The sequence below is a fragment of the Trichosurus vulpecula genome, chromosome 3, assembly GCF_011100635.1.
Source record: "Trichosurus vulpecula isolate mTriVul1 chromosome 3, mTriVul1.pri, whole genome shotgun sequence".
Lineage (NCBI taxonomy): Eukaryota > Metazoa > Chordata > Mammalia > Diprotodontia > Phalangeridae > Trichosurus > Trichosurus vulpecula.
In genome coordinates, this window is record NC_050575.1 from 116,292,995 (window position 1) to 116,581,352 (window position 288,358).

The 288,358-nt window shown below is 39.5% G+C and overlaps 1 protein-coding gene and 1 pseudogene across 1 annotated transcript; one reads left to right on the forward strand and one right to left on the reverse strand.

The window, feature by feature from the left end:
- Positions 1 to 31,646: 31,646 nt before the first annotated feature.
- TNC (tenascin C) lies at positions 31,647 to 141,232 on the reverse strand. Its single transcript, XM_036750602.1, is given in 32 exon segments — positions 31,647 to 32,399; positions 34,440 to 34,603; positions 37,318 to 37,479; positions 37,919 to 38,015; positions 39,842 to 39,993; positions 40,618 to 40,750; positions 46,089 to 46,219; positions 47,958 to 48,101; positions 49,445 to 49,564; positions 50,721 to 50,864; positions 52,681 to 52,803; positions 58,729 to 59,001; positions 60,232 to 60,504; positions 64,838 to 65,113; positions 67,942 to 68,216; positions 69,302 to 69,498; positions 69,500 to 69,573; positions 71,942 to 72,214; positions 73,539 to 73,811; positions 74,592 to 74,864; positions 75,534 to 75,791; positions 76,282 to 76,554; positions 86,789 to 87,052; positions 88,363 to 88,452; positions 89,692 to 89,877; positions 90,140 to 90,409; positions 97,098 to 97,254; positions 98,179 to 98,294; positions 100,399 to 100,662; positions 102,335 to 103,741; positions 105,637 to 106,159; positions 141,065 to 141,232. Coding segments are annotated over 31 exon segments (7,410 nt in total). The 5' UTR covers positions 106,094 to 106,159; positions 141,065 to 141,232; the 3' UTR covers positions 31,647 to 32,288.
- Positions 141,233 to 185,275: 44,043 nt separating this feature from the next.
- On the forward strand, positions 185,276 to 185,733 carry LOC118844710 (annotated as a pseudogene).
- The last annotated feature ends 102,625 nt before the right edge of the window (positions 185,734 to 288,358 follow it).

Sequence of the window (288,358 nt, forward strand, 5' to 3'; positions counted from 1 at the left end):
AAGTTTCAGTAAGAACCCTGGCACCACAGCCAGACTCCTTTGATGTGGTGAAAAAGGCATAAGGTACATAGGCAGCCTTGGATATTTCACCTTTTCCCTTGCTTATCACTGATTCCCCCAAAGGGGACAATGGTGATTTGTGTTGAGAGGGGTTGGATATGTGTGTGTGAAGGTGGGGGCGGGGGAAGGACAATTGAAATCTATAAATAATCCAGAAACAATGTTTTAGCCTTTCTTCCCAAAAACTCCAAGCAGAGCTCTTTAAAGAGAGTATATTCCTTTTCATTCTATCCCTCTCTCCTGCCCAGAGGTTCAGGACACTGCACTGCCCAGTTCCCATGATCACAGTCTTTTGGTCAAAGTAAGAAGGCTAATGGGGAACATCAGATTTAGAGCTGGAGGGGCTGGAAGAATTTTCTAGCTCAGTCCCACTCTCCACTGAATAGATCAAGAAACTGAAGCACAGTGCCAAAGTCATAGAGGTAGTTTGTCACAAAGTTATTTTGCCTCAGAAGGTAGAAGTTGAAAACAGGCAAATTTAACCTTAAGGTAAGGAAATACTTCCTAATTATGGGAACTATCCAGAATTGGAATGGGCTGCCTTGGTGTTTGGTGGATTCTCTCTCTCTCTCGCCCTCTCTCGCTCTCTCTCTCTCTCTCTCTCTCTCTCTCTCTCTCTCCCTCTCTCTCTCACCAACTCTTTGTGACCTCATTTGAGGTTTTCTTGGCAAAGATACTACCGTGTTTGCCATTTCCTTCTCTGGCTCATTTGACAGGTAAGGAAACTGAGGCAAGCAGGGTTAAGTGTCTTGCCCAGGGTCACACAATGTCTGAGGCCAAATTTGAGCTCAGAAAGAAGAGCCTTCCTGACTCCAGGCCTAGCTCTCTATCCACTGCACCACCTAGCTGCTTAGATGCTATTACTATCCTCATTTTACAGTTGAGGAAGTTAAGAGGTTAAGTGACTTGTCCAGGGTCACATTACTAAGAAGTTTCTGAAGCTGGTTTGGAACTCAGGTCTTCCTAATTCTGAGCCTAAAACTCTATCTACTATGCCATCTCACTTCCTCTAGTTAGCTTAGAATTGTAGCTTGTTCATCCTCCCCATTTTACAGATAAGGACTTAAGACCCACAAAGGTAAGTGACTTGTCCAAAGTCACAGAGCTAGTAAATAGAAGGGCTAAGGTTAAGACTCAAGTCTTCTGACAACAAACCCAACACTCTGTCCCCTGTAATATGCTGCCTCTTTTATGTCATCTATCCCTCATATATACCCTCATTTTACAAATGAGGTAACTGAGGCCCAGAAAGGGGAAGTGACTCACCTAAGATCACTCATCTAATTAGTGGCAGAACCAGACTGCTGAAGTATTGACATCCATTAGGTCCCTCCAGCCAATAACAATAACTTCCATTTCTATAGTATTCGAACAATAATCCCGTGAGAGAAGTAAAGGGAGTATTAGCAGCCCCATTTTCCCCATGAAAGAATCGATACTCACAAAAAAGGTTGCTTTATCCATGGCCCCACAGCAAGTAAATGGTGATTCCAGCTTTAGAATCCAGGTCCCGACTCGGGGTCATGGGATTGAGAGACAGAAGGGACCTAAGAGATCATCCAGTCCAACGCCTCCATTTGACAGATAAAGAAACTACAACCCAAGCTTCACCCAAGGTCAGACCTGAGACTTATGCAAGGCAAGAAGGTAAGTCACTTAACCATCCTAGATAAGCACATTTTTCAACATACCAAGTTATCTTCAATAAAGTGCTGGCTGATTATTGGGCAAGAGGGTGGGTCAGGCAATACCTCAAGGGCAAGGACTCCATTTTGTCGTTATTCGCTATCCTCCACAGCACTGATCTCAAGGAATGACACACAGTGAGTCTTTTTGGTTAAGTAATCAGGGCAGATTCTGACTCTTGGTGTAGTGGTGGTGGCGGTGGGGTATAGTAGACAGGATTTATCAGAGTGTGGTGGTTCACGTGGTTATGAAATCCTGCTAAAATATCTTCATGATTGGACTTCCCATCTCCTTCCACTGCAAAAGAAACATCTATCCTGAGTGAATCAGTCAAGCAATAATAGATTGTACAGTGGATAGAGCACTGGGCCTGGAGTCAGGAAGACTTGAGTTCAAATCTAGTCTCATACACTTAAATGGTATGACTCCATATGACTCCGTATAACCCCCATCTGCTTCAGTTTTCTTATCTGTAAAATATGGATCATAATGGAATTCACAGAGTTGTCATGAGATCACACATAGTAGGTATTTAACAAATGTTCATTCCCTCCCCCTTTAATAAGTATATTTTAAGGGTCTTTTATTAATTTATTAAGCAATTATTATGAGCCAGGTGCTGTGCTAAGCACCAGGCATACAAAGAAAAGCAAAAGATAATCCTTATTCTCAAAGAGCTCCGAGTCTGATGGGGGAGATAACTTGCAAGCACCTATGTATAAACAAGATATGTACAGGATAAATTAGAAGGAATCAACAGAGGGAAGGTAAGACCATCCTATTTTTCTATATTTTCTCTCGTCCTTTACCCCCGCATCAGTAACACCAGGTTCTGGGCTTTTGTTTTATTTTGTTTTGTTTTGTTGTAAGGATCACAGAAACATAGAATTTCATATCTAGAAGGGACTTAGTCCAAGTCTCCTACTTTACAGATGAGTTAACTGAGACCCAGAGAAGGGAAGTGATTTGCCCCAAATCATATAAGTAACAAGTAGCCACAACTGGGATTCAGCACTTCCCAGCTGGATTCTTTTTCCTTTCCAATCCATCCCTCACACAACTGCCAGACTTCTGTTAAGAGAGGGTTTAGTGAGCAGTGAGGCTCTGGAGACCAAGCATAATTCCTGATGCCTCCTGGTTTGGCATCATTGCATGATCCATTCTCAATTTTATTTGTCCTTCACACACATACATGTGTACACACACACACACATACACACACACATGTGTATTAGATAGGCTGTCTCAAAGGTTTTAATTCAGTTTTAAACTTTAATAGCTTGAATAGTATATGTGGGTGTGTATGGGTAAACTGGCTTTCTCAGGGTTTCCCTAACAGACTGGCTTGTTGTACCACTCTGTCTGCAGTCCTGGCTCTTGGGTCACCATAGCTTGAACTCCCAATCTGTGGGATTGTCTCTGGCAACTGAAACTGAGGAGGACAAACAACACAGAACAAAAGCAAATGTCCAGGTCTATTTCTCTGAGTCACTGAGGTAAAGAGAAGGAGCAGGGGAAGGACAGTCCACCTCTCTCTGGTTCAGTTCGTGGCATCCTCACTGGGCACAGCATCCATAATGGGTGAAGCAGATAGGGACCACCAAAAGGTAAGACAAAAAGATGGCAGGAAAGAAAAACAACGGTTCATTCTCATCAATTTTAGAGATACAGGCAGCCAATTGAAGGAAACTACATCCACCCACAAAGTAGGGGATGCAAAGTTAGGCAAAACTAGGCATTCCTAGAGAAGCCAGGGTAATGTGATCTTATGTATGTATGTGTGTGTGTGTGTGTATACATACATATGTGTGTATGGATGTGTGTGTGTGTGAATATGTATATGTGTATATGTACATCTATGTATGTGTATGTATATGTATGTGTGTGTATTATAAAAATTCCCAAAGCAACTCAGTCAGGAACACCAGGGTCCAAAATATCATATGGGTCTGAAAATTCTCAAAGAAAATAAATGAAGAAATACAGTAGGATCTTCCCCTACAGTTGTGCTTTGTTCCATAAAGACAAGTGGTATAGACATGCACAGATAAATCCTGGCTTGGCTATTAGACAGTAACAGAAAGGACCTTGGTGGCTGCCTACTCAATAATATCTGAATGAATACCTGAAAAAGGACCATCACCTCAACATACCTGACAAGAGCTCATCTAACCTTTGCCTGGAGACATGGGGTGGGGTGTGTCTGGGGAGAGAGAGAGAGAGAGAGAGAGAGAGAGAGAGAGAGAGAGAGAGAGAGAGGATCGAATGAAATAATATTAAAATACTTAGCACAGTGCCTGACACATAGCAGGTGCTTAATATGTCCTTCCCTCTTTCCCTCTCTCCCTCCTTCCTTCCTTCCTTCCTTCCTTCCTTCCTTCCTTCCTTCCTTCCTTCCTTCCTTCCTTCCTTCTTTCCCTTCCTTTCTTCCCTTCTTTCCTTCCTTCCTTCCATTTTTTCCTTCCTTCCAAATCCATGATTCCATGATACTGTGACAACTTCTCACTCTAATGACCTTGTGATTTTTAGAATGAATGAGTTGTACTAAACACCATTTAGTCCTTCTGTGTATTACCCTTCCATTCCTATCTTATGGAACTCTACCCAGTTCTCATACCATCATAACTCTTACTATCAGAAAGAGAATATTACTAAAGACATGGAAGCTGAGAAATGATGATGATTAGAGGGGCTGTCACAGAGTGAGAAAGGAGGTCTTCCATTGGGGGCTCCAAAGAATATAAGACCCCCTCAAAAAGTTTTCTCATTCCCAAAGATCTCAAGTGTTCCTGAAGATGTTTCTCCCCACCTCCATCCAATGTTCTCTTTCCCGCACAGGTGAAGCCAAAAGGATTATGGGCCAATAATTTAACTTCCATAGAAAAAATACATAAATCTGCCTCCTAAAGATAATGGCATTCTGTCATTTAATCTCATGGCTATTATCTTTTAACTCTTCTTCCATTTTGTGTGTCTCCCATTTAGCTGATCACATACAACACCCAACCTAAAGCACTCTTTATTGAATCCATAGTCAATGTTGCTCTAGAGACCTTGAACAACTTCCCCAGACATTGCTAATATTAGCTCCATGGAAGGTGGAATGTCTGGCTTCCCTACGATGCCAGTGACTTCATCTTGCTGCACTAAGGGCGATATTATGCAAAAGAAGGGCACTATATTGTGTCACCAGTATGTAGGAGGGGAAAGAAGATGTGTCTCAGGGTGAAGTGTATATGTTTATGAAAGATCACAAGATTACACATTTAGAACCGGAAGGGAATTAGGGGTCATCTAGTCCAACTTCTGTATTTTACAGATGAGAAACTGAGACTGAGAGGTGAAGTCACTTCTCCAAGCCATTAATGACAGAGCTGGGTCTAAAACCCTAGCTAAAGGATCATAAGATTAAAATCATAAGATTTAAAGCTAGGAGAGACTTTTGAGATCATCTCATCTAAACCCCTCGGAGTCAAACCCCTCAGATCTAAACCCTTGAGATCCAGAAAGTTCACACAGTAGCAGAATTGGTTTTCAAAACCAGTCTGTCTTATGAGAAATTCAGTACTGTTCCCAATGTACCATGCTCCCTCTTAATTTCCATTCCAGGGCTTTTCCCACTGCACTTGTTGTTTTAGGAGTCTTGCGTAAGAACTCAGAGGAATGATGGAAATGCCAGATCCTTGGGCAGCTGAATGGGGAAGGTATTTTGCTGTGCATGGTATATGCATACTCCTTGCTTCCCACATTAGTCCCCCCCCCCCACTCAAGACTCCCTCCCATATGTTCTTCCATAAGTTTATGTTCCCTACTTTCCCCACCCAGTAATGCCTCCTCTTCATTAGTAGTTCTAAAAGGAGAATAATCACAGTGAAACAAAGACTTCAACCTACATGTTTGATAAGTGAGAGATTAGAACGAAGGGCACCATTTATCCAGCACCTCTTATGGGCACCCCAGTCAAAGTGCAATTGATCTTATAAAGTGGAGCCACATGAATGCTGGATGGGGAGGTACACCTCCACATCTCCACTATCTTTTCTCCCACATCCACCCTCACCCCATTATCAGACACAGATGCTTTATCAGTCATCCTCGCTCCTCTCCTTAACAGAAGGACTTGTCAGCTTTTTCTCTTACCTTTAACATTTTTGTGGACAGTCACTGTTAGCAAAATATCCCAGGGAGAGACTTTAACATGATTCATTTGTACTAATCCCTGTGTTTCATCCTCTTTGTGCTCATGAAAAGGGACAGTCCCTGCTTGCTATTCTACATCATCATCACTTTGGTTTCCCTCAAAATATTTGTTCAGAAAAAAGCCCATGATTCTGTCTTTGTTCATTCTGGTCTTCCAAGGGAATTCCCCATCCCCCTGTTGTCTCCAAGAGGTGAAAACATTCTAGCGCCCAATTCTTGTCTGACTCTGCTTATAGGGAAGATGACATCACTCAGCAAACATTTATTCAGAACTTAGTGTGTGCAACATATTGGGTTAGGCGTTGGGGGAAGGGAACACAAAGGTGAAGAAGTCATATTCCCTGTCCTCCTGAAGCTTAAAGTCAAATTGGAGTAAATGGGACATAAAGGTCTTCTTCTTGGATTCAATATGATTATCAAATTGGGTCACTAAGGCTACAAAGAGCCAGCTTTAAAGTGGTCTAGAAAAAGTAAGTCTAAATTTCTTTGGCTTCTAACCTCCACATGATCAAACCTGACCACAAGCCCCAAGATAGGACCAAATTCAGTTCAATGTAGTTCAATTCATTATAATTCAATTTAGCAAATATTTATTAAATGACAACTTTGTAAAAGGCTCCATGCTAGGTGTTATGAAGAATAAAAAAAGATGACTAAGACGTCACCCCAACCTCAAGGAGTTTGCAGTATAGGAATGAGGAGATGGTATAGAGTAAAATTTAATACATGTTATAAAGGAAGGTTCCAAAAAAGTGCTATGGGGCACAGCGGGGGGGGGGGGGTGGCGGGGAGAGACAATCTGCCTCCTCTCTAACCACATTTCCCTAGCCCACCATTTTGGATTGAGGAGTAGTAATGAACAGAAGGAATAGTGTAGAAAAATATGAAAGTGACACCTCAAAGTGGTTTATTTCCACTACCACTACCACCACGACCACCACCACCACCACCACCCACCCACCCAGGTCAGGGTACAGAAATAAAACTGATTAAAGAAAAGCAGCGTTTCCCCCTTCATCCTCTCTCACCTTTCTATTCAAAGCTTTCTAGGACTCTGAACTGGTTTTGAATGGATAAAAACAAGCAGGAAAATCTCTAATCCTATCTAATTCTTTAGGGGTAGCAGGCTAATGAGAACTATCACTAGGCAGACTTTGGCTTTGATTCCACCCCCTCCCCATACCTTAACAAAGGTGTAACCTTGCATTCAAAGTCCTCAGTTCTCTGGACATTACCTGTCTTGCCCATGTTCTCTTTCATTCCCTCTGCAATCCTTTGTAGTAGACTAATTATTGTTCCATTCCACTCGTTATTCTCTCCAAAAGCTGTGTCCATTCCCTAGGTGCCTTTATTTTCTCAGCCTGGAATGTTCGCTCTACCTGTCTAAGGACTACTCCTCAAAGCCCAGATCAAATGCCACCTTTTCCACTAAGCCCCTCTCTGATTTCTCAGTCCCACAGTGACCATTTTCTACTCTGAGCTCTAATAGCACTCAAGTATTGCTTTTTAGACATAGGATGTTTGATGTTGTTAGTTACCTTTTAATACATATTAAATGAAATTTAATCCATATTTCATTCATATTCTTTCTTCTCAAGTGGACTATAAGTTTCTTGAGGGCAGGTATGGAGTCTTGTGAATCCTTACACAAAGGAAGCACCAAGAAGATTCCTGTAGGGAATCGTTGATGACAGTCCCTAAAGGGAATTCTGCTCTGCTTGGGCTGGCAAGAGTGGAGGGGTGATTCTTATAGTTATCGAAATTGTGACCCTCACAATCTTCCCCTTCTTTCCTCAATTGGAGAATTCCTCAAAGTGGGCACAACTCTAATTTTTCTCTCCTTATGTCTAATCAGAAAGCTACCTGCCTTCCTATCTATTTTCCTATTACAGATGGTTAGAATTTCGAAGGGATCTTATACAATTCATACAGACCAACTGCTTTCCGAAGCAGCAATTTCCCCTACAAGGGTGGTGGAGAGGAGAGATATATGGTGCCTACTCTGTGCAAGGCAATGTGTTAAGTGTTTTACAAATGTTATTTCATTTGATCTTTACAACAATCCTATGAAGTAATGTTATTACTGTTTTTAATCCACATTTTACAGATGAGAAACTGAGGTAGAAGAAACTTAAGTGATTTGCCCAGGATCACAGAGCTAGTAAGTATCTGAGGCCAGATCTGAACCCAGGTCTTCCTGAGTCCAGGCCCAGGATTCTAACCACTGCACCACTAAGCTGCGTATTCCTGAAGTATAGCCATGCAGGCCCTTCTTGTCCTATCTGCACTTCCAGTGATGGAAAAAACCATCACTTCATTCAGTGATCCTTGTCACTGGCCACATTTAGTTATTAATATTCCAATCCAGGGTGTCCCAAAAGTCTTAGTTCAGTTTAAAGCTTTAATAGTGTATTCAGCTGTATTAAGCTGAACTCTATCTCACTACAACTTCCATTTTGTTGTTCCTAGTACTATCTTTTGGGACTGAGTAAAATAAATATGATCCCTTTCCTGCATGGCAGTCCTTCAAATATTTGGAGACAAAGGCTAAGCATTCCGACTTCCCTTCCCATTCTCTCTTTCCAAGGGCAAAATACTCCCACTTCCTTCAAGTGAGAATATAGCATGAACTTCGTTGCAGGCAGTCTAGATAGAGGGCAAATGCTGGGTATATAGGGAAAAGACCAAGAAGGCTTGACTGTTTTCTTCATCCAAAGGGCCCTGGACAAGTGCCCACCAGAATCTAGAAAAACATTTCACATTTCCTCAATGCAGTCAGACTCTCTCCTGCTGACTACCTGATAAGTCTATGGGAAAAAAACTTACTGATGTGTATATCCAAGAGGCATTCTTTTTTTTTTTTGAGCATCATCAATTGAGATCTGCCTCCATCTTCCTGCCTTCAGTCTTATGAATGAACACACTGACCCAGTTGGCTGGAAAGAGTGAGCTTTGCTTGTAGGGACAGTTTCTATCTTGCTAATTGCTTTCAAGTTTTCCTGTAGCATCTTAGCTTCAGCAACCCCCACCCCTTCAAGGAAACTTCACTCTATGTTTGGAGAGTCAGCTTTGATTAGTTACCCCTACGCCTTCCTCTAGCCTACCCAAGCCCAAATCCTGGAAGAGAGCAACAGAAATAAAGCTGGCCCTCACCTCAAAGCAAGGTATAAGAGTGATGTATGTATATGTAGTCTCTCCTTCAAGTGCACCAAGGATTTTGATATGCCAAGTTTGGAAGCTCTGCTTCTTTAGGTCCTGAAGGAGAAATGCTAAATGGGAAACACTCATTGGACCAGTGGAAAGAATTTTGGCGATAGAGTCCAGAAGTCCTGGGTTTGAGCCTTGCCTTGGCTACTTGCTACCTATGTGAACTTGGGCAAACTATTTCCCTTCCCTGGGCCTCAGTTTTCTTATCTGTAAAGTGGATTGAGCTAGTTGATCCCTAAGGACCCTTCTAAGTCTAAATGTGTGATCCAATGAACCTATGAACAGCTGAAATCAGGAGCCAGGAAGAGCGATTATGCTGGGCATGTATAATTGCTAGTGCTGCCAATCCTAGGATGACAGGCCATAAACAAATCAGAGATTAGGATAACTTCCTCATAGCAAATTGACTTATGCTGAATGCATGTTGAGTTCAATTTGTTTGGAGTAAGGAAGATTCCTTTATGTATGGAGGAGAAAGTGGCACCTGTTGTGCCCTAAAGGAGGAGGAAAGGACACCCTAATATTGTTCAGTTTGATTCAGCACTTATGAAAATCTACTGTGTGCCAGATGAAGGGCAGCATGGCAGAGTACTTAGTCACCCTAGGAGTCAAGAATACTTCTGGACTCAAGTCCCGAGTCTGATACCTAAGGACTATGACCTTGAGCAAATATCACTTAACCTCATGCCCCAAGCAATTCTCTAAGACTACATTTATTATTTGTGTAGTTTTTCTTTTCAGTTTATCTATTTCTCCTCTAATTTTAAACATTTACTCTCTTGTTCTTATTTTGGGTTTGTGTCTTTGTTGGTTTTTAAATTTTTTAAAATGCATGTTCAGTTCACTAATCCTTTCTTTTACTATTTTGTTAATGTATGTTTTTTGTGGGGATAAGTTTCTTCCCCTGAGAATTGCTTTAGCTGTGTCCCAGACATTTTGGTTCATCACTATTATTTTCTTTCACATAATTATTATTTGCTTCTATAACTTGTTCTTTGACCCACTTATTATTTAGGATTTCATCGTTATGTCTCCATTTGGATCTGTGTCTTTTGTTTGTGCTTCCTGAACTGATTATTACTTTTGCTGTGTAATGGTCTGTAAAGGATGTCTTCACTGATCTGCATTTTTACATTTGTTTGCAATATCTCTGTGCCCAAATACATGGTCAATTTTTGCTGAAGTTCTATGTGGTTTTCAAGACTATCAATTACAGAAAAGGTACCAATATGCATTGTGTCAAGGTAGTTCCCCATATAGATACTCTTAAACTGATGAAATTGAAGGTCTGGTACAATAAATGAGCAAAACAGCATTATTCTAGGTGCTGTGTTAGGTGCTGAGAATACAAAAACCATCAACCAAAAAAAATTCAGCAGTCCCTGCCCTCATGGCAAATTCCTTTTTTCTACCACTCCTATCCCCAGAATATCCTCTACTCTTTCTTTGGGAAACCAGGGCAAGATGGAAAGGAAATTCAAATTGAGAACTAGAGAAGATTACTGGTTATAGCACCCAATTTACAGTCAACTGGATCTATATAATATTTAGGAAGATTTAAATATTAATCCTATCCCAGGTGTTTATTCCCTGTATGACCCTGGGCGTGTCACTTAGTTTCTTTAAGTCTTAATTTTATCATCTGTAAAATGGAATGATAATAACACCTACCTCTCAGAGTTGTTAGGATAAAATGAGTTTGTAAAGCACTTTGTAAACTTTGAGGGGATATATAAATGTGTTGTTAATAATGGACCTTCACTACTCATCTGATCCTAGAGGGGAGATTCTGGCTCAATTTTTTCTATGGCATTGTTATCTGAATACCATTTGTTATCATTCAATCAATCATTCGATAAACATTTATTAAGCCCTACTATGTGCTAAACCCTGTGCTAATAAGCACTAGGGGTAAAAAAGAGGCACACTGTCACCATCCTCAAATAGCTTACAATCTGGGTTGGGGGTAGGGGCACAACATGCAAGCAAGTATATACAGAGCAAGGTATATACAGGAAAAATAGGAAGTTATTGACAGAGGGAAGTCACTGGAGTTAAGAGAGGGTGGGGGATGGCTTCTAGTAAAAAGATCTAATTTTAGTTGGGACGTAAAGGAAGCTAGGGAAGTCAGTAGTGTGGAAGAGGGAGAGCATTCCAGGCCAGGCCAGGGGCATAGCCAGAGAAAATGCCCATAGCTGAGAGATGCAGTGTCTTTTTCATGGAACAGCCAGGAGACCAGTGTCACTGGGTCAAAGAGTACATGGTGATGAGCAAGATGTAAGAAGACTGGAAAGGTAGGAGGGGACTAGGTTATGTAGGACTTGGAATGCCAAATAGAACATCTTGTATCTGATCCTGGAGGTGATATTGAGTGGGGGATGGGGAGGTTTGACATGATCAGACCTGCAGTTTAGGAAAATCAGTTGGTGACTGAATGGAGGATGGACTGGAATGGGGAGAGACTTGAGGCAGGCAGACCCACCAGCAGATTGTGGCAATGATTCAGGGGTGAGGTGATGAGGGCCTGCACTAGAGTGGTGGCAGTATCAGAGGAGAGAAGGGGGCTTATTTAGGAGATGTTCCAAAGATGAAATTGACAAACCTTGGCAACAGATTGGACATGGGGGATGAGAGATAGTGAGGAGTCCAAGATTTCTCCTAGGATGAAGGTAGCATAGCTGCAAATAGTAGCTTTACTTCCTCTTGGCTAACATAGTAGGTATAGCCATTTTTATAGATCCCTCCCCAAGAAGAAAATAATTAAGCAAAAAAAAAAAAAGGCAGGGGGAATGCAGTGTTTGCAGCTGACAATGTGAAAATGTACGGGGCATTCTGCCCTCTAAGTTCTGACCTCTTTGCTAAAAGAGGGAGGTTTGTTTTGTGGTTTCTTCTCTGGGACTGTCAACGTAGGCCTCTCTTACTGTCATGTGAGGTGTTCAATTTCACTGAAGTGAAACAAGTCTTATCTGGCTTCTAGAAGGGAAGCCCATGACCATGAAAATCGTGACTTTTTTTTCTTTGTATTTGGCACATGGCAGGAGCTCAATCAAAATTATTCAATTGAATTTGGAATTTGGAACTATCATAGGGTAAGAGGCTTATGATCTCTAGAGTCTAGGATTTGATTTCAGGGTGGGAAAGCAAGGAAGAATCTAGAAATGTGATAGTGGAAGGTCATAAATGACCTTTATCCTTTGGAATAAGAGAATAATATATATACCTTATAGATAGTTAATAAGAATGTCCTCTAATAACCTGTCTGTACTTTTCTGTCATAATGGTGATGCAATTAATGTCCCTGAGTGTTGAGGCCTTGCTTGTATGGTGCTATTGTTCAGTGCATGAGCAAGATGTAAATTGAAAACTTAGAAAGAGATAGAATAACTACAAAGGACCTATGAAGGAAGATGCTACCTGCATCCAGAGAAAGAACTGATAAATAGAGGTATGTATAGAATGATTTTACATACACATACATATATAATATATACGTATATACATATACATACACACACACATATATTTGTGTCTAATGGTAGCCAACTCTAGGATGGAAGGGAGGGAAGAAAAAAAGAGAAAAAAGGAAAATTGCATGATAACTTTATTATATATTTAAAAGGGATAATAATAGATTTGCAGTTTCATGTGCAATCATCTTTTTTTAAAATTCTATGTTATGGAAATGCTTGTGTTATTTCATAAATTAAAAATAAAATAAATTTTAAAAAGAAATGGAATAATTGGGCATGTGTTCACTCTCTTCTTTCTATTTGTCTCCACTGTTTTGAGGGAACTTTTAATGGAGAGCAGATACTTCCAGAGTGTTCAGATCCAGCCACCCAAGATAAAGCCAATTGAGATATGGATACTCTTCTATCTTGTTGGGGCCAGACTCTGTTAAATTCCAGAACATAGGGAACAAACAATAACAAATCTTTATCATATGACCTTGAGTAGCATTCTACTTGAGAAATTCATATAACTGTGCTGATTGGATCCAATACAAAGTTATGTTCACTAGCTTTAACAAGATTATTATTGCTCTGTGTCAATGATTTCATTCTCCCCCATTGATGCCATAATGCTCCCTCCTGTCCCCACCCAGAAAATGTTCCAAACTTTCTCAAGCCACCATCGACACTTCTGGATCCCTGCCTCCCAGTACATGAGTTCATCTCCTATTTTACTGAAAAAGAGACCTTGTATCATGAACCCTCTCATATCCCTTACTCCCCACTCAGAACCTTCTGAATCTTCACCTACCCTTTTCCTTTTTATCTCACTCTCTGAGGACTAGGTGGCCCTTCTCCCTGGCAAGATTAACCCCTCGATATTATCCCCTCTTTTCTTCTTTGGGAGCTTGTGAAATTAGTCATTCCCAAGTTCTTTCGTTTTACGTCTTTATTTACTGGCTCTTTCCCTGCTAACTGCTAATATACTCATGTATCCCCTTTCCTTAACAGATCTTTCCTTGTCCCAGCCATCCACTCAAGCTTCATTCTTTTTCCTTCCTTTCTTTCATGCCAAAGTCCCAGAAAGAGTCATCTACACTGTTTGTCTCTATTTCTTCATCATATTCTTGAACTCTGATTTCTCAATCCACTACTCTACTAAACTTCTCTCTCAAGAGCTGCCAGTGATATCTTGGCTATTAATTCCAACAAGTTTTTCTCAATCTTCAACCTATTGGACTTACCTGAAGCTTTTAACAGTGTTGACCCCCTTTTCCTTCTGGATATTCTTTCCTCCTGTGGCTCCCATAACACTGTTTTTCCGCAGTTCTCAGTTTATTTATTTGATTGTTCTTTATATGTTTCTTTTTCTTGATTGCTATCCATCTTCTACCCCCTAAGTCCTGGGTGTTGTCCCTCAAGGCTTTATCCTGGGCTTTTTCCTTTCTATAGATTTTCTCCTTTGATGGCTTCATCTGCTCCCATGGATTTAATTATCTCTATACAGATGACTCCTATATCTCTCCTGAACTTGAGTCCTACATCACTACTTTAAGTTGGACATCTTGCTTGTTAAACAGAAGACTTAGGAAGGACTTGAATGACATCATCAAGTCTTTGGAGGGCTATCATGTAAAAGAGCAGTTAGGTTTGTATTGCTTGGCCCCAGAGGGCAGGACTAAGGGCAAGTTAGTGGTTTGATTTAGGTTGGACATAAAGAAGAGTATGTTTATATGAAAGGTATCCATAAGTGGAATGGGGTGCTTCAGGAGATCATGATTTCCCTATTTTTAGAACTCTCCAAGCAGAGGATGACACCTTGTTGGGTATTATGTTGAGGGGTTCTTATCCAGGTCTAGGTTGGGCTAGCTGGCCTGAGGTTCCACCCAATCCTGTGATTCTGTGCTATTTCCTTGGCTGTCCTGTTGGTTTCTCAAGCTTTACATGTCCAAAATAGGACTCATTTATCTCCCCATTCCCACATTTCTCTACCTCTCACATTTCCCATTTCTACTGAAGATAACACCATGCTTCTAGTCACTCGGATTCATAACTTTGGAGTCGTCCTTTACTCTCATGATTATGCCTCTATAATTTTTCTAACATCTGTTCCCTTCTATACACTCTCATGGCCATAATCATTGTTCAAATCTTCATTACCTTTCTCCAAATTTGCCCCGAAATTGATTTCCCTGTTTTCATTCTGATTCTTTGTCCAATCCATGCTCTGCCTTTGCTACTTGTGTGACCTTGAGTGAGTCACTAGAGTTCTCATTTGGAAAATGAGAGGGTTCTGAAGTACCTTCAAATGATACTGCTAATCTGGGGTACGTGCTCTCCTTATCTCTCCATTGAAAATCCTTATCTCCCCCGCTCCGCTCAGTTCTACTGCCTCTTCCTGTGTGAAACATCAGTGATATCTCTAGTTATTAATACCATTTCCTTCTTCAATTTGCCTGTATACATATAAGTAACTAAGATCCTTAAGAAATTTTGTTTGTCTATACCTAGCAATCTGGCCTAGTGGAGAGGATGCTGGGCTTAGGGTCAGGAAGATCTCAGTTAAAATTTCACCTCTGACATGAGCCATCTGACCCTGGGGAAGTCATTGAACCTCTATGCACCTCAGGCAACTTCCTAGACCCTGTTACATCATAGACAGGTTGTTGATCTTTGACCTCTTTTCCTGCATCCCTAGTACAATGCTTTAAAATATTGTAGGAGTTTAATTAATTTTGGTTTCATTGAATTGAAATTACCTCATTGTACTGCTAATTGGAGAAAGAATATTTTCTTAAGGTGTCTTCACCCAGTAGGAATGTGATAAAGACCCATCTAAGTGAGATACTTGGCACCTGTGTAGAGAAATCGTAGCAGAGAACCCTTGTGCGCTAGCTATTTGTTCTTGTTGTTCAGAAGCAAAATCTCATTCTTATCAGCTTTGATTGTTCTTGTAATCAGATGGACTGCAGGTGTTGAAGATGGAAGGAAAAATTACTTCACCACTTGTCATTATCCCCATCACAATGATAAACATTTAGGGCTGTGCAATTTCCCAACAAAAACAGCTCATTAACAACCTTTACATCTATTTCATGACTTTATGCTACTTGGGTCCCCAGTGGGTCATCTTATTTGGGGCCACGTTACCCCGAATGAATGAAAAAGCATTTGTTAAGGGCTTACTAGTACCAAGCATTGTGCTTACATATCAAGGGAATATGGCATAAAGGATGAAGGGCTGGACTTGGAGACAGGGAGACCCAGGTTCAAATTTGGCCACAGGCTCTTACCAGCTATGTGACTCTGGGCAAGTCTCTTATTCTGAGTTGCAGTTTCCTCATGTATAAAATAAGGAGATTGGATTCATGGATCTCTCTCTAAGGTTCCTTTCAGATCTAAATCTATTGTTTTTATAGTCCTAGTAACAAGGGAAGTTAACATATGTAAGAGAGTGGTGGCTAGGGAGATGTATTTGGTTTGGAAAGTTACTGGGATATTGAGGGAAGCCATGGGAGAGTGAAATGATATGCCCTTTGCACTAGAGATGTCGTATTGATTGGATTGTGGTTTTCATACTGGAAAGGGGTATGGGTGTGTGTGTGTGTGTGTGTGTGTGTGTGTGTGTGTGAGAGAGAGAGAGAGAGAGAGACAGAGACAGAGACAGAGACAGAGAGACAGAGACAGAGAGAGACAGACAGAGAGAGAGAGAGAGCAGAAGATAGGTAGGGGCAGAGTGTTTGGTGAGAAGATGGTCATTTCATAAGTATAGTTGGGACATTTAGAATGGGCTATCTGAGATACTTAATAATTAGTACAATGGGGCCACAGGGTTCGAGTTCCAGATTTAAATGGGTTAAATTCTCCAGGGCATGGTCTCTGATCTAATAGTATAAGGACAAGGGGGCCTTAAAGTGAGCTCTTCATTTTTTGTTCGAAGGGAAAACTAAGCTAGAGAAGTAATGCGATTTCCTCAGGGAAGTTAATCCCTGTCTATTCGGGTACTAGAATGTCATATTTTATCAATATATACTTTACCTTCTTCCAAAGGGATTCGAAAGAGCTTGAAAATCAAACATAACAAAATAAGATGATTAGAAATGAGACTAAAGAAAGAAGAGATGATAGACACTACCAATTAATCAGATGATAATTAAGAATCTGTTAGATGCCTACTATGTGCCAGGCACTGTGCTAAGTCTAGAGCTATCAATACAAAGAAGGAAATAGTAATAACTGCTGACAAGGAGCTTACATTCTAATAGGGGAGGGGGAAGCAACAAGTACATCTATGAGCTTATTAAGCAAATACTTTTTGTCATTGTTAAGTTGTTTTTCAGTCCTGTCTAATATTCTGTGACCCCGTTTGAGCTTATCTTGGCACAGACAGTGGAGTTGTTTGCCATTTCCTTCTCTGGTTCATTTTACAGATGAGGAAACTGAGGCAAACAGGGTTAAGTGATTTGCCCAGGGTCATATAGCTAGTGTCTGCTGCTATTTTTGAACTTGAGTCTTTCTGACTCCAGGCCCAGTGTTCTATCCACTGAGCAATCTAAATGCAAAGTAGTTAAATGCATTATAACTTAGGAGAAAGGATGCTAGCAATAGTGGTAATGGTAGTGGTGGGTGAGAGAGAACAAGGAATGCTTTCAAGGTACCTAAGATGATAGTGTCATGGGATATAGAACTGGCTGGAACACCTAGGATCATTTAGTACAACTCCCTTACTTTCCAAATGACGAAATCAAGGACCAAATTTTAATCATAGATAATCAATGAATTTTGCTTTCTACTTCTGGGAACCAAGACAGAAAGACTATGTAATTTTCATGCCAATTCATTTGTAGAGACAAATATTTCTGGAACTGAGCCCGAGTAGAAAAGAGCTTTGTCAATTCTTGTACTGGGGACATGGTCAAGGGTTCTTTTTAATTTTTATTATGAACTTAATCATCAACAAACACAAACTTTTGAATACATAAAGAACAAAAGTCGTATATAAAACTATGAATTTATAAATTTCATAAAAATTACGACAACAACAACAATAATAGCTTACATTTATTAAGTTCCTACTATGTGGCAGGTGCTGTGTAGATCCTCACAACAACCCTGGGAGGTAGATGCTATATTATCTGCATTTTATACCTGAGGAAATGGAGGAAAACAGGAGTTAAGTGACTTGCCCAGGGTCATATAGCTAAATGTCCATGGTTGGATTTGAACCCAGGTGTTCTCTACTCTATGACCAGACCTCTAACCACATTACCTAGCTATTGCTATTTTTTAAGAATATCTTAACAAAACAGTAACAAAATTACTGTATTTGCTTCTCTTGAATTTCATTTCATTTCTCTCTCTCTCTCTCTCTCTCTCTCTCTCTCTCTCTCTCTATATATATATATATATATGTATATATATATACATATATTTAATGTTTTGTTGATGCTCTTTTCTTTTTCTTTTCTTACATTTTTCTTACCTCCCACTAAGTCATACTGCCTCCCCTCACCTCCCCATGAGTAAGTATAATCACATAAAATGAATCTAATTGGCCACATTTGATGTATGCCTTATATATTATCTCTAGTACATTTTTTTCTTTGCCAAAGGGGGTGGGGTGGGATAGGGTGGGGATGAAGAATAGAAAGGAGAGGAGAAACATATTTCGTCATCAGTCTTCTGAACTCATGATTGGTTGATACGTTGATAAGAGTTCTGAAGTTTTTCAAAGTTGTTTTCTTTTACAGTATTGTGCTAAGTGCTTTATTTTTATAGTTTCTGCTCATTTTACCATTTATCAGCTCATATAAGTCTTCCTAAGTGTCTCTGAATTTTTTTTTCATAATTTCTCATAGAGTAATAACATTTCATTAATTTTAACCATAATTTGTTCAATAATTCACCAGTTGATGGACAAGCACTTAGTTTCCAGTTCTTTATTGCCACAATAATTGTTATTCTAAGTATTTTTGTATGTATGAGTCCTTTCCCTCTCTGTTTGACATCTTTGAGGGTATTCACTTGGCAATGGTACTGTCAAGGGGCACAGAAACACTGGAAAAGAATGATCAGCCTTCTATAGATGCAAAGGGTATAATATGAATGTAGAATATAAGCTCCTTGAGGGAAAGAATTATTTTATTTGCCTTTGTATTCCCATCACCTAGCACAGTGGTCTCCCTCCCTCCCTGCCTCCTTCCTTCCTTCCTTCCTTCTTTCTTTCCTGCCTCCCGTCGTCTTCCCTGCCTCTCTCCCTTCCTCCCTTCCTTCCTTCCTCCCTTTTTCCCTCCCTCCCTTCCTTCCTCCCACCCTCTTTCCCTCCTTCCTTCCTTCCTTCCTTCCTTCCTTCCTTCCTTCCTTCCTTCCTTCCTGCTTTCTTTTGCTTTGTTGAAACTTCTTTAAGGTTGAGCCTGCTGTCCTCCTGGAATGCGGGAGTATGGGGGAGATCATGACCCCAGTTCAGGAAATGAATTGTACTCCAATTCTTGCTATATTTTTTCAATAAATATCTCTTTGTAAAAGCTAATTTTTGTTAATTAGTTAAATGAAGCTATGTCACTGGTCACTGGCCTTTGGTATTGGGGGTTGTATGCCTTGGAATTGGGACTTGAGCCTATAGAATTAGAAAAATTACCCCACAGTCTTTCAAGGGTGTCCCACGGGGAGTCCTGAAGGGGAAGACGTAACCATCTTTACTCTATGGGATGCAAGTCAGTGAGAATAGAATAAAGACCCTATCTTGTCTATAGAACATAGTGGGATTCTATGAATTTCCTCTTGTTAATTCCATTAAGTACAAAGAAAGGGTTAAGTGCATTAGTGATGAGCGAAGATGTCTCTTAGTATGTACAGGAAAAGAAAAAAGCAGTATCTCATTTTCAATACAAAGGCCTCGGCAAGATAAAGAGATGGATCCTTTGAGCAAGCCTCTTGTGATTTCCCGGATGACATTCTCAAATTCTTATCTGAAAGCGAAATTTGGCCCTGTGTCAATTACCCAGATCCAGCCAAACCATTCTAATTTTCTGGCAGTATCTTCTCTGTTGTGACTGCAGATGTTTTGTAAGCAGGGGAGCAATTCAGATCCCAGGTTTCTAGAATTCTAGAAATTCACAACTTTGTCTTTCCACTTATGCCAAGCCTAGGACTCATCCAAGAGTTTCTATTGAAAAATGCTGGAAATGCATAAAGCAACTCGGATTTGTTTCCTTTGAGGACAACCCTATTTTCTCTTCCTCCTGAAGATAAAGCCTGCTTCTGCAGTCTATACCTCCTGGTGTGTTAGTTGTTTGTCCTATGAACCTTTCTTTCCTCTTTCTGCCTCAAGAAATACAGTCTGGTAGCTCAGGAGAAAATGTTTCATGATGATGAGCCTTGCTATTTGTAAGAACCCAAATACAGTATAGTGTACAATTGGAAAATGTTATTTTCCTTCTCTACTATTTGGATTGCATGATTTAGCCCTGAAATGGTCTCTGGGTTTTCCCTTCCCAGTGACAGGAAGTGGGGGTACTTGTCTCATTGCCCCCCACCAGAAAGATATATCTTTGGTTCTGTTCCTCCTTGGTGCATTTTATCGCCTGAGAAACGAAAACTGGTAGCTCAGATTAGAATGTTTTAGGAAGCTACAGTAGGGTTTTATTTTCCCAGAAATATGGAATCATAGAAATTCTACATTCCAAAGTGAATTGAAGGTACCTTAGAACAGAGGTATCAAACTTGGGTTACAAAACTCCAGAGTGCAGCCCAGATCAGATTAAAATACAATTGGGAAATGTTTAACAAAATAAGAATATAATAGAACATAGATAATAATATGTTAATATGTGGTTTTCTAAGTCAATATGCAGCCCATAGGGATCTATTTCTTTTCAAAATATATTTTTATTTATTTTGTTAAATATTTCCAAATTGCAATTTTAAAAATTTTCAACATTTGTTTTTTAAAATGTTGAATTCCAAATTTTCTCCCTCCTTCCCACCCCTCCCCTACCCCTTGAGAAGGCAAGTGATATATCAATTATATATGTGAAGTAATACAAAACATTTCCATATTAGCCATTTTGTAAAAGAAAACACACACACACACACACAGAAACAAGAGAAATAAAGTTAAGTAATACTAAGTAATAGCTAAATAAAAATAAAGTTTAAAAGTATGCTTCAATCTGCACTCAGAGATTATCATTTCTCTCTCCGGAAGTGGATAGCATTTTTCATTATGGGTCCTTTGGGATTGTCTTGTTTCATTGTCTCGATCAGATTATCTAAGATCTTTGTAGGTGATCATCCTTACAGTGTTGCTGTTAGTATGTGCAATGCTCTTCCTAGTTCTGCTCATTTCACTTTGTATCAGTTCGTATAAAACTCCCCACATTTTTCTGAAACGAAGGGATCTGTTTCTATTTGAGTTCAACACCACTGCCTTTGTGTATAGAATGTTAGAGCATGGAATGTCAGAGCTGGAAGGCATCGTAGAACACAGACTATTAGACATGAAAAAGAAAGGTCATCTAGTTGGATCTCCTAATTTTAAAGGTGAGGAAACTTGGGCAATTAATCTGTCCTTTCTATTTCCAAGAGTAGGAATGTTAATACAGAAAGTATGTGAAAGAACTGGCCAACGTCTACTAGCCTTCTACATTATCAGTTTTAGGTCTAACATTCTAAATTCTAGAAAGGAATGTAACGAGAACTTTCTGCCAGGTTTCAACACGTGGATATGCCTGGGTCCCTTCACTCTCTCATTTGCTATTCTTGCTATACAGGGTATCGAGTAACTGGAAAAAAAAAAAAAAAAGATAACGTAATGGGTACCAACCATTGGTGGGAGCAGTCTACCATCTGCTGGCCATACAACGTAGTGCGCCAAAAGGCAACAGACGGTTAACAGCTGAAAGGCATCCAGTCCTTTCTCTTTATTTTATAAATAGAGAAAATGAGTCACAGAGAAATGAAGGGAAATTAAGCTCATGCAACTAAGTAACCTAATATTGGTAATAAAATGAAATGATATAAAGTAAAAGGCAGAGGAGTGAGCCTCCTACCAGCCTCACTCAATGTGAATTAGGAAGGAAGTTGCCTATCTGGTTATAATTTGAAGTTGCTCACAGATAATCCCACACTGATACCTTAAACAAGAGATACTATGGGATGCCATTGGAGATACCTTTATTTAGTTTTTTATTTATTTAATTTTTAATTTATGGAATAAAATAAGCATTTCATAACATAATATAATAAAAAAGTGATTGATTCTATATGAAACTACAAATCTATTATGTATAACTTGCCATTCCTTTAAAATATATAATAATGTCATGTGAATTTCTTTTTCTTTCTTTTTTTTTCATTGAGGCAGTTGGATATAAAGGAAAGATGGGTGAGGAGTGCCCAGTTCTAGCTCTGGCTTCGTATTTCTTGGGATCATAGATTTAGATTTGGAAAGGGCCTCAAAGGTCCACATGTAGTCCAGTCCCTTCATTTTAGAAATGGGGAATGCTGGGGCCACAGTGAGGAAGTACATTTCCCAAGGATATACAAGTAAGATGGAACAGAGCTGAGTTTCAAACCCAAATTTTCTGATTCCATATAATCCTAGAGAATTCTGCAATCTCAAAACTGTTGGTCTTTTTGCTACACCTCACTGACTCTCCAATTATTATTAACTTATTAACAGTGTGAAAATGAGTGAGTCCCAGAACCTCAGTTTCCTCATATATAACAAAAAAGGTACAACGGTACTTGTACAACCTACTTCATAGACTTGTTGTAACTATGGAATCAGACCACTATGTGTAAAATGCTTTATGAGCTATGACATGAAGTTCAAATATGAGCTATTAGTATTAGTAGCAAATTACTATTAATTTGTAATTATTTTGTATGTAAATTTGTTTGTAATTTGTAATTGTTAATTAGCATTAATTTAACAATTAAAATCATGAAAGAAATGCCAATGTACCTCACCTGAGAATAGTGATATTCAATGACTTAAGCATTTACAAGGTAACTTATTAGGGACATTGAGTTTATTAGATGTTGAAAATAAGGCCTTGTTGTTATGATGGTTTTAGATTTGGAGTCCAGAAGCCCTGGGTTCGAGCCACAGAGCTGCTTCTAGCTATGTGGCCTTGGGAAAGTAGATTTCTCTCTCTGAGCTTCAATTTCCTCATTTATAAAATGAAAGCAATAGTTCTTGCATTACTCGTTTCACAGGCTATTGTGAGGAAAAATCTGTTTACAAGGGAGAAATTTTTCATTGTAACTTATCCTTGACTTCCTGTCCCTACTTGCTAGCTGGAAAGTGGTTCTGGAAAGAGCCATGCTGTTTTCAAAGTGAAGAGAAAAGATGTTTATTCATCTTTACTTGGAAAACCATTTTGAAGCCATCAGGAAACTAACTCCCTGTATCACCTTGGACAGCTCATTTAACCCCTTGGAGCCTCAATTACCATATGTAATGGGGCGGGTTGGAGCAAGATGATCTTAAAGGTCCCTAAAAACTTGCAGTCCTATGACTCTTATGATTCATTGATTTATATATTTTTAGCTAGAAGGTGCCTTGAATCCCCCTATTTTATGAGTGAGAAAAACAAGCCCAAAGGATGTTAAATGACTTGCCCAAGATGACACAGAGAGTGAGTACCAGAGGGAATATTTGAACTCAGGTCCTCAGACTTAAGGGCAACTATTCTTTTTATCATATCCCACTGCCAACTAATGTTTCTTTTTTCATAAATAATTCAGTAAGGAAATGGTGAAATTGACCTTTTTACATCTGAATAAGTTTTTATACAGTGAGATCTCACAGGGTTTCATTCCCTGGACCACTTTTCTAATATCATCAAGATTGTACAATAAACTTTCTCAAGAATAGGGAAGAAAATATGGATAATGAGCCCTCTGCTGGCTGCTCGTATTTTTTATACAAATTTTGGGAATATGTAAACTGACTGCAAATATTCCACTAATCCTAGGTTCTTAGAGCCTCTGAAATATCAAGGCCTAATGAGTCTCAGACTTTTTTTTTTTATTTTGAACTTAAATGAACACAAAAAAAGAGGATTTCTATATACATAGCGGAACACAAAAAGAAGATTCTCTTTGAAATTGTGCATTTTCATTTCATACAACTTGCTATTTTTAAAAAGCATTTAATAAATTCCACATGTTATTTTCTAAACTGTTTTGCTTGTCTGTGATTTCTCTTGAATTTTCTTCTGTGCATTTAAAAATGCTTTTCAATTGGCATCACTTTTGTTAACTCTACTCCTCCCCCTTCCCCCCTATTAAAAATCAAGATAAAGGAAGAAAAACAATAATAAATAACCACAGTCAAACAAAATGTATCTTCAAAGCGGCCATGTCCAAAAATGTGTATCTGCTTCTGCCAATCCTATTCATTGCTTCTATGTTTGGGGGTGACTAACATGTCTTCTCAAAGATCTTTTAGAAACATGGTTCTGCTCACTTCACTCTGTGTCAGTTCATACTAGTAAATATTTTCTGGAGTTGTTCCTTTTGTCATTTTCTTATGGCACAAGAACATTCCATTGTATTCTTATACCATTATTTTGGTCAGCCATTTCCTAATTATCTAAGAGGTAATTTAAGGCACCCTCTAAGATGCTAATTATTTTCTTCCTTCTTTCCCCTTCTCACTACTTCAAGGTCAGGAAGTTTGTTTTTCTTGAAACTATTCCCTCAGTGGCCTTATCAACCATCTTTACCACCTTCCTGCTTGTTACCCACATCTCCACTTGTTTCTCAGTTGAGTTCCATATATTTCTACCCCAAACTCTGTGTGTGTGTGTGTGTGTGTGTGTGTGTGTTTGTATGTATGTGTCCCACCCTCCTTTATCTAATTCATCTAAGAGTGAGATTCAGCTAATACCCATTCCTTCATGTTTGTAAACTCTTCTCATCATCATCCAAATTATAAGAAATAGAAAGTTCCAGTCCCTTCTTCCTTCTTTCTACTCTAGTTTAAACACCTTCTACTATCCCTTCTCTTTCCCTTTTTCAGACATTCAGAACAATAGAAATCTACCTCCAGGACCTCCGTTTTTTGTTTTTAAATTATACTTCCTCAATACTCTTGCAAGACATTAAGATTCTGAAGTTACAGATGCCTTTTCTCCCTCTACTAGAATGTTAGCGCTACATCGTCATAGAGCTCCTACCAACTGCTCAAATAATAACTTGTCCAGTCAATCGATAAATGAGCCATCAATGACTTGCTATGTGCCAAGAACAGTACTGGGTATTAGGGAGACAAATATAAACATAAGACAGCCTTCCTTGCTTTCAAGGAGCACACATACTTCCTAAGGGCATGTTGACAGCTCAGCAAATACAGAATACACACAAAATAAACATGCAGTGATTTGGAGTGTGTGTGTGTGTGTGTGTGTGTGTGTGTGTAAAGGTCTCTTGAAAGAGGTTAAAATCAAGTCAACAAACATTTATTAAGCATTTACTTTATTCCAGGCACTGGGCTAAGTACAAGGCTTAGAAAGAAACACAGTGACATGACCCCTGCCCCATTTTAATGGGGGAGACAGCATGCAAACATCTCTTTACGTATAAAACATAAACAGTGTAAATTGAAGGTAATCGCTGAGGGAAGCCAGTAGCATTGAGGAGGGTCCCAGAAAGGCTTCTTGAGGAATAGCAGATTTTAGACGAGACTTGAAGGAAACCAGGAGGTGGAGACAGATTGCAGAATATGTGTGTGTGTGTGTGGTGGGGAGGTATGAAGAGGCTGGAGAGGTGGTGTTGGGGAACAGATTATGAAAGACTTTAAATGCCAAACAGAAGATTTGCCGTTTGGTCTTGGAAGCAATTAGGAGTCTCTGGAGTTGATTGAGTATGTGTATGGGGGGGGGGGGGTCTATGTATGGCAGCTAAGTGGGGAGAGGTTTGTGGAAGGGAGACCAAACAGTAAGCTATTTGAATAGTGCAGCTGAGCAGTCGCAGTGTTGGAGGAGAGAAGGGAGTGTTTGTGAGAGGTATCACTAAGGTAAAATTGATAGGCCTTGGCAAAAGATTGGCTATGGTGGTTATAGGAGTGTGGAGGCAAAGATGACACCTAGTTGGTGAGCTTGAGTGACTGGGAGGTTGGTCTCTCTCTCTCTCTCTCTCCCCCTCCCTCCTCTCTCCCCCTTCTCTCTCTCTCTCTCTCTCTCTCTCTCTCTCTCTCTCTCTCTCTCTCTCTCTCTCTTTCTCTCTCAATAATCAGGGCTTAGTGACTTGCCCAGGGTCACACAGCTAGTAAGTGTCTGAGGCTACATTTGAGCTTGGGTCCTCCTGACTTGAAACGTAGATGCCTCCTTGCCACTGCCCCCTCCCCTGGTCCCCACCCCACTTTATTTTTGGAGGCAGTTAAGTGACTTGAGGTGGGTTTAATCAAAGAAACAAGCTCAAAGAGCTTTTTGCAGTTTTTACAAGACAGGGCATAGGTTATATGTCAAGGACCCTTGCATGTAAGATGTTAACAGTTGCAAATCTCTAAACAAATAATTTTAGCTTCTTGTTGATACATTTTCGGAGCAAAGTTTTGTTCCTGTTTACAGACTCCCTTATCTACTGTAGTTCCTTAGAACAAACAGTTTAAATCAGATATGGCAGTTTTTTTCCTCTCTAGCATGTACACACAGAGATTCACTATATTTTGACTAAGGTTGAAGACCTAAAGTTTCACTTTGAGATCAATTTCATTTTTGCTTTTTTAAAGTTTTGATCAAGCCAATTTCATCGATTTTATTTTCTTCTTCAAGGAGAGCTTGGGAATCATGCTTCTATTTTATCCCCACTTTCTTTTATGTCTAGTTTTATTTCTAGTCAGAATATGAATGAATGAAAAAAAAACATTTATTAAGCACTAACTATGTGCCAAACACCATGCTAAGTGTTGGGGATACTAATAGAAAATCCTGCTTTCAAAGGATTTCGCTTTCTATGGTGAAAACAACACACAAAGAAGAGTTCGGTTATAGGGGGAACGAGAGGGCCTAGTGGTTCTAAGGGTTCAGAGGGGAGGGTGACTTTCAAGGCTAAGGGTCTTTTAGGTGCATTGCCAAGTCCCCTGGCAATGTCTGGGGGTCTGGAAGCATAGTGGCCAGGCAAACTGCAAGGCCTGTTGATCCTTCATCTTAGTAGGAGAATTATAATTGATAACATCCCTGCTCAACCCACGTAGTGGGAGCAACCGTTTCCATCTGTTAAGAGGGCAGTGGGACTGGGAAGGCCTGACCCAGAATCACTTGGAAAGGTGGTACAGCCTGAGGATCTGAGTGCTGAAGCTTCCCTGCCACAGGGTTGGGGAGGTCTCAGTGTCAATCAAGGAGCAGGAAAGGAGAAAGTAGCCTTATCAAGAAAGGCTTCTCACAGTCTGCTCATGGTGGGTCCTCAGAAAGACTGGGTATTTAGGGAAGGAATATTTTGGAGGGAAAACCGTATCAAATAGCACTTCTTGTAAAGGGACATTAGGTAAAAAAAATTGTTTTTCACTGACAACTTTTAAATTAAATTTTAAATCAGCTAAAGAAAACAGGTTGTAACAGCTATCAAAGTTACTTAAATGTTTCTCTGTAGTCAGTTTTACCAACTTCAAAAGACTCATGATGGAAAATGGTATCCACATTCAGAAAAAGAACTATGGAGTCTGAATTATTTGTGCGCTCTCTCTCTCTCTCTCTCTCTCTCTCTCTCTCTCTCTCTCTCTCTCTCTCTCTCTCCCTCCCCCTCCCTCTCCCTCTCCCTCTCCCTCTCCCTCTCCCTCTCCCTCTCCCTCTCCCTCTCCCTCTCCCTCTCCCTCTCCCTCTCCCTCCTTCCCTCCCTCCCTCCGTCTCTCTCCTCTCTCTCCTCTCCCTTTCCTTTCTCTCCCCCCTTCCCCCTCTCCCGTTGTCTCTCCCCTCTCTCTCCTTTCCCTTTCCTTTCTCTCTCTCTCTCTCTCTCTCTCTCTCCCTACCTCCCTCCCTCTCTCCCTCCTTTCTCTTTCTCTTTTTGTTTCTTTGCTGTTTCCAGGACAGATAAAATGCTGGAAGTTTTGAATTACCTGCTAAAAAAAATAACATGTAGAAGTAGAAAAGACACTAGGACAGGGTAGGATTTTGAGAGTTACAAAGGATATTGGAGATCATCTAGATACAAGATCACAGAATTAGAACTAGGAAGGACTTTAAAGATCCAGGGGGGTCATATTAGACTTAGGTCTCTTCCACCTCTGTTATCTATGGTTGTCTATACTATGATCTCATCTAAACCTTTTGTTTTACAGATTTGAAAACTGAGGCCCTGGGAGAGAAAGTGAATTGTCTAAGATCATATAAGAAGCAAGTAGCAGATGCCAGATTGAAAACCAAGTGTTTAGCTTATAAAGCCAATGTTCTTTCCACTATCTCCTGTGGCCTCCTCCTCACTAACCTCCTTGAAAAGAAAGGAAATGATCAAAACCAGCATTTGTTTCTATAAAATGAATTCCATGTCCTCCTCTGTAAACTGATGGGAGTGGACCTTTAAGGGCTCCATTCAGTCACAAAATTCTCTTAATTTAAGCTATCTGATTTCTGTGTTTTTGCCCTTGGTGATTCTTTGGTCTTTCCCCTAACATTTGGGGGTTTATTCTCCCTTCTGCAGCAGAAGCGTGGGTGTGAATTCCTGTGTGGGCTCCAGAGAACCTCAGTAGCCTAGGGTCATGCTAAAGTTCATAGTGGTGGAAAACCCAGCCAGGAGATTCCTAACTCACTGTCTATGGTGGGGTTAGAAGTCACTCGGCATCCTGCCAAAGCCTTGATTTATTTTGGTTTACGCAGCAAGGAGATTGTTGCTATGACTGAAATGCAAGCAATTTATCCTACAGTCTGGAACAGCAAACTGTGTCCCTACAATGACAGAAATTATTATAGCCAGATAAACGAGGCAGTATCTAACTAAGCCAAAGCAATGAATTCTTCTGATCTGGGCTTCTGCTCCATCACATTCCATTTGGATGAAACTCAGGGCACGTTTTGGGGGCCAATCAACTAAAGGTATTTCATTTAAAAATGCAATTTACTGGTGATTCCCAAGAGAATTCACTTGGGGATTGCCTTTTTTTTCCTTTTTAAAGTGAGATACAATTCAGTGATTGTCCCTGTTGTTGTGTGTTTATGAGAGTGATGAGGTACTAGTACTTGACTGGTGACCTTTCCTAAAACTCAGAAGAGTCTGCCTCCAATCACTCATGCAAGATACATGGCTCTTTGACCTTGTTGTAGCCCCAGTAAAACCAGGAGAGGGGATGAGGATCTTTAAACAAGAGCATAAGATTTTGCTGTTAGAAGAGATCTTCTGTTAAACCTCTTCATTTGATAGAATAGGAAACTAAGGGTAAGAGACAGGAAATGATTTGTTCAGAGTCACCCAAAGAGTAGCTAGAAGAGCCAGAATTTGCCGTCAGGACACAGACTCAAACAGCCTCGTAAAAGACTTCACTGATCATCTACTCTACTTTCTCCTTACAATTTTACAGAGAGGGAAACTGAGACTCAGAGAAGTTAAGTGATGCTTTATGCATATTAAAGTGTTGTAATTTATAAATGTGTCATTGTTTTTATTTCTGGAGACTATGCAACTAGCAAGCAGTAGAGTTGGTATTAGAACCCAGGTCCCTAAAGCCCAGATCTAGTGATCTTGCCACTATATTGATCTTAACTCTAATTTCCTAAAATTTATGTCTTGAAATTTGGTGAAAAAATCCATCTTGAGTTGTAAGACCTAAGCCAATCTTTGGCCTGGGGTTGGAGCATTTTGATTGCAGTAATCTATAGTGAGAAAATGACCTTGACTGAAGTGGAGAGACCTGGGTTCTAAGGAATTCCCTTCTATGACCTTGAACATGACACTTGATCTCTCTGAAACTTTGTTTCTCTCTAAAATTGGGTGGGGGAGAGAGAGAGAGACAGAGTGAGAGACACAGAGAGACAGACACAGAGATACAGAGACAGAGATAGAAAGACAGAGAGACAGAGACACAGAGATGGAGACAGAGACACACAGAGACAGAGACACACACAGAGAGACACAGAGACAGAGAGACACAGACAGAAACAGGCAGAAAGAGACAGAGATAGAAATAGAGACAGAGAGAAACAGAGAGACAGGCAGAGAAAGAGACACAGATAGAGGCAGAGAGAGAGAGAGAGAGAGAGAGAGAGAGAGAGAGAGAGAGAGAGAGTGAGTATCTGTGTTGGTATTGTTATTCCTAGATTATAAGCCCTTAGAGGGCAAGCACCACAGCGATGTAATTATTTTGGTAGCTGCTACATGAGAAAAAATATCTAGTAATGTCTGGCATTGTAAACGGCTATACCACATTTTTAGATAAGTGAAGTTTAAGGGCCAAAACTTGGTTTATTTTAGTCATTTTGGAAAAAAATCCTTCCAAAATGTGTTGTATTCTTTCTTCTCTGCCTTCTTGACCAGAATGATCACAAACGAACTTTTTCTTAATGACTCAGGTGTAATATACATTTGAATTTGTGTTCTAAATTTTCTGTCTCTTCCTAAGTCAATTTTCACTTGATATAATTATTTTGCTCATAGTTTGCCTACTTTCTGAATCCCCCTCCTCTCCCTTACTCTTTTATGATTTATGATAAAGTCCTGGACAGAAAGACCTGAGTTTAAATCAAGTCTTATACACTTATTAGCTGTGTGACCTTGGGCAAGTCATTTAACTTTTGTTTGCCTCAGTTTCCTTACTTTAACATGGAGATAATAGCACCTACCTATAGGGGTTGCTGTGAGTATCAAATGAGATAACATTTGTAGAATGCTTAACATAGTGCCTGGTAGTAGTAGTATAGTAGATAGATAGATAGATAGATAGATAGAGATACATACATGTTTACACATATATACATACACATATGTATACACACATATATTTAATCATTATTATATTTAAGTAGATGGTTTGTTAGACTCATTATTCTAGGTGTTTAGAACTCCATGTTTACATATCTCTTAAGATCCTGCCTTATATTATAGTAAATTTCTCACATGCCTCATTCCTCACACTACACTGCAGACCCCTAGAAGGCAGAGGTCATGCCTTTATTCGTCCTCACATTTCTCCTGCCCCATGACACCAAGCATGATAAGTTTTCGATGAATGTCTGTGGAGTGAATGAATTAGTTGTTAAGTCCCTTCTTCATAGATACCTAATTTTACTCTCACAACAATCCTGGCAGGTTTAGAAGGGCAGAGATCATTTTACCCATTTTTCAGGTCAGGAAAATGAAATTGCGGATCAAGGACCAAAATCTTTGTCTTTTGACTCCTCTGTCCAGACTTTCTTCCATCCACATGGTGTTTCACGATGATGTTAATGTTTAATGACCTCATCATAGCTATTAATCGTCATTCATGTTCTTTTCCCCTCATCATTTATCAGGAAGCAGAGGCAAAAAGTTCAGTTTTGAGAAAGAGAAACATAGAAGGAGAGAGAGATCCTCCTTTAAGAAAAACTATCTTTTTGTTTTCTTTGATTCAAGAACAAGGTTCACAGGAATTGGGTAGAGGCTCTTTGTTCTCAGATGGAAAAAAAATGAACCCTAAGATGAACCTTCCCTGTTTTGTATTCCTTGCTTTTGTTAGTGATTTTTCACTTTTTGACAGGGAAGACAGCCAATTACACTGAAAAAGTGACCCATTAAATGTACATTTCAGCTACTTCAGACCAGGAGCTAGCAGCACACTTTCTTCAAAGTTCCTGTCAACCTTGGCTATTAATAACTCACCAAGTGGATGACTCACATTACAAATGAGACTCCAGTGACTTAGGAACTCATAGGATATCAGAAGTAGACAGAACCTTAGAGGTCATTGAGTCCAACCTCCTCATTTTACAGACCATGAAACTTGATTGTTCTTTCTGAGTCCAGGCCCTGTTACAATTAGGTCTTCAAAGTGAGACCCATTCTTCCTTTTCTTCAAGGAAGCTGGATCTGGTAGAATACAGATTTAAAGTAGGAAGAAAGCCCAACAAGTATATTTAAAAGTAATTGTGCTTTTATTAAAAAAAAATACAATCAGACACTGTCCTGCTGTGTTTTGGAAAGCATGGATCTCTTTAAAACGCTTAGTTTATTATTATCATCATTATCATTATTATTATTATATTAATCATATTAATTGCATCCTTACAGTTGAAATGGTACTGCTTTTCTGGTCTCTGTTGTCTGAAATGTAAAAAAAGCCTTTCAATGACACGTATTTAATTATAGCTAATAATAATAATGATAATTAATTGTACAATTTTGTGTAAAATATGGCTGGTTCTAAAACAAACTACCAATGTACAACCTGCTCCCTGTGCTTCCCCAGAGCCACCGAAGAGAAAGATCCCATGAAACTGTCACTGGAAGAGTTTTGCAGAAACAAATAAACAAACAAACAAAAAACCCCAAAGAAAACTGAAAAGAAAACCCCTTTGAGATCATTGTCTTTGGTGTGAAGGACTTTACCGAAGAGTGTGTGAGATCGGCACTTTTGCTCATGCTGTCATCAACACTGTGGCCCCAGCAGAGTGTTTGGGGCCAATGGTTTTGATGCTTTGGTAAGATCCTCTGTTTCTCTGGGCTTCCCTCCCCTCCCCTGTAATGCTCTTCCCTCTGTTGTCCATGAAGTGTTTATGCCCTTTTCCTTCTGCCTTCCAGGTTCCGGAAGTTGCTGGGTCTTAGCTTCATTTCAGCAAACTGGATTGAGTGCTCATGGCCCTTCCAGTGAAACCAGTTAACGCCCTGGGGAAAAGAAAATGGTCTGAGTTGGTTTCCAGTGGGCAGACAAACACTCCATTACCATAGGATCCATTATTTCATTTAGAGGTGGAAGAGATTTCTGAGAACATCAAATTCAACCCCTCACTTTATAATGTGGAAATTGTTGCCCAGAGAGGGGATGTACCTGCTCCAAGGTAATATAGGTAGTAAATCACAGAGTTGGGATCTGAGCCATGGTCTTCTAAGGAATCTGGAACCTAAGCTCACTGCTCTTCTAACACTGGGTGTTTATGGATTGAATAGAGTAAAGTAGATCATACCAAGCCTTTACTTGTATAAAATAGGTATGTGAGGGATAAGCAGAGCTAAAAAATAGTAATGTTCACTTTGTACACAGCCCAGGAAACTCATCTGCTGCCAGAACAACTTGGTGTGGGCCACTCAGGACAATCATTCCATACAACAAATCTCACCTCGAGCTGTATAAATTCAAAAGTTCTGCTCCATCCACTGCCTTAGAGCATTGCCTACTTGGTGAGCAATAACAAGATGTTATTGAGAGAACCCTGGGCCTCCAGGCCTTCAAAAATATATATATATATTCCTATCACCTAGTCCTTGTATTATTCCTGCTGGGTTCTCTTGGGAACTGAGGCCCAGAGAAGGGAAATAAATTACCAAAGGTTATGTAGCTAATTAGTGACCAAGCAGGGTAGCAACCAGGAGAGAGCATCCAGCAATCCTACCTCTAGAGGTTTTTTCAGTACATTATTTTGCTGAGACCTGGATTCAAAGTCATGGCTTTGCCAATAACTAGCTGTGTTATAATAGGCAAACAGTTGATTTCCCCAAGCTTTAGTTTTCTCATCTTGAAAATGGATAAGATGGTTGACAAGATTATTTTCAATGTCCCTTTTATCTCTCACATTCTATGCTCTAAGGTTTCTTCCAACTATTCTAAAGTCCGTTATAGCTCTAAGATACCCCTCAACTCTTTTATTGTCAAGCTTAGACCCTCCAAGCTCTGATATTCCCAGTTATGAGATTCTCTCAATGTTAGTTTTATGTTCCAAGGTCACTTTGGACATAATATCATGGAGCATTTTAAAAATATTGAGCTATTCTGTTACTGCACTGATGTTAAAAGACAAGATAGGGCTATGACATTCTCTTGGATGTGGTATAATAATGCCTAATCTCAGTGAGCTGAAGCAGAATGGGCACTAGCCAGGTACCTGGAAAACCTAGATTCTAGAATCCTGGCCATACCAACACTGAAGTGTGTGTCTGTGGACAAGTCACTTTCCTTTTCTGGGCCTCAGTTTTACTATCCATAAAATGAAGGGATTTGGCTAGCTGTTTTTGTAAGTTCTCTTATGGCTTTTTAACCTCACTAAAGGGTTATGATCGGGCAAGCAATACCACTGAAGCCCTGATATCCTGAAGCTCCCTTTTTCATAAGTTTCCTCAAACAAGACACTCTGAATTTTTTCACTGACTGGCCCCCATGCCTAGTATGTTCTCCCTCCTCATCTCTGTCTTCTGACTGCCCCAGCTAAAATCTTTTAAGTCCCAGCTAAAATCTTACCTTCTACATGAAGCCTCTTCCAATTTCTTTTGATCATCATGCCTTCCCCCCTGTGGATTATCTCCAATTTATCCTCTATCTATCTTGTTTGTACATAGCTGTTTTTATGTTGTCGCCCATATTAGGCTGTGAGCTCTTTAAGAGAAGAAGATGATTTTTGCCTTTCTTTGTATGCCCAGCACTTGGTTCAATGCCTGGTACCTAGTAGGTACTTAGTAAATGCTTATTATTTCTAAATATTTTTATCTCCATATTTACATTTGAGAAAACTAAATCCAAGAAAAGTGAAGGGACTCCCAGAGCCATAAAGCTAGCAAGTGGTAAAGCCTGAAGTCAAACCTTGGTCTTGTGATTTCGAGTTGAATGTTCTTTCTCCTCCAATTCAGCACTTATTTTGTCACCATCTCCTAATATGGAGCACTGTGTCAGGCACATTTATCTCCCTAAGTTTCATGGCCTCCCCAGAAATTTACCTGACTGTGATTGTTGTCACCATACCGGCCCATAAGGTTGACTCGGTGACAATTCTTGTACCAGAAAGCTCCCTTGTAGGACAGAGCACAATTTGTGATGGCTGAATCTGTGTCCTTGTCATATGTAGAGAAGGACCTACCATTGTGGTAGGCCATGGAATCACCTGTTCGGGCAAAAAAAAATGAGGAAGTGAAAAAAAATGAGGAAGTATGCATTTCTAATTTTGATGGTCAATGACAAACCTAGGAATGACTAGTTAGAGAAGCAGGCAGCTATTTCACATTTAAGGTTGACATCATGGAAGGTAACTTTGAACTTGGAGACTGTATTATTGTAGTTATTTCAGAGAGTATTTAATTGGGAGTATACCAAGCAGTGAAATAGAAGATTATACTTTGAAGATTATGCTTTTTTGAAGATTTATTTTTGAATATTTTTCTGAAGATTATATTTTTTCTTAGGTAATCAGCTTCTTTATTCTCAGTATTTAAACTATTCAGATATTGATCAAGCCACTCTATGGAGAATATTCCAGGTTCCAAGAATTTAGTGGATCTGTGACTTCACTGACGTGGATATTCTGTCCTTGTCTCTTCATCCGGTGTGACTCTTGTCTATATCTTAACATGAAATCATTATGAATGTTGATAATGTATGCATATATTGACATTCCTAATATTTAGGTAAATCCTTCTAGATTTTAAGACATTGGTCAAACTGTCAGATAGAATTCACAGATATGTTTCAAATATACATATATACTCTCTCCACCTATTATCCATGCAATAAATCAAATGTATTAATGCATATTAAATACTTGGTAAGCCTTAAAGTACTATCTAAGCATCAGCTATTATTTGATAATAATGATAACATTTTTATTACTATCATTCTTGCATTGTTGTTGTTATTGTTGTGGTTTAGTGGCTAATATCTTGGCTTGGAGTCAAGCAAGACCTAGAGTTAAAAGGCCACCTTTACGACTTACTGTCTTTGTGATCTTGGATAAGTAACTCTTTGTGCCATCAAATCTACGGACTAAGTCATAGACTGTTTGCCAGTTGGCTTTGGTGTAGGGAGCTCCTCATGACCCTGAAATCACAGCTCCTCTACATATATGCCTGCATATAAAGCACATTTATTCATCTTACCACTGTATGCTTATTGACAATGCATCACATGTAGTAAATGTTAATAAATGTTTGTTGAACTGAATTAACTTAATACTTCAGTTTGTGGTTTTGTCATGGGCCCTCTCTCCACCAGTGTAGATGACGGCTGATTTCAAGTGAGCAAACATTTGTTTTGAGCTGCTGTTGTTGCTGTAACCACCTTCTGTGGTTAATCTGATGATGAGCCTCTCCTAAATGCCCTACGTTCATCCTCTGGCAACAGACAGTTTGTAACTGGCTCCTTCTCAGCTGTACCTGGCAGAACATGCAATCTCTTGTGTTATGTAGTCTTGGGGAACTCAGGGTTCTCATCACAGTCTGATAAAGCAACAGGGGAGGATGGCGGTGGAGAGGAGAGATGTGTAGCGAGCAGTCTATCTGCACTCCTCTCGGACACATTTAATGACTATTATTTTTAAGCATCATATTCTCCAGTGGTTCTTTGTTGAAAGTTCATTTCTGTGGCATCAACCTCATCTACACATGTGTTCAATTAGCTACTTGGGGGTCTCTTTGGTTTAATTTATTATTTTCCAGTTAAATTTATTGATTTCTACAGACACTTAAGCTTTTCTTCTTGGTTCCATATAAAATGCTTGCTTACTCAATGATTTCAAGATGTGAGACACTCTCCACCGAAATGATTAGGCAAGTTGTAACAGAGATTCATAGACATTCTTAATAGCTGATGCCATGGAAAGCACGTGAATGACAGGCAGATATTGATGGAATAAGGGTCTGCTTGTGTCTGGTGTGTGCTTTAAAAAAAAGTGTATAATAGTTGTTCTGGAAAAAGCAGCCTTATGAGGCTTAGCTTTATGAATGGAAACAATGCCGTGCATTTTCTCATAACTTCAGAATTGAACAGACAAAGCCAAAGCACTGCTAGGTGGAGACAATGTTTCTGTCTGCTCTGAACATTACACCTCCTGGGTATTTCAGAGGGCTGCTTTAGCATACCTTAAGCCTGAACATTTTTCCATTTACAAAAAGATTGTCAGGTAGCAAAACTAAGGGTACTTGATGTGATGTTAGAACCAAAAGGGCTCCTAATTTGGTCTTTAGTTTTCTTTATGACCGTGCTTGCTGTGTGACCTTGCTGTGAATTGCAGTCCTTATCATTTCTTTCTGCCCAACTAGACTCATCTTTGCATTTGTTTCCCCTGATATTTTGGATAGGTATCCCCTGAATAAAAATATGGCTTTCCTTTTGGGGGTTTCGACGTTCCAGCAGTACAAAATTAGGGCATTTCATCAGCCCCTCAGACTCTTTCCAAGATGCAAAGATGATTTAATTGGATCAGCTTCAGTGGGAGCATGCATTTCCTTTGATTTGTTTTTTTCTAATGGAGGATGGCTTGCATGGTACCATCTACCAGCTTTCCTTGTAATGCTCATTGTGATCAGTGGCACACATTCTCCATTGTGCTTTGATTCAGAGTTGGATCATGAAACAGAGTGAAGGCTACTTCAAACCTCAGAAAACTTCCCCTGGAATTAAGTAGTATAAGATGGGTTGCAAAGTACATCCTCCCTTATAATTAATTCTGAGTCTTCAAGACTTGTACCAGACTATGCTATTATAGTACATTGTATGTTCTTAAATACAAACCTTACCCTTTCTGGCTTGAAAGGATGAGATCTGCCCTAGAAGCCACCCTATAAGCTTCCCTTGTTTACATACTAAAACCCACTTGGGCCCTACCTGCTGTTCCACTGTAACCGTCCACCTTCAGCTTATAGCGGGACTTGGCATCTCCAACGCTGAACTTATCATAGATGGCATAAGCTGTCTCACCATGATCCTTGAGGTCCACCCTTAATTCATACTGCCCCTGGTCAGTGATTTTGTGAATGTTATCCAGCCCTGTTGGATAAGAAAGTTTAAATGAATGGATAGGAAGCCAGGGGATCATCCTCATTCCTGTAACTTCCTTTACCTTGCAAAGGGACAAGAATGTGTCTAGTACTCTCAGAAGCTTCAAGCACTGGTCTCTGAACATAGTAGGCATTTAATACATGCATAAATGAATGAATTTAAGGATGAATTCACTTTTAAGACAGAAGAACAAAAGCCTCTTCTTTAAATGGCACCTTTAATACTCAGCGGCTTTTAAATGAATTTGTTTTTAAAATTTGGACTTTACGTATTCGCTAGTGGTGGTATTCCTCCTTTTTTAGTAAACTGTCTCCACATTCCAAATTTTCAAAAAAAAAAAAGGAGGTAGAAGGGAGATAGGAGGTGGTTTCTTGATGATAGCTGCCTTTCTCAGACATTAATCATGCAATGTTCAGGGAAGGTTTACCAAGCCAAAATTCATCTTTGAGTTTCCCGAAACCAGTAGCATAGGTCCTCCAATTCTGGTAGAAATCTTGACGTCCATTACTACGTCTCAAAAATACCTATAACAGCAATAAAAGTATCTTTGAATGTTAATACAATTGAAGGAAATAGGTCACAATGAAATTATAGTGTCTTAATATTTATAAAGTTCTTTCTTTAACAACCCCATGAGATGTATTGCATAAATATTATCACTCCTGTTTTACGGGAAAAAAAGAAATGAAGGCTCCAAAGTATTGTGATTTGCCCTTGGTCACAGTGATTAAGGGGAAGAATTGAGACTTAAACTCATGTTTTTCTGTTTCCAAATCCTATCTTTTTTTCTTTGCCCCATGCTGTTCTCCAAAGAGACTAGTTTTCTTGTCTGTAGATTGGGAATGATAATACCAGGTCTACCTCATGCACAAGGATGTTGTGAGACTCAAATGAGATAGAATATGTGAAAGCCCTTTAGAAAATATAAACCCCAATACAAAAGTCAGTCAGTCAACAGTCAGTCAGGCATTTATTCACACCTATTATGTGCCAGGCACTGTGCTACATTATCATCATTTTTGGTGATGCTGAAGTTGCAATAAAGGATATGATTGAAGCCATAGCAAAAAGAAAGTCAATTCCTCTCCCCCTGATGATGATGATGAGCCATCACTTACATCAGCCCCTGTTTCAGGTGTGGGCTGCAAGGTACCTCCCTTAGTGCTCTATACTCTCTCTGGGCCTCCTCTTCTCATATGATTGTAATGCTCTACATTGGCTCTGACTGACAGAGGTCCTGTTTGTTTGTTCTGACTCACCATCATTGAGCTAAAGGCATGAAGCAATTCCTCCCCTCTTTCTTGTTGCAGACTCCCCCCACCTACCCCACCATGGGGCCACTGAGAAATAATTTCTATAAGAATTCAGTAGTTGTTCTCCTTAATAGTCTAATTATTATTTGGGGATGTGACTTTATTGGAGCTATTTGTAAATTTGTTGCTATTTTTTTCTTGTGTAATTCTCAGGGAAATAGTTCTCTCTCTCTCTCTCTCTCTCTCTCTCTCTCTCTCTCTCTCTCTCTCTCTCTCTCTCTCTCTTTCTCTCTCTCTCTTATACCTACTGAGAAGGATAAGCAGGTTTATTAATCTTTCCACTGCCTCCTTCTAGCTAAGATGAAATTTCTTTCTGTGAATAATCGCTTCAGCTTCCCCAGGGTCTAAGCTATTCCAGCATCATGAGAGGACCTTGGAGAGCCTGTATGGAAATGTGGAGACCACCAGCCACTTGATATGAGAATAAGAAAGACCTCAAGAAGTTTCAAAATGAATTGTGCTTATATCCAGGGACAAATAAACACAGGAAAGTGGAGTTCAGGGTTTCCTTCCTGCCATCTTACTGGGTCACTGATGACTTTTCCTTGAATTTCAACTCTTGTGAAAACTGTAGCTGTTAGCTGGAGCTTCACTATCCCTCTTGGCTTCTATTACTGGTGTCCCTTTCTCAACTTCCTCTCCTCAACCCCTATTCTACCTCAGATGCTACAGTCTGTCCCTCCAAAATTACCTTGTATTTATTTGTTATATAGTTATAGGTATACATCCTGTCTCTCTCAATTGAATGAATGTAAGTTCCTTGAGGGCAGGAACTATTTCATTTGTGTCTTTGAACAGCACTTGACATCTAATAGATGCTTAATAAGTACTTTCTGGTTGATTGGCTGGTTTCTTTTCCCAGGATATTATTTAGGAATAAAATTCCTTTGGCAGCTGGATAGTGGTTTTGAGATTATGCAGGTAAGAGAGGAAGCTGACTCCTGGACACATTTGCACTGATAGCTTAGTATTGCCATGATGAGACTACTTGTAGAAAAATGGAGGTAAGACATATGATCTGCTTCATTTATACTCACAATCCATCCACCTCCATCAGAGGTCATGTCGCAGAAGACATTTAGTGCCTGGGCCTTATCTCCATTCAGATAGATAGTGTAGAGGCCAGAGGCTGTTTCACCATTCAGCATTGTTTGTGAACAGTCCTTGGGATATGGGTAGAGGAGTCCAACTGTGAATCAAGAACACAGAAAAAAAATCTTATAAAGTGGACTGATTTAGGTGAAGTGAGAAGATGGAGGAACAGGGAAAAGTTTAAACTTAAATCTTGCTTATCAAAGAATTACAGAATCTTGTTGGAAGATACTTTAGATGTCATTGAATTCAACTTCCTGCCCCGTGATGAAATCCCTTCTAAAACATCATTAATTCACTGAATCTCAGAGCTGGAAAGGACACCAGAGATCATCCAGTATGACACATTCCTATCTAATTACAATTTACAATATTTACAATATCCCCAATAAGTGGACACACAATTCTGTTTAAAGACCCCAAGGGTGGGGAAAGCTATTGCTTCTAAGGATAGCACACACATTTTACTTTTGGAGAGCTCTGATTATTAGGAGGTTTTTCCTTACATTGAGCCAACTTCTGCCTCCTTGCAGCTCATTGCTCATAGTTATGCCCCCTGGGCTTAGGCAGAACAGGTCTAATCCCTCTACTTTATGAGGCAGCCTATTCTATTTCTGAATAACTAATGGATAGAAAGCTATTTATGCTTGAGCAGGGGAACACCAACAGAATTAACCCCATCATGTACACTCTTCTTTTCATTTGCATTTACACTTCTTACTTGTTGTGAAAATGGTCTGAATGAGTTTACTCCTCAGGGGTCCCTTCAAGGCCTGGATCTTGGCTGTATAGTGTGTGGATGGGCTCAGCTCTGTGAGGCTGTAGGTATCTGTGTCAGGTCCCAAGATGACTTCCTAGGAAGACAGTAAACAACATTAGGCTTTTTCCTTCTTTCTTTTTTGTTTTGCAAAGCAGAGATCCCTAATGAATAGAACTAATCATTAACTTGTGTTCTTAGAAAATTTTTTATTTTATTATTGATAGTATTTTTCATCTCTTTGTTTTCAGTTTTCAGTGCTTGAATATATAATTTTGTCGTTTTCCCTTGAAAGCATGTGTGGTCATATAAACGAATATGTAGGGATATGTATACCTAAGTGTGTGTGTTTGGCTGAATCTGTTGTTTACATTTGTCATTCTCAAAAAGAACCAATGACATCACAAGGGTAAGTCTTGACTTGCGTGTGAATTGGATCTAAGTAAGGCAGAGCTGAGCAAAGTCATCAGCCTAAAATTTCATCTGTGTAAGGAATCTCTGGTGAGGAAACTCCATCCACCATTGCAGATCAGCAACCCATGTATTTAGTCAGTTACCACAACAACTTCTTGCCTTGGTCCTTTTTCCCCATTCACACAGTCAATACCATCCTTTAGGCCCTCATCACCTCTTGCTTGCACTATTGCAATAGCGTCTTCATTGCTTGTGTCATTGCTAGTATCTCCCTTCTCTGTTACATCTTCCACACAGTCTCCCAATGCTGCCCTTTACTGAAATATTTCTAGTGACTCCTTTCTGTTTCTGAGATGAAAGACCAACTTCGCAGTCCTCTACAACCTAGCCCTAACCTGTAATTCTAGATTCATGCCCCTTTCTTGTTCCCCTTCATAATACACTCTTCAATGTAGCCCTACCAGGATGCTAATTTCTCCTTGATGTTGACATTCTATGTCCCATTTGTGTGCCTTTGTTCTGCCTCCCTGCCCCCCCCCATGCCTAAAGTCTACTCTCTCCTCCCTCTAGCATCAGGTGATGTACAACTGCCAGTGATCTTGTATTTGTCTGTTTCCATGTTGTACCACCAGTAGACTTTAAGCCCCTTGAGGGCAGGCACTATTTTCATTTTTATCTTGTTTATTTTCTTTTCATATCTCCAAGCCTAGGCAGTATGTAATAAATATACACTTTATTGAGTTGAAGGATGGGTAAGGTTTTGAAAAGCAAAGATAGAAGTCTTATCAAGAAATGTAATTGAGTAAATTACATCATTTGGCAGGTTGATTGAAACATAGGTTGCATTTAGGACAATAATAGGAGATAAGACTGGAAGGGTGGAATGGGGGAGTTTGAATGGATCCTACAGTTTAGTGGAAGATACAGGATTAAGTGAATGATTAAAATACCATTTAGTAGCCCTTCAGGGAGATTCCTCTGGAAGTGTGTGTAGACTGGATTGGAAAGAGCAGGGGATGGGGGTAATGGGAGCTGTTAGGAAGCTGTGGTAATAGTCTAGATAAGGGCTAATGAGGAAGTGATGACGTGGGCTTGACTTGGAGGTGGCCACAGATTCAGTGTTACAGGATATCTTCTTTCTAAACATGGAGGCACAACCAGGAGTGGTAACTCTTTGGCACAGATATCTGCTCTTTCTCGCAACATATTAGCTGCCATTCTAATTCGAATATGGCATTGTGGACTATCTTCCTGAGTTCTGCTGAGTTCATCAGTTTCAATTTTGAAGATATCCTTCTTTTTCCCCTCTCCCAACCCTGATACGTACAGAACTGAATGTGGAAAGAGAATTGGCTCTAGAGTCAGAGAACCTGGTTCAAATTCCACCTCTGATACTACCTGCTTTGATGACCTAGGAAAAGTCACTTACCCTGGATGTCACTCTCCTAATCTGTAAAATAAAGCTATTGGGCAATATGGCATCTGAGGTACCTTCCATTTCTAGATGTATGATCCAGTGTACTAGAATTTAAATTTGGCATCCAGGGTTTAAATTAAGTGTAAATTATCCCATTGTTCCTTTCAAAAACAAAAGAAATATATTGTACAGAATTCCAAACAATCACTAGTTCAACCATCAAAAGCTTTGTATGGTTTTTGCAGAGAGCAATGAGTAAACTACTGTCCAATCAGCCCCTGTAGGGAGAATGTCTTTGGAAGGGGCAGCACCTTCAAAATACACGGGGAGATCATATTCAGGGAAAGGGAAGACTTCACAAAAATTTGGTTGGGGTCCCAAGCTGTGGGATGCAGTGGAAAGAGCATTAGATTTAGAGTCAAAAGATTTGGCAACCAGCTGTGTATCATTACATTTCTACCACAGAAGGGGGTTTTAAAAGATGAAATGAGTTAATATGTGTGAGGTGGTTTGAAAAATGGAAAGAGCTATGCAAATATAAGGTGGTGTTTTTTGTATTAATAAATCAGCTTTTGTATTAAATCAACCCAATCATTCAACAGATATTTATTAAGCACCAGCTGTGTGCAATCTACTATTTAAGTCTCTATTTCTGTCTGTCTACCTATCTATGTATCTATCTATCTATCTACTTACCTATCTGTCTGTCTGTCTATTTGGCAAACATTTCAGAGATGAAATCCCAAATAAAATATAGCTTACTTTTCACTAATGCTACGACCATTCCCTCAAGAGATTGTTTTAGAACAGATGGCTATCTAGATAAACGCTTGTAGCTAGTGAATAGATTTCCAAAGCTGGCTAAATACTTCAGGAATGATACTGGTAATAATATACCAGAAGGAGAATGAGCCCTTGGCCCACCTCATTTGGATTATTTTAATGTTCTTTGCTGTGATAATTGGCCATGTCTAACGAATTCCAGTGAATGAATGACTATTGCTTAAGTGCTAATGAATAACTTAATATAGCTCTAGAGACACCTCCAAGAAGTAAATTATCAACTTGATGAAGTTTTATCTCCTCCTTCTCCTCCACTCCCCTCAAAAAAAAGAAAAACCAAAGTCTCAAAGGATATTCTTATAAATAATGTGAAGCTCTTCTGAGAAATCACCCTATACTATTCATTCATTCATTTACTCATCTACCATTCATTTAGCACTGAGTCTGTGCCAGGTGTTAGGAAGATTAAAAAAAAATAGAGAAGACACTATCATGTATCTTAGTTTAGTAGAGTGATCAGAAAAACACAGATAGATAACTATAATATAAAATATTATGTGAAATATGTACTGTAGTTGTCATGCACCATGGAATCCCCTTTTTAAGTCATTTTTTATTATATTCATTGTCTTTTTCAATCAAAATAGAAATGATACCAACACCATAGTTCTCCTTTATGTATTATTTTTTGAACAGGATTTGCAACATTGGGTCCTCTATGTATCTGGGACAAGTCAGGTATGAACAGGAAATGTCCCTGGCTATTCATTTAATATCTGTGAACTTCCTGAGTCCTTCATGAATGTTACCTTGAATGTATATGAGCAAGCTGCTGTCATGTCTTTCTGTATTCATTACATTGTAACCAGATAGTTACTTATCAGTTGCCCATAGATGTTTTAGGAAAAGCTTTTCTAAGCAATTTAGAGGCAGGTTGGTATTAGGATAATGACAAAATGAAGACTGAATGTATATCATTATCCTTTTCACATGACTTTATTTTATAAAGAAAGTCATCTCTACGTATATGATCTTGTATAGCTTACGATACTGATTTTCTTAGACTTTAGCTGCATCTATCTGAGGAAGAAAGTTAGATAGGGAAAACAAATGGCAATGGAAGGATGCTTAGTGGGTATAAATAAGCTGCAGCATATAACCAATGATGACCTTTCTGGAAGAAAAGACATCATCAAAGACAGGCTTGATTAGAAAAGGAGGTGTCTTGTTTGTATAGCATGAGGGATAACAGATGGACAGCTTGAACCAGAGGAAGGCTACCAGAACATTGGGTAAATTCTCCAGGGAGGTCATGAAAAGACATGGACAAGAATTACACAGGATACAAAGGTGTAGATGGATAGGTTGTGCACTGATGGGAAAATATACACATATGCAACCACAGATCCACTGACTGATCACTGTAAGAAAAGGACGAGGGTATTGCTACTTCCCTAGATTATCTTGAGACTTACCTAATTATATCATACCTTCCCTAGTTATGAAATTTCAAGTAAAATTATGATTTTTTTTACCTTAAAGATAAGTAGCTACTTTTTTCCTATACTTAAAACATATATTTTAATGTCAGTGAAACTTTTTTTAACATCTTAAAAATGTAAGTATGTGTTTCTGTGAAGAGGCAGAAGAGGAACTATTTCTCTCCTGAACAAAACATAAAGTACCCAAGGACCACCAGATTCAGGGAGGGCCTATAGGATCTGGAGTTGAGTAGAATAGCGAGAGCACTAGACTTTGAGTCAAGAGACTTGAGTTTGAGACCTAGTTCCAACACTTATTGGCTGCGTGGCCCTTAAACCAGTCATTTCTCCATTGTGTCTGACTCTCCAATGACCCCATTTGGGGTTTTCTTGGCAAAGATACTGGGATGGTTTGTCATTTCCTTCTCCAGCTTATTTTACAGGTGAAGGACTGAGGCAAATAGGTTTAAGTGACTTGCCCAGGGTCACACAGCTAGTGAGTGTCCAAGGCCAGATTTGAACTCACAAAAATGAGTTTTCCTGACTGTAGGTCTAGCACTCGATGTGGTCCTTAGTGAGTCATTTAATTTTCTGAGCCCTGGTTTAGGAGGAACAGTTCTCACTATGGGGATAGTGCTACTTGTATCACCTACTTCAAAGAGTTGTAGTAGTGATAATAATAGTGATGGTAGCTAGCATTTATATAGCTCTACAATGTGCCAAACATTGTGCTAAGTGCTTTATAAATATTAACTAATTTCATCCTCACAACAACCTTGGGAGGTAGATGATATTATCTCCATTTTATAGTTGAGGAAACTGAGTCAGACAGAGGTTAAGTGACTTGACCAAACTAGTAAATGTTTTGAGTCAAATTCAAACTCAGGTCTTCCTGACCTAGCACTGACCTAGCACTGTTCACTGTACCACCCAGCTGCCTCGAGACAAGGAAAGTACTTTTTATTTACTTCTCTGTAGAAGGATGAGTTGTTATATAATAATAATAACTAACATTTTATAGAGTTTTAAAGCTTGCAAAATGCTTTACATATAATACGTCATTTGATCCTTACAACAACTCTATGAAATAGGTATTCTTATTATTATCATGACCATTTTATAGATGAAGATACTGAGGGTAAGAGAGTTTAAATAATTTGCCCAGGGCTACACACCTAGGAAGTATCTGAGACAGAATTTAAACTCATCCTCCTGACTCCAAGTACAATGTTCTATCTACTATATCAGCTATCCGCTTATTTCTCTTTTACATAAGAAACAATCCGAATGATAAATAATGTCGGCGACAAGTTGTTCAGAAAATCCAAACACAATTGTACCTTTATGGTTCCATCCACAGATTCATAGATGAGGAGATACCCAGTAACAGGTGCACGAGGAGGCCTCCATTTTAATAGTGCAGTTTCTGATTGAACCTCAGTTGCCACCAAATCTCTTGGAGAATCTAGGTCTAGAAAAGACAAGGTTTTTAATAAGAAAGGAGGCAGAATGATGCATTAGAATATCCTTGGGCTGGGAACCTGGAGACCTCCATTGTCAATCTTACTCATTTACTAACTCAGTGTAGGACTTTGCTCAAGCTCTTTCTCTCTCTGTGGGCTTCAGTTTGCCTCCTTGCAAGATGATAGAATTGAACAAATGATCTTGAATGTCCCTCGCTATACTCATACAGCCTAAGACAAATAATAATTGCCTGTGATGGTTCCTGAAGGGGGCCAATGGCAGAGAAGATGGCAAGATACCAGTGCCAGGTAGAATAAGAAGACCCAGAACATCTGGATCTCACCAATCATCCATGATAAGACTTGCTCAGATGGTACAAGTCTAAGGTGAATAGGGAATATTTGCTTGGGGGGGGGGTTTCAAAAATGTCTTCATGGGCAAATTGAATGGGCTATCTGAGTAGTTTATGTTTCTGTACTTGTTTGTGGACTCTTGAATTCTTCATGAATTATACAACTTCTATAGTGGCCAAAGTAAAGGTTGTCCAAAGTCCAGAAAAAATAAATTGATTGTGACTAGAAGTAGTTCTGTAGAATAAACTTTCTATTGGTGGTTGTAGTAAACTTGATCATAGATTCAGGCTTTGTCCATATGCTGTAAAACATTAGGATGCTAGAGCTAGAAGTGACCTTGGAAATCATCTGATCTAGCTCCCTTTCCCTACCCTTAATTTTACAAAGGTAAACTTAATATGGAGAAATAAATGATGTGAAATCATTCAATCAGATGGACCAGTGGCACAGGTCTCATCTTTGTGGCTTTGATTGATATTCAATACTGAAAAGAAGAATTTACAGGGCACTCACATGATTTCCAAATTTAAACCCCTCTTCCAGAAATGTATAGAATAAAAGAATCTTGGATTGTGAGAACTGGAATGGATCTTAGAGTATATCTTATGTAAATCCCTTGATTTTGCAGATGTAAAACCTGAAGCCCAGAGAAGGTATGGTAGAGCCAGGACTAAAATTATCTGAGTTCCATAAATTCACATAACGACCAGAGGATCTATTCTTTTCAGAAAGCCCTTGAAACTTGGGAATAATTGGACTTGGAAGGGGGAGGTTTTAGTAGAAGTATGCTGATGGAGGCATAAATTAAAATCTCCTTGAGTTTCTTCAGGAGCTTCCCTACTTGCTACCTGTGTGACCATAGACAGCTAACAGCATATGGACCTTAGTTTTCCTCATCTGTAAAATGGAGTTTTGATCCATAAGGTCCTTTTCCTTAAGCCCTAAAATACTGTGAGTCTTTGGTGAAAAGGGCAGGTGGAAATTGGTGTTGGCACTTACCACTGAGGAATGAGATCTGGGAGAACACAGTCACCATTTTCATTAAAGTTCACAAAAAGATTGTAATGTATAAAAGTATAATGGGCACCTGGGAAATCTTGCTTGCAAAGATCTCTTCAAAAGTTTCCCTGCATATAATGTAAGTCTTTAAAATGCCGCTTTTAGGGTCAAAGTGGTCTGATCTCTACTTAAAGGGCTTTCCAGTTATAGTTTCCCTAGTCTGTTGAGAGAACAAGTTTATTTCAGTTAAATGTGGAATAGGCTTGTAGTGTATTTTTTGATGTCTTTAAAGAACAGGCATTAATGGTTTCTGTTGCTGCTGGTATGTGCAGTTTAACATTGGACACAAGGAAGGATTAATCTCTAGGCAAAGCTGTCAACATTAATTAGTACCTGTTGTGAAATGAGTGGTGATCACAGAACTTTTCTGGGGCCCCTTCTCTGCAAAGATCCTTAGCGTATACTCTGTTGCAGGCTCAAGGTCATTCAAAGCATATTCCACTGTGTTCCCAGATACTGTTTGAGTCACTTCTGGCACTAAACATCAAAGACATGAATACGGACAGTTAAAGTGCAGTTTGAGACATTAACCGTATTGGAAAGCAGAAAACTCAGCTCCTTCGAAGATGAAAACCTTTAGTGACCCTCTGGGGAAATCCAATTTGATTTCTGAAGGGACTCATATGCCTACATTTCTCTCAAGTCTGATACAAAGGATTTATCATAATGAAATTGGATTTTTCTGGGCATGAAATCAGAAGGTGAATTTGGGGACAGAAGATGCGTTCCACATGTTACAGACCTGAGTAGTTCTTTAACCAGACTAACTTAAAAAAATGGAAGGCAGTATAATAACTTTGCAAGTAGATTTCCTCCTCCTTAGGTATACTACATCTGCACTATTTCCTGCCTTCTTCCATGGGCCAGTTCCCTTGCCCTCCTTAATTGCTAACCCTTTCCAATAGTTTGCCACTCTTAAATCAACACAGTAAGTGGAAGGATCAAAAATATCTACTGGAGAAGATGTGATTAGTTATTTCCCTTCGTCTTCCCTGCTCAAGACACAGTCCCACAAAAACCAAACCACAACGATATAGATGTTAGAGATATATCTTCATTCCTGCCCTCCTGATTTTCATTAGGTTCATCATGATTTCTTTTGGGTCTTGGTTCTATGAATCAACATTTATTCTCTTGGTTTGGATTTCTGGGATTATAAGAAAACATCCTAGGGATTCAGAAAAAAAATCTCCCTTTCTCTGCCTGCACTTATCATTCTTTTTAGCAGTTGCAAAGAGGAAGAGGAATAAAAAAAATCAAATCTTGCTGCTGCTGACTTCTTCTGGAGACTCTATGTGGAGTGGTGGTGTATTTTGGCCTTCCCAGATCAGCTGGGGTCTGTGGGCCAAGCTTCTGTGTCTCCCACTTCCTCTGCTGGAGGTGAGTGATGTCCAGAAAGCTGTCCTCTTCCAAAGAGCCCCTTCACTTTGATGAAGTGATGTGGGCTCCATGTAGGCCAGAAACTTGGAAACTTGGACAATCAGAGAGATGCTAGAGATTTTCTTTTCATTTTTTCACCTGGATGGAATATTCCTACTGAATTCATTTGATGAAACCACAATATTCTCGTACTTTGCTTAACATCAAGCAGAGGAGTATGGGTAAAATACTCTAATCTTCTGATAACCTCAGCCAGGATTGCTAAAGAAAAAAATGGAGACTTTGGAGCAATGTCCTGTAATCCAAAATTACTGACCTGTTGAGCTATTGCTTTTTCCTAAATATGACAGTGAAAAGATGGAATGTCTGGTGGGATGAGAGAACTAAGTTTTTTAAGTGCCGTGGAAAGAAGGGAGAGAAACTTTGCCATGTGACATTACCTTTGTCCCCAGCGTAGGAGATGACGTAGTTGTCCACTGTAGCAATGGCTGGCTGCCACATGGCCAGGGCTTCAGAGTCGGTGATATTAGCTGCTACCAAGCCTGATGGGCCATCCAGAGCTGAAGAGAAAGAGGGAGCTGTGTCAGAGAGATCTGGATAGGTATGAGCCTTTATTTCCTTGTTTTCCAAAGAAAAGGTTGGACTTAATGTGACATCTATTGCCCTTTCTGGCTCTAGTATTCTCTGTCCTAAGGTTCCTTCCAGCTCTGATCTTCCGAGTGCTTTCATTTCAATACCAATATTTATATTGTGCTTTAAGGTTTATAAAGCATTGATCCACATCATCATCCTGGAGGCGGCTGCTATTGTTATCCCTATTTCAAACACGAGGAAACTGTCAATAGTCAGTAATAGTCAATAACCATGAGGTAAGTACCTACTATGTGCCATGTGCTGTGCTAAGTGCTAGGGTTACAAATACAAATAAAAAGGATAGTTCCCTGCCCTCAAAGAGCTTATAATTGAATGGGTTGGGGGAGATAACAGAGGAAAAGAAGCTGAAAAGATCAGGGAGAGGGGGGCATGAGAGGTCATTAGAGGTTAAGTGACTTGCCCAGGGTGATATAGCCACTCAGTGTCTGAGGCAGAATTTGAGTTCATTCTCCCTGACTCCAAATACAGCACCCTATCCACTATTCCTGATGGCACCGGGGTGGGCCTGGAGTTAGGAAGACCAGAGTTCAAATCTGCCCTCAAATAATTAATGACTATATGACCCTGGGCAAATCACTCAGCTCTCTGTCTGCCTCAGTTTACTCAAATGCAAAATGGGAGTAGTAATAGCACCTACCTACCAGGATCATTTTGAGGGCCAAATGAAACGTAATTTATAGAGTGCTTAGCACAGTGCCTGGTACACAGTAGGCACTTGGTAAAGGCACATTTCCTTCCCTATCCCTTGTAGCTGCCTTCTAGATTCTCCTGTGTCAGTGATGGTACTAAAACCACCTTACATTTTTGTTCCCTGTACGAAGCTTATCCATTCATGGAATATTAATGTTGCAGTGGAATCTTGAGCGCCTGGCACAGTATGTTGCATATAGTAGGTGCTTAATAAATGTCACTTTTTAAAATTTAAGGGGGCAGTCAAGAGTCAGGGAATAAAAGATGTACTGGGTCGCAAATATTCTCTGTTGCTATGATATGAGAGAGGATGCTGTCAGAAAAATTAAGATAAAGCCATGGGAAAGGACACACTGCTTGATGAAATGGTACCTGTTGTGAGAGTTCCTGTCACAGGCTCACTTTCCTCAAAGCCCTTGATTGAGATGATACTGACAAGGTATTCCACTCCAGGCATCAGTCTCACCAGCCCAGTTTGAGTCTTGCTTCCATCCACTGTCACCACTGAAGGTGTTCCTGGAACATAGCAAAAGAAACAGGTATCAGATGAGCCCTGGACGAGGCTGGAATCTCTGCCCCCCTTTTAGGTAGCTGTCCACACACACATACATGCATACACACACATGCACATGCATACATACATACACACAGCAGCCTGTCTTTGAAATGCAACTATACATTTTTTTAAAAAGAAATTATTTCCTTAAGCTATCATTTGCTTCCAGCTTTCCAGTGAAAAAGCTTTATTTTCCTAAAATGTTTTTTCCACTGGTACAAATGCCAAAAAATCTTAGGTTGGAGAGAAAAAAATCTATAAAGTTACAACAAACTTAAAATGGCAGGTCTTCTTTCAGGAGTAGCTTGGCATGTGGTACAGTTTATTTTTTCTTCTCAGAATATCTTCCACTGTCTCTGTGTTAGATGTTCTATCCACCAGACATGTTGGCCTGGGTGTTATAAACATACCAGTTTCTGCCTGAGAAGGTCCCATCACCGACTTAAATCAGATGAGATAACATATGCAAAGCCCTTTGTAGACCTTAAAGTGTTCTATAAAGATGAACTATTATTAGCTATTATTAACTCAAGAATTGGGACTCTGCGGATACCATTAGACACTGTATAGGGGAAGAGAGTCATTATATTTGGCATCTGCTTTCTTCCAGTCAACAATACTGAGAATTTTGTGACATCTTATTTCTATGTGCCTTTTTTGTAAAAATGAATAGAATATTTAATTGTAATGGTGAGTGGAGGAGGGGTCCATAATAAAGTCTTCAGCTGCTTTTGCCTGGAACAAAGGCATTTTGGGGCATAGAGCCCTACAGGGTTACTTTGTAAGAAAAGTAAAATGACTTTTCTACATGTGGTTCTGCCAGTTGATAGGTACCTGGCTCTTAAAGACTGATGAACAAAGAGTATATCTAGGGAGTTAGTACTTGTCTACATTTAGGTGTGACCTGGAGGAATCTACCCACTGATAGACACACAGTTTCCTCAGATCAGGAGCTTTTAGGGAGGTGGGCCCTATAATTAATACCAAAGCCTTTGTCTTACTAGTTTTAAACCACTGAGATTTGGGTGTCATGAATGGAAGCCTACAATATCTTCAACATGTGAGAAGAAGGTTGTTGAATGAGTTCATACACTGGGGAGAAGGTTGGATTAAATGACTTTTAAAGTATTCATCCTGCCTTGCCTTTCCTTAGTCTTTCCCCTAACCCAGGGCTGCCCAGACTCCATACCAGGAGGTCCGATGGGAAGTGTGGCATGCCTGCTCACACCACTTGTATGAGCTAGGAGTCACCAATTGTGGTGAAGTGGAGGACCTCTAAATCCTGGCATTCACCTAAGGTCTTCTGGGCCTTACCAGCTGTCATGCTTTTCCTTTTTCTAGACCCACAAACACTGAACATTGCCATCTGATCTGCTGATGTACCCTAAGGACTCCCAGAATTTGCTATTTGCTGGACTTAGATTTTTTGTGTCCCCCAATTAGAATAAAACTCCTTGAAAATGGGGATTGTCTTTTTTTTTTGCTATTTGTATACCTAGCGCTTAGCATAGTGCTTGGCACATAGTAATCTTCAGTAAGGGCTTTTCATTCATTGATTCATTGATTCATTCTTCCATGCTGTTATTCTAAGATCCTAGAGTTTACCAAGGCCATTTTATATAGTAGCTCTCTCAGAGTTAGTCTCAAAAAGGAGGGAAACAGGAGGAACTTTCTTCCCTTTGGTAAAGATCTAAAAGGTATCAGATTCCTTTAACCGATTTACCCCAAATTTCCAGGGTCCCTCAGTTCTATCCTCTCAGCCCCAGACTCTCTCACCTCCTGCAATGGGAACATATGTGATCCGGAAGCTCTCCACCTGTGATGTGGGCGCCGACCAGCTAACAGTGGCAGAGTTTTCAGTGACGTCGGAGAAGGAGATTTCTTTTGGTGATCCCATGGCTGAAAAAGAAAGAGCACAACAGCAAATGAAAAAACAGTCTGAAATGCTGCCCAGCAGTCATTCTTCCTATGACAGCAATCATTCTTAGCCTTTTATCCTGAGAAAGTGAACCATAGAGATTTCTGTCCATGCTGAGTCCTGCAGAGGCAAAATTCCTTCATCTGAAAACAGAATTAGGATTTTATTAAAAATATGATTCCTTAGTTACAATTTGATGTCTGCTTTTTATTTAGGAAGAATGAATTCTATTGTTATGCTATACAGCTAAGGAAAGGAGGAAGTCTCATAATTCATGGGAACATCAGCAATAGCTGGTGATGTGTGTGTGTGTGTGTGTGTGTGTGTGTGTGTGTGTGTGTGTGTTTACAATGAGAAAGATCTGGGCATCCAGGAGGTAATAGGAACACACTTAGAACTTAATCTAGGGGAGAGAAGGGAGGGATCTTAGAGAGAGGAGTGTGTGATGAATTGGGGACAAACACAAGTTTTCCTAACTTTGTAATTCTACTTCTGTGCCTGTTCTGTACTGATAGTTCATAATATCATAGGACTTTTAAGCCTAAAGGAAGCTTAAACAAAATACAATCCAACCTCCCATTTTATATATGTCAACCGAGCCTGGAGCTAGGAAGAGACTTGCCCAAGGATATGTTTCACAACATTTGCTCCCTAAAAGTCAGCAGAACTTAACAGGATTAATTTAGTAGATGCTGTTGGAGGTGGTGGAGTAGGTGATGCCCTTTTATTATATTTGTAGTTCTTCTGGCAAGGCTAATTTTATCAGGATCAATACTAAAGTGCTTAGATCTTCTCAGGGAAGAGAACCAGAGTGTCAGGATCTATCACTGACTAGCCATGTGTCCTTGGGCAAGTCATTTCCATATCTGGGCCTTCTTTTCCTTCTCTGTAAAATGAGAAGGCTAGACTATATAATTAATAAGGTCCTTTCTAGCTCTAATGACTATGAACCCACAGGGGGAGGGGGGAGACTTCCTAGCACCCCTCCAATAAAATCACATTAGTGATTCTCTAGAATCAGGGGTTCGGAGCCTGAAGGAATCTTAGAGATCATTTTCCAGGAGTGGGGAACCTGTGTCCTTGAGGTCACATGTGGCCCTCTAGGTCCTCAAGGGCAGCCCTTTGACCAAATCCAAACTTCACAGAACAAATCCCCTTAATAAAAGGATTCGTTCTATAAAACTTGGACTCAGTCAAAAGGTTGCACCCAAAGACCTGTCATATGGCCTCGAGGCTGCAGGTTCCCCACCCCTGGTTAGTTTAACGAGAGCTAAATCTAGTCTAACTGGATGAATCTGGAATGCATTTGTCATGTAATATTATGAACTATTGTTGTTGTTCATTTGGGTCGGACTCTTTGTGACCCTGAAGAGCATAGCATGCGGCTGCTTTCCATGAGGTTTTCTTGACAAAGATATTGGAGTGGTTGATCATTTCCTTCCCTGGCGCATTACGGCAAACAAGCTTAAGTGACTTGCCCAGGGTCGCACAGCTAGTAGGTGTCCAAGGCTGTATTTGAACTCAGATCTTTCAGACTCCAAGCCTAGGCACCCATCCACTGAGCCACTTCGCTGCCTATAAGGAACTATACTCATCTGTATTTTTAAATCGGATCTTCCTACCAGATTGCAAATTCCAGCTGAGTAGAGTCTGTATCTTATTTAAACCTGATATGTCTACCTCCCCTACACTTTAAGTGTGGTTCTTTGTACATAGTAGTCACTTAAGAAATGTTGGTTGAATGAATGGGTGGATGAATCTAACCCAGCCCCTTTATTGAACAAGTGACAAAACGCAGGCCCAGAGAAGGAAAGCTACTGCCTGTCCCAAGGTCACATACCAGTTGGGGCTAGAACCCAGGTTTTCTTGACTCCTTGCACTTTTTAAAACACTACGTTATCTGTCTATGTGTAAGCACTGCCTTCTCTGTGAGTTACTGGAAGACGACTACAACATCTCTTAAGAGGCAACTTGGCATTTGTAGAGAATTTGTTTTATAAAGTTGGTGGAAAATATCAGGGAGTTGGGGAGGCAGAGCTTTTAGAATGAGAAAAAATGGCTTCTCCTGATACCTGCTACCCATGTTTTGCCAAATAGAGAAAAGCACCAGGTCTTAGGAAAATATGTTTTGACAACTGCTCCATTTGGAGCCTTTGAGTGACCCTTGGGGGCTACCAGAAAAGAGCTGGGAGCTCACCTCCCAAAAGTGGGAGCTCAACTAAGGTTCTGTTTTGGCCTCCCCAATAACATGTGTACTAGATCTCCCTCCAGGGCCCTGAAAAAATACAGGCAAACATCCCAAGACCTCATGTTCCAAGGAAAGAAAATTCTGTTATGGGCAAATAGAGTGGACTAAAGGATGATGAGAAGGGACGTTATCCCTCAGAGGTACAAAGAGAGGATGAGCTTCAAGGACAGAAAGAGCTTAGTTAAGATGTCTTGTGAAAATCTACGCTTTAAAATGGCCTATGGAAAAAGAGAAACAGAGAGACACAGACAGATGAGGTGGAACAAAGCAAGAAAGAATAGGAATATAGATGAGGAAGAGGGAAAGGGGGAATTATCCCTTGGACTATTTCTGACATTACCTCACTCCCTCTTCTTGCCAATACACGCACACACACATAATCTGGCTGTGAAACCTATGCACATTTGTGGTCCCGGAGAGACAAATCAAATCAATTCTGCCTTCCTTTTTTTTTTTTTAAATCTCATTCTTATTCTTTCTTTAGAAGCATGAGCCTCTCTCTTGAAAACAAACAATTGAGACAAAAATAGCAATCAAAAATAAACTTGAACATGTCCTGTTTATAAACAGGGGTCAAAATCATGGTTTTCCCTTTTATCTGGAACCTTTTTTATGAAGGGTGGGGATGGGGATGAGGAGCAAGAGCTGGACATGAGACTTCTCCGAAAGGCTCTGGAGGGCCCGGTCTTGGAGATGGGGGAGGTATTGTCTTTCATGATTCTTTAAACATCGTCAGAATAACCTTAGAGCACTATTCGAGCACTCATTTTCCTTTGTGAAGCTCATTCCATACTTAATCACATCATGTAAGTATTAGTAATATAACCATTTTACAGATGAGGGAAATGAAACTCACATGAGATTGAAAGATGTGCCTACAATGGCCCATCCATTGTAAGAGCCGGGGTCTGAATTCATGTTTTCTTTCCCCTCTCCCACATGGCCTTTTTTTTGGAGTCTTCACCAGAGGCTCTGCATTTCATCCCTTCTTACAAGCATGTAGTCACCATTCATGGCATAACTTTTCTGTAGTGAACTCTTGGGAAATTTCTGGAAATTCCCAGCAGAATATAAGATCCGAGGGGCAGGTGCTGTTCAAATTGTTTTCTTTCTATCCCTAGTACAGTGCCTTGCACATAGTAGGCCCTTAGTATATGTTTATTGAATTAAATTCAGCAGAAGAGATCACAGATTCAGAAAGAGAATGGATTATTGTCTAGTCCAACTTGCTCATTTTACAGGTGAGGAAACTGAGGCCCAAAAGGTTAAAAACACTTGCCCATCATCACAAAAGTGGGGAGCAGCAGCTTGTTAATTTCATAGTCCACAAAGACTCTAATCTTTTCAGGTAAAGTTCTAATCTGCCGACAAAGGAGGACCCTCTGAAAAATTTCCCTTTGGGTTTGTTCTATGATTCATAGATTAGAACTCCCTTTGGGCGATATCTCTTATGAGTTGTTTTTTTTGAGTTGGGACTCTTAAAAGCAACCAATTTTAGCATTAGCTGAGAAAGAATCAGCTGCAATAAATGTCATTCCTCTAAATCTCTCTGAGGTCAGTAGAGGAAAAAAAGCCACAACCCCCAGCTATTTACCATAAATACCTTGTGAGTCAGTTAAGGTTCTTCAGTGAATCACGCTATAGTTTTGTTATGTAGCTTTTTCCTTTCAAAAGAATTGGTGGGATGAGGTTGAAAAATGGAGGCACTCAGAGGCAAAGGGCTAGGTTTGAATCCTGACTGGTGAATCATTTCATTTCCCTAAGCTTCTGTTTCTTCTTCTATAAAATGGGAGGATTAGACTTAGTTGAATTTTAAGGTTACTTTTATTTGCAAATCTTATGATCCTTGTTTACTTATAGGCATAGATTAGGGAAAAAATTGTGAAGATGAGTTCAATTAAGAAAAGATGCATGCCCTGAGAACCTCTACTTCATTATCTGAGTATTAGACTAAACATATCAATATCAACAAGAATGATGACTCATTTACATACTATTTCACTCACTTAGAAACAAAACAAAGCAAAACAAAATGACTGCTATTACAGAATTAAGCAGCACTCATAATTTGAAACCATCTACCTCTCCTCCCTATTAAAACTTTAAAATATAATGCACACAGATAGCACGCTATCATCCGTTCAGGCATTTAAGACTTGTAACCCTCTGTGAGAGGATGTTTGTATATTATCTGTCTTTTAAAAAATATAATATTTTTCCCATTTTACAGATGAGAAAACTGAGGCCTAGAGCATGAGTGACTTTCTCAGCATCAGAGAGGTAATATGTATAAGAGCCATTTGAACCCAAGCCTTCTGATTCTCAGTATAGTATTTTTTTTTCCTTGTGTCATACCATCTTCCTAGCTGCTACAATGGGGAAATATTTAGTGTTGTGCCATGGGCTGCTTAAATTAGTATTAATTTTAAATATTGCATATGGAAAATAGTGATAGAATAAGGTGGTTTGGTAATAAGGGCAGATGTATTATCTTGCTTTTCTTACATCTACTATAGATATGACCTAAGAGGGTATAGATGTTAAGCAGCAACATTGCTGAAAGGTTGTTTTTAGAGATTTGTTCAATCATTTTTCAGATGTGTCTGACTTAGTGACCCCATTTGTTACTTTTTTTGACAAATATAATGGTTTTTAATTTTCTTCTCTAGCTCATTTTATAAATGAGGAAACTGAGGCAAACAAGGTTAGGCTACTTGCCTAGGGTCACATAGCTAGTAATCTTGTAAGAGCTAGATCTGAACTCATGAAGATGAGTTTTCTCGATTCCAAGGCCAGAGCTCTATTCACTATGTAGCTGCCCCGTTTTCAGAGATGCCTTCAATTTCTTATTATCTCCTCTAACTTCTCACATCTTTCCATGATGGCAATAACAATGCTGATATTAGTAGAGAGCTTTAACATTTACAAAGAACTTTGTAAACATTATCCCATTTGATCCTTACAACTACCCTCTGAAGAAATACTATCATTATCCCCATTTTGCAGAGGAAGAAACTGGCTTAGATAAATTAAGTGAGCTCAAATGTATAACCCTTAAGTACAGGCAGTAAGATTTGAACCCTAGTTTCTCCTGAGTTCTATACTCTTTTCACTCTAATATAGTAATTCTCTAATAATGCCTTTCTCCATAGAGGCAGTTGGGTGGTGCAGTGGAATAGAGCATTGGGCCTGGAGGTCAAATGTGGTCTTATATACTTAACTGTTTGACACTGAGCAAATCACTTAACCTCTAAAGGTTTACCTCAGTTTCTTCAACTGTTAAGTGATGATAATAATAGTACTTACCTTGTAGGATTGCTGTGAGGAGCAAATGAGATATTATTTGTAAAAAGCGCTTAGTGTGCCTGGCACATAGTAGATGCCATAAATACGCTTATTCCCTTCTCCTCAAACCTCCCCCCAATTCATTTATACCTATTCACAAATAATAATCTATGGAATACACATGGAATTTTTCTATTAACCCAGCATTGTGTGATTTAAATACATAGGAAAGGAAGTAGCCCCATCTCCATCCCTCTCCCACCACCTTGAAGTGAAAATCATTACTTAAAAATTAGAATGAGTGACACCCTTTGCAATAATGAAGCTCAAGATAAACACAGTTGGTCCTCTCTCTCCATGTTAGTCATAATACCTGTGGTTGCAATGGCATTGATTGGCTGGGATCGCCGTCCACTGATTAATCCATAGAGTTCAATATCATATACTGTTCCCTCTTTGAGACCTGTTACGTCCCTGGTACGCTCGTGGGCTGGTACGATTATTTCCAGTGGATCAGCCTGCTTTTTAGTATCCCTGATTTTAAGAACAAAACTGTCGAAGACCCCGTCATCTGCCGTCCAAGATAGACGGAAACCGTCTGGGGTGGCATCTGAAACCAGAAGGTTGTCGACTTCTGGTTCTGCTTCTAGAGGGGAAAAAGAGTGGAAGAGGAAGGACAGAGAAAGTTATTTTAACGACCAACTGTGCTCTTCTGTTCTGTGAGGATGGCAATATGCAGTGATGCCCCAGGTCAGAGAAGTGAAAGTCTCCTAGTTACCAAAAAATAAATGTGTTCAGACAGAAAAAAAAGTTCCAACCGAGCTAGAGTTAGTACAAGTGCCTGTATGCATGTGTGAATTTTTTCTAAAATTGATGACTCTAAGTCACATCTGGACACACACCATTTCTCTCTTCCATGCAATATTAAACAAGTTAAAAGCAAGTAATTTATTTGTTTGTTCTTTATCTTCCAGTGGCTCTATGTTCATCCTTTGCGAAACCTTTCGGGTAAAATACAAATAAACCCGTGCTAATGAGCTGCATGGTGTCGCTCGTGATCATTTTCCTTGTTTTTTTTCCTGCTAGAACAAAAGTTTTTAGAAGTCCTTTCTCTTTCGACTTTGTTCTAGAGACTGAATCAAGACTGAAAAATAAGACAGTCCTTTGAGAGGTAGTACTGAGGTTTTCCCTGGTACTAGTAAGGCACTGTATCTTTGAACCATAGGACCAAAGGGCCCACCTTGACTTTGCCTTAAAAGGGACAGATTTCCTCCCTGGAAAAGCAAATTTGTATTGTGATAATGATTAATGCTGCATTTCTCAGGCATGACCTCTAAATCATGACAAAATTATGGATTTAGTCTATGTTTAAGAATATCTCCAGTGTGTCAGCTTCTCCCAATGAAAGAATTTTGTGTTTCAGTGTCCAGTTACTATTACATTTGACAATGTTCTATCAATTAAGACTTTATAGATGGCAAATGTTATTGACAGGTTTTTAGAAATATACCAGTCAGGTATATTTCTTTTGAGAAGGCTGAAATGCATCTGGGGACCAGGAAAGATGATGATGGATGAGTAGGATGTGAAACAGACACTCAGCCGAGAAACCTCTAAGGCATTTTGGAGGCAATATGGTGACATTTCGACCTTCTCATGTCAGGAATATAAGATAGGACAGAAGATAAGGGAGAATGCAAAGGACGTATGAATGAACTGGTCCCATCGATGAAACGTACAGCTGTGATGAGGACAGAAATGCAGAAGCCATGGTGATTTGGCATATGGACTGCATGAAATGTCTCCCAAGTGAAAACATGGGGATGGAAGAGAAGACTGAACAGAAGAAGAGAATGGCTCACTTGAATGGAAATACCTGTGAAAACCACAGCACTCAAGGGCTTTGTTTGGTGCCCTTGGGCCAAGCCGAAAAGCATAACCTCATAGCCAATGCCAGTTATGAGGCCTTTAAGCTCCAGTTTCCTCTGGGCTCCTGAAAGTGTGAACTCCTGGGGGTCCAGCAGCTTGCCAGAATCCACCACCATTACTAGAAAGCTGTCAAAGGCATTCTCCAATGCCATCCAGGAAACTGTGAACCCATGGGGATTAATGTCGGAAATGGTTAAGTTTTCCAGTAGGGGCAGGGTCTCTGAAAGAAGGGAGGGTTGAAAACAGTACAGATTAGTGTCATAGACTCCACCAAAATAGTCTTAAATCTTCACAAAGGACAATACATGGCAAATCTTTAAATGTCACTAGATGTCAAGTATTGACAGAGTAGCTTAGGATAAATTTGAGAGATAGGGTCCATCTCCTCCCACCCACCAGAATTTTGGTTTTGAATCCAGTTGACCTGGTTGAATCCAGTTATCTGGTTTCTGTGGGCATTTTCTTTTCTCCTTCCTTATTTCAAGTTTGTATTTTCTTTCTTTCCCATTCTGAATAAAGTAGTATTGATACAATTATGGGTGGCATATCTCATAGACTAAAGTGTACCTTTTGAAGGAAAATCAGTTAATAATGGCGAGATTTGTATTTTGTACAGTTGCATGTAGTATATACTTAGTATTTAAGTATATAGTAGATAATGACATAATTTTAAGAGAAAGACTCCCTGTCACAAAAGTTAGGCTACTGTCCTTTTCTCTCCCATGTTGACAACTTAGAGATGACATTTCAGAAACTAGCTAAAGGGTCACTCGAAAAATGTCCAAGGTACTTGGGAATACTCTCACTTTGGGCAAACAAGAAAATGACATGGGGTAGAACCTCTGCAGTATATTCAAGAAGAGTTTCAAGAATGGGGTATCTTGAGTTTTGTATTTTCAGTTTAACCAAGACAACAACAACAACAAAACAACAACAAAACAACAACAAACCAAACCCCTTTTTTGGCTCTAAAACCTGATTATTGAAAGAGAATTTTCTAAAGTGTTTGAGTCTGCTTGGCTTCCTTGATAATGGTAGTCTAGGGGAACATGGCTGAATCTTTAGGCATAAAGTATGTCTCTGGACCTCGGTGTTATCCTGAACGTTAATTCTCCTTGTCCAAGATGGTAGAGTTGAAGGTATATGATCACAGAATTTAAAACAACAAAGGATCATCTTGTCCAATTGCCCTACTTTTGAAATGAGGAAACTGTGGTCCAGAAAGGAAAGTGCATGGCCCAACATCACAAAGGCAATAAGTGACAGAGTTTAGATATGAATCTAGGTATTCTGACTCTAAATTCAGCATGATTTTCCTACTGTACCATGTTGCCTTCCTGGGCTAAATCATTATCTGTATTGATGCTATGTTATCCCATGGAAGCATTGCTATTTTTTTCCCCAAAGAATTGGATTTTTGAAGGGGGGGTGGAGATTTTCTTATTCATTCTAAAAATAGAGTTCGGCAAAATCTCTTGGCTAATTGAAGTGGATTTTATTTTATTTTTTGTCAGGGGGAGGTTTAGGGGATATTGCGGGTGGTTCTAGACCTAAGATTCTATCAGTATAGGAAACTCCCAGTCAAGAAACTTCCTCTACCAATGTAGCTTTACTTCCAGTCTTGGAGCTAGGTGGGGGCAATATTGAAAAGTTAAATGACTTATTCGCTTATTTAGGGTCACAGGATTAGCATGTGTCAGAGGTAAGAACTGAACCTAGCTCCTCATGACCATGAAGCTTGCTTTCTATCCACATGACCTCTCCATTGGACACTATGCTCTGGATATTTGAGGTTTGGCTACAGATGGGACCTTAGGAAGAACTATTGGGCCTCTTGAAGTATCAGACTTAGATGCAGAGAAGAACTAAGCCTGTTATAGATAGAGCAGCTGGTAACAGTGCCTTATAATAACAGTCTTTTTAAAAGCATTGTCATTCCCTCAGACTGTGGTGGCATTTTGTTTTTGTCAGGGAGCCAAGAGTCTGCTAAAATATTGCTACTACTCTTCAGAAGGAACCCTACTCCAGCTGCTTTTTGAGGATATTGGACAGACAACAGTACTGATTGTTCTTGATCGCTCAGAAGACTGAATCTCCCTCCCCCCCATTCATATCTATTTCCTAGGAACTCTGTCATCTCCTTATCTACAATCAGAAATAGATTTCCCTACATCTACCAATGCGAAGGTGATGAGTGGTCAAGAGGTGGCCCTGGCTCTCAGGTACCCTCAGCTAAACTTCTGAGAGTAAAATGTTGGCTTTTATTATAAATAAGCACACTTTATGTCATTCATTAGTTTTGAGACTGTGGTCCCAAGAGGTGGGTACAAAAATAATTTTTAATATATTTAGTACTGAATACAATCTATTTACTACTGAATACAGTACAATCTTATTTACTACTGAAACCCACTGCCACCAAGCATTTAAAAGACCCTGAGACATAAGCTGAGTTACTCCACTGTGAACTCCATTCTTTTTGCCCTCACTCTTTCAGCCAGAAAAAGTGAAGACTGGTGGTTTTTAGTGATGGGGCTGGGTGTGGGGAAGGGCAGACCAAAGGGGAGGATTAGGCCAAAGTGATCACTAAGGCAGTGGTTCTCCAACTTGTGGGTCTCAGAGTCCCTTTATACTCTAAAAATTACTGAGCACCCCAAAGAGCTTTTGTTCATGTGGATTGTGTAAATATCATTTTGGCATTATTATTAAAATAGTTTTGACTTCATGAACACCCTAAAAGGGTCTTGGAATTGCTGCCCTAGAACATCCTTGGTCATGCTCAATTTGGAGCACTCTGCATGCACAGTTGAGTAGAAACACTCAAAGAAATAATTCTTAATGCTTAAGGCTCAGTCCTAAAGGCTTTGACTTAAAGAAAAAGAATTAAAATAAACATATGCTTTCACTTTGTGAAGAAGTGTATCCCCACTCCACCCCCTTTTTTTCTGGAATTGGATTTCCTCTGTTTATTTTGAAACACTGGTTGTTTATTTTGAGATATTTTGCATAAAGAGATTTTTTTTAAAAATGGTAATATTTCTGATAAAGGCTAAGATGAAACTCATACACTTTGTAAACAAAACTTTTCCTGGAAGACATAAGTCATCTTCTTCCCCTTCATGAATGGAATGTTGCCTCCTTTGGAGGTCAGCTTTGCCCCTATATTATCATTTAGTATTATTTTTCATTGTTGGCTTGATGGTGGTTTTTCTCTCTCCCTGTCCATTTTTGGGTATTTTTTTAAAGTCTTGAGTGCCTTTATATTTAACACTCAGAGTGGACAACCTGGTAATTTGGTCTTTGATGTACAAACTGAAGGCTTTCCCTATCTTATTTTTTTGTCCTTTATTCTACCTGGGAGGTTTGCATGAAGCAACATGTAAAGGGAAGGTCTCTTTGATAGGATTTTTATTCATTAATAATAACCCTCCACCCTACCCTCAACCCCAGGAGTTTTGTTCATTACTCATCTTATGCATATGTTTTTTTTTTTTCCTAAGGAATTACCATTTTCTGAGTTTAGAGGATTATCTGAGCAATGAATATACATATCAGATAAATAGCAAAAAAAAAAAAAGAAAGAAAAGGTTGTTTTTTGTTTTTTTTTTGTTTTTTTTTTAGATTATGCTTTTAGAAAAGTATTCTTTTCAATGGTGGGGAAAACATTACCGAAAAGTTCCATTGTGCAGAACTGTGCCTGGGAGGCCCTTTAAATTTAAATAATGAACCTAAATTTTCCTCAGACATTAAAAAACTTAATGGAGCTTCCACAGATGCATAATTTAAAACAGGCACTGGGAGGGAATTTAGTTAAGTATGTGTGAATTAGATGATGACTTTCTTCCCCCACTTCCCTGCCCCTCTACCCCATGTTAATATATGTGAAATTTCTCTTGCTCCCAAAGCATGTCTGCTCTAGAAGTTGGATGTCATTTCATCCCCAGAATGGTGAACTAGCCCATCTCCCCTTTGTTAAAAAAAAATTCAGAGCAGTAATTCCTAGGGAGTGAATAAGGACACTTTAATAAGGTCCAGGTTGACTCATCTATTTCCTAATTCTGATCCTAAATGATCTCTTCTAGGTGTTTATGTTAGAAAAAGATGGTTTTCCTGTTGTTAAAAAAAGGGGAAACTATTATCTTTCTGGAATAATTTAACTTGAACCCACCCTAGGCAGACTTATGAATTGAAGTCCTTTCCACTCTTAGGATTTACCATTACTTATTTTTCATAAATATTTAAATATATTTATATTGATTGTACCATCTTGTTGCCAGAATGATGTAAGCCACACACAAGTCAGACTGGGGAAATTTAGTATCCCGATGGAATGTCCCAAGAGGTATTCTCCCATAACTGACTTTGAAGAGAGAATCTTGTTCCTTAATCACCAAGAAGAGGAGAATCAGGCTAAACAAGCCTAAGTAGGTTCTAGATATTGAATGTATAGTGAATCATGTTTCTGCCTGGAATGAGCATAATGGCACTATATTTTCTACAAGCTAGAATTACAGATGGAAATTCTGTGATATTAAAGACTTTGAAACTAGTACCTGTCGTCACAAAGGCAGTGAGTGGCTTGGTCTGGTCACCAGCCCACGTCGTTCCCCTAATGCTAATGTCATAGCCAGTATTATCTACCAAGCCTGTGATGTGAGCGTGCTGCGTGTCTCCTGAGACTGTGTGCTGCTGGGGTTCATACAGAGACTGAGAATCGCTAACATTGATGACAAACTTTGCAAAGAGCCCAGCACTTGTGGTCCATGACATGTTGAAGCTGTCGGGGGTAACATTGGTAAGAATTAGCGGGCCCACCTGTAGCTCTGGTTCTGAAGGAAAAGGAACAAAGGCAGAAAAAGAATATTACTCTGGGAAGGGATAGAGGAGTGGTAAGCATTGTCACAACATTGAAAGACATAATTCCTTTCCCAGTCCGTGTCACTATAGAGGGCATCTCTAGGCTTTATCTATACCTACAAAGCAGAAGCACATTGGTTATGAAATGTTGAAGAGTACCATGATCTCCAACTGGTAATAGGTTTTTATATTGGTGCCTGTGATATAATTTGCCTGTCTGTGTAGGAAAAAAACATGTTCTAGTTCATCAAACGTGATGAAAATCGATTAGCTACATATGTATATGTATAAAAATACATATGTAACCATATAGAAATATTTTAATATCTGTACATATATTATCTACATAGTAACAAACATATACAGATATACTTAAATTTATATTTAGAGATCTTATATATTCCATAGTTGTTGTTTTTGTTGTTGTTCAGTTGTTTCAGTTGTATCCTACACTTCATGACCCCATTTGGAGTTTTCTTGGCAAAGATACTGGAGTGGTTTGCCATTTCCTTCTCCAGTTCATTTGACAGATGAGGAAACCGAGGCAAATAGGGTTAAGTGACTTGCCCAGGGTCACACCACTGGTAAAGGTCTGAGGCTAGATTTGAACTCAGAAAGGTGAGTCTTCCTGACTGCAGGCCCAGTGCTCTATGCACTATGGCACCACCTAGCTGCTTCTACTGCATAGTATTCCTTTATACCTTTATATTGCAAAATATTCCTCTATAAAAAGTGTTACTCTGATGCCTTATGGTAGCATGGATATGGTCAAGGTTAGGTCAGCAGACTGCAAGGTCTGGTAGCTCCTACTAAGCTTAAAAAACTTTACCTAGGGTCCAGCTACAGAATGTGTATCTTTCATGCAAGTACCAGCCTGCCTAAGTTGGGAGATGCTTATCACCAGCTTGGTAACAGGATAATGTAGTTTTTGGCCCCTACAGTCTTTAAAGTCCCTCCATTAAGATGATATGCATTGGTGGAGGCAATACCCTGGCTGATGAGGTCATAGACCTATGAAGTCATAAAATCAGGGCTCTGTTAGTTTGTGCCTTTCAGGTCTTTTGTTTTTGACAAGCTAAAGGCCATATCCACATGACATATTTTGTTTTATATTTGGCAATAAAGCAATTCAGAAATAAAGAAAATTCCATTTTCTTTTGGTGCCTTGTATATATACATATAGGTGTATGTGTGTACATATATACGTATACACACACACTTTTATAGAGTATTTCATCATTTGTTGAATCATTTGTTATAAGCAAAATAATATCTCATAAAGAAAAATTGCATAAACTAATATTAGGAGAACCTTGATTAAAAGGAAAAAAACCCAAAAAAAACTAACATCATAGTTTTAGACCTAGAAGGAACCTTAAAGGACACACAGTTCAACTCCCTCATTTTACAGATGAGGAAACCAAGATCCAAAAAAGGAAATGACTTGTCTAAGGTCACCCAGGTAGTTAGTATCAGAGCTGAGATTTCACCTCTGCTTCTCTGATTACAGATTCGGTGTTTTTTTTATTAAACCATACCTATCAAGGGTAGTAGTAGGAAAACAAGAAATTTAAGATAGTAATGTCATCTGTAATGCCTTTGTATAGCTATGGGCAAAAATGACATTTAAATTTAAGCCCCAAACTCACCAACTACATAGCTGTCTGATTCCTTGGAACAACTAGATCAAATAAGAATTCATGTTGCAACGCTCCTCCTATTGCCAAACAGAAGCTGACAATGCCAAAATTTTCAAAATGTAGGGTCAGTCTTGCATCTCTGCCCCCAAGACATCCTGTATGTGCTCATATTGGTAGAATGGAATTGGAAAGTGCTCAGAGGGGCAAAGACTCAGAGAAGGGGTTTCAGGGGGAAGGGAAGTCAGTATCCATGCAAGGGAGGAATCATCTTCCATCCACTGTACACTCCCACTCTCTCAACTCCCCCAAATACATTCCTTTGCATGCTGCTTACATCCAGGAAAGACGGACTTGATAGGATGGATTGGGTGTGGGAGGATGCTACATGCACCGCTACATTCTCGGAGATGAAGACTGGTATAAGAAAGGATCTGAGACCTTAAGAAAGTTACTGATGGAAACAAGGTCGTGCTTGCTAGAAAAGGAGCAGACTGTCTGGTCAAAACAGATACCATGTTGGATAGTTAAATATACAAATGCCAGGCAAAGAGGAGTCTTGGTCACAGCATTAGCCTAACTGGCTCAGTCCATGCAGTCGGTGGTTTTGCTGTGTATGTTTTCTTAGCATGCCACGTGAAATCCCAGTCCGTGGTCCAAAGGCCCAGTAGAGAAATGACATTATTCCAGCTGAGAAATCAGAACGCCATGCACACATCTTCTTTGTGTATGAGATTCACAACACATTGCCATGATTAGAAAGACCACAGGCAGATGAGGATGGATTGTATTGGAAGGATTATGAAGAATATTCAAAATCAGATGCAAGGATGTTTGAGAAATTCTACTGGGGCAAGTCAGGTTAATTGCTCCCAAATGCAAAGAGCCTCAGCAGATGTGTGTATGTAGCTAGGAAACAGAGGTTGCCAGTGGATTTCCTTAATTCCTGGGGCATTTAAAACCTTTTCTTGGGATTTTAGCTTATCTGCTTTCAAAGTACCCTTTGACTGACCAAGTCTGACAGACCTTCATATTCTTTTTTTCTCTTACTTTTCAGAAGCAGAATAGGGCAAGGGACTTATGGATATTTTTTGGAGCTGTATTCAAGAGAAGGTCAACAGACAGAGAAGAAAAACAAGAGAGAATCCAGTAAAGTGAAATACCTGTGGTTGCCTGGGCCATCAGGGTCTGACCATTCTGCCCGCCAATCAGCCCATGAAGTTGGACAGTGTAATTAGTGGAAGCTCTAAGGTCGGTGATTACAGAGCTTCTCAAGGCCCCAGGCACTGTGTAGACCACAGAGTCCAGAGGGAGGTCAGAATTCCTAACTTCTAAAACAAAGTTATCAAAGGCTGCCTCCTGAGCTTTCCACGAGAGGGATACACTGCCCGAGGTAATGTCTGAGACAGTGAGATGGCTAAGAAGAGGTTCGGCTACTATGGAGAGGGGAGAAAAAAATAGAAAAATATGTGAATTAAAGCACCACCATGAGATCCAAGTTCTAAACACAAAGGCTAAATCCATAAAACTTGAGGCATTATTCCCTCGGGAGAAAAATCAACCTTTGTTGAAAAATTTTGGGATATTGAACAACAAATATGCATAAGAGATAATTCCTGTGTTTTTATGAATTTTGGGGGAATATTTTCTTTCAGAATAAGATGCCATTAACCATTTATTGGGAATAGAGGAGCACTCACAGGACCCTCTTGCTTTCTATCCTTTCTCTCTGTGTTCAAGAATGCTGGCAGGAAGGGTGTTACCCCAAGAGTTCCTGGGCCAATCCATTTGATGACAAATGTCATATGCCTTTGAATTCCTGGTAGCAAAATGCCAGTGTACATAGACTTAAATCACATGAGTTGTTGTAAGGGCTTTGGAGTTAAAAGCACCGGGACATAAAGGCAATAGAAATGGCTTGAGTACAAGTGTTAACATCCATGTTTTATGATTAAGGAAAATGATTCTCAAGGAAGTTCAAAGGTCACTTTTGCCAAAGGTCACTTAGCTGTTCACTTGGTGTTAGAATCAAAATTTGAACCCAAGGCTTGTGACTCCAAGTCCAGCAATCTTTCCACTACACCATGTTTCTGTATGTGTAGATGAGAGCTTTAGTTTCATTCAAAGACTAAAACATTAGCTAATGCCCTTTCTATTCATTCGGAAAATTCTACTTTATGACCAACACACTGAAACATTAATACCCAGACCATGGTAACTTTGAGGCTGTATATTTTCCAGTGTGTCCCATCATGTGGTTTTGCCTGGAAGGGAGATTCTGCAGAACTTCACTTTACTACTGTTGGGAGAAGAAAAATGTAATAGTCTATGTGAAGTTGGCATCCCAGTCCTGATTCATCTGAACCTAATCAGGGATTAAAACTTAACCATTCACTCTCTGATGGGTAGAGGGCCATAATGAGGTAGATAGAGGGTGGCTGAACCCAGCCACATAAATATAAAATCCTGTAAATCAGAATGGGAAGAGAGAATTGTTAGAAGGAGGGGTAGGTGCATAGAGCTGTTGTAGATGCCATACTTATGACTTGAATATGGACACCAGGTGCTATCCCAGAGAGGTAGACAATAAAGTCAGCATTAGAGAAAATCCCTGAGAAATGAGCAATCCTTAAAGTGCCAGAGATATCATATTCCAAAGACTCCAACAACCTATTACAAGCAACAATTTCAATGGTAAATGTCTCAAAAGCTCCATCTGTTTGTTGTCCAGGAGTGGTCAAAACTATCAGGAGTAATGCTGGAAACCTTTAAGTCCCCAATTTCTTGTTTCTTTGCTAAAGAGGGAAGGAACAAAGGGGAAAAGATTTTCAATTAGAGCCATTTCATCTTAGAGCCATTTGGGTCCTGATAGCGAGCTTGCTAAAAATAGATGCAGGTGAAATTAAGGGTCTGAATAGTTTATAATCCAGGGGGGAAAAGTTATCTCTGAGAATAATGAGGAAGTTGAAAAAGGAAAACAGGAAAGTTGGTATAGCAGCATTCCATGCTCTATGCGATATTAGGTCTTGCCAAATGGACTTCTGGGAAGTGGAGAACGCACTGAGACTTCTGAATAAGAGAAGCAGATTCTCACACCCCACATTTTTTCAATTTCTCCATCATGAGATGGATTTCAGCTATCTTTCCAAAGATATAAGTTGAAACCAAACTAGTAAGCTTTAACCAAGACAGAGGTTATCTTGCCCCAGGCCTCATTCCAAGGCTTCCTTTGCTTTGGAAAAGATACTATCTTAGAGATTCTGACACCATTATCCTCCTAAAGATACTATCTTCAGATGGTTATGGCTCAAAGGGAATCTATAATCTTGTCAGTGTATGTTCTCCTCTTTCCATCAGTCATATAGAAAAAAGAGTTTGAACTTCTCTCAGCCAGTAGATAAAATTCGGCCCCTTTCTTCTTCCCATGTGGCTTTAAAATATCTTTTCTTCTTATCTTTCCTAAGTGTGACTAAAAAAGTATCCAGTTGCAAGCCAAGTTAGTTTAAGCCCAATCTAGACCATTCCTTTCAGCCAATGGGGTAAACCTGTCTCTTAATGTTTCCACCAAGTTTCTTCTGTACAGAAAAAGAAGAATCTTATCACAGGGGAATGTCTCCTAATTAATAAAGCGGTGGGGTAAGGCTCATAAAGAAATTCCCAGTAGTTTTGGTGAGGCACGGATCAAGTCTGATATAATTTTTCCTCTGTCGCTACAGCTCATTAGGAATGGAAACACTGAAATTTATTGGAAACAAAAACAAAACTAAAGGGTCTCCAGAATGAACAGATCTGAAGTAGCCCTGTATTTCTCTGTTGTGACCTATGACTTCATGGACTTCAGGAAAGAAATGGATTGTAGGTAGGATTTAAAGCATACATCTACATCTTCGGCATACATAGAGTTTCCCTGACAACAGCCTTTTGAAATAGGTAGTGTATCTGGGAATGGCTTGGATATGAGACAGCACCCACCTAGCTGTAATAACCTGAGTAAATTAGAGCTGCTCCCCTTCCAGATGTTGTCGACATACCATGGTTTCCCAGGGTAGGTGGAAGCCAAATGGTACAGGCCAGAGAGCCTGACTAGGTTTTCATCTGAGTTAATCAGGCAATGGTGGGTATATAGGCTAGCTTTCAGACACTAGTTGCAGTAAACATGATGATGAGAGTAAATGGGAAGGAAAATCACACAAAAGCACACTAATGAGTTTCAAACCATTCCATTGGTATAAATGGGATGAGGAATAAGACTGAATAGAAATCACTGTTTCATTTGATCAGGCCACCCAGGGAGCCCTGAGTCCCCTGAAACGGGCCCAGAGTGAGATACTAAGTCTCCCCAGGGGCCAGGCACTGGTGACTAAAACCCCTAAGGCCTAGTACCCTTCCAGAGAGGGAGGCTAGCCAGCAGGTAGAACTATTGATTGTTTGATACTCATGAACTTGTGCAGGCTGCCTTGCTAATGCTGATAGAAGCGTTATGCTAATTAATGACATTTCCCTCTGGTACAGACTTGAGTCATAATTGTATTCCAACTATTTGCCAGTTTGATATTCCAGTAACTGTTAGTTGCTGTGGATAGCTCAGTATAGAAGATGTGCCCTTGGAGTTATTCCATTCTCTATTAAACTTGGTATATATTAAAGAAACATTTCTTAAATTTGAGAATCATGGCACCCGTATCCCTGAAGGCTGCTGAGATATTAAAATGGCATTTTTGCCAAAGGGTCTCTAAAGTTAAATGATCTGTGCCTCACCTAAACTTGCCAATGGTAGCATGGTAAAGATTCTTAATCTCTGGGTAGGGAATGCAGATTTGTTGGCTAGCCTATACTCCGAGATGCTTCCATGACAAGAGGCCATCTGTCTAAACTGGTCTTGGTTCAATCATGTTTACTCTTGATTTTCAGCTTAAATGCAGGTCAGAGGGGTCAGAAAGCATCATGCCTCCTTTCATTCAGCCTCCTTGCAATTACAACTGCCCCAGGACACATGCAATGCATCACACTCCTCAGATATTAGAGCTTGCCAGATCTTTAGCCAAAAGGCAGAATTGAGTTCATATATGCAGCTGGAAAAGGAGAGAGGTTTGCTTGACCATTCCTGCCTAAAAGGAAGTCAGATCTCTGGAGAGGTAGAATAGTTTATTGAGAAAAAGGTACCTGTGGAAGCTTCAGCAGAAAGGGATCTTGTTCTGTAGGTCTGAATCACCCCATAGATGGTGACTCTATAGGGGGTGGCAGCTTGGAGGCCTGTGATATTCACAGCTCTCAGGCTGCCAGACACTGTGAGATTCTGAACCTCTTCCAACTTGTTAGCCTCCTGCACCTGAATGACAAAGCTGTCATAGGCTTCCTCTGCTGTGGTCCAGTTGAGTCTGAGGGCATCCCAGCTAACATTTGTCACAGTTAACTCTCCCAGTTTAGGGAGCTCCTCTGAAGAAGGACAGAGAATCATTTAGTCAGTCACATACACGTTATAGAACCACAGAATCTCTGAACCTGAAGGGACTTCAGAGGTTGAGTCAGACCCATACCTAAAGAGCAATGCACTTTATGATACCAGATACCCTCAACGGTCATTGATCTGCTGCTTGAAGACTTCAAGCAATGGAGAACCTACTATTTCCTGAGGCAACTTCATTCCATTGTTAGGGAGCTCTGATGGTTAGGATGCTTTTTAAAAAAAAATGTATCAAGGCAGAAACTGTCTCCATGCTACTTTTAGTTCTTTTTAATTACTCATAAAGTCTTTAAATGTTTAGTTCTCCTCCAAGTCTTCTCTAGACTTAACACCCCTAATTCCTTCAACCTCAAATGATATGGTTTCCATGCTTCATGAAAAGTCCTACAGTCTGATAGATGGAGGTCCAGCTTTCAGTTAATTTATTTTGCCAATATAGGTAAATCTGGTACCTCACTAATTTATAGTACATATTCCTATAGGGATTTGAAATTAAATGGAGAGGAGTCCAGATTAGGAAAAGGCAGAACAGTGAGTCATTCTAATGTGTGTTCTTGTGTTGTGGGATGACATTATAAGGTCTAGTCCTTTACTTGAGAGAGCTCGTCTTGTTTCTGACATTGACATTCATTAATTTACCAAAATTGAGTTTGTAAAACCAATTTGTACAAAATTTGACAAAAGTTGGAAATCGTCTCATACGCCTTTTTTCCCCTTCAGCTTGAAGTGGAAGGGAGGTGCCTTGATCCAATGCTCATTGATTCCCTTAAGCCCTTCATTCACATGACTTCTGATAGAGTTTGGGATTTTGCTAAGGAATCCCATGTCAAGATATTCCTTAGCAACTTAAGGCAATTCAATCTGATTTCTACAGCTTATTTAGAAATAATAATAACTATGATAATAACAGCAATAGATTACATTTAGGTAGCACTTTACAATTATTATCTCATTTGAACCTTACCACCACCCTGGAGGCAGGTGCTCTTATTATCCCCATTTTACAGATGAGGAAGCTGAGGTAAGCTGAGGTTAAGTGACTTTCCTGGGGTCACAAAGCTAGTGAGTGACTGAGGCCGGATTTGAACTTGGTCTTCCTAACTCCAGACCTGCCACCTAGATTGCCCAGAAAGGTTTAGGAGAATGCTTTTAAACTTGCATGACCTAGAGAAGGCTTTGTTCCAAGGCCAAAGGAAACCTCTAAACCTTTTCAGGTTTATTCCTTTCTTGAAAGAGAAACAAATCTACCTCTTTAAGGAGGTATTACCCAAGTCTGATGAATTTAAAAGGAAGTACCTGTGGAGGCTTCAGTAGAAAGAGGCTCTGTGTGGTAGCCTCCCACCACACCAGTGACGGTGATTTTGTAAGGGGTGGCTGGCTTGAGCCCTGTCACTTCCAGAGAGTTCAGTGCACTAGCCACTGTGAGATTGTGCATTTCTTCAGGGTGATTAACTTCTTGCACCCAAATGACAAAGTTCTCGTAGGGCCCATTTGCTGCAGTCCAATTGAGTGTGAAGGCATTCCAGGTAATTTCTGAAACTGTTAAGCTTCTGAGCTTAGGTGCCTCCTCTAAATAAGGACAGAGAGCTAGTTAGTTATTCAAATTTGAAAAGTCATTGAAAGGGACTAGGGCATGGTCTACTAAGGGCCATTTTTTCCTGTATGAAGAATAGTCCATGTTTCTGTTTTTGAAGTACTCTTAAAGGGACGTGATATTATGAACATGAAAGCAAGAATGTCAGTATTTAAATGTTAAATTTTATCTGCTGTTATGAAATACTGGGGTGTAACTGCAACATGGAACTTAACCCAGGAAAAAAAACTAATAATTGGGTGCATTTTAAAAGATCACAGGATCTATTTGACCTCAATTTCTCTTTTAGAGCTGGTCCTGTGACCCCAAATAAGCAGTTGACATTAGGCAATAGATAAGACTTTAAATTTTCAGGGAAAAACTAAGATTTTTCTCTCAGAAAAATTAAAATAGTTATAGTGCAATAGAATATGACTCTTTAAGTTCACTGACTAATTAAAATTTTCTTTGGGAGAGAGCTTTGGATTCTCTTTGGGAAGATGAACACGTTTCCCAAAGGTGATGGTAGGAAACTCAAAACACCAATACAAGAAAAAGCCATGGGATAGAAAGAGAGCAGGTTGAGATCCTGATTACATGATGATTATGGAGAAAGGAAAGTTCCACCCCAAAGTTTGACTATGGTCTTCCTTAAAAGTGGAACCTGAGGAAGACCCTAAAACTTTGAATGTCTCCCCCATCTGTCCTAGTCATAGACTGATTTGTGACTATCTCATTGGAATGGGCAACTCTGAGAACAGGACACTCTTTGGTACCTGTGGTGACTTCAGCAGAAAGGGGTTCAGTGGTGTAGTTCCTGCTCACGCCATACAAGGTAATAGTGTAAGGGGTTTCAGCCTGGAGGCCATGAACATCAACAGACTGAAGTTTGCCAGATACTGTGAGATTCTGGGCTTCCTCCAAATTGTTAGCCTCCTGCACCTTAATGACAAAGATCTCATAGGCCCCATCAGCTGCAGTCCAGTTGAGTTTGAGGGAATCCCAGCTAACCTTGGCCACTGTGAGGTTCCCCAGCTCTGGAACCTCTTCTGAAGAAGAACAGAGAGAGTTATTGAGTTAATGAAATGGCAAATCCACACAAGCCCAAGGATTCAAGTGAGATGGGATGCTGCTTTTTTCATGCTGATCCTCAACATTCAATCGTCAGCAAGATTTAAGTACTGTGTAAATGCTTGGCATTAAAAGATCCTGCTTTCTTACCAATAATTGGAATTGAAAGACTTTTATGATTTGCTTGCAACTCCCATTTTGGGAAGATAAATAGTGCAGACTTTGGTGTTTTTGTTGCTTAGGTCTCGCCTCCTGGCTCTTAGAAACCCCTGAAGGCTTTTTCCTTAAATTAGAAATTGTCTTAAACTCTTTGTGTAGCCTGAGCCCCTCCCCTTTGAGACTGATCTTGAGTCATACCTTGGAGGAGAAAGCTGGCCCATTTTTGAAGAGGAGGAGGAACATAGGTAATTTTGTAATAAATTATGGGTAATTATGACTCTATCTTAAATTCTCCAAGTAAGGGAACATTAGAAAGGGGAGAGAAAGCAGAGATTATTCACTGAAGGTCACTCAATGTTGGGCATAACTCAAAGATGTGGATGCCAGTTCAGAGGATCTTTGAGGTCCACATAATCCCCAATCGGGGGCTGTCCTTTAAGAATAAAAGCAAAGAATGTTAAATGGATTAGTGAATGCGTCCTGGATACCTGTGGTGGCTTGAATAGAAAGAGGGTGTGTGCTAAAGCCCCGAATCACCCCATGGATGGTGATTCTATAAAGGGTGGCAGGTGTGAGCCCAGTCACATGCACAGATCTCAGTCCTCCTGGGATGGTAAGGTTCCGGTCAGCCTCTTGCACCTGAATGACAAAGTTCTCATAGTTCCCATCAGTGGTGGTCCAGTTGAGTCTGAGAGAATCCCAGCTAACCTCTGTCGTGGTTAGCTCTACCAACTTGGGAGTTCCTTCTGAAGAAAAACAGATAGTTAGCTTAGTACTGAAACTGCAAATCAAAAGTGAACATGATCTGATCCATTCAGGGAGATCTTTAACATTACATTCAGGGAAAGACAATTTATTCCAATTATTTTGTTTGCCTTTGGTGATAAACTTTCAGGTTATGGCTTCCTAAAAAGAGTTTAGCAGCTGAAGGTTGAAATGAGCAACTGGTTTCCTTGATAGAGAGAACTACTCCTTATTACAATCAAATGTATAAATTTAATACCATAACTCCTTCTACAAAAAAGACAGTAAATTATTGAGTGGTAAATGTTATCATATCTGTAAAGGCTGGGCGATTGGTGAAGAAACCATGTTTTCAATGTTGGTCCCACCCTATCAACCTATCTGAGTTCTTAGGTAGAACTTTAGATAGATCTTAGATGGAAGTTATTAGACTTTGCCACTTGTCCAAAAAGAGAAGGACTAGGTAGTTTGGGTTGATAAGTAATAAAGTACCTGTAGAGGTTTCAGCAGTAAGGGGACTTGTTCTGTAGGCCTGAATCACCCCGTAGATGGTGATCCTATAGGGGGTGGCAGCTTGGAGGCCTGTGATATTCACAGCTCTCAGGCTGCCCGACACAGTGAGATTCTGAACCTCCTCCAACTTGTTAGCCTCCTGCACCTGAATGACAAAGCTGTCATAAGCCCCATCTGCTGCCATCCAGTTGAGTTTGAGGGCATCCCAGCTAACATCTGTCACGGCAAGGTTTCCGAACTCTGGTGCTTCCTCTGAAGGACAGAAAGTCAGGCAGTTAAAGATTAACAAAGGCATCTTGAAGGAGAGAGATCAGAAAACAATACGCTGGGTACTTTTCCGTATGAAACCATTTCATCTGTATGAGTGGATTGATCAATCAAACCTAACTTTTCTGCCTATGTGTGCGATGTTTTTGTTTCTCTATGCCTTGCCCTGGTTAGAAGGTAGAAAAGGGAAAAAAAGTTAGGTGAAACTGCGGATTTCGGATTGGGAAAAAGAGGATTTGAATGCTTATTTTGTTAATGATCATCATATCCTTATATGAGGGTTGAAAATTTAGAACATTTTCTAGGCATAGCTCCCCTAGAGACACAGTGTCTCATTGGTATGCAAGTGACCTTAGGTTTTCAAAGCTAATGCCAAAGGAGCTCAAGTTTGGCCAAGTCCTCTCAAGCTAGAAGGTCTTAACTTCCTGGCTCACAGAGGCATATCTATCTCTTCAAGGATGAATCTTGAGAAAGGCTGATTCCTGGAAGCTTAGCCACTAACTTATGAGGGATATTTCTGAGGCCATGTTGATTTATAGGGATCTCTAATATGGCATAGGAGGGTTGCAATCTGTGTTACTTCAAGGACAACAATAATACTTACTAATATTTATATAGAGCTTAGTATGTGCTTGGCACTGTGCTACGTGCTTTACAATTATTATTAAATTTGATCGCCACAACAACCCTGGGAAGGAGGTACTATTGTACTGAGGCAAGAAGAGGTTAAGTGACTTGCCCAGGATCACACAGCTAGTAGGTGTCTGAAACTGGATTTAATGGTGACCAGATATAGGACACTTTAAAGTTTGCATAGCCTTACACAGGTTATCTCAGTTGATCCTCCCCACATCCCTGCAAGGTAGATATTATTACTAATCCCCTTTTAGAGACAAGGAAACCAGCTGAAAGAGATTAAGTGATTTACTCACAGCTACACAACTCGTGAGTAGCTAAAGCTGGACTTGAACTCAGGTCTTTCTAATTACAAGTCCAATTCTCTTAATCATTTTGAACCTTAACAGCTTCAGGAGTACTGATCAAAAGATGACGAAGAAATCCATTAAAAGTTCAAGTATTATTCACCTAAAAGAGCAAAACCTCTGGACTTTTCATGTTTTAGCAAATGTCTTTTTCTCAGCTCAAACAAGGCGTCCTTCCTATTTTGCCAAGAATTTAGTCTATTATATTTTCTTCTATATTTTGAAGCCATCAGACTTTTGAATCCCTTTCTTTCTTTGCCTTTACAATCTTCTACAATGTTTCTATCTCATATTGACCCCTTTCCTGAGGATTTTAAAAATATGTGAGTTTCAGACAAATTTACAAGAACTATGCCTTGCTTGGACCACTTGCTCCACATTGCCATTGAGATGAGGGCTAAACTGATATTATTAAGCAAACTGAGGGGAAAAGGGGACATTTTTTTTTGCCATAGAAAGACCAGAATGTCTCTTCCTAGCTTGCAAAAGGGTCTTAGGCACAGAAAAACATCCTGTTTAGTGTGTCTTAACTTTAATGTTCCATTTTCATTTACCTGGGGAACACACAGGCTGGAAGTATCTTAGAATACACTCACAGAATGATCATTTTCCTTAGACAGAGCTCAAGAGAGTGTGCCACCTATGAAGAAAGGGCTTGCTAAGGAAATTTATAACGTAAACAAAATTGGAGGGGGTACCTTTAAATCATTCAAGAGAATATTTAAAAAATTAGATCACCACATTTTTTTTCAGGTCCAACTTTTCTGCTAATTACAAATGAGTCTTATCGAATTCAATTCAGTAAGAATTTATTAGGGCTCTGACCCTCAACAAACAAAAAAAACCAATTTCAATTAAAGTGCCTACTTTGAAAAAAGTAAAGCAACCTTTCTGTGTTTTGTGGTTCTGATTTTGACTTGAATGGGGGCAAGAGGGATGGATTGGGCAGAGGTCTTCACTATAGCTAGATGAGACTAGGCAGCTCTTTATTATATTATCTCTTTCTACGTAGGGATGTGCATGCTTAATATAGAAACATAATTCTACTCTCTCAAGTTTTTTCACCTCTACCCTCCCTCCTTACCCTTAAAGTATTCAGTGTAGCTAAAAGTTAACCCTCCACTAGTCTTTGTATAGAAATGAACCCTAATAATAATAATAGCACTTACATTGCAGTTTAATGTTTGCATTTTATATACCTTATCTCGTTTGATCCTCATAACAACCATGTGAAGTAGGTGCTATTATTATCCCCATTTTATAGGTGGGGAAACTGAGGCTATGAGACATTATGTGACTTGCCCAAGGTCATACAGCTAGAAAGTACCAGGCAGGATTTTGATCCCAGAGTTTCTTTACTCCATGGACAGCACTCTAACCACTACACCTACTGAATGCATCATTATGAAATTCCCCAGTATAAATGATGCCATTTAGTTTGAAAGGGAGAAAAGAAAAAGAGGAGAGATAGTGGTCCTTAAGCCTACCTGGGGACCATGGGAATGGGCAGACTCTGTAGCTGTCACAGGCAGCAATGCTCACTTTATAATATTTATAACATGAAGTATATACTTTTGACTCTTGGCTCCATGTCTCTCTATGATTATATATTGTTTGCAATGTTGTAAGAAGGTCTCTGGGTAAAATAAAAATCAGAGTAGGGATGGCTCCATGCAAAATTGTGAACCAGCTAAATATGGGTCCTCTTCTCCTACCCTAATTTTAGTTTCCTCCTCACTCTCTTCCAATCTGTCCCCTAATTAAACTTGGTCTCAGGAGTGAGTCAAGATATGAATAATCATGTGTGGACTAGAGGGAAGAACACTAGATTTAGAAGTCAGAAGAACTGGGTTTGAAACCAGGCTTTGCTGGTTGCTAGCTCTTTGAATTTAGGCAAGCCGCCTAAAATTCCTGGACTTCTATTTCCTCATTTGGACACTAAGGATGCTAGAGCAGATGATCTCATAGGTCCCTACGAGCTCTAAAGCCAATGAATCATCCATATCTTCATGTGAATTTAGAGTAAAGTTTTCTGGGGCAAGGGCCCAGTCATTTATCTTTTTTATCTTCCCCAGATCCCAGCAAAAGATATTGAGCATAATAGGTGCTTAATAAATGTTAGATGACTGAAGTCAGTGTGGTCTCCTTCCTGGCAGCATTTGCATTTTAAGACTTAGCTCTCAGTAAAGGATTTGGTACCTGTTAAAGGAATTTTGCTAATTTGAATAGATCTCTTTGTTACTAGGCAGGCAAAAATCTCTGTCCCTGAAGAGATTAGTGGAGAAATAAGGCAGAGAAGTCTGACATTTCTATTCCTGGTGGACAATGTCTTTCTTACTGGCACTTTTCCAAGTTCAAATTGCCTCATGTAGTCATGCCCAAGTCTCCCTTTATATGAATGAGTAGAGTATAAGGACTTATTCTCGTGACATATACCATTCTAGAGTGGTTATAGGATTCTTGGGTGTGGGCACTCTTGCCAACAGGGCATATCTTTCCCCCTCCTTCTTAGTTTGTATGATGATGGATCATTTCTTTCCATAAATCCTCCAAAGAGTAGATCTATTCAATGGGCTAGAGGCTTTCCTTTGGTTATTTTGATATTCTATGGTAACCACAAAATAATAAAAGCTTCCTTTTAGCATAAAGGTTCTGGTTTTGCTAAGATTATTCTGGTGAAGTATAAACTCTTAACGGATCTGACAAAGTTGAAAACGTTTTGAAGGAACCCTGTGGCTTGCCATTGTGACTCAATCAATATTTGATATCCAATAACTCTTAATTAATAATAGTAACATGATTTCCTTAAGACTTGAGAGCTTCTCTTTTTACATATAAATCAATGGGAAGCAGAGAGAGACCTTGAGAAAGACTGATGTAGATGGAGAGATAGAGACATGAACAGGGAGAGAGACAGATACAGAGGTAAATAGAGAGATGAGGAGACAGAAAGAAACGGAAAGGGACCAACAGACAGGTACATGGAGACAAAGAAACTGAGACAGAAAGACAAAGAAATAGAGGCAAAAACACAGAGAGGATTCAACCTATATTACCTGCCCTAAGAGCATTGTGTAAGTTTATATTTAAATTATATTCTCCTTACCCCAAAAAACTGAGACTTAGATTTTTTTGCCACATAGATTATCTCAAAAGGAACTCCAGATGGAAACCCCAAAGAAACTTGACTTGCAAAATAAGGATATTGGACTATTTGATTTCCAGGTTCCCTTCCCACTCTAAATCTTATGGTTTTATATAGTGTATACACACACACACACACACACACACACACATATATATATATATACACATACGTATATGTGTGTATATATATATATATGTATAGTTTTATATAAAGCAGAATCCTTGCCATTTTCAAAACAAGCAAAAAATAAGAGGCATATATTCCAAGAAGACAAGGGCGGGAATAAATATCTATTATAAAAAGTCATTTAGTATTAGTGAGAACTGGAATTTATCTGTTTCTTATGCCTATCTGTTATTCTGTGCCTTCTTAGAAGCAGGTAATTTGTGTTTGGTAATGACTTAATGACTTGGAAGCTATCCTATTATTGGCTTTCAGGACAATTAAAAATGCTCGGATAACTCATCTTGTGCCAGCCTGAAGAACTCCATTACATAGAAGACATGGTTGAGGAGGTATAAACTAGTAGGATGAGGTGCTGGAAGGGCTGATGGAGCGAATGACAGAAGAATGGGTGAAAGGTATAGAAGAGTACATAAAAGTGTAGTAAGATGAGATAAATTAAAAAAAAAGAACTAAGAAGAAGTAGCACAGGAAGGGAGAGGTAGAAAAATGGTTAATTTAAATAAAGGGGCAGATAACATTGAGGTAGCTAACAGAGTGATATCCAGCCCAACGATAATGAGCAACAGATAATATCCTGGACAGGGGAAAAGACAAATATGTCTAGGGCATCAACATTCCAATCATGAATCACATATCTGTGTGCTTCCTACCCTCTGGGCAAAATGTTTCTATTGTGTGGTATGATCCTTTGACAATGGACTGCTTGGCATTTCTCAATGAAAAGGGCCTTTCTTGGGGACTTTCCTGAAAGGTTTTCTCTAGTTTTGTATTACTTTATGCTATGGACAATATGAGTTGGGGTGAAAGGTCTAAGTTCTATGATGCTACATTTGCCCTTTAGGGAATCTATAGGCTTAATAGAACCATTCTTGAGAACTCTTTCCTTAATTGTGAGAACTGATTTTCTTTTCTCTTCCCTCGCCAATGGCTGGCTGGCTGAGAAGAACCAGATTGTTCTCAGCTAAAGAAAGAAAGGATAGTATTCTTGCACTGGAAGGAGTGAAGAATTTGAAAGACTTAGGGGGATGTGGAAACACCTGTAGGAAATGAGGCAAAGTATAAGAAATAGGACCAGGAAAAATGATATACACAACAACTTCAACAGCGTAAATGGAAAGAAAACCACTGACAACTACAAAAGGAAAACTGATGCTAGGGAATGGAAATTCCCAAGGTTGCTCCTGAAAAAGAGATATGGGAATATACCAATGCACCTCCCTCTCTGTTATGAAGAGATGGGGGACTGTGATGTAGAATACCACCTATACTATAAGACTTAATTAATGTATTGGCTAATTTTACTGAACTAGTTTCCTCCTCCTCTTTCTTTTTTTATTTTTTATTATAAGGAATGGTTCTCTGAGTGGGAAAGGGGGAGAGATGTAGAAGGAATGAAGGTGATGTTAAAAACAAAAGATATATTTTTTTAAGAAAGGAAATCGTAATATCTATCATAAATAAAATGTCTATCAAAAATAAATAAAAAGAAAGAAAACTTAGATCTGAGTTCATAATCCACCTCAGACACTTAATGCCTCTGCGACTCTTGGTAAGTCATTTAATCTCTCTGTTACCTCAGTTTCATCATCTACAAAATCAGGGAGTTGGACTAGATGGCCCTTCTGAGGTCCCTTCCAGCTCCAACTCTATGACCCTATCATGTTATGATTTTATTAAAGGATAACTTTCAGTAGAGAGTAATAGTGTACAGCAAGAGGGAGAGCTCTTGAGAATTCCCAAGGCCTACTAAAGTTCAGAGGGTCGATTAGACCACCTTGACTTCTTCGTCTTATGAGACTGTGGGGGGGTGGAGCAAGCACTGAGAAAATGAACTGGGAGGTAGAATGACTTGCTAAAATATTCAGTGTGAGTTTCAATCTGTTATCCTCCCCTACTATTTGACTCAGCCTCAAAGAGAGTCAGAGGAATAATAGAGCAGAATAGTTTTTGGTGGTCTGTACCAGTTGGGCATCCTTTAATTTTGGTATGGGCAAGAAAAAGCCACCCCCATTCAGTTCATGATTGATTTTAGAGCTCGTGGAATTATCCAGACCAGACTATCTTGAGGTAATTATCTCATCAAGCTAATAAAAATGATTCATAGTTACACAGACAGGTGAGTTACCTCTCAGCTTAGAAGTCTGCTACCCCAGAACCTTGAAATCAGAAGAAACAATTCTGCTTTCAAGGTATTTATATTCATCTACTGATTATTTACTTTTTGGGGGGGCAAAATATCCAAATCTTTTGCTATTTTATCTTTTACTGCCTAATAATGATTACAATAATAATTAACTTTTATATGGAGCAGAAAAGCTTGCAAAATACATTTACTCTGCCTCCCCCTACCTGAGTCTCACAATAATCATATGAAGGAGATAATGCTGATATTATTATACCATTTTACAGATAAGGAAACTTAAGCTCAATGAGATAAAATATTTTGCCCAAGGTCACACATCCAGATGTGGAAGGAAGTGGAAGAGGGAAGGAAATCTGGGTCTTTCTGGACTGCCAGGCTCTCACTCTTTCTATGATTATTCCATGCTATCTTTATCTTTTCTCATCTTTTCCTTTTTCTTTCTTCACTTTCTTTTTCCTTCTCTTGACTTATCATTTTATTTCTCCCTGCCCTTCTCATTCTTTCACCTGCATCCTCCCGTAAGCTTTTATAGGCCAGGAAACATACACTTCTACTTTGCTATCCACCATAGCACTTCGCCTGTGTTCAAGGAATATTTATTGATTTCTGCACATCTCTTGGTCATTCCTCTGAACACCTTAAGTCTACCAGCAGGGCTCAGATCATTACAGATACCATGTCTCTTTTTCAGCAAGTCTGCTGAGAGGCCTGGGAGGAAATGGGGTTGGGGCTATTGATTAAAACAGAATTTGGAGTTATATGGAGGTTTCCATTATTCAGACTTAATAGAAAACTAAACCAGCTTTTTAGTAGGTTTCTAAAGGGAAAAAGTGGATGCTGTGGATTATTTTTTCTTCTCTCTTTTTTAGTTAGGTTCACTGATCAGTGAAATCATAGCCCAAATCCCTAGCAGTGTGCTCTGAAAGTGGGGGGGGGGGCAGGGTGGTAGAAAAGGTTTTTAGCTAAAACTTCTACTATTCTCTAAATAATGGAAAACTACGTATTGTAGCAAGCCCAAGTTTAAGAGGCCAAGTTGCTGAAAAATTATGGTCAAGAAGCAGCATTCCAGATGTGAAAGAGACGTGAACTTTCCTTCTGCCCTGAAGGATGATTAATTAATATATCAAAATAGACATCTTGATTCCTTTTAAACAAATAATGAAGAGTTATTGTGTGAATAAAAGCACTATATTAAAATAGAGCCTTCAGGATTTTAAAAAGCTGGCTAAAAGTAAGAGTGCCAGTAGGAAATGAATACAGAGCGAGTTCAGGCATAGATCTGGTGCTCCTATTTAACAGACATCTTCTTCTGGCTCTGCTGAGGTCTGGGGTCTTCTCAAGTGAAGATGGAGAGCTGAGGTGGCTTGGCAGTTTTGCACAGCCAGTCAGTCAGCATTTATTAAATGTCTACTATGTGCCAGGCACTGTGCTGAGTACTGAGATACAAAGAAAGGCATAAAACAATTCCTGCTCTCAAGGAGTCTGTATCTACTGGGGGGAAGGGAGAGGCAAAAACTAACAAACCCCTCAACAGCAAAGCATATATAAACACAGATACATGCATTCTTTCTCCCTCTCTTCCTCCACATCCCTCTCCCTTCTTTTCCTCTGCACCTTTCTCTCCCCACCTCTGTCTGCTTCTCTCTCACTGTCTCTCTCACACACACAACAGTTGTCAAAATAAAGGAGGAAAATAAGAATGGAGATACGAGGTAGGGGTGTGTGTGTGTGTGTGTTTGGTTAATTTGGTGGTTCTCCCTGCTTCAAATAAAGCTCAATGTGTCTGAGTTGAAGTCTTCCAATCTCTACTATATTTATATCGTTTCCTGGCTTGGAAGGGACTTTCAAGACTACTGATTCATAGGACCAAAGATTTAGAGCCAGAAGGGGCCTCAGAGGCCATCTAGTTCAAATGAAATTATATATGCAAAGCGTTTTGCAGATCTTAAGTATTATATCAGCTTTAATCATCATTATTATTTTTTTACAGATGAGGAAACTGAGGCCTAAGGAAGGTGAACGATTTATCCAAGGTCATTTAGGCAGTAAGCCTCAGAGGTGAGTTTTGAACCCAGGTCTTCTCATTCCAAAGCCAATAAGAATGAGGAAGGTAAAGGAATCTAGCCCTGGTCACCAAGAGCTGCAATATGGACCCAGGTCCTCAGCCTCCAGAGTCTATGCGTACTCCACTAAACTAAATTGCCCCCCCCCCCCCACCACTTCACTATCCTTCTTAACTTATGAATGGCCCTGGAAAGAGGCCTTGAAACTCCCACAGGCCAAACTACACTTAGAAAGCAATTCCAGATATTGCTCCCTAGATAAGTAAGTGGGATACTAGCCCAAGAACGCTAAAAGACAATACATGTTCACCCTAATTTACATAGATCTGTCAGTAGGCTCCTTCAGATCTAGCCACCTGCCCACCTGCTGTTTGCTGATAATTCAACCTTCTCCGTCCTTGAAGAATGCACTCCAGTTGCATCTCTTACAAGGAGACTTCTCTTATTTCATTCACCTACACTGATTTTCTTCTATTGGATCACAGGATAAGAGATCATAGAGTAGAAAGAGATCATCTCAGTATAGCTGCCCTCCCTGTCCTTCATTTTAGAGATAAAGAGACTATGGGACAGAGAGGCAGAAAGGACTTGCTCAAAGCCATGTAGGTACTAAACAGCAGAGCTTAACTTTGAACCCAGGTCTTCCAACACCAAATCCAGTGCCCTTTCTGCAATACCATGTTGTCTTTTTTTTACTTTCCTTAGCCATATTCATACCAAATATTTTGCCTTTGGCAATGCACTGTCTTTTGTTGTACTCTAGACATGATAAGTGTTGTGTGTTGCTGCCTCAATGGGGCTATAAGTTGAAAGTCTAGGGACTGAATAATTAATTGATCACCTATTATGCACCAGGTACTATCGCACACCCCTTCTGTGATAGCCCTTAGTCTATCATTAAATGCACAGTAAGGCCTCAATAAGACTAACCTGAATTACATTAAAAATGAAAACATTATCATTAAAACGCTGAAGATAGTGGTATATTCTAACTTGGGAGGAGCAAATGCATTCTCCATATAGAAATCGCTAGTCTCTGGTTTTCGTAATTTAATATGCTTCAATATTTTTGTCATTACTGGTGAAATGTGTCAGCAATAGCAGGGAGTAATGTGATTCTGAAATGATCAGCCTAGAAAAAAATGGCCTCATCTTTTTAACCACCGAGGGAGGGATTAAAAGGAAAAGGCAGTTACAGAAGGCTCAGGGCAGTACACATCTCTGTTGTGATGATCCTGGAGAGAAGAAAGGAACCTGCAAGGAGAATAGAGGCAGGAAAAAAGATATCCAATGGATTACCACCAACCTCTTGGGCTTCCTTAAAAAGAGAGAGAAAGAGAATTTTAAAAAGCAATTAATATGTGGCTGCCGGGGAGAGGAAAGGAAAATGAGAAAGCATTAGCTAGAACCTTCTGAAAATCACACATTAAAAATATAACATGAGGTAGTACATTTCCTGAGAAAGCAATAATTAATATAAAGTGGTTCATTTAAACAGCCATTGATGCCAAAGGAAAGAAAATATATCAGGTTAAGGGCATGGAATAGGACTAGTTTGCTCTCAGTAGAGGTTGTACAATAGAGAAGAAAGAACTTTTCAAATCCTCTTAACAAAGTAGCACATCCTCTGGCTCTTGGAGTTGGGGGAGAATCTGTATGAATGGAGCAGCTTACACAGAACCTTGCTATGACTCACCTGTTGAGCCTTTCACACGGGCTGGTTTGCTCTTGTGCCGTCCTTTCTCAACCACCAGGTGGATGGCATACTCAGTGCCAGGATCCAGACCTCTCAGAACATAAGAAGTGGTGTCTGCTGGCAATTGGATTTCCTTCTGCTGTCCTTTGGGAGAGCTATAGGTCAGGCGGTATTTGTCAAACTTGGCCAGGGGTCGTTTCCAGAGCAGGGGCAAGGTGGTTTCTGTAGGCTCTGAAATCTGAAGGTCCCTCGGGGCATCCATATCTGTAGGAGAGATGTAAGAGTACTAATCAAACCTCCTGTTATTGAGAAGCTGCTCTGGGTTAAATCTCTTTGCCACACCATCCATTGGCTCTTCCTCCCAGTGTCCTCTGGACTAATCTGGTAGGGAAATAGGAGAATCAATCAGTTAATACCAATACATTTACGTTTGTTTTTCAGTCATATCCTACTCTTTGGGACCCCATTTGAGGTTTTCTTGGCAAAGATGCTGGAGTGGTTTTCCATTTTCTTCTCTAGCTCATTTTACAAATAAGGAACTGAGGCAAACAGGGTTCAGTGACTTGCCCAGGGTCATACAGCTAGGAAGTGTCTGAGGCCAGATTTGAACTTAACAAGATGAGTCTTTCTGACTTCAGGCTTGGCACTCTACCCATTGTGCCACCTAGCTGTCCCAAAACATTTATTAAGTACATACTATGTGAAAGGCACTGTACTGACATTTGTTAAATGCTTGCTATATTCTAAGAATTGTGTTGGCATTTCTTAAGTTTCTACTAAGTGCTAATCAGCCGGCTGACAACTCTTAAATGCCTGCCTGTAATCATTGTGTTAGGTGCTGGGCATACAAGCACAAAAATGAAAACAATCCTTACTTGCAATGAGCTTATATTCCACTGGGAAAGGAATTGTCTTACAGATTAAAGATTCACAGAAGAAAAAAAATCAAGGGAAAGAAGTTACTTATCTTTAATAGTCAGGAAATTGTCTACTTGGGGAAAGACTATTTTAAAAAATAGAAAGAATTGAATATAAATGTGAACTATCATATCATAGTAGAAATAGACCTCCACTGAAGTTTTATTTTGATGTTTCCTCGGGGCGTGAAGGTAATCCTGCGCACTCAGAGGCTTTGCTAGTAGAGGCAAGCTTGGGCTGATCCTCTCAAATTGGACAGTTTCTAAGAATAGGCCTCAGGAGAGGCTCTCTCTGCTGTCCAGAGGCCTTCTTAGCTAAGTGTGGAGCAGAGGGCTGGCTACCTCATGATTTATTTTGGTGGAGGACAGTGATGTATAGTAAATCAAAAAAATATATTTACTGAGATTTGGAGGGGATGGAATGTGTGTATCTGCAGAGGGAGTATTGCTGGACCTGCAGTTAGAAGATTTAGGTCTGAGTACTGCCAGTGCCACTTTCTGGATGACCAGGCCTTAGGAAAAACTCTCCAATTCCCTAAATTAGGGATAATAATATCTGCATTAACTATGCCACAGAGTTGGTTTGGAAGAAAGTGCTTATTAAACCCTAAAGGGCTATAAAAATATGTACAGGTCATTGTCACCAGGCCTCCTCACCTGTGGCAGCATTGATGGTAGCGGGATTGCTTTCCTTATCGTCCTTCACTGCTGATACTCCAATGCCATATTCAGTTCCAGGTCTCAGACCTGAGAGAGAAAAGAAAGAGTTGCAAATCATCCTGAGGTTAGGGAAAGCATTCAGAAAGAAATTTAAGTAGCCCCGAGGAGGGCCTGAGTCCACTGAGGTGCTATTTGCACAGCTCATAGTGGCACAGACAGGAACTTGATGGTTGATCCAGAGATAGAAGGGACCTCGGAGGCCTCCTAGTCCAATCCTCACATTTGTAGATGAGGAAAGGAGATTTTGTGACTTTCCCAAGATCACACAGGAAGTCTTTGACAGAGGTGGGATTTGAACTCCATTTCCTCTGACTCCAGTAACAATGTTCTTTAACCAGAACTGCACTGAGCTGGAAATGCTTTGAGTCTCGGTGCATTGACAGGCTGTGAGTCCATTCTAGAAGGATGGCCCTTGCTGTGGTGTCCTCACCAGAGGCTTGCCCACCAGGCGATGTGTTTCTTTTTCTGACTGCAAATTATGTACTAAACATGGAGAGCATGTGATCTGCACTTGGGGAGAGGGCACCTTCATTGGGGTAATCACAGATCCTGGAGGTTATTTGTCCTGGGAGATTTAGTCATTTCCTAACATCTATGATAATTAAGAAGTGTCTTAAATTCTGTTTTACAAAGTAAATGTCCATCTCCTAAGCAAACTGTGGTACATGAATGGGATGGAATGGTACTGCGTGGTAAGAAATGATGAAGATGAAGAACAGATGAAGAAAAATAGCAGAAGACTTATATGAACCAATACAGAGTGAAGTTAGCAGAACCAGCAAAACAAAATGCCCAATGGCCGTGACAATGCAAATGGAGAAAAAAAAATTAAAAATCAGTGCTGTGACTGTGCTGGGCTCTGACGAAGAGAGATGAGAATGAACCTCCCTCCTTTGTATGAAGAGGTAGGGGATTATGGGTGTGGAACACTGCCTTGATTTTTCATCAACTATGCTTCCCCCCACCTTTTTAAAGATTCTTTGTTTTGAGGTTTAGGCCACAGAGTTATTGGGGAAGAATAGATATGTCAAGTAATAAAGGTTATTTAAAAAATAGCAATATTTCTTAAGTGTGATTTATAAAGGAACCAGGACCCAAGTTAAGTTTGAGCAATCTTTGTCAGTTTGACTACTCAAACCTCAAGTCATTGGAGCCAGTTATTTCTCTTTACCAGTTGCTGAGGAACAAAGCAGCATACAGAGACACTCCCATGTTGCAAAGTTGTAGATCCTTCAGGTAAGGCCTCTTCCAGGAAGTTGCTCTCACCTGTGAGTGTGGTTTTGGTTGTGGCCTGTTTGCTCTTGGGCACCTCAACTTCTGCATGGTCTCCTCCAGAAATGGGGGCAAACTTGATCCGATAATTGTCAATGTTAGCTTTGCCATTCTTCCATTCTAAGGTGATGCTATTGTCAGTCTGGGAGATGCGCTTTAGATTCCGAGGGGCATCCAAACCTGGAAGAGGGAAAGAATTTTCTTATTAAAATGTTACCTCTAAAAAGATAAAATCCAACTCAGTAGACATTTATTGGGCACCTGCTGTATTTAGTGCTGTGATGGAGACAAGATTCAGAAAAAAACACGGGCATTGCCTTCATGGACTTTACAATCTAGTCTTTCTCATTTTTATTTTAGAGTAAGAAAATAATTTAGTGTTGCTGACATAAACTGAAGTTCAAAGGTCTAATCTGCCATGGTTGTGAATGACTTTTGTTACCTGTTACAAAAGTTTCTTTGGCTGGGTTGCTTGACATATCTCCTCTTCGAGAGATAAGGGACACCTCATATTCCGTATCGGGTTTCAGGTTTCCAATGGAGTACTGGTTGTCATCGTGAGTGAGATCAATGGTTGTTCTGTCACCTGGAACATCTTTGATGCCGTATGAGAGTTCAATGCCATCGATTTCAGCTAAGGGCTTAGACCAGCTGATTAGAGCAGTAGTGTCCGTGACATCCTTTACTTCTATCTGGCTAGGAGCATCCAGACCTGAAGACACAGATGGAAATAGGATTAAAGGGAATCAGCATCCAAGGATTATCAGTAGTGTAGAGATAGAACATTTAAAGTAATGAAAACATTTAGCTTTCTAGAGGTTGGTTCCTTTAAGGAAATTATAACATATATATATATATATATATATATTTAAAAATCATTAAATCTTGCATGGAATCCTCTTTGATAACTCATTGTGGTGTGGCAGTAACCTTTGGTTGTTGAAATCAATGTGGTAGGTTCTACCATATTGGAAAGGGTGCAGATAAGGGCCTGGTAACATAGTGAGGCCCTTTTCCAAGGACAACCCTAGTACATATGGAGAGGTGCATTAGAAATAGGTTTTTAACTGGTGACTGGGGGAGGGGAGGATATGGTAATAGATGAAATGAAGAAAAATGCAAAATGACCATCCAATGTAGCGCCCCTGTCTACTTCTCCAGTGATTGGTGATAGAGTGGTAGCAAAGGGGATAAAGACGTTAAGAATCACACAGTTTTTAGATCTTCAATAAATTGTAATTTGGCTGTTAGTACCCTGATGCATGAGATCCTTGGACCAACAGTGGGTACACTGCTACAGTAGGTGAATTAGCAGCCTTGACACACTTTTTGTTGTTTAGTAATTTGAGTTGTGTCCATTTCTTTGTGACCCCATTTGGGGCTTTCTTGGTTAAAAGCTGGATTTGTTTGCCATCTCCTTCTCCATTTTATTTTACAGATGAGGGTACTGAGGTAAACAGGGGTAAGTGATTAGCCTAGGGTCACACAGCTAGTAAGTGCCTGAGGCTGGATTTGAACTAAGGTCTTCCTGACACCAGGCCCCATGCTCTGTCCACTGTGACAACTAGCTGCCTTTACTATAAACAAAAATCAGAAGAATAGAAGAAGTTGCAGCTAAATGAAAAGATTGTTCATGGGTCCTCCTTAGAGATGCAATAAAAAGAAGTTGGTGGGGTATGGTTTATTGTATTCGCAGAAATAATGAGAGACATTATTTAATGGAAAATTTAATCATCATATATTACAATACTAATGATAAATATTTTTGAAAAGGCCATCAGAAAATGCAACTTATTCACCAACGTTAACTGTGAGGACAAAAAAGAAATTCTATGAAAAACTTGACAAACCTAAAGCAATGTAAATTCTCATACTAAGTGCCTTCATTACAATGAAGGAAATAAGTGAAAGTAAGGGGAAATATGTAGGAAAACATAGTTCAGGAAGAAGAAATGAAACAGGCCAAAAGCTTATGTAGAAGGCTCACATTTCTTTATCATAAACATTTTCTTTGGGGAAAAAAATCAAAGAAACAAAACAAAAGAATTTGTAGCATTGGATATGGCAAGCACAAAAAAGCACCATAAAGAATTAAATAGGTTATTACATTTTAACAGGCAGGAAAAGACTTGTTATTGATGTCAGTCTTATCTCTGACTCAGCTATTTATGTACAACCTCATTAGAACTAAGATCAGAGTAGGTATAAACAAGAATAAAGAATAGTTAGGGGGAAATATATGGAACAGTTGAAACAATTTAACCTTCGGCTATTTAAACAAGTAATTAAAGCTCATAAATTAGAAATGGACAGCAGGCATAATATAAAATTTATTATAATAATTTTATCTAGAAGTTTAACCAATGTAAATTAATTGCTACAATAAGACCAAAAGAGCCCAGAAAACATCTTAGTCAGCAAACATTTGACTTACTTTTCAGAGAGATGATAGCCAAAGGCAACAGTGAGTTAGAATATAAACTGATTTTTGAAATCTTATGAAGAAGGAAGAAGGATGATTATGATCAGTATCACCTCATAATGTAGAGAGAAATGGTGGAAGGTAAAACCAGTTTAAAGAGTGCTTGGTAAGATATCCAATTAGGTGAAGTCATCCAGTAGACATTCAAAGGTGAAAATGGAAGGAGGACCACAGAGAGAAAAATAATGGAAAAGATTTGAAGAAACAAACAAACATTTTAACAAACTGTTTATTCTATTAAGTACAGTGGGACCCCTATATTTGTGTTCTAACTTAACAGTTTGTTCTGGAGGAAGTAGAAATGGCAATATAGAGAACCAAGATAGAAAAAAAGCAGCTGTACTGAACCAAATATACAAAAAGAAGATTAATTCTGTAGGCAATACAATTGTGAGGTTGCTGAGGGACCAGTATATAAGTATGAAGGAAGGGAAGATACCAGACTCTAGAAAAATATTGGACCTTAGTAATACTAAAAAAAGTGACAGAAAGAACATTACTAGTATTTACCTATCGATACACCTATTGACTGTCTAAAAAACTTTTATGAAAGTCATCCCTACATGAATCCAAGGCATCTTAGATGACAATATTAGTAGGGAATAAACAGTTTTTTATTTTGTTTTGGCAAATTATGAAGTGTATCTTTACTATTTCACAATTAGCTGAAAGATGTACAGACTTTAAGATCTTGTGTGTGTGTGTGTGTGTGTGTGTGTGTGTGTGTGTATAAATGATTTGGTAGAATAAAACACCACTTTCTTGACCCTTCTACAGGGTTATTTCCCATCTATACATCGAGATCATTCCAGATTACTTGGACAATATAACAATAGAAATAACCCTGTTCAATAACTCTGATAATAAACAGCAGGCAAGCCAAATGTATGCTTGTCAAAGATATTTGTCACTGTGGTGGAGGATATGGAACTTGGAGTTCAGGTCAAAGAGGGATTTCTTGTGGATGGTAAAGTTTTCAGAATTTATGGATGACACTGTGCTTAAGGCATAAAATTCTGGATACTGCTGAGCTTCCTGGAAGAGATCTATAATCCTTCAAAGTAGTCTGGCCAAGTGGATGGAGAATGTCTGTTTCCCAGATTTCAACATACAATTATATGGAGACCACATAGAGCCTGTCTAACAGTATGAATTTTGGGACAGACGGTAGATATGGACAACAAGTTGGATCCAGTGCAAAATAGGAGGAGGAGAATGGATGGGTTTGCATTAAGGAAGAGGCAAAGCTCTTCTCACTCTAAATTTCCCATGAAAGCAAAAAGATCATCTTTAAAAAAACCAAATTTTCCACCTAAGCTGCTATAAAACAGCAATATAATTGTGTCTAAAGAGCTAAAAGTGAGAGAGTGATAGAGCTATGGTGACTATATATACATATACGTATACATATACATATGTATGTGTGTATATATATATATGTGTATATATATGTGTGTGTGTGTGTGTGTGTATATGTGTGTATATATATATATATATATATATATATATATATATATATATATATACCAAGATGCACCATGAAACCAGTGAAGAACTCCGAAGAAGAACAGAAGTATAAGATGTCATTAAGGAATTGCATAATAACAAGAAAAAATGACCTGGTTATGTGGCAAGATTGAGGGATGATAAGGGGACAGCCAGAGCAGCTGGTGGCATGGTGGATAGAGTGCTGGGCTTAGAATCAGGAAGACCTAAATTCAAATCTGGCCTCAGACTCTTACTAGTTTGTAGGCATAGAGAAAAATGGGTTATGATCTGCATCATTGGGGGAACTCTACAATTGATGAGATCACACAAGTATTTGAATATTTGAGGAATATACACTTTGTGTTAGAAGAGACATCGGATATCATTTAGCTAAATCTCTTCATTTTACATGTGTGGAGACTAAAACTCAGGGAAGTTAATTGGTTTGTCCAAGGTCATACAAGTATTAAGTGGAAGGGTTGGGGTTCTAGTCATGGTCTAGGAGGCTTGGAGACAGTGGATTTCATTTTCTCCAGTGGCCAGCTCACCATGCTGGCTGTCATTGACTACCTCTGATACAGTGAACTCAAATAAACATGGTTCATTCCTTTACTACTATAATCCAATGACTCTCAAAGAAACGGCTTCATTTATAAGCAAAATACTCATTATGTAGTGGTTGGAAACAGATGTTCAGAATATGAAATTAGAGACCGAATGAGAGGATCAGAGACTAGTTTTTTGGGATGAAGGACATATTCTATTTTCTAAAGTTTCGTTGTGTTCAGATAGGTACAACTTGGAATGGATGATGCCTTAAAAGATATTGTAAAATTTAATTAAAAACCAGTTAGATAATCATCATGTCTTATTTTGAAATTCTAGATGGGTTACTGTGAGCCAACCACTTTCACTTTGTAAGCCTCATTTTTCTTCTCTATTAAATAGAGGTAATGATAAAGTTTAAAAAATGTGAGCTGTCAAGAATTTGACTTTCTAAGAATCCTTTTTATTCTTAAGAGTTGTGGGAAAAGCATTGGATTTGGAATCAGAGAATCTGAGTTTTAGTCTTATCTTTACCTCTTGCTCTCTGTGTACAAATCATTTAAATTCCTGGGTTATTTTTATTTAAATACGTAAAGTGAAAGGGTCAGACCTTAAGGTCCTTTCCAGCCAGGGCTATGTTGAAGCCATCTCCTACTTTCTTGGCTCCCAAGAGCTGATTGTTAAATCTTCAGTGTAAGTATTTAAGCCTCAGAAATTGGCAAATGCTATATACCAGAGCTTGATTTATCATTTTGTTTGTTGTCTAGATTCAAGAAAGTGATAGAGGAAATGGTAATAAGGAAGATCACATTTAAAAGTGTGTCTTGGGTATTTTTTTTCAGAGAGCTGGTTGTTAAATATATACCAGCACACCACTACTTCTAGCTCTAAATGTATGAGTCAAAGTTCATAATGTTTGCAACAATAGGAGGTAGAGTTGAGGTGACCCCCGAGCCCCACAGTTTATAAAATGGATTAGAATTTAGACTATGGGTTAGTGGGGTAAGCCCAGTCTAGCAACTACTCACAGAACCATTGAGGGTAGGCGACTCATTGTTACACAGTGAGAAGGAGTTTGATTTAAAAGGTGAAATGCATGCACTCTCAAAATTTAGGCTGAGAAAGCTATAGGGTTCCCTGAAATTACATCATTCATATTTTCAGAGAAACTTCCCTGGAGCTGGGCAAGTATTGGGATGATCTCAGCCCATATCTTTTGTGACCTAATGATTTCTCCTGTTAGTACCTGCCCTTTACCTACCGCATGTAGATGTCATCAGGAAGGAGGAGAAAACCTGTTGATTTGCCCTGAACTAGGCCAAATGGGGTTATACCAAGTAGAAGCTGTTCTTTCTCGTCATTGGTCAACACTACAAGCCTTTGCAACTACTCCCTGTTGATGAGATTCAATAGACTAGTTCATATGTTAGATCAAGGGTTTGTTCAGGTCAGTAGCTGTGCAAGATGTGCTGAATCATATCCCAGTAAAACGTGTTTGTGTGTATGTGTATAATACAGACAGATGTATATGTGTGTGCATATATGTGTATACACACATATGTTAGCTAACATTTATTTAACATCTTAAGGTTTGCAAATATATCCTTTTAGCTGATAGTCACAATAACTTCATGAGGTAGGTAATATTACCCCCATTATACAGGTGAGGAGGTTGATATGGCTTAAATAACCTGTCCAGAGTCATAAAGCTAGTAATTACCTAATGTCGAATTTGAACTTAGATCTTCCTAACTACAAGTCCAGCACTCTATCCAGGGTGCCATCTAGCTGCCTTAATCCCCCTGTTATGAAGATGGTCTGGTTGCTGGGGCTAAAAAATGAATCCCCTCATAGATATTTTATGATAATGAACCTCTCTGAACCTAGCTATAACAGTCTTTAAATGACAGACATTTTCTGAGCCTAAATTTGCTGGGCCCAGACTTTCCAAATTTATAGGACCCTACCAAATCTTGGATGAAACCAAGGTCCTTTCTATGGCATCTTGAGGCACTAGAAGATGACTTTAATAAAAACATATACTAAATAAAGTATATATAATATCCTAAATATAGTATATATGAATATACTAAATTTAGAACACTATATATGATATATATGTATATATAGTATACTATATACTAAAACACACTATAAATGTGTTTTAGTATGAATCCATATGTTGGTTATTATGAATATATTATATCATATCTATCTACCTATCTATACCTATATCACTTCTTGGTTCACCACTGTCAGATGCTTGTCTAAATACAGTGTAAGATGTACATTTCTATATAAACTGGAAGCGATAAACACTACTAAAGCCCTTCAACATTGAATTTGACTGAAGTTCAACTCAATTGAAGACATCCTGTTATAGTGGAAAGAGAACCAGATTGAGTGTTAAGGAGACCTGCACTTCATCTCCGGTTCTGCCAATGACTGTAGCTTTGGTCAAGTCAGTTCCCATCTCTGGGACCGTCTTTCAATGAGTGGATCAGATTAGATGATCTCTAAGGTCTCTTCCAGCTCTGACACTCCATGGTTTACTTAGGGATCTGGAGAAGTCCTTCAGCTAAGTTTGTGTGATGACCTGTGAAGTATACCCTAAACAAGTAAATGTTTTTATAATGAGGTGTTTTGGGGATGTCCAGGACCAATCTGAGAAGTCTCTCCCTTGGAATTCCTATTATTCCCTTTGATATGATTCATAAGTATTTCCAGGGCCCTATTATCATAAAATTCTTGTATATGGCCCTGTAATCATCAAAAGAATCTGATGGAGATCATATAGCTTCATAGCTCCCAGTTAGCACTTGGTGCCCGCTATCTCCTAGAATTCATCATGAAGGATATTCTCGATACTAAGAATAATACTCACGTGTGGTTGTTATTTTCTTCAGACCAGGGCCCCGGGTGTTGTTTTTTACGATATGCAGAGATATCTCATACTCCTGTCCTGGAGCCAGGCCCGTCTGTCTGTAAGTTGTTTCTGGCCTCCTCAAGCTTTTGGTGATTTCTTCTCCATCATCTTTGTTCTGCAAACCAAAAAGAGCTTGGTGATGAGTGCAGTAACATGAATGTATTACTCCCTTCTGAAAAAAAGTTTCTCATCCACCAGAGTTAGGCAAAAAATGTGAGTCCTTTTCCCAAGAGATAGATGTTTCAAATGAGACATTTGGGAATAACTGTCTTTTGAAAAACATTGCATTTCTTCTTTTCTTTACAGGGCATATAATTCAGGCCTTTTGGATTTATGTAGGGCCAAGATATCATTATCCCTGTGGTGATGCTTTCCATATGTTTATCCTCTCTTTATCCCCTATAGTCAGTCCCACAGAGCCAAATTCAACATGAGAGGAGGACTCAGTTCACTTATTTATTTTAGCAGCAAAAGAATGCCCTCAAAATACACATGTGATGTTAATTTCTGCATCTTTCTCCTTAAATTAAAAAAAAAGGTTGAATGTGACAGTTTCACTCTTTCAAAATAAGGAAAATTTAACTAGATGATCTCTAAGGCCAACCCAACTGGTACATTCTAAGTTTTGAGGGCCTTTTCAGTTTTGACATTCAAAGTTCCAGCAGCTTATACCTTAAAACAGTGCTGGCAAACCCAAATAGAAACAGATCCCTGCAAGCAGCATATGGACTTAGAAAACCACAAATTAACATTATCTATGTTGTATTGTATTTTTATTTATTTTATAATACATTTCCCAGTTACATTTTAATCTGTTTCTGGCTGCACTTGGGAGTTTTGGCAGCCCCTATGGGCTTAGAGGCAGTGAGTTTGACACTATCTGCTTTAAGGGTCCTTCCAGTTTTAACATTTTAGGTTCTGACATTCCTTTCAGCTCTAATGCTCTCTGGTTGTGTGACTGGGTTGTTAGTAAGTCTTTTTATCTGAATTTTTTCCGGCCCCTGGGGAGCTACATTCCTGGTCATGCATGCTCTTTTACCATGTTGCGGAAGATAATTTCCCAGGTTTCAAAAGCAATGTCTAGAGGATCCCACTCCACTTCTACTGATGTCTCTTTGATAGCTTTGAATTTCAAACCTTCTGGGGCAGGCAAGTCTGTTGGAAAGAGGGAAAACAGGCAAGTGATGACCTTTAGACAAGTAAAATTAAGGTGAAAGATGGGAGAAATGATGAACTCAAAAGCATCAGAAAGGCTTACACATATCTATGATTTTTACCAACCTTCCAACATAGCTGAGTGCTATCACCTCTCCCAACAACTCTAGGAGATACTTGGTTGTTAATTCTGTGGTGATACACAGTAATGCTTCCCCCTTTCCAGCTACAGCATGCATTTACCTGTCTCTAGAGTTTTCCAAATAAAGCAGTGACTGCATTTAGTATATGCTCATAATGTCTGAAAGAAACACTTAAACCACAAAAGCCTCTCTTTTAAAAAATTGTTTTGTTTTGTTTTAAACATTGCCCAATTATCAATCAATGAGCTCCATTGTATGTAGCAAGAATGAAACAGGCAAAAGAAAAGTGAGTCATTGTTAACAAGGAGGATTTCCTTTATGAAAATATACAATCATCTATCTGGATGTTTCCAAAATCAGGCTGGTGCTTGTGTGCTTAACACTAGGGCAATTGAGGAAAAAAAAATCCATTAGGCTTTGTTAATGATCATTTAAAACTTGCCATAGTCAAAGTTAAGGAAAGAAAGGCTCTAAATCAAATAGGTTGATAGAAGATAGAGTTGACAGAGCCTTGACCTCAGAGTCATGAGACAGAGGTTTAAGAGCCAGCTCTGCTACTCACTACCCTGGGCAAGTGACTTCACTGTATCTCTCCCTTCCTTTTCCTCTCAGCCTCAGTTTCCTTATTTAGAAAATAGAGATAATAAATACTTAGGCTACCTACTCCACATGGTTGGGACAAGGAAAGTGCATTTAATCCTGAAAGAAGTATAGCAATGCTAGTTATTAATGATTCTACAACCAGCTAACTTCATGGAGGCAGTGAAGGATGCTTCCTTTTCTTGTCATTCACTGTCTGCCCTTTTGAATTAGAAGCTGACTTTGAGCTTGCTTCAGCATCTGAACCACAACTCATCAGGCAGGTGAATGACTTCTTTTTCCTCTTTATTAGATCATTTTATTTCAAGACAGTGTGATCTAGTAAAAAGAGCACTAGATTCAGAATCAGAAGACTTGAGTTCTAGTCCTTGGCAGGGGTTAGTTCACTTTTTAAATGGCAGTATTGATATTTTTTTCTTTGCCTCAGGATTATTGATATCAAGAAACAATGCATGTAAAAGTGCTTTGTAGACTACCGAGCGCTTTACAAGTATAAGTTGACAATATTACTGGGAATGGGATGGGATTGGAGCCGGGATTTCATTGGCAAATGAAACTCCCGGTGAGGAGACTCTGTGCCACTGTGGGTGGTACCATCTTTTCACTCCCACTTAATGTTCATGCCTTCCTTCTCAGACTATCTCCACTGGATCCTGTATATGTTTTCTTTGTTGACGGCTGTTTCCATGCAGTTTCCCTTATTAGACTGCAAGCTTCTTGAGGGCAAGGTCTTTTTTTTGCATCTCAAGTGCTTGGCACATGGGAGGCATTTAATAAATGCTTGTTGACTTGACTTGAGTTACAGTGAACACGGCTAGGAAGCAGTAAGAGGTAAAGTGACCGGCCCAGTGTTACTTATGTGTCAGTATGTGTCAGAGGTGGTATTTGAACCCAGTTCTCTCTGACTCTGAGGCCAGACCTCTATCTACTACACTACACTGCTCCTTGATTATTATTACCGAAATTTCCAAATGCTCTTGTGCTATCATTTTGCCAACTACTGCTATGAATAATAATAATAGCGATAACAATAATAATAATAATAGCGATGGCAATATTTCCAAAGGACTACACTTCCCCAGAATCCCCAAGATATCACCATAGGCTGTTTTCCAAATAGCCTTCCCTTTGATAGAATCCCATGAGAGGGAGGCCCCTAAGGGCATATCAGGAGGCCATTTCTGTGTGCCATAAGCAGGACAACAGCCTCACTACAATATTTCCCACAAAGCACTGGAATTTTAACCTGTGACATCATTTACCATGACTGATTGGGCTCTTGACACATATGCTATGGAATGAAAGAAGATGGTGATTGCTATAGAAAAGGGGGTGGCAAAAGCCCATTTTGATTTACTCACAAGTAGCCACCCTTGCGCTCACAGGGATGCTTTTCTTGTTCTCGAGGATAGCAAAGACTTGGATGAAGTATTCTACCCCTGGCTCTAATTCACGGATGATGGTGGATGTCTGGTCCCCAGGGACACGGAACTGCATTTCCAGGCCATCTGAGTTTGTGGGGGTGTAGATGACGAGGTACTCCGTGACCCTCATTTCATTGTCCCATGCCAGGTTTACAGTCTCTTCTGTCACTTCAGTCACTATGAGGTCCTTTGGAGGGGATACTGCCAGGAAGGAGAAACAATGTCCCTCTGTCAGTAAATTGCCACTGTTTATTTAGCCTCCTAAAATAATAGTAATTTCCTCTGGGGTTGTTTTCCTCCCTCCCTCTTTCACTCTGCCACCAACAGAGGCTGAAGTAGTAGTTAAAGGGCTTTTCTTGCTTCCTCTTTTTGAATATCAAAGATAAATTTTGATGGGAAAGCCTGAAGAAAAGGTGGGAAAGTCTGATGTGAGGCATTTGCAGTGGAGAGAATAGAAGCCTAAAGAAAATGTGTCACAAGCAACATGAATAACTTTCTGAATTCTCATACAAATTCAGGTCAGAGGTGATGTTGAGAAAATACATCAAACTAAAACATCCTAGAAACATGTGCATTCTTATATTGTGTCCTCTATTATTTAGGTGGGTAAAAAAACCAAACAATAACCCTAAATCAGGAATCGATATTTTGTTTATGCATTTATTTTATTGGACAATCTTTTGTTAGTTTAAATAAAATCCAATGCTTTAATTACAGATGTCAAGCATAAAAAAAGTATCGTGTGAGCCTTGGACCCTATGTGTGATATAAGAAATTCAAGAAATTCTGGAGTGATAGAAAAACTTGAGTCTGTTGAAACTTTATTATTTGCCTCTGACCACTACTGGCTGTCTTGAAGACAGAGCATCCCAGAGAAACAAATGATAACCTTGGCAGACATATACACAATGATGCTCATTAATGACTGTTAATAGTTCTTCCCTAATATGGCTTATATCATGTGTATGTTCTAGAGTGGTAACATTTAGAAAAACTTAGTCTTGGGCAATAGAAACTTGACCTTTTAGTCTCTCATCTCTGTATCCTTGGTTCCAGTCACAGTGCCTAACTCACAGTAGATACTTAACAATCATCTGTTGAATTAAAATGATTTTAATGTTGCGAACATCAAGAACATCTGGATCTAAAGTCTTGGGCAGGTCACTCAATTTCTCTTGATTTCTATTCCTCATTTATAAGATGAGGGAATTGGATTAAATGATGTCTAAATTCCGTTTCAAGTATTACCAGAAATCCTTTCATTCTATTCACAATAAATGCTTTAAAAATACTCTTTGTGCTTTGGTAAGAAACAGTGTCTAAGTATCCTTCTAAAGGTCTATCTCACTGTTGATAATAAATATAGTGCAGTAAAAAGAACCTCTGGGCATGGAATCAGGTGATCTGGATTCAGATCCCAACTGTGACTCTTAACTAGAAGTAAGACTTTGGGCTCTTTACTAAACCTCTTTGGGAACAGAATGTTTGCCCTACCTTCCAGGACTGTTATGGAGAAATCATTTTGTAAATTGTGCGGTCAGATTATCTTTGAAATCTCCTCCAGTTCTCAAATTCTATTATTCTACTTTCCTTGAGTATGTCATGGGACAGTAATGACATCAACACATTTCCTTTGTCTCTCTGTCTCTCTCTCTTTATCTCTCATCTTCTCTGTCTCTGTCATCTACATAACACCTGTCTCCTATGTACCTACTTATTTACACGGTGTCCCTCCCAATCAGATTGTAAACATCTTGAGGTCAGGGGCTGTTTTTACCTTTCCTCGTATTCTCAGCACTTAGAGCCTGGCTCAGTCAGGACCTATTGGCTGGCAGACTGACAATAGAAATGGGAATTGTTCATTGTCACTTACCCTCTGAACAGTCTTCACCGGTGTACCCTTCATTACAGATGCAGCGCCCTCCAACGCACTGTCCCCAGTCGTTACAGTTGTTCAGGCAGGAAAGCTGACTGCAGTCCTCTCCTCCAAATCCCTCGTGGCAGACGCACTTGCCGTCCACACAGCGCCCTTGGTTGTTACAGTCGTTTGGACACCTTAGGTCACTGCAGTCTCTCCCCATGAAACCCTCGTTGCACACGCACTGTCCATTCACGCAGCGGCCCCGGTTATTGCAGTTATTTAAGCAAGCTAACTCTCCGCAGGCTTCCCCAGCGAAGCCCTCATCGCATTCACACTTCCCAGCCACGCAAACCCCCCGGCTGTTACAGTCTTTGGGGCATCGCAAGTCCCGGCAGTCTTCCCCCATGAAGCCATCATCACACACGCACATTCCATTCACACAGCGTCCTTGATGGTGGCAGTCGTTGGGACAGCTCATGTCTCCACAGTCATAACCCGTGAAACCCTGTTCGCACACGCACTTCCCGTGCACGCAGCGCCCGCGGTTGTTACAGTCATTGAGGCACCGGCGGTTGGCACAATCCTCCCCTGTGTAACCCTCATCGCACACGCACTGCCCGTTGACACAGCGGCCGTGTTTGCTGCAGTCCCGGGGACACTTGAGTTTCCCACAGTCTGCCCCTGTGAACCCATCATCACACTCGCACTGCCCGTCAATGCAGCGACCGTGGTTGTGACAGTCCTCGGGACAGCGCTTTTCACTACAGTCATCACCAGCAAATCCCTCCTCACAAACGCACTGCCCTTCCTCACATCGGCCCTGGTGGTTGCAGTCATTGGGGCAGGTGAGTTGCCCACAGTCTTCTCCTGTGAAGCCTGACTCACAGTAGCAGGTTCCATTGACACAGCGGCCCCGGTCATAGCAATCATTGGGGCAGATGAGCTCGCTACAGTCCTCACCAGTGAAACCCTCGTCACACACACACTCGTTCTCCACACAGCGCCCGCGGTTGTAGCAGTTGTTAAGGCACAGAGGCTCGTTGCAGTCCTCACCAGCGAAGCCCTCATCGCAAACGCATTGCCCGTTCATGCATTTGCCATGCTCACTGCAGGGCACAGGGCACAGCTCCTCGCTGCAGTCCTCCCCTGTATACCCCTCGAAACAGACACAGGCGCCACGGACGCACTTGCCTTGGTCATTGCAGTCACTGGGACAGGCCAGCTGGCCACAGTCCTCACCAGTGAAGCCCTCCTCACAGACACACTGTCCATCGATGCACTGACCCCTGTCGTTGCAATGTCCTGGGCATTCTGGTTCAGAGCAGTTGGGTCCCTTCCAGCCCGGTTCGCACACGCAGCCACAGCTGTCTGTGCTGTAGTTGCCCCGACCACTACAGAAGGGTGCTGTGTCCAGTCGACCTGCAGCAACCAAGAGGTCAAACTCTGTTAGGCTAAAATATTGTGGTAACCACAAGGCATAACGCTCACCTGAGGAGGAATGGGCTATTAACTGGAGTATTTATTTGTGTTCAGGTGTGTAGTAAATATAATCAAGCTTTAGGCACTTTCTGTATCTGAGGCAGGGAAAATGAATAACAGCATCTTAGAACCAAAAGGATCTTCTTAGGCCATTGAGTCTAACCTGTGCCTGAACAGGAATTCACTGTACAATAACCCCTAAGGAATAGTTATTTATCTTTCACTTGAAGATTGCTCCTTCAAGAGCCTCCACTACCTTTCCATTTTTGGACAGTTCCTTCTGGGGGAGAAGTTTTTCCTTCAATCAAACTGAAATCTGAATCCTGCTGCTTTCATCACTGCTGATACTTCTGTCTTCTGGGGCCAGGCAGAACTAGTCTTCCCCCTTGTTCACATGATAGACCTTTTTAAGTACTTGAAGAAAGCAATCATATTTCTCACTCCATCCAAAACAAAAACAAATAAACCAAAAAACCTTTCTAGGCTAAAAGTTCTCAATTCCTTCAATGGATCCTGCCATGACATAGTTTCCAGTCTCTTTCTATCATTTCATTATTCTCTGTATAATTTCCAGTTTTCTTTAATATTCTTTACGAAATGGGTTACCCCAAACTGAACCCATTACCCCAGATGTGGTCAGACCTACGGCAGAATTCAGACAGATTCTCAGTGCTCTCATTCTGAACACATCACTGAAGACTTCGCTCTAATTCACCATTGACCTGTTACTGACTACTCTTCAGAGCCAATCATTTAAGGAGTTCTAACCCTACCTAATTATAATCATTTTGGCAACTTTGTACCCAAAAGCTAGCGTTAGAACATCTTGCTGAAGTTCATCTATACTGTTTCTTCAGTATTTCTTTATCCCACTAGCCCAGGGGTGGGGAACATGGGGCCTGAAGGCCTCATGTCCTCAAGTGCAGCGCTTTGACTGAATCCAAACTTCATAGAACAAATCCCCTTAATGAAAGGATTTGTTCTGTAAAACTTGGACTCAGTCAAAAAGACCTAGGAGGCCACATGTTCCCCAGCCCTGCATTAACCTATCCTGTTAAAAAAGGAAATGAGGTTAATTTGCATCAATGACTCCCCTTAACTTCATTTTTTTCCCTATCAGGATCTAACCTTCTTGTTGGAAGCTAATTTATGTACTACTAGTTTTGAAGGTGAGATTGAGTATAAGCAAGTCCTTTCAAATTCTTTGCAATAATTCTACAATACTGTATCATATTTACATTTTAATGGATGATTGCCAGAAGAAGATAACTAGTTTGTATGCAAAGGAAACATTTCATCCCCTCCCCCACCTTTATAAACTAAAATGTTTTGAGAGCTCTGAAAATTAGGCTTTGAAGATATCCTTCTGTTCTTTGCTGGGTTCCCTGGGAAGAGAAATCTTTGTATGATGTTTGGACCAGGATTTGTGGCCTCAATACTCATGCAGTCTGACACTTTGACATAGGAATGGTAGAACACTTGTCTGTAGTCCCTATAGGCTTTATCAGGAATTTAAATGTAGAGAATTAGCAGATGGAGGCTAGGGAATACCTATCAGTGTACAGACATCATAGTATGGTTAGACAAGAAATGAAGAAGTGATTACAGGTGACCTAGGTTTAAGTTTTAGCCCTTCTACTTACTACCTATATGACCTTGGGAAAATCATTTATTATTTTTGGGCTCAGTTTTCTTATCTGAAGAATGATGGGGTTGGACTGAGTCACCTCTATTATCCATTCCAGCTGTACAAATGATCAGATACCTTCCTTCATATAACTCAGCTACATTTCTTTTGCCAGAAGCAGCCAGCATCATAACAAGTTCCCACATACCTTCAGCAGGTTGGAGACAGCAGCCAGCCCCACTGGTACATTGCTCCCGTAGTGAAGACACCAGCCCCTCTAGTTCCTCAAGCCGACTCAGCAGGTCCTTGATGTCTGGAGCTGGTGCACAGCCACATGCTCGCCGGGGGATGTTGATTCGGTGTGTGAAGACGATCTGATTCTCCTCATTAAGTGTATGCTCTTGGAAATGTTCTCCTAGCTCGTTGGGGGGGTTCAGTTCTTTCTCCCCACTGGCTGAATCTAGGTCTACTGAGCAGTGGGAACCCACGGGCATCTTAATGTTGTAGACATGGTTAAAGACAACTGGTTGGTTCTCTTCTGGCAGGGTGGCATTGATGCCACTCTGCCGCTTGTGGCGAATCACTCTCTTAAGAACCCCTGCTTGAGTAGGGTGGTATAACAGAGCTATGATGGTGTAGGCCAGCACCTGGGTTAGAGGCCCCATGGTGGAGTTCAGTGTGATGGTGGCACTTCTGAAGTATGAAAGTTAATGTACTTCTACAGTTCAAATCTGGAAATAGGAAAACTGCAGCCTAATCTAGAGTCAGTTTCCTTTTCTCTTCTTGAGACAATTTTCTTCCTACAAATAATAATAATAATAATAATAATAATAATAATAATAATAATAATAATAATAATAATGATGATGATAATTTAAAACCATAGCTATTATTGTTACTGGCATTAGTTTCTTTTCACTCAGCATTAATAATGACTGAAAACTTTGCAAAGTATTTAATATTACACATTTGGGTATGTATTCTTCAATTCAATTGAATCATTTATTAAGTAAGCACCAGCAGTGTGAAAGGGTTTCTTGAAGTCCTTGAGGATTTCCTAATTATTCTCTTAGCTTTATGAACTGGATTTGAGACCCTGTAGGTAGAAATACAGTTAGGTCCCTATTAGTGCACATAATGAAAGTCAGGAAGTGGTCATACACATTCAGTCTTTCAAGTTATAATTATGTAAAATGTGGTGATTTGCTTCAGTCCAATAGATACATACAATGTAAATTGGAGTAATGGGATAATTTCAGAGGATTCATTATTTGCACTAATTGGGACCCAGTGTAGCCAGAGTGGCCTTTGTTTTCTTTGAGTGACTCAGCTTACCTCATTGAGCCTCGCCACCCCTCACAATGTTCTAGGATGCACAATCCAATCATAATTTAAATTAAATTATGTATCCTAGAACACCCATCTATAAGATAGATGCTTCTCTCAAGGACTTTAGTCTCCAGTGGAGAATGTGACATATCCACAAATAAGTATTATGTAAGGTAAAATGTGAGAAATCCAAAGGAGAGATGCAGACAGAGCCTTCTTGGGAAATTTGAAGAGGGGATAGTCGTTTTGGGCAATGCTCAGCAGGGTGAGGGAGGGTAGTCTTAGGTAAAGCCTCAAGAAGGAGGTCTTATAGAAAGGAAGGAACTTCAAAAATGAAGATGAGGAAACAAGGAATGGAAGTTCTATTTGGAGCCAGACAACCTGGGTTTAATTCCCAGCACTGCCCTTTATGATTTATGTGATCTTGGATAAAACTTCTCACGTCTTTAGACTGTAGTTTCCTCTTCTGTAAAATGAGGGAAATGGGTCAGCTGACCTCCATGGTTCCTTCCAATTCTATCTATGAAGCTATGATTCAATGATCCTATTGCCAGCATGAGAGACAGTGTGAACCAAGGCCAGCCATAGAGATAGGTGAGGACATGGCATGAACAAGAAACGGGCAGTTGTCCGGTTTGGTCACAATATAGAATGCATGAAAAGGAGTAGTAGATTACATTCATTTTCACTCTTATTATAGAAATGAGAATGAGATGGTTCCCTCTAAAATAACTTTAAAACAAAGGACATAGACCTAGATCTAGAGAGACCTTAGGCTATCTGGTCCAACACCTTCAGTTTAAAGATAAAGAAAGTAAAGCCACAAGAGGTTATGTATCTTAACCAAGAATACCCAAGAAGTTAAGTGATAGAGTCCTGTTTCAGACCCAGATTCTCTGACGCTAATGCCAATGCTCATTCCACTGGGTCATGCTACTTACTCCCTATTTCACACATCAATAGAATAATGTATATAAAATTCTTTGCAAACACCAAAGTTCTATGTCAACTATTGTCATCATTCCTATTATTCTCCTACAATATTTCATCTCCTTTCTATTCATAAGCTTATCATATTCTCTTCTTAATGAATACTCACACATGAAGATTCAAGGTGTTTGGACATGAAATTGGGGCCCAAAGCCATTGTTCTCTATGTTCTGGCCCTGGGAGAAAAGGGTTCTCTGCAGATTGCTATTGGTCTCCATCCATGGAAATCAACCCAAATAAATACTTGTTGTTTTCTACAGTATTTCCAGTCCTCTTCTTGGCTCTGCATTTCTTACAAAACAAGTATTGAACTTGGCATCTGTCCTTAGGGAACTTCTAAGCCAGTTAAGACAGTAAGGCCAATACAAATATTAGAGAGAGAATCAACTAGATTTCGATAACTTGCAAGTCACAGATTACAGGTGCTGATCTTGAGACAAGTCAGTAGGCATTTATTAAGTGCCTACTGTCTGTCAGGCCCCATGATAAGCGCTGAAAGACAAAATAGAAAGACAAAAACCAGTCCCTACTCTCAAGGAATGAACAGTTCAAGTAGGGAAAAGCATTCCAGGTAAGAGGAATATCTCAGATCATCAGGTTGAGGAAATCCTTTGTCTCATTGCTATCAATTTGTGTCACAGGGGACTTAAGGAACTGAGAAGAAAAAGATTAACAAGTGGCCAATTTGGGTGTGATTATTACTTTAGCTCAAAAATGTACTTCAGGCTAGAGTGCATATTGTACTCAAACATATGAAAATTATCTATAAATCATCTCTAAATTCGTTCATGACCCTCTTCAGCTACTTCTTTCCTCTGGATATGACTGAGGGAAAGGTAGTTGTGGACATTTGTTTCTAAACTGTATCAGTCAGTTTACTCATGGCATCCCTCTGTTCCATTTCTTTTTCGTGGGGAAGTTTCTATTATGTTAGTGTCTCAAGTCAATTATCTGTGTAGGCTGGTTATTCTGTAGGTGGCTTCCTGACATTTTTCCAGCAGTGTCTTGCCCTAAGGGTAAGATGAGTCAGTAAGAGGAAAGCTGATCTTTCCTTTCATTTGTACAGAGAATATTTAGTGAACTAGATTGATCAAGAAAAGAAATGAGAACAATTCAAATGGTTTGAAATGACCTGATGTGTTCAGCCACAATTGGTAGTTTGAGAAAGGCGGGGTAAGCAGGTGTTGGGACAATGGGATTGAGAAACATTTCTTTAGTCACCCTGAGCCTTTTAGGGATAAAAAAAAAGATTCAGATGTCTGCAGGACTTGGAAGCAAGAGGTATGTATCTTTGAAAGAGATGTTTCCTCCTGCCTTTTCATGTCTGATCTTTCACTACTATCCATCTATCTACTTATGCTATCTGTCTTGTGTTTGAGAAGACTAGATCCTTCTTAAACATGTCCTGCTTTCCTAAATGAGACCTCCTTAAGTAACCAGGCTTGAAGAGAAATAATATTTTTATGTTTGGATTGAAGGAAGAGACAAGAATACTAGGCATGTGGGCAAATGGCTTCTTCCTTTTCTTTCTTTCCCCTTTCCTCCCCTTCTTCCTCTTTCTTTTTTCCTTCTTTCCTCAAACATTGGCATATCTACTAGGTTTGATCAATTTTTTCAAGTCAAGTCAAGTCAATGAGCATTTATTAAATGCTTATTATTTGCCAGGCACTGTGCTAAGTGTTGAGAATACAAAGAAAGGCAAAAAACCCTTCAATCCCTGACTTAAAGCTTTATATTCCGTCCTATTGACTGCACTCATATGAATTGATGAAGGGACTACCACACGCTAGTCATGGGGAATAAAAGGACAAAACTAAGACTAGACTCTGATCTTTAAGAATTTACCTTTCTGTTCCACAAAGGTTCCAAGCTCCTATCTCCATTATTTAAAGAAAGTTCTACATGGTAGATAATAAACATTTGTCAAAGCAATAATCTAACAACAAGTATTTGTTAAGTGCTGACTATGTACCAGGCGCTAGTTATACAAAGACAAAAGTTAAACATTATCTGCTCTGCAAAAGCTTACCATGCTCAGGAGGAATTAACATTCTATAACAACAAATGAAAGGTGGGGAGTCTGGATGGGACTCTTTCCTTACTTCTTTCTATAAATGTCCTAAACTCAAAAACTCATTCCACACCTCTCCCCCACCCCACAAATTTTTTGCCAGCTACTCTTTCAAGGCAATAGATTTATGAAAAGGACAAGCTTTTTTCACTATAAATTTTCATGAGCTGACAAAGTTAAATGTTACCCTATTGGGGAGCAGCGTTAGCAGAAAGTGGGGGCTGAGCTTTTCATTCTCATGCCATTCCCCTCCCCCTTTCCCTTAGGCACATGGCAATCAACTGGCACATTTTGGGCATCTTGTGGAAATAATTTAATTTTTTGTCTTTGCAAAGTACATCATTATATCCCATAGAACATGTGTGCCTTCATAGATACAGAACTGGGATTAGAAACTGGCCAACTTCTAACTAAGGTTTAGAAGTTAATCTCAATGAAGATACAACAAAAGGCATTGCAATTATTCATATCACAAAAGAAAAGAATAAGAGGGCAAGTCATGATTCTCTTAAGTAAATGATTTCTTTTCATATAGAGGATGCAGTTTGCTGTTTTCCCATCTTTTCTGGGAAGGTCAAGAAGAAACAGCTTTGAGTTGTAGTTCAAGTTTTATTTGTTTTCAAGTTTTATTCGTAGGCCAGCTCTACTAAAACTTGCTATATGACTCTGGAGAAGTCACCTCATCACTTTGAGTCTGAGCAACAAACCTTGGCCTACCTACTTCATAGGGGTTACTGTGAGGAAATTACTTTGTAAACCTGAAAATGCAATAGAAATGTGAATTTGTAAAAGCTATGGTTATTGTTTGTCATTTTAAGGAAATTCCTTCCTTCCTTCCTTCCTTCCTTCCTTCCTTCCTTCCTTCCTTCCTTCCTTCTTTCCTTCCTTCTTCCTTCCCTCTATCCCCCTTCCCTCCCTTCCCTGAATTTAATAAAAGAGGATAACATAATTAACTTTTCAGGTTTTTATTTTGTCATTATTCCCTTCCCCTTCTCCGCCCCTCCCAGAATCCATTTGTGACTGACATTAATGACTTATATTTCAATTTAATTTCTAATGGAGAGAGAAATTATAGCAATTAAGAGTTTATTTCCTACCAAACAGCTGGGTCCTTAGCTTTTTTTCCTAGACTTTTTGACCTCTTATTTTTTCCATTTTGGCCATTGAAGGATGACTCAGAAAGCTAAACATATTTCTCTCGTAATCTTTTTTTTTTTTTCAATCTCAGAGGATGGCCTCAAAACCAATCCCCTCAATGACCTCTAGCCAAGAATCCTAGGACCCAACCTGTCTGAAACTTTGGAATTCTAGTGCTTCTGTGGTTGACTGGCCTAGAATTTCCCTTACCTATTGGATGACCTGGATTCCTTCTATAAGGTTAGTTGCTTACTGTGGCCATTTGGAACCATGACAGCACAAATGATTTTTCTCCCACTTTTTCTCTCTTCTTGCAGGCCACCCAGGCTCTGGTTTTTCCACTGGATGAGATAGAGACTGAATCAACCTGCTTCTGTCCTCTCATCCATCCATCTTTCCCTGAACTCCTTTCCCATCTTTGACCTCAGGGTTAGCTACTTCAGTGTCTCCCTCTCTATTTCAAATTCCTTTGCCTTCTTAACATTCCAGAATCATTACTGAATCAAAGTGCCGGAAGGAGTATTTTGTCCAATGACTTAACAGATATGGAAAATGAATCCCAGAGAAGGGAATAAGATAATAGTATTTAGACCTGGCAGGGATCCTAAAGACCATCATATCCAAACTCCTCATTTTATATATGATGAAACTGTAAGCAAAAAAAGTGGAACTGGCTTTCCAGTCACATATTTGGTAAAGGATGGCCCCAGGATTCAAGTATGAAATGTTAGCACCATTTCCACTATACTTGCAGTTCTTACTCACGTATGTTCAGGATTCCTTTGACAATCTGACATAGCCTCTCAGAATAATGCTCGTTGTCTCCATTCATAATTGAAGGAGATGCTAAATTTCAATTATAGCTTAGTGAAAGTGAAGATATAATTTTTCCCCCATATACTTTTATGGTTCCCCTGAAATTGAGGACTCCAGGTTAAGAAGCCCTATGCTATGCCATGCTGCCTGTTTAGGGCACCATGAGGACGCTGATGGAGGAAAGTAGACCTCTAGAGAGACCTGACTTGTTACAAATTCAAACAAAGGCTTTTTAGCCTTTCATTAAACACTTAGATAGTTCCAGTTTCCCTCTCCCATTGGCCACTTCTAACAGTTTTTCCCTTTAAGCTATCACCCCTAGCTACTAGCTAGCTAGCCATCCTTGTTAACCATTACTCTTGAAATAAACCATTAAGCCAGATTAGTTTTCTTTTTTCCTCCTTCCATTAATGCCATTCTCAGCCTTGGTTTTTTTTTTATTTTTCACTCATGGTGAATTCCCAGCTTCCTACTCCCCTGATCTGAAATGTGCTTCATCTTCCTTATCTTCCTACCTGCTTTATGAGTTAAGGAAATGATGATGACCAACAACGATCTCTCTCATTTCTAACTTGTTTTTCATATTTGGTCATGTTAGGCTTTTCAATTTTATAAGCTGTTTTATTGTGTTTGTACCTCATCTTTTATCATTTAGCTATTCAATATAAAGCCATAACATTATATTTAGAGATGCTATTTGCATAACATTTTATAAATAATAATACATAGCATTTTATATAACACTTTAAAGTTTTAAAAAATGCTTTACATATGTTGTCTTGTTTGATCCTCGCAACATGGGTAGGTAGGTGCTATTATTGTCCCCAGTTTACAGATAGGTAAACTGAGGTTGAAAGAGGTAAAGTAACTTGTCAAAGGTCACACAGCTAGTACATGACTGAAACTGGATTTGAACTCAGGCCTTCCTGACTCCTAGGCCAGTACTCTATTTATTTCACCACTTAGCTTCCCTTTTGTGCATTCCCTTCTTGATCCTCACAACTCTGTAAGGTACTTAAAGTGCATTATAATCCTTTTATACAGGTAAGATAACTGAACTTTAGGGAGTTAAGGTTAGGGACTGCAGGGATCCACTAGTCCAGTCTCCATATTTTGCAGACAAGAAAATAGAGGCCCAGAAAAATTAAGTAATTTGTCCAGACCTCCCCTGGATAGTAAATAGAAGAACTGCAATTCCAATCCACTTCCTGTGACTCCTAATCCAGTGATCTTTCCATTAGTTATAGCTACATAGTCCTTCCTCATTCACTCATAATTTAGGATCTATGTCCTTGGATGGGCTTAACTGTGTCTTAAAGTGAAGAACTAAAAATAGGGAATAACTTTGCATTGAAATTACTCTCATCCCACCTCATCTCCTACAGGCAGTCATTATTTACTATGATTTAAAGCAATAAAAATATCTGATATGTCAATATTTGCAAAAAGAGACAGATTTTCTCTTTCCTATTAGTTTCCATCAATGTTGACTTTAGATACAATGCATTTGAAATCAAGAACAGAATTGCTTTTTTTATAGTATTTGCAATCCCCATCTTACTGGACAGTTAGATCTCAGGTATTTCTGCATTGGTAGATGAATCATATGTACCAGAAGTTCTCTCTCTTGTGGAGAAGTCTAGCAATTTTGCAATATGTCTCAGCAAAATCAGATTTTCAGTGTTGTGGGAAGAGATCCAATTTGGAATCAGAGCACCTAGATCTGATTCTTAGCTTAGTACTAACTTACTGGGCAAGTCATTTCACCTTCTCAGCAGTAATTCCCTTATTTGTAAAATGAAAGGTTTGGACTAGGCAGTCTCTAAATTCTCTTCAACCTTTAAATCCTACCAAAAACAAAGAAGTAAACAAACATTTACCTTTCTCCCTTTCTCATTAGGACAGTTAGCTAAAAATAGTTTTTTTGATTGTTATTCAGGTGTGTCTGACTCTTTGTGACCTCATTTGGGGTTTTCTTGGCAGAGATATTGAAGTAATTTGCCATTTCCTTCTCCAGCTCATTTTACAGATGAGGAACTGAAGCAAACAGGGTTAAGTGACTTGTCCAGGGTCACACAGCTAGTAAGTGTCTGAGGCTGGATTTGAACTTATGAAGATGAGTCTTCCTGATTCCAAGCTCAGTGCTCTATCCACTGGATAGAGCCTCCTTAATTTTGCTACTTCTGTAGGAAAAGTAGGTCAACAATTGATTTTTTTCCCCTCAATCTATATCAATTCTTGCTCCAACCATCCTATTTCAAACGCCATATCTTCCTCCCTGGAAAAGCTTTTAAATGCATCTTCCTTCAGTCTGTCCTTCAAGTCATCCTTCATACCACATTCTCTCCAAGAAATGCTTCTAATAGACTGCTATGGTCTTGTCATTTTTTTTACTCACTTTGAGGGACTCCTTATTGCTGATAAAAAAGCATGCATTATTGATACTTGTATTCAAAATGCTCTATAATCTATTTGATGGAGAACTCAAACAGGGCAAACATTCACATGGCAGTCAGAAGAAGTGACACAAGGAAATTCTCAAGAACTTTGGAATTGATCGTATGACATAGGAGACACTGGCACAGAACCACTCAGCGTGGCGTTCCCACATCAGAGAAGGTGCTGTGCTCTGTGAGCAAAGCAGAACTGAAACAGCTCAAAGGAAACCCAGGATGCGCAAATTTAGAGAATCCACCCCAAATGTTCACATGTACTATTTGTGCCCAACCGGTGGTAGAGCATTCCGAGCTCGTATTGGTCTGATCAGCCACAGTCGGACACATGGAAACTTGATGTCATTTTCACCCTCTTCAAGAACGAAGGACAACAATCAACCATAATCTGGCTCTGACCCACCTTTCTAAATTTCTCCCACCTTCCCAGAATTTATATTTCAACCAAACTAGACTACTTTCCATTCTGTCCATCTCTGAGCCTTTGCTCAGGTCATCTCCAGAGCCCACCTACTCTATCTCCTCTATAAAGCTTTTGCTGACACCTCTCTTCCTCCTTAGGTGAAAGTGATCCCTCCCTCACATGTTTCATAACACTCTGCCAGCTCCCTTTCTTTGCACTTTTCCCTCTCCCTTGTACCATAGTTATCCATGCAATGTCATTCTTCCATTAGAGGTGGAAGGGACCATAGAGTTATACCAGTACAATCTCCATTTTTTACAAATCAGAAAATAGAGGCAACATGAAAATGATGTCTGTGTCATGGATGTCTTTGTACCCCGAACACTTAGTGTAATGTTTTAAACATAAAAATATAGCCTTGTGGAATGAGTGAATGAATGAATGGCATTTTCCCACTTAAGTCTACGTTTCCACCTAGGAGGGGAATGTGTTAGCAGAAAGATAGCCTTCAAGGGTTGGGATGGGTCTACAGAGGAATATTCATTGCTCCATCCTGACACACTCTGGTATGTAGTGTGAAGATCTGGAGTAATGCTAATTTCAGTAACTCTGCTCATTACATCCCATCTCTGGGCTTCAGGTTTCCTTCTTTATGGAGTACGGGACTTGGGCAAGGTGGTTTCTAAGGTCATGTCCAGCTTAAAATTCTATGATCTCATGGCTAAAATCCTCTATTTCTGCTTTCTGTCCTTTTTGGCAGGGTGCCACCTACACTTTTACCAGGTGACACTGTTGAATGTGATCTCCTCTTCCTTCTATTCCACAACAAGAATTTTATTTACTTGCTAAACATTAACTTTAATTTTCTTCTCTTTCTTCTTCCCATGGTAATTTGATGACTGGTCCCACCCATCTTTCTTCTGGTTATCCATCCCTCTTTTTGCTGGTTATGCCCATTACTTTGATTCTACACATAACTGTCAGCCCCTATCTCTGCCTACTCAAATCCTTTTCTTCTTCAAGAATCCAATATATATTTTTTCATCTTTTCATGGCACTTTTCTTAATCATGTGATAATGGAATTTGGAAATAGAAAAGACTTTAAAGATCATCCAGTCCAACTTTTCCCATTTTAGAGATGAGGAAACTGAAGACCAGAGATGCTAAGTAGCTTACCAATGATCACACAGCTACAAAGTGTTAGAACTGGAATTTGAACCCAAGCCCTCAGACTCAAAATCCTGTGCTCTTTTCATTACATTGCCACTTCACAACCAGATTTCTTTGAAATCCATAATGGAATTGATGCCCTGATGTCTTTCCTAGGTAATTATAACACTATACCTTAGGATTCCATCACCAAGATCACATACCCTAGTGCTCTAGGAAAGGGAGGTCAAATTGCCTGACACAACCTTGGAACACTTCACTTCTCTCACATGAGCAGTGTATCCTTACTGGCTGCAAGTCATGAAACCCAAAATGCAGTTTAATTTTAAATCATGGACTGTGATAAGCTCGAAGTGTCTAGGGAGGAAACTTCTTGGAAGCATTTGCCCATTTAGTAAACAAAGGCCAAATTGGCAGCTGATACCATGACTCAGAATGCTACTGTGGATGGATTGTCCCAGATAAGACTTTGCAATTCCAACAGGGATACATCCCAGAAACTTAGTAAGTGAAATTCAATGCATTCTAGTGTAGATGTAATTTTAAAAATCACTTTACGGTAAAAGAGACTGATAGAGTGGCTTGGCTATCTGGACAAATATTTCAGAAAGGTCTCTCCTCCCAATCTTTGTTAAATGAAAAATAATTCCCTTGCTCTTTTTTTTAAAAAAACACTCCACAAGCGGTATTTCTACCTTTATATTTCCACATGTTGGCCAAGGCCAGTTCTTATTTAAATCTCAAAAAAGTGGCAACTGATGCTCAAATCAATGCCTTTGGAATGGAAATATAAATAATATGTAAACAGTATTTGATGGAGTTCCAGGACATAATTCACATTAGCTTACACTAAAATCACCAAATCCTTTTCTGTTTAGCCATACTTCCTCTTATGAAGCTGATTTTTTTAACTCAAGTGTAAGATTTTACATTATTCTATTCAACATAATCTTATTAGATTTGACCCAATGTTCTGACCTGCTGAGAACATTTCTGAATCTCCACTCCATTATCCAGTGTATTAATTATTCCTTCTAGCTTTGCTTCATCTGCTATTTTGATAAGTATGCCATCTATGCCTTTATTCAAGTCCTTGGTAAACATTAGACACTTCAGCATCAAGCATGGCTCCCTGGGAGCCTTCACTAACGTCTTTCTTCCATGCTGACATGTAGTCATCAGTGATAACTCTTGATGTGTGGTGATTCAACCAATTCCCAGGTCACCTAACTATACTATCATTTAACTCTCATTTTGCCACCTTATGCACAACAATAACATGAAAAACTTCATCCAGTGCTTTACTAAATAGATAATTCATCAGATGTTTTACTAAATCATAGACAAAACATATCTATAACATCTCCCTTGATTGATTAGCCTAGGAACCCTGTCCAAAAAAGAGAGGAATAATTGATGTGTAACATGTCTAACAATAAGTCTAACATGACTTATTTTAACAGCTTTTTATTGCTGTCTTTTGTTTTTATGTCTCTTAGATTTTCCCTGCATTCTTCTTTTTTCTCCTTCCCAGAAAGCTATCCTTATAATAAAGAAGTTTTGTAAAAAAGAAAAGAAAAAGAAGTAATATCCCACACCTGTGGATTCTGTATCTCTGCAAAAGATTGGGAGGAGGTATCTTCTCTTGCATATCTCTTGACTTTTGAGATCTTTGCAACTTCATTTTCAATTGTTTTGTGGTGGTTGTTCTTTCCTCTTACATTATTACAGTTGTTGTCTATATTATTTTCCTTGCTTTGCTCTACCTCACTTTGCAGTAGTTCACGTGAATATTCCATGCTTTTCTCTCATTCATCACATTTGTCATTTTTTGTGGCACAGTAATATTCCATTACATCTACGTACCACAGTTTGTTTATTCATTCCCTAATAGATGGTCATCTACTTCATTTCCAGTTCCTTGCTATCACAAAAGTGCTGTTATGAGTATTTTGATGCTCATGAAACCTTTCTTTTTATTAAGGGTTTTGCTAAGTATACAGCAAGTTGGGAAATCATTATGTAAAGGGTATAAACATTTTAGTCACTTTATTATCATAATTCCAAATTGCTTTCAATAATTGTTGTACTAATTTAAAGCTCCACTGACAATGCATTGGTGTTCCTCTCTTTCCACAACACCTTCAACACTATTGCATCTTTTGTCATCTTTGCCAATCTGTTGAGTATGAGGTAAAACCTCAGGGTTGTTGTTGTTTGATTTGCATTTCTCTTATTAATGGTGATTTAGATCATCCTTTTATATGGTTGTTAGTAGTTTGTGATTCTTCTTTGAAGACTATTTCTATTCTTTGATCACTTATATATTGAGGAATAGCTTTTGGTGTTAGGTAATTCCACTAGTTGTCTATTCATCTTGGATGCCATACCCTTATCTAAAAATTTTTACCAAAGTTGTTCCCCTCTACTCCAAGTCAACTGCTTCTCTTATCTTGAAGCATTCATTTTGTATCTGAAAAAATCTTTTGAATTTAATCAAAATTATCCATTTTTTCTTTTCTAATTGGCTCTCTTCCTATATTTTTTGTCGTTAAAATTTTTCTTCTAACTATAGCCATGGAAGGTACATGATCTGCTTCTTCCTCTAATGATTTTATGGCAGTATCTCTAATATTCAAGTCATATATCCATTTTAAATTTAACATGGAATATGGTGTAAGATATTGGTCTAAGCCTAACTTCTGGCATGACCTATACTTGATGAAAACATACTAGCTCTTTAACCTCAGGCTGTTCAGCCTGTCAGGGGCTGTTTGGATCATCAGTTGGTTGATTTCACGCTCACACACACACATACGCACATGCATTTATTTCTATGTGCTATATTTCTGAAAAGGCTAATTATGCATTGACTAACACATTAGCTGTATACTGGTGTATCCAATGAAGTACTTATATATCACAGTGCTTCCTGGATGCATGGTACATGTTAATTTTTAGACAAAATAGTCAATGATCAAAGAACAGTCCCTTTGTTACTGCTCCAGCCCTTATGCACTGATTAAAAAGTATTAATTGACTTTTTATTCAAGTTTCTTTTGATGTTTATTTCATGCCATTATACATTGTATACAAATGAGTTAATAGTTCCTCTAGGGTTTATAAATAGAAAGATTTTTAGAACATTACCTGTGGGGTGATGTCTATTTTCTCGATGGGGGAAATCAAGGCTTGAGGTTGGTCATGACTCTGGTCATTTCTTATTCAAACTCTGCTCTGGTTCTGGACCAAATCTTTCATGTTAGTTTGTTTTGTATCTCACTTTTAGAGAAGGAGTGTAAAATACACTTGGTTATTTTTAGCCACCATCTCTAAATACAGGAATCAGAGGCTACTGCTCTTCACTTAGGCCCTTACTGGGAAGAAAACCATTCCATTTTGGATAAATAAAGATAACTACTAAGTGCCTAGAGATATATTTCAGACCATCACTCATGAATTCATTTTTATTAGTGCATAAAACATATTAAGTGTATATAGTTTGACACAGACACATGGCATGTCCCTGATTGGATGAAGGGAAGAAAGACTTTTTTTAATTATTAGGAGATAGCAGATGGATTTCTTTCAATGTCATCTTGGCAGCTCCTCAGGAAGCTAACACCAAATATGCCTCCTTGCTTGCAGACTAGAGTTTTATTGTGCATACTTACTGGAGTGTGGAGATGCATACATGGATATTTTCAAAGGTTCTAGAAATTCCTCACCCCAGTCCCTCTCAACACCCATAAATTCCATCTTGGAATGTGTCAGGAAGAAAAAAAGAAGTCAAGAGGCGGATTCTGGGTGGATTTTTTCCAAGGACATCTGATCCTGACAGTTGAACGAGACAGTTGCAATGTGTATCCTCTACTGCCAGGAGAAAGTAAGTCCAACCAAGGCCTCCACCAGACCCAGAACAGTGGTATCCAAGCTTCATGAGTAGCATTTATCTTGGCCTTTCATTTTGTTTTCCTTTGACATCACATTCTTGAAAGAGTCTCAGAGCCTTTTTTTTGAAAACTCGGTGGTCAGGATGGGAAGTTCAGAGGAACTGGCCACCATCCCAGCAGCCTAAGTGGGTGTGATTGCTTTGATGAATGGTAGCCATATCGGGGTGCTTCACAAAGGCACAGGGGATTCTGAAGGCTACTGACTCCCTAGGAACCCCTTCCTATCCAGAAATTATAGATGAGAGATTCAAAGGAAAGAAAAGGAGCTCAGGATTAGGAATCAGAAAACTTTTGGCTCAAGTCACGACTATTTCTTCCATTTATCAGCTATATGATTATGTTCAAGTGCCCTTCCCACCCTGACCATCAGTTTTCTTGTTAACAAAATGAAAGAGTTAGGACAGATGATCCCTAACATCCCTTCCTGAGCAATGATTTTATTTTTCTGCCTTGAAGGGAGGAGTGGCTAAAAGACCATTCTCTGGGAGAGGTAACACACAGAGATGAGGGGAGATGCCATCTCCTGCCCATTGTGTATGTTGGTGGCTAGGGATAGGCTCACAGGTGAGTGTTATTAGACAATCAATAATAGAACTTTTTTTTTATCCGATGATAATGATACTTTGAAATTCCAGGTAGAAAAGAATTCTTGTGAAGGTTTCTATTTTTCTCATCTATACTAATTATAGTAATTGACATTTATATAATACTTTAAATTTTTCAAAGAACCTCATGTATAGGGTGTCCCAGAACTCTTAGTACAATTTCATCCTTTGATAGCTTAAAATGGCAGTAAGACTTTAATGCTTCACAACATCTCTGGGAGGGAAGTACTACAGGAATTAACATTTCAATCGGACAGATGAAGGTTTCCCATTTGAGCTATGAAGTTAAGTGACTGACCCAGGGTTAAGTATCAGAGATGGAATTTGAATCAAGATAGTCCTGAGAAGACCTGGTTTAAATCTGGCTCTGGCCAGATGTGACCAGGGGCAAGTTGCCCCAACTCTATGGCCTTAGGTTTCCCCATCTGTTAAATAGTGCTTATTTGAGCAAATGATTTAGTTCCCTCTGACCCTTAGTTTCTTTATCTGTAAAGTGGGAATAATCGTAAACTATGCTTTGTAAACCTTTTCATGCCAGTAATAAAAGTAGTGGATCATAGAAAGCTTCCCCAGAATGATAGCTCATGCTGCTGGTCTAGTAGGAACTTGAATGGAAACATAAGACTTAAGAGTTGGAGGTGATGTTAGATATCATGTAGTTCTTTGCTTTGTTCAGTCATCTCAGAAGCGTCCAACTCTCCATGACCCCATTCAGGGTTTTCTTGGCAAAGATACTGGAGTGGTTTGCCATTTACTTCTCCAGCTCACTTTACAGATGAGGAAATAGAGGATCAAGCGACTTTCCCAGGGTCACACAGCTAGTGAGTGTCTGAGGCCCATTTTGAACTCACAAAGATAAGCCTTCCTGACTTCAGCCAAGGAACTCTATCCACCATGCCATGATCATGTAGACCAATCCCCTTATTTTATAGATGAAGAAAATGAGGATCAGAATGGTTCTGAGACTTGCCCAAGATAAAATGGGTAGTAGCTAGTTTCAGATTTCAATCCCAGGTCAGAGGACCCTAAATCCAGGACTCTTTCCACAACACCACACTGCCTACAGAATAGAATGCTTCTGGGGTATAAGCACATGATCGCTCACTAGACTCCAAGCTGCTGGAAGGAAGGGATTGTGTCTTTCCACTACTTTTATATCTCCCCCAGAGAACAGTAAATGCATTGCACATGGCAGACACTTTATAAATGAGTGAAAAATGTTTTAAGATGTTTTTCTTAATAGAAGGAACATGGTTGAGTCTAAAATTTTTTTAATATAATCATTATCCTGAAATTCAAAGATCAATCTTTGAATTCACAGATGAAAAGGAACCTTAAAGAGTATCTGGTCTAACTCTTTCATTTCAATTCTGTTCTGATAACTTGGTCACTTTGGAGGTAAGGTATACTGAGGGGGTCATTGCCTCAAGGGATGCTATTTGGTGGTCATGTAGGAAGGCGATTCCCTCCCCCCCATCCCGTCCCCCACCCTGCGCTTTGCTTTTCTTCCCTTACTCTGCCCTGCAATTCCCCCAGGACACTTAAAAACCAACAGCCCCTGTGCCAAAGCTACATCCACCCACTTTACCACAAGCTAGCTTGATGACTGAAAAGTAAAGCCCCCTGTGGCATTTGGCAGGAAGTAGATTTATTTGGCACAACTTGTGACAAACAGACATAAGACACTGTTCTTGGTGAGGAGGAAGCACGAGGGGGCCATTAAAGTCTGCAAACTATCCAGTTTCATTGGCATCATTGTGTGCTATAGTTGGGTCATTCTTCATTTTAAATCTTGACCTTCATTACTTAAGGCACTTATTTTAAAATCTGGAGTGTGATTCAAGGAGCTTTGGTCCATTGTTAGTTTCATCCCACGACTTGATTCAGCAGTTTTGTTCTGTAGAGTTTCATTCTGGATTTCAAAATGTGAAAGTCAGTTGGCCAAGTTCAGTGGCCCGAGGAATTGAGGAAATTGCTTAGGTGAATGTTGAGAATTTTTCTGCTCTGGGTGAGGGCTTAGCATGGGGGCTTAGATTCAGATAATGTTTGTTTTAAGTTTATAGCACTCACCTGTTTACACTACTATCTTAGGGTCTGTTTCTCTTCACCAGGATTTGTTAATCTGATTATATAGTCCTCTGAACAAAGGGACAGAGGGCTACATGATGTGATTTATTTTCCCTCTCCTCAGCTCAATGACTTGGCTTAAAAATTCCTAGCCCATACAGTTGAAGAGTATCCCAGTTTCCCCTCTTATTTTTTTTTCTTTAGGAGAAGTTTCAGTACCAACTTAATTAATCCACAAATCTTATCCTGTAAAATATTTCCATCCAGACACAATAATAAGATTCATATTTGTGGCTCAACTATACCTAAGAAATGCTTAGGTATTTGACTAGATCCATTGATACATTCAAACCACAAACTGCTCAAGCCTGGTATGGTTTCAACTTTTGAAATAAGACTTTTGCAAAGCACTTGCCTTAAAAAAAATAACATTTCTTCCCTAGTTAGGGAGGGGGGAGGTATGGAGCTCATCAAAGAATCAGCCTGATGGGAAACCATTCAATGCAGGGACATCTTTAATATTTCTCCTCCACCTACTCTGGTCAAATGATATTTTAAAACTAAATTAATTTTTAAGAAAAAAATTTTTTTTCAGAATTTTTGAAAATTTTTTTGACTTAGTATGACAAAGGTGAGGAATAGACTTATGAATTTCTCAGTTATGGCTGGATTAAGTTTTTAGCTAACAAGCACAACAGAATAGGAAAGCAAAACAAAAGAACCCACATGAGTCCTGTAGCACTGATAGCTATGGTACATGGGCAAGAGACTCTTTCAGTAGTATAGGCTGGACAATGCTGCTAGATTCTGGAGAAACTTTCTGTTGGAATTCCAGTTTAGAGATCATCTAATGAGGAGATGAGGAAATTTGAAGCTCAGAGGAATTACCTGACTTATCCAAAGAGGCAGAGCCAGGATTCAATCCTGGATCCTCTGATCTCACATTCAATAGCTCTATAGCTCTATAGCATCCTAGCTGAACTGGTATAGAATCTTGAGCCAAATGTGGTGGTGCACTTACTGTCTCCAATACTCTCCATTGAAACCAGTGCTCTGTGTGCATCCAGATTTGAATGACAACTGGGTTACATTCATCCCTCCTCTCATTTGAAAAATGAATGGGTTTTATATTACTCTAAGAAAACAAACTTAGCTAAATTGCTACCTAGTCTTAAGTTGATTTCCAGTAGTTGAGCATCCCTAGGTGTGAAAAAACTTAACCCACCCAAATTTTGCATCTGATCCATTACCTGCAGCCACTACTCAAAACAGTAAAGAAATGGGGTTCAACTCTAACAAAAGGAGGGTGGGCTTAAAGTTCTGGTAATTAAAAACTTCTTTGTGCCATACGAGGACTGTTTGGAAGAGTGTTGTATGTATGGTAACCATGGGAGGTGATTCAAACCATTCTCTACTGCTGCTCCTCCCTCCCCCTGCTTGATTGCTTTGAAAGTTGATGGCTATAACAGTAAATAGGCAGTATTAATTGAATATTTGTTTATACCTCCATAAGTGAACAGCTTTGAATTTCTATGGTGTGGTCACCATTTGTGTTGTATTGTTTGAATTCAGTTAACTATAGTGGATAGAGTTCTGGAATCTGGAAAACTGATCTTCCTGGGATCAATTCTGACCTCAGACACTTACTAGCTGTATGACCCTGGGCAAGTCATTTAACCTTGTTTGCCTCAGTTTCCTCATCTGTAGAATGAGCTGGAGAAGAAAATGGCAAGCTACTCCCTATCTTTCTTAGGAAAATCCCTAAAATGGAGTCACCAAGAGTTGGATATGATTGAAAAATGATTTAATAACTGTTTGAGTTCGGTTTGCTTTCTCTGGCACTCAAAGTCGTTCAACTCAATTCAATTTAATATAACAAATTATTATTAGGTTCTTGTTTTGTGGAAGGCACAGTTTTAGGGACTGGATGTTCAAGGAAAAGAAATTAAATGGCCTCTGACTTTCCAATCTTATCATATATATCTTGCGCTTTAAACAAACCAATTCTCTTTCCACCCCCACCCCCTGCCCCTGCCTCAAAATGGTCTTTGCTCTTACATCTTTGTGTTTTTCTCACACTATTTTCTGTTCCTGGCCCTGTCTTATCCTTTCCTTTTTATCCATGGGATTTCTGCTAGCCATTTGAAGCCCAACTCCAGTGCCTTTGCACCACCCAAGAGCCTTTTCTCATCCTTGGTGTTGTCATTGGCCCTTTCTTTTGGCTATGCCCCACTGTTTTATTTTGAAACTTGGTAAGGCATATCTCAAGTAACAGCAAATATTAGAGTTATCTCTGCCCGTCTGATCCTACTACTGAACTACATATGCCCCATGATCAGGGATTGCGTCTGAAGTAAACTCTGCATCCTCCTTGACGTGGAACTCAGAGCTTCGCACAAGGTAGGCCCTAAATACACGCTTGTGAATGAGCAGATGCAAGTGTCCTAATCAAATTGAAGAAGAGCCAGAAACAAATGGGGAGTCCCTCAGAACAGCTGGGAAATGGATGAACGTTATTGGTGCCGCTATCCTGAGACGGTATCATGGAAGCAGCGGATATGAGCTTGGACAGACTTTGAGAGGTGGTAGGAGATAGAAGGGCCTGGTGTGCTATAATCCATGTGGTCACAAAGAGTCTGATAAGGCTGAATGAGCAACAACAAGAGCTACTTTCCCACCTCCCCTTTCTGAGCCCTTATCCAGCTTCCTGCTGACTGCAGCACAGAGTGAAGGCCTGGGTGGGTATTTCATTGACCTGGGAGTGGTGAGGGAAAAGGAGATAGGAGTTCTTGGAAGCACACTGTTGATGTTCAGCTGTTCAGATGAGAAGCATTTATGTATAGCAAAGCGAGTACGTCAAGAGACCTGGGTGAGAGTCCTGACTTTGCTGCTTCTTAACTAGCTGTATGATCAGGAGCAAGCACTGAACCTCCTTTTCCTCATGTGTGAAATGGGAATAATAATGCTTGTAGTAGGGTTTCTATGAGGACAAAGTAAGATCTTGCATGTGCAATGTCTTCTGAATGTTACAAGACCATGCAAATGGCGGCCATCATTATGGTTGCCATCCCTAGCTGGAGTTGTAGATCTATTTCTGCATATGGATAAATACTACTATACAGATCTATATCTATAATATCCAAACACTGTTTATAAAACAATTTACCTGTAATATCTAAATCCTATATAGCTATACTATAGATGCGTATCTCTACATGTGTCCACATAGAGCATATGTACTATAGATACAGTATATATCTATAGTATCAGAATGCTATAGGGAGGTATTCATAGGTATTCATATCTCATAACCAAATATTTGTATGCTCTTTAAAGGTTTGAAGTAAAGAAAACACAGTTTCATTATCCTCCTATAGGATGAAAACTTGAATGAATCTTACTCTATAAGGTTGAAAAATGGAGCTCTCCTAGAGTAAATATATCCCCAAAACTAAAAGCATCAAACTGCAAGCTGAGATCAATAGCTGGAAGGATAAATCCTTGTTCAGTACCTGACTAATGAATGATAAGGCCCTTTCTTTCTATCTGTGAAATGGGCGTATTGATATGATGTCACAGAGTGGTTTGTATAACAACTACGACAAAAGATGAAAGAATTGGTGTATCAAAGAAGCAATGTGTCCGGAACCAGCATTTATCTAGAAAGTTTTAGCTATAAAATTAGCAGGCATTTCTAATATGTAGGGTAAGAGAGAAGTACTTCACAGTATATTGAGAAACCAAGCCATATTCTAGTTCGATTTCTGTTTTAACTAAGCATATGACTGAAAAACACACGCTATCGCTCTCCTTCCTCAATTTTTTTCACTCAAAAATCGGAATAATGCTGTGATTTTCCCCTTACAAATCTGTGAAGTACCTGAGTTTGGAGGCTCTGATGCAAGTCCTTTATTTTCTCACAATGCTTTTGCTCTCATGTCTCTTGCCTTCCTCCATCCTCAGAACAACCCTGTGGGAGAAGGAGGGCACATATTGTCACCCCCACTTGGCAGATGAGGAAATCGAGATTCCAAGAAGGGAAGTGACTAATTTTACAACTGGCAGCACTCTGAGCAACTTGGGAAAAAAGGTGCTGCATTCATGAAAAATGTCACTATTTACATAACTAGTGAGGTTGGAAAATTCATGGTCATTTATTTGAACGTCATTCCTTCCATTCCTAAAATGTAGACACCACTGGCGTGGAAGCTATGGGACAGATGTCTGGCTACATTGATTCCTATTTGAAACTCCAGGACTGACTTAAGGGAATAAGCATTTATTAAGTGTCTACTGTGTGCCAAGCACTGCGTGCTCAGTCTGAATCTCAAGAGAGATTTTTATCAGATAACTCTGAGCACCATAGACAACTCTGTTCTTTGAAAGATTGGGTTGGAGTAAGTGAAGAGAGAGGTCCAGGAGGGAGAAATTACTAAAGTATCCTATATGAACAAGAACCCCATGTTAACTCTCTCTCTCTCTCTCTCTCTCTCTCTCTCTCTCTCCCTCTGTCTCCTTGTGTGTGTCTGTCTCTCTCTCTCTCTCTCTCTCTTTCTGTCTCTCTGTTTGTCTCTCTCTGTCTCTCTCTGTGTATGTGTGTGTTTGTGTGATAGAGACAGAAGCAGAGAGATAGAGACAGAGAGACAGAAAAAGAGACAAGAGACACAGAAGCAGAGATACAGAGGCAGAGAAAAGCACAGCGACAAAGAGACACAGATGGAGACAGACACAAAGAAATGCAGAGATACAGAGACAGAGAGATAGAGACAGAGAGACAGAGACAGAGAAAAACAGAAATATAAAGATAAAGACAAAGAAAAAGAAACTCCATACACATTAATCAGGAAATGAAATCATTTCAGAAGGTCTGAAGATTTCAACTTTCTGGTAATTGTAACTTATGAAAAAGAAAAGTAACCCTTAGGTAGGATAATTCTGCTTATGTTGCACCTGATGTCTACAGAGAACTCTACCCCTGATGCGTGGGATAGTAGAAACTCTCTGATGGGTGGTGATTGAGGAGTCAGAGATGGAAGCCACTCAGGGAGGAAGCAGAAAAGGAAGTGACTCTCCACTCCCCTGCTCCTACATTGTAAACTCCTGAGGGAAAGGACATTCCTATTTGTCATCCTTGCATCATGGATAGGGCCTTGCACATAGTCAGTTCATAACGGATGTTTGTTGATTGAATTGTAATTCACCCCTTTCCTCCTTTATCTTGTGGGATTTTTATGCTTTCAAGCCCATTTAAATACATCTCCTCTCTCCCTTTGGGGAGTCTTCCCTCATCCCATGTGTTAGAATTGGAAAGTGTGTTAGAATATAGAATATATAATGTCAGAACTAAAAGTGACTTTAGGCCATAGAATTCTGGAAGTATAGGGGACATTCAAACATCCAAGGTTAGAGCATATAGCTCATTGCCATAGAAAAGGCCATTAGCACGTAGAATGTCTGAGCTGCAGGAAACTTGAGAGGTCATGTGGTTCATTTTACATATGAGGACTGAGTCTCGGAGAGATTGATATATATACCTAATGAGTGGCAGAGTTGGGAGAAGAATATAGATCTCCTAATTCTCAGTCCAGGCTTCTTCCTACTGTCTTGTTACTTTTTAGATAAAGATTATTTTGTACTAAGCGTTTTATATCACTACAAAGTAGTGGTATAATATCCAAATATTTCCAAAGTAATATCCAAATATATCCAAAATATTATCCAAATATTACTTTGGAAAACATTTGGGGAAGAAAAATCAGAAACAGAAGAGCACATCAGCAAAGGAAGCAGCTATTGGGTAGGGAAGCTGTTCTGTCCCCAAGCCAGAAGTGTAATAGCAGAAAGTGAGCTAGTAAATAAATTATCTCCATGATTAAAAAGCAAAAACAAAAAAATAGCGATTTTGTGTTAGACTTCTGGCATTCCAGTATCCCACTGCTGATAATGGTTTGGACCACATTCATAGCTTACGTTTCCCCTTCTATGAGAATGCAGAATGCATGTCAGTCTTCATAAGGTGAATTCTTCAATTAGTGCAGTTCCCATAAAGAGACAGGCACCAACTAAATGGGTTTTTATGCCAAATCATGCTGGAAAATCACCCATCACCACTTAAACCCTGGGAGAGTTTGAAATGGTAAAATGCCTGACCTCTCTGCACTTCCCAAAGGCATCGACTGGGCCTACCCTTTTGTAAACATCCCCTCAGGAAAAGTCCTGTGCCAGGCTTTTCTGTGTGGAAAGCTGGTTTGCTCCTGGGCAGATGTCAATGATTTCAATTTGGCCTCTGATGAGCTTCCAAATAGGGGCCCAGGCACAGTTGGGCCAGCAGGTCCTTCAATGATCTCAGCAGTGAATAGGAGCTAATGGTGGTAATAAAATGTGAGTTTCTAGCCTGAGCTCTACACTTCCAAGGCAAGTCGTCCTTAACTCTCCTTGGTGTGTACCCTTCCTACCTAGTGGCAGTGTTCTGTAATGGATGGAGTCAGGTGAGGCCTGGGTTAAATCCTTCTTATGATACTGCTTAGCAGTGTGGCCATGAGTGAATCATTTAACTCCCTTGGGCCTCAGTTTCTTCATCCATAAAATGGAGATGTCTTAGCTCTCTAAGATTATAAACTGCAGAGGAGGTGATAATTTGCACTGATAGTGAGAGTCCTCTTATTTTTTCTACATCGATAACATCACATTCCTACCATAGGGGCAAAGATGTTCATGTATTATTTACTGTTTTTTTCACATTGCCAATGTGAATTTACATTGTCCAACTGAAGCACCCGACCTCACTCTGGACCTGAAGGACTTCAGCTTGTTCATTCCTAGGATACAATAACCTACCCCAGGCCTGTGCTTTGGAGAGGAATAGAAACGAGACCAGTTTAAGTGAACCAGTGGAAAGACTATGAACAAATAATGTTTGTTCTCTGATGGGTAGTGACTGAGGAATCAGAGATGGAAGCCACTCAGGGAGGAAACAGAAAAGGAAGTGGCTCTCCACTCCCCTGTTCCTACATTGTAAACTCCTGAGAGAAGGGACATTCCTATTTGTCATCCTTGTATCATGGACAGGGCCTTGCACATAGTTCATAACAGATGTTTGTTGATTGAATTGTAATTCACCCCTTTCCTCCTTTATCTTGTGGGATTTTTATGCTTTCAAGCCCATTTAAATACATCTCCTCTCTACCTTTGGGGAGTCTTCCCTTATCCCATGTGTTGGTAAGAAACTTCCTCTTTGGACATCACATTATGCTCATGCTTCGTTTTGTAACTGAACTAGAGATAAAAGACAAAGGAGGAGTCAAAGGGCCCTGAAGCTAACATAGTTAAGGTCATACTTATACACCAGTACTTTAAGAATCCCTGATTTCATTGCTGTGAACGTTCCTTCCATTGCCACAGAACACAACCCCTTCTTGGCGTACCATCTTTAAGAGCTGCTGTGGCTGAAATACCTATCAGCCTGTGGCCAACCTGGTGATCAGCCTTTCCATACTCAGCTAGACTTTACCTTGGACAACAAATGCACAATCTGTTATGAGTCCCATATTTGAAGTGTAGCTTTGTGGAAAGATCACTAGACTTGGAGTGAGGAGACCAGATTTGAAGCCTGCCTCATTCACTTCAATCATTCTGATCAATCAAAAAATTGAAAAAAAAAAACCATTTATGATGTGCCTTGTTATGTGGCAGACACTGAGTTGGGTGTTGGGGCTGCAAAGACAAAACTAAAAGAGTACATGTCCACATGGAACTTACATTCTATGAGAGTTGGAGGAAGGGAGGAGACATGTATACCTACATGTGTACACAAAATATGTACAATATTGATACAGGATGATTCTGGTGGTGACAACTTATATAAGCTGGTTTTAGTGGGAAGGACACAGCTGGTGGGTGGGATCGGGAAGAGCTCCATGCAGAAGGTAACTCCAACCCTTGAACTAGATTTTGAAGAACACTAAGTTTGACAAGAGGTTGAGGCAAGGAGAGATGGTTTCTGGATGAATGGGACAGCCAGTACAAATGGTCAGGGATGGGAAACAGTGACGCAAAGAATAGAAATAAGACCAGTTTGACTGGACCAGCAAAAGACTACGAACAAATAATATGGACTTTCTGATCCTCAGTTTTATCATCTGTAAAATAGTGATAATAATGTTTGAACTATTTACCTCACAGAGTGTTTGTAAGGAAAGTGCTTTGAAAATATTAAAGGAATATGTAAGTACAAGCTATGATTTTCAGCTCAATAGAATCTGGCAGAGCTTGTAATAGGGTGATGTATATGTAGAAAACTTAATCCCTTTTATGAAGTAATTAAGCAACAGAGTAGATAACCAGGAGAATTAACATAGAGGGCATAAGTCATAGGACCATGAAATGTCACAGCTGGATGGATACTTAGAGATCTTCTAGGTGGGAGCTCTCCATTTGTGGATAAATTAAGTACCCCAGATAAAAACTAATTTGGTCAAGTTTATATAAGCAGTTAGGTGGTAAAGAGAATGGATCTCTGGACCTGGAGTAAGAAAGAACTGGGTTCAAATTTGACTCCAGACACAGGCTAGCTGTGAGATCTTAGACAAGTCATTTAATCTCTTTTTTGCCTTAGTTTCCTTGTTTGTACAATGGGATTAATAATGCTACCTCCCTCCCAAGGTTGTTGTAAGGATTACATGAGATTTATAAAATGCTTAGCACAGTGCCTGGCCCATAGTAGGCACTTGGTAAAGGCTTGTTCTCTTCCTCCTACCCCTGCATACAATGAGTTAGTAATAGCTCTGGAATCCAGGTCTCCCACTTCTCTATCCAGTACTCTTTTCACTGCATCATGTCACTAATTAGCTGTGTGACCTTGGGGAAGTCACCACCTCTGTGGACCAAAGTTCCCCATCTGCAAAATGAGGAGGTTGTACTAGGTCTTTTCACTTCTATTGTAAAGCCTATTTGCTCACATTCTAGACTGCTCTTTGTCTTGATGCTCATTATTAACAATTGCTATTTCTACAAGTCTTTATGGTTGATAAAGTGCTTTCCTCACTGTAAGCCATGAAGTAGGAAATACAAGTATTATTTTTTCACTTTACGGATGAGGAAACTGAGGCTCAAAGAAGTACCACTTGTGGTGGTCACACAGCTACTAAATGTTGGAATCGGGGATGGAACATAGGTCTCTTGACTACTGGTTCTGTACCTTCCCCACCACACCATTCATGTTCATTATATCTTTATTACTGTTGAATAAAAATGTTGAGAGGAGGGTACAATTTGCCCCAGTCTCCTACCCACCGTGGGATAGCCCTGTTGTTGCCATTTTCTGTTTTCCTGAGAGTCCTATAAGGGATATGAGCTTCACACTACCCCAGGGAATGAATGGGTACTTATTTTCAATCCTCCCCAAAGGCTTTTGCTGTCTCTCATTAGGTGATGACTTCCTGCCCGCCTGCATGATCTACCTGTGCCAGCTTTTCAGCTGCCTGTGGTTATTCAGACAGCATCAAATCCCTGGCTAGACATCCTCTGTCCTTGGTACTGGCTTTCCAAAAATCACCGGGAGGGCCCTCTTTGCTTGTCCCCATTGGCACCATGGAGCACAAGGACTGTTCCTTGAAGTCAGTCTCCTGAGACACTTTCCTATGCTGCTTTGGCCTCCTGCTGGTTATTATGACATCATCCCACACTGCTATTAGCACAAAGAGGGTGAAGCAGGAACCTGCCCTTCAGCTCTCTGCTTTATGTACAAACACTAGGGGCAGAGAGGGAGAGCTGGAAAATGCTGCTAGCAGCTTCCTCAGATTAAAAACTCTTTTCCTGAAGAAAAAAAAATTACCAGTCATGTTGGCTGTGGAATCTCTCTCTGTCTGTCTTTGTTTGTCTTTGTCTGTCTCTGCCTCTTTCTGTCTCTGTTTCTCTGTCTCGATCTCAGTCTCTGTCTCTCTCTCTTTCTCTGGGTTGGAGGATGGAACAGGCAAAGATCTTGAAACAAAGAGAAATGGCTGACCTCTACCAACTCCTCAGTTGGAAAGCGTCTTTGATGTAAGCACACGCATTTATTATCGAGTGCAATGGGAGACTTAAACACAGAGGCAACCCTCCTTAAGTGGCTGGTGTCTTCAGCTATCCCTTTGAACTAGAAGTATTCCTGCTGATGAAACGATCTGCCTTTACATAATGAAGTAAAACACATTTTTAAATGAGCATCTACAAATCAAAAATTAATAAACAAACACATCTAATGGTAAAGCTCAAACTTCAGGGTTGCTAACTAAAATTATGAACTTCATTTGCATTTTTATGTGCGTTTACTTTTCTATGACATGTTGTCATTCAGTTGTTTCAGTTATGGCTGATTCTCCATGACCCCATTTGGGGTTTTCTTGGCAAAGATACTGGAGCGGTTTGCCTATCCTTCTCCAGCTCATTTTATAGATGAGGAAACTGAGGCAAATAGGGTTAAATGACTTGCCCAGGGTCATATAGCTAGTGACTACCTAAGACCAGATTTGAACTCAGGTAGATGAGTCATCCTGACTCGGCCCATCCCCCGATCAGGGCCATCTTTTCATCTTTACAAAATTTCTATGTGCTAACTCTTTCTCTATTCCCGTGATACTTATGTGCTCTATTCTTCTCTACCTTACTAGCCAAGTGACCTCAAACAGTCATTTTACCTCTGTAGGCTTCAGTCTATTCACCCACAAAGTTAAATGGAGTTGAGTTATAAAGACGTTAAATGACCTGTCGAATATCAGAAAGGTAGTGAGTTGAAGAGCCAGGATTCAGACACATAGTCCAAAGTTCCTACCAGCTCCGACACTCTATTCTCAATGTTCTAAGGTCTTTACCAGGTCTGACATTCTGTGGTCAAAGTTCCAAGGTACCTCTTTGCTCTCACATTCTATGGTTTAGTTCTAAGATCTATTATTTGATCTTATTAGATCTTATTTGATAGTTTTCAGAAGCAATTTCAAATCAAGATTATCTTTACCTTGGCCATATTATTCAGATACTTATCCGGTTCAGAGGTTCTTAAATCTGTCTTATGTACTTTAAAAAAAAATATAACTACTTCAATACAATTAGTTTCTTTTGTGATCCTAGTTTTTTTTTTATTTTATACATTTAAAGATTTTCTGAGAAGATTATAGCTATAATCATTCTGCCAAAATTTGGGCCCATAGCACACAAAAAATTTAAGAATTGTTGACCTAATGGATGTTTCTTTATTCTCCTTCAGCTATGGATTTACCTGTACTGTCTCAACGCACATGAAATCCTCATCAGTAAAATAACGGAGTTAAACTCGGGGATTTCTAAAGACCTTTTTTATACATATCCTATAATTCCTTGAACTTGTGGATAAAGTCACAGAGAGACTTAATTGGATACAACACTCCTTTGCTTTTCCTTGTCCTGACTGCAAGCTGATTAGAAAGCCTTCCTCATGGTTTGCTCATATGTGAAGGCCCTTTGTGGATAGGGAGGCCCAGATAAATGTACACCTGTCTCTATGAAAAAGACTCTCAGAGGAAATCTGATACGGGATGTGTTGCAGGTGAGGGCCAGGTGGATATCACTCTTGCCAAGTTCCTAACATACGTGTAATGTGCCATGATGTACTCCAGGCTCGGATGGTGCCTTCTGGGATAAAACTTTAATGAAATTACAGGGACTGTAGGAGATTAAAAGCTCTTTTGTTATGAACACTGATGTGTAGGGCAAACATTTGCCCAGTTGGGAGGCCATATAGAAGATGAACTTCCCAAGCATGGTCAGGGATGCTGCTCTCGGCTTAAGACCTATCGTTTATGTGCAGCCCATATTGAAGGCATATTTCTACTATGGTTGAACATTAGCTTGTGTCCATGGTTTTCCTTAATGTTTACATGGAAGCTTAGTGTAAGCCAAATCTGCCTAACCAGATGTGAAAGTAGAAGATGAAGAATGGATCCTCTGATCTGCTCAGCAGGCTTCAACATAGTAGAGCTTATGTGGATCCAGAAAGGTCCACAGGAAGTAAGGTCAGGCCAATCAGAGGAAAGGGAAGATCTAAGGGAACTTCCTAGACCATTGTTCCCCTACCTGGGGAGTACCTTGTACTGAGCGAGGCACTAGCTAAATTTTTGTTAAAATAAATTATCAATGATTCATCTGTTATCAGAGTCTTCTTAATTAGCAATAAAATATTCAGACTTTGGAATGTATCCTAGAGCTCTCCCCTCCCTCCCATCATAGGAATCCTCTCTATGGCCTCCTTGTCCTGTGACCTTCCAGTCTCATCTTGGACACTCTCAGAGTCAGAGAGTTCCTGCCATGCAATGAAACTATTCTACCTGGAGAGCTCTCAATGATAGGGAATGCGTCCTTTCATCAACTGTGTGATTTGGGGCAAGTCACCCCATCACTCTCCGTCTTAGGGGATATTTAAGGCTATATCTAGTTGAACATTCTATGCTTCTTCTGGAGCAAGGGTTCTTAACTCTTTTTTAAATGCTGAGGACCCCTTTGGCAGTCTGGTGAAACCTATGGCATTCTTCTCAGAAGATGTAAGCACGTGTATTTATTATTGAGTGCAATGGGACACAAACTTAAATGCACAAAGGAAAATACATGAGATTACAAAAGAAACAAAAGATTAACAGAAAATAAAGATGTTGTTTTATTCCTATCCAAGTTTATGGCTCTCCCCCCCATCTCCATCAGTTATTTTAAGAACGCTTAGTGTGGATGAAAGATTTTCTGGATAGGAAGGCAGGAGTAAGGCCACCCTATGGCTTGAGGACAATGCTTTTGCAGGTGGGTAAGCTTCAGTAAAGACACATTTGTGAGACGGATGTCTTGTTTCCCACAAGCCTACAAGACCATGTAGGGTTTGAGGCATATAAAGGATTACCCAGCCTGCTTGAGAGTAATATAACTCAGGACTTGTGAATTAGAGAAAATGTCAAGATTCTGAATCCAGTATCCGAGAGGCAGCAAGTTGTAGCAGAATAGAATGCTGAGCTTAATTAGGAGACCAGGGTTCAAACCTCAGTTCTGGTACTGAGTGACTGGAAAGTCATTTAATCACAAAAAGTCTTAGTGTTCTCAACTGGTCATAATACCTGTGGCACTTAGCTCACAGGGTTGCTATGAGGAGCAAAATTAGAACAAGTTTTTGGTTTTTGGAGGGGGAAAGGCAAGGCAATTGGGGTTAAGTGACTTGCCCAAGGTCACACAGCTAGTAGCCATGTCAAGTGTCTGAGGTCGAATTTGAACTCATGTCCTCCTGACTCCAGGGCCTGTGCTCTACTCACTACACCACCTAGCTGCCCTGAGATCAAGTCTTTCAAGGGCTTTGCAAACCTTAAAGTGCTCCAGAAATGTCAGCTCTTTTTATATTGACTTATAATGAATTCACCTTTTTAAAATTTCCACTCACAAGTAATTCAAAAATATAATAATATCAATAACAAATTTATAGATTGTTTTTAATAGTTTTAGGGATATGTTGGGCAGTTAAGTAGCACAGTGGATAGAGCCCTGGGCCTGGAGTCAGAAAGACTTGAGTTCAAATCCATCCTCACACATTTACTAGTGGTATGACCCTGGCAAATCACTTAAACCTGTTTGCCTCAGTTTCCTCACCTGTAAAAAGAGCTAGAGAAGGAAATGGCAAATCACTTCAGTGTATCTTTGCCAAGAAGACCCCGAATGGGGCCACCGAGAGTAGGACATGACTGAAATCAACTGAACAATAACAAAGGGATATATTTTTTTTAACATCATCTTCATTTGGAATCATACCACCCTCCTATCTCCAAAGAGCCAGTTATTGTAACAAGGAATATCCTGTAATGAGCCTATCAAATCTTTTCTCTAAACATCTTAGGTAGGTAGGGAAAATATTTTCCCTGTTGTATTAGTGAGGAGACTGAGGATCAGGGATATGAGAAATAATTTTCATTTGCATGAGGGTTAATGAAGGGACTTTATGCAGAATTGCACAGTAAGGGAGAATTCTTTTGGCTTTCTGCCTGATACATGGGTGAAGAAGAAATAGAAAAGGATTGAGAAGAAACGTGATGAATATTGCTTTGATGATAATAGGTTTGTAGGGAGGATTCCTGCCCTTCACCCCACCCCCTCTCCCTCCCCATTCCCAATATCTACTATTAGAATCATCCAACGGATAAACATAATTTTTCCCTCCTTTTGGTCAAAAGAAAGAACTGCTTTCATAAGGTCCCCTTTCTCTGGGAAGGCCCCTTACATCCTGAACAATGCGATTACAGCTCCTTCTACCCTAATCCTTCCCAGCCCCCTTGCAGAGGTGAGCTCTTTCACTCTTTGGAGGTTTTCACTCTCTGGAAGGCAGCCCAAAGGCTAACTTTTCCCACATGTGGAGGGTGTTTAAGTTGGCTGGCGAATGGATTGAAGGGGATTCCCTGGAATGGCTGGTGGGCTGTCTGAAAGGGAGTGAGCTGGGAGGAGATAGCTGGGTGGGTAGATGGTGGTAGGTTCTGTTAGAACCTGTCCAGTACAGCTGTAGCTGCTGGAGCCTTGGTCTCTAAGTGAGGTCCTTCCACCTTCACCCTGGCCTCTCTCTTGCCTGAGACTGAGGAATCCATTAACTACATTTTCTTTAACAAACAAACAAAACGTTTTTCAAATTAATTCCTTGGTAGTTTCAGGCAAGGCACAGAGTAGCTGAGTTTTCCCATCCTGGCCTCCTGTGAGTGAGACATCTTTGGGATACATTCAACCTGGTGCTTGCTTTTCAGGATTGAAACTCAGCACCGACCTGTACCAGTCAATTTCATTGTCAGGTCTCCAACTTGAAATTTGAACTTTCCCCATCTCCAGATTGAGTTGGACCAACTTGACCCGACCTTCCACAAAGAGCAGTGTAAGGTGATAGTAGCAGGGGCATTTTGCGAAAGTACTAAGATCCAGTCCTTATCTAGTAGCCCTCTGTCCCTGAGCCAATCCTGCTGAATTGCCTCTGGAACACCAGATACCACTGCTTGCAATTCTAGATGAGTTCAGAATGGCTAAAGGGAAACTCCCCAGTCTCATTCTTCTTTAATAACCTGTGACCCTGGGCAAGACATTTAATCTTGTTCAGCCTCAGTTTGCTCATCTGTCAAGTGGCAATAATAATGTGTATACCACCTACCTTATAATTTTTTTTTTTGGTGAGGAAAGTTCTGTATAAAATTTATAGCACTACATAAATGTGAAATCTATACTATATACCTATTCCCAGACCTGGAACTTCACCAGCATAGGGAGGTTTTGAAGAGCAATGAGGAATTTCTTCCAGCTGGGCAGATGAAGATTTTTCTCTGAAACTTACAGTCTTAGAGATTTACCTAGAGAATTGAGATGCTAAGTGAGCTTTACTGCAGGGTCCCCCAGTCAGTACATGTCTGAGGTGGGACCTGAACCCAAGTCTTTTTAATTATAATTATTACTCACCCTTGGCTTTGAGGCTCATATTCACAGCTAATATCTGTACAGTGCTTTAAGGTTTACAAAACTTCTGACATACGTTGTCGCACCTGACCTCACAATTATCCTTAGATAGGCCCTTCCACGTTGTAAGTATCTGAGATTGCCATTAGGGTGGCAAAATTTACTCACCAAGACTTTTTATTTTCCTTTTAAAAAAAGTTGTCCAAAACTAGATAAACCATAGAGAAAGAATTCCTTGGAGGAACAGTAGAAAGACTTGGAGTTAAAGGATCTGGGTTGGAAACTTGTCTCTGCACTTACTCTTTGTGTGACCCTGGGCAAATCATGTAACTTATTCAGGCCTCCATTTCTTCATCTGTAGAAGGGGGTTAAAATTCTTTCCAACATTAAAACCAGTGATCCAATCAAATTCTATCTTAGACATTTATTAGGTGGGTTGCCATGGGCAATTCCCTTACTTCTCAGAGCCTCAGTTTACTTATCTGTCAAGTGGATATAATCCTAATGCTAGCTACTTCACAGGGTTGCTATGAGGAACTGGAGAGTGGTATATAATGAGTACTTATTGGTATTTGGCATGTACTTTGAGAAGTAAAAATAAGCTTTTACAAAGGGCCTTTAGAACTCTTATTATATCTTTTGTCTCTGTCTGTTATTTCCTTTGACCCTCCAGATATCACTGTGGAGAAGCAGCATGGTGTTATGGAAAGGAGGCAGAGGACCTGGCTCCATTCTTGTTTGAATCCTGGATCTTTTACTTACTATTATGTGTGACTTTGGGTAAGTCCCTTCCCCTCCTTTGGACCTGTTTCCTTATTGATAAAATTAAGGCGTTTGGCTGGGTGATCTCTATAGTCTCTTCTAGTTGTAAATCTTATGATACTAAGTAGGAAAGCAATGGCCTTATCACCATTTTTTCTGTTCAGGAACCTGAGGCATGGACAGATGAAGTAAATTACTGAAGCCTAGGCAGGTATTTCGGGACAGTGTCAGGACTGGAACCAGGACTGGAGTGTCAGCTTAGAAAGTGGCTTATATATGACTCTCACAAACTGAGTGGGCATTTGTGTGGCTTCCTTTGGGAAGGTGCATGGAATCTTTCTCTCCTCTGAGAGCTATAACAGTAGCCTTAGGCTATCAAATCACACTTCGTAGTTGGCATGTGCCCCATCCTGAAGCCCCAGGACTAGCAGCTATTTCGTTTTATTTGTTAAATACAAGGTCTGTTGTCTTTTTTCCCACAGAAGAAAACATCGCCCTTGATAAGGTGACATTGTGTATCTGGGATTAAGAATCCTGTCGTGAACAGTCTATTTCCTGAGGTTTAAATTAATGAGGAAATGATCTAATAGATGAATAGTAAGTTACTGAGAAGAATGAATCATGTGGGGCCAAGTGTATATGCATGTCTCTTCGTACCCCTTCTGACTCATGGTAACCTGAAGGATTATTTCAGATGAAGCTTCGGTAAGACTATGGGCATACAGGATACAAGCAGAAGGTCAGGCTTTAATAACTAGACAGTGTATTCAGATATTACAGAAAGCAAAGAGCTATGTTTTTTTTCCTTTTTTTTCAAACAGCCTTTCTTTATAGTTGACCATTGCTATATTCATCAGCCTTTTATTCTGACCCAACTCACTGTTGGGGAAAGCACTAGGTATCCTATTAATGTGTGCCCTGAAGCCAAGAAAACTCAACACACAAAACAACCATGTAAGACATTTCACTCCATTTTCAAAAGCTGGGGGGAAAAACCCCACAATAAAATAGTTTTCAAAGGGACTCAGATGGCAAAAGATGCCAACGTACTTTCCACTAATTTATTCAGCCTTCCAAAGCCTGGGCAAGCCCCCAAAACGCTACCCAGTCAAACTACAGAGTTCCAAACAGGATCTAACTAATTGCCTGGATAAGCGAAAAGCTGTCTTCGGCAAGCAGTTTTTATTCATCCAATACATATGGTGAAACTCCACAAAAGAAAAAAAAAGGAAAAAAAAGACAGAGAGACATTCATTTTACCTCAGGGCTCTCTGCCTGGGTCTCACATACGATATAATGCTTTCCCAGTGAACTACCAAGGACTATCCCATTTAGTAAATGTCCTTCTGGATTGAATGTCTTTACAAGCAAAGAAAACAAGCCAGAGTGTTCCCAGAAGCAGGAGCTCAGCATCAGAGCCCACAAAGTGGTAACTCAAAAAAAAATGCTGTTAAGGCAGTAAAGTCTTGAAGTTGAAGTCAGCTGTTTAAACAAAGCCTTGTGCCACTACCACCTTTTCCAAGACCTCCGCCAGCCCGGTATCATTCACGTCCAGCACACACACAGACACAGACCCACTTCAGTCCAGTCCATAGAGCTGGAAAGCCTCAAAAAACAGACAAGGTAAAAGAAAGGGCATGGCAGCAAAATGGGTTTTAAAGGGGGAATGGAGGATAGAACACAAGAAATACCATTGAACATGCAAAGCATCTTCTTTTGACTTTTGGGGTGATAGCAAATGTGGACAAAACTTTGAAGAAGTAAAAGTCCTTGTAAGCAGCTCATGAGGAGACTTAAGAATCAACTTTTGGGTCTTAGCCACAGTTCAGAGAGAAGTGGGAATCCCATAGAAGGAAAAGAAAAGGTGAGAAGTTTGAGGTAAGACATTAGCAGCAGGATTATATGAGCAATAGAAGCCCTGAACTCACACGCACTATACATTAGCCAGGTTTATTGGAAAGCTGCACAGTAGCATCATTTAATCAAGACTCGATGAGTCAGAGAACTGCGAACTATTATATTCATTTATCCATACTACATTTTGGAATTGATTCTGTCCCTAATCCATCAAGGTTTCAACAGTCATTTATTGCCTAGATCTGTCATTCTCTGCTTTATTCATTAATTTCTTTCTTCCTTCCTCCCTTTCTAAAAAGTGTTAAAGAAATGATGCTTTCCTTGTACATGGGACTAGGGAAATTACCAAGAAAAAATTTAAGAATTAAAAAAAAAAACTATCAAACATTACTCTCATAATTTCCACTAAAAAGGGCACCCAGAAAACAATTCTTATAGTTAAGACATAATTCTATAGAAACTTTTAAAGAAGTTCAGTAAAGACATTCAAACTCATTGAACCAAATGCATCCACATACATATATACACGTGATTTTTTGGTAATAATGATGGAATGAGCTTACCTTCCAGACTTGAATATAAGCTAGATCCTACAGTGAACGGCCTCATTAAATAAATAAAGTTAGCAAGCGGTCTTCCACCTTCTTGCTCTCCTCTTGTCAAAACTGAGTAAAGTTTTCTTTATACTCGGAGATCAGTGTGTGTATGAGTGTGAGTGTGTGTGTGTGTGTGTGTGTGTGCGCGTGCAAGAGAGGTTTGACAGCAGGGGAGGTTGTGGCCAATGCAGCCAGCTTTTGCTGGGTTTATATAGCAGTCCTGATCCTTGGCTCATTCCCCTGTAATGGGATGCCTTCAGGCAGCCTTTTCCACTTTTCAGTTGGTGAATTAAAGGAGCAGCCTCCCAGTGGAGCAGCGAGTACGGTTAGCTCATGGAAGACACACTCACTCCCATGCAGGCTGCCAGAAACGAAACCCTATTTGCATACAATTTATGGCTAAAGAAGGAAATCCCCCCTCGCATTTGGTTCCCCTCCCCCAAACCATGTACCAGCATCAGGAAAATGATTCAGTGAATAATTGCATAATTGGAATCTCTGGTAGGATTGTTTTAATTTTTTTTTGAATGAAGTTTTCTATTTGGGAATTAGAAAGAAAGTTAGAGCTAGGCAAGCTTTGTTGCTGTTAGTCAAACACATTTCTAAGTACTATCTGGTCTCACAAAGGAGTAACACTTGGAGCTGGGGCTGGCATTTATTCATCCCCATTCTTTGGGGATGACTGAGTCCTAGAAAAGAAAGCATAAAATATGTCTGAAGATGTCTAAAGATGAGGAGCTCCTGGGTTTCTTTGGAAGGACAGATTAGCTATGTGTTGTGTATATATTTTACACATTAGGAGAAAAAATAACTGTTTTTCTGACACCCTTTGGAATGTATGTACCATCTTTTTTTAAGGGAGGGGAAACATCTTCTGTATTTCTGAACTCTCAGGAGTCAGCATGACCTCCCAATGGACACTTCCTTTTTGATAGGATTGTCAAATTTAGAGCTAGAAGGGTGTTCCAAGCCTATCTTGACCAATCCCTTGATTTGGGGGCCAAGGTAGTTTGGGGCATATGGGTGGGAGCAAATTAAAGAGAAGGGATTTGACCCTAGGTTCTCTGACACCGAATTCAATTTCCCTACCATACTGCCTCAGATATCCACTGGTCTGCTATTAGCCCATATAAAAATGCTTGGTGATCTTATTTCTAGCCTGGTTCCCAGGAAGATGTGGGTCTCACTTGCAGACTTTCTGATGGGTGGTGAGACCCTATCCTTCTCTTTTCAAGCAATATGGATGTACAAGGTTGGGGTAGGAGAGAAAGCTCTCTGAACTTGGAGAGAAGAGATTAGAGCTGGAGCTCTTGGCTCTCTCACTTACTAGTTCTGTGATCATGGACAGGTCACTTCATCTCTCAGCCTCAGTTTCTTCATCTGTAAAACTTGGATAGTTTTATTTGTACAACCTTTTGGACTTGAACTTGCTGTGAGGAAGGTGGGGTATAAACTGTAAGGCAGGGAGAGCATCCCCAAAGTCTTAGCTACTGAAGCTTAAAACTATGCTAAGACTTTTGAGATACCCTATATAAAGTGTGAATTGTTATTATTTTTAATACTTTAGGGATTCATGCTTTAGACAGGCTAGCTACTCCTACTGAGGCAGAAGACAACACCCGTATGATTTAGTAATGGTCTTTATGAGTTTCTTTGCTCAATTAGTCATTATGTATTAAGTGCCTACCATGTGTTAAGCACTTTGCTCAGTGATAGGGATATAAGGAAGGGCAAAAGATAGTCCCTGCCTTCAAGGAACTTACAATCTAATAGGGGAAGACAGTAAGCAAAAGGAAGCAGAAAAGGGAGAGGGGAATGATGAAATCCAGAGGAGTTCACCATGTGGGAAAGGCAGAGATAGCTGGTCTGGATACCCTCCTTAAATGGAGTTTCTGGAAGGAGCTCTTTGCTCTTCATTCTCTACTCAGAGGAAGGGAGATGCTCCAGAGGAAGGGGGACTATGAGTTCCAGGGCTGATTAAAAAAAATTTATCACCCTGTAGCCAACCTGGTGATGTTTCTCCAAATGTAGTTAGGCTAGCATTTAGACACACATAGCCCAGACTCGAAGCTTCACAAGCTTGAGCAGATTTGCTAGAATGTAAATTGTGATAGCAGAGTCTATGAAAACCCAGGATCATCTCACTATGACAAGGACGGCATTAAGGGAAGACTTTAATGGCAGATCCATTAAATAACCAAAGATAACTGAAGTAGCCACAGGGGAATAAGTATGATATTCCGTAGGATAAAGCATATCTTCCATTCAAGAGGAGATATTGAAGAAAGGAATGATCATAATGGACTGGGGATAAAACAGACTTCTTAACTAGATAACCCTAGTCACTTGGGTTTTAAAGGAAATATTGGGTTATGAATTGACAGAGGTAGGGGAAGGGCGGGAGTTCTTAACCTGGGGTCTGGGAAATTTTTCTTTCTTTTTTTTTGAAATGTTTTGATAACTGCATTTTAATAAAGTTGGTTTCCTTTGCAATCCTATGCATTTAAAATACTCTGAAAAGGGGTACATAGGCTTCACCAGAATGCCATGGCATCCATGACAGACGCTAAAACAATAAAAGAACCCCTGAAAGAGGCAAAAATAGGATGGTTTCAGTCAGATTGCTATTATTCCAGTCCAGGACCTTCATCCCTTGAAGCTTGAATTGTTGGAACTAGCAGGTATCTTCTAGTATCTTCTTGTTCCATTCTGCACACTCCTACCCATCAATCAACTTAAAATACTACATTTATTGCAGAATCACAAATCAACAAGCAGCGAGGTGATAAAGTGGATTGAATGCCTGGAGTTTGGAAGATTTGAGTTCAATCCAGCCTCGCTCCTTTACTATCTGGGTCACCCTGGACAAGTCATTTTAACTTCTGCCTTCCTCAGTTTCCTCATCTGTGAAATGGGAATAATAAAAGCACCTACCTCTCAGGGTTGTTGTAAAGATAAAATGGGATAATATTTGCAAGGTAAAGTGCTTTATAAAACTTAAAGCACAATATTAATGCTAGCTATTATTATCTATTCCAAGATATTACAAGATTTTATAGATGAGGAAACTGAGACCAAGAAGGGGAGGTGACCAAGAAGGAGAGCCCCTGTTTCTAGATTCCAAATAAAGATCTTTCTACTGACAAAGCAGAACAATGGTTAAAAGTTTTCAATGGCTCCCCATTATCTATTGGGCAAGGGTTCCCATTTCTCAGCCTGACATTCAATTTGCCCCCACTCTACCTCACCAGGCCTATCGACCTTATGGGAATGTTTTATGATAGCCAGAATGTTCTGCATACTGTTCCCAGAAATTGGCATGAGCGTCTATGCCCTTGTACCTTGGCTCATTTCACTACCTTAGTCTGTAAAGCTATCTCTTTCCTCTCCTTCTCACTTGGCTCAATTATCCTTCAAGGCACAGACCAAGTCTCACGTCCTAGAGAAAGGCCTGTGTCACTTCTGCGGTTCATAGGATTCTCTCTTGTGAATATGTTTTCTCTGCCTCTCGCTTAACACTTACTCCTATGACTGCCTTGTAAAACCTCTTGAATAAAATAAAATTATTTTAATTTGTTTTTCTCTATGAACTTATTATCTTTTCCTCACAAAATCATTCCCCCCCAACTTCTTTATTTCTGTCAATGGCATCACTATGTATTCAGATGTAGTGCCAAGAAGGGTGGGACTTTCTTGCTGTTTTCTCTTTTGGAATGCTAAGGTAATGAAGTACCTTTGTTGAGTCTTGCCTTTCAAATATAATGGCAAGCAAAGTGGGGTCTTTTGTTTTGGAGTGCTTCTCAGCACTGAGGCAAACAGGTGTCTTTGAGTCTGGCCTTTGTTTGAATCAAGAGTCATTAATTGGAAACAATGTATATGATGTGGTGCTAGTGATTAAACATCTTTCCCACACCCCTTTTGCTAAGTAGGCTCTGAGCCTCAGGGCCCTAAACAGGATATGAGAACTGTGAGGTTGGGGTTCTGCTTTTTCTGGTACATTCACTGGAAGAGTGTTGGTGATTTGGCCAGATGAGACTCTGGGTAGCCATGGGAGCCCCTCTGCCTTTGAAAACCCAGATGTTGGTGCCTCTCTCTCTGGTAACTATGTATGTTATGTCCTGGTCAGACAGCTAGAGGCTGGTGTGTTGATTTCAGTGTGTTATTTGCTCTGTTTGTACAATTTCTGTTTGTAATTTCTATTTGTGTTTTTCCTGAAGTTCAGGGTGCTGACTTTTTCCCCTGAACTAAGTGAATGATATATGTATGTTTAATAAAAGTGAGATTGTTAACACCTTAAAGTTGCTTTCCTTAGAAAAGCAGATCAATGAATTTGTGCTAGTAGCCCTCCTGTGTGCTCTTGTTGTTGGTCTTTCACCTCCACAGCAGCTGCTAGCAACATTGTTGTTACACCAGACTTCCATGTTTTCAACCTGGAAACTTTATCTAATGATTTCCTTTTTATCACTACCTCTATCCCATTAGTTACAGTCTTATCATTTCTACCTCTACAGTAAATATTATAACCATTCCTTCTTCTTCTGGTATAGGCCTTTGTTACTTCTTGCCTGGACTATTCCAATAGCCTTCTAATAGCTCTTCCATGTGTCTATTGTCTTCCTACTCTAAACCATCATTAACGCCATTGCCAATTATCTTTCTTAGCCATAGATCTGGTCATGTCATACTGCTTCTCAAAATTCTTCAATGGCTCCCTCCTGCTTACTAAATAAACTTAGAACTCTAGAATTTCAACTACTGAATTACTATGGGGAGTATTCCCTAAATTTTCCATTGGTAACAACTTTCCCCTTTAGAACCCACATATGGATCTCTCCAATGTATTTTTCACGTAATTGTGTATTCTGGTTATTCCTTATCCTCCTTCTAGACTTTAAGCTCCTTTAGGACAAGGATTGTATCTCATTTAAACTTAGCATATTCCTCCAGCAGAGAGTCCTGTGACCAGTACGTACCTAATGAATATCTGTTGACCAAATGAATGAACCTTAAGATGAGGAAGAAGAACTTGAAAGAAACAGGTAGTAGTGATGCTGAGACCCTTGAAATAGCTGTGAAGGGGACCAGATTTATGTCTGCTAGCCTTCTACCCCCTCTTCCTGACATCTCCAATTCTGCATTCCTTTCAGTCCTTTTAAACTCAAATCACTTGCTATCTCCTCTGGAAAGCCTTTTCTGATCTCCCTGGTCAATAAAGACCTTTTCCCTCATATAACACTTTATTTTACAGCTTTCTAATGCACTCATCATATACTATTTGGTATTACAGTTATTAATGCTTGTTTCATATTCCTCCAGTAGATGATGAGTTTCACAATGTTAGAGGTCTTACCTAGGTCTTACCTAGGCTTCAGTTTCCCTCAGTGTCTAACACAAGGCATAACACGTAGTTGTTTGATATATTTGCTTATTTGAATATGACAGCTGAAAATGGGATCAAGAGAGATGAAAGATTGAGAGCCAGAAGGGGCCTCAAGTGGTTACACCTCCTTGTTTTGCAGAAGAGAAAACTCAGTGGGTTAAGTACCTTGCCCAAGGTCACACAGGCAGTTAGTCAGTGGCAGAGATAAAATCTGAAACCAGGTCATCCTCATATTTTAAATCCAGCATGTTTTCCATTTACTTTGTGCTGTTTTGTGCCCTCATGCTACTCATGAAAGTTTTGATGACTTATCGCTAATATTGGAGGATTCCCTTGGTAAACCCTATTCTCCCTGTCTATGATAGTTACTAGACTGCGTGGGACGCCAAGCATTTCTATGATTGACTAAAATGCCTTCAAAATCTGTTCTGCTAGAGTAATGTTCTCAGACAAAAGGAAAATCCATAAATAGCCCTAGTATAAAACAGTCCATTTAAATTTTGCAACTATTTTTGGCCAAATAAATCATTGGCTCTTTGGGAACTTTCAGTTCCACATATTTGGGTAGAATGGTTTGCAGTAGGAAGGGGATTTTCTACTGCAGCCATTAGGGAATCTTGTTGGATTTTTTGTCACTCCAAGTTAGGACAAATTTATTCCCTCAGTTTTGTATTGAAAAATATTTTTATTATTCTTGAATGTCATTGAATTTTGTTCATATGGTATAGAGAGAAGAACAACAGATTTGAATCATAAAACCCTGCTGGAGATTCTAGTTCTGCTAATGGTATCACTGACCAAATGATATGACCTCTCTGGGCACCAGTAAAATAAGAGCTTGGACTAGGGGACCTTTAAAATACCCCCAAGACCTACCATCAATAACCTGTATCCAGGCTCCCAATTCCTCCCTCATTTTTGTTTTTGCTGGGGACTCACAGCAAAGGCATCCTTTCTGGAAATTTCTTAGTAGCTTTATGTGGCCATGCAGAGTGGTATCACATTGGAAGGAGTGTTGGTGTAGGGGTCAGAAATTTGGGATTCTTATCCTACCTGTGTCCACATGGTACATTAAAAAGGGAACTGGATTTGGAATCAAAGGTTGTTGTTGTTGTTTTTGAGTCCTGTTCCACCTCATTTGGGGTTTTCTTGGCAAAGATACTAGCGTGGTTTGCCACTTCCTTCTCCAGCTCATTTTACTAATGAGGAAACTGAGGCAAATAGGATTAAGTGAATTGCTGAGGGCCACATAGCCAGTAAGTGTCTGAGGTTAGATTTGAACCTAGGAAGATGACTTTTCCAGGTTCTAGACCTGGAGCTCTATCTACTGCTCTTGAAATTAGCTGCCCTGGAATCAAAGTACCTGAGGTTAAATGCTAGCTCAGCTATTTTTTTATCTGTGTGACTTTGGGTAAATCTTTTCCTTCCTTGGCTGAAAGACGAATTTAAAGCAATAGATTAAAGCAGGAGCCCTTTGGCAGTCAGGTGAAATCTATGGATCCATTCTCAGAATAACATTTTAAGTATATAAAAGATGTAAGATTGCCAAGGAAACCAGTTACATTGAAATATAGCTATCAATGTATATTTTTAAAGTTCATGGACCCTAAGTAAAGAAGCCCTGGACTAAAGGATCTTTAAATTCTTCTTTAAGGTCAAAATCTTATGTTTCTACAAAGTTTGTAACTAGCCATTTGTCCCTTTGTGCCTCAGTTTGTTTATCTGAAAAGTGGAAGCGATTATATTTGCTATGCCTGCCTCACTGGTAGGTGGACTCTAAAATCTAGCCTATTTACTATTTTTCACATGCACTCCCAACTCTGTAAATTTCACTAGCTGTCCCCCATGTCTGGCATGTTCTCCTTCACCTCTGATGCTTAGCTTCCTTGGTTCCCTTCAAGACTCAGCTCAAATCCCCCTTTCCTGCTCCCCAACAGCCTACAAGCTCATGCTCTGTGTGTATGTACACATAAGGTGTTCTAAAAGTCTTAATGCAGTCTTAAATTATAGATGCATATTGTATATGTGTGTGTATATGCATAGATAAATACACCGATAAATGGGGAAAGAGAAGGGAATACATATTTATATCATATCTGCTCTATTCCTGGCACTGTCCTACGTTCTTTTCACAGGTATTATCTCATTTGATCCTCACATAGCCTTCATGGTAGGAACTGCCTATTTTACAGGTGAGGAAACTGAGGTGTATTGTCTTCCCCATTAGAATGTGAGCTCCTTGAAGGTGCAGACTGTATTTTTTATTTTGTTTTTATCCTCAGCCTTTATCATAATGCCTGGCACATAGTAAGCAATAAATGTTTTGGGATTGATGGAGTCAACTGTATCATATTAGCCATGCAATATATGCCAGGCATAGGGGTGGTGGGTGAGTATGACCTGGTTTTAAATAGATGGCATATTAATATCCTCACTAATGAATAAACACTTCAGCTCAGGGTTGTTAGCTGGGTTGTCCCAAATAATACAACTTGAAAGTGAATGAATTAGAAAACCAGGACTTGAGTCTGGCTTCTATTTAGTATGCTTTCTACTACAACAGATTTCCTCTCAAAGAAATCAGAGCAAGTTGGTTGAACCTTCAGTTCTTGCCCTGCAAGATGACACTGAGTCTGTTTCCCTGGTCTTTGTTTATTTGGGCCAACGCTGAGACCTCAGCAGCTTGGACAACAAGATATCATTTTGCTAGGTTCTATCACAGGCCATAGGATAGCTGGCAGTATAGCCATTATTGTTGTTGTGTTTGTCCTTTGTTTTCGAAGAGGACCATGACATCAGGGAAATGATGACATGACTTGCAGTTGACTTTGATTTGAGTGAGGGAGGGCTGGGCAAGGTCACCGCCCTCACTTTCTCCTCCAGAGCCACCTGGATCCAGTGACCAGATATTCATCAGGATGACTGGAGATGACCCAGGATGCAGTGGGAGACCCTGGTCCTTTTAAGCTAAAGCCTTTTCATGTACTCACTGAGAGTGAGGTAATGCCCATTCAATGAATAGGCCTCTTTAAGAAGTGAGTCAAGGGATGGCCCCTTTAATTAGAAAAAGAAAAAAAAAATCAAGCTGGGAGGGTAAGACCCTCAGGATCACTGTTCCAAAGAGAAAGTTACCATTGACATTCACTCTAAGCCAGGAGGACCCAGTTGCCATTATATTAAGAGAAGGAAGAGTCAGTCAGCCAGAGATATGAGTATGAAGAAATCAGTTATGATAGCCTGGAGATCATTCAGAGTGACATAAAGAAGGTGGTGAGGGGACTAGAATCTATGCGATAGAGAGATCAGTTGAAGAAATTAGGAATATTTAACTTGGAGACAAGAAGGTGAGTGTGTAGCAGGTGGGCATGGTATCTATCCTTGAGTATTTGGTAGGATCTCCTGTGGAAGAAAAATTAACCTTGCCCTGATTTGTCCCAGGGAAAAGAACTGGAATCAGTGGAAAGGAGGCAGTTTGGGGGTCTGATTACAGAAAAAAATACTTTCTGACAATTTGAGCAGTCCCAAAGCTGAATGGTCTTCCTCAGAAAGAAGGGAGCTCTCCTTCTTTGGAGGTCTTCAGATGTATGGAAACTCATCAGCGGTACGACCAAGAATTCCTTATTTGTTAAGTAAGAACAGTAATACTTGTGAATGGAAGAGGACTTGAGGGACAATAAGAGAAGGGGACATAGAGAGGAAAAGGAGCCATTGAAAAATAAGGACACAAAAGGGACATTTTCAAATGCAGGTCCTATTGAGAAGAGGTTGATTTTAAGAAAGGTATCATTTCTTGGTGGGAAAGTATAGTAGAAAGAGGTCCTGGGGTAAGAAGATCTGGGCTGGAATCTCTGGTGTTGGCTATCTGTGTGACTTAGGGAAAGTCACTGAACTTTTTTGGTACCTCAATGTCCTCCTTTGTAAAATGGAGATAACCATCCTTGTCCCATCCAAAGTCACCTTAGTTCTGTAGTAAGATTTTTATGCAACCCCACCAAGATTCTGTAATCTATAATATTTGTAATTGGATTCTTCTTCCTCTTGCATTGGGAGATATCTATTTAAGTCAGGATTAAGTAACTGTGCTGCAGCATTCCAATGAAGGATGTTTATAGAATTAATAACAATTTATTCTGCTTCTTGGCACAGGCTGTGCCCCCTTGGCACCGGTTTTTGCACGGCTGCAGTCTCCTCAATATAAGTACTGTCTTCTATGTGAGAGGGCAGAAAAAGCCCTAAACATTATCTTCTGCCTTAGGAACCAACCCACTGTTTATTTATCTGGTTCCAGGCAAACTAGTCAGTGCTGAGGTTTGGAAAGGAAACAGGCCAGCGGGAGTTAGCCTCAGGTAGGCCGGCACTCATTTCCTTCAAGGTCAGCCACATGGCAATGAGTCTTTCCTCATAGATCAACCAGGGAGTGGAGATTGGTGAGGACTAATATTACCAAGGGAAGGCTAAGATTCTTCTAAGGGTTCTGACTCCCACCTCACTAAGGAATTTCCATTTTATTTTTCCTCTGAAGTACTGGCTATTCTCATCTGATCTTGTCCAAAAGTTCCATGCAAGATTTAATCTCCATGATTGCCAGATGACCCTCCATGGCAATTAATTAATCAGAATTAAACACAATGAACCAGTCATTACATGAGAGTCTTTTCTCAAGAAACTCAGGAATTTTTTAGAATTATGTACTCAGACTTTAAAAAAACAAAACATCCGCTTTCTGGAGGTCAGATATTCTGTGTTCTTCCATCTCCCACCATCCTTTTTTTTCATGTCCTTTCTTACCCCCATCAACTCTTGTTTTCCAAGGAAATCTGTTTTTAAAACATGTCACTAATCTCCTGTGTGACTTTATGAAACCATTCCCTCTTTCTGGGACTCAAACATGACCCTCCATCTCTATCCCCATGCCCTTCCCATTAGCTGTCTCCAAGCCTGGAAGGTTCTATCCCCTCCTTCCTACCTTTTGGCTTCCCCGACTTCCTTCAAGGTTCAGATTAAATTCTACCTTTTACACGAATCTTTTACCATCTGTCTTTTGCCTCTTTTTGTATTCCCAGCACTTAGCACAATGCTTGACATATGGAAGATGCTTAACAAAAGTTTATTGACTGACAGAAGACCTTCCCCAGTTTTCCCAGCTGCTAATCCCTTCCTTTCTGAGATTACCTTCTATCTACTTTGCATTTATCTTGGGTGTACCTCGTTATTTGCATATTGTTTTCCCCATTAGGATGTGAATTCTTTGAGGATATGGACTATTTTTGCCTTTCTTTGTGTTCCCAGTCTGTAACACAATACTTATCACAAAGTTAAGTCCTTGTTGACCAACTAGCTGATTATGTTCCAGAATTGTGGTATCCTTGGGTTTACATGGACCAAGTTCAACTCTGGGGGCTTCTCAATAACTATACTTTCTGTCTTGTGCCTCCGCCCTAGGGTTTCCCTGGGGACAGCAGGATTTGACTTGTGTCTAGGTTTCTACAGAATAGGGAAAAGGCCCTCTGCTCCCATACAAGCACTTAGGCTAACAAAACATTGGCTATAAATTAGCTCAATGGAATCAGAGATGACTCTATAAACAGACGAGGTTCCTTCACTTTCCAGGAAGCCCCACTTTCACCAGTGGCCTATATAATACTCCATATTTGTCATATGAGCTTGAACTCCCACTTCACAATCATTACAGGATTGATTTCTGTCCTGGGAATCGCATAAATCACAATGAAGGGCAAAATATACATTTGTTCCTCCACATCTTGACTCTAACTTTTGTTAGTCTCCAACTCTGATTCCTATTTGGCATAGGACTTTCTCCAATGGGTGCAGAAGATAAGGTTCAAGAACTGAGAATTCCCTAGGTTCTCCTGCCTCTCCACTGCTGCTTCTTTGTGTTCCCAGAGATGTTGACTTGGCTCCCTCTGCTGCTGCCTCCATGTTGGCTGAGGTCATCTGGCTCCCTATACAGGCCTCCTCCACTGGTAACTGAGTCTGAATCTCCCTGTAGCCTCTCTCTTAGGTGTCCTCTGTGTTCTCTCCATCAGTCTGCCTCTGCTCTCCCTTTTAGTGCCCATTTCAACCTACTCCAAAGGTCACGTAAGTAGGTCTGAGGCTAGGCAAAGAAATCAATCAGTCCTTCTTGATGTGGTATTAATACAGCATGGGGCAAGTCCAGGGCCTAGCGAGTTCACGATTTGTCAAACAACTAGCTTTGCGTCAAGGAGTTAATAACTCTTTAAGGAGGCACAAGAGGGACTCCAGAGACTCTAGAATCCCCCTGGATGTATTTTCCAAGGACTAAGATGAAAAGATCTCATACCATCATTTTATCCCTCGTGATCACAATACCAGTTCCATTTTGTATAGTTTGTCTAGGTTTATAAAGCATTTTTTAGGCAATTAGGGTTAAGTGACTTGTCCAGGGGCACACCAGTAATTGTCTGAGGTTGGATTTGAACTCAGGTCCTCCTGACTACAGGGCTGGTGCACTATCCACTGTGCCACCTAGCTGCCCCTGATAACACACAGTCTTCATAGCTACCTAGCAAGGTAGGAAGTGCAAATATTGTCCTTTATGGATAGGGAAACTGAAGCTCAGAGAGTTAATGGACTTGTCTACAGGTAGTAAGTTTCCTACCTGGGGTTTGAACCCAGGTATCCTGACTCTAGATCCATTGCTCTTTCTGTACTATCATAGTCTTCTATACTGTCTTCTATATGGTCCACATAGTCTTCTATACTATCATAGTCTTCATAGTCTTCTATACTGTCTTCTATATATTCTATACTATCTTCTATATGGTCCACATAGTCTTCTATACTACCATAGTCTTCATAGTCTTCTATGCTGTCTTCTATATGGTCCACATAGTCTTCTATACTATCATAGTCTTCATAGTCTTCTATACTGTCTTCTATATATTCTATACTATCTTCTATATGGTCCACATAGTCTTCTATACTATCATAGTCTTCATAGTCTTCTATACTGTTTTCTATATATTCTATACTATCTTCTATATGGTCCACATAGTCTTCTATTCTATCATATTCTTCATAGTCTTCTATATTATCGTAGTCTTCATAGTCTTCTATACTGTCTTCTATATATTCTATACTATCTTCTATATGGTCCACATAGTCTTCTATACTATCATATTCTTCATAGTCTTCCATACTATCTTCTATATATTCTACATAGTCTTCTATACTATCGTAGTCTTCATAGTCTTCTATACTGTCTTCTATATATTCTATACTATCTTCTATATGGTCCACATAGTCTTCTATTCTATCATAGTCTTCATAGTCTTCTATACTATCTGCTATATAGCCTACATAGTTTTCTATACTATCATGGTCTTCATAGTCTTCTATACTGTCTTCTATATATTCTATACTATCTTCTATATGGTCCACATAGTCTTCTATACTATCATAGTCTTCATAGTCTTCTATACTGTCTTCTATATATTCTACATAGTCTTCTATACTATCATAGTCTTCATAGTCTTCTATACTGTCTTCTATATATTCTATACTATCTTCTATATAGTCCACATAGTCTTCTATTCTATCATATTCTTCATAGTCTTCTGTACTATCTGCTATATAGTCTACATAGTTTTCTATACTATCATAGTCTTCACAGCACCTTATTGGTATTACCAGGAAAGAGGAGCCTGGCTTTGGCTGAGTGATAACTTAAAACAGTTTTTTCAGGTCATAAGTGATGGAGGAAATTTTGCCAGGTCATTCAAGATCAGAACCCAGAGGGCCTCCGGGGGGACTCCTAGAAGTGTCAAGTGGTGCCCTTGCTGCTCTTTGAGGGCAACTGGTTGAAAGTATCATAGTCCTAAGAAAATTCCCAGCGTGGAACAGAAAGTCTATGCTTCACAGTCACTCTTTCGCATAAGGATGTTTCCAAGCACTTGGTTCCTCCCCATATTTTGCATAACTATTTCCCCATATCATGACAGATAAGGTACAGCTGTATAATCAGAACGGCATTGGCTTCTTCAGCCATCGGTGGTTAAAGAGTAGGAGTGAGTTGGACCTCTGTCAGAATGTGCTAGCCAGCCAGCTCTCTAGCTGAGCACGGCAGCTGAGGCTGTGAGATTGCCAAGGCCAAGAAGGGAGGAGGGAGAAAGTTTGAGATAGGCCCAAGTTAAATGAGAAGATTGGGGTATGTGAATTCCCTAGAGAAGGCTAGGGCTATGGACTTAGTAATGCTAGACACGTTTACCACCTTGAGCCTCCATGTTGTGGCAATGAATACTAAATGAGCTCAAATAGATTCAGGGCTTAATTCTTCTAATGCCCATTTTCAGGTCACGGTGCAGGCCCCAGCTCCAAAATAAATATAGAGCTTTTCTTTTGCTCCTCTGAACTGGGAGGCTCATGAAATGCTTTACCACTTGTTTTTGGTTTATTCTATTTAAGAATAGCCATTAAGGTGGCTTTTGGGGTTCTAATTATGCAATATAACAGACATGGACACCTTCTTCTCTATAGAGAGTGCCCATGGATGCAACCTTGAAGCGGTATGCTGTGCCTGTGTTCTGGCTCTGTGTCTTGAGGGCTGCGATGGTCTGGTGTAGTAGAAAGAATCCTGGATAGGGACTTAGGGACCATGTCCTCATTTACTGTTTTATCTACAGTGTCTAAAGCAAGCATTACACTTAATAAATGTATGTCAAATCGACTGGACTCAAATTTGGCTTGGATTCTGCTCCCAGCTTTGCCAGTCGTCTGGTGAGGCTTTGGTCTTTGCATATATAAAATGAAAGCTTTGGACTAGGAGGGGGCCTTGACCTTTCTCGTGTCATGAGTCTTTTTGTGTTCTGGGGAAGCTTTTGGACCTAATATGTATGATTATAAAGAAACCAATTATATTGAAGTTATTAAAATATTAAAACTCATTTAAGTTATTGTTAAATTATTACAGTTATTAAAACATTTTTAAAAGTTCACAACTCCAGGTCTCAAAAAGTTCTTCCAGCTCTGATATTCTTTTTTTTTTTAATTTCTTTATTTATTTTTAGTTTACCACACACGGTTCTACATGGTTTTGAGTTCCAGTTTTTCTCCCCTCCCTCCCCCTTCCCTCCCCAAGACGGCATGGAATCTCATATAACTGTCATGTATAACTTCGCATTGAATTAATTTATGCACTAGTCAAGTTGTGGAGAAGAATTTTGACCAATGGAATGAATCATGAGAAAGAAGAGACGGAACCAAAAAAAAACCCAAAAACAAAAACAAAAAAAGAAGCAAAAAAGGCGAGCATGTAGTGCGCCTCGATCTGTATTCAAACTTCGCAGTTCTTTCTCTGGATGAAGATAGCATTCTCCATCGTGAGTCCCCTGGAGTTGTCCTTGCCCCTTAGGTTGCTGAGAAAAGCGCAGTATGTCAGGGTTGGTCCTCACGGAATCCATATGTCTGTGGCTGTGCACAACGTTCTCCTGGCTCTGCTCCGCTCACTCAGCATTATGTCGTGTAGGTTTTTCCAGGTTGTTATGAAGTCTGCATCATCCCCATTTCTTATGGCACAATAGTATTCCATCACCTTCATATACCACAGCTTGTTCAGCCATTCCCCAATTGATGGGCATCCCTTTGATTTCCAGTTCTTAGCTACCACAAAAAGAGCTGCTATAAATATTTTTGTACATATGAGTCCTTTTACCGCTTGTGTGATTTCTTTGGGATATAACCCTAGAAGTGGTATTGCTGGGTCAAAGGGTATGAACATTTCTATAGCCCTTTGGGCATAGTTCCAAACTGCTCTCCAAAATGGCTGGATCAGCTCATAACTCCACCAGCAATGCAACAATGTTCCAATTTCCCCACATCCTTTCCAGCATTTATCATTTTCCTGTTTTGTTATTTTAGCCAATCTGACAGGAGAGATGTGGTATCTAAGAGTTGTTTTGATTTGCATTTCTCTAATCAGTAGTGATCCAGAGCATTTTTTCATATGCCTGTAGATAGCTTTAATTTCTTCCTCTGAAAACTGCCTGTTCATATCCTTTGACCATTTCTCAATTGGGGAATGGCTTGTATTCCTATATATTTGGCTCAGCTCCCTGTATATTTTAGAGATGAGGCCTTTATCAGAGATACTAGTTGCAAAGATTTTCTCCCAATTTTCTGCTTCCCTCCTAATTCTTGTTGCATTGGCTTTTTTTGTACAAAAACATTTCAATTCAGCTCTGATATTCTTAAAAAAATGCATGGTGCCATTTATATATTGGATATATTCCTCCTCACCTTTGACTCTTAGAATCCTTCAAGGCTCAAAGGCTTAGTTCAAGTATCCATCCATGCTCTCTCTCTCCATCCCTTCCTTATCGGTAACAAACTAGACACTATCGTGCTGAAGAGAGATCAGCAGAATCTTCTCCTGTTCCTATCTTTCTCTACCATCTTCCCCACAGTTGTCTTGCTGTCCTGTGGCATATTCTTCCTGAACCATAACTCTCCCTAACAGCTCTGGAACCATAGTCAAATCAATAGTAATAATGCTATGAAAGGGTATGTCAGTCTACTCTCTGGATCCAATTAACAGCTCTGTAACCTTTCAACCAAAAATGTTCCTCCCCAGCCACACCTGCTCTGTGTATCCTCTTCTCCCTTATGATGCAAGCCTCTTTAAGACCTACCTTTGCTTTTGTTTTTGTATCCAGTATTTTAGCACAGTGCTTGGCACATAGTAAATACTTAATAAATGCCTTTTCTTTTTCTTTTCTCCCTCCCTCCATTATTTCCTCCCTCTCTTGCTTCCTCCCTCCTCCCTTCCTTCCTCCCTCCTTCTCTCCCTTTCTCTCTCTCTCTCTCTCTCTCTCTCTCTCTCTCTCTCTCTCTCTCTCTCTCTCTCTCTCTCCCTCTCTCTCCCCCCCCTCCCCCTTTCTCTCCCTCTCCCTCTCCCTTCCTTCCTTTGTCCCTTCCTCTTTCCCTTCCTTCTTCTCTCCCTCTCTCCCTTCCTTCTTCTCTCCTCTCTTTCCTTCCTTCTTCCCTCCTTTTCTCCTTCCTTTCTTCCCTTCTTTCCTCTCTCCCTCCTTTCTGCCTTTCTTTTTTTCTTCTGTTCCTTCCCCCTCTTCTTCCCCCTCCTCCTTGCCTTGGCTTGAAGTACAGTGTCCACTTCCTCGTCCAATTCTGCTGCTGATAAGCACAGAAGATTTGATGTACTTCATTTCCAACCTGGGCTCTCAGGGGCTTACTTATCATATTGATACTAGACTCAATATGGAAACCCAATACGCTTTAGCCCTACCTCAGTAGATCTCAAGGTCAAGTGATCCACTAGGCCCAGCCTCTCCAGCATCAGGAATTATAGGCATTTATCATCACACCAGATGCATCACCTTCTACAGGAAGCATGTCATGATTCCCCCCAATGACTAGGGAATTAAATCACCCCCCATTTCCTCATTTATTTTGTACATATTTTATATATATTTAGATAGGGTATCCCAAAAATCTTATTGTGATTCTAAACTTTAAAAACATAAGTCTGAACTAAGACTTTTATAGCACCTCGAATATGGGCAAATTTCCCCCTCCAACAGAATATAAGCTCTTTGAGGACAGGGACTGTTCCATTTTTTTTTTGTTGTTTTATTCCTATCATCTCAGGCAATGCCTAGCACACCAACAGGTACTTAAAAATTCTTTTATTAATTGATACTAAAGCTTCTTCCTTGATCTGTACAGTTTTGCAGAAACATAAAAAATAGCATTAGAAGCCAATGTTATTTAACAAATATTTGTTAAATACTTACTATGTGCCAGCAATTGTGCTATGTACTGGGAAGACATAATTGAAATGGCTCCAGTCCTTAAAGGATTTATGTTTTACTGGGGATGGGGTGAGCTGGGGTGGAAGAATACATTATTTTCAGTCATGAATATCTGAGTTAAAATCTGGCCTCAGACACTTACTGGCTGTGTGACCCTGGCAAGTCACTTACCCCTGTTTGCTTCAATTTCCTCATCTATAAAATGGTCTGGAGAAGGAAATGCAAATCCCTCTAGTATTTTTGCCAAGAAAACCCCAAATATGGTCTCAAAGAGTTGGACACGACTGAACAACAATATATTATATTTTATCCTAGAGGCAATGGGAAGCACAGAAGATTTCTGAGTAAGTGAATGACTTGGTCAGACCTATGTTTTAGGCATATTAATTTGACAACTCTGTGGAGAATGGGTTGGAGAGGGGAGATACCGGAAATAGGGAAATCAATTAGGATGCTATTGCCCTAATTCAGGATGGTAAGGTTCAAGAGGCTGATGGGAATGTGAAGAATAGAGTTCAGTCTTCTGAAGCCAGGGCTTCCTTACTACCTGGGTGACCTTGGACAAGTCATTTAATCTCAGTGGGTCTCAGTTTCCTCATCTGAAAAATGTGGATTTTATTTTCTTTTGCTTTTGGTATGTGCTCATTAAATTAATAATTTAAAAAAGCAAACTTCAGAAAGCAACAGAATGACCAAAAAAGCAGGAGGAAGTTGTATTAGGTGATTTCTAAGGTTTCTTCCAGTTCTACATTTATTATCCTATGACCTTGCCCAAGGTCTCAAGATAGTAAGCACCAAAGCAGAAGGATTAGGATCCAGTCCTTTGACTCCAGATCCATCTTTCTCAAGTGTTCCTATGGTGCTGTGGTGAAAAGGGGCATGACCCTATAAAGGTTTGGCATCATTTTTGTGGCAAGTTTTTCCATTTTCACAACAATCACACATCTTTTTCCCTATCGCCTTCTCTGGGTTACGGGCTGGCTACGTCTTATAAGTTCTATCTGGTTTTCTCCCAGAATCCAGTTTCCACTGCCTCTGACTCTGGTGGGACATGTTTGAAGCATTCTGGAGATCAGAGTTCAAGGTTCTTTTCTGGCACTTGCTCTTCTGAAGAGGATTAGTGTTAAGTGATTTTTCAAAGTGTGTGTGTGGGGGGGCGAAGTTTCAAAAGAAAATACCACTACACAACACACACACACATACACACACAGAGGCATTTTCTGGATTCTTAGGCCAGAGTCTGAGCCCAGGGTGGGGCTTGTGCTTTAATTGCCCTGAATTGCTGGGCTGCCTGGTTGAACCTAAGCTGCCAGGAGTAGCACGTTGACAATGAATGAATGGAATCTCAGGAACAAAGTATCCCCTTGGATACAATAAAGGGGCCACCAACGAAGTAATGCCCACAGCTAATGATTCTTGGCAAAGGCAGGGTACTTTAAATCCAATGGACTTATCACCTTTCGGGCTGCTGGGAAAAAATAGAGGCTAAGGATGATTATTGTCTTACATGGGTGGTTCCCATCCTGTGGGCCCTGGACTTCTTTGTGATTGGTCCCTAGTGGGGTGAGGGAGGTGGGGGAAGGCAGTGCAGCATAGGGAAATAGATCACTGGACTTGGAGTAAAGAAGAGCTGGGTTGAAATCTTGCCCCTAAAACTTAATAGCTGTGTAAGTCAGTGTGGTCCCACTTATCTTCTCTCTCTTTTAGCTGCTATGTCATTTCAACTAATTTGTAGGTAAGATCATGCTTAGACAGGCTAGATGTGGTTGGGAGGATGAGGGACTAGAGGTAGATATCTCATCTGAAGGTTGGCTCAGCTGACTCCTTGGCACTGAGGAGACCATGAACAGGCAGAGGGGAAGACCAGTGGCACAGAATCAGTCTCAATAACTAATCCCACCATAATTGCATAGTTTATAAAAACATTGCCACATAAATAATTTTGAACCTTACTGTAGCCCTGTGAAAAAAGCAGTCAGGAAAGGAATTACTGTCCCTACTTTACAGACAATGAACTTTAAACCAAAGAGCTTAAGTGAATATTTTAGATATGGTGGGTCAACAGAATTTATACTCAATTGTATGCTTTTGTTGGTATTTGCTTTTATCTTTTTTGTGGTCTCGTGGTTTCTTTCCCAAATTAGTACGTAGTTCTTGGAGGGAAAGAATTGTGTGTGTGTGTGTGTACCATAAATGATGATTCTGTCACCTCGCTTCCTCTTTCTGTATTGTCTTCTGTTGAATTTCAACAACTGTACTTAAATATTTGATCTTAGGTAGCACTGTGATAACCCAGACAGTTACAGCAGTTAGATAAATCTGGGTTTCCCTAGAGTCAGTGGCATCACTTCCTTGTATGACAGCAAGGAGCCATTTAATCAAGGCATTGTGGATCAGCTATTGAGGTGCTGGTGTTAAAGTACAAATCATTTTGCCTAGTGAAAGGGGCCAAGGAGCAGGCACTGTTACTTAATTCATAGATTCATAGAATGCTAGAGCTGCAAGAAATCTTAGAACTCAGAATGTTAGAGATCGAAAAACCTTCAAAGGTCTTCTGATCCAACTCTCTTCTTTTACAGATGAGTGAACAAAGAACTAGCTGGAGGAAATGACTTGTTGAAGGCAAGATTCTTGCCCAGGTCTTCTGATTCCAATCAGGGAATGTCCTGACTGAGATGACTACTCCTCAGAGAAAGAACCAGTATGGGACAACTGGGATAGTGAACTGGATGCTGTTCTCCTGGGTATATAATTCCAGACCCATGGAGCCCCTTTCCCTATACTACCTGCTCCGTAGTAGTCCCTGCACACCTCTCCCTGCTCTCCATCTCCCCTCCCAGGCTCTTGTGGCCTTCGAATTCTTCTACCTGGGCATCTTCCTCCTAACATAGGTGCATTTCCCATCCCCCCACCAACTTTACCCAGTGAATCGCGTGGCCTGAGACTCTATGCCACACAAGATGCCTGGGATTAGAGTAGGAATAATTGAAAGGATTAGTACCATAGGAAGAGGCAGTTGCTGCCATGGCTGAGCCTCCCTTAGTAAATTCAGCTCTGGTCCTCCCAGAACCACTTGCTTCATTTGCTTTTCTGCTGAACTCTGTGGAACGTTTGTTGTGGTGCAGAAGTGGACGGATTGTTAGATTTAGAGTTTGGAGGAACTGTGTTTGAATCCTGACTCTGCTATTTACTACCTGAGTGACTTTAGGCAACTCACTTGAGATCTCCCATCAGCTTCTTCATCAAAAAAAATGGAACAGGGGAAGTTGACCTCTACTGCCCCTTTCAGTTCTAAATGTGTGATCCTAAGACTGCTTCTTCTTACAATCCTTCTGTTTTCTGGTGCTGAATGAAACATAGCATTCTTTTGAAGACATTGCATCTCTTGGCACCCTTTCCAAGGCTGGTTGTCCACCCACTGCCACCCAGAGGCAGGAGAAGCTGGCACATGTTTTGCTCCCACTATCACTTTCAGACTTATCCTTTTCTACCATCACTCAGTAATCTAGTCTTTTAAAGTTCACTCCAATTTCTACAATAGCATCAACATTGTAAAGAAAAACAGCTTTGAAAGACTTAAGAACTCTGATCAGCGCAGTGACCAAGATTCCAGCAGAATAATGATTAAGCATGATGCCCACTTCCTGACAGAGACATAATGGACTCAACACAGAATGAAATATATGTTTTTGGATGTGACCAATGGGGGAGTGAGAGAAAAAAATTTTTTTTGTTAGTTAAAAAAATAATGTTCACTGCCTCCTATACAGATATTTGTTATTATCATCTGTGCACCTTGGAGTCCTTTCCCTCCCAATAAATTCCTGGCTTATAGTATTCTTTTCAACCCTAATCCCTGCCTTTTTAAACATCCTCCCCACCCCTGTTTCTCAACCACTCTGATTCCTTTGTTTTAAATTTTTAACATACTTTAGTCATAAATAGTGGTTATCATAAAGTTGGATACCTCTCCCAGCACACAAAGACACACATAGGCACACACATACACACACTTAAGCACATGTAGCTTAACTAAATTTGCCCCAGGTTTCATGATTCCTCTTCATGACTTTGCTCTTCTTATACTACCTGTGGTCACATTTCTTTATGTCTTGTATTGGAGTAAAAGGTGTAGCCATATGACCAGTAGTGTTAAGTGGGTAGGAGAAGAAGGAGAAAAAAGAGTAGAAGTGGTTAGAAAGTATTGTGGATAGGTCAAGGGTCCAGCATAGCTTTTGTGACTTCCTTGTATTGAAGACAGTGTGTGTGTGTGTGTGTGTGTGTGTGTGTGTGTGTGTGTGTGTGTGTGTATAGGTGGATGTTGTCATTATGTGTGATTTAAGAGACTCTTCACTGCAGCATCATTCCTTGGGAAAGAGTGACCCTAGTCAGTGGGTAGCAGATTTAATAAATGTATCTTCCCATCTAGATTTCAAATGCAGAAGAGGAATAATGTATCCTGGGGTAGATGAAATTCAGGACTTCCAGAGATTTTTATTATTGTTTTAAAAAAGATATTGCTATTTTTAAAATCTGTTACATTTATATTTAACTGGAAAAGTCTTAGTGAAAGAAAACTGTAGTAGTAAGCCAAGGCATACCAGACTACCTGTTCCCCTGATGCCTCTATGAACAACGAGCAAGCTCCTAGTTTCTATTTTTGTTTTCTTTCTCTCTGGTTTCCGTTCTATTCAATGATCTCATATATGGCTGTGCTATCAGGGGACAGACTTAAGCCCTTCAGTTGAACACAAAGTAAGCCTTCTCAGACATAGCCTTCAAGCCTGTTCTTTTAGGAGAAATTCAAAGTCTGTCTAAGTCCATTTGAACACCTGCCCAGTCAACAACTGGCCCAGATGCGGTCTGGAGGCCGGGGGCCCCAAGAGACCACATGAGTGGTTCAAGAATCCTGCTGTGTAATGATTGAAGAGGGATGATTTATCACCCAAGGAAAATGATAAGAAATCCCCACACAGTGTTCTGATTTTTAAGGCATTTGTAGGAAAGCCCCGACTAATTAGATTACTATTTTTTTGAGGTGGGGAGGGGCATTGGTTGGACAAATTTGAATAAGTTAGATGTTTTAAGGTGATTTACGGAACAATTACAGTCAGATACATAGAAAACAACAAAGTATCTAAGTAATTTAACATCCTCGGGGCTCAGTTTTCTCATCTGCTGCATTGGGTTTTGACTAGATGATGTCTGAGAAACCTTCCACCTCCAGAGCCCTGATTGTATGATCTTGTGAGTCTTCGTGAATGTACCTACAGGTAAACAGAGGTCTTTAGGGGGCTTGCTTAGTGAACAGATAAGAATTGTTCCTCTCTACAACATTCTTTTAAAATAATACTTTGTTAAAGCTTCAAAACAGTTTGTATCTTTTCTAAATTCAACGCTAATTCTTCTTAATTGGTTTTCCAATTGTGAGCTGCCATGATCATAGCTAGTACAAGGCAAACTTCAACATGGCTCCTACCTCAGTCATTACAATTTTAGGGGAGACAGCTGTGGGATAGCGGAAAGGGCATGGGATTTGTAGTCACAGGCTCTAGGCTCCAATGTGAACTCCACTGTCATGGGTAAGTCACAGCATCTCTGAGACTGCTTTTCCTCTGTGAAATGAAAAGGTTGGACCAGATGATTGCTAAGGTCTCTGTCAACTTAAAATATAAGGATGATGACAAAAAGGTCCTGGGTAGAGTGTTATCTTAGAATGAATACAAAAATAGATTGGACTAAAGCTTTCTCAATCTGACCAAGAGGATTTGTCACTGAAAAAGGAGGGGTAAAAGGAAAAAAAAGGAGAAAATGGCATACGTGAATTTTCCAAGCCTAGTACCATTAAATGTATCAGGTGCAACAGTTTTTGGGGAGAGGGAATGGGATTTAGACTTGTGATTTTTTGGTATAGGGGACTCTCAGTATGGATAATCCCTCTAGTGATGCATACCAGCAATTCATCTATAACCTATAATCATCTTATCAGTAATATTTTAGGCAAATATTTTTCCCCATTTTCCCATTCTTCTCCTAAAACTATTTTCCTTTATTTTATTCAAATAAAAGTTTCTTAATCTTAGGAAGTCAAAACTCTTACTTTACTTTTAACTGCCTTGTTTCCTTTCTTTTTTTGAAAAAAAAAAAAGGAATGCCATTACTGATCTACCTAATACAAGAGCCATGAGGATAATTTAAATAAGTTGGGGAGACCTTTGAAAATACAGCAGAACTCCCAATGTTGGCCACATAGGCCAGCCCCTTCATCCTGAGGAAAAGGAAGAACACTCAGAAATAGTAAAATGACTGATAAATCTCCCTCTCTTCAGAACCTACCTGTAAAGGAATTCTACCAGTCTTCGATTTGGCTTATTTGAACTTCAGAGGTAGCTGAGGCTTACTTAGCCTAAATTGTAGCATCTAACTCCCTTTTTCAATTTCGGAATAAATCCCACAATCCCATAACTTTGTCAGCATAGCCGGACCTATTATATTACTTGTCTACAAGGGTTTGGAATTCAAGTACATTTGCACATAGCCTAGCTTGAACCAAGCCAATGTGGGAACTCTGGGTGGTAGTAAGGTAGAGGGTATATATATATCTTGTATCTTTTTTTTTGTATGACTATACGACAGGCTGCATGGTGTGTGTATGGTCAACTTTAGAATGAAGAAAACCTTCCTTTGAGTTCATGTTGGCTGTGTAAACAAATCATTCAATCTCTCATGCTCTAGGCAACTGACTTTTAAAGACAATAAGCTATAGTGTAGGTGCTAGGTAGGTTCCCTTGGTAGAGGGAACTTCCTCTTCAGGAGTCCCCTAAACCAATTAAATCATAGATGGTCCTTAAAAAAATTACATTAGTGCTTTATATCCTACCAATAAAACTATGATTATTTAGGTCCATTTGGCCTGAGGCCTCATCTCTGTTCCTTTAAATCCTTTATCTGGTCACCACCCTGTTTAACACTTAAACTTTATTACCTGAGACCTTCACTATGGTTCAGCTGATAATGCACTGACCTCAGATATAGCCAGATTCTTGCCATATTGGAATATGTGCTAGGTCCCATTTAATATGAAATATAATCTACGATTTCAGTAATAATGAACCAAAAGTAGGACTTAGCTGTAGCATACAAAGTTATCCATAAGATACAATTCCTTTATAGTCTTTCCGGATAGTTACTCTAATCTATGGATGTATATAAGTTTCCTTTCAGAGGAAGCCATAGTCTGAAACAAGTCTATAACCCTGGACAATGCACCCCACTCAAAGAATTAATTTAATCAGTTTCAGGTACTTTGAAAAAAATACTGCTTGCTTAGTACTTGAGTAGATGCTGTCAGAGATACAAAAGAATTGCCCTGCTCTCAAGCAACTTACTTAAGTTGGGAAGAAAAAACACCCTTAAAATCACTTACCATGAGCCATCCATTGTTCCAGATTCTAGGAATACAAATATAAAATATAATACAAATATAAAGAATAAAACAATCACTATTATAAAGACAAGTGCATATATAATTGTATAAAGAATAAATGCAAAGTAGTTGAACACAAAATAGTTCGATAAGGAAGGAGCTAACAGTAGAAGGAGGGATCAGGAAAGGCTTCATGTAGAAGTTGGTACTTGAGATGCATTTTGAAGGAAGAGAGAGATACTGTGAGGTGCAGTCAAGGAAGGAATGCACCTTGTGCATAGAGGAAGGCCCAAGCAAAGACAGGAACATGAGAATAGAATGGTGTATGTGAAGGACTTGGAAATGGCCAATTTGGCTGGATTAGACAGTGAAAATAGGCAAGTAATATGTAATGAGGATGGAAAGATAGATTGGGAGTTTAAAAAAAAAAGGTGGTAAAGGGCTTTAAAAACTAAATAGAGGAGTTTATATTTTATCTTAGAGGAAATAGGAATTGATTGACTATGTTAAGTTTGAGATGATTCTGGGAAATCCAGTCCCATATGCCCAATAGGCAGTTGATGATTTGGGACAGAAGCTCAGGAAAGAAACTGGTCAATCTGAGTCATATGCACTGAGATGATAATTAAACACATGGAGGTAATGAGATCACCAAGATAGAGGCTATAGAAAAAGAAGGCTCAGGATAGGGCCTTGAGGAACACCCACAGTTAGCGGGGCTGACTTGTGGATGACAAATCAGCAAAGCAAATTGAGAGGGAACAAGGAGGGGGTGGAGAGAGACGATCATTTCCAGAAATGACTATGATACAAATTCAGAATATATCACTAAAACTTGTTGAGAAACAAATTGAGAACAGGAGCCAGATCCTCTTTGGAAGCTACCTTCTATACTCTCAGAGAGAAGCTCTTACATCATTCTCTGGGATTCAATTAATCAACATTTCCTCTGTGCATACTCTTATGCCAGATGTTCCTTCCTCAAAAGGAAATGAAAGCAGAGATGAGCAGGAAATCTGAGGACAGCATCCTGAGTCTTGTGGTACTTTGTCCTTGGAAAAAAAAATCAAATGAAGAAGGATGCTTTCCTCTGGCAGGCTAGAAATAACACTAGAATACTCCCAGAAGGTTTCCTAGTAACTAGGGAGCATTGATGCAGTTCTCCCAGGGGGCCCATTTACATTCAGGTTGTATCCTGGGCACCAAGAGAATCTTGTCAGAGGTTTCCTTTTAGAAGCACAATATGGAAGAATTCAGGGAAATGTGGAGCAATCTGAATGAATGAAAGCAAATACCAGGCAGTGTGCTAATCTGGTTGTATGAATGGATTTGCACAGTGAAATAAGCAGACCCAAAAGAACATTATACACAACTACTATCACAATGTAAATGAAGAGATCGCTAAATAAGCAGCAGAATTCTGGGTAATTGAGAACACAGTAATGATGGATAGATAACGAAACACCTCTGTCATCTTTGCTGCAAGGTGGGGGGAGCTAGGGTAGAATGCTGAATTCCTTGTCAGAACAGGTGTTTTTCCTTAAGTATTTCTCTTTGTTACAAGGAAGGTTCAATTTAGTTGGGGGAAGGTGTTGGTGAACATTTCCAGAGATGACTGATAAAAAAGGCATCACAAAAATTTGTTTTAAAGCTATGTATACATTTAAGACCAACACAACAAGAAGAGAGACTAAGAACATTGGAAAGAAGATATGGGGACCTGGATTCTAGTTCTGCCTTTACCAATTATCATTAACATGGCTTTAAGTCACTTCCTTTCCCTGTGACCCACTTGGTCATTCAATTAGATGATCTTGAAGGTCCCTTACAGTCCTATATTATATGGTAATGTAATGATGATGATGATGATGATGATGATGATAATCATCCCACAGACCCCTCTAGTGTAGACACATGGGCTCTCCGGTGTGCCATATTTTATGAATGTTAGCATCTGTTCCTCAAAATTTAAGACTTCGTTATATTCTTCAGTGACCCTGAGCAAGTCAATTCCTACCTTTGGGCTTCATTTTCAACATCTATGAGAATATGGCATTGGACTAGATGATCCTAAAGGTCTCTTCCTCTCATTAAGCCTGTATCTAGCTCTAGCTGCATGTTCTTGCTTTGCCTCAGGGTCAATGAGTTGAATTAATCGACCTACATCAGGCATTCTGTTGGATTTTCAAAGGGCTTTCCAATCAACTTATTTACATCATCCTTATGACTATCACGTGGCTCTTCATACATTTAGTAAAATGGTTCTACCTGTGTAACTCTGCTCTCTATTGAGCTTGTAAGAAGTGGCAGAGACTAGTAAGAGACGTAGGGCTAGACAGAGGGCTTAGATTTGGAAGAGAGATTTTAGGTCACTGAGTCTGACATTCTCATTTTAAAGATGATGACACTGAGATCCAAAGCTAGGATGTGACCTGACCATGGCCCGTGAGACAGTAAGCAATCGTCCAGAGTTCTAACCCAGTTTCTTTGACTTCAGACCCAGTTCTGTATCTTCTCCAATGCTTGGCCTGACTTAGGAAGTGTTTAATAACTACTTGTGGACCAATGAATGGAACTTGATGGGGAACCCAGACCTGAGAACACAGAATAAATTTCTGTTCAATGCCTCCAGTCTTACTTTCTGCAGACAAACATAAAAGCCTGTGGAAACCACAAAACCAAGTAAAAGGAAGGTGTTTCGATTTTAATTGATGTCTGGAGGTGGAAGAGGAGATTCGCAGGAGGTGAATGTGTATATTGTTCTTTTTCGGAATTCTGTGTGAATGTTATTCTTTCTCTGAATTCTTTCTCTGACTTTTATTAGGAAAGGTGTCTGGCTTGTTTCACCTTTTAGTTTACTGAGTATTTGTGTTCCTGACTCCCCCTGACCACTGCCTTTCTTACAGTTGTGCGAATGCAAACTGGATGGCTCTGGGTGGTGTTCTCTGAGATGATGTCATGGCATAGAAGGAGATCCAGGTCTGTGGTTGTGTGTGGTGCTTTCCACATTTCTGGAGCAACCCCCCTCCACCTCTCCTCATATCCTGCTTTGCCTCCTTTTGGGAATGACAGAAACCTCAAGCAGATGGGATTTAGCTTAGTCAGAGTCTCTGTGGTGGCTCAGGTTACATTTAAAGCAGCTACAGGTGCCAAAGACTGATAGTTCCCCTCTACATCATAGATATGGTCTCTCACCTTTGGGCAATTGAAGCCCAACAATGAGCTTGGCTAGGAAAGTGGTATATTTTGTAGTTCTTATATATGACTCAGCACAAACAGGAGAGATTTTAAAGAAATAAGAAAATGGCTGTTTACATGTGTAGATAGGAGTAGATTCAGGAATTTACTTTGAAAACCCTTCTAGGCTTTTATATTGAAAGCCAAGCACAAACTTCTACTATGGGAGAAGGGGGCGCAACAACCATAGTGGGTAAGGTCATCAAGACGAAGCCCCTTTTGATACAGAAGAAGGAAGTGATGCTCAGGGAAATAAAATTACTTGCCCAATATGCCCAAGGTCCAAGACAAAGGTATATTTGAATACCAAAAAATATTTATAGCTGCATTTTTTATGGTAGCAAAGAACTAGAAACAAAGTAGGTACCCATAGATTGGGAAATGGCTGAACTAACTGTAGTATATGATTTTAACAATTAGTTAACAGTAAGGACAATCAGTTTAGAGTAAGGAATGGTGAATATGAAGAATTCAGAGAAACATGGGAAGATTAGCATCTACTGATGCAGGGTAAAATAAGCAGAACCAAATACACATACACATACACATCATTACTGAGACAATATGTTTAAAAAATCATTCAAAAGAAACCAAGCTCTGAGCAACTGGGGAAAAAAATCATTGTTTTGGAGAACAGTTAATGAAACATGCCTTCCTCTTCTCAGCGGGGAACTCCTTGGATAGCATGTTGTGCATATTGTTAGATGTGTCATGGTACCGAATATTTCTACTTAAATTTTTATTCTTGTTGCCTGCTTGAAAGAGGAAGTAATTCCAGAAATGACAAGAAGAATCAATAAAGCTCATTGATGTAAATCACTTGCCCAATGACACATAGGTAGTAAATAGTGGAGCCGTCCAGGTCCTCTGCTCTTCCCAGTATTACCATCAATATTCATTAGAGACTTGAAATCTTTTGGGGGTGGGGGGGTGAGTTTTCAGATGAGAGCAGAAATGAACCCATCTTAGGACACAGTGTGGGGTAGTGGAAAGAGTGTGGGATTCGGGGTCAAGAAACTTAGATTTATTTACCAGCTCAGATACTTACTATGTATGGGACCACTGGCAAGTCTTTTTCCTTTCTGAGCCTTGGATTTCTAATATGTAAAATGAGGATTATACTGATTTTATGAAGAAAAGTAGTATTGTATGCCATAAGCAAAATATTAATAGAGTAATAAAATCATAGAGATGGAATTAGCCTTAGGGACCGCCTAATCCATCCCGTTTCATTTCTCTTCAGAAGAGAAAAGCAAAGTGGAAAAAAAGGATGAAAAATGATCCTTGACCTCAAGGAACTTATGATCCATGGGGAGGAGGAAGAGGAGAAGATAAGATCTATTATATCCCAGGATCAGTATTCTAGATTGGCCACATAACCACTTTGAGGTCATCTTATGTGAGATTTGTCATCAGCTCTAGTTTGTTACAACCATAAGACATTTAAAAGTCAGCACTATTCGTATGCTATGATAGTGGATAGCTCCTAGATCAGTTTCTACTTTGTACATATCTTTCAAATACCTCTACCTCCTTCTTCCTCAGATGCTTGGAGAAATGTCCACTCTTTCCGATTTCAAAAGGACACCAAGACAACTTTCTGCTGCATTGTCTGCTGTCATTCTACGGGTATTTATCTGGCTCCCCACTACGTACTGAATATTGTACCAGGCATTTAAAGCCAAGTCTTTCAGACTCCAAGTTCTGGACTTTATCCACCATGTCATGCTGCTTCTTATAAAGGTATAATATAGAATTCTAATATATAATACATAAATAATATAGAATAAAATTTACATAAAATATGTTAGAACCAGAAAGGAACTTGAAATATGGAACATATCAGAATGGGAAAGAGAACATAAAGCATGGCAGGCTATGGTCTTAGAAACTATCTTGTTTCACTCCATTTTTATAGTGGATGACACAGTGGACTGGATAAGGCATATGACTGGACCAAAGTCCTGTGATGAGTTTGAGTTTGTGGCAGAGCTCAGTTTTATCTTCCAGTTTTCCTGACTCTGTCTAGCATTCCTTCCCCGCCCCCCTAGTCCCCATGCCAGGAGTAGAGATTCTAGCAGTGGAGAAGAAATATTGTCATATGGAAAAGATTTAATGATGTTAACAAATGAGACAGAAGGAACGAGCTAAGATATGAAAATTTTCTTGCCACACTTGAATAGAGTACCTCCACTGCTCCCCTACCTCAGAAAGGCAAGACCAGTGGTGTCTCTCTTCTGGTGTTTGTTATGTTCAGGGGCTGTTAGAACACCTCAGCTGGGAAATGACACTTCTAGCACGCTGGCCTCTTGCCTTGGCCCTTCTCTAGGATGGATCACAGGACACTTATTGCTCTGTATTTCTTCCTGAAGGAATGTTTGGTGAAGTAAGCTGTGATGTTTTTTTCAAACCAGCTTACAAAAGCTACATTCCTGATGAGTTGTGTAATGCCTTGAGATGATTCTCCGGAACCTCTACCACCCCCTACTTATTTCTACTGGTCACTCACTCTACAAAATGGGCTTCTATGTGGGGGTCTGACGTGACCAGCCAGAATCTCAGCCAGACTTCCACCATCTGCTCCAGTGTTGTGGGGAAAGAGTGAGGATATATTTTCCATCCATTTTGTGGCCCATATTACTGGAAAGTTTCCTCTGAAAAGGAAGAGAGTTATTGGAATTCTGCCTGTGCGTGAGTAGAGTATGTCTCCCCCTCCCCTTTTGGAGGAACAGGTGTGAAAAATTCATCATGTTCCCCCACTGGGCTTGTTCAGACCTTAAAGATTGCCAGAATTGTGTTAAAAGCAAGAAGGCTTCTGTCTGGCAGAAGTACTAGTCGTCAGTCCATTTCCAATTAGCTGTGGGAGATCACTCCCTTGGGTAGAGAATGAATGACCTGGGAAGAGAATATGCCTGTGAGGATGATAAGTCATCTCTGATATTTCTGGGAGAGTGAAACTGTGCCTGGTTATTTTGGGGGTCATGATGATTCAGAAAGTCAGGATGTCTATTTCCTGCCTATAGGCTGTCTATGTCTGATTCCAGGAATTGATGGATTAGATGGTATATGATCAAGAATGGCCACTGACTAGCCAAAGAATATAAAAGTTACAGACAACCTTTAGCTAAGGTTGGGTGGGGGAAGGGAAAGTGCTGGATTTATAGGATCATGTTATGTTAGAGATAGAAGAGACTTTCAAACGCAGAATGTTAGAGCTGGAAGGGGTCCTGATAATTAGAATGTCAGAACTGAAGAGATCTTAGATGCCATCTCATCCAAGACTCTAATTTTTCAGAGGAGCAAACTGAAGTCCAGAACAAAGAAAACATATTCAAGATTGTATTGGTAGTAAGCATCAGATCTGGGATTCAAACCTAGGTCTACAGTCTTCACACCCAGTGTTCTTTCAATTATATCATGCCATTTGTTGTTTTCCACACCCTACGAAGACCTCTTCGCTTGGAGAAGTGCCCCTGTTCTGTCACTTCCCAGACTTGTTCAGAACTCTTTTCTTATTTTGACCACATCAGTTCAATTTAACAAATACTTTTAAAATGCTTAATACATACAAAACAATTCCCCGTTTCTTGTTCTTCTCACTGTCATATATATAATTATATGTGGACTGCTATCCACAGGGTAGCATATAATGGTCCATTCAAGTCTTCCTACTTCAAGTGGGATATGCATGTATGTATGGGTGAATGTGTATACACATACATCTTGTATTTATTTTGTATGGGTTCTATATATGTGAAAATAACAGAAAACAAAGGTTCAATCTTCTGAGCATAGACTTATTAAGCAATGCATGCCGATTGCTTAACAAGTTGGGACTAGGACTCCACAGCTTGGCACTGGACCCTGAATACAGGGGGAGACAGATTTTTATGCATTAAAAGAAAATAATAGGATATAAACCAACATACAAGCTTAGGTAATCTGATTTCAAATTGGGGGAAAGATTAGTGGCTTTTCAAATTGGGAAGGGGAGAGTGAACAGGTGCAATTCTCTGAATCAAAAAGAAAAAAAAAATGAAATATCCACACCCCACTCCAAGTGTTGAATTCAATTTAAAAACAAAAAAGGACACAGTAACTGATCAGTATGGGACTAGTTTTCAGATAAGACATATGGGTTGCTTGAGTTGTATAATTGTAAGAAAACTCCTTGCATCAGTTTTTGGATTTGACTGGGTTTCTGGTCAGCATTAACATAGGTCTTTCATTAAGGGTATTTAAGCAATGGGTAGAAGGGAAGCTCAGTGGATAGAGCATTGGACTTGGAATCAGAAAGATTCATCTTCATGAGTTCAAATCTGGCCTCAGATACTTACTAGCTCTGTGACCCTGGACAAGTCACTTAACCCTGTTTATCTCAGTTCCTCATCTGTAATTGAGCTGGAGAAGGAAATGGCAAACCACTCTAGTATCTGCCAAGAAAACCCCAAATGGGATCACAAAGAGTCAGACATGACTGAAATGATTGAACAACAAGCAGATGGTCTGGTTTCTTAGCCTCTTGAGGCCAGGTTCTAGCAATGCAATAAAGTTTTCTCTCAATTTCCATCATTGAATCAAGTTTTCTCTCAAGACAGAAATTGGACTAGACCCATAATTGAATAGAAAGGGAACTCAACTAGATCCAGAATTAGTCACAGGATGGAATCGGTGTGGTTCGCTCAATTCCTACAGTTTCCACAATCTTTCTCTCTATATATGCCACTAAATCTATGTATGTGTGTATGTACGTGCATATTATCTTGGTCAATAGAATGTAAGCTCTTTGAAAGCAGGAAGTTTCCTTTTTTTGCTTTTCATCTGAGGTGCCTAGCATAGTGTCTGACATATAGCAGGGGCTTTAATAAATACATGCTGTGACATCACATGTTGAAATCAAATTGCATATCTTCTCAAAGAGGAGGGGAGGGGAAGAAAGGAGGGAAAGAATTTGAAACTCAAAATTTAAAAAAAAAAGATTGTTAAATTTTTTTGACATGTAATTGGGAAATAGTTAAATAAAAATAATTTAAAATGCTTACTAATTGTTGATTGGTCAAATTGCTAATTACTATTATTAGAATAATAAATTCAAGTTCCCTTTAGATTCATTTATGGGTCTAGTCTAGATATAATGCAAAACAAGTTTAAAAAAAATAAAAGCCTCCATTAAATACCTTCACTAGGCCTTTGGTGTTATCAATACAACACTTGCTTTTTGCTTTTATTTTCTCCTGGAAACTTTTGATTTACGATTTAAACATTGCAGCTGCCTAATCACTCCCAGGTTTGGCCTAGTCCAGGGGTGGGGAGCCTGTGGCCTTGAAGCCACATGTGGTCCTCTAGGTCCTCAAGTGTGGCCCTTTGACTGAATCCAAACTTCACAGAACAAATCTCCTTAATAAAAGGATTTGTTCTGTAAAACTTTGACTCAGTCAGCCTGCACCCAAGGACATAAAAGGTCATATGTGACCTCAAGGCTGCAGGTTCCCCATCACTGACTCTCTCTAGTGTCAGTCTGGTCTTATTGTTGATTTGGCCTTCACTTAACTCCCCCATAGATTGATAGAGAAGGAAGGGGCAGTTTCTATCATGACTTCCAACCTCTCTCTTAGAATCCTGTTCTACTGCTTCTCTAGCACCTCCTTTTGGAAGGTAGTGTTCTTATTAGTCTTTTTTTTCCCATTGTGTTACCAATGAAGGAGATATCATGGGGTAAGCCTGGATTTGTAATTAGAAGACTGAGGCTCTACTTCTGGCTATAGCACTTACTAGCTGTGTGAGTTTAAACAAGTTTTCCTTCCCACTCTGGCTCTCAATTTCCATATTTATAAAATTATGGCACAGGACTAAGTGACCTTTATGGACCTCTCCAGCTTTATCATTTTGTGGTTCAATTCAAATCCTTGATTACAGTTTATTATGATAATGAAAGAAAATGACTTTTGCTATAAAAATCAACGAATGCAAGCCAGCCAGCCAAACGAAGCAAATATGAGAGTGTCAGTTCTCTTCATGAAGCGAATTTATCAGAAGATTTGTGCTTGTTAGGTCTGGTACTCCAAGCATTTCTTCATCTATCTTTGACATTGTCATGAGGAAAAAGATAACCATGTAGTGTATATGTCAGTAAAAATCTGCACTCCTTGTTATAAGTCACGATGAGGAGAAATATTGATCTGTGCTTGAAGAAGGGAAATCTCTATGGGGAAAGTGGGCTTGTCAATACTAGTCACTTCCCCACAGGCATTTATAATATATGGAAAGCCATGGTCTGCCGTTGGCCTTGGGGGTGGTTTGCTGTGTCTCAGAGCAACCAGAATCTTCCTAATCTGTTAATCTCTCATTGGTTTTGCCTGAGTAGGCTCTGTCTTTTGTATGGCTTTGCACAAAAACTGGAATACAGGAAAACAAAAACATGGGATATGAATATGACTGTCCATTTACTCTTAAATCGAGGCAACTTCTAAAACTGAATGACTTATTTAGGAGGAGGAAAATAGCAGCCTTCATTCTCTCAACCCTACAACATTATTTGGAGAAAGAGACATCATGGGTTTCTTTGAATCCTGAGAGGTCATTTTCTTCAGCTGCTTGCCACAGATGCATCCTATTGCTAGATGATAAGGAATCAATGTGATACAATGGGAAGAATGCTGCATTTAGAGTGACAAGACCTGGGCTCAAGTCCTGCCTTTCCCAGTTACTACCAGATGACCTTGGCCAAATCACTTATCTACTATAGGCCACAGGTTGTGTTTTTTTCCCCCATCTATGAAGTAAAGATGTTGAATTAGATGACCTCTAAGACCACATTGAGTTATATCTTTATGATCTTATGATATCTGAAGATATCAGCTAGGTGGGCAGGTGGGTGGTACAGTGGATATGGCACCAGGCCTAAGATCAGGAAGATTTGAGTTCTTATCTGGCCTCAGACACTTACTAGCTGTGTGACCTTGGGCAAGTCACTTAACCCTCAACTGTTTGCCCCAGTTTCCTCATCTGTAAAATGAACTAGAAAAGAAAATGGCAAATCACTCCAGTATCTTTGCCAGTAAAACCCCAAATAGGGTCATGAAGAGTCAGACATGACTAAAACGACTGAATAACAACAGCAACAAGATCTCTGAAGAAAAATATAAAGGATGTTTTGTCAGTTGAAAATCTTGGGAATCTCCATAGGGGCACAAAAATTACTTATAAGAAAAATGATAGAGTAGACCATGTATAAACAAGTGTTAACTTATGAAGTTCAAAGATTGAACACTTTTGGAGTGCATTTAGACAAGGCAGAGATCAGTTACATGGACTTTAATGGGGAAGGCAGGCTTCGAGAAAGAGGTCAAACATGAGTGGCCCTTGAGGGATGGATAGGATCTGGAAAGAGAACTGTCTCTCTTCACTCCACTGCCCCAACATATAGTGCTCATTACAATCATGTAGGTTCTATTTCCAAATCTATTTTTGCACAAGAATGGAAATCTCCCAGGGTATTCTTTTAAACAGGAGGTCTTTTTTTTTTTCTGATCCCTGTATGACTATCAGTCTCTCATTTCCTGAACTTATGGAGTTGATTAAAAGAAAGTATTTGAAAGATTATTCATTATTAAGCAACTACAATGTTGAATTTGTGGAAAATGCCAAGAGAATGATCTTAGTCCAGTTGAAGGAATAGCGACAACCATAAACGCTGTGAAAATGGGTCACTCACTTCCTCTCTTCCTATCCCATAATCCTCTTATTGGAAGTTTCCAAAATGTTTTTCCGATAGCCTTCTCCTTTATTGACACCCTTGTTGGAGACCCAGGATATAGACTGCCTAAAGACAGTATGCGCCTAGGGGCTTTATTAATATATTTTAAGAAAACACCTATTGTCTCATTGTTAGTATTTAACCCACAACTTAAGATGGTGTCTTCCCCATAGTAGATACTTCATAAATGTTTGTTTAAGTCAATTGAACTCAGTAACATCTGAAATTTCAATAGTGCTTTCATTCTTATGAGACTTTAGAGACAGAGGGGACCTTAGAGAATAACTACTAGATACGAATGAGTGATTGAATAAATGAAGGAATGAGTGCTAAGTTCTGGGAGTACAAAAGCAAAAAGGTAGAGACTGTCCCTGACCTCAGAGAGCTTCCATTTTTATGGAGCAGAAAACACACAAAGGGGAGTGATAGCCTGCTGAGTAGGGCTTTGTTGGAATAGATTGGCACAACATATCCAGGAACAAAGGTAGAGTTGATTTAATCATGTTTCATGAGTACAGAACTTGGGGAGAGAGGGAATGGGAGGAAGAAAGGGGTGTAGGACATACCCAGGTGGAGATAAGGCAGGGTCTTTTCCTGAAATGGTGGTCTGGGAGAGCCAGTACCAATTAGCAAAATAATCCCCAGGGTGGAAGTTTCTCCAGAATAGAAAGACAGCTGGTTTAGAGGAGAAGGCCAGAGAGTTGGGAATGATCCATATGAGACCTTGGTTGGAGTGGTAGAAAGAATGTTTGATGTAAAGTTTGAAAAGCATAGAGAATGTAGTTCAATCCTCACGTTTTTACAGACAATGAGACCTAAACAGGGAAAGTGATTTGCCTAAGGTAACACAAATTGAAGTGGCAGATTGGATTTAAAATGATGTCCGATACTTTTCCCCCCATCACTAAATCACAATGGGAGGCAGTGTGTGTGTGTGTGTGCGCACATGTGTGTATCAGGAAGAATATTGGTTCAAGAGTTGAGACGTGGGTTCAAATACTATCTATGATACTTAGTATGAAAACAAGCAAGTCATTTAACTCCTCTGGGTCTTGTTTTTTTCATCTGAGAAGACTGAAATAGATGGACTTTAAGGACCTTTCCAGCTCAAGATCTTCACAATATACCATGTTTCTACACCTTGGTTTAAATCTGTGAATTGCCATTTACTAGCTGGGTGACTTTGGAAAAGCCACTTCTCCCCTCTAGGCCATGGTTTCTTCATTTGTAAAATAAAGGTTTCCATGTTGATAATCTCTAAGGTACTTTCAGTTTTAACATTCTTGATACTGTGAATCATAACTTTGGCCTAAACACAGTTTGTACTCTAGTGTTGGACAGTTATGCACAAGTTTCTCCATTAAAGTAGCTTTGAGGGGGCAGAGCCAAGATGGCCTTGTGAAAACAGCATCTTACCGGAGCTCTCTCACAAGCTCTGTCAGATACCTATAAAAAAGTGAATCTGAGCAGATTTGAGAGAGTTAGAAGTCGTTAGCAATCTGACTGGGGCAAATTTCCAAGCCAGGAGAGTCTGAAAGGCTGAGAGGACAAATCTGTAGGCTGGGAGAGCGCTCGACATGCAGAGCTGCACCAGGCAGCACCAAGGTGGAAGCAGCTGCGGAAACCAATGTACAAGACAGGCTGGGAGAAAGCTGGGTGCCCAAAACCGGCAGAGACCCCCAGGGCTCCCAACACAGGACAGGAGTCTGTAGAAGCTACGAGAGGCAGCAGCATAATGCCACCGGTTGTGAGACATCAACTCCTGAGGATAGCAGCCCAAAAGTTTTGAAACAAGTCTTCTTGAACTTCAGGGAGACATGATGGCCAGGTAAACAACTCTAATCCACCCCCACCCCATCCCCCCCCTGCCCAACATGACCCAGAGAATTCCTCAGGAAAAAACACTAGAATAGAGGACACAGAAGTGGGGCCTCAGTGGCCCAGCAGTGGAAGTTCCTGAGTCCCAGAGGGGCAAAGCCAGCAGGGGTCAACACCATGTACCTTCGCACTCAGGGGAAGTGCCAGACAACAGCTCAAACAACAAATGGCTGAGACCATTGCTGAAGAGCAACAGTGCTGGAGAGCAGCCCCAGGGGAAAAGGTGAAATCAGGAAGCCAGACCCCTCCCCCACACCTCAGGAAACTGAAGGTTATAATAGACAAAGCCAGTAAATAGACTCACAATCCCCAGAACAAGAAACCTGGGACAGAGAGCCCTGTACCTCAAAAGCAGAAATTCACTGTAAAGCCAGGAAAAAGCTAAACAACATGAAGAAGAACATGAAAAAACTGAGGAACATTGATTCTTTTTATGGAGACTGGCATGATCAAAATACCAATTTGGAAGAGGATAGTATTGACACTATATCCACATCTAATACCTCAAAAGGGAATGTGAACTGGTCTCAAGCCCAAAAAGCATTACTGGAAGAGCTAAAGGAGGATTTTAAAAACCAAATTAGGGAGGTAAAAGAAAAAATGAAAAAAAAAAACACTAGTGAAATCAAGTCCTTAAAAAATAAGATCAGCAAAATGGCTATGGAGATTCAGAATGTAAATAGAGAAAATGATACCCTGAGAGGTAAAATCATCCAATTAGAAAAGGAGACTCAAAACCAAAATGAAGACAAGAACTCATTAAAAACTAGAATTGAGCAAGTGGAAGCTAATGACTCTATGAGGCATCAAGAAGTAGTAAAACCAAATGTAAAGAATGAAAAAATAGAAGAAAATGTGAAATATCTCATTGGTAAAACAACTGACCTGGAAAATAGATCCAGAAGAGACAATTTAAGAATTATTGGTCTATCATAAAGTCACGATGAAAAAAAGAGCCTTGACAGTATCTTCGAAGAAATTATCAAAAATAACTGCCCAGAGGTCCTAGAACCAGAGGGCAAAATAGTCATTGAAAGAATCCACCGATCACCCCCTGAAAGAGATCCCAAATTGAAAACACCAAGAAATATTATAGCCAAATTTCAGAATTACAAAGTCAAGGAGAAAATACTGCAAGCAGCCAAAAAGAAACAATTCAAATATCTTGTAACTATAGTCAGGATCACACAGGGTCTCTCAGCTTATATATTAAATGACAGGAGAAATTGGAATATGATATTCTGAAGGGCAAAGGAGCTGGAACTACAACCAAGGATCAACTACCCAGCAAAATTGAGCATAATTTTTCAGGCAAGGAGATGGACATTCAACGAAATAAGGGAATTCCAGACCTTCCTGATGAAAAGGCCAGAACTCAATGGAAAATTTGATCTTCAAATACAAAACTCAAGAGAGACACAAAAAGGTAAGCAAGGGGAAAAACCCCACAAACCTTATTAATCAATAAGGGCAAATTATTTACATTTTTATATAGGATTATATCATCTTATGTATGTTATATATATGTATATGTCAATCTTGAGAATAGTACAGTTATGACAATTGAAAGGGATACACATAGATTGTGAATGTCTGTATAAAATAACTAATATAAGGATAAAAAACGTAAGTAAGAGATGTAAAGTAAGGGTTCTGGGAGAAGAGGTAAGGAGGTAGTAGAAAAGGGTAAATTACATCAAATGAAGAGGCACAAAAACACATTATAGTAGAGGGAAAGAAGGTAAGGAGATGAGCAGTATTTGAGCTTTACTCTCATCGGATCTGGTTCAAGAAGGGAATAACATACCCTTAAAAGTATAGAAATCTAACTTATCCTACAGGCAATAGGAGGGGAAAGGGGGAAAAAGGGAGGGGGGGCAGTAAGAAGGGAGGGGAGAAGTAGCAAGTGGAAAATGGTAAGATAAGGGAGGGGAATCAAGAGGGAGGGTAAACTGAGGAAGGCAGTGGTCAAAGGCAAAACTTTATTGAGGAGTGAAAGGGGAAAGGGAGAAATAAAAGCATAAACAGGGGGAAATAGGATGGAGTAAAAGACACAGATAGTAATCATAACTGTGAATGTGAATGGGATGAACTCTCCCATAAAATGGAAGCAGAGAGCAGAATGGATTAAAAACCGTAATCCTACAATATGCTGTTTACAAGAAACACATTTGAAACAGGGGGATACACACAGGGTAAAGGTAAAAGGAATAAAATATATTGCACTTCATCTAAAGTAAAAAAAGCAGGTGTAGCAATCCTAATCTCAGATAAAAGAAAAGTAAAGATAGATTTAATTAAAAGAGATAAGGAAGGACACTACATCCTGCTAAAAGTCACCAGAAACAATGAAGCAATATCATTGTTTAACATATATGCACCAAATGGTATGGCATGCAGATTCCTAGAGGAGAGGTTAAGGGAGTTACAGGAAGAAACAGACAGCAAAACTATAATAATGGGAGACCTCAACCTCCCCCTCTCTGAACTTGATAAATCTAACCTGAAATAAGAAAGAAGTTAAGGAGGTAAACAAAATTTTAGAAAAAGCAGATATGATAGACCTCTGGAGAAAACTGAATGGGGATAAAAAGGAATATATGTTCTTCTCAGCAATACATGGCACATAATCAAAAATTGACCATGTACTAGGGCATAAAAACCTCACAATCCAGTACAGAAAGGCAGAAGTAGTCAAAGCATACTTTTCAGATCACGATGCAATAAAAATTATTTGTAATAAGGAACCATGGAAAAATAAGCTAAAAATTAATTGGAAACTAAATAATCTAATTCTAAAGAATGAGTGAGCCAAAGAACAAATCATAGAAACAATAACTTCATTGAAGAGAATGACAATAATGAGACAATATACCAAAACTTATGGGATGCAGCAAAAGCAGTTCTTAGGGGAAGTTTTATATCCCTACGTGCTTACATGAATAAAATAGAGAAAAAGGAGATCAATGAATTGGGCATGCAACTGAAATGCTAGAAAAAGAACAAATTGAAAATCCCTAATTAAATACCAAATTAGAAATGCTGAAAATCAAAGGACAGATTAATAAAATTGAAATTAAGAAAACTGTTGAATTGATAAATAAAACGAAGAGCTGCTTTTATGAAAAAAAAAAAAAACCAATAAAATTGATAAACTTTTGGCCAGTTTGATTAAAAAAAGAAAGAAGAAAATCAAATCACCAGTATCAAAAATGAAAAGGGTGAATTCACCTCTAATGAAGAGGAAATCAAAACAATAATTAGGAATTATTTTGCCCAATTGTATGCCCATAAATTTGACAACCTTAGGGATATGCATGAAAATCTACAAAAATATAAATTGCCCAGGTTAAAAGAAGAGGAAGTAAAATTTCTAAATAACCCCATCTCAGAAAAAGAAATTGAGAAAGCCATCCATGAACTCCCTAGGAAAAAATCTCCAGGGCCAGATGGTTTTACATGTGAATTTTATCAAACATTTAAAGAAAAATTAATTCCTATACTTTATAGACTATTTGGGAAAATGGGTGAAGAAGGAGTCCTACCAAATTCTTTTTATGACACAAATATTGTACTAATACCCAAACCAGGAAGAGTTAAAACAGAGAAAGAAAATTATAGACCAATTTCCCTAATGAATATCGATGCAAAAATTTTAAATAAAATATTAGCAAAAAGATTGCAGCAACTTATCACAAGAATAATACACTATGACCAGGTAGGATTTATTCCAGGAATGCAAGGCTGGTTCAATATTAGGAAAACTATTAGTATAATTGACCATATCAACAACAAAACTAGCAGAAACCATAAGATCATCTCAATAGATGCAGAAAAAGCCTTTGACAAAATACAACACCCATTTCTGTTAAAAACACTAGAAAGCATAGGAATAAATGGAGCCTTCCTTAAAACTATAAATATCATCTACCTAAAACCATCAACAAGCATTATTTCTAATGGGGATAAACTAGATGCATTCCCAATAGGATCTGGGATGAAACAAGGATGTCCATTATCACCCCTACTATTCAACTTGGTACTAGAAACGTTAGCTGTAGCAATAAGAGAAGAAAAAGAAATTGAAGGAATTAGAATAGGCAAAGAAGAAACTAAATTATCACTTTTTTCAGATGATATGATGATTTATTTATGGAATCCTAGAGAATCAAGTAAAAAATTACTTGAAATAATAAACAACTTCAGCAAAGTTGCAGGATATAAAATAAACCCACATAAATCCTTGGTATTCCTATACATTACTAACAAAACCCAACAGCAAGAGATAGAAAGAGAAATTCCATTCAAATTTACTGTAGACACTATAAAATATTTGGGACTCTATTTGCCAAGACAAACCCAGGGCCTATATGAACGTAATTATGAAACACTTTTCACATGAATAAAGTCAGATCTAAATAAATGGAAAAGTATCAGTTGCTCATGGTTAGGCTGAGCTAATATAATCAAAATGACAATTTTACCTAAATTTATCTATTCAGTGCCATACCAATCGAACTACCAAAAATTATTTTACAGAGCTGGATAAAATAATAACGTAATTCATCTGGAAGAACAAGAGGTCTAGAATATCTAGGGTATTAATGAAAAGAAATGCTAGAAAGGTGGCCTAACCATACCAGATATTAAACTATACTATAGAGCAGCAGTCTTCAAAATTACCTGGTACTGGCTAAGAAACAGAGTTGTGGATCAGTGGAATAGGATCGGTACACAAGATGCAGAAGACAATGACTATAGCAATCTACTCTTTGATAAACCCAAAGAATGCAGCTCCTGGGCTAAGAATTCACTATTTCACAGAAACTGCTGGGAAAATTGGAAAATGATAGGGCAGAAACTGGGCAATAACCAATATCTTACGCCATATACCAAAATAAAGTCAAGATGGGTTCATGATTTATTAATAAAGGCTGATACTATAAGCAATTTGGGAGATCAAGGAATAGTTTACCTATCAGATTTCTGGAAAATAAAAGAACATGACACAACAAGAGGTAGAGTGCATTACAAAATGCAAAATAGATAATTTTGATTATGTTAAATTGAAATGTTTTGTATTTAAAAAGCCAATGCAACAAAGATTAGGAGGGAAGCAGAAAACTGGGAGAAAATCTTTATAACCAGTGTCTCTGATCAAGGCCTTATTTCTAAAATATACAAGGAACTGAGCCAAATTTATAGGAATACAAGTCATTCCCCAATTGAGAAATGGTCAAAGGATATGAACAGGCAGTTTTCAGAGGAAGAAATTAAAGATATCTGTAGGCATATGAAAAAATGCTCAAAATCACTACTGATTAGAGAAATGCAAATCAAAACAACTTTTAGGTACCACATCTCTCCTGTCAGATTGGCTAAAATGACAAAACAGGAAAATGATAAATGCTGGAGAGGATGTGGGAAAATTAGAACATTGTTACATTGCTGGTGGAGTTGTGAACTGATCCAGCCATTCTGGAGAGCAATTTGAAATGTTCATAGCCTTTGACCCAGCAATACCACTTCTAGGGTTGTATCCCAAAGAGATCACACAAGTGGGAAAAGGACCCATATGTACAAAAATATTTATAGCAGCTCTTTTTGTAGTAGCAAACAATTGGAAATCAAGAGGATGCCCATCAGTTGGGGAATGCCTGAACAAGTTGTGGTATACGAAGGTAATGGAATTCTACTGTGCTATAACAAATGGGGATGATACGGACTTCATAATCACCTGGAAAAGCCTACATGATATAATGCTGAGCAAGCGGAGCAGAACCAGGAGAACATTATACACAACCACAGATATATGGATTCTGTGATGACTAACCCTGAGAGACTTTGCTCTTCTCAGCAATACAAGATGCAAAGACAACTCCAAAGGACTCATGATGAAGAATGCTATCTACATCCAGAGAAAGAACTATGGAGTCTGAATGCAGACTGAGGCACACTTTATGCTCGCCTTTCTTTTCCTTGTTTTTTTTTTTTTAATTCTCTTTTGTTTTTGGGGTTTTTTTTTTTTGGTTCTGTTTCTTCTTTCTCATGATTCATTCCGTTGTTCATAATTCTTCTTTACAACTTGACTATTGTATAAATAAGTTCAATGAGAAGTTATACATGGAAGTTATATGGGATTCCATGCCATCTTGGCGAGGGTCGGGGGAGGAGGGGAAGAAAATCTGGAACTCAAAGTTATGTGGAACTGAGTGTTCTAAACTAAAAATAAAAAAATCTCAAAAAAAAGAAAATAAAAAGAATTTTAAAAAGTAGCCTTGAAAAAATATTTATTGAACATCTATTTTATTAAAAGGAATGTATTTGTCATGTGAGGAATGCAGAAATATATAAATATCAGTACTGGGACTCAACGACTCAGGAAGACAAGATACATTCATATAAAAGGATAACCAATGATGTTTATCAGTGTCTGTGTGGCAAATTAGAGCTTAAATTAAATGCAACAGTAAATCACTTTGGAAAAAAATCACTTTGGGCAAGAAACACTTCACAGAGTAGGTGGTCCTTTGGTTCATAGATCTATAGATTTAGATCTGGAAGGGACAGAGGGAAAAGCTGGGTTGGGGCTTCCGGGAGCCAAGCGAGTGTTGGACCTGTTTGGGGTGTTTCAGTGGGGCCAGAATGACAGGTTCTACCCATTGCCTCCTTCCACCATTCAGTGTTGCTTTTGAGAGCAAAAATGAACGTTGGATTTGCTCACAGTGAGGTAAATCCAAATACCTGAGGAATGAACAGTCTTGGTATATGGCTGACATGTGCATCGGGAGTTGGTTTCCTTCATGTTGTCATACCCAGCTTTCCCTTCTTCAGTTTCCCTGTTGCTTGGACCTTAACAAACATTATATATAATCTGGGAATGCACATATTTTTACATGCAGTAAAAGGAATACCTTTTGAAATCCCTGACCAGGGTAAATAAAACCAGGTTGTTAACTTACTGGGATTAGGGAGTAGATTTTACTTCTCAGAAGTTCTTCACAATTTCTTGAATAATTCTGTTTTCTGGCAAGTTTCTACACCAAGTATGATCCTAACCACTTTATCTTAAACAGAATTCCTCTTTCGAGTGTGCTAATTCCCCAAATACCAGAACTGCATGATGTTTGTATCTTTGGTATTAATAAGTACTAAACAGAAAATGTGAAGCAACTGTTCTCATCAAAATTTTGTGGCTACTGCTTTATCTACAAGGAAGGAATAGGGAGCATGCTGTGCTGTTTACACTGTCATGTTCAACGGGAAGTTTTTGCTTTCAAGGTCTAATACTTGTATGCTATTTGGAAAAGCAGATTTTTATGAGAAGATGCCTCTTGGTATTTAACATGTCTGCTAAATTTCTGCAGAAGTTTTCTAGGAGACACAAAATGGTTGACAGTATAATTAGAGCAGAAAAGCTCTAGATAGTGACACAGGAATCTTGAGGATAGAAGTAACTTAGTTTATAATGAATGGGTTCTGTGTAGGAGGAGTTACTCCAATCAGTCACAGTCAAATCTAAGTACATTTATATATGGACCAGAATCATCCTTTATAAAGGTCAAATGTCCTGTTCCTAAGATAGTCAGATCTTTTTTTTGTTTTGTTTCACAAATACACTCTTTGTTTTTGCTGGCTTACTGTTTTTTATCTATACCTGGTCAGTTCTGGATGTAGCAGAGGACTGATGTATCCTGGTGATGTATTTTCAAGTCTCAGTGGATATTGGGGTGGCTTCCTACAGCTTTCTAGTGAGTCTTCAGACACTGATTTTGGGCAAAACAAAATTCTCCAGGGATTTATTTTGTTTTTCAAAGGGCAGCTAGGTGGCACAGTAGGTAGAGTGCTGGTCCTGGAATCAGGAGGATTTGAATTCAAATCCAGCCTCAGATATTTATTGATTGTGTGACCCTGAACAAGTCACTTAACCCTGTCTGCTTCAGTTCACTCATCTGTAGAATGAGCTGGAGAAGGAAATGGCAAACCACTCAGGTATCTTTGCCAGGAAATCCCCAAATGGGGACACAATGCGTTGGACCTGACTAATCAACAAAACAACAACTCATTTTTGGGAAAAAAAATAATTTGTTGTCAGGCAGACTGAAGTATATCATAATTATCAATGATTATCTACTTGAACCATTTTATGGTTGAAATCTCCTTGTGTGTGTGTATGTATGTATATATATATATATATACACACACTACATACATGCACACATATACACAGGGAGAGAGAGAGACAGACAGACAGAGAGGGAGAAAGAGAGAGAGAGAGAGATCTATAAGTGTAACAACAATGCTGCTTGCAGCTGTGGTTGAGGTGTAAGACCCAACAAGACCAGCAACAAGAGCTGCCAGCACAGGTTCTTTGATCTGCTTTTCTAAGGAAAGCAGCTTTAAGGGGTTAACAATCTCACTTTAATCAAACATACATATATCATTGACTTAGCTCAGGGGGAAAAGCCAGCACCCTGAGCTTCAGAGAGAATACAAACAAATTATAAACATACATTATATAAACAGAGCAAATAACACAAACCAGTTTATCCATGGCAATACATAGTTACCAGAGAAGCACCAACATCTGGGTTTTCAAGATGGAGGGCTCTTAACAATGGTTGCCCAGAGTTTCATCAAATCACATGACACTCTTCCAGTGAGTGAGAGCCTCAAAAAAAACTCCAACCTCTGAGTTTAAAATCCTCCTTTAGCTCTTCCAGCCATGCTTTTTGGGCTGGAGACTAGTTCATATTACCTTTTGAGGTATCAGACACGTCTATAGTGTCATTGCCGTCCTCTTCCATATTGATATTTTGATCCTGCCTGCCTCCATAAAAAGAATCTATTGTCCTCGGTTTTTTTGTGTTCTTCTTCATGTCTGTTGTTTTACCTTTTCCTGGCGTTACAACGAATTTCTATCTTTGGGCCTCAGGACTCTCTGTTCCAGCTTTCTTATTCTGGGGGTTGTGAGTCTAGAATTATAGCCTTCAGTTTTCTGAGGGGCGGGGAGGGGTCTGGCTCCCTGGCGTCTCACTCCCTATGGGTGCTCTCCAGCACTTGCTTTTCAGCAATTGTCCCAGCTGTTTGTTGTTTGAGCTGATGACTGGCACTTCCCCTGGGGGAGCAAGATTATGTCTGGGCTCCTGGTGTTGACCCCTGCCGACTCTGCCCCTCTGGGACTAATGAGCTTCTACTATTTGTCCTGTGAGGCCCCACTACTTTCTCCTCTGTTTCAGTTCTCTATTTTTTTTCCCGAGGAATTCTCTGGGTAAGGGGGGGAGGGATTAGAGCCATTTACCTGGCCATTGAGCCTTCCGGAAGTTCAAAAAGCCGAGTTCCTGGGCTGGAAGCGTCAGGAGTTGATGTTTCACGGCCAGTGGCATTGAGCTGCTTCTCGTTGCTCCCACAGACTGCTGTCCTGTGTTTGGAGGCCTGGGGATCTCCGCCGGTTTCGGGCACCCAGCTTTTTCCCAGCCCGTCTCCCACGTGGATTTCCCTGCCGGCCGCTTCCGCTTTGGTCTGGAGCAGCTCCGCACCGAGCACTCTCCGAGCCTACAGGATCGTGTCTTCAGCCTTTCAGACTCTCCCAGCTCGGAAATTTGCCCCACGCAGACTCCTCGCGGTTTCTGACTCTCTCAAATCTGTTCAAATTCACTTTTTTATGGGAATCTGACAGACCTTGTGAGAGAACTCCGGTAAGACTCTGCCTTCATGGGGCCATCTTGGCTCCACCCCCCAACCTCTGAGTTTATATATCCTTCTTAGGGCCTGAAAGCTCCAAAACTAATCAGCAGAAGGGTGTGGGCCTGGGGCTTTGCACCTAGCAAGACTTAATTTAGCATTCTAAAACAGTATAAAAAAAAAGTCCCAACTTAATTATCATTACAATAATAAATTAGTCATCAAGTAAAGATAACTTTCTCTAGTCATGGTGCAAAGTAAGCTACTACACACGGTCTCTTTTTTGTTAGCTTTTCAGAACAGGATATACTTTCCCTTTAATGTTTTTTTCCACCTCCACTTTGCCTATTAACTTTATTTTCAAGATAGTTATCAGTAATTTAAGTGGTCAAGGAAGTGAACTTAAAGTTAATTTTAAGTCAGTTATTAGACTATTCTTTGAATTAAGAGAGTTTCTAGTTATTAGCCTTAACTGATATGCATAATTCCTTATTGAGGTTTCCTCAAAATTTTTTCTTAATGATAATTAGCTATTACAAACATCAGAAAATAAATTATTGAAAAATTAAACATTCTAAAATTCAATGATTTTTTGAAAATAAACTAAATTATATACAGTAGTTTCAGTTGACTTAAAAATCACTTTATCCTAATAAAGCTGTACTATCTTCAAACTGTCTCTGGAATATACTCCCTTCTCTCCCTGCCATCACTTTGGTACAGACCCTTATCACTTCATGTCTGGACTAATAGCCCGCTGGTTGGTCTGCTTGCCACAAGTCAATTCCCACTCCAATTCATGTTCCATCCAACTACCAAAATGATTTTCCTGAAGTACACATCCAACTATGTCACCCTAATACACAACAAACTCTAGACTCCCTATCACCTGCAGGATCAAATACAAAAACTTTCTGTTTGATGTTCAAAACCCTTTGTAACCTACAAAATGCCTTTACATCTCTAGTCTTCTTATGCTTTACACTTCTCCATGTACTCTTTGATCCAGTGACATTGGTCTCCTTGCTGTTCTGCAAACAAGCCACTCCATTTTCTCAACTCTGGGCATTTTCTATGGCTGTCTTCCATTCCTGGAATGCTCTCTCTCTCCACATTTCTCCTACTGGCTTCCCTGCCTTCCTTCATATCTTAGCTAAAATCTAACCTTCTACAGGGAGACTTTCCCAGTCCTTCTTAATTCTAGTGACTTCCCCTTTTTTAATTATTTCTTATTTATCCTGTATATAGCTTGTTTGTATATAATTGATTATCTCCCCTCTTAGAGTATGAGCTCCTTGAGGCCAAGAACTGTCTATTGTCTTTATTTGTATTCCCAGTGCTTAAAACAGTGACTAGCACATAGCAGGCACCTGAAATGCTTTTTGACTAATTGGCTGACTGAGGCAATAGCAATTCACTGGAATTTATTGAGAAAGGGGTTGGAGGTGGAGCAATATGGTTAGATTCAGTCTTTAGGAAGATCACTTTGGCAGCTAGGTGGAGGATAGCCTAGGGTGGGAAGAGACTTGAGGCAGAAAAAACAATCAGGAGACTGTTGCAATAGTCTGAGAATGAGGGGATGAGAGCTTTCACCAAATGACAGGAATTAGCAATGAACTAGATATGGAAAGTAGGGGGTATTTGAAATTTGACCAGTGGCCTAAAGGGAGCTGGGGTTCCATGAAGTGCAGGTGAAGAAGAAAACTTGTGATGATAGGGGCAGCCTGTGCTTTCCCATGGTCACATACCATTAAAACTGAAATTTTAAAATGTGGAGTCAGACGATCTGATTCTCTGTTCACTCTACCATGCTGTCTCTAGGAACAGGTGGGAACATGTATAAGACATTATTTTGGAACAGGACATACTAATTAGAGTCTCATAAAATATTACTATTGGAAAGTAATTTAGGGATCAGATTGGAAAACAGAGGCCCAGAGAAATTGTTACTTCACTAAGGTCATACTCCCAAATGGAAAAGAAAAACCTCGAATTTGAACTCAGGCCCTTTGACTCCCAGGAGGAGATGTTTTTATCGTTTCATAATGGTACCATTACACTAATTTTCTTAGGTTTTAACCTCTGTAAATGGAGATTTATAAATGTTTATGATATGTTATGAATTACAGAAGTTTTCATCAGCAAATAGCAGCTGCAGTAGGAGGGAGAAGGCCAATGACAATAACCAGTTTGGAAAGCATGACTCAAAACTCCCACTCCAATTGGCTTATCTGTTGAATTTCTGACTTGTGGTGCAAGGAGAAATCTTTAGTCTCTGCTCTAGTTGGCATCAATGGGTAATAGATAGAGCCATTTTGGGTGCCAAAGTCTTTAGCAATAAGAAAGAATGGATTTAAAACAAATTGATCTTTTCACAGCTAGTAGCTTCCCCCTTTCCTTCTAAGTTGGATGCTGTTCAGAACAAGGTCTTAGATGTTGTGCTGAAAACAAAGATGGCATTATTTAAAGAGGCATCCAGTTGGTGGAAATTCTCATCCCTTCAGAATGGGCTTCTATACTTTAATGCAAAACCCAGAGACAGAGTGAGTCTATCCATCTAAAATAATCTGTCTAGTGGCATTCACATTCTTTGTCCTCTATTTGAGTGTTCTGGACCTAACTAATATCTGCAGTGTCATTTGGAAATTGCCAGATAATGCAAAAGTCTCTTGTTTACATTTTTTCTGTGAACCGGAAACAAGTGTTACAAATAGGGGTGTATAGCAACAACACCAACAAGCCACCTCCCTATTGTATAGTTTACAAAACACCTCCCTCACAATTAAGTTGTAAAGGAGCTTATGGAAAGATTATTATCTTCATTTTACAGATGGGACAACAGAATGTCAGAGAGATGAACTGACTTGTGAGATCATGAGACAGAGTTAAGAAGTATGTTGAAAATCATCTAATCCAGGGATTCTTAACCTGGGATCCATTAACATTTTTAAAAAATGGTAACTGTATTAAAATAATTGATTTCCTTTGTGTTATTATGTGTTTTGTGAATTTAAAAATATTATTTTGATGAGTCCATAGGGTTTACCAGATTGCCAAAGGGATCTATAGCACAAAAAAGTTTACAAACCCTTGATCTAATCTAGCCCCTCATTTTATAAATGAGAAAACTGAGTCCCAAGGAGGTTATGTGATTTGCCCAAGATTACACAGGTTGTAATTGGTAGAGCTGAGATATGAACCCAGAGCCAGTACTCTTTCTACTCCATGGGTCAGATGAGAGAAGGAAAAGATTTAGTGACTCTATTGTGCATGCATGTTAACTCTGTATGTCTGTATCACATAACCTACTACTTACAGTAGGCATATATAACTACTGAAGCCCAGGGTAGATAATATGGTCAAAAGAGAATGGAAGTTCTTTGAAGGTAAGCACTGCTTCATGATCTTTGTAACCTCTAAATGACTAGAATAGGTCTACGTACATGGGGAACATTCAGAAATACTGATTGAACGAGTACATGTTCATCACAGATAATGGCACAACTTTTCTCCAGGGCCCAAATCCCTATTCCGTCTTCATTGTGAGTTTGGATACTAGCCAAGGACACATCTCTAGGATGTTTAAAAAAGTTTGGCTGATCTTTGAGCATATGGTGGAGATGTTTGTTGAGTATTTCTGAGAAATAGATGCAAATAGTGAAAATGTAGTATGTAGGAACTATAATGGGTATCTTCAAAAAGCTAAAAATTGTACATATGTAAAATTGCTTATATAAAGGGTTTATAGTATTGGCACTATGGCACAACTTGCTATAGAGCATTTGGACTCAGGAGACAACTGTCTTCAAATGCATATACTCATTATATCTAGGAAGCACCTTATTCAGCAGCTATTTGACTTACCTGTTAGTGGGAGAAATGACCATAACAGACATATAGAGTTTAGAATATAAAATCAAATGTTAAATCTCATAGAAATAATGGTGGAAGTTTATAAATATAACATATATGTTTGTATGGAACATGACCCCCTTATTCTTTAATCTTTTTTCTTCTCACTTACCCTTCTTTTCTTCTAGTATGTTGAGAATTTTCCCAGGTGGAGTTGGTTATGCTGCCACAATTCATTCTCAGGGCTGAATTCATTCCTGATCACAACTGCTACTTCTGAGCCCTAAGAATTGTGCTCTCCATTTAAGAAATCAGCCAAGATGACACTATCAACTCTTTATCAGAAACACTAAGTAGATGGCAAAGCAAGAATACTTTTAAAACATAACATTCTACCTATAAATCTAGGACACGTCCTCACACCAATGAACACAGTATCCATGGGGGAGAGTGAGAACAAGCTTATAAAAACATGGAGGCATATAAACAGGGGGCACATGTGCCTGGTGTAACTATCAAATCTGAACTGTTGGCCTTAATGTCCTTGGTCTCCCAGTCAGCATCATAATTCACTAATGACTGATGCCTGAAGCTGATCCTTTTCTAGACTTCCCTTTTCTTGTGCTGGGCAGGGATATTTTTCTGCTGTAGTCACTTCTCTTCCGGATAGCCAAGAAAGTGTTAAACTCTTTCAGACAAAGCAGAAACCCTATGCCTGGGAATTGTAGGGTTTTCCAGGTCTGCATCTTTGATTAGGCTCTGAGGCAATATTATATTCTTTCAGGGAAAGCAGTTGACTTAAGCCTGGGATCTTCCAAGCTTGTCTAGATTCTGAAGGGTTTCCATCTCTCAGGAATTATATGATGGCTCAGGTAAAGGTAAAGAAATACCCTTTTCCATCCAAACAGTTCTTGCAAGGAGCAGAGCTTTTCTTCCAACCGGTTCTTGTAGTTAGGAGGTGGCACTATAGACTTGAATGTCTTGCTTGTGATATAGCAATAAGGTCACTCCTTGGACCCATCTTTGACAATATGACTGAGACTCAGAGGTCTGGTTTTAACCCACTTAACTACTCCTAAGCAAGGTCTCTTGTGTGAATGACTTACCTCTTATTGTAAGAAATCAAAATCCATACTGTTGTCAGTCAAGATACAAGTTGGCAATATACAAATGGCTCATAGGCACAAAGTAGCACTAGGTATTAGGGTTTCTCAGCTTTTAATCATAAAGTCCACATGTCAATCCCTTGTAAGTTAGATATTAGGAAAGAAGACATTTGAGTTGTATTTATTCTGAGTTATTATCTTTTCTTTACTGGGCTGCTTTTTTAGTGTTCCCCACAAAACTGTCCTTATTTCTTCTCCTTTTTATTAATAACATTTTCCCAGTCAAGATAACAGAGGAAGGTAGTGGAGGTTGTAACCATTTTAAAGACAACTTGGTCAGATAACCAAGAAATGTCATTCTCAGGTCCCTTGAAAATGAAAAACGAAGGATGACAGAAAAGCGATAAAAGTCAAAAAAGGTGTGCAAAATATTTATGATAATCACTTTTAACCATAATGGAGAGTCGAGCAGCTATACTGCATTTCTGATAGTACAGTCCCCAATCCACATATTCTTTACAGAGGAAGTAGAAATGGCATTGTTAAGAATAAAAATTTAAAAAAAATCTGCCTCAGAACAAATATACATAGAAGAGGTTCATGCTCTGAGAGTAGAGAGATTGATTATTATGGTTTCTGAAAGAAGGGAAGATGCCCAAGGTATAGAAAAAATCTTGTAATTCCTTAGTGTCAATAAAAGGTCACATAAAGGATGTCAACTCCTATCTACCTATGAGACTATTACTCCAATTATATAAAAAATTTAAAAACCTACACATGGAATGAGTACATCCTTGATAAGGATACTAGAAGGGAACACATAGTTTTGTTACAAGTGATGCTCCAGAGTAGACCTTATCTTTACCATCACACAATTGATTAAAATATATAGAAAATACAAAATCTCACTATTCCTATTTGTTAACTATAAAAAATTATTTGATTCAATGGAACAAAGAATTACCTTATCTCCTCTAACAATGAATTTTCCATAAATATCAGAATTTTACAAAATCCCTTGAAGGATTTGTCAGAATATGCAAAATTCTTTGAAAGATATAATAAGAGGTACAACCTTACTTGATGACCCTCCATTCATCAATATCAGTTGAGGCATGAAACGGTAAAATGTATGTTCAACAAAAAGTGTTGCTCCCTATCACAGAGGAAATCCAGCTCAGTTGGTGGAAGTCTATATTGAAGAGGAATTTCTTATAGATAATGAAATATATCAACTGTTGTTTGTGGATGACTATATAGTGGTTTCACCAAACCTCAGAAAATTGCAAAGCCATCCAGGATGAGATCCATACCCATCAAAAAGAGTTTTGACTAACAGTTTCCTTCAACTAAAGGAAAATTAAGTGGATTAAGAATGTGTATGGTACCATTAAATGATGCAGTTAAGTGAATAATCTAGAATTTTTTGATGAGACATATCAAAACATAAATTTATGATATATCTTGACATATGCCTCGGACAAGAATTGAAAATAGATTGTGAGTTGGGTCCAGAATTGGACATGAGGAGAGCAAGCTGGATTTCCTTTGGCAAACTAAAAAACATAATAATTACCAGAGTGAAAGGCCCATCATTTAAATATCCACATTCTATTTGTGTTCTTGTATGTGGTTCAGTGATAGACTGCAAAATGTGGAGTCAGAAAGAACTGAGTCACTTACTAGCTATATGACCCTGAACACATTACTTAATCTCTATCTGGTTAGTGTCCTCATCTATAAACATTGTATAATAGCACCTACCTCCCAGGGTTATTGTGAAGAGCAGATGAGTTAAAGTGTGTAAAATTCTTTTTCTACTACTACTGCCACCACCATTACTGCCACTACCACTACTGCTACCACTACTACTACTACTACTTGTCATGAAGCATTTTCAGTGAAAAACTCAGTGTTACCTAGGATGTGAGGAAGAGGTACTTGGTGAGCCTGAGCAGGCTACAACACATTACAAACAAGGAATTGTGGTGGAAGACTGTATTGAAAGGTTCCATGATGAGTAAAAAAGATGAGGTCATTACAGGATGAGAATAAGGGATACCTGACATATAGCCTGTGTGTTCCACAGCTATTTTTAGGATACCAAAATAAATCAAGGAAGGTTCCCATAATTTAGATGGACTCTCTTTGGTAAACTTTAGGGAGGACATGTTGCACGGGATGGGGAGAGATCTCCATCTTTGGAGGGAATGTCATTACTGGTGCCAAAAAAGATCCATTTGAGCATTTGTGTATTTGTGTATTTAACCTCTCTGATCCTCAGTTTCCTCATATGTAAAAAATAAATAATTATTCTTTCTATACTTTCCTCAGAGGCTCACAACCTAGGTGTCATCTTCTACTCCTCACTCTTATCTACCATATCCAATCTGTTGCTAAAGTCTTTTGATTTTACCTTGGCAACATTATATGCCTTATTTTCTACTCTCATGCTGCTACCATCTTGGGTAAGGCACAATCACCACAAACCTGAACTACTGCAGTAGCATTCTGGTTGATCTTTCTGCCACAAGTCTTTCCCTGCTCTAGTCCATCCTTGATTCAGTCATCAAAGTAATCTTCCTAAAATGCAGGTCTTACCATGTGAGTTTGTCACAGACTTTTTTGGTAATGTTTTGTACCAATTGTTCTTACTGTGTGCCACCTTAGCGCAACCCCTTTCTAAAAGCTGTTTAAATCTGCTGACTAAACTGATTCTCAAATAATAATCTAGGGAGGGAAAGAAAGGGATTCACCAGACTCAAGCTAATTACATTGGGAAAATCATCCTCAATTCCTCAGTGTTACTGCTAAGACCTTGAGGGGGAGATGTAGACTTGGTCTGGGACCCAAAATGCACCTGTGGGAGTGGGAGTTGAGATAAGGATTCTCAGAGCTTATATGGGCTTCATGAGATTTAGATCTTGTTTAGTACCAGGTAATCACTCCACTTCCCACTGTTTTCTTGAATCCTACCCCGGTCATCTGGTCCCAATTACAGCTTGTTGGCCTTGAAGGTTGGAGAGAAGTTTATACTTTGTGGTTGCTCCACCTTCCTCTACCTCCATCCATGCTCATTGCCAGATCCTAGAGGTGGCTCTTTCAGCTAACCATGGGGAAGATTGTGGTTGACTCTTTCTCTCTCTCCTTGCCTTTTTCATCCTAGGTCACTTGGACTTCTACTTGTCCCTCTCTGCCCTTTAAGCTATGTTTAGCATCTTCTACCCTGGGAAAATACATTAGCTATTCCAAGTTTATCAAGCCTGTGAGAGAGGATTTTAATTCAATGTAGGAGTTTGTACATGTCTTTTAAAAGCTTTTTCATGGCATTTAGATTCTTCCCCTGAAGTCTTCTGGCTTTTTCAATTATGCCAGGGTAACAAAAACTCTGGCAAGGCCCATCAAACTGGAGAAGCCACCAACTGAGAGTCTGCTAGCATAGCTAAACAGAGAGGCTCATCCTCTAACCAGGAGCCACCCAGTGATGAGCTTTTGAGCTTCTAACCCCTCACAAAGATCAGTTACTAAACCATACAGGGGCTGAGATGTACCTTGGTGAAGTGAGCCCTTTTATAATCCTCAAAGCACACAACTATTGCAAGTTAGCTCCTTTTCAAATGCATATTATGGCAAATTATAGTCTGGTAATTAGCCAAAAACAAATCTCAGAGCATTCATTTAGGGGAGAAAGAAATGATTTTAATGTTTCTCTCTGTATACGTTTGAGTTGTCCTTTTAAAAAAATAAACAAACCTATACCTGTGACTTAATTGGTCACAATTCTACTGATGCAACTCGGCAAGTTTTCTCTAACTTATTCTAAGAGAATTACTGGGGCACTGAGAAGTTAAGTCACTTGTCCACAGTCACACAGCCAGGAAATAACAGAGGAAGAACTTGAACACAGATCTTCTTGATTCTCATGCTGACCCTTTACCCACCAAGTCATGTAGCCTTTTGTGTGAAGATGAAAATATATCAAGATATGCTACCTTCCTATGAGAGAGCAAAAGAAACTATTAGAGGCGCAAAAGGGAAGAATAGATTTTATGATGCCTTTATCTAAGGAGAGGAAAACAAAGCTATTTAAATTCAAGCTATCCTGGGACAGTCCCTTGTTGCAGTCCCTGAAGGACATTGTCCTTGCCTCTACTGGACTTGGTGACAAAAGGATCTAGCATTGTAACCAGGACAATTTCATTCTTTGTGTTTTCAAGGCATCACCCAACCACAGAGATCAAACTTAGCTAAGAAGAAGAGAAAGAATAGGTTGTGTGTGTGTGTATGTGTGAGTGTGTGTTTCATTAAGTCATAATGTAATGTTCGTCTTGGGAACTTTCAGGTAGTATGATTAGGCTGCCTCTTATCATCTGTGCCTTCTACCTGAAATCTCAGTCCTTCCATTGGTCCTGAGCCACCAGTTATGATGGAATGTCTGGGAAGTTTGCAAAGATGAAAATCATTTTCTATTTTGAGATACTAATCAAGACAATGTGGTTGTTGGATGATTTATATGCTTATGAGCATTTTGGAGAAAAAAAAAACAAATAAAATATCTTTGAAAGATTTTTCCTTCTGATGTAATCTTTCTTATCACTTTGGCTTCAGTTGATGATTCCCCAGAATCTGTTTTTTTCTCTACTGTAAACTACAAACACATGTTCTCAGTCTTTGACCTTGTCTTGTGAAGACTAGGTTAGTTCTGGTGTTTGCTTGGCAATATGAATATAACAGCTTTGTGGTCATGGTAGATTGGGCTGAAGATAGAAGCCAGAGAAGGCAGTATGATGTAGTTGAGTAGAATACAGAATTTGGTATTAGAGTACCTATGTACTCTTCTGTTATCTAGCAATTACTAACTGATCTGGCATAATTCAATTCACCAAAAATTTATTAAGCAGCTACTGGCAAAGGAAAAAGAACACTGACTATGTAACCCTGGGCAAATCACTTTGCCTTCTGGGTTCTTGGCAACTCTCAATACTCAACTACAACAAAAGTAAAGGTATTAACCTGTATTGGAGTTTCCTCACCCAGGAAGTCCCTATATAGGTCTAGCCCTTATCCTCTATCCCTGTGTGCAAAGAAACCTAGCATTGTTTCAAGGAAATGACTTTATAAACATTGGAGTGTTATAGAAATGCAAGCTATTATTGCTATAATAGAATATAACATCATAGAATATAAAAGAGGAGACTACAGCTAAATCTGGATAACAGATAAAATTAAGGTCCTGGGAGACTAAGTGACTGCCTATGGCCATATAGGAATTAAGCATCAGAGGCAGCATTTGAATTCAGATCCTCTGCAAACATGAAAGTGTCTCCATTTTTATATGAACTTGAATTTGTGAATAGTCATCTCCATTAATGGGAGCCACTGGACAGTGACAAGTGAGGGCTGCTGGCTTTACTCTGGCTTGGCCAGGGAGATAGTGGTGTTGCTCTTCCAACTAATAACAGATTGCATGCACTTAGCAACTTATTTAGTCCATTTTACAAAGAGCTTTCACACACTTCTTCAGCTGAAATGAGCAAAACAAAAAGAGAGCCTGCATTCATGACACCATCTTTGAATTAAAAACTAATTCCACAAAGCCATATGCATACTTCACACATTGTCCTTCCCCAGTCCCCTTTAAAGTCTATCTGCGAACATCTAATTAAATCTGCTCAGTGGCTGTTTGAAGCTACCAACTTGGAATCTCCTTCTCTGGGCTTTTGGCTTATCCTAACTTTCATTCATCATCTCCCTTGATGTGCTAGGCTGTGACTCTGACTACAGGAACATTTTGCTCCTGGAGTAGTTGGAAATGACCTGTGATGTAACCAAAGACAGATGCCTGGTGTCTTAGCAACACCAAAAAATGGAAGTTGAGATTATTAAGTGACTGATCTCACCCTGCAGGAATTCCTGTTACAAATAGACTGTAGGATGTTGTGACAGAGAGTAAGTCATCCATGAAAGTATTTATTTCTGAGTTCCAGAGAAGATCATTGTTCCCTTTCACCCATAGTATGACATCTAGGAAATCACATGTGGCTAAGGGTGACACTAGCAGCTGAAAGGGATTTATTTCTGTGGGCTTAGCAATAGGGTGAGGATTGTGTCTTGAAGACTCATCTTGGACAGCCAAGGAAGGATAACTGTCCAAGTAAACATATCTGGATTATTGACATGGTGTCTATGAAAGAACCCAACTTGAGGCATGGGAGACTTGACTTGAGGCTCTGATACTTCCTAACTCTATAACCATGGCAAAGTGACTGAATTAGAATCTTCTGAAAGCCTTGGTTTCTTCATTTGAAAGATGGGCATGATAATACTTGTACTATTGACACCATAGGGTTGTTGGGGAGAAAGCCTTTTGTAAATCGTGAAGTACTCTAAGAAGTGAGTTATTATTGTTGATTATTATCCTGTTGACAATAATATTGATCTGTATTCTCAGAAATTTATCTGGACTGGATCAAGAAACCACTGTTTTTAACAGAAGGAGGCTTATGTATCAGATATTAGAGTGAAGGTTCCATTTTCTCATTTTGGCCTAATAGTTATAAAGAAAAAGTGTAAAGATTCCCAGTTCCAACTTGTATTGCAAACTAATGTTCATAAACAAACAAAACCACCAGAAACGTATTCTATAATTTAGATCTATAATCCATCAGTCCAATATTCTGTCTCTGACAGGAACAATCAGGAACAGGTTAGGTGAGGGTATGTTTTCTAGTTACCTACAAGACTACACATGGCTTAGTAGAAATAGAGTTGAGTTGAGAGTATGAAGAAATGAGATAAAACCTAAAATTTCTATTGATAATCTGTTATTTACCTCAAACACATGAATATGTACTTATTCTTCCCTAAGCCAATTTTTTCCAACTTACACAAATTTTAAGGTTAACAGGAAAGTTATCTATTATTTTGTTGTAACCCTTCTCTCTGGGCTACTCCTTCAACTTATATTGGCACTAGTAGACTGAGTTCCCAGGGAATAGTTGCTGTTTTGGGATTCTAGGGGTAACCCTGTGGGTGGCTACTTCCACTACTAATTCTCATGAGCTCTCACAAGTATACTTTCAATAAGCATTAGCCATTAGATTAATCAACTTAACAGAGGCAGTTACTAAGATGATATAATAAATTCATATAAAACATCCAGCCCCATCGTCTACCCATTGGTTTACTTTAACATAAATACATACAATATCCTGCAGAAGAGTTAGAATCAAACTTAGAATACAATGGTAGTGAGGCATATATATAGTATACTCAAGTGGCAAAAAATAACTCACAATTCCTGGTACGGTATGGCCTAGAAGAGCTTTATCTCTTTGTAGTGTTCTCATGCAGGCCTCTTTAGGTACAGCATTTCTAAGTGGGCCACTCATCTGGGTTCCCGGGATGTGGTCTGGCATGCCTTTCTACAAGGAGAGGTTCCAATTCATCAAATTAGAAACATTATATTTGGACCTGAGCACCACAAATATTTGTGAAAGAAATGACAGGCTGGTGCTCTCTTCGTATACATCAAATAATGCAAGAGAAGTTAGTGCTGGAAGAGGTACAAACTTAAAGGCATTCAAGGATCGATTTTCAAGATATCTCAAGATGGAAAGGATTGCCCCAAATAGGGGAAAATCATGTATAGTAGTATTACTACAAAGAACCACCTGGAGGTAGGGAGAAGAGACCCAGGTTTTAGCTTAGTGTGTCTTTCCCTCAACTTTGAAAAGAGGGAGATCTTGTGAGCTATAAATGGCCCAGAAAATATTGAATTCTCTATCTTCCTATTGATGTCCTAGTGACATCCACGGATCTTCCAATGTGAATGTTTTGTTTGGGAACAAGTACAGATCGGACATAGGTACATGGCTCCATGAGGAGCTCAACGCAGAAACTATGCTATACCTAAGGGAAGAAAGTGAACAAGCATGTAAGTGCCTACTATGCACCAGCTAAGTGCTTTAAAAATATTATCTCATTTAACCCTCACAACAACCTGTAAGTATTATCCTCATTTTGGAGATGAGGAAGTTGAAGCTGAAATAGGTTAAGTGACTTGCCCAGGGTCACACAGCTGCTGTGTCTGAGGCCAAATTTGAACTCAGGTCTTCCTAATTTCAGGCCCAGTGATCTATCTCAGTGCCATAAGGGGAACTTCTTGAGCATCCCACAAATGGGAGAAAAAGACCATCAGCAGACAGGGCCTGTGAGGTACTCCTTTGTCACATGTTCTAAGTTCTTGACTATTTCTCCTGGATACTATGATGTTTGTGGCGTTCGATTCTTTCACAGACTTCTATAGGAATGTTTTATGCCAACTCTTTTTTTTTTTTTTTTACTGCACCAGGTGCTTAAGACTGACTAAGTTGATTCTCAGGTGAGAACCTTGGTGGTGGTAGGTGGAGTACACTGGTGATAGTTCAAGCCCAGTAGCATCAAAGAATCAACTTTTGACTCCTCAGGGTTATTGCTAAAAACCTTGAAGGGGGGATATAGCCTTGCTCTGGGACCAAAGACTCATCTGTGAGAATGGGAGTTGGGATAAGGATTCTCAAGCTTCATGAGATTCAGGTCTTATTTTGTACCAAACAATCACACCACTTTCCCCTCTCTCCCTGAATCCTGCCTCAGACTTCTGGTCTTTATTACAGTGTGGGGGGGGGGAACCTTAAAATGGGAGAGAGGCTGGTATTTTGTGTTTTCCCAACAATCCTACACCTTCATCCTTGTTCATTTGCCGGATCCTAGAAGTGGCTTTTCTAGCTAACCTTGGGGAAGGATAGAATTGAATTTCTCCTTTTATTTCTTTCCTAGATCACATGGGCTTCCACTTAAACCTGTTCCTCTGCCCTTTGATGTGCTCACCTTTTACTATCTTTAGAAAAATGCAAGCCCATTTAAGGAGATTTCAGTTCAATTGTAGGAGTCCCTGCATGTCTGTTTCATTTTCCACTGAATTTCGAGTTCTTCCCCTGAAGTCCAGACATGATCCTGACTTCTCCAATTATGCTACCACAGCAAAAACTCTGGCAAGTGTCAATAGGCTGGAGAAGCAACTTTCTGATGAAAGTATTAGGAAAGTATACAGGCAGGTTTGCAAGGATGAGTTTCTATAGCAGATTATACCTTCTCAACCCCCAAATGGTTAGAGAATCATGTCCTATAGAAAATCCCACTACATTTTTAAAAATTACAAATGCATTAATTTGTTAGAGAAAAACACAGGCTTAAAGACTCTCCTCCAAAAAAGAAAATTTATGTAGATGTTAAGATCATTTAGGAATCTTTGATAGATAAAATCACAAGATTGCTATTATCAGAACCAAGATAGAAATGCAGTTCTTTAGGACACGAAATCCAGGTCTCTTTGCATTTATACATCACCTTTATACCACTTTGATTTAAAAGTTTGTTAAGAGAATTCTTTGACTAACAATGCCCTGATTATTTATATCTGGTGGGGCTTATCTAGGTAGTCACATACTCACAAAAGGCATTTACCACTGTCAGGGAGGATGTCAAGCATAAAGACCCAATAGAAGAGGGATTTCCTAACAAGGTTCTCTAGAAGATCCCGTTTGTGTATGCTATTGTGCTGATTACAACAAGGCACAGAATTCAGGACTTGCCTAATAATTTATGCAGGGCACACAAAAAGAGATCAACCTAGCCCTCTGCAGGATTAAAAAAAAAAGAGTGAATGAATAGTGTGTATTGTCCAGAATGTTACAAGAATTTGGATGAGTATCTCATTGAGGTAGTCCAACAGTACATTATCTTGGAAAAGCACTACAAATAAAGATTGAAATGAACCCAGAATTAGAGAGAAGAGAAGACTAGACCATATTTGAGAATTAAAACATCCTTTTCAATGATCCCAAACTGACCTTTGTCATAAAAGCTTATATTTTTAGTATCTGTATTGTCCTGTTAATATCTGTTCATGAATGATAAAATAAATTCTCAGAAAAATAAATTTTTTCAGTTACCCAAAGGAAAGGGGCTTGGTGATCATAAGTAGGCTACAACATATTATGAAAAATAATTTTCACCTGAAAAGTGGTATAAAAGTAATATATAGCAGAAAATAGACCTGGATTTGATGTCCTAGAAACATGCATTTCCATATTGCTCTGAGTGTTGGAGCATATGTGAGTTAGGGCTAATCCTTTTACTTCCCAGGGTCCAAGTTTTCTGAGGGGATTGTGCTAGATGAGCTTAACCTTCTCTTTTATTTCTAAATTCTATAATCCCCTATGTGATTTAAAAAAAAGTTAGTTTGATAGTCTGGTCACTTGATAACAGCAAGAGATGAAAGATAGTCTAGGTGTTATACTGGTAGTCAATGATTATTAAGAGACCCAGAATCTTCAATGGCTCCTAGATTCTGGAAGGTAAAAGACTAACTCCTTGTCTTGGCATTAAAACCCCTTCACAATCTGCTAACAACCAAGTCTTCAGTCCACTTTCACATTACTCGCCTCCATATAATTTATGTTCCAGACAAAATGACCTTCTTAATAGTCCCTAAATTCAGCATTCCATCTCCTACTCATTTGCTTTTGTACAGACTACCAGGATCAGACTCTACCCCATGCTTACCTCCCCCTCTTAGAAAGATTAGCTTCTGCTAAAACTCAGCTCGTGGGCCACATCCTACAGGAAGCCTTTCCCCATCCTCTTAATCATTCGTACACACTCCTTCCATGAAATATCTTTTGTTTACTTCTCTCTGTACATGTTGTACTTCTAAAAAAAATTATTCTTGTATTCCCAGCACAGGATCTAGACATGGTAGACTTCTAGTTAATAAATGGTCAGTGAATTGAATTAAGTAGATCTTATCTGGGAGATTTATAGGAAAGCATAGCTAAGAATGATGATAAAGAATTTTGTATTATGTGCTTTGAATTTATTTACTTGTGAACGTGTTGTATCTCTTTTCCCTTCACAGACTCTTGTCTTCATAGCTCCTTGAGGGCAAGAACTGTTTTATTTTTGTCTTTGTACTGTCAGCGCCCTGCATAATGCTTAGTATAATATTGGTGTTTAATAAACATTTGCTTGGTTGAATTCAAGGCAAAGATAAGTTGTGATCTGCTCCTCTGGAAGGAGTGAGAATCCACACTTCTGAGATCATACATTCATAGAAATGTTATCATCATGGTCTTATACATTGCATTTTCAGTTTGTCTTGACTACCAAGATCCTATAGCTTTTCTTCTTGCTGCTGATATATTCCCAGATATATGTGGCAATCATTTTGTAGCCAGAGACATTTATATTTGTGTCTGAAATGCTACTATCCCAAACATCAATGTTTCAATGATTCCTCTATTAATTGGATTCATCAACATTAAAAGTTGTAGGAAGCCAAAACAAGATAGAATTAATCACACTGATGACAAAAATGGGGGATCTGTTTTAATGTGTGTTATGGATATGGTCCAAACTCTTGGATAGATTTTCATTAACAGTTTTCTCTTGAGAAGGGAATTGGAAAAAAAGGAATGCTCAGCTTCTCTGGCATTAGATTCTCATCCATACCATAACCTACACTCAATTGGTTACTCTCTTGCTTACTCTTTTATTTCTTTTTCCATTTTGTTAATGTGCTGATATTCTGGAGATGGTCTTGTTCCAATTAAATCGGTGTCCATAAATATTTAGACTGAATAGAAAAAGTGCCAAAGTTGTGAGGACTCTGTCCAGTTGGTAACTAGCCCATTCTTTACCACTTTAGACTCAGAAGTTTACATAATGAAAAATATATATATATACGTATACATACATACATATATACATATATATAATAGCTCATAATTGACAATTAATATGGACTGACCCCTTAGAATGTCTCTCTCTCTCTGTCTCTCTCTCTCTCTCTCCCTCTTCCTCTTTCCCTTTCTCCCTCTTTCCCTTCCTCCCTCCCTCCCTCCACCCCTCCTCCTCCCTCCTTCCTTCCCCCCATGCCCTCTCATTCTCTCTTTTCGTTTTCTTTCTCCATCTCTGTTTCTCTCCATAATATTATACTCTGTCAACTCTAGGTCTAATCTACTCTTTGATAACCTTAAGAGAGTGTATTTTAACTTTTCTTACCATTGACTAAAGTATAAGGAATGCAAAATCAAACCCAAAACATGTATACATCAACTACTGTACATGGAAGAGCAATATACAGTTTAGTAGGGGGTAAGACTCAAAGATAGATAACTCTAATATACAACATGACAAGATAAGTATATTACAAAGGTACATGCTAAGTGCTATGTCAGTTTCAAGAGGGGAGGTAATTTACAACTAGGAAATTAGGGAAGTATTCCTGGAACTGGTGATATTTGATTTGATCTTTAAAGAACGGGTAAGAATTCAATAGGTGAAGTTGGAAAAAGATAGTGTCTCATCCTTAAGGAGTGACATAAACAAAGGCATGCAAGTGGAAGGGAGCATGGGGTAGGCTGGAACAGGAAGTAGGCCAATTTTGCTGGAGCAGAGAGTAAACAGATAGTGCTATTATGAGTAAAGGCCAGAAAAAGATGGTGTTCAGTTGTGGTGAGCTTTGATTGACAGCAAAGGGATTTTGAGTTGTACTTGGAGGGATTACAAAGCCATTCCAAGTAGGTTCACTCATTTTTCTGTTTCTCTCCTCATTTCCTCTTCCCCACAACCTCTCTCTCTCTCTCTCTCTCTCTCCCCCTCCCTCCCCCCCTCCTTCTCCCTCCCTCCTTCCCTCCCTCCCCCACCTCTCTCTCTCTCTCTCTCTCTCTCTCTCTCTCTCTCTCTCTCTCTCTCTCTCTCTTTCTCTCTGGCAATCAGGGTTAAGTGACTTACCCAGGATAAGTAACAGTCTAAGGTTGGATTTGAACTCAGGTTCTCCTGGTGCTCTGTCTACTGTGCCACCAAGCTGGCCCTAAATGAGTATTCTCAAAGGGACTCTTGTTGCCCTCTCCTAATCTTATTCATAGTCCTAAGAATCCACCATCTCACATTCTTTATATTTCTGGCCCAAATTGCATCATTCTAAGGGAGATGGCCTGATACAATGGGAAAAAGTATTGGCTCTTGAATCAAAGAACCTAGCTTTGAATTCCAGCCCTGCCATTTAACTAGCTGTGTAACTATTCGTCGAGTCACTTCATCTCCCTGGGCCTCAGTTAACTTTTGAGGTCATTTTCAGCTCTAGATCTATGAATCTTTTGAATATTTTTCTTTGTGGTAACAGAAGACATGTACCAAGATACTTGTGGAGATATTCCCTGATTCATCTCACATTTAGCACGCCTCAAAAGTTGGGTGACAAAATATGCTTAATTATTTTGGCCTTTTCCACTTTTGTGATGGACTAGAATTACAGATTTGTCTTCAGTGACATCTTTAACCAGAAGAACCCTGCTTATGGCCAAATGGCAGGAATCAACCAAAAAAAAAAAAACCATAGACTCTTGGCTGGAAGGGACTTTCAAGAGCATTAAGTACAATCCCATCCTACCACTATCACCATCACAACCACCGTAAGAAAAATGACCTGACAAGTGGTCGACCAGCCTCTGCCGGAAGGCCTCTAGCAATGCGGATTTACCATCTCCTGAAGGAATGTATTCTACGTTTAGACAAATGTTGTAGCTGGGTTAAAGGGATGTATAGCTTGCCAAATAAGGCTTCACCAGAAGTGCTTCTATGCTTGTTTGTTGCTTAAGCTCAGCAAATAACTACAATTTTATCTTCTGTATTTTATCATTTGGCTCTTGATTTTTTAAAGGGTTCTTGGTTTCAGCATGGAAATTGTGAATGTCAGTGAATCCCAGACTTTGAATGGTCTATTTGTGAATTTGACCTCTTTAGATGCCACATCGTCACATTCCTTCTTCAATTTCTTGTGTCCAACTTCAGGGACAAGAACTGAAATTGAGTTACAGTTGGTCAGAGTCTCTTTTTTCAATTTTACAAAGTTCTTAGCTCCAAACTGAGCTGCTTCTGGGAAAAGCAAACAAAAAAGTGAAGGGGTCTTAATTACAAAGCAATGCTAATCTTCTTTTCTTTATATATACATCCTTTATCCATTTATTCCTTTTTTTAAATCTAGCCTCCTAAGTTTAAATATTTCTCCAGATTAGCACATTTGATGCCCTGCCAAAGACGGCTCACGTGAGCTGTCAAACATTGCCTTCAGAATGGTATTTTGACGAAGTGAACATTTTTACTAACTTTCTGCCCTCTCTTTCATTGAACTCTGCTTCTCAGGACTCTTTCATTCTCCTTGTTATTTACATATTTGTTTCATATTCAAGCATGATGCCAGCATCGCTGCTTTGAAGTTGGGAGCCATCCATCTGTCTTGGTCTTTGATGCAGATGGATGGATAGAAAGATTAGTCTTCCTCATTAATATACTGCTCCTCCTGTTGTTTCTTGATATTCAGCATAGGGACTTGAGCTCAAGCTCTGAACTAAACAAAGCTATTTTTTTCCCCTCACTGAGTCACAAGTAATGGATTGGTGCTCTCTGATTAGTGTCTGCAGTCAGGATAGTATAACTGTGAGTACTCTGAAAGAGGACATATATATTCAATAAAACTTAAGGTGTTCTTGGAGAAAGGATAGAGACAGTATCTTACAGAAGCATCCAAAATAGTGTCATTGGTATTAACCAAACATGACCAGAAGACACAGAAAATTCATTTATCTTTAATATTGTCTCTGGGCTTTCCATAGACCATGTAAATTCTGCTCAGACCTCAGGAGTATTAACAGTGGGGGCCCCCAGATACTGAAAGGTTTCCTTGAGAATTGACAGTAGGAATCTCTAACTTCCTGGTGAGGAGGACCTTGAAACGCTGGCAAGCTGTAGAAAGTGGGACACGATGGTACCTACCGTCCCATGCAATTACTGACTGTGTAGACAAATATTGGACTTATAGTCAGGAGAACTGAGTTCAATTTTAGGTCTGTTACTTCCTACCTCTGTGAACTTAGCTGAATTATGCCATTCCTTGGGTCTTCTTTCAGCTGCCAAATGAGTATACTAGATTAGATGAGTTCTGAGATCTCTTCTAAACTTAAATTCTATGATAATTGCCATTGAGTGCTTGAGGGAAACCAGACTATGAGGTCATTTTCTATGTAAACCAAAGGTCACTGTAGAATCAACTATTTGCCCCAGGTCAGTGTCTAACATTAGGAATTGAAGTAGTTGGTTTAGAAAAATCATGAAAGACTCCAAGCCTGAGATGCAACTCTGGTTCAGGAACTAGGAATCATGGATGGATACTACCGTCATTCTGGGTTCTCTGATCCTTCTTCATCTACAAGTAGCCAACTGTGAATTTTGTTTGGCGTAATTAAGGCTTTCTCCTTTCCTTATCTTTTCTCTTGCCCCTACCCCTTCCACCCTCTGCCCCACATTCTAGACATATTGGAATAAGTGCCCAGGAACTGTGAGGAGGGAACTTGATTTACATTTGGTTCAGGCAGAGACAAGGATATTCTTGGGTCAAGAACTAGTTCTGCCTCTGAAGTGTCTCTGGCAATGGGAGTATGGGAGTTATAAGAAAAAAAAACATCTCCTGGAGCCTTCCCTCAAACAGTCCACTCCCTATTTGGAAAAGAGTTCTATCAGGAAGCAAAGGTTAGGGGAATGGGGTCCTAGGGACCAATTCTATATAATGCTCACAGCTGCTGCCCTGACCAGCCTATCATTTGTTGGCCCAAGTGACACAGTCATGGGGCCTTCTGGATTTTTTTTTTGTTGCTGTTTTTGCTTTATGGTGTTTGAAAAAGTCTCTGAGGGAACATGGTAAGAGGAAGCAAGGGAGGGATGTTGAGCAGACCCATCCTCTCCCTGTCAGTGTGCATAAACATGAACTAATATGGGGCTAGTATGGACAGCATCAATGTCGGGTTTATGCATAGCTTGTCCTGGAAGTCCTGGGAAGGATAAATAAAGCTACCTGCCTGGGGAGAGAGACTGCCCTGCCCGCCTTGTTTCCTCAGTCCCCTTGTTCTATGTCAAAGTGCTTTGTTTTGTGAGTCTTGATACAAACCTTGACATGCCCTGCACCTAAAGTCTCCCACAGAGAGCACCATCTGGAAGGGGCCTATTTCAAGGGATTATTTGCCTGTGGACACTCTAATTATTTTCTTGACACGTCACATATTGTATCTTGGACTGTAGGCCTTAAGGTTATAATTCAAACACTGGGATGAGTGCATATTTATAGTTGAGTGCCAAGCCTATTTGCTTAAGATTATGTCCATGGTGAATTACGGGAATATTCCATTTTTCTTTTTGCAAATAGATATGCAACTATATATCCATACACACATATGTATCTATAGAAAATGACAGATATCAAAATATATATGTTAAAAACAAATATCTAATTATAAGAGCAATTTGAGCAGGGAAGAGTATGTGTGTGTGTGTGTGTGTGTGTGTGTGTGTGTGTGTAAATGATGGATCCCTAATTTATTTATTTGGTAAATTCAAGTTTGGGGGCTCCTTTTCTCTCTCAAGTGGGGGATATTTCTGTTCTTATAACCTTGATTTGTAATATCATAACACAAATGTGATAGGTAACTTGATGTACTGGATAGAAAGCTAACTTAGAACAGTGCTCATAGCAACATAGGACACTCCCGGCTTTTCCTTCTTAAGCCAGAGGTGGCAGCCACAAGCAACAAGCTTTGGGAGAACAAGACCTTAAGAAAAACTTCACCTTTCTCTACCTCTAGGTGGAGCTGAATGGCAATAGCTGTCAGTGAATCTCTTGGCCAATGAAATCCATTGTCTCCAACCAATTAGGAATCACTCGGCTGAAGCCTTACCTTTGTTGTTGTACAATAGCGTCCAACTCTCCGTGATGCCATCTGGGGTTTTCTTTGCAAAAATATTGGAGTGGTTCACTATTTCCTTCTCCAGCCCACTTTACAGATGAGGAAACTGAGGCAAAGTGGGTCACATGACTTGCTAAAGGCTACACTGCTATTCAATGTCTAAGGTCACATTTAGTCACAGGAAGATGAGTCAGTCTCCCTGACTCAGGGTTCAGCATCTAACTACTGTGCCACCTAGCCGCTGGAAGCCTTACCTGACTACTTCTATTTTCCATCCTTCCAAGGGAGCAGCTATTCAGCCCATCTATTATGTCTTTAGTTCTTCTCAGGGAGTTCCTTTTCTTTGGTTGTTGCTATAGGAGCTGTAGTCCAGTGGCTTAAATTAGAGCTCCCTGACTTAGTTATTCACCTTTAAATTAAAAAGCTACAGCTCCCCAAATTTTTCCTATTTGACAATCCTTTTTAATGTTTATAGGTTTTCTCATTTTCTTAGTTTTACACTATTTGGCCACAAAACATGTGTATACGTGTGTATACAAATATATGTATGTGTGTGTATATATATAGAATATATTATGCTATTTATATATCAGTTAATATATACACACATCTATCTATCTATCTATCTATCTATCTATCTATCTATCTATCTATCTATCTATCTATCTATTCCTCCAACAAAGCAGTCTATCTCTTTGATGTACTTGAAACTGTATCTTCAGTCTCTAGTTTTTCATGAATAAAAGATTGCTGTCTTTATAATGTTAAACTGATCCCATATGAACAAGGCATCACTCCATACTGTTAACAAAAGATCCAAGTCCTCGCATCTAGGCCACAGCTCATTTTCCCTCCAAAATTGGCCAAAATTCTGTCTGAAAGTTATGTTTCTTTATACACATATTTTAGTAGTTTGTAGTGAAGCAAAGTTCTCTTTTCTACTTGTATTAGGCCTCAAAATGTTCATTGGCAACAGTGTCACTATCTTATATACTTTGACAATAAATCTCTTCCTTTGCACATAAATGCTTTTCCTGCCCTTTTCATCATTATTTCTTATGAAAAGGGCCTTAAAGACACAGTGTACCTTATTGTTAGCCATGGAAGTAGCTTAAAGGGAGCTAGGCTTTAACTACATGTCCATCACTTAGTGCCATAGAGTCAACCTTCAGGAGAATGTCTGTGGTCTTGTCTCTGGTAAAAGCCTCAAGTGAACCACAAGGTGGGAATTGGCTTCAAACCAGTTCAGTCTACCAGGTAAAATTTGCTGAAGAATATTTGCAAATGTTAGAACATTTCCTGGCATATTTACTTGCAGAATGATTTCAATGAACTGCTAGTTTCATACTCTTGGATGGAGAAATAGGTGTGATGGAGATGGGATCATTCATCTGCCAATCCTGAAATCCTATGCTGCAAACTCTTATTCAAATTTCTATCAACCAGTTAATAGATATTCCAGTTCTCTTGCTACTTATGATCACTTGTCCATATTTATTCTTGTTAGCACTCCTAACCCAGAATGAAGAATAAAGGGAGAGAAGGTACAGGGACTGCAATGAGGCAGGACGCAATAAAATACAGTCAGTCAACAAGAATTTATTAAGCACGTATCCTATTCTAGATACTGTGTTCAGTTCTGGGGGCAGAAAGAAAGACGAAGGATTCTCAAGAGGAGATGGGAGGGATGCCATGCAAACAACAGTTTACAAACAAGCTACATGCAGAATAAATTGGAAATAATCAATAGAGGGAAAGTACTAGAATTAAGGGGTGGGGGGAAGAACTTCTGCAGAAGGTAGGATTTTAGCTGGTACTAGAAGGAAGCCATGGAAAGCTTCTTTCTGGGAAGCATTGGTGAGGAATGGGGAAAGAACCAGATCACCAGCAGTTCTAGATGTATAAATGCAGGCAAGTAACATCATCTTGTCTGGTCTCACTTTCCTCCCTGATAAAGTGAAGAGGTTGGAGTGCCTACCATGTGCCAGGAACTAAGTAACTAACTCACTCTCTCTCTGTCTCTCTCTCTCTTTCTCATTATATTTATATATAGACAGATATACAGTTACAGATAGTTTTATGTACATAAAGCTATATATAACTATCTGTCCATATCTATCTATCTGTCTATGTTCTAAGAGATAGTGATGAAGAGGGAGAAAATTCCAAGAGCAAGGGACAACCTGTACAAATTCATAAAGGCAGGAGATAGAATGTTGTGAATAGGGTAGAAGAGGAAAGCCAGGATAACCCGGAATATAGGATGCATGGGGGAAAATAATGTGAAGTCAGTCAAGAAATAAAGATTAGGGCCACATATAAATAACTCTACATTCCAGTCAGAGTTTTTTTTTTTTCCTTAGGGTTATGGATAGACACTGAAGCATGGTCTGGCCTGTGTTTAGTGATATCAGTTTGGCAATGATTTGGAGGGGTAGATTAGAAAGGAGAGAATCTGAAGGTAGAAAACTAATTGAGAGCTCTTGAAATAGAGCAAGTAAAAGGTGATAAAAGACTAAACTGGGGTGGAGGGATTAGAATGTGAGTAGAGAAATGGATGGATATAAGAAATTGCAGGTATAAAAACAATAGGACGTGGCCAATGATTGGACTTGGGGGTAGTGGAAAAGAATGGTTAAGAATGACTCTAATGTTGCCAGACTCAGTAACTAGAAGGATTTTGGTGCCTATGACAGAAACAGGGACATTATGAAAAGGCATGAGTTTTGGAGGGAAAATAACACATGGTATTTTGAGGATATTAAGTTTAAGATGCCAATGGTACAAATAAGTAGATGTCTAGCAAGAAGATAGTGAGGCAAGACTGGTTTTCAGGGAAGAAATGAGGGCTTAGATACATATATTTGGGGGTTACCTACATAGAGATGATAATAGAACCTATGAGGTCTGATTAGATAAGCAAGAAATAGAATATATCTTTGTCTTTTTCTCTTGAGAGAGAGAGAGAGAGAGAAGAGGGGGGTACTTATGGTAGAGTCACACTTACAGAAAGGGAATGGGGCCCTGATAATGATCCAGCAAAGGAGACTGAGAAAGAGCAGTCTAGGAAGTTGGAGGAAAACAAGGAGAGAACATTGTCACTCAAATGGAGGGAAAAGAGTATCCAGAAAGAGGAAGGAGCAGTAGGGTGGTCAATGTCAAATATTTCATAGAGGTTAAAAAAAAGATGAGAACTGAGAAAAAGACATTGGTAAATGAAAGACCATTGACAATCCTGGAGAGACCAGTTTCAATTGAGTGTTGGGGTCAAAAGCCAGGTTACAAAGGATTAAGAAATCTAAAGATATGTTCTTTACATTCTATGTTCTCTTCTGTGTTTTAAGCTTCCTTCCAGGTCTCACCTCCTATGTTATAAGGCCCTATCTACTTTTGACAATACAGATTTCAAGGTATTTAACATTTTATAAATCTCAAAGAACAAGAGTCCTTTATCTATTCAAAATTCTGTTAGGAGACAGTGACTAAATCACTTGATAATTGAAGATTTTTAGATTATCTATGTATGGCCTTATGTTTTAAACTTACGTTACCAGGGATGCTTCAGTTGAGGATTACTCTAAAAAGCTCTAGCCCTTTACGATTTGGAGGCTGGTCTCTGTGTCCTTAAAGAAATCATAGCCTATGACATATCCCAAAAGTTGTCAACAAAAATGGCCAGTAAAATATGTACTTTGTTTGACAGAGCAAGGAGGTTACAAGAACCAGACTCTTACTTGAAGGTCAAATCAAAACATGTTTTTTGACACCTACTTTTCTCCTGGGGGATATTGCTATTTTCCTTGAGGTGCCAGGGTTTTTTGACATTTTACTCAAATTCCTTTCTGGTTAGACTACATAGAAAAACTCATTTTTCTCCCACAGTACAGGATTAATTAGATTAGCCAATTACTCCTGAAGTTTTAAAAATTTATTCCATTTACACATCATCTCCAGTTTTATGTGCATGCGAATGCTGATGCAGATTTCTTAACCCCCATGGAAAGACTATTTCATCAAGCAGTTTTCTTTAGCATTGTTAACTAGGTCCAATCTGATTTATTTCCAAAAAAATATTTCTTGGGCATCCACTATGGGCTTATCATTGCACCAAGTATTAGAGAGGAATGCAAAGAAGTATAAGCCATTGTTCCTCCCCTTGAGTAGTCTTCAGTCTAGTTGGGGAAAAAAGGAGTATCAACATGAAACTATCATAAATGATATGAGACAGTATATGACAAGGAATGAATAAAGCTTTAAGAGCTTTCTATTGGCAAAGCCCTGTGCTAAGAGCTGAGACTACAAAGAAAAGTGAACTGCTCCTGTTCTCAAGGAGCTCACGGTCTAATGAGAGAGACAATGCACATGAAGGGTTTCAGCTACATAGAGAGAAAAATGTATTTCTGATGTTGAACTGTTTGACAGGGTCAAGCAACTTGGTGACAGGAACTTTCCTTTTTGGATCTTCAGTAGTTGTGGTTGTAGTACCTACAGGAATACTTGCTAGGCTGCATCTCCACTGTAGCTGTTTTCAAGGATGATTGATGGCTATGGACCCTGGATTGCTAATCCAAAGACTCTTGGATAAAGACCTTGATGAGGAGAATGTACAAAAGTTGCCGTAGGCATTCAGAGGAGATAGAGATCCCTATAAGTCAAAGATGTCCAAGGATGGCTTCCCAGAGAAGGTGAAACTTAAGCTGTGGTTTGTTAAGAGAGAATCTCCAATGCCTAAGATAGGATCATGCACACAGATGATATATTCAATGGTTACTGCTGATGACTACTTTTTTAGATAGGATAGTTCACTGAGTTAGTTTGTATCTGTCTAAATCTATGCCATAGAGAGGCACTGCATTTGGATAATGAGTTGTGTGAATAGACAAAAAGGGAATTGATACAAGAGGTGTTGTAGAGGAAGGACTGATGAAACTTGGCAACTGGTTAGATGTGGGATTTGAAGGAGAGGGCAGAATTAGGGAGTCAGAAATTATTTCAAGGTTACTAACATGGATGACTACAAGAATAGTCACAGCCTTAGCCAAAGTAGAGAAGTTTATTGGAGAAGTGGTTTGCACATTGTGATGTGAGAAGATAATCACATTCATTTTAGCAGAATTAGAACTGGGAAAATGCTTGCATGTGGGCCAGATTCAGCAGGGGGAGGGTGTGGTACATGATGCAGAGGACAGTGTGCTCCAGGGGGCACAAGATGAGAATGTGTGGAAGATCTATAATCTGTAGTGACTAAGAAGGGTTTGCTAATAGCAGTGCAATCATGAATTCATTTAAATATTTTAAAATGCACAATGACCTCTGCTAGAGAAAGGGGAAAAGAAAATGAAAAATAAGTGCAGTCCCTGCTTTGGAGGAATCTGTAAACTTAGTGACTCCATATCACAACTGTTCTTCTGTCTCATTGTTGCTGCGTATCATCCCCAAATCTCTGCTTTATGTAGTATTGTTTTTTTTTTCCTTTTGTCCCTTTGGTTCTTTATAGGACAATAACAAAGTTAATGTGATGTCTGCCTGGCAGAAGTGATTCCTTGTGGGGGTTTTCCTTATCTTCTTTAATGACATCACTTTCTATCACCTTCATTTTGTACTGTCCAGTGTCTCAGGATATTCGAACCTTCAGCTACTATAATTCAGATTCAATGGCCCATGAGGATTGTTCTAAGGCAGCAGGTTGGACAAAAGAAGAAGAACCAGCACAATTAATTCCAGGGAGTCTGGAATTAATGCATTTTTTTCCTCATTGACAACCATCATGAAAACCACATTGTTTGGGGTGGGAATAGCAAAGAACTTCAAAAGTCTTATTGCAAACAAAATGGGTAAGGAAACAGATCCTTCTTCTGTATATAGCACTTGGCCCTAATGCAAAGGGAATGAAACAACAGTTTAAAAAAATAGAGCTATCATTTATATGATGTTTTACAGTGTACAAAGTACTTAAGAGGCCTGGGGGAAAGCAATGCCTTCATAACGATGAAGCAACTTATTTTCAGTACAACTGTTGTCCAAGTGCCTCAGGCTCTGAGTTCACATAGGCTAGGTTTGACTTTGAGTGCTGACCCAACAAATCACTCACTCTGTCTCATATTGTCCCTACACAGCATTTTCTCTTGGAAATCTAACATCTAGGTCTCTATGGATATGGGCAAGTGGTTCTCCCAATATCCCATTCAAGCTCAAGGTAACTATATCTGTTGGGCATAGGACAGCTTTTACTTAACCCCACAGAAAGAAGAGAAGCCCTGAAAGATTCATGAAAGCCCATAAACATTGTAGGGAAAATGTGAAAGACTCACAGTAGCTCATAAATAATTAATAAAAATTTTCCCTCTCTTTGCTGGGTCCAGGTTTTCACAGAGCTATAAAGTCTTCCACATTCATCACTACCTCATTATTTGGACTGCTTCCATAATGGAGATGACCTTGGGGCTGCTAGACAGCTAACCCACTAGCATAGTCCCTCTTAGGGACTTACACAGTCTACTCTGCTACTTCACTGAGGGCTTAGACTCTCCCTCAAATGAAACGCATTTGGGGATGCTATACGAGCAACACTCCATGAATTTGCATGTCCATCTTTCACTACCCAGAGACTCTTTGACAGCTTGGCATTTCCCAGAGTGGGAATAGATTTGGGGTTGCAAGGCAGGCAATCATCCTTCCCATAAGATCCACCCTATCTGATCAACTCATTGAAGTAGAAGATCGCAGCATCCAGGTCTTTTGCTCCTTTAATTGTGCCTTTTAGTTCTTGACCAATGTTCCTTCCGTTAATAGGAACACATGCTCAATCCTTTACTATTCATGAAATTCCCTTCCTCTCAATGGAAAGTCAAATCTCCAAACTCATGAGCCTAGGGTTATCTATAAGGTAGTGGTCAGAACATGTTCATTTCTTCTTTGTTCACTTCCAGGAACCCCCTTCTAGAGTCATGTGGATAAATCTGCTTCTACCTTTTCATCAAGATAGTCATTAATACTGATATGCTTCCCTGATCTCTATAAAGAAAGGTGGAAGAGAAATTGAAATAAGATAGAAAATAGCCCACCAGCCCCCTTTTATAGATCAGTGCAAATGGGTGGCTTCTCTCATAAGAGTCCATTTTTCTTAAGGATCTAAACCAACCAATTCATCTTGGAGGCGACCCTAGATATTGGCTCTACCACATGTCTTTTATTTTCTCAAAAAAATTATCAGTGATGAAGCAAAACAAATTTCCACATTGACCATGTCCAAAAGTGTGGCACTCAAAAAATTTATCCTGCCCCCAACAGAATTTGAGCCCCTTGAGGGCAGAGACTTTTTCATTCCATTTCTCTCTGTATCCACAGTTCCCATCACTGGGTAACCCAATGAATCCTGCCTCTAATTCTTACTACCTGTGTGATAATGGGTAGGTCATTCGACCTCTATAAACTTCAGAAAACTTCCCTAGGGCTTATCTAAGTTCTCCTTCTACTTGTCTGATTGCCCTATCTAGGTCTCCAACAAATTGGATTATGATCTTATACTTGGATAGACCCTCTGGGTTCTGTCCTGGTTCTTTTTCTTTCTTTTTAATTTACTTTTTCCCCTCCTTTCTTGGTTTTATCTAGTTCTTTTCTATTTCTGTACTCTCTTTTCATAATCCTATTCATTTCTATATACATGACTCCCAGGTCCATATATCCAGCCCTAGTCTCCTGAATTTTAGTCCCTCATTGACAATTATCTATTATGATATTTTAAGCTGGAGGTCCTATGTATATCCAAAACTCAACATGTTCAAAACAGAACTCATTGTTTTCTACCCTCCAAATCCTCTCCTGTTTCTTCCCCCATTTTTGTTATTAAGAATCTGTCTAGTCAACCAATGCATTACATACAGTAGGCTCTTGGTAAATTCTTCTTGGATTGAAAACAACAAAGAAGTGGGAGAAGGGAGGAAATAAGCATTTATATAGTGTCTAACACATGCCAAATACTGGGCTGAGTGTTTTACAGATATCACAGCAAGGTAAGTCTGTGTCCTCCATTGGGAGATATTTTCAAGATTCCCAAATAAAGGCTTAGAATCCTACAAATTCATCAGCTTCATTGGGGAAGGTCCCTTTCAACCTCTTTCATCAATGAGGCTTTCTTGACAGGGAACAGCTATGGGTTGCAGTTTCCTTTTTTATTTTACAAAAAGGATTCACTAAGCAAATGAATTGCCGGGGACTTATCCAACCTCTTTAAGAAAACAGCCAATTACTGAGCATTTAGAAAGCATCTTATTCTTCATAATTCATAGGATCTCTTCATGGAACAACTCTTAAAGATCATTTAGTCCAACTTCTTCACTCTATAGAGGAGACAATTGTGGCCTAGCAGGATTTGACAGCTTTCCCAAGTTCAGATAGGTTCTAAGGAATAGTCACAATTGTATCCCAAGTTTCAAATATCAATTATTTCCTTCCTTACCTATTGGTTCACTGTCTTCACATTTTATTTATGTGTTAACCTAACCATCTAGACCTGCAATCTCAGGGTCATCTTAAACTCCTCACCTTCACTTACTCAACATATATGATCTGTGGCCACATCTTGTTTTTATACACATGGCATCTCTAGAATATGTTCCCTTCTGGCTACTTTCACAAACAGAACCTTAATTCAGGCCCTTATCCCATTTTGCCTAGATGATTGCAATTGCATTTTAATTGGTCTCCATGCAGCTTTTCTATTCCAATCCATACCCCACATAACTTAAAAAGTGAATTTCCCAAATAGTTGATCTAACCATGCCACATATCCTGCACCCTCCATTACCTGCTCAATGAGCTCCAAAATTTTATTTTATCCAAGATCAAATATAAAGTCCTTTGCGGGACATTTAAAGCTCTCCACAACATAGGCCCTTCCCACCTTTCCATATTTCTTACATTTTATTCTAAGACCCGGATATAAGGGCTTACTTGTAGTTCATTAACATGACACTTCAATTTCCATCTTGTGCCTTTGTATTCATTGTCCTTCACACGTGGAATGCTTTACCCCTTCATCTCTGACTTTAAGTTTCTGTGGCTTCTTTCAAGATTCTGCTCATTCTCCACCTATTCCTGGAAGCCTTTTCTCATTCATCCTAGCTGCTAAAGCTTTCTTCTTCAATATGCCCTCTTTATATTTTTATCTACCTAGTTTTTAAAATGTTCCCTTCCCTAATAGAATGTAAACTCCTTTCTTTGCACCCCTTTTGTTTTTCAGTTATTTTCAGTCGTATCTGACTCTTTGTGACCCCATTTGGGGTTTTCTTGGTAAAGACACTAGAATGATTTGCCATTTCCTTCTCTGGCTCATTTACAGATGAGGAAACTGAGGCAAACAGGGTTAAGTAACTTTGCCCAGGGTCACAGAGCTAGGAAGTATCTGGGGCCAGATTTGAACTCAGGAAGAGGAGTCTATCCACTGAGCCTCCTAGCTTCCCCAGCTTCCTAGTTCCTCGTTCATTTAAAGGATCTATATGTGGCGGTGCATTGTTAGCCTACATTGCAGTATCAAAAAGAAAGTGAGCCTGGAACACCAAATAGAAGGCTGTTAAAGAAAAACTTTATTCAATTTATAATTTTTTCAGGACCAGTCCTAGAGGGGGAAAAATCAAATGTACAACATAGTATAAAGGGCAGAATGATGGAGAAGGAGTAAGGAGATTTAGGTTCAAATCCTGGCTCAAACTCATTACCTGAGATCCCAAAGAAATCACTTGTGTCGTGTCACCTCTGAACCTCTATTTCCTCACCTGCAGAATGAGAGTAATAATATTTTTGTTATCTCTATCACAGAGCTGTGAGAAAAGTATTTCACAAGCCCTAAAGTGCTATGGCTACGTAAACTAGTATTTTTGTTTTATCATCATCATCATCAGTTTTGAATTGTTGAGTGATGCAGAATAACATCAGAAATCAGTAATGTCCAATGGTGGTTAAAAGGGTTTTTTTGGGGGGATGGTGCTGGTAGTGGATATTGGGAGTGGGATGAAGGGAAGGATGGAATAAGGATGGAAATCCAACCTTATGCCAAAATGACAAGCTAGATTTCTCTCAGTATCTACACTAATAGAATTGGGAAGGTGGCTCATTCAGAAACCGTATCTCTGTTCAGAACACAAATCCGTACATCACACATTTGATACACCTAACATCTGGAAGTTTTCAACAGCAAATTGAGAAAGTTATTTTTAGCCGAGTCACTCTGTTCTTCTGTCATGACTTAGGCAGAAATTCCTGGACTTGGGGGTGGGAAGGAGCCAGCTTGTCAGCCTGTTGCACAACTGTAAAAAAAAAAATCCTCTAAGGTCATTTGCCGAGTCCTCTGGCAATCCCATAAATGCTTGGGTTCCTAGATGACTAGTCCTCAGGCTAGATGAGTACCAGGCCATCCCTTTTCAAAGGCAGCAGATTGGGTTGATGACATCACCTTGTCCACTTTGTGTAAGGGTAGAGGCTGAGACATCTGTGCACATGATTTATCAGATTGAGTGAAAACACAATAGAGGCTTTTTGCATATACCAGAGCCATGACTTAATGGATCCTTTCATAGGGATATTAAAACAGCTGAGAAGTGGCCAAATCCTTAAGATCACGTTGTCTTTTGTCTGTAGTGAAGTGAGAAATTTGCTTGGCCATTCCCATAGACAGCAGTGTTTGATGTCCATTGGCCATATTCTGAAGCATTAAGTATTTGAGAAATAAGAATTCCAAATACATTTCTTGACCTAACTTTGTTAGAAATTCTGAGTAACATACAGAATCATGTAAATATGCAGACTTTTTTTTCCCCCTTCCTTGGCTTGGTTTCAGGATTATGGGAAAGGTCTCCTTATTTAAAAAACCATTTCCCACCCCACTAGCTGATAGATGAAATACTAAAGTAGGAAGTTAATTACTTTAGCTTAAGGTTTTTGTTTTTTGTCCCAAGTAAAATTCAAAATCCCCTAGGAAGCTTCATCAGTCTTTTGTTGTTCAATATGAGTGAGTTACAGATCCTTTTTGAGAGAAATTTTATCTTGAAGGAGGAATAGGTAAACATTAGAAACCTGACAGAAGAAGGAGAGCATATCCCTGATATGGGAAAAGGAAACTGTTCCTCCTCTTTCTCTCCTGGTACTTGAGGGTTCTTATCACCCTTTGTCTGGGTGATTTAATAATTGGTCTACCTACTTTCACTTTTTTCCCTTCTAATTCATCTCCTATATGCCTGCCAGAGGAATCTCCTTAAACTACTACTTTGGGCATTGCCCTTGGTTAAAGAAGAAAATACAAGCCTTGAAAGGTATAGTTGAGGAGGAAGTATCTTGCAGGCCTTGGAAATAGCTTGAATGAGTTCATACAAGCAAGGGCAGGGAGACCGGAGCATAGGATGTTGGATTGTGGAAGGCCTTAAATGCAGGTCAAGTAAAAAAAAAAATTAAAAGCTTAAGATGTGCCAGGCACAGTGTTAAGCATTGAAGCTACAAAGAAAAGCAAAACCAGTCCCTCCCCTGGAGGGCCTCACAATTTAATGAGGGCAGACAGCATGCAAACAGATATGTACAGAGAAGCTATAGATAGGATAAATGGGAAATAATTTCAAAGTGAAGGCACTGGCATTAAGAAGGACCAGGAAAGTCTCCATGTAGAAGATAGGATTTTAAATGAGACTTGAGAGAAGCCAGGAGGCAGAGATGAGGAGGGAGAGCCTTCAGACCGGAGTCAGCCAGAGAAAATGCCTGGAGGTGATAGATGGACTATTATGTGAGAGGAACAGGAAGGAGCCCATGTCACTGAAGTGTAACATATATGGAGAGAAATAAGGTGTTAAGAAAACTGAAAAAGTAGGAAAGGGCCAGGTTATTAAGGGCTTTAAAAGCCAAATAGAAGATTTTATATTTGACCACAGAGCTATTTTATCCCGGAGGTCTGGCTTTCAAGCCCTTTACAATCTGTTCCCAACTTGCTCTTCTGGCCACATTTACTCTGCCAGTCTACTAATTTCCTGAATTCACCTTGTGTTTTTTTTTTTTTTTTGTCTCAAGGTGCTTATATTGTTCCCTTCCTCACTTCTGCCTTTCAGAATGCTACCTTCTACTCCTTTGCTTTTAGAGGAAGCCTTCATTTCCATCAGTCAGCCAGTCAACAAGGATCTGCTATAGAGGCAGTGTCCTATTGTGGAAAGACCACAGGGAAAGAAGTCAAGGTTTGCATTTTATTACCACAACTGGAATTATATCTCTGCCTCTTACAAAGACAACCAAGATCCTGGTTGAAAACAATTGGTTCATGACAGAAGAAAGGAGTAAATTGGATTAATTCAGGCCAGATTGATTTTGTTTTTGTAATTGCCACTTTCCGTTAATTTAGTTAGTCAATAAACATTCATTAAGCTTCTGTTATTTGCCAGGTATTGTGCTAAGGATTGAGGATACAAAGAAAGGCAAAAAACAGTCCAGGCTCTCAAGGAGATCACAGTCTAATGAGGGGGAGGCAACATGTAAACACTAAGCACAAATGAGATATCTACAGCATAAATTAGAGATAACTGACAGGCCAAAGGCATTACCGTTAAGGGGGATCAGAGAAGGATTCCTGTAGAAAGTAGAATTTCATCCAGGATTTGAAAGAAGTCAGAAGCTGCAGCTAAGGAAAGACAGCACTGTAGGCTTTAGGGACAAGCCAGTGAAAATGTCCTAAGTCTCCTCCTTTGAAGGTAATAAAATAAAGTTCACATCTGCAAAGATTTAGCAGTTTACAAAGCACTTTGCGTGCTTTCTTTTCTTCTGACTCTCACGACAACCCTGCATGAAAGGTGCAACTATTTAAAATCCCATTTTAGAGTGAAAACTGAGGCCCAAACAAGTTGTGACTTGACCGAAGTCACACTAGTGTCTGAGGTGGGATTTGAATCTAGTTCTTTATGACTCCATGTTCAGCATAGTCTACAATGCTCCTCTTTCATGAGAGTGGGAAATACTTTGAGTGTCTCAAGGTGTGATTTGGAGACAGGTGGAGAAATGATGTTCACAACCAAATGAGATAACTTCAGATAGCTTACTTCCCTTCTGCTGCCAAGACACAGCCAGCGTCTTGGGAAATTTCTGAGATAACACAAAGATGCTTGGAACAGGAGAAAAAAAGGTGTATTACTACTATCCTGAAGAGATCAAGACAGAGAAATGATCCATCACAAAAGGTGACCATCAAAAGGATAGGGGAGGATACTCATTGAGAAAAGTACATGGGATAGGTGCAAGATGGTAGAATGGAAAGAGTCTTGGACTTGGAATCAAGATAGACCTGAATTTGAATCCCAAATTTATCAACCTCATTATTCACCCAAGTAAATTGACCCAATTTGCTCCTTTTATTTCATTCATTAGGTATGGGATTTTGCACAAGTCTCTTAAACTCTCTGAGTCTCAGTTTCCTTTTCTGAGGAAGGAGGCTGATTATATTTGTACTACCTACTATAGCTGGCAACTGAATACAGGGCTCTGTAAACATTAAGCACTGTGGAAACAAGAGTCAGTCAACGACCAAACATTTATTAAGCATAAGCCTCAGGTACTATGCTAAGTGGTGGGGTCATTGTGTTTCTCCTTTGTTCTTGAAGAGGACCATGACATCAGGGAATGATGACATGACTTGGCAGTTGACTTTGATTTGAGTGAGGGAGGACTGTGCAAGGTCACCAGCCTCACTTTCTCCTCCAGAGCCAGCTGGGTCCAATGGCCTGCTGGGGTATAAAGAGAAGCAAACAGAGTCCCTGCTCTTTAGGGAGCTTGCATTCTAATGGAAGAGACAAAATATAAATAACAAGGTGCTTACAAGATGCATACAAAATAGATGGAATTTACTCTGAGGGGAAGGCATTAGTCATAGCTTGGAGGGCTTGGAAAGGCCTCCTGCAGAGATGTGATCTAAGCTGAGTCTTGGTGAGGGGAAGAGCATTCCAGGCATGGGGGACAGGTATTGTGAAGCCAAAGGGACAGGAGATAGAGTCTGTATAAGAGGAGAAAGAATTGAGTTAAGTCTAACAGGACCACAATGTGCAGAGAACAAAGCATAAAAAAGTGGAAAAGTAGGAAGGGACCAGGGTATTTAAATGTTAAATCAAGTACTTTTTATTAGATCTTGAATACAATAGGATGACACTGGAATTTATTAAAAGAAGGGGTGTTGGAACAGGATCGATATCTATCAGAGTCCCTCCCCTAATCCACAAATAGGTAGGACTAGTTTTCCTTTTTTCTGCTTAAAAGACAAGGGGACTATATACAAGCCTTGACTAACCCAAAGGTCTAAGGCTCTATCTATATTTTTGTTGATGTAGCTTCCTGTTGGCCTCAGACCATGTTGATGTGGTTTCCTGGCCACCTAAGGGCACCAAAAGGCCCTCTTGGCATAATCTCAGACTTGAGAGGAGGCACCCCCTACCCTGATGATCTGATAAGTTTTTATTCTATTATATATTTTTCTAATTACATGAAGATAGTTTTGAACATTCATTTCTGTAAAATTTTGAGTTACAGATTTTTCTCTTTGCCTCCTCCCCCCACCTCCAAGACAGCAAGCAATCTGATATAGGTTATACATGTACAATCATGTAAAACATATTTCCACATTAGTCATGTTGCGAAAGAAGAATCAGAACAGAAGGGGAAAACCATGAGAAAGAAAAAAAGTGAATGTAGTATGCTTCAATCTGCATTCAGACTCCAAAGTTTTTTCTCTGGTTGTGGCTAGCATTTTCTATCAGATGAGTTTTAGTATAGAGGTTATAGGAAGCCTGTCCACTGAGCCGAGTGCTTTATCCCTGTGGAGTATCCTTCCTATGCTATTGCTAAATAAATGTCCTTTTGCTAATTTTTGAATGACCTACACCTGTCTCATTTCATTCCAATATTGGATCTGAATTACCAGGGGACCAATCAGAGGTAGCTGGTGACCACAACAGGTGAGAGGGACAAAACTATGCTTCAGGAAATTCACTTTGCCATGATATGTGGGAGTAGGGAGAGGCTGGAGGCAGGGAGAGTAGTTAGGAAGCCATTTAATTAATCTAGGCAGTATGTCATGAGGCCCTGAACTAGGGTGACTATATGAGTGGAGAGAAGGGTATATGACAGATGATGTGGAGATAGAAATGACAAAGTTTGGCAACTGATTAGATATGTGGAGTAACAGTGAGAATTCAAGCATGATGCCAAAGTTGAGAACTTGGTTTACTAGACTGATGGTGGTAGTCTCAACATTTATGTAGAACAAAGTGAGCAGAACTAGGAATGCACTTTATATGATGACGATAATATTAAAAAAAAAACTTTGAAAGAATTTTAGAACTCTGATCAACTTGATGATAAACCACAAGAATGAAAACAAAATACTTACCTTCTGACAGAAAGCTAATGAACTTAAAATGCAGAAAGAGATATATTTTTAGACATACCTAATGTGGGAATTTGTTTTGCTCAACTTTGTAGCTATATTGAGAGATTCTTTAAAATTTTGCATAATTGGGTGGTAGTGGGAGGGATAAATTAATAAAAATTGTATACTAGTTATTTTAATTAAAAAGACTAATAAAAATAGCAAACTTTGGACAACATATTGAGTTTGAGATGCCTATGGGTTATCTAGTTTTAAATGTACAATAGGAAGTTGGTGATGTGGGATTGGAAGATAGAACCAAAGTTGTGTTCTTGGATATCTGGGTTTTCTTAGTAGCAATAGTCAATAAGCATTTATGAAGCACCTACCATGTGCCAAGTACTGTACTAAATTCTGGAAATACAAACAAAAGACAAAAGACAGCTAAAAAGGCAAAAGACAATTTCTATCCTCAAGGAGCTCATGATCTAATAGGGAAATTTGTAAGAGAGGAAAGTTTTTGGGAAAATATAATGCATATTGTTTTGGCTATGCTGGATTTAGATACATATGGCACATGTATGTCCAAAAGGCATCGTAACCCAGGAGAGAAATTAGGGCTGGGTATGTAGAAATGGGAATAATTTCTAAACAGATGGTTGTTGAATCCATTGGATCTGATGAGACCACCAAACAAGATGGGAGAAAAGAAGAAGACCCGTGCAGCCTTGGGGACACTGACGGCTAACAGACACAACATCAATGAAGAACCAGTAAAAGAGATTGAAGAGCAGTCAGCCAGGTAAGAGGAGAAGCAGGAGAGAGTAGTGTAACAAAGAGGTAGAATGGACTCTCCGTTCTATATAGTGTAAAGGAGAAGGAAATGACCCATAGTGCCAAATACTGCAAAGAGGACAAGAAGGATGAGGATTGATTAGATTTGTCAATGAAGAGATCATTGATAACTTTGGAGAGAACAGTTTTGATTGAATGGTGAGTTGTTACTAGGATCTTGGCATACATTGCTTCCATTAAGCCAACCTACTGTCATTCCCCTGCTTCACATCACGTGATATGACCACACATTGGGCTTCTATAGTCTTGTAAAGCTAGCAGCTTTTATATGAACTTGGGAAATCCCTTTAACATTCTTCTTCTGAAATCCACATGAAAGACACTAACTTTACAGGATTACAGAAGCCCAATGTGTGGTCATACCTCATTTTTTTCTCCCCCTCAGGATGGCCTCCTAGAAGAGGATATTAAATAGAAGCAGAATAGTGGAGAAAGAACACTGCATTTAAAGTCAAATGCTGTGATACAATGGAAAGAATACTGATCATGAAGTCAGTTATTGTTTAGTTGTTTTCAGTCATGTCTGACTCTTTGTGACTCCATTTGGGGTTTTCTTGGCAAAGGTACTAGAGTGGCCTGCTATTTCCTTCTCCAGCTCATTTTAGATAAAGAAACAGAGGTAAGCAAAATTAAGTGGCTTGCCCAGGGTCATCCAGCTAGTAAGTGTCTGAGGCCAGGTTTGAACTTAGGAAGATGAGTCTTCCTGACTCTGGGACTGACACTCCATCCACTGTGCCACCTAGCTGCCCATGGAGGCAGACTACCTGGGTTCAAATCTTGCTTCTGATGCTCATACCTATATGACCTTAGACAAACACATACTCTGAGCTCCCTTATCACTAAAAATGAGGTTGTTAGGTTAGAAGATGTCTAAGGTCCTTTTCTACTCCAAATCCTAGGATCTTATTTCTCTAGTCAGTATTTGAGAACATTGTGTTATACATCTGGGATGATTCATCTGTAGGGGGATGTCCCTTCTCTTAATAAAATCAGAACCAGTGAAAGAATCCTAAAGATTCAGGTTTCATATAAGATTCTCACAGCACACATGAAATGCAGAGGATCCTACTCAAGGGAATGTGCCCATATGCTCAAAATGTCTCTATCCTTAATTGATAGGCCATGTTGGGAAGACCTACCAGGAGAATGCCTCACTAAGGGGCGAATCTTTACTGACGGAGTTGTCCCTCACACTGGCCACGTTGATTATTAGAGGTTTCTTTTCCTCATAGCTGTTACTCTCCTGGGGCTGAAGTGTGCAAGCAAGCTCACCGAATTCTAGGGCTTATGGCTGGAAAGGATCTTGGTGATCATCTGGAAATGACAAGCAACTTTCTACTTAATGGAGTTTGAGCAGGATGTTTGGAGGCCCTTGTGAGGTATTTTAGTGGGAACCTTACCACTAAGCTAATGTTTTTCTGATGTCCCTAAAGTATGGAAAATTCTGGCTCCTTTTTCCCTGTTAGCTATGGATTGTCCTTAAAATAGAAACACTTGGGTTGGGGAAAGAAACTCAGTGGGCAAAGCACTCTCAGATGCCCTAAGTGAGACAGAAAAGACAGAGGATAAAGTAGAGATTCTCCCTTGGGCTAAAATACCATGGGGAGACAGTCTTTCTTTACCTCATATCTGTGTTGCACACTCTTTGCCCTTAGTGTCTGGCTTTATGCTTAATGCTTTTGACTCTCACTATTCACTGGATCATTCTCTGGTTTGTCTTGGTCAATTTAAACTCTATTCCATCCTTTAGAGGCAAAAGCAAGACCCTTCCTGATTTGATATCATCGACAGAGCTACCCTTTGACAATTGTCTCAAAGATGTGCAAATGCTCACACTGAATAGAGCATGGATGAAATTTCAGTAAGGCAGATTTGTGTAACTTGTTGGACAGCCTCAACATCTGCAGATGGTTAGCTCCGAAAGGAGACCATCACCCACCCAAATAAATCTAAGACGTCGGAGGGTGCAAGGAACCAAAACAAAGAACAGGGCAAAGGGCTATAAACTTCAAAGGAGTGACTGGGGACTTAGACATGTGAGGTTGAAGAAATAAATGCAGAATTCCTGGTATGATGCCGGCTAATAAAAGTGAAGAAAGGCTCCCTTGGCGTGGGATGATGAGGAAGACAGAGGATATCCTAAGTCTTTTCTTTCCCCTCATACCTTTGCTTATTCCAAGCTTATCCAGACCCTAGGATTATGGGGGGAAACCCTATTATGGATTTAGACCAAATTTCAGATGGTATAAGGGACAAAACACTGGACTTCTAGTCATAAGGTCTATATTTGAATTCTGTTAATGTTAATAGCTATATTACCTTCAGACATTCACTTCTTCTGTGCCTCAGTTTCCTCATTTATAAGATGATCCATCTCCAAGCTCTCTTCCAACTCTAACTCTTATGGTCATATGACCATATGACCATTCATATGACTAGTCATATGACCATATGAGAGGTCATATGACCATGTGACAAGTCATATGACCTGTCAAATCTAGGTATATCCAAAAGGAATCCTTGAACCTTGAAGACGGTCTTGAACTCATCTCTGTTTCCCCTTCTAATCTTCCCCTACCAACTCCAGAGGCATGGAGGATGATTAGGAGTTAGATCAGATGTCCTGGAGCTACTCTGGACTTCAATGAGTTCTTCAATCCTTGGCAAACCTTTAGCATGAAGACCCTTATCTGTCCCCAGTATGACCTCCTTTAGAGCCCATAAAATATATCACCTTTGTTTTTCTGTTCCTGTTCTGAATTTTTCTCCCAGAAGGCGGGAAGAGAGTGTTGTGCTCAGCCCTGGTCAACACATTTTAGTAACGACATTAACAAAATGGGAGTCTGACCAGAAATAGAATACAAATATGATAAAAGGAAGCAAGATATGTCCATTAATCACTTGAAGGAATGGGATATTTACTGTGGGGAAGAGAAGATTTGGGAGAGAGGGGGAACATAATAGCTACCTGCAGGTATCTGTCAACCAGCCAATCTGGAAACAAGCCTTTATTACATTTCTATTATATGTGAGGTTACAAAACCCCAAAATTAGTCAAGTGTAAAAGGATTAAAACTTAGAATTGGATATTTCAGGAAGTGGTAAGTTTCTCATCTTTGGAGTTCTTCAAGTAGAAACTGGATTTCGAAGGATAGATTCATGTATGGGTTGGAGCTCAAGAAATTTTTTTTAATCACCAGCCAGATAGGGGGCTAGTAACCTCTAATTCCCCTTCTGAGTAGCCCTGGTGTTTGACCATGTGAATCCATTCAAAGGAATTGGCATTCTTGGCCTATATTCCTAGCTTATGGATGACTTATGAATGCAACCCTTTCTTCTAAGAAAGTGAGCTTTTGATTTTTATTTACCAAGAAGTTTATTGTCTACCACTGTCTGCCAGGTTGTAAATCTTGAAGCTGATTATGTCCTGACAAACTTATAACAGGAGCCAAGGCCTGGGGCTTGTATGCTAGCTAGTTAGTTGCTATTTCTTAATAAGTTTTTTATTTCCTTGTTAAAAAAAAAGAGAGATCTCGCCCCCCACCCCTCCCAAGAGATTTTGGACAAAGTTATATTACCTCTAAGGTTAAGCCCTTACCAAACTGGGGGAGGCAGTCAGTTCTCTGAATAGATGACTTCCAAGGATGTGGAAAAGCCTCATAGTATGATCTCATGGTTATCAGCCACAAGGCAATCCTTTCCTTACTCAGCTCATTCCCTCCCACAATTCTCGTGGGGAGGTCACAGCTGTATATTTGTCCAGTGTGTCTGTGTATGAGATGTGAGGAAGGCTAGAATGTAGTGCAATAAGATGGACATCCTGTCTGGACAATGAGACTGCTTGGGATCCCCGAGGACCAGTGCATGAACACCATTAAGAAATCCCATGTTTCCGAGGGAAACAGAGGAGAGTGATAGAATTCCAGTATAGTGCTCAGAGACTCCTGGAGGGAGTGAGTCAGAAACTCCAGAGCCTGTTGCCCAGAGCTGTCTTTTTCAGGCAGTCATACACAGACTTTCCATGTCTGCAGTTGCCTGTGCCCTTGTTGTGGTTATTACCAGGCATTCTTGGTGTGTGAACTTGCTGATCCTCACAGATTAGTGCAAGGAAAAGTGAACTGAGCTTGGGGGCCTAAGAAAAGCAAACCATTTCTGTCAGGGCTGGAGCAGACCCCATTCAGCTTTGGGGGGCCGAACCTTTGTGACCTCTGCCGATGCCATTGGATGTGATTAATACATATTCTCATTGTGGTACCTGTTTAATCTATATATTGATGATCTGAACAGCTGCTTGACTGGCTCAGAAGATGATTTTCCCCAAAGGAGTCATGGAGATGCCAACATATTTCTCTCCTCTGCCATTTTTCATATGAATTTCAATGAATATATGTCTTTCACGCATAGGCCAAACTGTGATTTCACTTAGGTCAGTGAATGGTGAAACAAGCATTTTCATTGAAAATATTTTGTTCATGATAACTAGCAAACTGGAAGGACTTAGAAGGAAAGAAATACCTTAGAAGTTAGATGGAGCAAAATGTGATGAAGCTTAGGGTTTATTTTCAGTTACTCTGAACTTTCTGGATTTCAAATTTCTATTTATTATAACAGGCAATGTGGTGCATTGGAAAGAACACTGGATTTGGAGTCAGGCAAACTGGCTTCACATTCCATCTCTCCATTTATTATCTCTGTGGCCTTTGGAGATTTTCTAAGCCTTTCTGGGCCTCAGTTTCTTCATTTCCAGAATGGCACCATTGGACTTAGATGGACTCTGAGATCTTTTTCATACTCTAAATTTTTCAATCCTAAGGGACTTAAAAGTCGGAAGGTCTAAAATCTATGAGATATAGGATTTACTCTTAGTTATTCTGGACTCTATGGATTTGTGTTTCCTATGTATTGTATTAGAGAGGTATCTTGGTATAATAGGTTAAAAAACTGTCCTTAGAATCAGGGAGGCCAGAGTTCAAGCCTGGCCCCTTCCACACACTGGTGATATGATCCTGGGCAAGACTCTTAATGTTTCAGTGCCCCAGGCAACTCTGATAATTTACATTGTAGAGAAGGTATTTATCTATATTGACAGAGGGAGCTTCCTTTCTGTGAATTCCCTATACCAATGACATATGTGCACATCTCTTTTTTTGTGTGTGTGCCAGACCTGTGATTTTATTTACACACACACACACACACACACACAAATATATACATATGTGTGTGTGTATCTTTATCTCTCATACACATACATGAACATACACAATTATATGTATATATGTGTGTATCTATATATAGAGTACTGTTCTTGAGCTATGAAGGTGATAGGGTTCTTACTAGGGTATTTACTTTTACTTTTTTTTCCAATAGTGGTGACAGGGTTCCCTTAATCATCGACATCCTCCTTCCATATCCCCTCTTGTTAGCAGTGGTGCATATTCATAATTTAGAATTAAAAGTGCAATATGGGAGAAAATAAATCCCTATTAGTTTATCCTTCCAAGGACTGGGCAGATAGGTGGTGCAGTGAGTAGAGTACCAGACCCGAAGTCAGGGAGACCTGAGTTCAAATCTGGCCTCAGACACTTACAAACAAGTCAACCCAGTTTGCCTCAGTTTCCTCATATATAGAATGAGCTGGAGAAGGGAAGGGCAAACTGTTCCACTATCTTTGCCAAGAAAACCCCAAATGGGGTCACACAGAGTGAGACACAACTGAACAACAACAATCTAAGGATTACCATAGCACTTATTTGAAGGAGAATCCCTGTAGGGTATACAGGGGAAAAAACCAAAAAATTGGAATTGGAGTTAGAATCCCTGGATTCTAATCTAATTCTAATTCAAATTTAATCAGAAGACCTTGGGTAAGTCACTTAAATTCTCAGTCTTAGTTTCCTCATTTGTAAAGGAGGGATAATATTATGCTGTTTGTCTTACAGGATGGATATAAATAAATATTATATAAAATCTACTTTTGGGGCAGAGCCAAGATGGGTAATTAGAAGGCAGGGATACTTGCCTGAGCTCTTTCAAATTCCCCTCCAAACAACTTTAAAATAATACCTCAAAATAAGTTCTGGATTAAATTAACCAAAAGGACAGAGTGAAACAATTTTCTAGCTCAAGATAGTTTAGAAGATTGTCAGGAAATGTCTGTTTCACTGTGGTGAGAGTGGAGCATAGTCCAGTGAAGGCTGAGACAGCATATGCTAAGAGTGGAACCACTGATAACAGGCTTCGGGGGTGACTGAATTGGTGGCAGCAGGTTCAAGAGCTCTCAACCCACAGATGGTAAGGAAGTTGAACAACTGGTTAGACAGAGATTACAGGGGACTCTTTGCTAGCACTGGTGCAGGGCTCTGTTGCATTTCCCATACAAGGTTCTGGATCCCAGGCCCAAGGCAATGAAGAGCACTACCACACTAGACCCTGGGGTTACAGTGGAGTCAGGACCCTGATCACAGTACCAGGGGGGAAAAAGAGTGTTTGTGGTTTCTCATAGATCAGAGTACAGGCAAGAGAGCAGTGACCACATTTCTCCTTGGATCATATCACCTTGGAAGAACTGAAAACTTACAGATGCCACCCCCACCCACCCACCCAGAACTAGCTCTGAAAATAGCAGCATAAAAAACCTGAAGCTCCTTCCATCCTGGGAGCAGAACCCAACTTTAAAATAAAGTTAAAAGTCAAGAAATAGGCTGGAAAAATAAGCCCACAACAAAAAAAGAACCTGATCATACAGTTATTATGGTGATAGGGAAGATCAAAACAAACTTTTAAGAAGACAACAAAGTCAACATTATATCTAAAGCCTCAAAAAAAATGTGCATTGGTCTCAGGGCCAAAAAGAATTTCTGAAAGAGCTCAAAAAGTATATTACAAATAAAAAAATAGAAGTAGAAGAAAAATTGGGGAAAGGAAAGCGAGTGATGCAAGAAAATCATGAAAAAGGAGTCAACAGCTTGGTAAAGGAGGCACAAAAAATACTGAAGAAAATAATACCTTAAAAAAACCAGAATAGGCCAAATGGTAAAAGAGGCACAAAAGTCCACAGAAGAGAAGAACTCCTTAAAAAGCAGAATTGGCCAAATGGAAAAAGATATACAAAACTTCATTGAAGAAAAGAACTGCTTGAACAGTAGAATTGGCCAAGTGGAAAAGGTGGTACAAAAGCTCAGTGAAGGAAATAATTCCTTAACAATTAGAATTGGGTAAGTGAAAGGTAATGGCTCCATGAAATCTCAAGATTCAATAAAAAAAAAATGAAACAATAGAAGAAAATGTGAAATATCTCATAGGAAAAACAACTGACCTGGCAAAACAGATCCAGGGGAGATCATTTAAGAATTATTGGACTAGGTCAAAGTCATGATCAAAGGAAGAGCCTAGCCATCATATATAAGAAATTATTAAGGAAAACTGCCCTGATATTCTAGAACTAGAGAGTAAAATAGAAATGGAAAGAATCTACCAATCACCTCCTGAAGGAGATCCCCAAATGAAAATTCCCAGGAATATTATAGCCAAATTCTGGAGCTCCCAGTTTAAGGAGAAAATATTTTAAGTAGCCAGAAAGAAGCCACTCAAGTGTTGTGGAAGCACAGTTGCAATAACCTAAGATTTATCATTTTCCACCTTAAAGGATCAGAAGGCTCACAATGTGATATTCCGGAGGTCAAAGGAGCTAGAATTACAACCAAGAGTCACCTACCTAGCAAAACTGAGTATGATCTTTTGGGGGGAAGTGAATATTCAATGAAATAGAGGACTTTCAAGCATTCCTGATGAAAAGACCAGAGCTAAATAGAAAACTTGACTTTCAAATACAAGACTCAAGAGAAACATAAAAAAGGTAAACAGGACAGAGAAATCATAAGGCATTTAATGAGGTTAAACTGTTTACATTCCTACATGGGAAGATGATACTTGTAACTCCTAAGAACTTTCTCATTATTAGAGCAGTTAGAAGGAGAATACGTAGAGGGCATGGGTATGAGTTGAATGTGATGAGACGATATATTAAAAAAATAAAATTAATAAAAGAGATGAGAAAGAGAAATGCACCAAGAGAAGGGGAAAGGGAAAAGTAGAATGGGGTAAATTATCTCATGTAAAAGAGACACAAAAGAGCTTTTATAGTAGATGGGAAGATGGGGGATGTGGGGACAGAGAGCACTTGAACCTTACTCTCATTGAAACTGGCTCAAAGAAGGCATGACATCCACATTCAGTTGAGTATAGAAATCTATCTTACCCTATAGGGAAACAGGAGGGGAAGGTGATAAGAGAAGGGTGGACTGGCTTATAGCTGGGAGGGCAGATTGAGGGAAGTGGTAGTCAGATGCAAAACACTTTTAAGTAGGGAGAGGGTCAAAGGACAGAGAGAGTAGAATAAACAGGGCTGGAAATAGGATGGAGGGAAATACACAGTCAGTAATCATAACTGTGGAAAAAGTTTTACAGTAAGTTTCTCTGATAAATGCCCCATTTCTTATATAGAGAGAACTGAGTTAAATTTATAAAGACAAGAGCCATTTCCCAATTGACAAATGGTCAAAGGATGTGGACAGGAATTTTTCAGATGAGTAATCAAAGCTATCTATAGTCACCTGAAAAAATACTCTAAATCATTATTGATTGGGGCAGCTAGGTGCCACAGTGGATACAGCGCCAGCCTTGGAGTCAGGAGGACCTGAGTTCAAATCCAGCTGCAGACCCTTGATACTTACTAGCTGTGCGACCCTGGGCAAGTCACTTAACCTTGATTGCCTAGAATAAATAAATCAGTATTGATTAAAGAAATGCATTTTGAAACAACTTTGAGTTACCACCCCACATCTATCAGATTTACTAATATGACAGAAAAGGAAAAAGATAAATTTTGGCAGGAATGTTGAAAAATTGGGACACTAATCCACTCTTGGTGGAGTTGTGAACTGATTTAACCATTCTGGAGAACAATGTGGAAATATGAGCAAAGGGCTATATAAAACCATGCATACTCTATGACCCAGTAATACTACTACTAGGTCTATATTCACAAAAGATTAAAATAATAAAGCTGGGGGGAAGGACCTATATGTATACAAATATTTATAGTAGCTCTTTTAGTGGTGGCAAAGAATTGGAAATTGAGGGGATTCCTACCAATTGGGGAATGGCTAAATGAATATATGATTGTGATTGGATTGTGCTATAAGAAATGAGGAGGAGAATGATTTCAGACAAACCTGGAAGGACTTACATGAAATAATGCAAGTGAAGTAAGTAGAACCAGGAGAACACTGTATATAGTAACAGCAATACTGTATTGCAGCTATGAATGACTTAGCTATTCTTAGCAATATAATGATCCATGACAATTCCAAAGGACTTATGATGAAAAATGCTATCTATCTCCAGAGAAAGAACTGATGGAGTCTGAATACAGATCAACACATACTTTTTAAAAATTTTATTTTTCTCATGTTTTTTTTTTTTCCTGTGGGGGAGTCTGGTTGATGTTTTCTTTCTCAACATGACTAATACGGAAATATGTTTTGCATGACTACACATGTATAACCTATATCAAATTGTTTATTTTCTCAATGGGGGGGTGGGGTAGGGAGAGAATTTGGATCTCAAGGTTAAAAAAAAAAGAAATGTTAAAAATTGTTTTTACTTATAATTGGAAAAAATGCTATAAAAATAAACTATTGTTATCTGAGTGAAAAGGATCAACCTTTAGGACAGGCCTGGATTTATCCCTATTCTGCTCCTCACCTGAATTGCCCATTCTCCCCACCCCTAGGACATCATTTGTAAAGAGGATAATCAAGGATTGGATTAAATGTTCTTCTGACACTTTTCATTCCTTCTCAAGCATCTCATGGCTCCCCATTTTCCTTACCCCTCCCAGCTGAGAACCTTGCCTCATATAGAAAACAATGAAGCTATTTGCCATTAGCTCCCTCTTCTCCCTTCTTCCTCATCTGATATCATTTACATGCCTTCTGCCATTACCTCCTTTGTTCTTGTCTCACATGAAATGGCCTTACTTTGCCAAGGTTAATTCCTCTACCTGTCCAAGTGATCCCATTCCATCCCATCTCCTCCCGTAGATTGCCTCTTCTGTCATTCCCACTCTATTAACTATTTTAAATGTCTCTCTCTACTGCACCCTTTCCTATTGCCTATTTCCATGCCCGTATCTCCCCATCCTCAAAAAACTTCCTATCTGATCCTTCTATCCCTGCTAATTATAGTAACTCTCCTTTATGGCTAAACTGGAAAGCCTGCAATTGGTGCTTTAACTTTCTCTCCTTTCACTCTCTTCTTAACCCCTTACAATCTGGCTTTTGACCTCACTCTTCTGCCAAAACTACTCTCTTAAAAGCTAACAAAGATCTCTTAATTGCCAAATCTAATGGCCTTCTCTCAACCCTAATTCTCATTGATCTTTCTGTAGTTTTTGACACTTTTGATCACACTCTACTCCTTTGTACTATCTAGGTTTTTGTGACATTACACTCTCCTGATTGTCCTACCTACCTGACTGTTCCTTCTCATTCTCCTTTCCTGGATCTTCATCAAGATCAAACCCTTTAACCTTAGGTGTCCCATACAGCTGTGTCCTGGGTTCTCTTCTCTTTATAGACTTTCTCATTTGGTGATCTCATCAGCTCTCATGTATTTAATTACCCTTTCTAAGCTGATGACTCTCTAATCTACCTATCTAGCTCCAAACTTTATGTTGACCTTCAGTCTCATATCTCCAAATGTCTTTTTGACATCTTGAACTGTATGTTCAATAGACATCTTAAACTGTTTAAAACTGAACTCATTATATTTCCCCTTAAATATTATGCCCTTCTAAACTTTCCTATTACACTCAAGGGTACCACCATTCTCCAAGTCCTCCAGGTTTACCACATAGCTGTAATCCTTTACTCTTTACTAAATCTTAACCCCCCCCCCACCCTCTTATATTCAATCTATTGCCAAAGCCTGTTGATTTCATCTTTGCAATATCTCTTGAATGTCCCCCATTTTCTCCTCTGATACTCTGTAGTCTGAATTGGATTTGAGTAAGGGAAGGCTCTGCAAAGTAACCAGCCTCATTTTCTCCTCTGGAGTCATCTGGGTCAATGGCCAGATATATATCAGGGTGATTGCCACCATGATGATGAAGTATTTCTTAAGCATCTACTATGTGTCAGGCACTTTGCTAGGCACTGAGGATACAGAGAAAGACATTGCTTTCAAAAAGTTCATGATCTAATGGGGAATACAACAAATAACTACATACAAAGAAGCTACATACAGGATAAATAGGAAATAATTAATGGAAGGAATTAAGGGGGTTGAAAATGGGGTTTTAGTTGAGGCTTAAAGGGAACCAGTAGGTGAAGATGAGAGAGAATATTCCAGGCATGGAGGACAGTCAGAGAAAACGTCTGAAGCTGAGTTCATGAACCTTGTTCATGGAAGAGCAAGGAGGCCAATGTCGCTGAATCAAAGAGTATATAATAGGGAGGGAAATGTAAGAAAACTGGAAAGGTAGGAGTGGCCTAGGTTATGAAGGGCTCTGAACATCAAACAGGATTTTATATTTGATCTTGCAGGTGATAGGAAGCCACTGGAGTTGAATGAGATGAAGGCAACAATGTTGGGCCTGTGCTTTAGGAAGATCACATTGGTGACTGGGTAGATGATGACCTGGGCAGAAAGAGACTTGAGGCAAGTAACCAATCAGAAGTCTATTGCAATTGTCTGAGCATAAGGTGATGAATGCCTTCATCAAGGTGTTGATGGTGTAACAACAGATAAGGGGGAATATGAGAGATATTGTAAAGGTGGAATTGATAGGACCTAGCAACAGATTGGACATAGAGGGTGACATTTAGCCAGAACATTAAAGGGTGCTAGAGTTTTGAGAAGTGTAGATGAGGAAGAAAATTGTAGGGGAAGATAGGGGCAGCTTATGCTTTTCCCAAGGTCACACAGTATCCAAGTCTTGATTTTTAAACCTAGGTCTTTTCTGTTAGATTGTGAGCTCCTTGAGAGAAGATACTGTCTTTCATCTCTTTTTGTATCACTAGCACTTAGCATAGTGCCTGGCACAGAGTGGAGGCTTAATAAATGTTTTCTGATTGACAGAGCTAGGATTTAGAACTCAGCGCTCCTGATTCTCAATTCAGCAATTTGTCCATTACACTACATTTTCTTTTGTTTTGCTGAAAACAGCTATCTACCCTTCCCTTACTATCTATTGTCACTCATAATCCTTGTGTGGCATTGAGTGAGCTTTCCAATTTAATCAACTATCTAGGCCCAGGGTTTGCAAGGTGGGTTTGCCTTGAAATAATGAGCTAAGCCATCTAATAAATATAATATGCAATGATGGGTCACTAATTTCTGGTATTACTGATTCACCAGCTCCTTTGAATCACTGAGCTAGAGATGAAATTCTTTTATACTTACCCAAGATAAATTAGAAATAACCTAGCTGCCCTCGATAAGTTCAAATCATCAGGCTCAAATAAACCACATCCCAGAGTATGGAAAGAACTGGACAGATATGATTGCTGATCCACTGTCAGTGAGTTTTGAAACACTATGTAGAATAGGAAATATGCCATAGGACTGGAGAAGGGCAAATGTTCTGATTTTTTTAAAGGGAAATAAACGGTATCTGCAACCTATAAGTGAGTTTGACTTCAGCTTCTGGAAAGAATTTAGAATTTATTGTGAAATAAATGTGAAATGTGAAATTGTGAAATGTGAAATCTGGAAGGGAATGATAAAGTCTTATGAAGAATGAATTCCTTTTATGAAAAGGTTACTAGATTGGTAGGTTAGCAAAATTATGTTGATTTTGCTAACATCGTTGACTGAAATTTTAGTTAAACATTGAAACAATCTTTCATGCCAGTGACAAGATATGAATTTGACAGTGGTACCATTGGGCAGATTTAGAACTAGATGTATGACTAGACTCAATGTTTAATGGGCCAATGTCAACATGGTAGGTGGACTTCAGTGGAATGCCTAAATGAGTTGTCCTTTGTGCTCTATCATATCCATTTTAAATCAATCACTTGGATAAAGACATAAGTATAATGACATGCTTATAAAATTTGAAGGTGATGCAAAGTTGGAAAAGGTTTGCATATGTCAGAGTCAGGATCCAAAAAGGTTTTGAAAAACAATCGTTGGTCTGGATTTAGTAAGTTGGAAAATGATAGAGATAAATCTCAAGTTTTATACTAAGTTTCCAAGAATTAGTTGAAAAAAATATTAGGTGGAGGTGCCTAGCTAGTAGTTTCTCTGAAAAAGCTCTAGGGGTTTTTAGTTAACTCCAACTCTTAATTCTAATTCCTTTTCTCGGTTAGTTGTTTCCTGTTAATCTTGTATATCACTTGCTTTGTATATATTGTATGCTGTTTTCCCCATTAGATTGTTAGCTCTCTCAAGGGTAGGCACTTTCTTTTGTCTCTTTTCATATCCCCAGCACATAGTAGGCATTTAATAAATGTTTGCTGATTAATTGATTTAACTAGGGTGGTGACCTTGTAAGAGGAAAGGAAGAGATAGATGTGAGAGATGTTGTGGAAGTAGACATAGAAGTAGAAATAAGTCTTGGAAAATTACTTCATAATGGAGATTGTAAAGAAAGAGAGAAGAGTGAAAGAAGACTCTAAGGCTTCAAAACTGGGTAACTAGAAGAACAGCAATGACTTAAACAGAAACACAGGTAGGAGGAGGGAAAAATTTTGGTGAAAAAATAATGAGTTCTAGTTTTAGATGGTTTGATTTTAATATGCTTATGAGACATATAATTGATAATACAAAATAAGTAAGTGGTGATACAGAGCTGAAGCTTAGTAGAGAAACAAGTTAGACTTATAGTTCTAGGAGCTATTTCCTTGGATATGTACACATAAGAAAAGATGGAGGGAAAGGAGGGAGAGAGGAAGGAGAAGTAAAGGAGAGGGAGAAGGAGAAAGCCTGGGACAAAATCCTGAGATGTAGCCACACATCACTATGGGCCACAGATGATGAAACAGCAAAGGAGACTGAGAAGGGGAAACCAGAAAGGTAGGAGGACAACTAGGAGAGGTGATTGTCATGCAAACTAAGGGAGGAGAGAGTATCCAGGAGGAAGGATTGTTTAACAGTATCAGACCAAGATCAAGAAGAATGAATATGCAGAGAAAGCCACTGGATTTCACAAAGAAGAGATCCTGGGTAACTTTGGCATTTCAATGGAGTGCTGAGGTCAGAACCCAAATTGCAGGGTGTTGTGCAGTGAGTGAGAAGAGAGGAAGTGGAAGAAATCTGTGTATTCAGCTATTTTTGAACAAGAAAAGGAATAATGGCAACAAGTTCTATGCCTCCGGGGGTGGTAGGGTCAAGTACAGGGGTGTCTGGTACTTTTGTAAGCAACAGATTAGATGTGGAGAGACTGAGAATTAGAGAGAAAGACATTTGTGGAGGTAACATGCTACCAGTGATAGAAAGCAATGAGATTCTGGACATAAGAGGAAAGGCAGGTTAGGAGCCAGAAAAGAAAAGGTATGTTCTCTGATTGTAAACAATTTGCCATCCAGTCCAAGAAAGGATCATTGTGTGGTACTGGAAAAATCAGTTATTGCTAAGGAGACCCCTGAGAAAACCCCAGTTTGGATAATAAAGAATGGACTCAGACCTTTTGGCATTTAGCAAATGTCCCTGGGGCTCTGTGACTCCACCAAGGAATGTCAATAAGATTATCCCACTTAAGTATAACCTGTCAGAATCTTTTGATCTGTCAGGACCTTTGTTCCTGCCCCAACCCCCCCCCCCCCACCCTGTGACCTGGCCTGTAAATTCCAAGAGACAATTAACCTCTGTACCCTGTATTTTCTATACAAACTACTTCACCCCAATTCAGGGCCATTTTGATTTGGGTGAAACCCCGAATGGTCGCCAGCTAATAAATTCTCCATTTAAAACTTATGCTCTGTGGCGTATCTCACTCGCTTTTGGTATAACAATTGCAATCATGCAAAATAACATTAGGAATGATTTAAAAGAAACATTTGACTATAATATAATGCAAACCATCCTTTTGGACAGAGTAATGTAGTAAATGGTTTTGGGGGATGATTAGGGAAAATTCTGTGAAGGAAGTGAAAGACAAAATTATAAGAACCTGAGGGAATCTAGCAATGCTGATGTGCTGATGACACCAAGTCCAGTCTAAAGCATGGAATCAAAAAGATAGTTTTTGTATCCCTGGCATGGGGGTATTAGTCAATGTGGGTCTCAATTACATTTGTACTGTTAATTAGCCATGTGACTTCGGGTTTTCTCTCTCGGCTTCAGAATTCCCATCTGATCTGGTCTCTTCTGATTAAAACATTATGCATTTTGTGAGCTACCTTGATTACCAATGAACAGTTGTAGCAATATAGGATTAGCAACAACTAGATCCTACAAAGCAGCCAGTCTCCAATGAGTCATTTATGGAGAATGGACCACAGCAGTGTCTTCAAACAAATGTCATCACCAGCAGGGAGGGCAGAAGAAGGAAGCCTGTAGAGCTGAGAACCTCTCAGAAACCACTAGGGTAGACAGAACAATCTGGCAAAGAGGTATATAAGGAGGGATCTTTTTCAATTCAAAAATGCATATATTCTTTACTTTGTTTATGTAATCTACATTTCCCAGTGTACTCTTTCTCACTTTCCTCCCCCACAAAGAGCAATCCTTGAAAACAAAGAATAAAAATTCATCTCTTTTGAGCAAAGGTTATACTTGACATATGAGCAGAGTGCAAATTATGATTGTCTTTCTATATCTAAGCAATGGAGGCAAGCCAAAGGACAAACTTCATATGCACGTGAGGTGAATGTTTCAGGCCCAGAATATGTTTTAAGGACACAAAAATATTCCCCGCTGCCCTTGGTTTCATAAATGAGAAGAGCAGGACGCAGAGAGGTTGAGTGATTTGCCCAAAGTCACACAGGTGGTAAGTGGGTGAGTTGAAACGGAGGCCAGGAATTCTATCTTCTTCTACTCCTGTGTTCTTTGCATTAATGATACACACATAGATGCATGCACAGACACACTCATATGGAAGTCAAATAAAGCCCACTCTGTGATCTGAATCTAGGAGCAGACCCTGACATCTTGTCATTTGTGAGAACAAAGAAGTTCTTTGAACTTAGATCAATGACCACTGTACTATCCCCCTCCAAATCTAAAACATTTTTGAATCAAATTCCCCTCTCACTGCCCCATCCCCATTTCTGTTTTTTTTTTTAAGTCTTTGTGAATCTTTATGCTCCTCAATTGTACTTGACCACAGAAAAGAAGTACTCATCAATGTTCAAGGAAGCAAAGGCATGTGATGTTTGTTCCTTCACCAATAGGGCTCAACTTCTACGAGTGCTGCCTCCCCATAAAGTGTCCAGTTCATCAGGAAATTCAAGAGGCTCAGGCAGCCTGAATGAACAAGTAAATTGGCTATTGACCTACTGGAGTACCTCAATTCGCTCTTTGCCTTCTTTCTTTTTCATTCCTAAATACCTAAGCCGGGGTTTAGTTGCACTTTCCTTGCATGGGTTCCTATTAGACATTTAGAAGCACATGAGCAAAAATGTAATACAGAATTATAGAAGGCGCAAGCTGGGGATGGTGGCTACTTTCCCTATTATTTTACTTGGCACTGCTAAAGAGGAGGGTTGCAATCCTGGGGTATTTATAGATAAAAGGTGACTTTGATTGCAGATTGCAATCAGTTTTTAAAACTTAGTTATGAAATTTTGAAGGATGGCTTTAGGATGAAAAGACATGTGGCTCATCCTCCCTACTCACACACAATGGGTTTCCTAGTTTAAACCCTCATCAGCTCTCTAGGATGCTATTAGAATGTACTCCTACCTGAACTCCTTGCTATTCTTCCCATAGGGTGCCCAATCTACTGTCTCTATACCCTGAACCTGGAATGCTCTTACTCTTCAGTTCTGTGTCTTGAAATTCCTTGTTTCCTTCAAGATAGTTCAAACATCACCTCTTCTCAAGACTCATCTCTTTTACATGATGCTTTTCTTGGACTCCCCACCACACTCCCCATTCCTAATGCCTTACCCTTCAAGATTACCTTTTATTCACTTTTTTGGCATGTTTTGAACACCCATATATGTACACATTACCCTCCCTTTCCCCATTAGAATGTAAACTCCTTGAGAAAAGGGTCTGTTTTGCTTTTGTCATTGTATACTCAGCACATTGGAGGTATGTATCCGTGGCTGGCACATAGGAGGTATGTAGTGGAGGCTTTTTGATAGATTTCATGGGCCTGACCAATTTATCTCCCTTGTTCAAAAAACCTTCAGTGGCTCTCTATGGCTTAGAAGATAAAATATAAACCCTTTAATCTAGCTCTTAAGGACCTAGATCATCTGACTTTTATCTACCTCGATAGCTTTATTTTGTATTACTCTCCAGCATGGTCTCTATGATCCAGCCAAAGGGGATCTCCTTCTTTAAATCAGGCAGACTGGCCTCCATTCCTAGAACACATCTTTTCCTCATTTCTTCTTGCTGAAGTCTTCTTCCTTCAAGGCTGAGCTCCTCCATGAACACTTCTGTGGAAGGTTAAAACTATTCTCTCTTTCCTCACATCTTCCTAGAGCACTTTGGATGTCTTCTTTGCTCTTACTACATCTATAATTTATCATACTCATTTGTGTAAATGCAATCTTGGACAAAAATAAGTGTTGATGGCAAAGTTCTCAATGGCAGAATCCAGGCCTTTCTTTAGCTTTGTATAGACACAGACCCTGCCTTGAAGTAAGTGCTTAAAGGTTAGTTGAACTATATTAAATAGAACTCCAACTGTTCAGTTCTTCATGCATGAGGCATGGCACCAAAGCAAAGGTCTGAATTTCACTCGTAGATAGGAAAAAAAATAATGCTCTCTGAAGATCAGTACATAGCAATGCATGCAGTTCCCAAGGTCTGTAAGCACTAGGCTCTGAGTCAGCAAACCGAAACCCACCAGCTGTGACTCAGGCAGCCAGCAAACACTGTGAGCCCCAGACTTTACATATGAAGCCAGCCAAGAAGCAGGAGCCATGCAGAATCCAAAATTAGAGATGGAAGAGACCTATTGCATCATCTCATCTGTGTTCCCTCTAATGGGTATTCTGGGGCTTTGTCTGGTCTGGTTTTTAACAATTTGAGGTTTTAGAGGAGGGAGGATAAGAATGGTTCTCATATTCCCAACTACTCCTACCAAACTGGAGTGTATTTATTCAGTTCAAGTCAGAATTATTGGATAACAACCCCTCAGGGCTGGAAGGCACTTCAGAGATCATATTGTCCAACTCATACCAGAAGCATGAGCTTTCTCAATTTTAAAAATGGATTCCCCATGAAGTCTTCTAGTGATGGAGAAGCCATTGCCTCATGTAGGCAGCCCATTGCACTCTAAGATAGTTCTTTCCTCAAATTGGGCCAATACTTGCCTCTGCAAATTGCTCACAGACCTCTCTTTCACCTGACAGCTACTCAAACCATTGAAGATGGCAGTGATTCTCTTTTAGATCTTCTCTTTCCTAGGCCCTCGTTCTCCTGGTTGCTTTCTCCTAGACATGTTTCAATGTTTAAGCTCTTTCTAAAATATGGCACTCAGAACTGGAGATGAAACTTCAGATTTTGGGATCCCATTTGATTTCTTGGCAGCCACATCCTCCTCATGACTTACAATCATCTTGAAGTTCACTACAAACCCCAAGGTGTTTTTTCAGTCTGAGAGAGAAATATTTGCATGTGCTCATTTGCATATGGGCAAGACCTTCCTGGACAAAATTGACATAATTAAACCAGAGAAGCTGAACGAAACTCCCAAGAGTTTGGTTCTCCCAATTTTGCTTGATTCTGTTTCTTCAGCACAGAAGAACTGTTCAATTTAGACTGACTGACCAGTCTGAATGATAAGTCTGAATCAATGAACATTTGAAAAACATAGTGCTATTAATTTTAAGGAAGTTGCTTGAGAGCTAATAAAATACTAGGAACTGTAATTTCCTAGAGACCCGTTTTAATTCAATACAACAGATATTTATTAAGAAAGGGCAGGGCACTGTTCTGGGAGCTACAAAGATACAAATTAAGCAGTCCTTGCCCTCAAGGAGTTTGTATTCTACTGGGGAGATTCAGTATGTTTACAAATAATATAGTACAAGGAAAAGTGAGAGAGGAGAAGACACTAAGGATTGCGGAAGGATAAAGGATTCTTGGGAGAGGATGTGGTAGCATCTAATTGAGCCTTCAAAAGGAGTAGGATGGGGAAAATAAGGAAAAAGTGTATTCCAGGCTAGGAGAACAAATACACAATGATGAATAGATAATAGATAGACAAGAATGGTTTGCAATTAGCCTATCAAATATTTAAATGTAAATGGATTCTTTTTACACATTTGAAAGAGTCCTTTATATGGTTTGCAAGATTGTTCACTGGGTAAACCTTTCCCAAATACAATACAAATGGAAACTCCAGTCTAGTTCCCATCCAAATTCTTCCAAATGGTAAATTAGTAGGGTTCAAGGTAGCAATAAGGTTTGGTTGGATTGGGCATACTGTGGAGACAGTGAATAAGGACACAGCTGGAAATAGGTTTATTTGCTTTTGAATCTAAAGAGACAAAGAATAATGCATCCCTGGGTGTCTGTAACCCATGAGTCAGGTACACCTGGAGGGACCATTAAAGCTTTTTTCAGATGTACATTCTTTCAGCTTCATCTCCCTCCAGAGACAAGGGGGATTGATGAGCCCGGCAGTGACCAATGAGAATTCACTGGAAAGCACTAATGTGAATGCTCGGGCTACTGTCACAGCTTTGGACAACTGTAATGTATTCCCATAAAAACATGAAGATTAAGTCACACAACTCCCTCCTCATTTTTTTTTTCTTTTTCCATTAGAATTTTTCTTTATATTGGAACGTTTTGATTCAGAACAGAATTTTTAATAGACTTGTGGGTGGCCATTTTAAAGTTAAAAAAAAAAAAAGATTGCCTGTCATGAATTGGATTTGGAACACCCAGGAATGAATGGAAACTAATTGCATGTTTTGGTACTTGAAGGCAATATCATATTCAGTGCTGGAAACAACGTAGGTATTTTCATAGATCAGCATCAGCCATGCTTTTTCTTCATATGATATAGAGCTAGAAGGGACCTTTGAGAACATGTAATTCAATCCCTCATTTTGCAGGGAGAGAAATTGGTCCAGAGCACAGCTATGATTTGTTCAAGACACACAGTAAGTAAATGGAAGAACTAAGATCTATACTCTGTTCTTCTGCATCTAAATACAATTTAGAACATGTGATGATGTTTTTTTTTTACCCCAGACACCTAGGTGGTTCAATGGATAGAATGTTGGGCCTGGAATCAGAAAATACTGAGTTCAAATCTGGGCTTAGATACTTATTAGCTGTGTTATGCTAGGCAAGTCATTCAATCTCTGCCTGCCTCAGTTTCTCAATAGTAAAACGTGATAAAAAATAGCACCTTCCTCATACAATGGTTTCATGAATCAAATGAGATAATATTTGTAAAGTACTTAGCTTAATAGATGATGTTCCATTTCTACCCTTTTCCCTTATTTATGGTGAAGCTCAGGTGACCACAGAATATACTATGAAAATATTAGATGGCTTATGAATGACCTTACATTCTACAGGCAATTAGGAATATGTGAAAGTAACCTGAAGAACTAGAAACTCTGCTTAGTTGTTTCCCATTATGGTCTATAGTCAGTCAACAAGCATTTAGTAAGTGCAATTATATACTAGGATTAATGTGAAATAATGTTGGAAAAGTAGACTGGAGCTGGATTGTGGAAGGTCTTAAATAGCAAGTCTAACCCTTATTAAGCACTTACTATGTGCCAAACATGTTGCTAAGCACTGGGGCAAAAACAGTCTTGGAAATCACATTGTGATAGGGGACACAACATGAATAGAAGTAGGTACATACAAGATGTATACAGGGTAGATGAAAGTTATCTGACAGGAGAAGGCCATAGAAGCCAGGGGGATCAGAGAAGGTATTGTGTAGAAGGAAAGATTTGATCTGAGTCTTAGAGGAATACAGGGAAACTAAGATGCAGAAAGGAAGGGATAGACTATTCCAGGGATGCTAGACAGCTAATAAAAAAGGAATGGAGATGGGAGATGGAATGTCAGTTTTGAGGACCTGTAAAATTGACTAGTGTAGCTGGGCTGTTGTGTACTTGGAAGGGAATAAGGTATAAGAAGACTAAAAGATACCAAAGGTCCCAGGTTCAGAAGAGCTTCAAATACCACAAATGACTTTCTATTTGATTCTGGAGGTAATTGGGAGCCACTGGAGTTCACTGAGGAAGGGGGTGACATGGCCTAGACTTCTACTATAGAAAAATTACCATGGCACCCAAATGGAGGATGGATTAGAGGGAGAAGAAACTTGAGGCATGGAGACCCAGTTGGAAAGCTATTGCAATAGTACAGGTGAGAGGTGATATGAGTTAGAACTAAGGTTGTGGCTGAGTGAATAGAGAGAAAAGGCCATATTTGAGAAATGTTGTAATGGTAGAAATGGCAAGGTTTGGCATTGGACGTGATATTTATGATGAATGAGAATGAGGAGTTGAGAACAGCACCAAAGCTGTAACAAATAACAGCAGCAGCAACAACAGCAACAATAAGAATAAAAGTATGTGCCTAGAGGGATAGTGGTGCTCTTGGTATGGTAATAGGGAAAGGGTGGAGAGGTTTTTGAAATGATAATGAATTGGTGGTGGATCCAAGATGGCTGATTAGAGGTAGCAAGTGAACTGAACTCTTCCAACATTCCCTCCAAACAATTTTATCTTAGATGAGACTTGTAAAGTGCTTAGAACAGTGACTGGCACACAGCAAATGCTATATAAATATTAGATATCATTATTATCAATTATCCATTTTTGCTTGCTCAGGAGACAATTGGAGTGTGTGACTATAGCTCAGTAGAAAGAATACGGCTGGATATATAGATCAATACTTTGTTTAGAAGTGATAGTTGAACCCCTGAGGTCTGATGAGATCACCAAGTGAGATCATATAGAACAGTTCTTAGTCTGGGGCTTGCATGTTGAACTTCTGAAAATGTTTTGATAACCGTATTTCAGTATATTTGGTTTCCTTTGTAACTCTATGTATTTCATTTTATTCATTTATAAACATTATTCTGAGAAGGGGTTCATAGACTTCACCAGAAAACCAAAGGGTTCCATGACACACACATGAACAAAAATTAAGAAGTCCTGGAGAGAGAGTAAAAATAGAAGCAAACCCAGGAGAAGCTTGGGAGACATACACAATGGGTGTGACATGAATGAAGAACCAGTATGGGAGACTTAGGAATGGTCCAAGGAATGTGAGAACTAGGAGATAACAGTATCAGAGAGAGCTACAGTGGAGGAAATAATCAAAAGGTGATAGATATCACCAAATACTACAGACACATCAAGGAGATCAAGGAAGATTGAGAAAAATGCTTTTGGAAAGAGGAGTTTCTGTTGAATGATGACTTCAGAAGGCAAATTGCAGAGAGTTTTTAAGGGAGTGTGTTAGTAAACAAAATGGGCTCTTAGCACTCAGTTCAACCAAGTGCCCTTGAAGAGTTTGGCTTTTGTTTCCTTGATTAGATTTGGGAGTTATGGTGACCTCCTTGCCTCAGGGGAGGGCCTAGTTTACACATGAGTTTGAGTGACATGTTTGGGAATCAGAGGCTTTTAGACCATGTGGGTTTAAGTCACCTCTTTGTGACGATTCTAGGTCATGTGGATGAGTTGCATGTGCGACTCACCCTTGACCCTGAAAAAGATATAAAACCAGGAGTTGGCTTTCTCTTTTTCAGAACTCTTACCCACAGCAGTGGTGGCACATGTGACTTTGGGGCAGCCCTTGTTATGAGTGCCCAGGCTGAACCTAGATGTTGGTAACTATGAATTGTATTGGATCTGTCTGTCAATGTTTGTAATTTGTTTGTGTTTATTCTAAAGTTCAGGGTGCTGGCTTTTTCCCCTAAACTAAGTGAATGGTATTTGTATGATGAATTAAAGTAAACTTGTCAACCCCTTAATGTTGCTTTCCTTAGTAAAGCAGATCAAAAGAACCTGGGCTTTTGCAGCATGCTGGTAACATGCTTGTTGTTGGGCTTGTGTTGGTCTTTCACCCCCACAACAGCTGCTAGCCAGCTTGTTGAAACAGGGAGTGAGAAAAAGGAAGTAAAGGTGTGGAGTGCAGCCTGCTTTCTCAAGTTGTTTAACCATGGTGGAGAGGAGAGATATGGGAAGATCAGAGACAGTTGAATAAAGTGAGCGATTTTTAAGCAGGAGAAAATACATAGGCATGTTTGTAAGCAGCAGAGAAGGTACCAGTATAGAGCGAGAGACTGGAACTAAGAGTGATATTCGGGAAGGTGATGGAAATAATTTTCTGGCAAAGTTGAGAGGGAATGGGATAGGATCAAGGTTGTATATAGAGGGGTTTATAATGACAAAGAGAAGGGCCACCTTTTCACCTGAGACTGTAGTGAAGGAAAAGATAATGGAGGGAGATGTCTGAGTGATTACAGATAAGGGGGATGAGAGAAAATGAAGCTCTTGGAGAATGATCTCATATTTTTTTTTTTCAGTGAAGTTGAGTCAGGGTCCTCAGCTGAAAGGGTAGAGATGTAGACAATGCTGTGGGAGGCTTGAGGAGAAACCAGAAAGTTTAGAACAGCTGCTATTGAGAGTGGGAGAGTGGATTAATTAGGGAAGAATAGAATGTTTATTCTATTGCATACAAGGACCAGTTGATATTAGCTAACTAAAATTTGCAATTTCGTGGTTTTCTGATTTCCTTTAGCTCTGTTTAGTAGGATGATGAATAGGAATGAAGGATGGGATGATGGGAATAATCCAGAATTAGGTCTTGGGAAGAAGTGATTATAATAGAACAAGGAGTGGGAGAAAGGGAACTGAGGATGGAGGGCAGTATAGAGTTGAATTGGTTCATCAAAGGGTTGCTGTTCAGTCATTTCAGTTGTGTCTGACTCTTTATGACCTCATTTGGGGTTTTCTTGATAAAGATCCTGTGGTGGTTGACCGTTTCCTTCTCCAGCTCATTTTACAGAGGAGGAAACTGAGGCAAACAAAGTTATGTGACTTACCCAGGATCCCACAGCCAGCGTGTTTGAGGTCAGATTTGAACTCAGGTCCTCCTTACTCCCAAGCTGGCATTCTATCCACTGTACCACCTCGCTACCAAAGGGTCAAGATAATAAAAGAAGAAAAATGTATCTAGTGCAGGGTCAATGACTTAAGGGGGAAAAATAATTTAGGGGTGGGTGAAATAGAGGTCGCAAGGACAAAAATAGAGCTAGGTATAATAATGTATAGGGAAAGATGGAATGATAAAATATTACAATAATACAATATTACAATAATTTTGGAGCCCATGAACAAGGAAATGGAACACATGCGGCTTATGGCAATGTCAAGGGTGTGGTTAGTTGAGGTAGAATAGAGGAGAAAGTCATGGAAACTGAATAGATTAAGGAACTTCCATGTTAGATTATTTGAGGGGGTATCAATAAGTATTTTGAAGTCTTCTACTATGAGGACAGGAGACAAAATCTATGAGACTCAACTCATTGAGGAAGGAAGGAGAATGCCCTAGGAGTCTCTATACATTGCCCACTAGGACCTCAAATAAGTGATAACTTTGGATGCCTTGAACTTCAGAGAAGAGGCTGCTTAGTTAAGAAAATTATAAGAGGATATGAAATTGGCAATGGGGAGCAAGATATATCCTGACACCTCCCTTCCTCACCCCACCCCCAGTTAGTCAGGGTTATGAGAAAAAGCGTTGGGAGTACTAGAAGGTGCAGCAAGAGAGGAAACCATGTGTCATCCATGGTCAGAAGAGTATATTAGTTATGAAGCAGACATTCCCGAGGGCACAATAGGAGTGGGCAGATCTAAAATGAGGCTTTATGGAGGTCATATTGTCCTATTTGTACACTGCTCCTCTTGTTAAGTGACTGTCTAGCTCGGTGTTATGGAAAGAGAAGTGATCTAGACACCTAGATTCTGGTTTTGAGTTAGGCACAATCTAAGTGACAGTAAGTCACTTTATACTCATGTTTTAGTTTTCATATTTGTAAAATGACGTTGCTGGACTATGGATCTCAAGGATTCCCTTCCAGTTCTGACATCCTGTTTTCTAGGTTCCAACATGTCATGCTCCAGTGCTCCTTCCAGCTGTAACAGTTTCTTATATTTATATCGTATTTATCTCGTATGTAGCTTTGTTTTGCATATCGTTCCTCCCCACTATAAAGTTTGCTCTTTGAGGGTCAGGACTCCATTTTTGCTTTTCTTTGTATCCCTTAGCACTAAGTACAGTGCCTGACAATAAGTGCTTGTTGACTAACCAAAAACATAAAAGTCTATAAGAACTCATGGTTGGAATTAAATAGCATTTTCATTAGTGAATGTGGCAAAAGAGGAGTAGAGTTTAGAGAAAAGCAAGATGCATCATGGAATACAAGAACTTCCTTACTGTTCTTATGTAGGGACACAGGGCTTATATCACATCTTGAGAAATTAATTTTCTCAAAAGCTGAAAGTTCCTAGTTCCCAGTTACTACTAAGCTATGTCTAAACTTCCTTGGTGAGTATTGATTATCATTTCCCTTACAAATGATTGACCTTACATTGAAAAAGGGTGGTCCATTCCTTAAACTAAGTCCATTTAGCTGAGAGAAGACTTAGTGAACTTAAGTTAATTCTGGGAGACTGTCATGTGGAAGGAGGTGTAGACTCAGCCTCTTCTACATGACAGAAAGTGTAGGCAGTACTAGATTGTATAGCAAGAGAAGAGGTAATATCAGGAGGGAGTTTATGAATTACAGAGCATCAGAAGGAAGAATTAAGACCAGGGGTGAGTAGCAGGAAACTTGTTTTCAATGCAATTCCATTCCATAAAGATGACTTTAGAACAAATAAACAAAAACCCATCCCACAATGGGATGCATTAATGATCTTCTCATTATTAGAAGTATCCAACTCAAAGTTGGAGCACCACCTTTCAGTGATTCTATAGCATGGACTCCTGCACTGGAAGGAAAGATGTATAAAACGATCTTCTAGGTCACATCGTGATTCTATTATTCTCCGATTCTAAGAATACTTTTGAAATTGGCCAATTAGTTAGACATCTTGATTTATGAACCTTGCTACACATTTACAGGATTTAGGATCACAGGAATAGACTGAGAACTGGAGAAGAAACTGAGGCACAGAGAAGTTAAGGAATTGTCCAGAGTGGGGAATATTTAAATCCAAGTCTTTTTGACTTTAAGCCCAATAATACAGGGCAGCTAGGTGGCACAGTGGATAGAATGCAGGCATTGGAGTGAGGAAGACTCATTTCCTCTAGTTCAAATCTACCCCTAGACACTTAGCAGCTGTGTGAACCTGGGCAAGTCACTTAACCCTGTTTGCCTTAGCTTCTTCATCTGTAAAATGAGATGGAGAAGGAAATGGCAAACCACTCCTGCATCTCTGCCAAGGAAAAACCAAATGAGGTCATGAAGACACAAATGAAAAATGAAACATCCAGTGATACATACATGAAACTACGCTGTCTCCTTAGAAATTGTTTAGTCTAACCCTTACATTTTTTTAATTGGGGAAACTGCAACTCCCTGAGGGAAGTGACTTATTCAAGGTCACACACATAGAAAGCATCAGAGGAGGGTTTTCAACCCAGATCTTCTGACTCTCACTCAAAGCATCCAGGCTTAGTATCTGAGTGTGATAGGCTGAACGTTGTGGCTCTTCCTCATACTTTTCCAGCCTTTTCTATGTAGGCCAACCTATCCAAGAGTGCTTCTGCTTGGGCTGCCAGCCCCATGCTAGCCCCATTTTTGTAATACAACATCTGTCAGGTGTTTCTTTTCTGGCCTGATTAAACTGGAGGTCTGGTTTCTACCAAAACACTGCCTTACTATTTGCTTTTTTTCCTGCTTCTTTTATCTGGCTGAGACCAATTCACAAATCTAGCAGTCCTAAAGCCCTACTTCCTACTGTGTCATTTCAACTCTGGGTGATTTTTTTCTGGCAGGACAGAAACATTGAATCTTGCACTTCAATCAATGGTTCTCCCAGCCCAAAGGAGCCAACAGCCGCAGTGCAAATGAATGGGTGCCGAGTTCCAGTCAGGAGCACATATACTAGTTACTGCAGGAACATTGCCTTTAGGCTAAGCGTAAACAGCTGGCCAGGTTTGCCAGATCATGCAGTCATATGAAAGCTATCATCTCTGTTGTATAAATATGCCTCATTGGGCCAAAGCCACTTTTTAGGCATATTGGGAGTCATCCAGTTTCCCATAAAACACCAGGGTGAAAGCAGAGCTCTCGTTAATGGCAAGATCAGTTAGGGCTGACAGGAAAACCAAGGGGCTTGGTTAGACTAAAGAAAGGACCACAGGGGTCATCCTGCATTGGGTTCCCCCTCCTGCAGATGGACTTCACTTTATGTAATGGATGTGATCTTGAGAAATGTCTCTAAATAGAAAAGAATCTTTAAATGACTTAGGGGCAGGGAGAAGGAATCTGATACATTTGTAAGGTGAAAATTCCTTTAGTGAGTGATTAATTGCTAAATTGAGACCTTTCTAATTCCCATCATTACTGTTACCTTCCCCACTCCCATGCCCCAAACCACCTTGTATCTATTTTGCATATGTCTTTTCGTGCACTAAGGGGAAACTTGGAATAGTTATTAGAGAGCTGGCCTCAGAGCAAGGAAAACACTGGGTTCAAGTCTTGCTGCTAACACATATTGGGTCTGTGACCTTGGGCAAGTCACTTAACCAACCCCTCAGCGCTCTAGACAACTCACAGTCTACGACTATATGATGCAGAGATGATGATGACCTGCATTGGTTGAGGAGTTTTCCTCACTAGGGCATTCTCTATACCAGTGAAATCATAGCTCCAGTCTTTATCTGTAGCTAGATGGTGCACTGGTGGGAGTGCTAGGCATGGATTCAGGAAAATGAGTTCAAATCCAGTCGCAGACACTTACTAGCTATGTGCCCCAGCACTTAGCACAGTGTCTAACACATAACAGGTTCTTAATATTTATTGATCGACCTTAGTCTGCCTCAGTTTCCTCTTCTGTAAAGTGGGGGTAATAATACCAACCTCCCAGGATTTTTGTCCGGATCAAATGAGATAATAGTTGTAAATTGCTTAGCAGAGTGCCTGGCATACAGTAGGCACTTAATAAATGCTATTATTATGATCATTATGATTATTGTTGTCATTTTTGTCAAGGGTACCATATCTCCATATCTCTGGGATATATTCCCTTCTCTCTACTCTCACAACCACCATCCTGGTTGAGAAGAAGAGGTTTTTGTTTAGAATTGGGAATACCAGCATGAATTGATATCCTCTTGTGAATAAAATAAGTATTTTACAATGTGGGCATTTGCAATAAACTCTGAAGGAATTTTATTAAAAGATGCAAAGAAGAATAGCCAATGATGTATAGAAACTATGTGGGATACAATTCTAGTTTCTTCATTTCTTTACTGGAGTATAATAGATCCTTGCCTGGATTAAAGTATCCTAGTAGTTGAAGTTGCTGCTTCATTTCTTCTCGCTCCAGTCTATCCTCCACACAGTTGCCAAAGTGATTTTCTTAAAGCACAAATCTGGCCCTGTCACCGCCCCCCACCCCTGCCTTACTCAATAAACTCCAGTGGTTCTCTATTACCTCCATGAGCAAATATTAAGTTTTCTCACATCCTTGCTCTCCCTATCTTTTCAGTCTCTGTACACATTACTACCCTACACATACTATATGGTCCAGTCATACTGGCCCACTTGCTATTCCTTATACATGATGCGCCTTTTACTTTTCCATGTCTTTGTATTGACTGTTACCCATACCTGGAATACTTACTAGGTGTGTGACCCTGGGCAAGTCATGTAACCCCATTTGCCTCTATTTCAGCATTTGTGAAATGAACTGGGGAAAGAAATGGCAAACCACTCCAGTATCTTTGCCAAGAAAACCCCAAATGGGGTCACAAAGAGTCAGACATGACTGAGAAACAGCAACAGCATCATACCTGAAATGCTTTCCCTCCTTACTTCTGCCTCTTAGATTTTTTTCAAGATTTAGCTTAAACATCTTTTTAAGGACTCCCGGATACTAGTGCTGTTCTCTCTAAGGTTCCTTTACACCTTCTCTATGGATTCTACACACAGCTATTTATGTACATGCTGTTCCCCCTTCCTAGATGGCAAGATCCTAGAAGACAGTGACTACTCTCATTTTTGGCTTTCTATTCCCAGGGCCTGACACATAGTAAGCACTTAATAAAATGCTTTTGATAAATTGATTAATCTTCCTTCAGGGCTTATCTAAGTTGTCACCTTCTCTACGTAGCCTTTCTGGATCTCCTGCTTTAACTGAACATCTCTTCTTAATTCTCAAATTTTTATAGAACTTTTTTTTCTGGCTGTCTCCTTTATCTCTATTGCTGAGTATCATGTTTTATATTTCTCAGAATACATATCGTATCTCCAATAGTTGCATATAAATTCCTTCCCGGGAATGTCACCCAGAACCCTGGATATAATAGGTGCCTAAAAATATTTGTCAAGTTGAATTGAAATACAGCATCCTGACTCTACTTAAATACTGGACTGTCCTTATATACTCCTGGGGGTGGCAATCCTGTCAGTAGAGACAGTGATACCACTCTATTTCCTTACTTTTTACATTAATGGATCTATGATCTCATCTATATAGGTGCTCCTTCAACAGTACACACCCATAATTCTTATCCTATGTAGTTCCATGGCCTATAAATACCCTGTCTCCTCAAGATATCCATCCAATAAACTGGTCTCCTTCCTCTAAATTTCTTAGATTGCAATGGAGCACATGGATTGTTCCCCGGTCATCATACATCTCTCTGATGAGATCCTTATTCTACACGACATAGCAGTGATACAGTAGATAGAGAGATGGGCTGAGAATCAGAACACACTTGAATTCAATCCAGATTCAGACACTAGCTGTGTGTCACTTAACTTCTGTCTGCTTCAGTTTCCTCATCAGCAAAATAGGGATAATAATGGTAACTACCTCCCAGGGTTGTGAGGATCCAATTAGTACAGTGTTTGGCACCTAGTAGGAACTTCATAAGTGCTAGATCATTTTCGTCATCATTTTCCTTGTCATCATCATCACCATCACTTTTCCTATTCAGATCCTCATTGATATGTTGTAGCCTAGTCACATGCACACATCTCTCCACTGCCCTTTGGGCGGTCTTTAATTCTTTACAAATGATGGTGTTTCATGACTCACAGCAGTGCAGGATCATTGGACACATATTAATGTTTAAAAGATGGGCCTTTGTTTCTAGGACAAGCTTGAGATCATTAAAATAACTGTACAACTTCCCAAAGGCAGCCCAGCTTGCTCTTCTCCTGCTACTTGAGTCAGAGCCTATTTCATTATCCATCTACGTTGTTTGTCCAAGAAAAGGTTTGTTCTGGACATAAAACACTTTTGAGGACATTGGGAGATTAATTCTTAAGATATCATAAAAAAGGATGGACATGAATTGCTTGGAACAATCAGACCCTATTATCACTAAAGTAGGCAAGTGAGAAGATTTCACCAACTACTGGCCTATAATAATTATTTCATTATTTATGCAAAATCTTTATGGGTTTAAGATAGATACTTATTAAGGGAATCCTTGAAGAAGTTATAAGAAAAGAACAAGAAAGCTTTCACAAATAATATTCTATGGTAACATCTTTCCATTTACACAATTGATTGATGGTTATAGACTACTCAAGATTTCATTGTTGTTGTTTGAATATATGTATATGAGTATATGTGTGTGTGTGTGTGTGTGTGTGTGTGTGTGTGTGTATAAATATACACATGTATCTTTCTACCTATCTGAGGAACTTTATTGGAAGAGAGCCTTTAAGGTTGTATTTTGCTCTGTTGAATCTCTCTGTATATACAGCGTGTATATAAACATATTCATATGATATATGTATACATGTATGTGTGTATATATGTATACAATTTATTCAATAGAACAAAATACAACCTATAACCTTAAAGGGTCTCTTTCAATAAAATGTCTCTTGCACATATGTCAAAATCATATAAAATTCATTGTAAGATGTGATAATAGAGATAGCTTTGTTTGATGCTCCTTAGACTATTAATATCAATTCAGGAATACATTAGGAATATATTTGCTTGCTTATAGGTGTTTACCACTACTGCAGGGTTCAAGTGGAAGAGTGATTTATTTATTATAAAGGATAAGGTTCTCCAGAGACTCTGGTTCTCATGCAATTTCTCTAGAAATTTCATTCTATGCATGAGAATCCAAATGGATGAAAAATGTCTACTATCCAGATTATAATATGCACCTGGATGAACAAAACATAGAGTTAGTCTATTATTACATATATATCTTGGACATCATTCTATATCATGAGGGAAAAGAATTTTTAGTTAAGGGATGTTGATAGTATAGTCTCTGCTTCATAAATGGAATTCATGATCCTGGTAGCTTTTTGGTTGAACAATATACACCATGTTTCTATTTTCTTAAGAATAAAAATTATTTCCAGGAGTTTGACTTGAAGGACTCTATGTTCAGTCATCCCTGTGAAGTCACCCATTAATGCATGATTTGTAATCCACATCATATGTAGTTAATGTAGATGGTACTTTTGGGACTATGATTTTATTTCAATGTTTTGATGACTTCCAAGTATGGAAATACTGTTCTTTTGACTTTCACTCTCTGATATTGAGTCAAGGAGAAATAACTGGTTCTGTCCAAGAATCAGTAGCACTCACAGATGACAAAATCTTTTTTGGATAGGAAAGTAATTGGACACAGCATGAGTCATGTTTGGATTGCATCCTTTATCATCCTGAACCTCTGTATAGAATTGATCATGATATGAATTGGAAATAGCAGATGAATTCTAAAAAAAAAACCTCATTGCTTTGATATTATTTTAGCCAGGTCATAAGGAAGAAAAATTTCTTTTCATACAGGGCGCCCAGTTTTTTTTAGAATCAAAGCATCTCTTCCAGTAAATATTTTTAGTATATCTTCAGAAAGTCCAGTATTAGTGTCCAAAAATGAATTTATTATTTTTGTTGCTGCAGGGTTGTATCATTTCAACTTGTTTGTTTAAAATATATGGATATTAATAATTTAGGTAATAAGTGATATTCATGAAGAGCTTTAAACTTGGCAAAACATTAACTTCATTACAACCTTCCTGAGTTATTTTTAAAACAATACTATCCCCATTTTGCAGGAGGGAAAACTAAGCTTCAGGGAGGCAAAGTGAGTTGTTCAAAAGTACCCAGGTAGTATGTGACAGAGTTGGAATTTGAACCCAGATCTTTTGATTCACAATCCAGTACTCTGAGCAGTTCAGTATGATTCAACCTTTTACAAATGCTACAAGTTTGAAATGTAGTACGTGGACAAAAGACATCATGATTGCACTGGTGAGATACACGCATACACATACACATACTTATGTGTGTGTCTATAAAATTTTCTAATAGGAATATTTGCAGTATGTTTATTTTCTGAGTACTGAATCTATAAATGCCCATGCCCTTAAAACTACACATCATATATACATATATGCATCTCTGTATGCATATACACACATACAGATATAGATAGATAGATGGATATAGGCAGCTGGGTAGTGCAGTGGATAGAGTTCTGGCCTTGGAATTAGGAAGCCCCTGAGGGCTTCTTCCTGAGTTCAAATTTGGCCTCAGACACTTGATAGTTGTGTGACATGAGCAAGTCACTCAACCCTGCTTGTCTCAGTTCCTCATCTGTAAAATGAATTGGAGAAGGAAATGGCAAATCACTTCAGTAATCTTTGCCAATACAACAGCAAATGAGGTCATGATTAAACAACATATATATGTACATAAAATATTCCTGTCATAAGATGAAATGAGCGCAGCAGGGTTGGGTTCTCAGATTGGTCTTTTAATTTTGTCACTTAATTATTAAATAAGAGCACACACTGTCATAGAGGCTGTGAGTTGCTTATTCTCAAGCAACTTCTTAGGTCCACTGATTGAGGGTTCTAAAATTCATTTCATTTCATTAAAGGTGGAAAGAGAACACACTAGGGAGGAAGAGAATGGGGAGGGAGGTCATATAGTTTTGGAGTCTGTGGTATAATTAGATGGCTTGGATTAGAATAAAGAAGGAGCAATGACCTTTTCCTTCAGTCATAAAATGTTAATAGGTATCAAAGGCATGTTAGCTATTGATTTTGCATAGCAGAAATGGCCATTCTCTTCCTCCAAACTTCCGTTTTCCTATCCAGTAATTACAGAAACAGGAAGTTGTCTTGGTTTTCTCCAGGGAACTTTCCCAGCCCTGATCATGATTCTGAGGTGTCTGTAGTAAGGTCATGACAAATTCTAGAATATGTTCTAGACTGTAGTATGTTCTAGAATAGATAATAGAACCTATGTGTATTCTTGAATATCTACATCAGCAAGAAATTTTAAATTCTTTATTAAAAATTTCTGTTGTCATTCTGACAACCTAATTAGATAATCCATCATCTTGGTAGATCAGGTGACAAAGCAAGGTGAGGCAGTTTGGAGTATAGCATAACATTCACCTGTGAACAAGAGTCAAATGTAGTGCAGCAAAGTAGTCAGTCACAGATGGCTTTGCCAATGTGCTGCAGGCCCTGAAACCTTGGATCACTGGGAAGAAAACCATTTTTTTCCTAAAGTATTTAAATTGATGTTTGTAGAAAGGAAGCCATGACACTCCCTGGGCTCCAGTTGAAAAAACAATCTTTTCATGAATGTGGGGCATCTGCTAGTAAAGTTGTTTGCATGCAATCCATTTAAGAAGATCACTTAAGGACCAAAAGAAATGAGTAAAGTGATTTTTAAAATAAATAAATAAATGAAGAGTACATGGAAGAATTTTTTAATAGGGCTTAGAATGATGTGTTTAAGATAGTATCCTTTATATGCTATCGAACTTTCCATGGCTACATCTGTTTTCCTTTCATAAAAAGTTTTTTTAAAATCCTATAAAACTGAAATCCTTTGACTCTGTCTATACTACTATATAGCTAACCTCAGTGATACTTCCTACACACTAAATATAACTATATTCTCTTAAACCCTCATTCTTCTGTTTTCTTCCTTCACTAATATGCCTGCCAATAGTTTGTGATAAGTCTGGCACCTTGAATCAAATTTGTTATTATCCCTTATTAAAGAGGATTATAAGGAATATGTCTATGCATACATGCATACACACATATACATATGTATGCTTGCATATGCATGTGTGTGTATATATATATATGTGTATATGCCTGTGTGTATGCATGGATCTGTGTGTACATATATATGTATATGTTTGTGTGTATATAAGGGTGTGTATGTGTGCGTGTATATTTTGATACTATATATTTCAGCATTATTACTTAGTTATACACACACACATGTACACATATGCATGTACATAGAGGAAAGATAGCCTTGAGTAGTGGATCAGGGGCCACCACTGGAATCAGAAAAATCTGTGTTCAGGCCCTGACTCTGATACATATTAGTGGTACAAACAAGAACAGTTCTCTTAACCTCTCTGTGCTCATTCGCTGAGACTTTTAGAAATTGCCAGTATACATTGGTAGAAGGAGTTTCCCTATTACAACAAGATAATGGAAATATAGATCTGTACTTTGTACTCAAATATATAAAAAACCCTGTGATTTTGTTGACCTGGTATAGATTGCAAGCTTTCTATGACATAGTAGACAAGTTTAGTAGCAATAGCAAATAGATTAGTCTGTACAAATAATTATAGTAACTCATATTTCTATAGCATTTTAAAGTTTTAAAAATATTTTCCTCTTAGCAACTCTATGAGATAACAGTGCATATATTCCAATCTCCATTTTATAAATGAAGAAGCAGAAGCCCAGAGAGGAAACTGAATTACCAGAATTGTCACATTGCTGAATAAGTGATGTGTCAAAATGAGAGAGTAGCTTTTCAGATGCAAATCTGGATGGAAAGAAAAAAAAAATCTCCATTTCCTCTGTCATAACCCAAATCAGAGGCTCTCTTTTTAGGCAACTGGCTATTTAGGTGAACAAAATTGCATTGTTTATACCATCACTTCAGTTTCCCTAGCAACCTCAATTTTCCTCAAAGGATGTCACACAGAATGTACATCCTGTAAACAGTTATTAAAACTTAACTGGGAAAAATAAGTTGATGCATCCACATTTGAGGAGACTTTCACTGGAACCATGAGTGATCAGCAAGAAACAAATCATGGCAGAAAGCCACAGAGCTCCTTTGTAGATGGGGCCTCACTACCTGTAATACAATCACAGTTACAGGAAAGAGTTCCCTGTTATAAAAGCCCTTTTATGAGCACCATTCATGCAGTCATGGCTTATCTAAAGGTTGAACTAATTTTGATGAAATCCTCAGGGATTCCAGAAGATGGAAGATAGCATGTTTTATGAGATGGTACAGCTGTGCAATGAAGCAATGAAAAGAGAAAATGGGGAAGAAGTGATCTCAGCTGACATCTATATGTATATTTACAGGGTGAGGAGTGAGGGAGGTAAGGACTTATTCTTTAATGTACAGGCACTGCATTATAGAATTGTATAGCTTCAGGTAATCTCTAGCAGATATCATCTAGGCCTTTCCTCTGTCTCTTGGTGGCACTGAAACTAAACCATTTCATATGTAAATAGCTTCCTCTTCTCCAAGAAAGGCATAGCATAGGAATTGTTGTTCAGTTGTTTCAGTCATGTCTGACTCTTCATGACCCCTCTTGGGGTTTTCTTGGCAAGGGTGCTAGAGTGATTTGCCATTGGCCATTCTCAAATCAATTTAAGACTTGTAGACAGGTAGGTCTAAGGAAGTCTAATATGAAACTTGAATTATTCAAGTTATATGCTATAAGGCAGCATAGCCAGCAAAGAGAGAGCTGTCTTCAGAACCATGATGCTGTAGGTTCAAGTCTCTGACACATACTGGTTGTGTGACCCTGGTCAAGTCAATTAATTTTATTGTGTCCTAAGAAACTATGTTAATACTGTAAATTGCATTATTAGAGAAAGTTCCACAGTGGTAGTTCCTTATACCAGTGAAATCATAGATCCAATCTTTATTGCATGCTTGTGTGTCTTTGTGTAAAATGGTGGTGAAAATCTTTTCCCTATCACAAACAAATCTCACTTGAATTTGATAAGGGTAAAATTCTTAAAGTGTGGTAAGGAAAAAATAAAAATGGAAGGTTTAAAGTTTTAACCTAGAGGTCAAATTGAATCAATTAACAAAGACCATACTTGCAAATACTTTGATCTCTTCTAGGCAAGACAAAGCAGCTATCACAAGACTTGGCAAATAATAGAAGCTTACTAAATGTTTGTTGATTGATGGATCGATCCAGCAATTAGACTTTGTCCTGAATCAGAGCACTTTGGAAGCCCTGAAAGCATGCAGGTCCCCAGAGGGAACTGTCTCTGAGAGGCTGGAATGATATATACAAAAATAATCTCATATAAGAGCCATTGTGGTGGTGCAGAAGCTCAAGACACAAGCCCAGAAGAAGAGAATGACTCCAAAACTTTGACAAGTAAAGCTTCAGAGAAAAGCACCGCTTGGGCACAAACTCATCTAGAATTCCTGGAAGAAATGAAGCAAGAGTTAAAGAGTTTAAAATGTTTTTATGAGACTACTTGAGGAAAACATAATTGAAAAACGAATGATAGCTATGGAAGAAAGAATTGGAAAGAGAATTAGCAAGTTTGCCATGAAGCACAAAACCTTGTCCAAGCAACAAACTTTCTAAAAATCAGAATGGACCAAATAGAAGCTAATGACTCCATGGGGCAACAAGAAATATTAAACAAAAGTCAAAAGACTGAAAAATATGAGGTATCTCATAATGAACATAATTGACTTGAAAAACAGATCAAGGGAAAAAAAAGAATAATCATTTCAGTAACTGATCAAGACCAAAAAAGTTGAGACATTGTATTTCAAGAAATCTTAAAAGAAAATTACCCAGATCTCCTAGAACCAGAAGGCAAAATGTAAAGAGAAAGTGGTCACTTCCTGACAGCAACACTGAAATGAAACTCCCAGGAACATCATAGCCAAAACCCAGAGCCTCTAGATCAAATAAAAAAAATACTGCAAGCAACTAGAAAGAAAGAATTCAAATAGTGAAGAATCATAACCAGGACCACATACTATTTAACAGCCATCAAAATAATGGAATGGAGAATGTATAATACAATATTTCGTAAGGCAAAGGATATGGGCTCATAGTTAAGAAAAACTTACCAAGAAAAACTGAATTTAATGTTATAAGGAGAAAAAAAATGGACCTTCAAAACTTGATGAAAAGATTAGAGTTTCATAGAAACTCTGAATTTCAAACACGGTATTTAAGAAAAACATAAAATGTAAACATGAATGAAAATGGTAAAGGACTAAATAAAGAAAACTGCTCACATTCAAATATGAGATGATACATTGTCCCCTCTGAACCCTATCATCATCGGGGTTTGTAAAAGGAGTCTAATTAGACAAGGTCTAGGAACACTTCTATTAGGTCTTGAAGATTTTGAGAGAAGAGTGTAAGAAGAGGGGAAAAGGTATACCCTGCGAAGAAGGTAAAGAAAGCTTATGGACCATTGTTTCATGTAATCATGAAGTACAAGTTGTTGATTGTCCTTCATTTTTGTAGAGGACCAATGACATCATTGGGTGATATCTTGACCTGTGGGTATGCACAAAGTCATCAGCTTCACTCTTTCTTCTGGAGTCATCAAATTCCAGGGGCAAGACAAAAGTCAGGACAACTGGTGATTGCCCAGGACGCAGTGGATGACCTCAGTGTCTTCCATGTCTGACCAAGCTCTAAGCTCTCCACAGTGCCTGCTTCGGTCGCCTTTATGGCTATTGGAAGAAATTGTTCTTATCCACTCATTCCACGGGGTTAGTCTTCACATGCATGGGTAGATATCCACCTACCTAACCAACAGTTTTGTGGCCCATCAATTACCACATTGGAAGAGGGGGTAAACCAGGTTGAGGGTAATTGGCCTCTACGCATGCTACAGCTCCTTGGAACTGCAGTTGAGAGTTGAATGTCAGGTCAACACCAAAGGTGGATGAGCAGTTGACCAGCCTTCATGCCAGAGGTGCTAGTCCTCCTTGAACAGCCATTGACCCTGGTACACAAGTAGGCATCTTTGCGAATAAGGAGAAAAAGGTGGGGAGGAACAGCTGACACTTTAGCCTCGCTTTCCTCTGAACTGGTTGAAGGAAGGAAGAATACACACACACACACACACACTCTCACACACGTGCAATTAGGAATTTCTGTACATTTAACTTAATAGGGAAATAGGAAAGAGAGGGGAGACAGGGTGAGAAGGACTTAAAGAGGGGGTAAGTTAAGGAGGGATTAGTCCTTTTTTTTGCAGGGCAATTGGGGTTAAGTGACTTGCCCAAGATCACATAGCTAGTACGTGTCAAGTGTCTGAGGTCAGATTTGAACTCAGGTCCTCCCGATTCCAAGGCCGGTGCTCTACTCACTGGACTACCTAGCTGCCTGGATTAGTCCTAAGATCTACAAAAAATGTAATTATTTTTATATGGCAAAGAATAAAAATATGAGGGGATATCTATTAATTGAGGAATGGCTAAACAAGTTATGGTATGTAAATGTAATGGAATACTAGTGTTCTATAAGAAAATATGAAGTAAATGATTTCAGAGAAGTCTGGGAAGCCTTCAATGAACTGATTCAGAGTGAAGTGGACAGAACCAGAAGAACAATTTATACAAGGACACTCAATATGGTAAAAGCAAACAATTTGGAAAGAGTTAGGAGCTCATGTAAGAATAATGACCAACCATGATTAAAGAAGATTAATGAAACTTGCTATTCTCATTCTGATAGAGAGGTGAAGGACTTGAAGTTCAGAATGAGACTTTTTTCCCCTGACATGGCCAATATGGAGATATGTTTTGATTATTTATACAAGTGTGTCACGGGTATAGTTTTTCTTTCATTCTCGGTTGGGCAGAGGGGTTTGGGATAGGAGATTGAGAAGATAGATTTTTGCTGATTGAAAACAAAATAAAATATTGAAAAAAGAAAAAAGAAAATGCTGGCAGGAACTATTTTCTTGAATCCGACCCTTGTCTTCTCCACCTTCCTTGCACAGGCCAGCTCACAAAAGTGATTAGCCTTCAATGAGCTGGGTAACTAATTTTCAGAACCATAGACACTTCTTTTAAGCAATGGGGTACAGAAAAAAGAGAAATGTTTGAGGAATCAGTAGATGTTGCCTCCTCCTGTGTTTTATAAGGGAATGGGGTTCAAATTTTACCTTTGTTCACTATTATCTGTATGAATTTGGACAAGTCACTTAATCTCCATGGTTTCTTCCAGATCTAAATTTGTGATCCCACGATCCCTCTTCTTTGCCACTAATTTACTATGTGGTCTTGGGCAAACTATTTCTTTCTTCATCTCTGGTTCATAATTGATAGGAGGAGGTTGAATTAGGGGATTTCTAAGGACCCTCCCATAGTTATTGTTCTAACCCTGATATCCATTAATGAAGGATTTAGCTTTGGGATATTATTTTAAAATGTAGCATTTGATGGAAATTTAAATGTCTCTTAATATCCTTTGGCAAAATAGGAAAACCTTTGAATAAAGGGATACTATGACTCACAGGTCACTCTCTTTTGGCCTCTTTAGCCTCAAAGCTCTTCATGGTATTATTTGGGAAGCAGCTGGATCCATACCCATGAAGTCAGAGGGCCTCGGACACATCGTTGTTTAAAAACAAACTCCTTGAAATGCGCTTTGAGTGTTCCAAAAGGAATGAATGAAACCAGCTTGTTCCTTTGTGCTTATGAAGGCAGGCTGCCTTATGTCTTTTGGCCTCCGGATTCCCACAATGAAATAACTCCCTCAACTAGGCTACAAAACATAAAGTAACCAAGGACATCAGCCAGAGAGAATGTGCCCTAGATTTAATTTTTTTTTCCTCCAGATTAAGAGCATCCACTTTTCTTGTGAAGCTAGAGAGGAAATGACAGCTTCATTCTCTCTCTTTTCATTTACATTGACCTCAACCAAATAGCTTTTGGTTTAACTTTGTCCCTATAGACACAAATCCTAATGGAGAACATATGTTGTAATAAACAAAAACAAGAGAAAAAATAAATTCTAAATTAGTGGAGCTTGCATCCAGTTTTCTTAGAGGGAAGCTGAAATGGCTTAGGAACCTCATAAATGATTTTTAACAAGCCCTTATTGAGCTCCTAACATGGGTAAAATACTATGCTGTGTGCTAGGGAAAATATAGAGATGGATAAAGCATTGTGTCTGCCCTTGCAAATCATCTCATTATGGTCTAGAGTGAGAGTAGGAATGGAGAAGAGGATGATATAAGGGATTCCATCCTAACATGAATAGCTGTGATACAAAATAGTGTACGATTGAATGGGTGAGAGAGGTGCACAGTGTGATGGAGGTTCAAAGTAGGGGAAAAAGTCACAGGAGCATTGAATCTAGAAATAGAAGGGCTGCTAAGAGACCATCTGGTCCAAACTTCATTTTTAGACAAGGAAATTGAGGTCCATAGAGGTGAAGTAACTTATCTGACATCTTATCCCTTGTCTGGTGACATAAGGCCATAACACTATGCATATACTATACAGATAGGACTTAGAGTATATAATATAGTAGCATTAATTGGCTGCTTAATTAATCCAATAAAATATATTAGATGACTATTGTGTATATAGACCTATGCTTTATTCTTGGATAGGAACAAAGTTTAGATGACAATCCCTGCCCTCATGTAGCATACAGTTTAATAAGAGAATAGAAAACCAGGCCAGAGAGCAGTGACTCACAACATTACACCAGTGAATGAGAAAGGTACAGTACAAAGTGGTCACATGTATTACATCCTAGGTGACAAAAGTTAAAGGATCAGATCTTTCAAATAAGACAGTATCTCCTGTAGCATCCTTATTGAATAAAACCACCAGTGTAAAAGCAGAGGATACCTAGAAATTTCCCTTCCTTTGTGCATGATGTAATACTGAATGAGGAGGCCTGCAGAACAAGCAGCTAGCCAGCCAGACAGATGACCTCACCTCTTTGCTTGCATTCCAAAGCCATACAACTCACTGAAAACAAAACAGCTCCACAGGTGGTTGAGAACTCAGCAACGTTTGGACTCCTTATGTAGGAGCACATCTCTAACTCCCTGGAGATGCAGTCCGAGTCATAGGAACAACACATACTGTCTAGCCTGGCTCATTCAGTTGAATGGAATGACTTTGAAGGGAGGTGCAAAGGAAGGATGGAAATAGATGCATCCTTAGCAGCAGCCATAGGGGAAAATGTGGGGCTTAAGCAGGGGATGATAGATGTATTTTATCTGTGGATATGTTAACATTTTTAATCAGGACCAGAAGGTTGAGGTTGTACTTGGGATTATATCAAAGCCTTAGTGGTTGAGTAAGTGGTTTATTATCTATTTTCTCTCATGTGGCTTTAGGTATCCTTAAAATCTAGTTTGGTTATGTGACCTATAAGTTTTGGTCAGGGCAAACAAACAAGCTGTGGAGAGCATCAGAAATTCTCAGCATTCTTCAGCAAGAACTACAGAGAAGAGGAAAGGAATATAAAAATCCTAGAGCAGAAGGAGAGAAGACACTCATTTTCCTAAGAAATAATGATGATAATAATAAATATTCTCTTATACAACATTATTGATTGTCATTAATATTCCTACAGTGCTTTAAGGTTTGCCTGTGTGCTTTCCTCCCAGACCTGTGAGGAAGTAAGCAAGAGTTAAAATATATACATATATATGTCACAAATATATGTATATATACACATATATATCACATATTTATCAAATGTATATATTTGCAACATATATATTTGTCAAAATGCATAATTTGTTAAAATATATGTGTACACACACACATATGTATATTTGTTACAAATTTTTGCTATCTCCTTTCTCAAGCCGCTCATGCTCTCTCATTCTTTCCTTCTCTCCCTCTTCCCCTCCGTCTCTTTGTCTCTCTCTCTGTCTCTCTCTGTGTCTCTCCCTTTCTCCTCTCTCCCTCTCCTTTCCTCCCTCCCTTACACTCTCTTTCTCTCTTTTCCTTTCTTTCTCAGTGTGTGTGTGTGTGTGTGTGTGTGTGTGTGTGTGTATTCCCTGAGAATAGAAGTGAATTTCTCAAGGACATAAAGTGAGTTAGCAACAGGGTAGGTTCTCTTGACCAGTGGTGTCAAACTCAGAGAGAAACAAGCTCTACTAGCTCCCATAAGGATCCTTGCAGGCTGAATGTTAGAAAATCAAATATTAACATTATCTCCATACTATTGAATTTTTATTAATTTTGCTAAATATTTCCCAATTATATTTTATTCTGGTTATGGCCTCACTCTGGGAGTGTTGTGGGCTGCAAAGTGGCCAGTGGGCCACGTATTTGACACCTCTGCTCTTGACTGTAACTGGTGCTTTTCCCACTACACCATGATCTACCTTAACAAATTTGACAGTCCTGATATGGAGAGGTTTTCTAGGCTTCTGGAGATCTGAAGGATCCTTCACTCATTCAGGCACTAAACATCGTTCACTGCTAACCTGAGGAGAACTAGGACATACCATTTTCTTCCTCTTCCTCTTCTACACTACACTTACTGACTACTGTAGGACACATGCCATCCCTTCTCTTTACTAGGCTTCCAGATACTCTGAGAGCTACAACATGCCAGATTTGCTCTAAATGTGGGTTTTTGTTTTTAACCTATGTTGTTGTTGTAATGGAACCCTTTGACAGTCTTTTGAAGCCTATGGACCCCTTCTTAGAATAATGTTTTTAATTTTGTAATAAGATTACAAAGAAAACTAATTGTATTGAAATAAAGATGTCTTCCACCCCTTCTCCCATCCCTCCCCAGTTCCCCCCAGATTAAGAATCCCTGCTGAAAGTCATCCAGAGACACAATAGCCTCCTGTCTAGGAGAATGCCACATTCTGTTCGTTCCTGATATTAGGCAAGCTTCCAGATGCCTTATAGAATGTGGCCACAGATTGAACAGTTGTAGGGTCTGCTGAAATCTTAGAAAGTCAGCACTCAAACATCTAAGAACTTGCCTTTTTCAGTAAGCCTCACTTATTCTTCCAGGACTCATTCCTCAATGGTTAGCATAATTCCAATATTCCATAATTCCAACTCCTCCTACTCTGACATTGTGATACTAAACCCTTCAATGCCAAAGAACAAACTCCCCCCCCAACCCCAGCCATCAGCTCGCTGCCTGCCATCTACTTCAACCCTACTCACCAGATATCTCCAGATATCCACCATCCCCCATTTCTACTGTGCTCTGTGGAACTCCTGATTTATAATTGACAAACTGTCTCATCTTATACCACTTCGTCTCTATTCTTTTATCTTCTATAACTCATTTGAGACCTGGATCCCTCCAGATAACACTGGCTTCCTGGTCTCCCTTTCCATACTTTCACTCACACTCCCAATTTACTGGTCATGGTAGAGAAGTTGGAATGCTATTTCCTCCTTACTGTCACTTCCAGGCTCTCTTTCCCTAGCTACAAGTGAGCAAACCACACCTCCTTTGATATTTGTGTAAACCAAACTTATCTCCCAATTTAGAATCTGGCAACTTTAATCTGTTGAACCGTAGGTCACTCTCTCTCCTTTCTCAATTCAGTTCCTGGCTTATAGCATTTGTCTTCATCCCAAGTATGGCTCTCGTTCTACATTAAACCTATATGTTGATTTCCCCCAAAACATTTCCAGTCCCTCAATTTATTTATTTCCCATGATCTTCTCCTCCACTCTACCTGAGAGATGTACTACATATAAAAATGGTCACACCCTCTATATTGCCTTCATCCACACATATTCACACACTATATCCACACACTTCTATGTTCAAGAACTCTGAATTTCTTTTCTATGGTCATAATATTTTATTTTTCTGTCCCTACCTAAACCTATTCTTCATTTTCACCATGAACTACCAATCGCTCCATCCCTCAGTATTCGATCAATCTATCACCTGTGTCTGGCTGTACTTTCTTCCCTTCCTGGTCTTGATGAACCAGCTAAACTCTACACTATGTTCTAGCCTCAAATCCCTTGTTCCCGTATCTTGTAACTGATCACACCTTGCCAAACCCCAATCCTGGTTTATACATATCATTTCTCTCTTTAACTCCTTTGTGCTGATGAATCTAGCTAGAGGAAGTCACAAAACCATGTTGACTGGATGAAACTTACCCTAGTTGATCTCAAGTAGAAACTCACTGTAGCAAGACAACCCTACTGATCCTCCATACTTAATTCTATATTCTACTCACCACAGTTACTCCAAACTGTCTCTTCTTTCTTCAAGCCTGCTAACCCTTTCCTACTCTCAGCTGAGGACCTTACCAAAAGGGAAAAAAAAATATCCTGACACTATTAGCTGAGAGCTTCCTCTTATCTTCATGTTCTTCTCTCACACTCCTCTGACCTCATCTTCCTTTATCTCTTCCTTCTAGCTACTTTTTGATGTTAATGCAACCCTTCTCCTTGTCCAGGCCAGCCCTTCTATATACACCCTTTACTATTTCCTCCGGTCTTCTCTAGAGAATTTCCCCCCCAAATCATGCATCATCTCTCTAATCTTCAAAATCTCCCTATCTACTGACTCTTTTCTTACTGCCTTCAGATCAACCTATCTTTCTTATCCTTAAAAAACCCACACTTGATCCAACCATACTTAGCAACTATCATACCTTTTTTTCTCCATCTTAGTTAAATTTCTTGAAAAAGGCCTTCACTTCTCTTATTCTTTTCTAAACCCTCTGCAATTTGTTTTTCAGTCTCTCATTCAATCGAAACTGCTCACTCTGAAGTTACCAAATGGTCTCGGGTTTCCCAAATTTAATGGCTTCTTCTCCCCACTCCTAAACCTAATACTTTTTGACATCTCTGTTGCATTGATACCTTTTCTACTTTTTCCTGGATACTATCTCTTTTATTGGTTTTTGTGTCTCTATCCTTCCTTTGCCTTCTCCTCCTACTTGTCTGACTGCTTCTCTTCAGTTTCCTTTGCTAACCTTTCATCTATATCCATGCAATGTTCATTAATTTGAGTGTTCCCCAAGGTTCCATCTTAGACTCTCTTTTCTCACTTGGTAATTTCATCAGATGCTACAGTTTAATAATCATCTCTATGTGAATGTTTACTATATATTCTTATTTACATGTAGTTTCTCTCTTAAACGCCAGTCCCATATCATCAACTGCCTAAACAACGTTTTTTTTTAATTTAAATTTATTTATTTAACATATTTGGTTTTCAGCATTGATTTTCACAACAGTTTGAATTACAAATTTTCTCCCCATTTCTACCCTCCCCCCGACTCCAAGATGGCTTATATTCTGGTTGCCCTGTTCCCCAGTCAGCTCTCCCCTCTATCACCCCCCTCCCGTCTCATCCCCTTTTCCCTTCCTTTCTTGTAGGGCAAGATAAATTTCTACGCCCCATTGCCTGTGTATCTTATTTTTTAGTTGCATACAAAAAGTTTTTTTGTTTTTGAACATCTGATTTTAAAACTTTGAGTTCCAAATTCTCTCCCCTCTTCCCTTCCCACCCACCCTCCCTAAGAAGCCGAGCAATTCAACCTAGGCCACACATGTATCATTATGTATAACCCTTCCACAATACTCATGTTGTGAAAGACTAACTATATTTTGCTCCTTCCCAACCCATCCTGCTTTATTGAATTTTCTCCCTTGACCCTGTCCCCTTTCCAAAGTGTTTGTTTTGATTACCTCCACCCCCATCTGTCCTCCCCTCCATCATCCCCCCGCCTTTTATTTTTTTTATTTATCTTCCTCCCTCTTCTTTCCTGTGGGGTAAGATACCCAACTGAGTATGTATGGTATTCCCCCTCAGGCCAAATCTGATGAGAGCAAGGTTCACTCATTCCCCCCTCACCTGCCCTCTCCCCTCCTCCCATAGAACTGCTTCCTCTTGCCACCTTTATGCGAGATACTCCACCCCATTCTATCTCTCCCTATCTCCCTCTCTCAGTATGTTGCTCTCTCATCTTTTAATTTCATTTTATTTTTTTTAGATATCTTCCCTTCATCTTCAACTCACCCTGTGTCTGCTCTCTCTCTTTTACATATATATATATATAAACACATATATATATATACACATACATACACATACATACATATACACATAGATATATACATACATACACATTCACTTACATATATGCATAAACATATATATATATGCATATTCCCTTCAACTACCCTAATATTGAGGTCTCATGAATCATACACATCATCTTTCCATGTAGGAATGTAAACAAAACAGTTCAACTTTAGTAAGTCCCTTGCAATTTCCGTTTCTTGATTACCTTTTCATGCTTCTCTTGATTCTTGTGTTTGAAAGTCAAATTTTCTATTCAGTTCTGGTCTTTTCACTGAGAAAGCTTGAAAGTCCTCTATTTTATTGAAAATCCATATTTTGCCTTGGAACATGATACTCAGTTTTGCTGGGTAGGTGATTCTAGGTTTTAATCCTAGCTCCATTGACCTCCGGAATATCGCATTCCAAGCCCTTCGATCTCTTAATGTAGAAGCTGCCAGATCTTTGGTTATTCTGATTGGGTTTCCACAATACTCAAATTGTTTCTTTCTGGCTGCTTGCAGTATTTTCTCCTTGATCTGGGAGCTCTGGAATTTGGCAACAATATTCCTAGGAGATTTCTTTTTGGGATCTATTTGAGGAGGCGATCGATGGATTCTTTCAATTTCTGTTTTGCCCTGTGGCTCTAGAATATCAGGGCAGTTCTCCTTGATAATTTCTTGAAAGATGGTATCTAGGCTCTTTTTTTGATCATGGCTTTCAGGTAGTCCAATAATTTTTAAATTATCTCACCTGGATCTATTTTCCAGGTCAGTGGTTTTTCCAAGGAGATATTTCACATTGTCTTCCATTTTTTCATTCCTTTGGTTCTGTTTTATAATATCCTGATTTCTCATAAAGTCACTAGCTTCCACTTGCTCCAGTCTAATTTTTAAAGTAGTATTTTCTTCAGTGGTCTTTTGGATCTGCTTTTCCATTTGGCTAATTCTGCCTTTCAAGGCATTCTTCTCCTCATTGGCTTTTTGGAGCTCTTTTGCCATTTGAGTTAGTCTGTTTTTTAAGGTGTTGTTTTCTTCAGTGTATTTTTCAGTATTTTTTTTGGTCTCCTTTAGCAAGTCATTGACTTGTTTTTCATGGTTTTCTCGCATCCTTCTCATTTCTCTTCCCAATTTTTCCTCTACTTCTCTAACTTGCTTTTCCAAATCCTTTTTGAGTTCTTCTATGGCCTGGGGCCAGTTCATGTTTTTCTTGGAGGCTTTTGTTGTAGGCTCTATGACTTTGTTGTCTTCTTTAGGCTGTATGTTTTGGTCTTCTTTGTCACCAAAGAAAGAATCCAAAGTCTGAGACTGAATCTGGGCACGTTTTTGCTGCCTGGCCATATTCCCAACCAACTAACTTGACCCTTGAGTTTTTCAGTGGGGTATGACTGCTTGTAGACTAATGAGTTCTATGTTCTACATTTGGGGGGGAGGTGCCAGCTCTGTCACACCAGCACTACTCCTTCCCCAAGGACCCCCAGTCCAGACTGGGCTTAGATCTTCAGCAGGCTGTTGCACTCCTGCTCTGATCCGCCACTTAATTCCTCCCACCAGGTGGGCCTGGAGCTGGAAGTAACAACAGCTGTAGCTGCCCCACCTCCGCTGCCCCAGGGGCTGGAAGCCGAACCGGGAACTCCTTCCACTCCCGCAGCTTTTCCCACTAACCTTCTCCGCAGTCTTTGGTGTTTGTGGGTCGAGGGGTCTGGTAACTGCCGCAGCTCACATATTCAGGGCGCTAGGGCCCCCTCCGCCCAGCTTCTGTTCTGGATGGTTCACGCCGCTCAGGCTGGGCTCTGCTCCACTCCGTTCCCAGCTCCCAGCTCCGTGTGGAATAGACCTCACCCAGAGACCATCCAGGCTGTCCTGGGCTGGAGCCCTGCTTCCCTCTGCTGTTCTGTGGGTTCTGCCGTTCTAGAATTGGTTCAGAGCCATTTTTTATAGGTTTTTGGAGTGACTCGGGTACGGAGCTCACTCCAGTCCATGCTTACTAGCCGCCATCTTGGCTCCGCCCCCCCCCAAACAATGTTTTAAACTGATATACCATAGGCATCTCAAACTCAGTAAATCCAAAACAGAATTCATTATCTTACCTACCAAACCCAGCCCTTTTTTGAACTTCTCTGTTACTCTTAATGGTACTTAATGGTACTATGGTCCTCCTAGTCCCTCAGACTTACCATTTCAGTGTCATTCTTAACTCCTTACTCTTCCTTACACAATGACAAATTTTGTAATTTCTTCCCCTCTCGTGGATACACCTCTTCTTTACTCACTTAGACTATTCCAATAACCTTCTCATTTATCCTTTATCTTAAATCTCTCTTTCCTTCAAACCATCCTCCACACAGCTGCCAAAGTGATTTTTGTAAATTGACCATTTTATTCTCTTAATCAATTTCGGTAGTTTTCTATTATGTGAAAAATCAAATATAATCTCTTGGCATTTAAGGTTCTTCATAACCTGACCTGTCTATATTTCCAGAACATAATAGATACTTAATAAAGATTTGTTGAATTGAAATTTTATATTCATGATCATTCGTGTCTGTACCTCTATCAACCTGGAATAAACTGCCAACATTTCTTCATGGAGATTCAGTTTTTATTGCCAGTCACTTCCCTCCCATCTGCTGAGAATTGATTTGGTTTATTATTCAAGAGCTGCAGGTCTTTCTAGGGGCAGCTAAAGTGAGGTAATCTCCTGGACTAATGCTCTTTGTCCTTGTAGATGGCTGTGGACCCAATTACAGTTAAATAGTCTGCTGAGTTCTACCTTGTAATTTGTCTGTCCTGGGAAGGAACTGAGAGAGGGTGCTCACACTCTCCTCTCTGTTCTTGCTGCCAGAGGAAGGTTTGATGCCTGCCCAGATGTTTGGCATCTGTATGGCCCCCTTTGGTGCTGTCTTTCTTTTAGAGTATCCTGTTGGAATGGGCTGTTTCCAAGAACCTGGGAAGAGTGCCTCACACGTGCAAATTACTCGAACATGTAGTAAGAGCAAAACTTGACTTGACGCAAACCACGTTTCCCATCTGCTCTCAGCCTCGCTCCTTTTAGCTAACCTGAAAATGTGTTTACATCCCAGAGGCTTTTCATGGGTAACATGCATCCAATTTAGATTTTAAATTTCTGCTTTTGGGTTGCGTAAAATGGTACCTTGGGGCATATGTAAAAAAGTAAAGTACATTCACGGCTGTTATAAAAAGCCCACATCCATTTGCTTCTGACATGCTATAAAAACCTTATTATACTTTGCTCTGCCTCTGGTGCTATTGCAAGTCATTTCATACAATGTTACAACTGGAAGGGATGTTCAAACCTAGATTATTATAACTGGAAGGGCCTTATGACACATAATGTCTGTTCTGGAAGAGACCTTTCTTAGAGACAATGTAGCCCAACCCCTGCTCCCGTTATCTTGAAGATAATGTTATTGAGGTGCAGAGACCAGAAGTGGCTTGATCACAAGCATAGGGTTAGTGACAGAGCCCATATTAGAACCCAATTTTATAACTCTGAAAGAGCAGTAGATTTGGAGTAACATGAGATGGGTTCAAATCCCACATATGCTATTTATTACCTGTGTGGTCTTGAGCAAGTCATTTAAATTCTCTAGCCTATAGTTTCCTCATGTGCAAATGACTAGATCACCTTTAAAAGTCCCTTTCCAGCTCTATGCCTATGATCCTATGACCAAATGGCCTTTAGATCCCTTCCAAGTCTATGATCCTTTGATGCTATAAATCATGTGCAGGAATTGACATTTTCAATGCCCATCACACAGAGTCGTTGCCGATCCTGGCAAGAACACTGGAATAACAATCAGTCATGCCATTTGCCAGCTCTTTGACGGTTTGTGAGTCAATTTTCCTCTCTGAACCTCTTTTCTCCTTTGCAAAAGGGGAAACTTTGGCCTTGTCTTGCCAATATTTGAGAGGGTCAAATGACATAACAGATGTGAAAATGTTTTCAAAAATATACATGATCATACAAGTATAAAGCAGTAGAAAACCTCTGAGTCAGTTGAAAACTTGGGGTTCCAAGGTTTAGGGTAGAGGTAAATTTCTAGAATGAGAAGAGAGGATTGCTAAGCCATGGGTGTGTTTGTAAAGCATCATATAGGTACTGGTCTAGTTGGGGAAGGCACCTTTGAGAAACTAGGGTTTTGCTAAAAGGGGAAGGCAGGAAGCATTGAAAGTAAACTTTACCAACTTCACAAGCTTGTGTGAGGCTGATGCTACCCTTCTGTCCTCCCTTCTCAATACATCCTAAGAATGGTTTTCTGGAAGTTTCTACCCAACTGATCTCACCGTGATGTGGCAGAACCTATTGAAGCATGGAATTCCTATACTTTCCCTTATCCATTGCCTTCCCTCCACCCCTCGCCCCCTCTCCCTCCTACAGCAACTCCACAGGAAAGGTCATCAGACACACTTGTGAAGCCAAGTAAATCCCACAGCTGCCAGACTGCTACAAAAAGGAATACCAGGACCCAGTGTGAGGAAGTTACTGGTCTCCTGAGAACATTGTGGGATGGTGAGCAGGGTGGTAATTGACAATAAACAAGAAAGAGAGATTGTCCTCCAGCCAAAGACCATTCCATGAGATCAGGAAATATAAAACCACATTCTTGGCAACAAGTTTTTCAATATGTTCTTAGATGATTTTCTGAGGGTACTAAAAGCTTAGTGGATTGTTCTGTAATTCAGCTGCCTCTTTGGTAAGTTAGGAAGGTGATACTTAAGTCTGTCTCCATCCGTAGGCATCCTTATATATCATAGGAGAGGAGGGTTGGAAGGAACCTAAACTAGACTACCAGTCCCATCTCTTCATTTTACATATTAGAAAACTGTATATAATAGGACAGTAGGGGAGCTAGGCAACACAGTGAATAGAGTACTGGCTCTGGAGTTGGGAGGACCTAAGTTCAAATCTAACCTCAGACTCTTACTAGCTGTGTGACCATGGGCAAGTCACTTAAGCCTGTTGCAACCCAGCGGCAGAAGAGAATGACAAACCTTTCCAGTATCTTTGCCAAGAAAACACCAAATAGGGTCACAAAATTTGGAAACAACTGACCAAAAAAAAAAGGATAGTGAAAGATCCTAGGTCAAAACCTAGTCCAAAGTTAGTTTCCCCTGTATCCTAGTGAGATACTGTTGTATTTTTTTTAACTCTGAAGTCCAGGTTTAACAATTTTTATAAAGAATTAATCTAGGCTTCTCCTATTTAATTTAGTGGAAGATTTCATTGTTTTTACCTTTTGACAAATATTTTCCTCCACTTCTAATCAAGGTTGGAAGTTTTGGGTTTTTTTTTTAGATGTTCGAGAAGCAACGAAGAAAGGTCACTTAATAAGTGTTGTTGAGTGAACTTGACTAAGTCAGAAGACCTGAATTTTAGCTCTCCTTTCACCACTTACTATCTGAGTAACCTTGAGCAAGTTATGGGATCATTATTATCCTAACTGGCATTTGTTAGTGCTTTAGGGTTGGCAAGGCAGTTTGTACACATTCTCTTATTTCATTATAATAATAGCTGTATGAAGCAGATGTGGCAGTTATTATCATTCTCCTTTCCCAGGTGAAGAAACAGAGTCTCAGAAAGGTTGTGACTTGCGTGTTGTCATACAGTGATTCAGGATCAGGGTCAGGATTCAAAGCCATGTCCTCCTGACTCCAAGTCCAGTACTCTGTCCCCATTCATCATGTCATGCAATAGGGTCGAATTGCTTGACTTCTCAATGAGGGTAGGCAGGGAGGGAAGAAGGGAGAAAATGTGGAACTCAAAGTTTAAAAAACAAATGTTAAAAATTGTTTTTACTTGCAGTTGGGAAATAAGATATACAGGCAATGGGGTGTAGAAATCTATCTTGCCCTACAAGAAAGTAAGGGGGAAGGGGATAAAGCAGGGGTGATAGAGGGGAGGACAGACTAGGGGAAGGGATAATCAGAATGCAGGCAATCTTGGGGTGCGGGGTAGGGGAGAGATGGAGAGAAAAATTTGGAACTCAAAATCTTGTGGAAATGAATGTCGAAAACTAAAAATAAAAAATTAAATAAAAAATTTAAAATAAAAAAAAATCCTTTTACAGATAAAGAAAATGAGGCCTAAGTGGGGAATGTAAGCTGCCTAATGTCACGTAGACTGGTCATAAGTGTCAAAATTAGGATTCAAACCCACGTCCTTCTGATTCCAAGTCTTGTATTCTATCCACGGTTACCTCATGCTACTTTGCTGTTCAAATTTGGGCTGGGAAGGACCTTAGAGATCTAATTCATTTTTACAAATGAAGAAACAGAGACACTAAGCTGGGAACTTACCAGTCCAACTTAATAACAAAAAGTCATTAAGGAGAAGAGCTAGTATTTGAAACCAGGTCCTCTAACTTCCACAGTCTTTTAACTCTCTACCACTTTGTCTCCCAGCTGGAACTAGAAGGTATTTAAAAGAAGTGAGGAGTGCCATTTGAGGTCTGAGAAGGAAAGGCTTTCTGAGTCTTTGATTGCACTTCCTCTTTGCCATACTGCTCTTAATACTAAGGTCTTTAGGATTAATGCTATGTTCTACCTTCTGTGTAAGAACCTACAAGTTCTTCTGTCTCCCTTTCCTTCTACCCAACCACCAAGTCTTCCTTTATCCAACAGCTGCTTCAAGATTTGTTTTGAGAGGCTTCCATTTATTTCTTCAGGGCCAGGTAGGTGCTCCAGTGGATAGAATATGAGGCCTGGAGTCAGGAAGATCTGAGTTCAAATCCAGCCTCAGACACTTAGTAGCTGTGTGTTCCTGGGCAAGTCACTTAACCCCTAATTGCTTCAGTTCCTCATCTGTAAAATGGGGACAAACTGGAGAAGGAAATAGCAAACCACTCTAGTATATTTGCCAAGAAAACCCCATGGATGAAGTTCATGGGGTCACCCAGACTTGGACATGATTGAACAACAATAACAAAATTTATTTTTCATCTACTCCTTTCTTAACTCTTCAGATTCTTCACCCTTCTTTTCCTATGACTTTCTTCTGCAGTGTTCTTTCATTGCTATCCTGGGTGAAGTCAACTTCAAGGGCCCTGCAGCCTGAGGCCCTGTCCTTCCTTCCTTCGACCTCTCCTTTTGCTGACAGCTGATTGAACAGACCCATGTGGATGGAGGAGAATCCAGACAGACTCTCGCTACTATGAAATCCTCAGACTCCCTTGGAGTCCTGAACCCACTCTGAACTGGGGTCAGGGACAGAGGTCAAGTTTATATTTAGTCAAATGAAGTTTTTTGCTCCGAAAAGGACAGGGGAAATGGATTTCATGTGCTCCTCAAAAAGACTTCAGGGGTTTCCAGCAACCTTCTGAGGAATGCTTATTGTATTTGCGTGTCAAGGAGATAAAGTCCCCAGAGGATTCTCCCACCAAATACATGTGTGTTTAAAAGGGAAGGGGAAATAAGCTTGGGGCAAATCCTTATTCTGGGCTCTGCCCAAACTGAAGCCTTTGAAAAGCATTTTGAGACTGCCTCAGTTGGCTCCGGGGCTGTTCCATGCTCACGTGCAGGGGCAGAGTACATTGGGCTGGGGGGGAGGGGAGGGGAAAGGAGGTGGGGTGAGAATTTCACAAACCAGTGAGCCCTTCAAGATTCCCAAACCAAAGGGGTTTTACATAAATTTGGAGCGGCTCTGGAACAGAACCAAGCTGCTTTTGAGGTTTTTTACCCCTCACTAATTCTGGCTCCAGCTGGACTCCAATTCAGTGATGAAAGGGAATTGAAAGCCCAGAGTCTCAGTAAGCATTCGGGAAGGGAGCTATTCAGGCCCCATTCACTCACCCCACATTGCGGGGTTTCCATGGTAACAGGCATATGTTTGAATGTGTTCCATGCTCAGGGACGGTGCCTTAAGGTCTCCCCTTTTCAGAGCAACTTGATCTCGTGGGCCTCACTTCCTGGATGTCTGAATGGGCCCTGTAGGTTAGTATGTCAGTCGTCAGGCCTTTTCAGGGGTGATATAGGTGGAGAAAAATGCCAGGACCTTAAACTGAGTAGGGAGGAAGAGGCTCTGGAAAGGTCTGAGAACTGAGGCAGATCCAAAGGCGGCTGGCATGGCTGAGGCGGATTAGAGACTGAAGGCTGAAGCTGGTCCAAGCTCGAGCCTGGCTCCTGGCCTTTGCTAGGCTTGAGGGTGAGGAGATGAAAAGCTGACTTGGATGTCAGCCATCTTGAGCCCTTTCCAGAGTGGTGGGGAAGGCAGGGGAATAGCAGTGCAGTTGATAGCGAAGGAACAGCTACAAACCACAGGAGGGTCCATTCCCCTTTGTCCTACCTCAGCGTGGGCAGTCTGACAAACATACTTCATAGCAACATGGATTTAGAACTGGAAAGAATTAGGGGTCATCCAAATATGGATTCTTACAGCTGAGGAAACTGACGCCCAGAGAATTGGAGCCACTTGCTCAGGCTGACATAGCTAATAAGTATTTGAAGTAGGATTTGAACCCAGGTTTTCCTGACTCCAAGTCTAATGTTCTATCCCCTGTGCTATATTGCCTCTCATTCACTAACCACGGAATATCAGACTGCTGAGGTCACTTGTCAAACTCCTTCATTTTATAACTGAGGAAACAGAAGCCCAGGTAGCTGAACAACTTGCCTATGGTTACTGGTAGTAAATAGGAGAGCTGGGGCTAGAACACAGATTCTGTTTCCACTACACCATACTACCTTACTCAGAGAGAAGTCAGTTCTCTCCACTTTCCAGGGGTAGAGGAACTTTGAAGTCTTAGACATATATACCTCCTTTCTCCATCCAACACTTGCATCTAACTACGAATCTATCTTACCCAGATCTATCCAAAGCTTTGAGCTAAAGTCCAGTGGAATAAATTCTCATCAATCCTCTTCCTAAATCTATTTCAAGCTATTCTTTAAGACCAAGTCAAGTTTCTTTTCCTCCCATGACTTTATCAAGAACTCCTTCTTGTCCATCACAATCCCTCTCTTTTCTGAACCTCTACAGACTTTGCAATTGGTTCTACTCAGCTTAGCACTGAAATGTCCTGTATTCCTCCCTAATCCTTTCATTTTCAAAGGTCAATTTTTATTTCAATTTGATTGCAAAGTAGGTAAGCACATTTTGTGCTTCTTTTTTCTTCAACTTCATTGTATTGTTTTGGTTCAGACCGTTGGTTTGGAAAAACTCTTCTCTAACAATTTAGATCTGTAGCTTCTCTGTAATTAATAGTCTTACAGAATTGTTTGGGGGCAAGTTAAATGACTTCCTCAGAATCACACAGTCAATATGAGTCAGATCTTCCTGACTCCAACAGATCCTCTAACTACTGTGTTCTGTTGTCTACCTTTGTTTCCTTCTATCCTCCAAAATGCCAGTCACAGAGCTGGGCGCAGAGCAGGTTGTGCAGACTGATTGAGAAGAGTGTCTGTCTTCAAAGAAGGGGCATATCTGCCTTCTCCTTCCACTCAGGTGTGACATTATGGTCGATTCGATTATATTCTAGCCATGTTCTAAGTTCATTGGTCTGGAGATAAAATTGCTATGAAAATGTTGAGGAAGTCGCACAGGAACTAGTAAAAGAACTGTCTTCCTAGTATCAGCCAAATAACTTTATTACCTTGTCATTATGTCGTCTTCTACTTTTGAGGTCCCTCTCAACCCCCCAACTCAGTGAGGGGGGATCTGGACTTAATTGTTTTTATTAGCAATTAAAAAATTCTCAACTAATTAGACACTAAATGAAGTGAGTAATACATAGAATACATGTGTATATTTAGTATATATATAGACATACATACTCATACACACATGGTAGAAAATAAATTATATATATTATATATATGTATATACACATTTAGTAGAGTAGAAAAAGAAGAATGTACATGAGACTGTGAATAATATATACAGCTTGCTATTTTTTGAAATATGTAATAAATTCAATATGCAATTTTCAAAGCTGCCCTGCTTGCCTGTAATTCTTTCTGGTTTTACTTCTGTTTTCTTCTGTGCATTTAACATTGCTTCAAGAACCCTCTTTTTTGGGGGGGAGTGGTACCTTATCTCTAGCTCCTTTCTACCATTCCTCCTTCAATTGAAAACAGACCAAAAAAACCTCATATCACAAATATACATAGTTAAGCAAAATAAAATTTCCCATTTGTTGTGTCCAAAAAGGTCTGTTTTGTTCTACATTAGAAGTTCACCTGTCAAGAGGGGGGTTGCATGCCTTGTCATCAGTTCTTTGTAATTGTAGATGGCCATGACATTGATGAGAGTTCTTAAATCTTTGGTGTTTTTCTTTATGATGTTGTCTTTATTGCATAAACTGTTTTCCTGGCTCTGTTTTATTTCATTGTGCATCAGTTCCTAGAAGATTCCTTTCTAGACTTCTCTCAAATCTTTCCTTTCATTTTTTTCTTACATCATAATAATGTTCCAATATATTCATATACACATAATTTGATCAACCATTTCCCAAATAATGCGTTGTGGCTACACTTATAACCATATCACCCCCTATAACAGATAAAATACTCTCCACTCCCCAGTGATTCAGAGCACATTTGGAGACTTTGAAGAAGCTATGGTTTCGTATATGAAAACATAGAGTCAATTAAAGTCAAGGTGAAATGTTCTTTACTCTTTCAAAAAGTAAATGAAAAGTATCTATTTTTTTATAGTGAGAGGAATTAATTTCCCTTTCAAATTTCTAAAACTATTATGGAAAACTGTGAGAACATTTTAACTTGTTCAATTACTAGAATTACTACATGCTCATAGTATTTATATAAGCTGTACATACAGCCCTAGAACTTAGAATGAGAAAGGTAATAGGAGATTGGCCTTCCAGATGCTCCTTTGGATTTGTAAAAGATCATTCACTACTTAAAAACAGCTAACGTGTCAAGAGGATATAGGGAATATTTAGTAAACAACTGGTGAAAAGGAATTGGACCTTTGATATAAGGAATTTCCAGTTGATAAACCTCCTTCTACCAATACAAGTCAGCATCACTTCTTCAATTTATAGTCTTGGAAGAGTTGTGTGCCCTAAAGCACTGAGAGATTATGCTCTCCAAGGTCACACAACCAGGATTTGTCAGAAGCCAGATTTGAACCTGCAACTCCTTCTGGGTTCAAGATTGGTTCTCTATCTATTATGTCACACTGATGCTCATCCAATCGAAATTAATTATTTTATTTCTTATGTGCATATGCATGATAAACCTTGAATTTACTTGTTTTCATATTGCTTAAATAGATGGGAAAATTTATCGAAAGCCAAGGGTTATAGGGACTGACAAAAGTTAGGACTCTCTGCCTGGGTGATTTCTAAGTTTTCTTTCTGCATTAACATGCTACATTTCTACTGTAGTCTTTGCTGAATATTCCTTCTCTAATCTTTCAGTCAATACTACGCAGGGTAGTGTGTAACTATATACTGTTTTATATTATTTGCTAATTGTTTCATGATCATGAGCCTTGTCTGCCCAACTAGATTGTACACCCCTAGAAGCATATCATTATTTCTTCCATATCACCTTAGCAGGATGTTGAATGTTTATGGCATGTGTACTCAACAAACAGTTGATTACTTGAAAAATAAAAATAGCTAATGTACTTGGTATCCAATTCTCATGGCCACGTAGTCAGCAATTGGCTTAGGAGCAAATTAATTCAGCTCTTTGGAACACTAGAGAAGGGCTCAGGGTCTTTGTGTAGTTGAGTTTGGGTCCTGGAAGTGGGATGAGGTTTAAGGGTTACATGCGTACCTATTAGGGAAGGGGCAGATATTTCAGGCAATTTCCACTGCATTTAATGTTAGTGTATGTTGGGCCAATGATCCCATCCTTTGTGAAAATTATAATCCTAGGTGTAAGAGAACAGGGAAGTGAATGGTGTTTGGAGAAGCTTGCAGTATTCTTTCTGTGAACACTTGGGGTTTTCCCTCTTATCTCCTTCCTGTGACCTTGGCTGCTATACCTCTGGGGACTTTTGTTAAAAGATCAGGTACATAACCATTTTTCTGGATTTCTGGTACCACCCACAGTCAGGCTTTGTATGACTCAGGAGACAGGCCATACGGTGTGTTTAAGAGAGGATCTGAATGGTGATGATATACTATATATCTTATATACTTATATACTATAAGTCAGTCTCAGAGCTGTCTATTTCTTCCTTCACAATTTAATTCAAATCTCTCATCAATAGGGACAGGGGAAACATTTTTATGACTGATCAAGATGTAATATATATATTATCCAGGTGCATAGTGACCAGAGCTATTTTAGAGAAAGCAATACATGTGAAAGAAAAAGAGTACCATTATCTGGGTTGAATACTAGGCTACTTGCCCCCTCCCTCCCCACAAGACTATTGTAGGACCAATGCAAAGAACAGAGACTTCATCTATTTCAGAACAAAGTGATGCACAGATTTCAATGGAAAGTAGACTAGGAGCCGATAAAGAATGAATGTTGTGCTAAAAATCTTACTTCTGACTTATAATCCATCCCAGAGGACTGGCAAATACCCAATGCTAGCTAAACACTGGGAACTGAAGAGAAATAGATTGCAAGTTAATTTCTTGGGGACCCAAACCCCATCTCATTAAAATGAAGAGTCAGTAACTTCACTGAATCAGAAGCCACTGAAGGAAGTGGGAAATTTGGGTAAATGTGATATTTTCAAGATATAAAGCATGTTTTAGTGGGTAATTGGCTGTTTCAGCAGGGAATACATTGACACTAGCGTCTTTGTAATAAGGGATTTTTAAAAGGCAGCCCAATTATGGCTTTCAGGCTAATAAGCTTTTCACAAGGAAAGGGATGCTAAGACTTTTTCTGTTCCCTACTTCCTGCCCCTTCCCCCAAAGCCAGTACAGTTCCTTTAGTACTGGGGCCAAACAGTCTCTTTCCAACCTGTAAGCCCAGCATCATTTCTACCCCAAGCCTCATGCCAATAGAGGGAGGTTTCTCTCTTTACTTTTATCTCCTCCCCTTGCTCCTTCTTCCTCCTCCTGTCTTTCCCCCTCCCCCCCGCCCTCACCCCCGGCCCTCTCTGGGGCCTGTTTTCAAAGTGAAGCCAGCTTTTTAGTAAGAACACAAAGAATCAAGTGAATGGTTTAATAACTACTGGAGTGAATGAAACCCAAGTCACCCTATCAATGCCTAAATTAAACAGCTGGAAAATGATGGCTAGGAGCATTGGTTGGAGAACAGGGAGGAAGAGGAAGGTTGGAACCAAAGAACTGAGGTGATAAGGCAAGGATTTAGTGTGTCCCAGCAGAGCTAGGGGAAATCTTTTCTCTGGGGAAGGAGGAAGGAGCATGGATTAAAGCACAGGAGTCCACTTGGATAACAGAACAAAATGCTAAAATAAACAAAGAACTGAAAAGCCCTAGTTAAGAGGAGGCAGTATCAATGAGATTCAGACAGTTTCAGGGAGCCCAAGGAAGCAATAGCTGTTTCTGCAATCATATTTGGAGTTGGTAATCCAGCATTGTTAGTGGGTTTTAGTCAGAGAGTACAGTGGCCCTTTGTTGGAGCTGCTCTGATAGCCACTAACTTGTCATGGTAGTGGGGGCAGGGGATAGAGCGGTTGGGAGAAGGGAGCCATACAGCAACATCTGAGAGAGTGGATTCCATGGGTACCTTGTCATGGTGACAGAGGCCTGGGGATTTTAATCTTTGACTTGTTCTGAGACTTTCTAAGGGATTCAGAAACAGCTAAATTGGAGTTTCAAAGGTGTTCACAAAACATACATCAGTAAGGCAGCTTGGAATCATGGAAGGAGCAATGTATTTGTTATCAGGAGGCCTAGGTTTGAATTTTTTTTTTACTAATTAAGATTTTTTATTTTTAGTTTACAACACTTGATTCCACATAACTTTGAGTTCCAGATTTTCTTCCCTCCCCTCCCGCTGCCTTCCCAAGGCAGCATAGAATCTGAAATATCTTCTACATATAACTTCACATTGAAATTATTTACACGATAGTCGGGTTGTGAAGAAGAGTTATGACCAATGGAATGAATCATGAGGAAGAAGAAACAAAACCAAAAAAAACCCCCCAAAAACAAAAACAAAAGAGAAAAAAAAAGGAAAAAGAAAAAAGGCGAGCATAGAGTGTGCCTCAATCTGCATTCGGACTCCATAGTTCTTTCTCTGAATATAGATAGCTCTCTCCATCATGAGTCCTTTGGAGTTGTCTTTGCATCTTGTATTGCTGAGAAGAGTGAAGTCTATCAGGGTTAGTCATCACAGAATCCATATATCTGTGGTTGTGTATAATGTTCTCCTGGTTCTGCTCCCCTCTCTCAGCGTTATATCATGTAGGTTTTTGCAGGTTATTATGAAGTCCGTATCATCCCCATTTCTTATAGCACAGTAGTATTCCATTACCTTTGTATACCACAACCTGTTCAGCCATTCTCCAGTTGATGGGCATCCCCTTGATTTCCAATTCTTTTCTACTACAAAAAGAGCTGCTATAAATATTTTTGTACATATGGGTCCTTTTCCCACTTGTGTGAGCTCTTTGGGATACAACCTTAGAAGTGGTATTGCTGGGTCAAAGGGCATGAATGTTTTTATAGCCTTTTAGGCATAGTTTCAAATTGCTCTCCAGAATGACTGGATCAGTTCACAACTCCACCAGCAATGTAATAATGTTCCAATTTTCCCACACCCTCTCCTGCATTTATCATTTTCCTGTTTTGTCATTTTAGTCAATCTGACAGGAGGAATGTGGTATCTAAGAGTTGTTTTGATTTGCATTTCACTAATCAGTAGTAATTTTGAGCATTTTTTCATATGCCTATAGATATCTTTAATTTCTTCCTCTGAAAACTGCCTGTTCATATTCTTTGACCATTTCTCAATTGGGGAATGACTTGTATTCCTCTAAATTTGGCTCAGTTTCCTGTATATTTTAGAGATGAGGCCTTTATCACAGACACTGGTTGTAAAGATTTTCTCCCAGTTTTCTGCTTCCCTCCTAATCTTTGTTGCATTGGCTTTTTAAATACAAAAACATTTCAATTTAACATAATCAAAATGATCTATTTTGCATTTTGTAATGCTCTCTATCTCTTGTTGTGTCATGAATTCTTTGCTTTTCCATAAATCTGATAGGTAAACTATTCCTTGCTCTCCCAACTTGCTTATAGTGTCAGCCTTTATTAATAAATCATGAATCTGCTTTGACTTTATTTTGGTATATGGTGTAAGATATTGGTTTATGCCCAGTTTCTGCCCTACCATTTTCCAGTTTTCCCAGCAGTTTTTGTGACATAATGAATCCTTAGCCCAGAAGCTGGATTCTTTGGGTTTATCAAAGAGTAGATTGCTATAGTCATTGACCACTGCATCTTGTGTACCTATCCTATTCCACTGATCCACCACTCTGTTTTTTAGCCAGTACCAGGTAGTTTTGATGACTGATGCTTTGTAGTACAGTGTAATATCTGGTATGGCTAGGCCACCTTCCATAGCAATTTTTTTCATTAATTCCCTAGATATTCTAGACCTCTTGTTCTTCCAGATGAATTTTGTTATTATTTTATCCAGCTCCGTAAAATAATTTTTTGGTAGTTTGATTGGTATGGC